The following is a 288,358-nucleotide window of genomic DNA, read 5'->3' as shown; positions in this document are numbered from 1 at the left end:
AGGGAATAAGTAATTTGAGCAGATTTGCTTGCATTTATATTCAGATTGAGATCTTTCAGGTACTTGATGATTTCACAAATCTGTGAGTTCGCATCATTGATAACTTTGCGAATATCATCACTGGCTTTGGAGGTTATAAATAACTTTAAATCATCAGCATATGCCAGTAGATTTGGATTTTCTTGTAGATAATTACCCTAGCATATATATATATATATATATATATATATATATATATATATATATATATATATTGTTCACAATACAGTTGAGGAAACACAGTACAAAACACGTGTGTGTGTCCTGGTATCAAGGGTGGCCCCTAGGCATAGCCCATCTCCACCTAGTGGATCTGTATTGAATGTAGGACCTCTGCAAAGGAGCAGCCAATACCTGTGTTTACAGTGAGATTTACCACTCTCTCTGTTTGACAGTTTTAGCAACAGAATTTGAGAATTATTTACGGTCGTTTTTACAGCAACATTAGTTGTTACTTACCAATAGTTACATGTATTTCTGTTTTATACAATTGTAAAGACTGTCCAGTAGTCTAACTGTTCAGGAAATATATAGTCTCATTTAATTTCTTCCCCGGTAGAATCTGAGCTTGTAGAGTAGGGCTATAGAAGTTCCTCAAGGCGATTTCCATGTAGATAGTTCACATAGTACTCCTGAGCTTGAGGCAGGAGAGGAAGTTCCCAGCCTGCATTAAAGCACTCGCAGTAACACTAGCGTTCTTGCAGAAGGTTTTTCTATACGTGTAGCTATAAATTTTCTATACGTTTAGCATTACATCAGTCAGAGAGCAGAAATTGGAGTTTTTTGTGTTCAATTGGCTTGATGGCATTTCAGATTATTGCAGGATTCATCCTATGGGGAGAAGATCTTATTTTATTTATTTTTTTTTTCTTTTTAAATAAGATTTCATGAGAGAGAAGCGTGTTGGGGTGCGCAGAAGTATGGGTATTCTTAACTGTACGTTGAGCAATTATTTACAATTCTTCGAGGTTAGCCTCCTAATTATTTAGGCCCGTTTATACACAAAGCTTCTTGGAATCCCATCCAGCATCACTTAGAGGAGAAAGGGGTCTACCTGTCATTTCCTGTTTCGTTGATGGCTATCTTCCGATATGTTCTTCCCAAAAGTGAGTTAATCTGGATCATTATGACACCACAGTAGAGTTTCTAGCCGCAAGTCTTTTCTTGAAAACTACCGCAGAGAACTGTTGAAATGTAGTGAAGACATCAGAATTTTCGATGAGCAAATGTACATTATTTTCTGAGAGATTATTTATTTTACTCAGCAGTACCTGTCTTTCATTCGAATAATCATTACATTCAAAGAGAACGTGCTGCCATGTCTCAGATGCTCCGCAGTGACAGAAAGGATCAGGCTCAAGGCTCCTTTCGAAAAGTTTAGCTCAGAGCGATCCGTGGCCAGTCATTAAATATGATGTAGTCATGCTAGGCACAAACCATTTTGAGACTGTGGGTAGTGATGCGAATTCAACATTTGAAATGTATCTTCGTGTAACCTCACCGTGTTCACTTTCAGCCCATCTTTGCTGCCAAACAGCGGTGAGTTCCTTCCAGAGTCTTCGTTTTTCCTCTTTTATTCTGTTCGTAGGGTTTGTTACAATGTTAAAAATATTTACAGAAATTCCTTTTTTGAGATTGTAGATCATACCCCTGTAGGAGATATAAAGGTCCAGAGGCAAGGTTCCTGCTAGAACTTGTAGGGCATTATTCGACACCGTCCGAGGAGCTTGTAAAAGTGTAAGCAACACCGAACGCTGTAATGAAAGACGTTTAGTCCTGGTCTTAGTTTTTGAGACCCTCCAGAACCAAACACCTGCTGCGTACGCAGCAATTGGTAGGAAGATAGTCTTATAGTATAAAGACAACGTCTTTTTGCTGAGGCCCCATTCTTTTCTGGAAATCCTTGCAATTCCAGCCGTGAAGTTTTTAATTTTCTCAGAAATTTTGGATACGTGAGTATGAAAGTTTAGTTTGTCATCGATTGTAAGTCCCAAGTACTTGGTGCTGGATACGTAGGGGATTTGTGAGCCATTTAGGATAACTCTGGGAGGTCTGCCATAATTGAATTGCTTTCGAAAAACCATGAAATTAGTTTTTGTAGGGGAAATTTTGAGCTTATTTAGATTGGCCCAGTTGGATAAATCATCCAATATTGTTTGGATCTTTTGTTCTAAGATTGTTCTCGACATTCCAGTAACGCCAACCGCCAAGTCGTCTGCATATGCAATTTTTTTGCAATCTCCATTTTTCTTTGTCAGCCATTGGTCTAAGACTGTATTCCAGAGGAGAGGCCCCAGGACTGAACCCTGCGGGCACCCTCTGGAAGCAGTCGTGCTGTAAGTCAGGTGTTTGGCACAAACCTTGATCTGTCTGTCTTGAAAGTATTATCTCATAATTTGGTAGATATGATTATCACACATGGCTGAACGTAGCGACCCGAGGGCGCTCTCCCACCAGAGGGAGTCGAACGCGCCCTCGAAGTCCACGAACACCACCAAGACATACTTGCTGTGAGAATCCTGGATGTATTTCAGAAGAGAAATTATAGCATCTTCGGTCGGTGACCCTTTTTGAATCCGTGTTGATGATCTGAGCACAATTGCTGGTCCGATAACATGCTTGCAATTCTAGGAGAAATTAATCTCTCAAAAAAGTTTCCCTAAGTTAGCCAGGAGGTATATTGGTCTGTACGCCCTTGGGTTTGTTTTGACTTTTCCAGGTTTATATAAAATTTTCAGTAGAGCTAGTGTCCAGGGTTTGGGAAAAAGTCCTTCGAAGAAGCATTTATTGTACATATTCAGTAGTATATTGGGAAACAGTTTAAAAAATTTCACAATTACCAAATTCTCTAGCAAGTCAATGCCAGGGCATTTTTTCTTATTGAGTTTAGCAGTAGCAGCTTCTAGTTCCACGAGAGTGAAAAGGCAAACATTGGTAGATCCAACATAATTCTGGTTTTTCCTCCTGATCTCTGCCTGTTCTGGAGTATCACAGTGAGGTAGATCCTTTGGAAACAAATTATCAACGATCGTTCCGACAGTAGAGTGCCAGTCTGTTGTTTCTAGGTTATTACTAATTACAGTCTGATAGATATCTCCACTTATCAGTTTATTCCTCATTATTTTATATATGATCCCCCAGGGGTTGGTATTCCCAACATCTTTGACCAAGTTTTGCCAGCAGGTCCTCTTACTTTCAGATATGGCTCGATGGAATAATTTTCTTTTCTCTCTATAACTGTTTTTCAGCCTTTCAACGTCCTCGTTAGAAAGATGTCTACTACGCTGATATAAGCGTCTGGCTTGTTGAGTTTGAAGCCTCAAATCAGAAAGCTGAGCGTTCCACCATGGCACTGAAAGCTTTCTTATATGTTTCCTTTTACTTGAGTTTGACGTAGCTATACATAGATGTTGCTGAACAGTGTCTACATATTCTGAAGCCGATAGTTGGTTTAATGCATCAGCATCCTCCCCATTAAATACTGTACGCAGATAATCCTCGAATTTTTTCCAGTTGACTTTATCCGTACGGTATCTTCTTAAGTCATGGACAGTCAAGTCATTGTGTTGGGAGTTCTTTGATATGTTGAACGTGATAGCCCTGTGATCGCTGTTCACCAAGGAGGGTTTCACGTCCCAGTTTCGTCATCCATTCTTATGGAAGTAAGTGTGACGTCAATGTTTGATTCTCCGTTGGTAGTGGAGAAAGTAAATGGTTTATTTTGTACATTTTTAATACAAAGGCTGTGAGCCATAATTAAATTTTCAAATTGGGCTCCCCGAGGATCAGTGAAGCCACTGTTCCAGAACGTCGATTTGGCGTTCAGGTCCGCCGCCACCACCAAGTTATTATTTGCAAATTTATCACAGATCTTGTCCAGTAGGTGCAATGCTATATGCACATCTTCTGAGGGGGGACAGTATAGTGAAGTTAGGTAGAAAGAGATGGAACTAGAGGATACGAGGATACGCTGAGCATTCTCCTGTAATCGCAGTAATAACTAGTTCGTTATTAAACACAACAATTGCAGTTTTGGGTGGAGGATCACAAGTTGCTATGATTCTAGTGGAATTGGGGTAACCCATGATTTTATGCGCTGTTCCACCTACTTGGGATGAATAATATGGTTCCTGTAGACAGACAATGTCATAATTATGTTCTATGGCTACGTTTCTGATCTCATCAGCTGCGGCTCGAGAGCGCTGTGCGTTTATCTATAAAATTCTAATTGTGTCTGTATTTTGAGAGTAGCCAAAGTTATTTCTGCTTGTAGTTGTATTATCCATCAACGATACGCTTATTTGCTAGTTCCATCGCTTTTAAAAACTCGGGGCACTTTCCATCCCTGACTGAGTGATTGGAGTCCTTGTTCTTGCGGTTACAGTTTATGCATTTTGGTGATTCTTCTCTGTTGGGGCACACTGCGAAGATGTGACCCCCATTGGCACAGTGACTACATGACACGGTTTTATGAAAGCAATTTTGTGCAGAGTGCCCGTAGGCCAGGCACCTGAAACATTTGTTAACTACGGTGAATTTTCTGAACTTATGCGATGTAAAGCCTAAATATATTCGATTGTTTTGAAGTAAACAGTGGAGAAGTTGAGGATTGAATCCAATCACCCAGTTAGTAATACTGTTTCCAGAACCTGAGCTGAACCTAAATGTTGTACCCTCGTTTACCTCCTGTTGTGAGAAGGAATAATCTTTTAAATTTTTATGATACAGGTCGTCCAAGATATCTGCCTTACTATAATCTTTTGGAACTCCATAGACTAGAATTGTTGGGTTTGACATTTTTGGCTTTTCTATTGAAAGTCCTGCATTCTTGAGTGCAGGCAAGGTACAGATTTTGGTGGCATCAGATGAGTTTGTAGTCTCTACTAACAAACCCTTGTTCCGGAGGAGTCTGATGTTCTTAACTTTCATTTCTTTATACTCGGTTTTGAGTGTGTTTGTCACCGCATTCCTAATGTCTTGACTGGACTGTATCACTGAGTTAGCAGTGGGTCTTAGGATTAGTATATTGCGTGGATCACCAGGTCGAGAAATCCAGGGGGTTTTGGCAGGCTCTGAATGGGCCACCATCTGTGGTTCATTTGACATTTCTGTTGATAGTTGTCTAGGCTTTACGCCCCGTCTTCCGGAATTAACTTTCTCCAATGGATGGGATCGCTCAGGATCAAGTCGGCCCCAATTTGATTTTGCAGCCTCTGCAAAAGTCTTTTTCATCAACGATTGATTTCCTCCATGAGAACCTCCTGGGGAGAGTATATGTTGATCAAAAATATCTGCCCGACATTCTGTGCTGGTCGTCTTGGCCTTCAGCCTCTCATTATCTATTATTAGAGACATTGTTAGTGCCTCCATGTCAGCCCAAAGGCTGTGAATGAAGTTTGATGCAATTTTCGTAACCATACTGGTATCTGCTGACATAAAATCTCCGAGCGCCTTCTTTATTTTTATAACTGTGGCGTGTACAATAGTTGGATCCAAAGAAGCTCCAAGATCCAAGGTATCGGTGAAAGACGTGCTTTGGACCCCTGTTGTCTGGGAGGGGCTAATATTTTCAGTATTTTCTGGATTTGTTGGTTCAGTTTTGTCACCAACTGTGCCAGTATCTTTCTGTACTGTATTTTTAGACTTTGAATCTTCCGGATTAGTGTGTACGTTTTGGTGTGAACTTCCATTTTCGTGGTCTGTTCGCTCTCCTTGAACAGAAACAGCTCCAGCGCGGCCGTGTTGATCAAGTTGGGTGAAATACACCTGGCTGTCACTGGCGTGCCGCCTTCTTACTATGCTGCAGTGGGCAGGGCGACGCCAGGTGGGAGTCGAGCAGCAATTTCGGGGGGGAATCCGCTACTGATTGGAAAGGGCTTACTTGTCCATTCGTCGGCTTTTTCCGACAGCAGTAAGCAGTGAATTTCGCGCGGGCTGCGCTTGATAATTTTTTCAGGCTTATCTGGGACGGACCTGAGCAGCTTGGGACAGACCTGAGCAACACATGAAGAACATTAAGGAGCCTATTAAACCACCAAGACTAATAACTTTAGACAGATTCTGGGCACCCCTCTCCAGCAGCATCAACCGCCAACTTCATCGAAGCTCAATTAAACTGAAATTCACTTCTTTCAAGTTCCATCGGGCTGAAATCTACAACTGAATCTGCAGACAAGATCAACCAGGACTTGATCCCACTTAAGACTCCAAACCCAGACATTGGAGACACCAGCAGCTTTTCTGCCACAAGCCAAGCACTCTAGCCTGGTTTTCTTTTACTCTTCTCCCCGGCCGGTGGGATTTTTTTTTTTTTTTTTATTATTATTTACAAAAGCAACAAGCGGCCCCTAGCCAGAAACTAGCAAATCCGCTATGTACATCCATACATATTATATACAATGATATGCATAGAATCGTGTTAATTACAATGTCATATGTGTAATGAACATGTAACACTGCAAATCACATCACGCAGCTAATCAGAAGTATCACAGGAACCACAAGTCTTTTTCTGTCCTATGAAGAACGAAAACCGCACCCACTGGAGGTACTGCTATATCAGTAGGTGCTAGCTAATCCCGTACCCACAGCTGCCAAATTGCGGTACCAGTTAAAAAAAAAAAAAAGTAGATGGCAGGCGATATCAGTTTTAAGAGATATCGATAGATATGGCAGGTGTTGGGTTGGTTCCTTGTTGTTGATATGTTGATAGACTTGAGAAGAGTTGCTTTCTTTTGGTGAAAAGCAGAGCAGAATTGTGGTAGAGCTGAGAACGATTGAGAATTTTGAAGTTTCTGACAGCAGCTTATAGTGTGCATCACGATTCTGAGCTGCTTGGGTGAAGAAGGTCTCCTTGCCTCGCTTGGAAGTAACTTTACTGCTGATAGGTGCTCATTTCATCCCCCATGCTCTTGGTTCAACTGTCTTCTTGGAGCTACTTTCAAACTGCATGTTGTGACCATCAGTTGTATTTGTTGCATTACTGTTCGTTGTTGGTTGGAAGTAATGCTGTTGTGTGTTCACTGCAGCTGTGTTTTGCTGCAGAATGCTTGATTTGGGCTGTTTGGATTTTTTGTACTTCGGTTCTGAACCTCTGACGGCCACTTTAGTTGGTCTTCTGGGGTTCTGATGCATTATTTCTCCTTGTGCAGCTGGTAACTGTTGTGTAGTCTGGTTCGGTCTATTTAGCTGAGAGGATCTGTCACCTCTTAATAAGGAATCTGTTTTTCTTTGTGTGATTTTTTTGATAAATTCTAAATAGTTAGAATTCCTTAGCATTTCTTCTAGAGGACTAGAGACCTCAAGAGCAAGTTTATTATTATTATTAGGCGCGGAAGAGACAGGATCTGACGTTTGAGTACCAACTTCCCTTTTGAGTATGGCTTCCTTTTCTTTCGTTGAGCTATTCGGGGTTCTTAGGTATGTTTCAAGAGCATCGGCTATTCTGTTAATACCTTTAAGAATCATCTCAAAGCCATTTGTTTCCTGTCCTTCTCTGTGCAATATTAAATCCTCAAGTTTTTTCCCATTGGCCGAGATATATATATTTTTTAATTATTTATCTCGCTAATACAAGTGGCATGCAATGCTAAATTTTTTTCTTTTTATATCTCTGTTTTTGGTACCGGGTTCAAAGATCGCAACAGATTGTGGTTTATGGTCTTCTGTGTGGGTTACTGCTCTGGGCCCCCAGGTTCAGGTATGCCGTCCGAATCAGGCGGCCCAATAATTGTAATGTTATTTCGCGTATTCTTTGCTTTTCTAAGTGTTTTCTTCATTGTGGTTTTCCTGTATGGAAATCTGAAAGCGCCGGTGGTGCCGATCGGGGAATTATTCCTAGAAACGCTAAAGCTGCATTTAGTTGGCTGAACAAGTTTAACTGTGCACATTCCTTTCGTGGGCAGATAGAGGATTTAGATTTCTTCATACTGTTAGGCCAAATGGAAATTTCCAAACAATTTTTTACAAGCCCTAAGGATACTTGTATGGGGGGGGAACATGCGGACATGTGTTTATGTAAGGGGCGGCTCCTATGACGTCAGTTCAACTCCGCCTCGTATTTCTGTGAAGAACAGTATCACTACAATGGGCCAGATATGTGTGTGACGTAGGTTTTGGGTATTATGTGTGTGTTCTGTTCTGGCCACCCAGAAACATCAGTCACCTGAACAGATCATTCTGGGTACTCGTCCACACCACGGGAAGGTGGCCCAGTTCCAGTATATGGGACACCTATGGTCTCAGAGTATAAGACAACAAAAAGAAAATAATAATAATAATAATAAATAAAAAAGAAATTTTTTCTTTCTCTGGGACCCACTCCAGAGGGGGAAAAAACCGAAGGGAAGAGAAAGAAAAGAATAATAAAAATAATTAACTAAGATAACAAAAAAAAAAAAAATAAATAAAATAATTATATATACTTAGTATATATACGGGGTGTCTCAAAAATATTGGTACAAACGTTTAGGGGAGGTAGGTAACATCTAAAGGAATGTGAATCGCATAGGAACCCATAACCGGAAATGTCACCGTAAGTCGGTACACGGCGCTGTTCATCAGTTCGCGCGAAGGAAAATATCTGGTTTACTCATTCAAGCAGTAGTCGCCGCACGAAGAGCATGCATCGATATACGAACTGTGAGCTGGCAGACATGCACCTAGTGTATGGATTAGCAGAGGGCCCACACTGTGTGCGTCCCCATGCGGCACAACATCGCTTCGCAATAAATGTGTGGGCAGGTATGGTCGGTGACTGCTTAGTCGGCCCATACCTGTTATCATCCCACATGAACTCCGCTAAATATCGGATCTTTCTTGAACAAGTTCTACCAGGGTTACTTGACGATGTTCCAGCAAATGTGAGACGCAACATTTGGTTTCAACATGACGGGGCGCCTGCCCATTATAGAAAGTGTGTTCGTGACCATCTGAACAGGCGTTTTGGGTCTCTATGGATTGGACGTGGTGGACCCGTTGCCTGGCCCCCACGCTCACCTGATTTATCGAGCCTTGATTTCTTTCTGTGGGGGGGGGGGGCTCAAATGTTTCGTGTATGAATCGCCTGTGGAGATGGATATCGTGGCGAGACTCGTCTGCGCTACTGCTATTGTCAATTAAACTCCAGGTGTGTTCGACCGTGTCCGCCAATCCATGCTGCGTCGGTGTGACGCATGCATCGCGTCTCATGGTGAAACCTTCGAGCATCTGTTGTAACATCATGAAATGCATCCATCTCGTACTCCATTATTAATATTAAGTCAAATAAATGTTTGCCGCTAATTACTGTCTTCTGTCATTTCTGCTTCTTGTGCGTCTGCTACTACTTTCCCGTGATGTTTCCGGTTATGGGTTCCTATGCGATTCACATTCCTTTAGATGTTACCTACCTCCCCTAAACGTTTGTACTAATATTTTTAAGACACCCTGTGTAGAGACGGGTCCCTGTCTCCTCCCCCTTCCGCCCTCTTCTCTCGCTGACAGGGGCCCAAGGCCTAAATGGTAAGAAGAACAACGGTACACAACACAACATTACACATTCTTCCACTCCCCACATACTTTTTAAATCTCTGGCCTTCACAGAGTTCTGTGCTACACAAACAGAGTACAAAACGTGGAGATGGGGAAAACCCTTGGTGCCGTCAGACAACTAACACACTTTGCACTTTGTCTTGGAAAAATAGCCTCAAGAAGACATTTGTTCATAAGATTTAACATAATTTTCGGAAACAGGTCAAAAAATTTAACAATAACACAATTCTCAATAAGCACAATCCCAGAATATTTTTTACTGTTTAGTTTACTAACGGCAGCACCAAGATCCAAGAGGGTAAACGGGACGATGTCCGTAGGGCCACTGTACATTTCATTACTCTGTCTTATCTCCTGTTGTTCCGGTGTATCAAATTCAGAATAGTCCAAAGGAAAAAGATTGGAGACAATAGACCTTATTCTGGAAATCCAGTCACTCGTTGCGATGTGAACTGTGGCACCTGCTGGTGAGCCCGCACCCTTCGCTCACCACGAACATCCCCTTGAGTAATCCTTTATAGTTCTGTCCGCGGATGATAGTTTGGCCTGTTTGGACACTCTTTGTACACCTAAACCACAGCGGGTCGTGAAAAACCGACAAGACATGCCGTTTCCAATAAGGAAGCGCCCGACACACGAGCTCTCACAATCATGCCCTTTTGAAATTCTGTGATATCTTCACTTTTTTTTAATTCAAAGTGATCACTTTGAATTGCACGACGAGATGCAAATTACCACTGCTCTAGCGTACGAAGCGGTTCGGCTTTTTACTGGCAGCTATGCGGCATAGTCATTTACGGATGAGCTGGTCATAATTCAGTGATCACTGAGTGTATACGTTTATACATAAACAACGTTGACTACTGCATCCCCATATAAAGCCAGGTACTTTATCTAGTAAGCAATAAACATCAAATGATTGCTCATTTATCATTCTTAAATATAATATAGTTAACTTTCTCAACTGCAACCTTATTCAAACATTAATTACAACACACATTTGAAATATTAATTGAATACAATGAAAACTCTCACATTTCAACACATGTTTTACACCCGTAATCAGCAGTCTGGAAGCAAATGGGTGGACTGATGAGACAAAGGTTTGAACGTCAGTATCTTTATAATTATAGAATTCCACCTCGAAGCCACATTTGCACAAATGTATCCTATTTCGACGTAATATATAATCAAGACTCGCAAGAACATCTCACTTGTGTTGTCTTTCACAGAACTACCACTATTACTTACAGTGAAATTGTACGCTTCTCTTCAGTTAATCATAGTACTTTGAGTTTTCCATGCGCTCTCATAGCAAATATTTATTTTCGCACCGCGTGACCTTTAACACTATGTAAAATTATGTGAATTTATTACTGAGGGAGAAGCTATATCAATCACACATATCGGGCTCCATTTACACCCCTCTTGAACTGTGTGATCCAAGAAATGCGTCCTTCACACCAGCTATTCCTCATTAAGAATGAATATGCTCTCGCATTTAATATAAGACTGCTCTGACCCTGGCAATCATCAGTCAACAGAATGTATCAATCTTAGTAACCGCCGACATTTTCTGGATATATACAAAATTTCTTTTTAAGAGTAATATTACACGTGTTATCACTAACTGTCATTATTTCCACCATATCATTGAGAGTCATCACGAACTGCAAAAATGTTATGTTGGTTTTCGAAATTCAATCGCAGTTATAAACAGGATGGCAATCACAAAAAATAAGTGAAATAAACATATATCGTATAAATTAAAGTGGGCCTTCGTGTTTTAAGACACATACACTTACCTACTAAAAAGTATTCGGATAACTCCTGACAACGTAAAAGCGCAAAATTGGTTTAAAAACATCCTGAAGTTCTAAATATATCGCAATGTTTCTGTAAGGGGGAAGGGGACTAAGTGTTACAGACCTCAACCCGCCTATAGGAATCAATACACACGATTAAAATTTAGGTTGATCTTCTCGAGTAATGTCTGATAATATACATTTCTGTTGGGGGGAGGGGGAGCAAATTGGACTTAAAGCTTTCCAGTGACCAAAGAAACATATGCTGAAAATTTGATGTCGGTCTGACTTTTCCTTCTCGATTAATGCTCGAACGTCAAACTAGTACTGAATCAGTTGCTTGAGTTATCAACCGAGCAGCACATGCGTTTCAGTTTACTGTGGTTCAGATTCATATGATCGCTAAACGACCCCTCTGTAGCTGCAAATATCCTCTTTTCCTACAAAAACATCAGGAGGAAAAAATAAACTACGTGGCTCACACGATTATTTTCTTGCACACAAGCACGACTTTGCAATCCTGACTCGAGCCTATCTCACTGACGAAATGGAGATTGGGAGACAAGATACTGGTGATATGTGTTGTGTTTTATGAAGGGCGGTTTCTGAACGTTAGTTCAACTCGGCTTCCTTTCTCTGTGATGATACATAATTCTGTCAAATGGCCAGATACGAATGTAGTCGGCATGTTTTTACAGTGGGTGCCTTTTGTTGTTTCTGGCCACTTTACTATCAGTAGCAGTGATCACCAGGAAGGGTGCTTCTTCCTTCCCAGGAAGGTCGCCTAGAGAATGTGACAGGCCACTCATTTGTCTGTATACGCTACTACATAAGTAAGAGCTCAACATGTCGACGTTTAGTCAACTTTCCCTTTTAATTTTATGTAATTTAACTTTTATTTATGAAAACCCCAAACACGAACGCATTATGAATGGGTTAAAAGTTGAGAAGAAGAAAGAAAATACTTGTTGATATTACATTTGCATTCTGTATACTTTCAGGAAATACGTGTGAAGGGAGGCTGTTTCAGAAAATTGAAATTGAAGGAATAAATGAGAGGGGGGGGGAGTTGGATTCTGTGAATGTGAAGCTGGACAGTAAAAGGGTTTGTTTGTTTGTTTGTTATTTGGTTTTTAGGAGCATTAGCAACTAAGGCCATATTGCTCCGAGAATATTGCTCCGGTGGTCAGGGAATGACCGGTCATTCCCTGACCTTTCCGCATCCTCCGTATTTGGTGGTGACGGGCTCGAACCCCCGTCTAATCAAGAAGCGTGTGCTACGCACTGCTGCTCCTTCCCACCTGGCTACGGAGACGCCTCAGTAAAAGGGTGCTGACTGCTTATGCCATCTGTTGGAAATAGTTTGGTCCAGAAACCAATTCAAAATAACGGTGCCCATGGAAGTATCAACAGAAAAGGCATTCAGCAGAAACAGAACGTTGACAAAGAGTGGAGAAACTTTGTGATGGGTCATTAAAATAACTGCCGTCTTCTGAATGGAGTCTAGAACCCTGAGAATGATTATGGGAACAATATTCCATGGTAGGGAAATTTTGGATTTTTACAGAGTAAGTAGCTGTTTAGAAAAAAGTAACCCCGAGAGTGAAAGAGAAAATCCAGTTTTTAGACGCAGAGGATGCAATATTTGTGATGTGCATATTCCATGAGAGATTAGAAGTCATGTAATCCCTAACAGAGATATGTGATCCTGTCTAGAAATATGGATTTCTCTGAAGATAAGCACAGGGAAAGAAGAATCCTTTTTGCGAGATTTAAGACAGATCTGAGTTTTAGAAGGAGAGAGAGAGAGAGAGAGAGAGAGAAAATCTTTATTGTACAGTAAAGATATAGATACAATAATGTGCCCGCCACAGCCAGGAGGCCAGGGGCTTGACAATGATATAGGGTAATATAAAAATATGTACAGTATAAAATTTGTGCAGTATAAAAGATTACATAACAATTAAAAACGTAGCATTAGCCATTCAATAGATATGAGTATGTACATAGTTGTGAGGCAGACAGTGCACCAAGGTATGTGCACGTTCATATGTACAAAGCACATATTTAAGCATATTCACACAAGTCAGAAAATTTCACAGTGCCAAATTATTGTTCGGTATTGCATTTTCTTGTGAGACAGTTCGTCGATTTGCCTGCGACGTGCCGTTATGCGCCTCATAGGAGATAGCAGATGGAGATATCAGTATGAGTCGACATCAGGGGCCAAACAAAAGGGGAACAAGTTCGGCCAACGAGCGCCTGTAATTGCGATCAGAAGCGAATTTCTGCAGGTCAACTCCGATCATTAGCAGGGCTTGTACTGTAGGAAGTACTTGTCCAGGTAGGAATCTGTCACTGATCTTCAGTCTGTTCCGTTGTAGCTGAAGAAGAGGGGTGGCTCGTAAGGAAGGAAGGAAGTGGAACATGCCACTGGCATATATCCCAGAAGTCAGGGGAGTTGATTTTGCCAACCAGCATTTTGACTGTGGTCGCAGTTCTCCTCATGCTGATTATTTGAGGCAGCCGCGGGATTTGGAGTTGGTCGGCCATGCTGGTGGTCCTCTGCTGAGGGGGGAGTCGATGTTTGTGGGTTGCCCACTTCAATATCCAGTATTCACTGGCGAAGATGGGCTTCATGAGAGAAGGTACTGCGGATGCCCATATTTCAGAGGCATACAGAAAGGTAGGATACACAATGGTTTCCAGATATCTGATTGTGGTTCTTGCGTCTGTGTTATGAAGAAGATGTTGACGGGCAATCCAGCGCATTCGGTTGATCTTGCGTAGAACACATTCGATGTGACAGTTGAACCTAAGGTTTGGGTCGAAGGTTACACCGAGATCTTTGTGTTTAGTAACACTTGGAATAACTGCACCCTGCAGTGAGGGTTGTATGGATGTGGGACACTTCTTCAGAGAAAAAACCATAATAATGGATTTTTGGGGGTTCAGTTTGAGACCGAAATGGTTGAGATGGCTAGAGAAAGCTGTGATCTTATTACAGATTTCCGATGTGATCACTCCCCTGTCGGCTGATGGTGGTATTTCCGTTAGGAACTTTATATCGTCGGCGTAGGTAATGACATCATCTCTGTTACACACAAACGGAATAAGGAGGGCGGTAAAAAGTAACCCCGATAAAACGCCACCTTGCGGCACACCAGCATTGATGGATCTGGTGTAGCAGAGGTTACGATGAGTGAGGTACACTGTTCTATTCCGGAGGAGCGAGTGCAGAAAAGCGAAAACGTCACCTTTGATCCGAAAGAAATTGGTTAGGAGATTCAGAAGGGCTGAGATGTTGAGGCTATCAAAAGCAGCTTCAATATCGACATAAACAACCGCCATTTCTGATTTGGCCTCAAATGCATTTAAAATTTCCGTTTGGACTGCCAGAAGGTTGGATACAGTTGATCTATTAGGGAGAACATAATGGAGTTGTTTTGATGATTGTGGAAGAAGATGGCGTGTTATATGCGGAAGGAGGACTTTTTCCAGTAGCTTTAGGAGCGTGGATGCAGTGGAAATCGGTCTATAGTGCTTCGGCTGGCTTGGTAGTTGAACTTTAGGTAGTGGGGCAAGACTGTATTTGCTCCAGGATGCAGGAAACACTCTATGAGAGAGGATGGAGTTGAACAAGTAGAGCAGAGGATCAAGGATATATGGACTGAGGCACTTTACGATGAAATGCGGGACTTTATCGATGCCAGCGGTGCATGACGGACGCAGCGAGTTGATTGCTTGACGAAGCTGCTGTCGATCGATTTGAATGGAAAACAGCTCATCATCTGGACTAGAAATGGGGTCTGGTTGGTAATCATATGGTTGTGTGATGTTGTCTTGGAATCTGGCTATATAGTTGATCCATTCAACTGGATTGAAATTGGAATCTGGTTCAGAGTTACGGGTATATGGCACTTTGCCTTTGGATAAGGTCTTGTCAGTATATTCTTTAATGGCTTGCGATTTCAGTCTGTTAAACAGTGCTCTAGCTTTGGAGTACTGAGTTCGGTCATATGCTGTACCAGACTGTTTCCATTGTTTATGGAGGGACTGTTTGCACTTGAAACTGTAATTTAGCTCCGAAGACCACCAAGCATTAGTTCTAGCGGAGATACTAACCTGTTTAGCTGCTGAGAACATAGTAACAGTGAGCAACCATCTAGTTAATATGTCTAGAGCCAGTTCCGGATCTCCTGATTCGAGAACTTCCCAGGGAATTAATCTTGTTGCATAAAGGCATCTGTTCGGTTGTAGGAAGGTGGGAGAGATGATGATCTTCCTTTTGACGTAGTGGGAGACATTAAAGTTGGGCGTTGGGAGCTGCAATAGGACTACGATGGGAAACAACAGGATTGGAAGCAACAAAGTTAGCTTTGGCCCATTGGAGAATTGCCTATACATAAGCATTTAAAGAACTAGTAGTGGATATTCAAGAAGTTGAAGATGTTTGTGTAGGACAGGATTTCTCAAATTGGAAGATGGAATGCAATGTGATATCATCAGCTAAACTATGGATAGGATTTCCAGTCAATGGAAGGATGTCATTAATATACAAAACAAAAACAGTGGGAGGAAGAACTGAACCCTGAGGAACGGCAACATTAGTGGTGAAGTTAGAAGACAGAGTGCCGTCTACTGTAACCTGCAATGAGTGGTAAGAGAGAAAACTGGATACCCAATTACAAAAATAAAACAGTTGGCAAACCACGAGATGGAAGCTTATTTAAAAGACATATATGCCAAAACCGATCAATGGCCTTTGAAATGTCAAGAGAAACTACTTAAGTTTCACCAAACATATCCATTGAATTTGTCCATAGATGGGTAACATACACCAGAATGCCACCAGTGGATCGACACTGACAGAATCCATACTGTCGTTAATTAATCAGATGGAATGTTTCTAGATAGTTTAGGAGTTGGCAGTTAATGGATTTCTCCATTTTTTTTTAGAAAGAGCAGAAATAAGTGCAATGTGACTATAACTGAATGGGAGGAATTTGTAACCCTTCTTAGGAACTGGTTAGATATGACAAATTTCCAAGCAGAAATAAAAACACCAGTGGAATAAGAAAGCGTAAAAAGGCGATGCAGCACAGGAGTAAGCTCAGGAGTACAGATTTTAAGAACAAAGTGGGGAATGCCATCAAGACCTGGAACTTTCCAGGCATAAAGATTGTTCAAAATTCTTCTGAAATCTATTTGTTAGAAGACCACAGAAAACATATAGTGGATCGTACTGGAATGGTAACAGATGGTTTAACATGATCATTAATACAAGAGTTAGAAGAAAATAGGTGGTAACCGAACCATCGGGTTTTAACAGAGGTGAAGAACAGATGGGCAAAAGTTGCAGCCAATAGCATTGTCAAGAGACCAGAATGCTCGATACCATTTGGACAAGCAGCAAGTTCTTTATTCTTAGCCTGCTCAAAATTTAGTTTGGACTGATTGATAACTGCTTTACAAGATTTGCTGTAAGCAGAAAATTAGCCTGTAGATTTCGAAGTAAGCCAATTGCGATATGCAACATTCTTATCTTGAATAGCCTTAGCGCATGTATTGGAAAGCCAAGGTTTAGATAAAGGACAAGATTTTAAGGTGGAGTGTGGAATAAAGGATTTCATCGCTACAAGAATAATTTCACTGACACGATCTGAGCAAATACTGACTTCAGAAGTTTTAAAACAGTAATTTGGCCATGGAAAGAAGAATAGAAATCTCACGCACGTCATCCCTCTTGAAGAATGCATCTTGTAATGCCAAAAACATGAGTTTGAGAATGGTCACGAGAGAAAGGCTTAATTGGAGAAGACACCATCATCACTTATGATCTGTGGTTCCTAGAAGACTACTCATTTCGACCCTGTACTTGAAAGGTTTGTTTGTGAGAAAAAGATCAAGTGTTGGCTAAGTGGTTAGGATTGTCTGGTATTCAGGTAAGTAAATGAACAATTTAGTGAAGTCATTAGTAATTGTATTTAATATAAAGATTATAATTAGACACTATTAGCATTTGATGTGTAATTTTAATTTTACGTTATATAAAGTTTGGATAACCTTATAAGATTCCTGTAGAAATCTGTGTAGAGATTTTTTGCGCAGCTAATAAATAACTTAACGTTATTATTAAAAGCATTTTATAATAAAAAAACTAAGTATTTCTAAAACGAAAGTGTAAAATAGAACTAAAACAGAAGGAACGTGCATTCAAAAAAACAGAACATTAATTTCTTCTTAAGTGATACTCCTTAAAAAAATAATCATTAAGCCAGCTTCATACTTGCGATTATGTCTTTCTAAAAGCCTTTTATTATGAAACTTTGATACACGTCCGATTGCTAAGCCAGAATCCGTGCTCCGAATCTTTTATTCCCCACAAATGTTATTCTCGCATGTGTTAATCGAGTTTCCACCACTCGGACCTTAGCCTGCCGATGGTCAATTGAATTAAACATCAGAGCATATCACTGAACAAACGAGTAATAATTACCCACACTCAGCTAAGAAGCGCAAGCAGCGAGCAACCAGACTCCGCCGGAAGCCTAATTACACCAAAGTAAAAAAGTCTTTACAATTTACTGTACAAGAACATGACCGAGAGGATTTTTCTGAACACTTAATTGCTCCATTATGCTTGATGTAAAAGCCCTAAGACCCTATCGTAGAAATCCCCACCCAAAAAGCCCGCTATTACTTCAAGAACAGCACGTGCACTGAGGCAAGCCACTGTCCAAAAAGCTAATACGTCAGTGATGGTTTATCATCCTCTAAGCATATTCGGTCTCATCAAGCACCCGTTGCTAAATTATCCGCAGTAGCTGGAGGCAACTACACCCATCACTGCACACGTGCTACAGGATTATTTGGAAGCACGTGAAACATTTTTTCCTTCTTTCTTTTCTCGTTAAAAGATCAGTTTGTCAGCACATTCTGATGATTGATTATCTCAGGGTGATATAAAAGATCTGTAGGACACTGAATGTATCGAGTGCAAAGTACATAAAGCAGTATTTTCAGGTATTAACAAACGTGCTGCAGTCTAATAAGGGACACAGCCTGTTATAATATATTCTTGTCATGAACCACATAACAGTAACATGTTATGATTTTTTTTGAACTGTAACATATTCAAAATATGCAACAGCTGAATAGTAAAGAAGAAAATAACCGAAGAAAACAGAAGAAAATAACCGAAATATGAGGACACATCTCTAGAAAACTGTTTAAATAGATGACAAGACTTCAGTAGCTGACAGCGCAATAACAAAACCATGCTTTTAAACAGCAAATTAACGATACATTGTATAATTCATAACCTCTTTTCGTTCTTAATATATTTTTTAAACTCGCGTTGTACTAGTATTGCAGTACTGTAGATAACAGTAGGGAAAGCGAAAAGAAAAGTAATAGCAAGTTGCGAATTCATTTAAATGAATACATGCAGGAAGATTGTTCAAAATAATAGGTATACATGGCATAAATCGAGAAAAAGTAGTTCGTTAAAGATTGCAGAACTGCCAACGGATGCTTGATGGCTGTGCGAAATGTTCGAACTGATTTAGAATGGAGAGGTGGATCATGAGGCGAGTTGAACAAGAAGATAAATCACTCATCTTTAAAGAGATAAATACAGAGACTAAATCAACCAGTGATGTATAAAAAACAACAACCTTATCATAATTCCTATACACTGTGGCCAACTAATTGGTGCCTCATCATACCAGGAATCGACCACTCAGAGACGGTGTCTCTCGGTTTCTGATTACCTGCTTTATATAAATTTTACCCCAGGGTCTCACATCTGGTGAGTATGGGCTTGGCACACCCAGGGTCCTGAGCTGGATATCATCATCATTCTCCTCTTGGTGATTCCCTTCCTACTTTTGACTCTCTCTTACTCAGGGTAGCTCGGGGATTTTTTTTTTTTTTTGGCTGGTGCAGCATAAGCAACATGCTATATAAAGCAGATAATCAGACACCGAGGGACAATGTCTGTGCAAGTGCTTAATTCAGTAAAAGAATGGGCCAACAGCGAGACCTAAACGATTTTGACCTCGGTATGATAGTTGGTGTTAGGCATGCTAATGCAGGCAACACCAACGCTGGCGCGCTTCTAGGGTGTTCAAGTATAACAACATCTAGAGTGAACCAAGAATGGACTAACAACTGCCGTTAATACATCTGGTGAGTATGGGCTTGGCACACCCAAGGTCCTGAGCTGGATATCATCATTATTCTCAGAATTTTTTTTTTTTTGGCTGGTGCAGCGTAAGCCTTAGGCTTCCTTCCTTTACTGTCGTTAGGCACATGGTGCTTCCTCGCACCATATGGCCGATAATAATAATAATATAAATTAGATGACTTCTAGTCAACTTAGGTAAAATTTGAACTTAAAGGAAAATTACAAAATTTAAATTTACAATCTATTACAGAATTTGAATTAATAAAACATACCAAATTACTGAAATAAGATTTAAAAATTATAGATATTAAATTTAAATAAATTTTAAACAAAACATTTCTCTACCAGACCTCATTGTCATTCACCTTCCCCTTCAGGAGCGAGATTTTAACACATCGGTTCTATTCGACTACGGAGACATTCTGCATGAAGATTTGTGGAAAAGGAAAGTCTGCGCACAACTTGTGCCACACAGCCTCACGGATAAGCAGAGTGTCATCCCGCGAAGACTTCATCCGCACTTGTCAATCTTCTTTTCCTCCACTGTGCCGTCTCTTTGCAGAGGTTGCCTGTCATCTTCGCAATGTACAAACTTGAGGTAGAAGCCGTAAAACACTCGTTACTCTGATCATACCACTCTCTGAGATTTGCCAACTTTGGTGTCCTTCTTTTCCCTCAACTTCTTTTTTCCATTGATCTCGCCTTGGATTATCAATTGCAACATCTTATATTTGTCATTTCTCATAATATTTCCTAAATATTTTAGTTTCTTCTCCTTAATGGTGTTAGTTATTTCTGTATTTTTCTTCATCCGTCTCATGATCATATCATACCTTATCTTACCAGTCAATGGCACTCTTAACATTCGTCTGTAACACCACATTGCAAAAGCATTTAACTTATTCTGGGTCTTCTTTGTCAGTGTCCAGGCCTCATCTCTATAAAGGAGTACAGAAAGGCTAAAACATCTCAATATTCTTGTTCTTAAAGAAAGCGCAAGATCACTGCGGCATAGCAGGTTTTTCATTTTAAGGAAGGCTGCAAGTGCTTGTTCAATTCTTGAGTGTATCTCAATAGAATGGTCCCAGTTCTCGCTCAGCATTAGTAGAAGAATACGATGCAAAAAAAAAAAACAACCCTCCATTCGTTCCAAATGCATGTCCAGCTCAGCTTTAAATTTATTTAGGCTATCAACTTCCACGAAAGATGGAAGTCTGTTCCACCAATTAACCACCCACTGGCTAAAGGCAAATTTCCGCACAATCTATTCTACAACTGTCTTTCCTCGATTTGAATCTATGCCCCCTCAGGTTCTTAATCTGAGCAAGAGGAAAAATCCCATCAGCATTCAACTTGCTCAACCCATTCAACTCAAATACACCTCAAAATAAAATCACCTCGGAGGTGCCTACTCTCCAGCTGATGCAATTTGCAGACATTAAGCCTCTCTTGGTAAGAGCATTCCTTTGTTCCCCTCACCAATCTTGATGCCCTTCTTTGTACTCGTTCTAGCAACTCTACATTCCTTCCTAAAATGATGCCTCCAGACCTGTATACAGTACTCTAGGCGTGGCCTGACCATTACCTTGTACAACGGGATAATCACCTCTCTGTCTCTGCTAGCAAAATTTCTATATACCATTAACAAGACTCCATGACCTACCCTGGCAGCCCGTCTGCACCGCTCAGCAAACTGAATATTTGACTGCACAATTACCCACAAGTCTTTTTCCCTTTCCACACAAACGTACCACACAGTTGGTACGTTTCTCTTGGTTACAAAATAAAATAAAAAATAAATTTTCTGTTTATACTCCGGCACGACAACCAAGTCAGTAGAGGTTACAATAAATCGTCAATACAAATATTCATCGTATTTAGCAGTCACGGATTTGAACCACGGTCCACTCAAGGAACGCGTGCTATGCACTCTTGCTCCTGACCACTGGGCTACGTCAGGGCAAACTTACTGCTACCCATATGCAATACTTTGCATTTGTCAACGTTAAACTTCAGTTGCCACTTCTCAGCCCATTTACCCAACTTGTCTAGATCCAGTTGGAGTAGCATACCGTCTTTACTGTCGTTAGCAACCCTGCCAACTTTGTATCATCTGCACAATTGGACATTAATCCTGATATACCTTCATCAATATCACTGATGAATACACGAAACACAATGGGGCAAAGCACCGAACCCTGGGGAACGCCACTAATAACATTTGTCCATGAAAAGAAGTGTCCATTGATTACCACTCTCTGTCGTCTCGCACTCAACCATCCCTTTATCCATTGTAGCAACTTGCCCTTAATGCCATACCTCTCCAATTATTATAGTAATCTTCCATGCGCAACAGTATCAAAAGCTTTCCTGAAATCCAAGTATATGATATCAAATTATTTTTGACATTCAGTTATGTGTGACCACATCATAGTATCCAATCAAATTGGTCATACAAGACCTCCCTTTAACAAACCCATGCTGTATCTTAACCATTACTGCAGTCTTGTCTAGATGATCCTGAAATGCTTCTTTAACCAGTGACTCCATTATTTTCCCCGGAACACAAGTTAAACTAACAGGTCTATAGTTACTTGTGTCAACTTTTGAACCCCTTTGTGAATTGGTGATACATTTGCATACTTCCAGTCCACGGGGACCTCCTCTGAGCCCAAGGAAGCTCTCATAATTATGACCAAGGGTTTGCTTATTTCCTTTGCTGCCTCCTTTAATATAACTGGATAGATCCCGTCCATCTCAGGTGCCTTCTTTATGTTTAACTTCAATAATGTCTCTTCCACTTTGCTCTCAGTTATTACAAAATCACTTAGCTCCCTGTTAGAGTTTTATTAACTTCTAGCACTCCCCTCATTGAATAACTCTTCATGTGTGAATGTAGATGCAAAATACTCATTCAAGTTTATCAGCTACCTGAGCATGATCATTAATAGTCAACCCATCCATGTTAAGTGGTCCAATCTGATTCATCCCTTTCCTTGTAGAGTTTACATAAGTAAAGAACTCTTTGCTGTTTTTCTTTGCATCCTCTGCCAAAGTTTTCTCGTAATTTGCCTTGCGCCTGCCTAACCTCCTTTGTGACTTGATTACAGACAAGCTTATATCTGCCATAGGCTTCTGTGTCACCTGATACTTTATATGCATCCCATACATTTTTCTTCTCTGCCACGAGTCTCATTAATTCATCTGACATCCATTTAGGCCTGAACCTTGTACAATATTTCTTTGTTGGAATGAAAAGCCTAGTCGCTTCCAAGATTAAATCCCTGAAGGCTTCCCATTTAGCATTCAACGTTGGTAACATCATCAGTTGATCCCACTGTACGGAATTTAAAAACTATCTCAGACCAGTCACCTTCACGAAAGCAAAAGCCCTTCCCTTTAGCCTTGATGGTAGTTACATCTTTAGGTAATTATCAGTACATTGTGATCACTGTCATATCAGTACATTGTGATCACTGTCACCCAGTGGTTCCTTTATCTGCATATTCTTAATGCATGAATAATCACTGCCGCAAATCAGATCAAGAGCATTATTCACTCTGGTTGCCTCTCGAACATGCTGCTGTAGAAAACAGTCATCCAATAAATCCTAAAAAAGATACATCAAAGATAGCGATAACTTTTAACCCTTTCAATTTATTTCTTTATATTGATCGTAATTTTTGTTCGCACCTCTTTCTTACTGATCAACCACAAGTTTTATTTACTTCATATTTAACTTCAGACTAAAATTTTCACTTATTCTATTAACCCTAACCATTAATGCTTGTAAATCTTTCTCATAGCTGGCCAGCAATTTAGTACCTGCATATCTGATCTTAATTATTGTATTGCTGTTAATCGTTATCCCTTCTATACATCCCTCTGAAGCTTATTTTAAAATTTCTTCAGCATATACATTGAATAATATAGGTGACAGAATACAACCTTGACGAACTCCTCTTTTAATTTCTATCTCTTCCGATTTTTCTCCGTCTATGCATACCTTTGCTTATTGTCCCCAGTACAAATTCACCATTATTATGATGTCATTGCTATCAGTTCCAATGTTCTCTAAGATTTGGAAAAGTTTTTCATGTCTTACCAGATCGAAGGCTTTGTCATAATCCATAAGTATTATTATTCTCATAAGGATTCCAAGAAGCAGATGAGTACCTCTTGGTTCATATCACGACATCTTTCTGCTAGAGTCCGAACTGCAAACCGGGTCTCCCTGGTACCCAGTTCTTGTCGGAAAGCCAAATTGAGAATCACTATGTGTTTCCTCACATCTTTTATAAATTTTTATAAATTCGGCTGTGTATAATTTTTATTATATCTTCAATGCATGACTCATCAGACTAATTGTTCTAAATTGATAACTATTTGCATTTTCACATTTCGGCATGGGTATGAACGACAATCTCAACATTCTCTGAGAATATCTTCAGTGTTATGAACCTTTTTGAGCAGACCAACCAACACCTCCACCTTTATTTTCTTTAATAGTTCTGTCGGAATTTCGTCACGACCATTGGAATTTGAGTTTAGCATATTTAAAATCTAAGATCACTTCTTTATCCATCATATTCAGTCCTTCCACATTTTCTGACCTATCACTTGGTTTCACTTTTCATTTCTGTTCTCATCAAACAGTTCTCTGATATATTCTTGCCAGCACTCAAAGCTTTCTTCAATTGGAAGTGCACTCTTTTTTGTTCTTCTTTTTTTAGTATTCCCCTACCAGTTTTGTAGTGTAGTCCTAACACCTCTTTCAATGTTTTATTGCTTGTTGAATTGGTCATGTAAGGATTCCAGTTTCTCAATTTATTTAAATTGGACCTGATCCAATTTTATTTTGCTTCTTTTATTTTCTTCACCATTTTTGCTCTAATTTTTTTTTATTCTGCCTTCTCTTTTCCGTCAATTCCCGGGAACACCCGGAGATTCTTAGCAGTTTCTTCCCATTCAAGCGATGCCGGAGAGTGAAGGCCGAAACTGTGTTTTTGTTCATCATTGCTAGATGATGTCCTGAGGAAAATAGTGTGATAGCTTCCCGTTCCTTTTCACACCGCAGTAATACAGTACATAGTCAAGATGACCATACCTATATTCATCTTTGCCATCTTTGGTTACTGATGATGATGCTGCTGCTGCCCCTCATCAGGCGAGACTATGTCTGGCCTCTCAACTCAGACCTGTCCGGCGTGTGAGGCCCTGCTGCTAATTACATTACCACTGATAATGTAATCAGCTCTTTGTCTCATTTAAGCACGCAAGCCCCCTCGTCACGTCAAGGCGAGTCTTTCGTAAAGGGGTCGCGAGGCTCTTGTCAATATAATCATAATTTCCTCCACTGTATTGTCTCTGGAGAAAAGTGTTGGGTGCTTCATTACGACTCAGAGACAAAGCGTCTAAGCAAACAGTGAATTTTTGAAGTCCACTATGTGGACTTCAAAATTATCACCAAGGCTCAGAAAGTTTCGTGTACTGAAGTCCAGGATCAAGATGCTGATCGTGTTTATTGACCAACAGGGTGTGATTCACAGGGAAGTTGTGCCTGAAGGGGAGAGAGCGAGAGAGTCAATGCTGCATTCTATGTACAGGTGCTTCAATGACTATTGAAGCGCATTTCTTGGGTCAGGCCGACATTTCAAAACAAAGGTAGCTGGTCATTGTTGCATGACAATGCTCACCCATTGCACACTTCTTGTGAGGACACTTCTGACGAAACATGGCATTGTACAAAACAACCACCAGCGTACTTCTTTCAGTTTCGCAAGGTGGAATCTGCTCTCAAAAGAAGTAAATTTCAAGATGTTGAAGACATTAAAAAAACTTAAATGCCAAACTGAACATCATCTCTTTGATGCCTTGGCCAACTCTTTTCAGAAACTTTTAGGACGGCGTAAAAAATGTATTCAATCAGGTGGTATTACTTTGAATTAAAATAAACAATTTTTGAGTCCTTCACTTCATTTTCTTTTTATGGCACCAGTATAGGAACTTTATTGCCACACTTCGTATATACAACCGAACAAGCAGTCGAAAAACAAGTATGGGAAAAGAAGAACACAATATAATACTGTAATTGTCAATCCATCGGAAAAGAGGGTTAAACCAATTATTATTTTTATTATACAGAGTTAAAATTCATCGAATCAAGAACTTCAGTTTGTTGCTTCTGAGGTTCTTTTTAAATTTAAACTCATGTTTATAAAATTTTAGCAAAAAATATTAATAATATGAGATGGGCTTCTTTCGCCATATTTGCTCTGAATTTTCGGGTGGTCAAGACGGGGAAATTTAGGTGTTTTAAAGTAATAAATACTGCACGCACTCTATGATTCAATCAAGCTCTTAATACTATCGCATTATTCATGACTACGTTTAGTTTCATCTTTTGGTGAGATAATAATTTTGAATCTAATAAAGAAAAAAAAAATTTCACTTTTCTCAATCATTCCAAATTTCGTTTCCTGAGGTGTTAACTCTTGATCATACATTAACTACATAGATTTTCACAGTCTACTAAAGAAACAGACTGTGGTGGATAAAAATGATAAGTTTCTAATATAACAGAAAAATGTTAAATTTTAATTTTTCAATTAAAAGTAAAATATGTGTGTTGACCAACTGAAAACATAATCTATCCATATTCCTAGAAATTTCTGTTTGTCGATCAAATTTATATCAAAAGTACAAGGGTTAACAGTTGCTCTGTGCACATAACAATGACTTTAATTTTACCACTGGTAGATAATACCACTAGCCTAATCGGCATCACTTTTCTGTTTTATTTTTACCTATGGCTAGACAGTTTTCATATATCCATTTTTGCATTGCAGTAAGACAAGTTTCTAATTCATGTGTCACTTGTGCGTGGTTTTGCATATAAAATTATGTAACTTGCATATATCTTCATAGTTCTGTTCGGAGACTGGCGGGCGCCTCCGTAGCCAGGTGGGAAGGAGCAGCAGTGCGTAGCACACGCTTCTTGATTAGACCGGGGTTCGAGCCCGTCACCACCAAATACGGAGGATGCGGAAAGGTCAGGGAATGACTACCGCATATTCCCGGAGGAATATGGCTTTAGTTGCTAATGCTCCTAAAAACCAAATAACAAAAATAACATCGGAGACTGGCGTAAAAATGTCATTTAAAAATATATTAAAATGAACACCTCTCCGAACATTGAATTTTTTCCCAACCTATTACCAATACTGACTGCAAACTGTCTGGATGTAAAGAACTTTAGATGAATTTAAATAAATAGAAGAAAGATAAAAATCAGTGAATAGACCAGGCCCTGATTCTCCAGCCAAATGAAACCATACTACAATGTCAAAAAATTCTAACCCCCAAATCCTACCCCCTCTACAAAACGAAAAGAGCCATTTTCAATGAGGTTAGATGACAAGCCCATTTCAAGATCTACGAGAAATTTGCAAAATGAAAGAGAATACCTAATAACTCGAAAAAAACGTTTCCACATCACGTGGGAGGCTTTCAAATAATGGGCGGTTCACACCTTTGGAGATTGTGGTGATATACCAGCATGCTCAAGTCAATCTCTAAACCCAATAACCAATCGGACCCTCTGGAGAAGTTATACATCGCCAGCCAAGAAATAGCAGCGGTCATCAGAGGACTTCCAAACAAGTGCACCACAGGCCCAGATAAATCCCCCCCTTTTCACTGTTAATTAAGATATGTAGCCTTTACCTAGTAGATTCACTGTTGCATACTTTCAACAGAATCCTTGAAACGGCCACGCTCCCAGAAGCCCAAAAACTTACCACACAAAACCAATAGACCTAAAACCTGGAAAGACTACAGACCTATTCCCATAAGATGCAACGTATTAAAAATTTTGAGAAATCCATAATCACACAATTAAAAATCCATTGTTTTGGCCACCGCCCATCCTACCTTCACTCAATCATCGAAAACAAGTCAACTATAAGGAACCTATTAAATTTTCAGAATCAAAACCACCCTGAACAGTAATAGCCAGATGGTTGTCCTGTTCCTAGACATCAAAGCAGCTTATGACAGGATTGCAATTAATGGGGAGTGTTCCACTTCGTGGAGTCTCACCATTGCATTACAGGAAACTTACTCACACTCTTTCAAAAATAAGTAACAGAGAAGCATATAACTGTAAAGCATGTAGATTTTTTTAGCATCAATTACACACTAAATAGAGGAGTTCCCCAGGGAGGAGTACTCTCTGCGATACTTTTCGCTGCAACCCTTGATCCTTTCCTCTCAAACTGCAATAAGATTCCTACGCGGATGACCTGAAACGTTCTTTCCACCCAGCAACAGAGATAGTGAGCATAAAGTTGCTCTGCAAGCCACATCATCATCATCATCATCAGCCATTTTCAATCCACTGCAGGATGAAGGCCTCTCCAGCAACTTTCCAGTTCCTTCTGTTTTGAGCACTGGCCATCCATTTACTACTCAAAAACTCATGAATTTCATCTATCCATCTCCGCCTTTGTCTTCCAGGTTTTCTTCTAGCTCCTCTTGGGTACCATTCTGTTATTTTCTTAGTCCATCTGTCATCATGTCTTCGAGCTATGTGTCCTGCCCAAGACCATTTTAGTTCTTTAGTTTTGATAAGAATGTCCTTTACTTGAGTTTGCTGCCTAATCCATGTGTTTCTCTTCTTATCTAACAGTCTGATTCCCAATATAATTCGTTCCATTCTTCGCTGTGTAGTTCTTAGCTTCTCTTCCATTCTTTTGGTGAGTGCCCAAGTTTCACTTCCATAAGTCATGGTGGGGAGTATACATTGATTCATTATTTTACGTTTCAGACAAACTGGGATATTGCTCTTCAGTATGTGACTATATTTCCTGAATGCTATCCATCCAAAATTTATTCTTCTCTTGACTTCCAGCCATTTATCATTATTACAGCTAATAACTTGTCCCAGATAAGTATATGACTCCACCTTTTCAATTACTGCTCCTTCAATCATTATTTCCCTTTCCGTGGCATACTTGTTCATCATTACTTTTGTTTTAGCCATATTCATCTTTAGTCCAAAATCCTTACTAACTGTGCATAACTGATTAAGATTTTCCTCTAATTCTTTGGGATCATGGCTTATGACCACAATGTCATCTGCAAATCGTAAATGGTTTAGGTACTCTCCGTTCACATTGACTCCTTTCTGCGACCAGTCTAATCTTCTGAAAGCTTCCTCAAGGGCAGCAGTAAACAGCTTCGGAAATATTGTGTCTCCTTGTCGAACTCCTTTCTCGATTTTAAATTTGCTACTGTCTTTGTCTAGTCTAATAAAGGATGTAGCACTCTCATATATTTTCTTCAAAATCATAATATATGGAGTATCATGCCTTGTCTTTCCAGTGCCCGAAACATTGCCTTATGCTGTATGGAGTCAAATGCCTTTTCATTATCCACAAATGCCAGGCATAATGGTGTTTTATATTCATTTGCTTTCTCCATTAGCTGTGATATTACGTGAAGGTGATCCCTAGTTGAGAATCCTGTCCTAAAGCCAGCTTGCTCTTTCGGTTGATTCTCATCAAGTATTCTTTCTAATCTGTTAGTAATGACCCTTGTGAACAATTTGTAGATATGGGATAACAGGCTAATTGGTCTATAATTTCCAATTTCTGATTTATCTCCTTTCTTATGCAGCAAAACTATGATTGCATTATTCCACTGCTTAGGCAACTCACCTTTTCTAATGCACTTTGTGAAGAGCCTTGCCAGTTTTTGTGTTATGTCTCATCCTCCCAATTTTAACAACTCTACAGTAACTTCATCTTCCCCCGGGCTTTCCGATTCTTCATTTTCTTCAATGCATGTTCTACCTGATCAGGAAGAATATCGGGTATGTCGTATGTGTTGCTACTTTGCAATCCATCTTCCCCACTACTGGTATCATTCCCTCGCTCCTTGTATAATTCTCTATAGTAGTCTTCTGCTATTCGAATTATGCCTTCTCTGCTGTTTATAAGTACACCATCGCTATTCTTCAGTTTCAGTATCATTTGTCTTTCTGTATTACTGCTCATGGCTGCTGATTTAAATCCTTCGTTTTCCCTTAATGCTTGTTCTACTTTTCTTGTGTTAAATCTTCTTATGTCCTCTCTGAGTCTCTTTCTAATGGCTTTGCATAACTCAGTATACTCAATTTTCTCCCTATCAGTGTTTTTCTTGCTCTTCATTTGTCGTCTTTGGTTCATCATGACAAGTGTTTCTTGACTAATTTTTTCTTCTTTGGATTTCTGTTTCCCTATAGGTGTCTTGGGCTTTATCACTTTCAAAAAGTTGTAATATTCCTCGTCGATATCTTGGTCCTCAGCAGTCTTCAGAAGCTCATACTTGTTCTTAAGTTCTAGTACATACTGCTTTTTCTCCTCTCCTGTTATCTCAAAGACCTTTGTATTATTTACTCGAGTCAGTTTTTTCTTTTCCTTTCCTTTCCTACATCTATATCAAGTGTACATCTTACCATTCTGTGATCACTTCCAACATTTACCTTATTCAGGACGGTAACATCAGTCACAATATATCTTCTGTTAGTGAGGATGAAGTCGATTTCATTAGTTGTTAATCCATTTGGACTCTTCCATGTCCACTTTCTGTTCGCCCTTTTCTTGAAAAAAAGTGTTCATTACTGACATTCCTTGAGATTCTGCAAATTCCACAAGTCTTTCACCTCTTTTATTTCTTTCACCAATTCCAAAATTTCCTATAGTTCCTCTTTCTGCACTGTTTTGCCTTTTTCCAACCTTAGCATTGAAGTCCCCCATAATAATAGTGTAGTGGGTTTTCTGCTCATCTAGAAGACTCTCAATTTCAGTGTACATTTCTTCAACCTCTTCATCATCATGGCTCGATGTTGGTGCATAAATTATTATAATCTTTAGCTTGTACCTCTTAGAAATCTTGAGTATTAGTCTTGACACCCTTGGTGATGTACTTTTGAATTCCAAAATGTTGTTTTTAAAATCTTTATGGACCAGAAACCCAACTCCACCTTCACTCCTTTCACTGTTTCCTGCAAGCCACACAGCAGGTAACTAACCAGGCCAACTTCCTTGAGTCGATTGGACTTGAAATAAACCAGCAGATGACCCAACAGCCCAGATATAATTCTCCAGAAAGCATAAAAAACATATCATCATACTCTTAAATGATCATCCCATCAAGAAAATCGAACATCACAAGGATCTGGGAATTATCTGGGACAGCAAGTTACCCTTCACTGAAAATTTCACCACCACGAAGAAGAAAACTCTACCCGCCATCTGCCGCTCAAGACAGGAATCGATGGGGGTTCATAACGCCCTACTGTTAAAAGAATACATTATTATGTGTGTGATACCAGTGGCCTTATACGCTTCGGTCATTTGGTCATCAGCTCCAGAAATGTACGTTAAAGCCTTTCTTAGCATAGAATATTGGCTATCTAGGTGGTTAAATCAAATTTTCCAACTCCTCTTCCCTATCTCAAGAGGCATTCTGTACGCGAATATGAAGTAAACACCTTGGATGTTTATTGTGATCAGGACAAATATACCTTGTCCTGATGACATACCTTGGCCAAGTTACTGACAGGTAGATACGATGCTCTAGTACTATAACGCATCATATCGCACCCACGTAGTCAGAGACATTCATGCAGCCTACAGATTAGGCCACTTCGCCCAATCTAATCTCCTTGAAAAGTATCAACAGGATGTTCCTGCTAAATACTTTGGAAATCCTGAACCAATTTCAAGATAACTGTGAAAAATTATGCTCCAGTAAGGACTACAGAACGGTTATCTTCCAACAAACGACTGAGTCTCAACAGTACTAATTCAAACCCACTGCCTTGTGCATGAACTGCAAATACAAATTGAGCTGCGAAGCATGTCCGTTGTTGAAGGTGGTCCCAATGCTCAGTTCTCTCAAAATTAACAATTGTGGTCTAGGATGTCGTTATGGAGGTTGACAGTTCCGTGGCGCAATTACGTTATTTGGAGCTATGCTGCCACCAAGCAGTTCATGAGCGAAGTGGGTAATTAAACGAATGTGAATGCCCCTTTAAGAAACATCCAGCAAATGAAGAACTCTTTTTTTCTCAAAACTATAAATGCTATTGTAAATTAAGTTTCTGAGTTGTAAAGCTGTGCAAGAGGCGTTTGTAACCAACAATCAACTGACTAAATAAATAAAAATAAATTATCTGTGACTCTATAAACATACAGTTTTACCATGACCATAATCAATAATGGTAAAACTGTACGTTTATAGTTTACTGTGTTCAGATAATAAATAACATGGCAAATACACGTTATTTATTATCTGAACAGAATTTATAAGGAATATGCAGATGAATCATGCATTTCTTATAGCTAATATACTTTGTGTGCATGCGCTTAAAGACGCATTAAATGTTATTTCATTCTGTTTTTAAAGAAGAAATGATTACTAAAACTACAATAACACTTTTAAAAGATCCAAATTAGCAAATTTTCCATTTGAAAATTTTTGTGGCAAATCTCAGAAAAAGATACTAGTAATGTATTAAAGTATGATACTAAATCTTTCAAAGATACCAATATCTTATTAAGATACTAAGATATTACATCATAGAGGTGGATAACCTAGATCCCAATCGTCAAAACGATCTTGGGATTGTTCTTTCACAGGTGTCGCAAGCGTGTAAAGTTTGTGTGACGTCCATCTTTTTTAAATGTTAAACAGAAACGTTTCAATTTTTTGCGAACACTTTTTTTGCTTATCCATTTATTACATTTTTGTTTTAAGCTGCTAAGTACTCAGTTGAAGACAACGCTTTCTATTTACCCTGATATTGACCTCTACTTAAGTAAGCGATCTCGTTAATGTTCTATGGGCGACAGATGCCTTTGTAGTTATAGCAAGACAGGTCACCTTGGCGACTACACAAAAAGTGTATCACCAGAAGAGGGAAGGGTCATTTTCTCAGGTGCTTATTATGGTTCTGTGGGAGATTTTAACGGGCTGGCTCGGGGCAGTGGCTGTCGACCGGACGTCGCTCTCCCCTCCACGGCTACATTGTCTTGGCGTTGGAGACTTAAGAAGTGGGGAGATTAGATCGATATGATAATTGGGAGGGCCAACAAGTGGAAGCAGCCGAGCAGAACAGTGCTTTTCTCACCGAAAGACCGGACCGGAAGGGGTTAAACAAGGGAGGTAATTGACACGTGATACATTGGGGTCATTAGTTCAAAAACTATGTGTCAATAATCACGTGACGTTTTTCGGTTGGGCAAGGCGGCTGTTACAACAGGTTCAGAAGTCGACCGCTCTCTTGCACCACAATCAGTCAAATCCAGAAGGATTCCAAACATTAATTAGAAGCACGAATATTAATTAATTATTTTTTTATTAAGCGCGTTCGCATATATATACATATATGCGCGTATTGTCTTCACCATGACCGTCCATATGTAACAGGGACTCCTAATGGATGGAATTTCATGAAATTTTATATTTGCGCTTTGTAAAAATATTTGTCGCGTCGCTTCAAATTTCATTAAAATCGGACAAACAGAAATCCAGGAACTGTTATTTATTTTTTCTATTTCTGAATGGGATACAATTTGTAAGGAAAATAGAATTTCATAGATTTAATGTGGTTTTAATGCAGTATTGATAGCGTTAAACAGTCCGTGCACGCTTCACGTGTATTGTTATGTAAGACTAGTGAATATGGTGTCGCTTGTGAAGTGAAACATATAGAGAAAAGGAATTTAAAGTACTGTATATGGAAGAAGAATAATAAATAAGAGAAAAATTTTATGTTTATACTAGGGTACAACCACACGGTCAGAGAACTTCACAGTGGAGAGAGAGAGAGAGGTCAAGAAACAGCACCTTATTTAGCAGTCATAAGCTGAACACGTCACTCACTCAAAGCACGTGTACTTATGCAACCACCCGCGCACTAACTATTCGGCTACAACCTCACATACACTGATTATATACGACTGGTTGCAATTAAACTGAACAGCTAAGTTTACAGGTTTACACAGTTTTATTAAGTGTTATCTAATCCTAGTAATTAACTGATATGGATATAAAAAATATTTACTTTTTGCTTCTATTAATCACAGGAAAAGGGAAAAAATCGAATGCTCCTGATATGTAAAGCACTGCATACAATAACTAACTTGTGTATCTGTTAAATATAAGAACAATCAACGAGTTCTTGTTAACACAATATATGGCACTATACTAATTGCACCTGCTCTACCAATTGCCACAATATTTTGTATCTACATTCACATATGAGGAATTCTTTAGGGAACCCCGGAAGTTTATCAAACTCTAACAAAGAGCTAAATGATTTTGCAAAAAAATGAATGTAAAGTGGAATAGAAATTGTTGAAGTTAAACATAAGAAAGCAATTGAGGTGAATGGGATCTGTCCAATTATATTAAGGGAGGTAGCAAAAGAGGTAAGCACCCCATAGCCATAATTATGAGAGCATCCACTTTATATAGCCATAATTATGAGAGCACCACTTTGATTCTAGGAAGGTCCTAGCGGACTGGAGATGAGCGATTGTATTCCTAATTCACAAAGGGGGATCAAATGGTGACACGGGTAATTACAGACCTGTTAGTTTGACTTCTGTTCCAAGGAAAATAATGGAGTCACTGGTAAAAGAAGTACAGTAATGCACTATCATCTAGACAAGGCTCCAATTATACTTCGGACACAGCATGGTTTTGTTAAGGGGAAATCTTGTCTGAACAATTTGATTGCATACAACGATGTTGTCACAGAGGAACTTGATGCAAAAAATTATTTTGATATCATTTACTCGGATTAAAGCTTTTGACACTGTTGCACAAAATAAAGTCTGCTGTATAAAGTGGAATAATGGACAATAAGAGCAAGCTGCTGCTATGTTAGGTTCAGTGGGAGAGGATAGAGAGTGGTAACCAAAAGACGCTGCTCTTCGTAGATTAATGTTATTAGCGAAGTTCCCCAGGGTTCGGTATTGGGCCCATTGCTGTTTTCTATATTTATCAATGATACTGATGAATTAATGTCAGGCTTAAAGTCCAAGTCTGCAGATGGTACAAGAGTTGGCAGGGCGTTTAATGCCATGAATGACGGCATGCTACTACAATAGGATCTAGAAATGTTAGTTAGATGAGCTGAGAAATGGCAATTGAAGTTTAACATCGACAAATGCAAAGTACAGCATGTTGTTTATTGTTTTGTAGCACAAAAGCTGCTTCGACTATATTGCGCCTGTTCCAGTTGTTATTTCAGTTATGTTAACACTGATATTTGAATATTAGATGCAATTAGTAACGTTTATTAGACTGAGGTATGTAAAGAGTTCCTTTATATCTGAATTTTCTCCCATAATGAGTCCAAGAATTAATTGTTCATTTGCATGCGATTTGAAAGCCGATTGGTGGGCAATTTGGTAACGCAAAGTACAGTATATGGGCAGCAGTAATCCCAAAGTAACGAACCAACTGTATGGTATTAGACTCAGTAGTGGAAAATGAAAAAGACCTGGGTATAATTGTGCAGACGGATATGAAGTTCTCTGAACAATGCAGACAGGCTGCCAGGAGAACTCATGGGAGTTTGTCAGTAATATACAAGAATGTCGCTAGCTGGTGGTGATTATCCCGATGTATAAGGCAATGGTCAGGCCACATCGTGAGTACTGCGTATAGGTCTGCATGCCTCATTTTAGGAAGGATGTAGAGCTGCTAGAATGAGTGCAGAGAAGGGCAACGAGATTAGTAAGGGGGAACAAAGGGGTACTCTTACCAAGAAAGGCTTCAGTTCTGCAAATTGCAGTGCAGTGACTGGAGACTAGGCTTTTGCGAGGTGATCTGATTGAGGTGATTAAAGCTTTTAACGGACTGAGCAACCAGCTCATTGCTAAGTTTGCAACCGTCCAAAAGTTTGCATTTAGCCAACGGGCGGTTCATTATTGGAACAAGCTTCCTTCTGTTGTATGGAAGTTGATAGCTTAAATAAATTCAAGGAAGAACTAGATAAACTTTTGGAGTGAATGAATACGTTAAATTTGAAGTGTCGTGTTTTTTTTTTTTTTTTTTGCTCATACTCTATAAGCTTGCTTTTTTGCCTCATTTGCCATTATTTGTGCTAATGCTAAACCAAAAAGCCATCATGCGATTAATCAAAGGAATTTAAAGTCATTTTAAATACATTTTGTTCAATATAATTTGATATAAGATAATTTATTTTGCCTGGAATATCCTCGTACACCGTGGGCTTAACGTTAGACAACGTTACTACAAAATTGGATTTTTGTTTTGGGACAACTTTAATGTAACTTTATACAAATAACAATGCGTATCATGCCATAGAAATGCATTTTTCTAGTAGTTTACAAGTTAGCTTGGGCTACAAGCACATTTCCGGTAAGCCAAGAATATGTCACATGACTTTTTCTAGGTTAATTACAAAAACGTTTACTACAAAATGATTTTGTAGTTAACGTTGCCTAACCCTAAACCCTCGATATGTTCAGATATTGCATTTCACCAAGAGACCGCCAATGTCAATATCCTGAAAAGATCTGTGCAGACTATACAGCCATATTTCAATATGCACCACTAACACGGACATAATAATGCAAATGTTTCTTCCAGGAGGTCAGCATAAATCGTTTGAAGTATGCTCTCACTGCATGCAATGACAATTCGTTCTTTAGCAATCGACATTGCGTGTAGACATCACTTTTGTTTTGAGATGGCAACATAGGAAAAGTCAAGGCCACCGGATCGTGATGGCTGGTCCAGCTTCCAGTCCAATTATGATGGAACTGCTCCCTCAGCCATTCTCTCTAGCTGCACGACTGAAATGGATTGGCGCGCATCTTGCTGGGAACATTCCACAAATTTATCTTGCCCATTGGAAACGCTTGGAAAGCTTCATTCTGCAACACATCAAGATGCACGTTCCTGCCGTTGTGTTTTGGAACAACACCAGACTAATTATTCAGTCCCTCTAAAGACCACCTGATCGAACTCCTTTTGGACCATTAACCTCGCCCGACAAAAAAAATTAACATCATATTTTGGATACTAAGTTCATATTTAGGAATGTTATGATCTGAGATACTAAGATCATAACATCACTAAAAAAAAAAGGAAGAGATTGTTCCGAAACCAAGATTTTCTTGCGTCAAGCACAATGCCCATCCATAGAAAACTCCACGCGTTGATCAGGATCATTCTAGTTAGATGCCCGAAGAATTTTTAGTTTATAAGAATACTAATGATTTCTCTGCAAGATACAATGAACACTATTTTGACACCCCAGTTTCAGTAGACACGAGGTGCAGGGATTCGTTCGGCCTGAGCGAAATCTTTCAAGCATTCATTTCATTGTTCTTTCATCAAAAACTCTCTTTGAAGATCTGCTGCATTCTTTATCTAAACAGTTATTCCTCCCCGAGGGTTCCTTAATCACATGAAAACCGTTCATTAATTTGGAACTGTTGTAGTGATATGCGTAAACGTATCTGCAGTTTATCGCTGATTATGACCTCCTCACTCTCGTCTTTATTCTATACCATCGATCACAACTACAACAAAAAGGGAAAAAAAAAGTAAACAAACCGCATTACCTATGATTCCAGACTTATGGGGGCTCTCCGTACAAAATAATCCCATGACAATTTAATTTCACCATCGCATCATAGCACCAAACTACAAATGCGAGCTCTGAACAAAAGGAGTCATATGGAATATGACTGATTAAATCAGATGTTGTAGCTGTAAAGAAATGCTACAGTAAAATCACGTTAATGAACTTCTGTATGCTCTGATACGTATGCGAAACTTTATGCATTAGCGTGAAAAAGCTAAGGAAAAAATACAAAAACATAATACATTTTTGCACACACAGAAAAAAAACAGAATATTCATTCATAATATATGAAAAAAATCAATCTTTGTCTGCCTCCGTGGACTCAGTTGTTGTTGTTGTTGCTGCTGCTCTAATAGGGCTTTAAGATCATCAAGCGACTAAGGTCCTATTGTTTCGTATTTGTACTGTCTATAAATTTCGTGTTCTTTGGTTGGTTTTGTTTGCTGTACGAAAAAACCCAAGTTGCTGGGAGAAAAACTACGCTAACCTTGCCTGAGACCGATTAACTCAGACGCATTATGAAAATGACCGTAAAAATTCCTCACATCTACGATGCAACTCGAACTCAGGCCTTTTCCACCCCGTGCGAGGAAGACGGCGAATCTACCAACTGTGCTACCGACGAGGGCCCGTAAACTCGGCAGTTAGTCATTACTATGAAAATGTCACAAAGACAACTGCTTGATGATTCTTTCAGATGTAAAGCACTAAAGAGAATGGACGCAGCACAAAGTCAAGCCTAAATGCCCAGGTGGCTGAATGTGTCTCTCAACGTTGTAAACAGATTGTGCAATCAGTTCCAAAATATGCGAACTGTTTCTTGAAGAGCTGTTCAATGTCATTTTCGTCTCACCTCAACGCAAGAACCGCTATCTCGCCCAGACTGCGAACAACGTAGAGATTTCACAGGTAGACATTTACGCCAGAACTTATTCTATCTACAAGTCGCTTATCCAGCCATCTACAGGACACTCCATCAGAGGAGTCTTTCGAGCAGTTCTTTGTGTCGAATGGACGGGAGTGATGAGCTATGGTGCTCTTCGTTGATGACTTCAGCCACTGTAGCAGAGTGGTGAAACGTGGTTCACACCTCAGATGCTCGGTTGGTGTTCAGTCAGCCACCGAAACTGTTGTACTGCCGGGATCAGTTCCGCGGCCAATTAACAAACTTGTGGAATTTTGTTTATTGGAGGCGTCACTGTAACGTTTAGAATCGATAAGCCGCCATGCTGCTGAATACTTAGGGGCGATGGTGAATAAGTATACATCCTTTGAATGAGCGGGATTCAATACGGTGCTGTTTCTTATAATCTTTGTCTTGTGAACTCCTCTGACAGTGTGGTCGTCCCGGAGTACAAACAAAAAATTCGTTTATTTTTTTTATTTATTACTGAAAACGTCTAAAAAGAGTTTTGTGCATGTTTTCACCGTCATTTTATTCTATAATATAAACTACAGTAATTAAGTTTATTTAAGCTTGTGTATACACACACACACACATATATATATATAGGGTGTCAAAAATATTGGTACAAATGTTTAGGGGAGGTACGTAACATCTAAAGGAATGTTAATCGCATAGGAACCCATAACCGGAAACGTCACCGTAAGTCGGTAGACCGCGCTGTTCATCAGTTCACGAGAGGGAAAATTTCTGGTTTATTCATTCAAGCAGTAGTCGCCGCACGAAGAGCATGCATCAATATACGAACTGTGAGCTGGCAGACATGCACCTAGTATATGGATTAGCAGAGGGCCCATGCTTCGCAATAAATGTGTGGGCAGGTATGGTCGGTGATATGCGGGTTGGTAACCCATACCTGTTACCATCCCGCATGAACTTCGCTAAATATCGGATCTTTCTTGAACAAGTACTACCAGGGTTACTTTACGATGTTCCTGCAAATGTGAGACGCAACATTTGGTTTCAACATGACGGGACGCCTGTCCATTATGGAAGATGTGTTCGTGACCATTTGAACAGGCGTTTTGGGCGTCGATGGATTGGCCGTGGTGGACCAGTTGCTTGGCCCCCAAACTCACCTGATTTATCAAGCCTTGATTTCTTTCTGTGGGGGGGGGGGGTCTCAAATCTATCGTGTATGAATTGCCTGTGGAGACGGAAATGGATCTCGTGGCAAGACTCGTTTGCGCTGCTGCTACTGTCAAAGAAACTCCAGGTGTGTTCGACCGTGTCCGCCAATCCATGCTGCGTCCGTGTGACGCATGCATCGCGTCTCATGGTGGAACCTTCGAGCATCTGTTGTAACATCATGAAATTGTTATGTTATTTGATTTTTAGGAGCATTAGCAACTAAGGCCATATTGCTCAGGGATATGCGGTGGTCATTCCCTGACCTTTCCGCATCCTCCGTATTTGGTGGTGACGGGTTCGAACCCCGGTCTAATCAAGAAGCGTGTGCTACGCACTGCTGCTCCTTCCCAACTGGCTTCGGAAGCGCCAACATCATGAAATGCATCCATCTCGTACTCCATTGCTAATATTATGTCAAATTAGCATTAGCATTAGTAGAGGCATTTGATGCAAGAAAGCAAGCTTATGCAGCATCAGCCAAAACAAGTAATATAAAAAAAAATTTTTAAAGTCAATTCCTACTTAGGTCAACAACGAACTTTCGACTTTCGACTTCAAAAATTTATCAAAAAATTATTGATTTTCACAAGAATTGAACTCGCATTCTTCACCTTCACGTGAAAAATACTGAAATCCTTGCATTTTACCGATTGAGCTACTGCCTGTTGATTTCAATTTTATTCCTAAATTTATATCCTGTTAAATATCTTATATAAGAGAAATTTTTTTCTCCCATATAAAACTAAAATTAATTAATTAAATTTAATTAATGAATTAATATTTGAAAAAACTGTATTAACATCAAGTGTCATCCACTACAAGTTTAAAAAAATGTATTTGAACTTGAGTGGATGAATAAAAAGTATTTTATTAACGATTGAAAATTTGAACAAGATATATAAATATATATAGGGAGAGTGTGAACTAATAGTAGGAATTGAAAAAATAAAGTAAAATAAAAAATAACCACTTCCACTTCACCCCTCTTTTCGTTCGAAATACCTGTCCAGCTTATTTAGGCTATCAACTTCCACGACAAGGGATGGAAGTCTGTTCCACCTACCAACCACCCGCTGGCTAAAGGCAAATTTCCGCACATCTATCCTACATCTGTCTTTTCTCAATTTGAATTTATGCCCTCTCAGGTGATTATTCTGAGCGAGAGGAAGAATCCCATCAGCATTGAGCATGCTCAAACCATTCAAGGCTTTATACACCTCTATCAGATCACCTCGCTGGTGCCTAGTCTCCAGACACTGTAATTTGCAATACTTAAAGTTTCTTCGTAAGACCACCCCTTTGTTCCATTCACTAATCTTGTTGCCCTTCTCTGTACTCGTTCCAGCAGCTCTACATCCTTCTTGAAATGAGGCCTCCAGACCTGTATACAGTACTCTAGGTGTGGCCTGACCATTGCCTTATACAAGGGAATAATCACCTCCTTATCCCTGCTGGAAAAATTCCTGTATATCATTGACAACACACCATGAGCTACTCTTGCAGCCCGTCTGCACTGCTCAGAGAACTTCATATCTGCCTGCACAACCACCCCCAGGTCCCTTTCATTCTCTACCACTGTCAGTGTAAATGTTTGCCACTAATTACTGTCTTGTGCCTCTGCTACTGCTTTTCCGTGACGTTTCCGGTTATGGGTTCCTATGCGATTCACATTCCTTTAGGTGTTACCTACCTCCCCTAAACGTTTGTACCAATATTTTTGAGACACCCTGTATATCTCTGTGAATGAAATCCAATAAAAATACTCCACCTGATATACCTAATTGCCATAAATATCTTCCCAAAGAATAAAATGCGTAATTAATAGAAATATGAGAAATCATGCAAATGGCAATCACGACAACCAGACATACATTTCATTGTATTTACGTGTATAAACTGAAATGACAAGTTAACGTAATAGTATTATGTACTATAAATCGGCAAAATAAGTCCTCAATATTTTGTTGTTCTTCTTCGAGCTGCAATTACAGCCTTCCAACAATTTGGCATAGAATTAACAACTCCTGAACATACGGTTACCCAATTTCGTGGTACCACACCCTTACAATGCTCTCCTGCAGCTGAATCTTACTTGTTGGCTGCTTCTGAGCAATTTTAGACGACATTATGTACCAGACATTTTCAATAGGGTTCAAAAATGGACTGATGCAGGGCCAGTCCAACACTGTAATTCCAGCATTTCTGAGGTATGACTGCGCCTTAAGGGAGAAAAACGATGGAAAACATTGGTGTAAGTATTTTTAAGACAAAGATACTTACACTAAAAGAAGACAAACTCATCATTAAATCTAAATAGCATAAAACTTACCAATTTCTGTGCGGCAAGGTGCTGAGTCCTGTTGAAAAATGCAGCTTTGGACGTCTGTGTGATGATCCCTAATAACGGGTTTCAGGCACTCCTCCAAGATAGCAGTGTAAGTTCTGCAATCACCGTTAATGAAGTTAATTCGTCACACCCCTTTGCTTGTTATGCATCCCCAGACCATCTGACCGGCGGGGAACTTTACATTCGGTGTTATGCAGTCAGGATGGTATGCCTCCGATTTTCGTCTTCTGGCATATCGCCTCCTATCCAAGCCGCGCAAGTTGAATTTCGATTCGTCAGAAAAGATGACAGTGTCCCTTTTCTCTTTTGTTCATGAAACATGCATTTTAGCCAAGAAAATCGCTTCTTCCTCATTTTGGTCAACAAAGGCTTCTTCTTGGACCGATAGGCATGCGGACCACATTCCGAAAGCCGTCTCTGGATATTTATTTATTTATTAAAGTGGTCCCAGCCAACCCAGCTGTCAGTTACACATAATTTAGCAGTACTCTCTTATATACTTCCTCTCCTTTTTGCCCATGTACAGAGAAGGAAAAACTGCCATGACCAAAAAAAAAAAAAAAAAAAAATTGATATGAACAAAATAATTTGAGAATAATCAAATTATATAAAAAATAAATATACATATAATTAAATTTCAGACAAAGTCCAAACTTTATTGGAAAAAGCTGCATCTTTTCATAGTGTGTTGGAAAGCCAGCAGCACAAGGAGCTTCAGAGAATAGAAATGCCAGCACAATGCTCTGAGCTGCAGTCGATAAAGCAGACTCATGAATCCACCAAAGCAAAGCATTTAAGAACGATTTCACAGAACTTTAGGTAATTCGGCGCTACACCATACCGCATTACAAATCCAAGGCTTCCAGATGCAGAAGAGTCTTCTGCCTAAGAAATATTGTAGTTGCAAAGGCTTGGAAAGCCAAGAAGTTCTCCTGTTTATCAACTAGAATTGTCTCGCAGCCTTCTGCCATAAGATTGAGATTACTAACCCGAGATACCAATTCAATTCGTAGATCGCTGTACTCCTCACAGTTGTACATAATATGTTCTCATGATTCTCTTTCGCCACAATGGCAACTAGATCTTTCAGTGATTCCTAAATCATGCAACCAGTCAATAAGAACATAGATTGTAAGTTTGGTGCACACCATTTGAATTTTATCGAGTATTTCTTAAATCTGGGAAAAAATTTTGTATAATCTGCCCCTTATCACAAACACTGCAACGCTCTTGCCAGACTTTTACCAAAGAATCCCAGATTCTTTGCCCTTTCATTCCTGGGATCTGCCAAGATGCCCACCTCTATATTCAGAAAAGAGGGAATGCCATGGCGGACGAAGTAAGCCAACGCACAATACAACAAATGCAGATCAATAGGCAATTCTCCAGTCACAATCTGCAAAGCTGGGGTCGACACGGTTCTGCATGTGGAAACCCCAGTTATCTGTTTTGAGAAGACTGGTTATAAATGCAAAGGAGAATTTCCAGAGGCACAGATACTTAACAGAAACAGACGTTAGGCGACTAAAAGAAGCCTTTTGTCAATTACGTAAGAAATATTTCGAAGCTATTGAGGAAACCAAAAGATCCTCAATGGCAGAAACTAGTGTCCCATACAGGTAATTGTGATCCATAGGGATGAATATACACGACAAACTTGTAACTTCTCAGATATATAGTTCTATTTACTCTAACGGAAGTCTGACTACTGATTGGCTCTCCACGGTTGTAGCTATTATAGAGAGACTTTTGCCTGATGATCACCCAGAGCAAGACACAACCGAACAAACTCAGATGAGGTTCGTTAACCGATCTTACAAGGGATCAAATGACACAGAACTATTTAGTCTAGATGAACTTGCACTTGCAATTTCTAAAATCAATCTGTCAAAATGTCCTGGAATGGACTTAGTTGAAAATGTGGCAATCAAAAGATTTCACCAACATTTTCCACATATATTGTTGAATGTATTCAACAAATGTCTATTAGAGGGGAGTTTTCCAAATTTTTGGAAGATTGCATTAGTAAAGATGCTCAGAAAGCCTGGAAAATTGGCAACAGATCCCAAGGCATATTGCCCAATATCCCTGCTAGGAAATATTGGAAAGCTTTATGAGAGATTATTAGCGCCTAGGATGCAGAAGGTTTTGGCTGCAAGTAATATGAGTTCTAATTCACAATTCGGCTTTAATAAGACAAAAAATACATGGTTGTTTTTATCGACTTTGAGGGTCATTTCGATACACTCTGGTGGGAGAGCGCCCTCAGGTCACTTCGAGAGGCAGAATGCGATGATTTACTATATCAGATTATTAGCTCTTATTTTTCAAATAGGCAGATAAAAGTCATCTCACAACATTTGGTATTTTCAAAATTCATTTCCAGAGGATGCCCACAAGGCTCGGTCCTTGGGCCTCTCCTCTGGAATTCTGTTTTAGACCAATGGTTACTAAAAGAAAGTCAAATTTGCTATAAAATAGCATATGCCGACGATTTAGCGGTATGCATACCAGGCAGGTCAAGACTTTTGCTAGAAACACATGGGAAAGATATCCTAGATGATTTGCTGGAATGGGCTAGAATAAACAAATTAAAAATTTCTAAGACGAAAACTAAAATGATGATCTTCAACAATAAACTAGATTATAACAGACCTCTTAAACTTCTTATCAACAATGTCCAAATTCCTTATGTTTCTCAAAATAAATCTTGGTCTCTTAATTGATGATAAATTTTCTTTTATCCCCCATGTAAAGAACTTAGCTGAAAAGATTAACAAGTTTACCGCTAATGTGATTAGGCTCTCAAGAGCTGAATGGGGTATAAAGCACAAAACTTTGGCATTATATTATAAGGCTATATTTTTGCCAATTGTAGTATATGCGGCTGCCATATGGTTTCCTAGGGTTACTCACATCACAGTTAAGGCCAAACTCTTATCATTGCAGAGGAAGATAATATTGGCAACAGCACAGATGCTGCAGAACAACATCAACCATTGCTTTACAAGTGATCTCAGGTTGTATCCCGATTGACCTTTATGTGGCATACCGAGGCATGATTTCTAACTTAAAGAAAGGTTTGGCAACTGAAATCCTCGATATTGCAAGTAATCCGACCACGGATATTCGGCAGGAGAAAATTAATCTTTGGACAAAATTCACTGAGAAGTAGAAATACAGATGGCAATCCAATGAAACAGGACTACTAGGGACAACTTACGTTTGCTGTAAATAAGAATGTTATGGGATGGTTTTATCCTTCAATGAAAACGTCATATTTAATAACTGGACATGGTTCACTGCGGGATAAATTGTGTAAATTTGGACTTGAAACTGACCCTTTGTGTTTTTGTGGGGCAGTAGAAGATTGGAGGCATGTTCTGCTTCATTTCCCGGCTTATGATGACTTTAGACAAGAACTAACACCACTCAACACTATTTAACAGCACTCAACCTATTAGGACTGACAACGTCGATAGTTTGATTCAAGATGCCAAGAACTTTGCAGCATTCCAATCCTTTTCTGACAAGGTGTTTAAAAGAAGACGCACCTTGTTTACTAATTCTAGAAGTGGACAGTAGTATTGACGGATGTATTCATGAAATTATATTTATACCTTACAACTGTTAACTTAGAAACTAAATGTTGCGTTCTTAAATTAGTAATAATATAGAATGTATAAAAATGGTATTAACTATACATAATTTTTTTTCTTTTTTTTACATAAATAAATTCTATTTATTTATTTATTATTGCTTTTTATTATTATTGTTTTTTATTATTTATTTATTTTTTATTATTTTTTCCCTCGAGTTGGGCAGCCTGAGGGCTCCTGTCCTTTGGTATTGCACTCCTTCCACTGGACGACAAATTGGTGCAGCAGCACTAGATAATAGAACCAGGCACAACTACTCACGCTTAGAAATGGACAGTGATTGACAAGGTGTTGATCGCTCTAGAGTGTAGACAAAGTTACACACACACACACACTCTCTCTCTCTCTCTCTCTCTCTCTCAACACAGATTTTCCAAGGTGGAGTTCGACTAAACGTCTAGGTGCCACCCAAAACAAGTACATCTGCATACATACATACATACATACATAGTATATCTTTTATTGTGTTTTATTGCTTGCAAGTGAAGCTGTATAATTAAAATTGTTTCTTACGCAGAATGCGAAGGTTGTAAATAGAAAGTGTTTGTATCTATGTATATTTGTATATATGTAATAAAAAATATATATATCGGGGAAAAAAAAAATATCGGAAAAAAAAAGATCAGGAAAAAAAAAAGTTCTGCATGCGGGCGAAGGTGGGGCAACGTTGGGCCTCAGCAGGAGTCCAGCAGCTAAACGACCAGGTGAACAACGGTACACAGCACTACACATATATAGGGTGGCCACTGAAAGACCGAAAGGTTTGAAAAAGTCATAACTTGTTCATTTTTAATATTTTTTTATTTTATTTTTTTACAGGTTATAGAGCATCCCTTGGAGATTAAAATGTGGCCACTGAAAGACTGACCACCTTTTCAGAATCTTCTGAAGCGATGTTCTGGTGATGCCTAGTTGAGCAGAGCGACGCCGGGTAGAGGCAGATGGATCCTCAAGGACACTCCGCCGTACAGCTTCCACCGCTGCATCTGTGCGTACAGTGCGCTTAGAACCTCTTCCCGGAAGATCGCCGACTGATCCAGTTCTTTCAAACCTGGCGATTAGGTTCCGAATCATGTTAACGCTAGGAGGACTTTAAAATGTTGCCGGTATTTTCGCTGAGTTTCAATAATTGATCTTTCACTGGACTAGAAAAACCCAACGAGTTTTACTCGTTGCTGGACATCATACGTAGCCATTTTAATCGCCAAGGGATGCTCTATAACCTGTAAAAAAATAAAATAAAAAGATTAAAAATGAACAAGTTATGACTTTTTGAAACCCTTCACTCTTTCAGTGGCCACTCTGTACAATATCCATACACTTTTAAATCTCTGGCATTTCCAGTAAACTGATACACCCACAATGAAAACTACGTGGAGATGGGGGAAACCCCTGGTGCCGTCTAACACTAAATACACCTTACATCCATAGTTCTGCATGCCATGCACATCCTAAGGAGCATTACTCTTTTAATGGAACTGAGCTTTCTAGTAAATACTTTTCCACTTACACGCTCAAACCAAATTGGTGCACCATACGTTACCATGGGGATAAATACACATTCATATAGCAAGATCAGCGCCTTACCGTTTGTTTTCAAGCCAACCCTAGTGTTTGTTTGTTTGGTTGGTTTCTTTTAGGAGCATTAGCAACTATGGCCATATTGCTCCGGGATATGCGGTGGTCATTCCCTGACCTTTCCGCATCTTCCGTATTTGGTGGTGAAGGGCTCGAACCCCGGTCTAATCAAGAAGTGTGTGCTACGCACTGCTGCTCCCTCCCACCTGGCTACGGAGGCGCATACCAACCGTAGTGATTCGAGTAATCATCCCAATAAATTTCGTCACATTTTCTGATAGATATTTAACATGTGAGTTGAAAGTCAAAGATCCGTCAAACATAATGCCTAGATATTTTAATTGCCTTGCCGATTATCCCTGCAATGGGATAATCGGCCCATTCATTCTCACAACCGGGGGTCTTCTACCCGAAAAATGGCCCTTGAAGACCATTGTTCTTGATTTGGTTCCTGATACAGTCAGTTTATGTAACCTACACCAGTTATTAAGTTCAAGCAAAACCTGCTGTGACCTGGTTTCTAGTTGCATCCGTGAATTTCCTTCAATAAGCAGCACAAGACCATCAGCATATGCCACCATCTCTGTATGCTCGAAGTTGCTACGCAACCAGTCCTCCATAACTAGGTTCCACATTAGTGGTCCAAAAACCGATACTTATTGGCATCCCTTGGTCACTTCACGTAAAATAGAACCAACCGACGACTTAACAGTCACTTTATGGTGCGCGAATTAGTCCTTTACCACCCTAAAGATATTAGTTGAACAGCCTACAAGTCGCAACATCATAAGAACGCTGTTCCATTGAACGGAGTCAAAAGCGCCCTCAAGATCAATAAAGATTCCAAGGACATACTTACTGTTCGAGCCTAATATATAGTTTCGCAATGCCCGAAGCGCATCTTCTGGGCGTAAACCCATATTGTCTGCCAGACCAGTGTACATTTTGTTCAGTATTGTCAGTAATCCGTCTCGCCAGCATTCTTTCAAACAACTTTCCTAATCCAGGGAGGGAGGAGGGCAATAGGCCGATAAGATCGTGGATCAGTATTTGGATAGTTGGTTCACTTGTTTCAACACCAGAGGCCATCTCAAAGTCCAGTTTTAGATCAGGAGCACTAGCATGGCGATTACGAAGACACAGCTGTTTCAAATATCGATTTTGGGAAGGCGTAGTCACTATCTTACGGCCTGATCCGGGTCTTCTCTTCATATCACCGGTTTCACGCTTTAATTTCAGCACCCGGGATACTGTTCGCTGATGTCGACCTATTTTATCAGCGATAGCACGCGTGGCTGTTGCTCTGTCCCTTCCCGGACAGAGCAACAGCTACACTTTTTTTTCTTGGTGTCAACTGAACACATGGAGTGATGCTTACACCCCCGCAAAATAGAGTACTAATGAGCATGTATATCCTTCCAACGCCGTATTTATAGAAACGGCTGATGCAATTACTGTCTGATGCAATAGAAGCGTTATCTGACGCAATATTTTTGCTTTGCTACAAACAAAATGACTGTAATCAAACAACATCATATGTTTCACTACAAATGTTACTTTTTTTAAGTTGATGCAGTTTTTTTGTCCGCCACTGTAACTTAAACTTAACTTAAAGGTTGCTTTTCAAACTTTTTAGTCTGAAAAGCAACCTTTAAGTTATGACTAGCACAGTGGTTACGATCACCATCTTCTATACCTTGTGGAAAAATACCAGGTTCGAATCCTTCAAGACAGAGGAACTTTTATGAATATTTTTCACACTGTGGCCAGGTAGCTGGAAGACAGTTTCACTGTTTATGTCCTAAGAAACTCGGATTTTTTTTTTCAATCACAAAAACAAGCAAAGGGAACATAGAATACAATTTACAGGCACAATGCACTCCCATTTCGCAGCCTCAGTGACAATGATTCAAAAAAAAAAAAAGAAGGAAAAAATCTATTAAGGAGCTGTTCAAGCAGATTTACTAGAAGAAAAACACATACCAGAGATATATACGAAAAACTTTAGATAGAGGAACATGAGGATACACAGAATCAAATAAAACAAGAAACAGTGAACCTACCTGTTTAATATTATCAAGATTGGTACGTAATACCTGGATAAATACAGCTGTACTGCAGACAGTGGACTTTCAGTTAGAAAAACAGTATGGGTGACTATCGATAAAAAGATGAAAGTAGACAAAGGTATTAAAAGAAAATAAAAGTTTCAATTTTTTTTAGTTACAGTGCTGAATATAGTGATGGGACAGTAACTAATTATATTCTGTCCTTTTTTAACCATTTTGGTCAACGTTTAACCCTCGCTCCTGACCACTCGGCTACGACAGCCTCCATTTTGGTCAATTCTACTGACCAAAAATTTCGTTATCATTTCATAAATAGTTCCGTTATATAGACACAAACACAGAAAAATATTACACTTCACTCCAGTCTCTCCTACTCATGAAAGGTCATCTATTTACGAAGTCTGAGTCGAATAATTTCATGAGTTCTTGAGACGCTCTTTCTCTTTTGTGATTGTTGCATAAGCTTTAAAACCAGTCTGGTCCCCATATTCATGAAAGCACTTTCTAAAAATGCTTTGAGGCATATTTTAAGTGTTGCGTATCTTTTTACTTAAGAAAAAAAAAAAAAAAACAGTCCTAAAATGGAGTTAATGTCATTACCTTCGGCTTTCAACTCGCGAATTACAGAATCAGTGTCCTTCGTTAGCAATTCAGTTTGCCATTTTTCTACCAGGTAATCAATGCACTTTTATCGCCTGTTTTTTGCGCTAATATTTTCTATTCGATAAGCCGAACACAGACAAGAATTATAGTGTGGTTGGTAGGCCAAATCACTAATCAGATGCCATTGGATATTAACACTCACTATTATACATAATTAAGGAAGTTGAGAAACAGGTGTGGTGGCAAGCCCAACAAATCAATACAGAGAGCAGATTCCAAAACCTGGTCCGATCACTGTTTGGTTATTATAAGTGAACCTCACCCTTCTGAGCTTCCTGAGAAGAAACGCCTAAAGTTGCTTCGTAGCTTCATCAAGAGGCACTAAAGGGAGTGCAATGTGACCATTTGTCTTGCTGTATGAAAATGGTCCACTCAATCTGCCAGTATATAAACAAATATTTATACGTACTGAATTTTTCCCCCATCTACTGCTATTATTTGAATACAGAAAGAAAAACTTGCTCAAGACCATTAATGTTTAACTTCTCTACCTAAGGAAGGTTACTTCCATTTTGAAATTACTGAAGAAAAGTAGATAGCAAATATGAATAAATAATACTTCTGCAATCCTCTTCTGCAATTATCAAACCATAAAAATCACTTATACTGGATAAAATATACAAAACACAAATGCATAAGATTTAGTCTTGTTCATAAATGACTGCAGTTTATAGAAACTTAGTGTCCACCCTCGATAACTCGAAATTGAAAAGAGATGAAAAAACCCACTTTGATAATATCGATGATTCGACGTATCCAGTGTTAGTGTTTTTCTATTTAAAATAAATTACTAAAATTTAAAACTTTCTACTGCAAAAATCCAGTAGATCTTATTGATACATTGTTTTCCCAATTAAATTTTAACCAAAGTTCAAAAACAAACAGCAGAAAATCATACAACTTCCTAAGTCTAAAAATTACTGTAACTTTGATCCTTACGTAACACTCCTAAGCTGCGGAAAAAGTTCATTCTAAACAAGCAGAATTAATACAAAGTGATTCTGTAAGGGATGGGGTACGTGGCCATCTTGAGAACTGATGCAATGAACGTGTTGCTGAAATACTACTTGTCCGCTTCTGTTCGCATTTAGCCCGTTCGCAATATTTTTGTCGACCTTAGACCTAATTACAAAAATGTCCAGTTATGCGAACAGCATTAAATGCGATTCGAATTAACAATAATTTGAAAGCATAATTTCTATAGAGGTTTTGACAGCGAAATGACGGAATTCGAAATCGAGGGTTTGACTTAACTAGTTATCCAGAATCTGTTGTATCGTACAGGACCCTTGTTATCTGCAATTCAGTAGCTCTTCATCTCGGCAGGTAGTGTGCTGTCCATGCTCGTGTCATGGACTATTACGATGGTGTCTTACAATTATTGTTTGGGTTTAAGGCTGAGAAGATAGTTTGGTTGGTGGTTGTAGGATTTTAGGCGCTTCAGCAGATGAAAAAAAGCCATAAAATTCCTCGAGTCATTGCAGGGATAATCACTGTCCTTCTGGTGTGGGGAGGACGGCGATTATACCAACTGTGCCATCCACGAGAGAATGATATAAGATACTTAAATTATCATAGATTGTAATTTTCAGGAAAATTGCAACCTACAGAATGAATTAAAGAATGAAATTATCTCTTCATCTTCTCTTTTATGGATTGTTTCAGAAAAGAGAAGATGAAGAGATAAAAGAGAAAGAGGAAATTTTGATTTTGTGAGTTTGAAGTTGAACAGTAAATGAATGCTAACTGGTGTGGCACGTGTTAAGACTGATTTGAAAGTGAGTGGGGGAGGGAGATTACAGATGTCAATTCAGAGGAACAGTGCCCATGGAAATATCTATAGAAATGGCATGTAGCAGAAACCGAACGTCCATGAGAGAGAAAGTGGAGAGACTTTGTAAGAGATGCGTTATTAATTAAACTGACAATCCTATTTTGAATAGTCTAGAACTCCGAGGAGATTTTGGATGCACCATCCTAGCTATGAGAACGATATTCCATGGTAAGGAAGATTTCAGATTTGCAAAAAGTAAGTTGTTTAGAAGAAACGTAACGCAGAGAGCGAAAGAAAAAAACCTAGTTTTTTAATGCAGAGAAATCAATATTCGCGATGCGCTTATACCAAATAAGATATGCTAACAGAGATCTTGTCTAGAGATCTGAGTATAATCGAAGGTAAGCATAGGAGAAGTAGATTCCTTTTGCGAGACATAAGACAGGACCTCGTTTCAGAAGGATTAAAATTAACTAAGTAATCTTTACTCCATTGGAGAATTACTGGAGATCGGCATTTAAGAAATTGGTGGTAGACATTCCAGAAGATAAAACTATTTGTGCACGGCAAAGTTTCTCAAACGTGCTATCATCTACAAACTATGGATAGGGATTTCCAGGAAGTGTAAGAAGGTCATTCATATACAAAAGGAAAAGAGTAGGAGAGAGAATTGAACCTTGGGAAACAGCAACATTCATGCAAAAGTCAGAAGTCGGAGAGCCATTACCATCACTGCAGTGAGATGTCAGAGATAAAACTGGACACCAATTACAAAAAACAGTCGGCAATCCATAAAGTGGAAGCTTATTCAGAAAACCTTTATGCCAAACATGATCAAACGCCTTAAAGACATGAATTCATGTCTGGCAATCATTGATCATATGGAAGATTTCGAGATAATTTAAGAGCTATAACTTTCTCCATTACCTTGGAAACAGTAGCGATAACTGCAATGGTATGATAACTGGATGGAAAGGATTTATCACCCTTTTTAAGAACTTGCTGGATACGAGATAATTTCCAAGCAGAAGGAAAATGCCCAGTGGAATAAGAAAGTGTAAAAAGGTGACGCAGAACAGGAGCTCAGATTTTAAGAACAAGTGGAGAAATGCCATCAGGACCTTGAGTTTTCCAGATATCACGATTGTTCAAAACTCTTCTGACATCCTTTTGATGGAAGACCACAGGAAATATTGAATGGAGCGTACTAGGAACGGTAGCAGATGGTTTAATAAGATCGTCAATACAAGTGTTAGAAAAAAAAAGTAGGATGCAAACATGTCAGCTTTATCTTTAGTTGGGGTGACAACAGAACCATCACATTTTAACGGAGATGGAACAACTAATGAGCTAAAGTTGTGGCCAATAGCTTTGGCAAGAGATCAGAATGCTCGATCGCTGTTTGAACAAGAAATAAGTTTCTTCTCTTAGCCCATTCAAAATCTAGTTTGGACTGATTAATAACTGCTTTACAATTGTTGCGAACTTTAGTGTAGGTAAAAAATGAAGCTGGAGATTTGGGTGCAAGCCAATTGGACGTGCAACATGCTTGTATTGAACAACCTTAGCACATTTATTGTAAACCAAGATTTAAAGAGGTTTTAATGCTGATTGTGGAGTAAAGGATTTCGTCTCTACAAGAATAATTTCAAAAACAAATGACCCGATCACGCAAACCGTTGACATCAGAAAATTTTAAACCGTAATTCAACAAGGACAATAAGAATAGCAATCTCGCAGATCATCCCATCCCATTTCGCATTCTTGCAATTTTAACAGCTAAACAGCTAATTGAGAATGGTCAAGAGAGAAAGGCTCCATTGGAGGAGAGACAATCACTAAGTTGTAATCTCAGGTGCCTAGAGAAAGACACTCACCTCAACAGTGTATTTAAAAAAAACTAATCGCTTCGACCGTGTATTTTGAAGAGTTGTTCGTGAGGAAAAGATCAGGTGTTGAGTGTGTGGTGATGATTGTCTGATATTCTGGTAAGTAAATGAACAATCTGTGTGGGCTCTTTAGTAATTGCAAATGCCTTGGCATCTCGACCAGCTGGGCCCGTGTAACTAGAAAACTAAAACCAGCTGTAGTTGTGAATGTTAAAATCACCAAAGAAAATTATCTCACTGTAAGCTGGACTAAAGAAAATAGAGTTTCAGAGAAAGGAAATCAAAGAAGCCTAAGTAAGTTGGGAGAGCGACAGAGGCAGCAGATGAATTTGACAGAAGAATGTGGCAAAGAGAGAGAGAGAATCGAAAAGAGGAGATTCCAAATTACCGTCTTTGAAAGGGAATATGAGAGCGGGCATATGCACAAGTACCACCTTTTGAGGAAATCGCCATGTTGTTCATCCACACCTCAAACGACATCAATCATACTGCATGATGGAAGAGAAGGGAGTTGTCGGAGCTATGTTTTGGAGACTCAGCATTGATTTCACCTCTTCAAGCCTCTAATAAGTAAAGTAAAGGTATTGCGCTAGTTTATGAGAGTCATTTACCTTCTAGTATTGTCTGGTGACATAGAGGGGAGGTATTCCTCGGGGTAGGCACCAAACCTTGATCCTTGCTTGCATTTGTTCACACCTTGTTGGTTCTCTCCAGTATATTAGGTGCAGTATTTCAGAACTTGCACACTGGGGTATACCAAGGTCATCAATAGTTCCACCATTGTGAAGGTGCAAAGAGCGAATCTGATTGCCACAGACCAATTGGATTTCACTGAAATTTGGTCCACAAGTGTCACCTGAATATCAGTTCCATCAGCATTTTAGACACTCAGGCAGCAAGCTAAAACTTGTCATACCCGAGAGATTGTGTGTGACAAGCCTCAACAACGTAATCTGATCTATGCTATACTACTCTAAAATACTCTAAAATATAAACCACGAAAACGGCACTATATCCTTTCAATACAGAGGATACAAAATGTTAAAAGTAAAACCATTCCTTGATCTTGTTGTTTTAATCTCTTGAAAAAAGTAAATTTCAAATGAACTTTGGCTTGTGTTTAGTGAACTGTAACTACTGAGCGGTCACATTAAAAAAATAAACTACTGTAATAGAAGTTCATGTGACTTTGTGTCATTCACACGAAGCATCTCGGATACGAAAAAAATGACGGCTTGGATCTATTAACAATCCTTTTTTTTATTCACAAACTACCTGAAAGTAAAAAAAAAATTTTAAAAAGGCAAAAAATTATAAATAACTGTGTTCACGTTTTTATAAACTCAGTGACACTGAGTAGTCACTTTATTAAATATATCTGCCCTTTCATGAAATGGAGAGCTGCTTCAGTAAGAGCATCACTTTTTTTTTGGACACAATATAACTGGTGGGCAGATACGCAATAATTGCTGTATTCTAATTAATCTCATCTCTAATTAAGCGTGTCACTGATTATAAGCATCGATACGCTTAATCAGTGATTAAGCCTATAAGAATTTGGTAAACAATTATTAAGAATCTTGGAAGAATGATTCCAGATGATTCTAAAAATTTTGTAGAATTCATCTGGCGACTGTAAGAGCCATCTAGACATATACAAGGTCGTCATAAAGTCCTGCACCGGTTTTAAATTTTAATAACTAAAGTTATACAAATGATAGAATCATTTAGTAAAAATTATATGAAAGTTCAAGTCTTAAAGTTTTTTATATAATAACTTCATCCATGTAAATCTGATTTTCCTTTTGTTGTATTTATATTTTATAAATTTCTCTTTTATTTGCAGATAGTGAATGATCCCTAATGGCAACATTTGAAGAAAAAGTTAACTGCGTGCTTTGGCTTGCAGAGTTTAAATCAATGACAGCTGTGAGAAGAAAGTACACTAATCATTAAAAAAAGATGCACCCCAAAAAATGTCAATAAGCAGGTGGATGAAAAATTTTAAAGAAATTGGATCAGTTAATGTTAAACCACGATTTAGTGGTTTGTCATGATGGCGGCCATGTTGAAGTGTGATGAATAAAAACTGTATTAAGAAAAAAACTTCAAGACTTGAACTTTCATATAATTTTTACTAAACGGTTCTATCATTTGTATAACTTTAGTTATTAAAATTTAAAACCGGTGCAGGACTATGACCACCCTGTATAGTAACTTATACAGAGCGGATCCAGAACGTTATTCAGTTCTGTCGCTGTGCATTGATGATAACTGATACACACATTTCTGGCCATTTTTACAGAATGTCGCGTTCACAAGCAGTACGAGGGGCGTTGGTAAAGTTCGTGGCCTGAATATGAAGGTTTATTTGGAGGTCCCATGTTACTTTTTGACACAGTCCCCATTAAAATCAATACTTTTGCTAACGATGCTGCCATGCGTTGATTACAGCTGCGAAAAAAAAATTCTCTTAGGTCTCCAGGAATGCATCCACCAAAGCAATGACGTCACTGTCGGTGGAAAAATGGATCCAGCCAGGTATTTTTTCAATTTAGGACATAGAAGAAAATCTGATTTTATTAGATCCGCTGAATATAGGGGATGGTCCAAGATTTCAATGCAGTGCAGCCATGGCAATGACAGGCTTGTGAGCAGGTGCGTTGTTTGTCCTGGTGGCAGAAGGTTCCTTTGCTGAGTTTTCCAAGACCTTTGCCTTTGATGTTTTCGTGCAAACGCTTCGAAACGTCAACGTAATATGTCCCTGTGACTGTCTGGCCTTTCTGAGGATAATCAATGTTTCTTTTTTCTTTTTTTTCATTGCTCTAATGTATCGTTTTAGAGCAGAGGTCGGCAACCATTTTTGAGTGAAGAGCCATTTTTGATCTAATTAAAAAAAAAAAAAAATCCGAAGAGCAGCCCCTCAGCTCAAGCCAGGAGGAGGGGAGAGGAAGGAGTTTAAGATACGGAACAGAGCGGGAAGGTGTTTTATTAAAAATATATATTTTTTGAAATGTTATTTATTAATACTGAAAAAAACGCAACAAACATCCAATTAGGTACAAATTAATGTGACTTTTGCAGCCGAACTTCTTGGGCGAGTCTCTCAACAACCCAGGCCAGTATGCCGTAATTTTCATCTTTAAACATGCTGAGAGATTTGCATTGCTCAGACGATTTCTTGATTTATTTTTAATATAGTTCAGGTTTGAAAATATTTGCTCGCAGAAATACGTCGAATCAAAAACTGAGACAAGTCCAAACAAATATTTTAAAATTTATGTACGTGTCCGGTAAGCTACTCCACGCATCGAACACAATTTGGTCTCGCTTTTTCAACTCATTTATCGCTGTTCATTTGTGAAGTACACTTCAAGAGGTTTGATTAAAAATGAATAATGTTGCGTTTCCCTTCCTAAAATCCTCAAATTTACGGCTAAATTCGGTACACATTCTGACAATCGCTTGTTAAAAAAATAAACTAATAGGATTGGGATTATTTTTAGTACCTCCTTGATATTTTTTTAACATTGGAAAATAATATGTGTTCAAACGAAAACACTTCTTCCAAAAGCATAGCTACTGTATTACCTTTTCCTTGTCATTTCTTATCTAACGCATTTAAATGTGAAGTCACATCTGCCATAAAAAGAATTTTTGTAACCAATCAGTGCCTTTTAGCTCTTCATACTCAGCATTTATATTCTTCTGTCTTAAAAATAATTTCACTTCATCACGACAAGCAGCAAACCACGTCAACAACTGCAACTGTAGAAAGCCACTAACGCTGTTACACATTAGGTCAGTATATTGACAATCGACTTCATCAAGAAGTTCACTGAATTCTCGATGATAATAGTGGTCTTGGCATTATTTTATTGACTATTGGTATTATCTTGATGATCAAATCCATCACTGCTCTTATCTCTTTTGGAAACATTTGCGAGAAAGTTCCTCGTGATGAATTATACGGTGAAAGAAAAACACATCATGCGAAATGTTTTTTATAAATAAATTAATGAAACCTTTCTTCTCACCGCTCATGCTCGGGGGCTCCATTGGTCGCGATGAAAATTATTTTGTTCTTATTAATTCCCTTATTTTTAAAACATTCAAGTAATTGCAGTTTCTATGTCCACTCCTCTTGTTTCACCTGTAAGTGGCAATAAATCAAGCAATTTTCTAGGGGTCCTTGAGAATTTATATATTTACAAACGAGGACAACTTGCGCGATATCACCAACATCACATGATTCATCACAGGCTACAGAAAATCCTTTTTTCTTGGCTCACCGGCTGGATTTGTTTTGGCAAATGTATCACGTTTAGTTAAAAATTCTACGTTTATTTTTGTTTGAAAGTTTTTCGCTACATATTAACACAACGGAAGTCCTGCAGAATTTGCCACAAATGCATACGACTTAGTCCATCCTTCTTAAATTCACGGTTTTTTTGCTCAATCTTTCTCTTTTGAGTTGACATGTTAAAAATGATGGTAATTTTAATGTCCTCTTGTTTCACTTGTTTAATAATACCACGTCACTCATTTGAAAAGTCAAGTGATTTATAATATGAATTCACGTACCTATAACAAACACCACGTACACACGGATATTATTTTGTTCCTATTTTAACTATTTTATATTCGCCACCGCCGCAAAAATAAATAATAAATAATTATACAATACAATAAATAAATAAGATACTAGCAACGATTCATCAGCATCCCAATAAACCAATGCCTTCACCTTGCATCAGACGGAATCGACTTGGCTTTCTTTGGAGAGGGAGAAGAGCGAGCTATTTTTCCACTGTTTGGACTGCTCCTTTGTCTCTGGCTGAAAGTGGTGGACCCACCTCTCGTCTAGGGTCACAAACCTAGCAAGGAAATTTTCTGGATCTCCTTGAAAACGATGCAAACCTTCACTTGACTTGATAACTCTTGTGCGTTTTTGATCTGTTGCCAACAACTTTGGCACCTATTGTAAGTGTGTTTAGGGTCAAGCGGCACCAGGGGTTTCCCCCATCTCCGCGTAGCTTACATTGTGGTGTGTTACAGTACACTGTAAATGCCAGAGATTTAAAAGTGTGTGGGTCTTGGATCGTTTAGTGTCGTGTACCGTTGTGGGACCCATCGTACTGATACCTTTTTTTATATAGCGAGAACCTCTGTTATTAAGAAGTACACAAATTATAGGTGGTAGATGGCTTTCATCAACCGGTGAAATACCACCACTTTGCTTATTGGAGGCTTGAAGTGGTGAAACCCATGTTTAGTCTCTAGAGAAAAGTTTCCGGCATCCCCCTCCCCCCATACTTCTCCTTCAACCCTAACCCAAGCACGGTACTAAGTACTATAGGTTCTAATACCTCTCGTGTTTGGGGTTCACATAAAAAAAAAAAAAAAAAAGTTCAGGTGAGATGGCAAGACGCTGGTAATGCGCAAAATCGATCACTCATCACTAGTCATGTACGCTCTCAACAACTTCTGGAGTTATGGACGTTGCTCTTCCATTGGGCCATCTTCCAGCCTCTCCTTATCTCGTTTAAATTTTCCTGCACACTTCTTAACCATGGAATAGGAAGGGACATGTTTACAACATATCCCTTCCTATGTCCCTATATTCATATCAGTTAATGCTTGTTTCTTTTTAGGCGCTTTAGCATAATATGCCTATTGTCTTCACATTGTCCGTCAGTCTCTCTTTGCATGTAACAACTCGACTCCCAGTGGACGGATTTTCGTTAAATTTCGTATTAAGACCTTTTCTGAAAAAGATTTGCTAAGCTAATCCAGATTTTAAAACTAGGCAAACTGGCTACGCCTCATTTCCCCTTCAAATGCAGGGGAGTCGCTGAGTTGTGTGCACAACTCAGCGACTCCCCTGCATTTGAAGCCATTTCTGCAACTTTTAAAGTCAAAGAAGTGAGAACTCAAGTTGTAGCTGTATATTTACCTCCTGACCATAATCCCGACACAAGGGTGAGCTAACTACCTGGATTATAACCCACCTCAAGCCTCACATGCTCACCTTTGTTTTAGGAGATTTCAACATGCCCTCCCCAAGACACGAAGCTGCTATGAAGGACGTCGTACGCTCCTTCTCATTTCTAGGCCGTAGACTAACCCGTATGCAACCTACAAGACGACATCAAAACCTCGACCATCTCACTCTCACAACGCCGATTTTAAAGTTTGTATCAGATCACCTCCTAATTTCCTTTGATAGTGAAAGCCTATGCTCTCCCCGACAACTTTAACAACATGACCATAAAGAATCAACTCAAGATCTTCTCATTAAAATATATGCAACCTCAAATCATCCTACAAAGACTGAAAGCTACAGACTGGAAAAAAATTACTGCTAGCCATCCTATTCAAACGCTTACCAATTTAGCTAACTTGTTAAAAGACATCGCCCGTGAAGGGGCCTCCAAATCTGTACGCCTGTCTCCCAGGACCAAGAACGGGTTTACCAGCGACGCATAACTCGCCTTCATCATGAAACAGAAACTATACAGGAAATGGCAAAGAACACAGGATCTAGCCGACTACCAGCTCTATAAAAAACATCGGACACGCTTCCTACGCATTCAGAGGAAGGCGCAGAACGACTGGATTGCACACAGAATGAAACTTGGGAAAAGAATCTACACCAACAAGAACCAACAGTCCCCCATGATCACTGACATCTTCCTCGCATGGGCTAACTCGCTCGTAACCAAGTCCCTACCTGCCCCAAACCCCTTATTCGGGTTAATCCACCAGCTACCCAGACATCACTAGATAAAATAGCCATCACAAAGGAACGCCTTACTGAGGTCATCAACAGTCTTCCCAACAAGTCTACCACTGGCCCGAATGGATTCCCTGTTTTCAAGACTAAACTATGCAGTGTATATATCATTGACCTCTTGCTTGACGCATTCAATTCCGTCCTCGTAACAGGAGTTTACCCTGCTATCTGGAACACATATTATGTTTCTCCCGTTCCAAAAAAGTCTAACCCAAAATCGCCTAATGACTACAGACCAATTTCCGTAGGATGCACTCTCCTCAAAATCTTGGAAAAAGCCATACTTCCTGCTCTCACCCATCACATGTTCGGCCACAAACCTCCATAGTGTACTACCTGGACGATCCACGATCACCAATCTCTTGGACACACTGTTAAGAATTGAAAGTACCTTAAGCAACAAAGAGCAACTGGATATTGTGTTCCTCGACATTAAGGCGGCCTTTGACAATCTGTCCACCCATGCATTATGTACCATACTGTGCAACTACTTCAAAATCTCTGGCAACATACTAGTTCTCCTTAGGAAACTCCTTCAGTCCAGGACCCTATGGATCAGAAATCAAAACCATAATCACCACATTCTCTGCTCCAGAGGGCTCTCCCAAGGGAGCGTTTTCTCTCCGCCGCCCTCTTCGCTGCATCTTTAGAACCCTTCATATCAAACCGTAGTAATTTTACCACCTACGCAGATGATATTAAGTTCTTCATCATCACAAAATGCCCCCAGTCTCTCCAGTCTATTAATGTGAGCTCCAACCGACAGCTACATGAACTGGAAAACTACCTTCATGCGATTGGGCTCTCCATTAATAAAGAGAAAACTTCACAACTCTCTATCACCAAGAAGAAAAATACCAACGATGTGAACATCATTATAGCGAACTCTCCAGTAAAAAAGTCACCCAACATAAGGATTTGGGTGTCACCTGGGACAAAGACCTCACTTTCTTGCCTCACTTTAATTCCACTCGAACGAAAACATGTTCGGCTTTATGGGCAGTAAAACAAGAGATCTCCAACTTCCATAACCCGGACCTTATCATCAAATGCATTATTCGTTACATTTTCCCAATTCCTTTATATGCCTCGACTATATGGTCCTCAGCACCATTATCATACCAAGCCAGGTTCCTCTCCCTGGAATTCTGGATCTTGAAATGGCTAAATAGGGTTGCCTGGCTAACACCTACAATCTCAAAATCTGTTCTGGTCACCAATCTTAATACGCTTCCTTGAAGGAAGCGTATTAAGCGTATCACATCATCTCTAGGAACCTTCTTACCCTCTCTCTGCTTCTATCCGGAAAACTGAGCTCATCTGATATATGGGATATCATCGCCAGACCATCCGACAGGAGAAGATGCCAGTCCAACACCTCCCCATACAGATCGAAGCTGCGTAGCATGTTTCGACATAACTCGTTCCAAATATTTAATAGATTAGCCATAGACGTTGAGAAACTTTGCAAGGACAGAACATACAGAGCTTCCATTCTTGCAGACATGTATGCCTTAGTCATGCTCTAGGTGGACTCTCTGTGATGCCGCACTATCCACGCTCCGATGTATCCGTATGCACTTTTATTTGTTGTAACTTTATGTTTTTGTATCTTCACCAGTGGCTGTTTAAGGCCGTATATTGTATCTATCTCTGTATATAATGCATTTGTCTGTATTTTATGTTTTATCTCTGTATGTAACTCATGTCCTCTAGCTGCATAGCTATAAAGGGACATTTCTTCGGAAATAAATTGATATTAATAATAATAATAACAATATTTCATTAAAATTGCACCAGAAATCTGGCAATTATTATTTCTTTTTTTATACATATCACATATTATGTTTGCTGCCATGCACTAGTTGGTGGAATGAATAGATAATATAATAGATGTGTAGAAACTCTTTTTTTTTCTTTTTATTTCTATTTGCTAACACGCCTGCAATGTAAACACTACGTGCATTAAGAAAAGTGCGTTTCTTACTTTGTGGCTCACTGATTTTCCCTCGTATAAAGGTCATTCCAGTACGATATAAACGAAAGTATACGTTTCAATTGAACACAATAGATTGGCAATGTCTGTTATAGTTTTCCTTTTGAAAACTATAACAACAACAAGGACAATTAAATATTAATTGTAATAACTGTATTAGAAGAAATCCTTCAATAAAATCATTATCCTTGAATTGGTTTTCCTAACGTTTCCTTGAGCGTGGATAATGAACAACGTTGGTTTCTTAATTCATGATCAAGAAACCAATTAAGACGTCTTCATTTTTTAGTTTTTTGTTTATATATTATTTTAAATGGAGTGTAGTAGAGTTTGTCAATCAGAGGAAATTTTTTCACATGGACTTTGAAAAAATAAAACCAAGTTTGGCAGTATTTCTCATTTTGGGACAGTATTTCAGAGCTGCTAGGAAATGGGACCGTTTACTCCAGTATCTCATAAGACAAAGACGTCTCTAACCTAAATAACGTCTTGCATTTATTCCCAGCCGCTCTACTGTCAGAGGTTAATAAATCTACAGACTGAACTAATATATTAATTTCTGGTTCCGTGTGTTTGAGGATGCACTGGAGTTAACGTTTCCATTTCTTAATCATCAGTTTCACTTTGGTATCTAGAGTAAATCTATGAAAGCGCGCCGGTCTAGCAAATTTAGGGCTTCCCAAGGAAATGTTCCCAGGGACAGCGTCCACACGTCTCTTCCTTGAAGTTGAGGACCACGTAGTGCCGTTATTAATGGAGCTCTATAATTACCGGTAGTCAAAAAAATAAACAAATAAAATGAGATACAGCCGTAGGCTGGAGGAAGAGCAACGTTATGAGAGTAGTTCTTAGATAACATTATTAGTAATTAGGCTTTTTATATGATCACCGATTAATGTTTGTAAAACAGATTACGGAGATAAACTGGAATTTTTACTTTCCTATTTTGTTGCCGATAGCTACTAATAAACTGCTTCAGAAAATAATACTGAAAATAAGTGCAGCTACTAATAATAATACTAATGGAACTTATCTACTGAGTTCCGCAGACTTCATCATTTCAAAGTACCTGTAAAAATACAATTTTCTTACATCTGCTATGTCACTTTCCACATCTAATCAGTTATCCTCAAAAGCATGAAGCAAAAGCAAATAAAATATAAAGAACAGACCTCCTGTAACGCTAGCTGAACAAGAGGACATAGTCGAATTAGCTATTAGTTTGCAAGGATACGATGTATCCCCCACAGTGGATTTTTATGGCTAATAATATACTGGTATGATATAAACTTTATTAACTACTTTTTCAGCCGCCATGCACATTATTAAAATAGTGATTAAAATCACTTAAATTTCACCTAAAGTAATTTGGCACTACCTCACTAAACACAGCCCTCTGAAAACAGAAGTTTCTTCATGACAAGGTTTGGCCCTCCACTAAAATTAGTAATGCTTGTCTAATGATTATCTTTCGTCGTATTCTGCCAAACTATACTACTCGACAAAATTAACAGAGCAAATTAATTTTCATGAATCTTTTAATGTGAATAGTGTTTCACGAATATTTGATAAAATAGTCTTCGTGGCATGCAAATTCCAAGTATCCAATAGAAATCGAGTTACCATCTTACAGAGCCCCCCCCCCCTTGTTTGTTGCTGTGTTACGTACTAGCTTACTTTCTATTCGTCACTTACTTGGCTTGCCATAGAACTAGCATACATTTCGTTTCATTATACGTATTGCACATACACACTACTAAGTTTTATAAGTTAATGTACATTTGTTTTTTTGAATCCATCGGTTAATGAACTAGAGCCATGATTACGACAAAAGATGGTATGTTGGAGAAGGCTGAGGAATCCGTTATAAAATTTCTTAAGTTGCAAGGCAAAGAAGCAAAACTAATGCACGAGGAGATAAAAGCTGTATAATGGGGAGGATTACCCATTATATGAGACTGTACCAGATTGGAAAAAAACAGTTTCCCAGTGTATGAAGCAGTGTGCACGATGACCCAAGAAAAGAAAGACCCATCTCTTTCACTGACCGTGCCATTGTGAAACAGCTGATTATTGAAGACAGACGTGTGACTATAAATGTTATAACAAGTACAGTGAACATTAGCCATGGATCAGCTTACGCCATAATGCATGAGTTCTTTGTACATGTCTAAGGTGTCAGCCCCATGGGTCCTGAAGGTGTGAAGCTCCAGCAATTGTGAGGAAAGTGTTTGCACAATTGTTGGAGCATTATAAAGAGAACGCTAATGATATTTTGAGTCAACTGCAATGAGTGATAGATGCTGGGTGCACTATGACCTAGAAACAAAACAGATGAGCAAACAAAGGAAACATTCATCTTTACCGATCCCAAAAAAGCCAAGATTCAACAGTCTGCCAAAAATGTCATACTGTAGTCTTCTGGATCTCTAAAGACCTAGAAACCTCCTGGAAATAAAGAGATGGTGGTTTTCAAGTTCAAGAGACGCGGGAAGCTGTCTAAATGTGCCTATCTCCTAGTTGACAATGCTCCTGCTCACAAGGCTATTCTCACAGTGAACTTTGCACAGTGAAGTGTGCCTTTGAAAATCTGCAGCGCAAACCGTATTCTCCCGACATTCAGACTTCTTTCTCTTCCTTAAAATGAAAAAACTATTACGAGGCCGCAGATTTAAGACTGATGAGGAGGCAATTAATGAAGTGGAAGCCTGGTTTTTCTGCTGAAAGTAAAAAGTCGTATTCAAGAGGCCTGAAAGAGCTTATACACAAATATGGGAAATGTGTAGCTCTAGAAGGTAAGTACATAGAGAAGGATGAAAATTCCAGCGAAGTTTCAAATCCCAAACTGAAATGTTTTTAAATGAAGGCAAATATGAAAAAAACAATGGAAAAAAAATCTAGTTTTTTCACTCAATTTCCTTCCCAAGTGTTCGTTAAGTTCGCGCTCCACTGTAAAGAAACCAAAATTGGAGATGGTGCTTGATGCACTGACGGTGGTTTATGAAAGAAAGACGAGGAAATCCAGTCAGTGGATCCATACTCATAACATATTGCCAGAAAGTTTTACAGCACGTGACGGATAGCTTCGACGTTGGATGTCATTGCCTCCATGTATCGAGTAATTAGCAGGGAGAAATTATCCCCCGATTTTTGACCCTTATGCTCAAATATTTACAGATTTAAGATCGACAGAGAAAAGTTGATTGCAGAAAAACTCTACAATATGGATGGGTCTAAATGATAAGATGTTACCTTCAAAAAAACAGAGTCAGACACCACAGGACACAAAAAAATCCAAAGACAGTATCAAGGTAGCCACCTACAGCAGTGCAAACGAAACTCATAAATTGTCGATTTTTGTTGTTGGTCAATCAACTAATCCTAGAGCTTTTAAAAATACAAAGTATTCGTCTTTATTGGTTTACTACGTTCACAAAAATCAGAATGTATGGACTCTACATTATTCAAAGTGATTTTTTCATGGGTTTGCATCTTCTATAAAGAAACACTTCAGGAAAATAAACTTACCTGAAAAGTCTATTCTATTTCTAAATAATACTTCACATTAACTGCTTCAAAGAGATGAAACTACGACGAGAACTATAAGAAGATAATTATTTCAAGCAAATTGAAGGTTCCAAAGATATACAGCAAGAAGGCATATAACAATGGATTCATAAAGTTTTTTTGTTTTTTTTTGTGAAAATTAAATTATGGAAGATGCAGAAATCATAAAAGATATGACGGAAACAGACTGATCTAAATATGGAGAGATTGGATGAAGAGAGAAGTCGCGCTGGTCAACTGCTATCCATTTGTCCATAGCCATTAGCAAAAAAATTCCGTTATATTGAACAACAGCTAGATCCAAGTGTTTGTTTTCAATTTTCTCTGCTTTAACCGACTTTTCCGATTAACCTACCAACGATGGGTCCCAACTGCGTTCGGATAACAGGTTCCCACTGTAAACACAGACATATTCCTCGACATTATACTAAATTAAATTAAAGACGGCGTCATACAAAGTTGGTCGTAATATCTCCAATAGGGTTCGTGTAGCTCGCTAACAGACAGTAAGATAAACCAGCACACTAACTCATTCAGTTCAACTGTAAGCCCATATATAAATACTGTTTATTTTTTATGTATACTATTATGCTTATTTAAGGCTTGTTCTTCTTGAAATAACAAACCAGTGGTGTGTGTACAGTCGGATTTCTCTTTAAAGAACTTCCATATAGCGAATTTTTCTATGTTGCGAACTTTTTGATTTCCCCTTGGTCATTACATTGAAAACAGTTTCCGTATAACGAAGAAAATTTCAATATAACGGAACTGATTTCGAGAGACCTGGGTACGCATTATTCACACCTTTTATTTAGGCAATAAAAGCTGATTCTGCAGAAAACATGAATTAAGAGCTAAAGGGATTAATTCCACGAATTAAGAGCTAAACCATTCTACAATTTAGTGGTTCCCTTAAAACTGAAGGAGGAAACTGGCCAACCACGGCCCGGAATAGAAAAAGGTGGAAGGTTTTGGGAGAGGCCTTTGCCCAGCAGTGGGTCAGCAATAGCTAAAAAGAAGATGTAAAACCAAAACACCCTACTACTGTACCGAGAAGTCGCGCTGATCAACAGCTATCTATTTGTCCACAGCCATTAGCAAAAATTTAAGGCCAATGTCCCGACGCGGACATTGGCTCTGGTCAACCTGTTTTCTACTGTAAAAAAAGAAATTGTTTAAAATTTGGTGTTCCTGCCAGAAAAACTGTTTCGATTTTCAAACTGTTTGAGGAAACGAGACCCAGTCGGAAGCGTGAGAAATTATGCCTTTGTGAAGATGTAAAAATGAAGCAGTTTTTAAGTGGATGAAGTTGATTCGCGACCAAAACATGCCCATAACAGGGCCATTAATAAAATAAAAGGCTATGGAGTACGCATCTTTTATGGGGCATAAAACATTCCAAGCCAGTTCTGGTTGGCTGGACAAATTTAAAGAGCGCCATGACTTACTCGAAAAAGTTATTTCTGACGAAAGTAGAGTTGCAATCGAAGAAGACCAATTGGAACCAGTTTTGAAAAAAAATTATGGAGGACTACGAGTCCAAAGACATTCAAAGTTGAAGAAACATGTCTATTTTTTAAAATGTTTTTGCTGAACATGACACTGGCTTTTAAAGGTGACAAATGTTTAGGTGGTAAAAATAGTAAGGAGAGAATTACACTCTTGGTTGCAAATATGGCTGCTAATGAAAATTTGAAGCTTTTGGTAACAGACAAAAGTAAACAACCCCGATGTTTCAAAGGAGTAAAGTCGTTAGAATTGCACCACAACTACAACAAAAAACCTTGGACACAAGTGAAATTTTTGAGCAGTGGATTTTAGAATTCGACAGAAAGATGATGAAAAAAACAGAACAATTTCGTTGATTGTCGACAACTGTCCTGCTCACCTTCACTCGGTAATTTCGAAACTTACAAGTGTGAAGCTTGTTTTCTTCCCTCCGATACCTCGTCTAAACTGCAGCCAATGGACCAAGGATTTGAAAATGCAGTACAGAAGGCGCACCCGAAAAAAATTATACTGAGAATAGAAACCAACCAACCTATAGATTCTGTTATAGATTTGTGGATGTGGATATCAGAGTTGACAAAAGTGTGGAGTCAGATGAGACGGAAACAATGATTAAGAATTGTTTCGCAAAAAGCAGGTTTTGCTAATTAACAGCGATGAGAGGGATGAACTACTACAAGACATCGAGCAATCTTGGGAAGAGTTCCAAGCAAGGTGTGATCAATGGAGAAATTGTTCTTGACGAATTTTTAGGAGTTGATAATGATATCATGGTAGCTGAATATCCGAGTGACTCCAACATTTTGGAGCGTATTTAAAGAGAGTGACAATATCGACGATGAGCTGGATGAAAATGAGGGCAATATTAAATCTTCCAAACAAAAGATGTTGGCAGCATTTGGAACTTTGCATCGAGGCCTTCAGTGGGTAGAAAGTGTAACAGAAAATATATTTGAGTGTTTAAACAAATTCGAACACTTTTCTGAACGATATACAGTAAAATCCAGCTTACAACAAAAAATAACCAAATATTTTACGACATAATTCTTAAGTGTACTAATATATTGTGCGCATCGTATCAGCAGTCATTTTTTAATATGTATGTATTAATAAATTAATTGTTTTAAAATGTTAGAAAGTTTATTCATTCCCACTTATTTCTGATTTCCCGTATTTTACTATATTTGAATTTACAGCATTTTTCATTGTTGAAAAGGTCATATTTTTGTATAAAGAATTTTTCCAAGGGAACGATATATAGAGGTTTGCCAGGAGTTTTATATTACAAAATTCTACTGGCAAAAATACAGTTACAAATAACGTCTTACAAAAATAATTACCCCCCACTAAATAACAGTAAAAGCATTTCTAACTGAAGCGCAACCTTCTATTCATAACATATTGTCAATAACTCTCTGTTCAATTCTGATACATTGGGATGAGCGCATTTGTTATCTATCAAAAACAAATAAAAATAAATTTTCTCTTTGCACTCAATACAGAGTCAGATTTCCCATATTTTACTGTATTTCTGGCAGCAAGTCAGAGCCCAAAAGCTTCTCTGATGGTAACAAGTCAGAGCACAAAACAAATTTTAATGGATACAAAACAGAATTTTTTTTTTTTTTTTTAATTCGCATTCATTAAATTTTACGTCAGTTCTTTTCATGCTGACGTAATTTACAATATATATTTTTATAAATATGAATATTTATATAAATATTTTGTCGCCATTTATTAATTTTTCCTTTTATTTTGAGGGTTATTCAGATTTCTATTATCTAAACAAATTTACAATTTTCCTGGGTAATAGAAACCGTATTTGTATATCGCGTGATTCGAACATGCTGCACGAACAATTCTGTACTTTCCTTGACCACTCGGCTATGGTCGTATCAGTTCTAAACTTCTCTCCTGGTAGCAAGTATGAGAACTAGCTTCTGAAAAGCTGATACTGCTAGTTCAAAGACTGGTTCGGGAGGAAGTATAAAATAAAACAACGGGTCTTGTCACTTTTGATGAAGTCAGGATAAAAGGGAAATCACTGCAGGGTCAAGAACGCTAGCGTTCCAGACTGCCTCGCGCCTCAATCCCACCTTGTTTCCTCGGAGAAGGGTGTGGTGCCACTGTCGAGCTAACATGGTTATGGTTTTTTTTTTTTTTTCTTTCCGCTTCTCTAGACATCCGTTGAGGCGTGATTGGTTCTAAGACAAGACCCGCGGCAGAGCTTTCTCACCAGCGCTGGTATGATCAAACAGGAATCGCTGCCGGAGGCTTACGACTATTTAACCCTAATGGTTAGGTCTAAGTGTCGCAGTTTAACATTGACTCAAGGTCAGATTATTATCTTTTTTTTGTTTTGTTTTGTTTTTCAGTCACGATATGTGAATGAATATGAGAAGCTGTCGCAATTGCTACTCAGGGCGTGACAATTTATTACAGGACATGATTAGTGCGTCTCGTGTCAGTTTTTCATGATAATCATGTTGGCCACAATAGCTCACTGACGTAAGTCCAGAAAGACCGAACTTTCAATATAGAGAACTAATATATAACGTATTACTGAACCTTTACTGGGCCAAACTACCATACCATCAGATCCGCGTGGTTTCGCTACTTATTACTCGTTTGGAACAGTCTGGGTTTGAATCCCGTCAGACTCTAGAGGCGTTCTTAAAAGCCTCTTTCAAATGGGACTGTTATTAGCCGATCTCAGGTGCAGAGAGTAAAGTTTTTATCCTTACCCTCCCAACCAGAGTTATTGCAGTTGTTCAGCCAGTACAACATGCAAATCGGTCGTTAACACACAGACATATTACACTGTATATCTGTGTGCGTTCACAGACAAATATTCAGTGTAAAGATATAAAACGATAAGGGAGTATGGCCCGAGATTATTCTGATGAATCATAAAACCAACACCTACAGCAATCGCGGAGGAGACCAGCTATATAGAGTATATATTTATTCTAATTATCTCTTAGATAGTATGAATCAGAGCTGTAATACTCAATATGTTCTACGTTGATAATGATATTAGTAAATTAATAAGAGGAGTTTACCTCAATATAGTACGTGGAACACTTCCGTATGATACCCTCCAGAAAATAAAAACGGAAAAAACGAAAAAATCGACAACTTACCGGTACATTAAAGTAAAATATAAATAATTAAAGTAAATTATAAATAATCAATTTAACACAATTCAAAATCAATTCAATAAAACGAAAAATCGTTTTGAATATTTTCGTTAGATTCTTTTAATTGCGTTAATTTGAATTTTAATTGTTTTGAATTGATTTTGAATTGTGTTAAATTGATTATTTATAATTTACTTTAATTATTTATATTTTACTTTAATGTACCGGTAAGTTGTCGATTTTTTCGTTTTTTCCGTTTTTATTTTCTGGAGGGTATCATACGGAAGTGTTCCACGTACTATATTGAGGTAAACTCCTCTTATTAATTTACTAATCTAATTATCTCTGTAATATTTCAGTTCTTGGATTTTATGCTTAGGAGTGCGCTGGTGCTTTTCTTCGTTTGATAAGTCCTATGTACAATACTGTATATATACATTATGCCTTGAGAGCATTTATATTTTATTTATGTATATGTACATGTTGTGAGCGTGTAAGGCACGTACAATGCATCCATGGATTGACAAAAGTCGTCAAGAAAATGAGACACGAAATTATTCATATCCCCCCCCACACACACACCATTGTACCACTCCATACCAGGCACGACCCAATCAGTACCCTTACTGATTGCGTCATGCAATTTCTTTTGTCATTTTCCACCGTATTTAATAAAAAATTTCGACGGAAAAGAATTTATAATTGAACATGTCGAAGACTGATAGTGAGCGTTGCAACGCGTATAGAGCACGTATTTTTTTTTTTTTTTTATAAGAACCCCAAACATGAGAGGTATTAGAACCTATAGTACTTAGTACCGTGCTTGGGTTGGAGGTTGAGAAGATGAAAGAAGATATTTGTTGATATTGGACTTGAACTTCTGTAGATTGTAATTTTCAGGAAATACGTATGAACGAAGGTTGTTCCAGAAAGCGGCAGTTGAATGAATAAATGAGGAAGATGAAAAGTTGGTTCTGTGGGTTTGAAGTTGGACAGTAAATGGATGTTGGCTGGTGGCAGAACGTGTTTGGACTGTTTTGAAAGAGAGAGCAGGAATTATAGAAGCCAATTCAGAAGAACAGTGCCCATGGAAGTATCTGTAGAAGAGGCATGCAGCAGAAACAGTGCGTCTATGAGAAAGCGAGTGGAGAGACTCTGTTAGAGATGAATCGTTAATTAACCTAACTGCCCTCTTCTGAATGGAATCAAGAAGCCTGAGAGAGGTTTTGGGGACACCATCCCAGATGTGGGAACAATATTCCATGGCAGGGCGGTTTGCGATTTGTACAGAGTGAGCAGCTGTTTGGAAGAAAAGTAACGCTGAGAGCGAAAGAGAAAACCAAGTTTTTTAGATGCAGAGGAAGCAATATTTGTAATGTGCTTGTGCCAAGAGAGATTAGAAGTCAGGGTAATCCCCAAAAGAGATATATCATTTTGCCTAGAAATCGGAGTGTCACTAAAGATAAGCATAGGAGCAGAAGAATCCTTTTTGCGAGATATAAGACAAGATTGAGTTTTAGAAGGGTTGAAATCAACTAAGTTGTCTTTGCCCCACTGGAGAATTACCTGAAGATCGGCATTTAAGGAATTGGCAGCAGATTTTCGAGAACTTGAAGCTGATTCAGCTGGACAAGGTTTCTCAAAATGGAAAGTTGAATGCAATGTGCTATCATCGGCAAAACTATGGATAGGATTTCCAGTCAATGGAAGAAGGTCATTGATATACAAGAGGAAAAGAGTGGGGGAAAGAACTGAACCTTGGGGGACACCGGCATTAGTGGAGAAGTTAGAAGACAGAGAGCCATCTACCATCACCCTAAGTGAGCGATCAGAGAGAAAACTGGATAACCAATTACTAAAAACAGTTGGCAAACCATAAGATGGGAGCTTGTTTAGAAGACCTTTATGCCAAACACGATCAAAAGCCTTTGAGATGTCAAGAGCAACTACTTGTGTTTCACCGAACCTTTCCATTGAATTAGTCCATAAATGGGTAACACAAGCTAGAATATCACCAGTGGATCGACACTGACGGAATCCATACTGGCGATCGTTGATCAGATGGAAGGTTTCTAGGTAGTTTAAGAGTTGGCGGTTAATTGATTTCTCCATTACTTTAGAAAGAGTAGAAGTAATTGCAATGGGACGATAATTGGATGGGAGGGATTTGTCACCCTTTTTAGGAACTGGCTGGATATGAGCAAATTTCCAAGCAGAAGGAAAAACACCTTTGGAATAAGAAAGTGAAAAAAGGCGGCAAAGAATAGGAGTAAGTTCAGGAGCACAGGTTTTGAGAGCAAGTGGAGAAATACCATCAGGACCTGGAGCTTTCTTAGCATCAATATTCATCAAAATCCTTCTGATATCCTTTTGACGGAAGACCACAGGAGGCATTGAATGGAGCGTGTTAGGAATGGTGGGAGGTGTTTTACCAAGATCATTAATACATGAGCTGGAAGAAAAATGGGATGCTAGCAGGTCAGCTTTATCCTTGGCTAAAGTGACAACAGAACCATCTGGTTTGGACAGAGGTGGGAGCAGAGATGGGCAAAAGTTGCGGCCAATAGCTTTGGCAAGAGACCAGAATGCTCGGCTACCATTAGGGCAAGAAGCAAGTTTTCTACTCTTAGCCTGTTCAAACTCTAGTTTGGACTGATTAATAACTGCTTTACAATTGTTGCGAGCTTTGGTGTAGGCAGAAAATGAAACTGAAGAATTAGCAAGAAGCCAATTACGATATGCAACATTCTTCTCTTGGACAGCCTTAGCACATTTATTGGAAAACCAAGGTTTAGATAAAGGACGAGATTTTAAAGTTAAGTGTGGGATAAAGGATTCCATTCCTGCAAGAATAATTTCACTGACACGATCTGAGCAAACGTTGACATCAGAAGTTTTGAAACAGTAATCAGACCAAGGAAAATAAGAAAAGAAGTCTCGCAGGTCATCCCATTTTGCATTCTTGTAATGCCAAACAATACAAGGTTGGGAATAGCCATGAGATAAAGGTTCCATTGGAGAAGAGACAATCACCAAGTTGTGATCTGAAGTGCCTAAAGGACCTCTCACTTCAACCTTGTACTTAGAAGGGTTGTTTGTGAGAAAAAGATCAAGCTTATTGGCTGTATGATTAGGATTGTCCGGTATTCTTGTAGGTAAATGAACAATCTGTGCTAGGTCATTAGTAATTGCAAAAGCCTCAGCATCTCGACCTGCTGGGTCGGTGTGACTAGAAAACGGAAGCCAGCTGGAGTTGTGAACGTTAAAATCACCAAGGAAAATTACCTCACTGTTAGGAAAGTTGGACTGGAGAAAGTCAAGTTGCAAAGAGAGGACGTCAAAGAGCTCCAAGTGATTAGTGGAGTTGGGAGAATGGTAGAGACAACAGATGAATTTTACACAATGAGGTAGATCGATTTTAAGCCAGAGAAGATCAAAGAGAGGAGATTCCAAATTGCTAAGTCTCTGACAGGGAATATCAGAACGGACATATGCACAAGTACCACCTTTGAGGCGAAAGGAATCATACAGCAAATAATTTGGACATCTGAGATGAGCAGTAGTTGAATCAACTGATAACTGAGATTCAGTCAGAAAAAGTACATGGGGTTTGGAAGACTGCAAGTGGAAATGGACATCGTTGAGATTGGAATTGAGACCACTTATATTTGTGAAATGAATTAGGAAGTCCTTGGGAGGTTTAGATCTTTTCGCAGATAAGCTTGCTCTGTTATTTTGACAATTCATGGTGTATTCAATAGTAAGAAAAAGTGGGTGGGACATGCTGTATGAAGTAATGAAATGTTTGGATATGGCGTACACGTGGTAAGAATATACCCAGATCCTTGACATAACGTTGCCTCGACAATGCTCCCCGCATACACACTACTCGGACTCCCTCCAGTCACTATCTGGCAGAGTAGAGGTAGCAAGATTATATACTAGCTGATCCGGAAGCCTCCTAGAGAGTTACCAATAGGTTTGGTCCGGTGTACTATCTAGCGGCCGGCCTGCGAACACCGTTTTAGAGCTGTACCCTCGAAATGTAAGGAATATTGGATCTCGCCATGACATTCATCATAACCTCAAAAATCATCAATCATACTGCATGATGGAAGAGATAGGGAAGGGTTGGACGGAACTTAGCTCTAGAGACTAAACATGGGTTCCACCACTTAAATAAATAAATAAATTTTCTGTTTATACTCCGGGACGATCAAATGATCAGAGGAGTTCACAAGATAGACAGAATACAAGAAACAGCACCGTATTCAGCAGTCACGGGCTTGAACCCCGGTCACTCAAGGCACGTGTACTTATGCACCCGCGCGCCTGACCACTAGGCTACGGCGGCTTGCTTCAAGCCTCCAATAAGCAAAGTTGTGGTATTTCACCGGTTGATGAGAGTCATCTACCACCTAGTAAACATGCATTGCGACCACAGAAACCCTCCATTGAGTACAAAGGAGAGAACTAAGCTACTTCGACAGAGGAAGAAATTACAGAGTGCGATGGAGTTGAACAAAGAAGCCGGAGAAGATCCATCCACATCTTCAGAGCCTTACATCTACCCAGAAATGTTAGAAGTAAATTTGGAAGAAGGAGTGATAGAAGTTGATACTGCAAACGAAAACAATGAGTCCTCGAAGACCAGTCGTAATCGAAAAGCGAAAAAGTCAAAACCGACTGCCAAAAGTACTCCAGAAATCATTCGACATGTAGCGGACGTAATACACAGCCGGATCAGCAACAGGATTTTAAGAAACACCAAAGCATCCATGCGTAGTTTAAACATACATTCCTGGATAATGATTTCGGTTCCGCGTGTGATTGGCTTTTGTTCAAGAAAGATGTGAAGATTGCAGCAGCTCGAGATCACGCTCTTCTGAAGAAGAGCACGATCTCGAGCTGCTACAATCTTCACAAACAGCATTTCTAAATGAGGATGCAAATCAAATGTCGGCCTGTAACAGCTGTCGTGCTCTCTCAAGAACAAAGTGATTCCGGCTCTATCGAAGTCAAATGGTTTTAAATATCATCCGATACCACAGCAGTTGCCGAAAATAGATTTAGTAACGGAACGTCTCATATCTCCGAGGCTCCTATTCATGCAGATTCGTCGCCTGCGGCATTCATACCGTCAATAGGGGATCCTCCATCAAATGAAAAATGTTCGCATAAAGAAGCTTCACTATGCGTGCTCGGCGCGCGCACAATTTTTTTTTTTTTTTTTTTTTTTTTTGTTGTGTTAGGACACATTTGGAAGTCGAGAATAAAATAAATCTACGTTCCTTTGTATATGGGACTCGTGCAACGAAGAAAAGCACCAGCGCACTCCTAAGCCAAAAATCCAAGAACTGAAATATTACAGAGAATAATTATAATTTTTTTCGGGTGACGAATGTTATTTAAATTTTGTTTAGTCATTCCAATCGAATGCCACAACTTTCTGCTTGTTCTTGGCACTTAACAGGAATAATGATTGTACAATCAACATGAGGTTTTCCGTATAAAAAATTGCATATCCATTTGTCTCTCCGCCCCTAATAATATCAATACCTTTTGGAGATTATAGCTTTAGTTGCTAATGCGCCAATAAAAATCTAAACCAAACCAAACCTTTTGGAGATAATTAGCAAACATGTCCTGCACCTGTTTTAGAGATGACTAATTTGCAACGAACAGCCCATAAGGGAGTAGGTAAGAGGATGTCGTACGGATGGCCTTAACGTTCATCGGCAAGACATTTTCTACTACTCTCACTTTCATACAAAGAAAAAGAAAGGGGGGGGGGAAGGGTAGAAACTAAGAAGCCGAGAACGGCTTCTCTTATCGCTGTTAACGAACCAAATTATGAAATAAGGGTGGTTTTTACATTATCGGTTGTAATACTGTCTTGAAAGAAAAAGAGGGACGTTTTATGTCTGCTCATAACTCTTTATTTAACACATTTTTATGTAAGGCTGTAATTAAGACTGAACATGATCTTTAGATTAATTTATCGACTGGCTTATGATGCTTAATATTAGGCCAGATTATTGTGGTTAGAAAATTTTAAAACGACTTGAAGATTTAATAATATACGAAGGAAATCAGAATAATAAATTATGATATGAACACCATATAAGAAAATTAATTTGATGTCTTAAGAACGTGTGAAATTTGGGAGGCTGGCTAGAGTCGTCCACTAGCACAAAATCCCCTTAAAAGTCTCCACAGGGATCGCGCATACCTGTGCGACAACATAATGGGTAAGGCTTGTTTACCAATACCATCGTCAGACGAAACCATTTCCCCTTCCCCCAAGTGCTATATGATCGAGACAAATCCAGCCGTCCACCTTTCATAATTTTGCAACCTCGATAAGCAGCCGAACCTGTCAAACTACTGCTGCCCCTAATAGAAACTATATTTTCACCTCCCTCTCATAAAGCTCGAAACATCAGAAAGGGTGGTACACAATCTGTAATCATTCTAATAAATACATCAATGAGAAGTTACAAGATTTAATTCAGATTTTAAATTTACTATGCAACAATCACCCTGCAGCCCATACTAGATTTTCTGATAGCAAAACCAGACACAGATTTAATTTTACTCAGCTGACAGAATTAGCGTTTTTTTTCTCTTCTTTTGTTATATACAACAAAAATTATCGTGATAGTTTCAACCACATTTATGTTAATTAGATAATACAAAGTGTAGGGAGAGGGAAGAATATAGAATGTACCTAATATTTCAACATACCTGTTAGCTTTCTATGAATCTTGCATGGGAATTGTTCAATGGCTGCCTTTCGCAAACGTTTCTTTTTTCTTCATATTTAATAACATATTTGTTGTTACTATACCAGTAACAGTGATGGCTGATGTAAATTTTTACTCACTCTTCTTTAAAATCAAGTTATATCTTCCACTTAATCGAATTCTTCTCACAAATGATATCACAATCTTATAAGAATACCGGTATAATTCGGAACTTTATTTTCTCACCAAGTTTGCACATTCTACAAATTCAGCTAACAACTTTTAAAAAAAATTAATGTACCGTGGTTTGATATTTGCGGCTTCTAGTGGTCGTTTTTTGAACTTTTTTTTTTTTTTTTTTTTTGAAAATATGTCGATTTTTAATACGGATAGGTTAACGGTAAATGCGGACGGATTTCATTAATGACATTGAATATTCCTCCACAAATAATGGAGGACAACTTAATTAAGAATCAAGTCGTGAATGTGAACTGATCGGGTGAAAGGGAAATATTTTGCCTCCCCAGTGCATGACTCAGAGGTCCTCCGTTAGAGTATAGTGATTACGCTGCTTGTCACAGGTTTGGAGAATGTGGGTTCAAGTCCTGTCGATGACTGGAAGAATTTTCCGTGAGTAACTCTGGGTGTTTCAGCATGCAAATGATACAAACTGGTTCGTGGACGCATACTGGGTCAACTTTTATCTTCTACACACATAACGCACAATACACCAAGAATCGCTGATGTGCCTAAAAAACCAACGTGTTGGACCACCAATAAAAAGACTTAAGAGCGATGCTGTAAAGTGTTATTGGAGCTATCAGGAAGTTCGAATGGAAATGGTGCCCACTGATAGAAATACAGTATTATTATTTGTAGTAGTAGTGACATATGATGCAAGAAAAAAAGCTTATAAAGCATCAGCCAAAAAAAAAAAACTACCACATCACCATCCATTTGCTCAAATAATTTGGCTAGTTCTTCCTTCAATTTATACAAACTTCCACAACAACGGATGGAAGTTTGTTCCAACATCAACTGGCTGAATACAAACCTCCATACATTTACCCTGCAACAATCCTTCCTCAATTTGAATTTACGCCCTTTCACGGTATAGTCTGAGTAAGAGGGAAAATGTCAACAGCACTGAGCTTGCTGAATCCAATTCAAAGCCTTGAACACCAGATCAGATCACCTCGCAGGTGTCTAGTCTCGAGAGGCTACAATTTGTATAACGGAAACCTGACTTAGGAAGACCGCCCTTTTGTTCACTTCACCAATCTCATTACCCTTCCCCGCACCCGTTCCAGAAGATGAACATCCTTTCTAAAATGAGGCCCCGATACCTGTATGCGCTACCCAAAATGTAGCCTAACCATTGTCTTATACAATGGATAACCACTTCCTTATCCTTGCTAACATGGTTCCTGTATACTATAGACAAAACACATAGTATGCATAGTGTTAGGGTCAGGCGCCACTTGTGGTTTCCCACATCTGCGCCATACATACACTGTGAAGAAATACGGAACACTGTAAATGCCAGAAAAGTGTTGTGGTTGAATGTGCAGTATTGTGTTGGGTTCTGTTGTGTATCCTGGCATTTGGCAGCGGGGCCCCGTGGGACCCCACGTTGTCCGCACACACCACTAGGAGGTAGCCAGGCTGCCCATAAATCTCTGGCTAGTCTCCGTTAGGGTCGCCTCAGCTTCCTGAGCGGAGACTAAGTTAAAAAAAAAAAAAAAGGCGATTAGATAGAGTGAGGTAGTACAGGGTGTGCGGAAGAAGTGGGTGGGGTGAAGGTAAGCGTAAGGGGATATAGGCAAAGACATCCCCAAGCAGTCAATGGACACTAAGTTCCATCAGGCGAAGGCGAGCAAAGGGGAAGGAATGGGGTCGAAAGTGACTGTGCAAGGAAGCTTAGATAGGATCGCAATTTGGCGCCTCTGTTAAGTCCGGGTGATGTGTCTGCGTGGTAGCACAGTGGTATCGTCACCATCCTCCCCACACTGGGTGGAAAAGGCCCGGGTTCGAATCCCGTCGATGACGCGAGGAACTTTAATGGGCTTTTTTTTCATTCCGTGGCTGAGTTAGTCGGTCTCAGGTACAAGTGGGACCATCGATGATTCCCAGGGCCGTCAGTTTGTGTTTTAATGATCCATGGCCAGTTAACAGGTATGTAGCATATAGGCCTGGGAGAAGCCTGGGGAACATCCTATCAATGTGAGGGAAGAACATTCTAGTGATTTCACCTTTGTTGGAAGTAGTCCACTCGAGCGCCACGCCTGCTGCAGATGCGGAAGGAGACGCTTCTTTTCTGCTGTTCTGTTGTTTGCGAGGTCTGTTATGAAGTCGAAGATGGTCTTGGAATTTGCTCTGGAGGGGTGGGAGAGTAGTCCACAGTGGACGACCTCCAGGTCCAGTGGCATGGCGCCTGCCAGGATTTGCAGAGCATGGATACTGACAGTGCAGCAGACGCGGGTAGTGGAGAGCAGAATGTTCCTTTGTAGATAGTCGAGGATTCTTCTACCAGTAACAGTGATGGCTTTCGGGTACCAGATGCCTGCTGGGTAAGTTATAATCGGGATAAATATCGCTTTATAGAATAAGGACAGAGTGTGCCTATTGAGTCTCCGGTCCCGTCTGAAGACCCTGGCGACAAGGGCGGTATAATTTCGTATCTTTCTTCTTAGGTATTTAAGATGTGGCTAGAAATTTAGTTTGCTGTCAAGGATAACTCCTAGATACTTAAGTTGCGTGGAGAATTTTATTTTATAGTCTTGTTGTCAATTTTTATCTGTGGCGGTCTGGCTTCATTGAGAAACACAATGACTGTCCTGGGTAGCCTGCTACATTACTCAGAGAACTTCATATTTGACGGCACAATTACTCGCAGGTTTTTTATTTTCCGCTACCTTGAATCACGCAGTTGGTACTTTCTGGGATTACTGCTATCCATATGCAGTACCTCGCATTTGTCAATATTAAACTTGAACTGCCATTTCTCAGCCCATTTGCCCAATTTTTCTAAATCTTGTTGCAGTAACTTACCCTAATTATTGTCATTAACTACTTGTATCGTCTGAAAACTTAGACATTATATCTAATGTATACCTTTATCAATATCATGAATAAATATAAAAAACAACGATGAGCCCAGAAACAAACCCTGGGAGAATTCACTAATAACATTAGTCATTAAAGAGCAGTGTCTATTAATAACGATCCTCTGTTTTCTCCCCTTTACCAATTCCTTTATATGTATAGCATTAATTACCCTTACTGTCACACTGCTCCAATTTGTACAGAAGTCTTTTATGTGCAACAGTATTAAATGCTTTCCTGAAATCTAAATATATGATATCAAAATTATTTTTTGCGTCCAGTTCCTTTGCTACCGCATCATAGTGTCCAATCAGATTGGTGAACGATCGCCCCTTACCAAATCCATGCTGTGACTGTAGTAAAATTGCATTCCTTTCTAGACGGCCCTGTAAAACTTCTTTAACCAGAGACTATTATTTTACTTGGAGCAGAAGAAATGAGTGAAATGAGTAATAACATGTCTGTAACCTTTCGATCCTCCTTTGTGAGGTTCACAGAGACTTCTCCTGAATCCAAAGGTGTACTCGTAATTATGGCTAAGGATTTGCTTACCTGCTTTGCTGTCTCCCTTAATATAATTGGATAGATCCCATCCACCCAAACTACCTTTTTTTGTTTAGCTTCAACAGTTTCTCTTCTTTCATTGATCACAAAATCATTCAGCTCCCTGTTAGATTTTGATGAACTTCTGACATCATTTCCCTCCATAAAGAACTTCCATGTTTCCCAAATGCACTCCAATCATGATCTGTAGTACCGAAGGCTGCATGGCATAGCTGGATCGATCTAGAGTGATGTAGGTAGGCATTACGTTCGGTAAGATATCGGCTATTTCATCTACATCAAATCTTGTTAGGGTACAGGATACGTTCTTTGTATCCGGGTGCAGTCATTATGCCCCGCGAAAGAACATACGTATTGGTAAATCCGTCCAAAGAAATGGCTACACAAACCAACACACTGTTCCTATTTCCCTGTCTATACAACATGCTGTCTACAAAATTTCAAGTGCTCACTACTGTGACATTGGGGTAAGGGGTACGCTAAGCATCTGTCAACTTACGTCAAAGTTACTTGGGCAACCTCTTCGTATGGTAGAGACAGACACAAACATTCCTGTGGCGGAAATAAAGTTCAAAAGGACAGAAGCTGGTGTTATCGACTTGTCAGTTCTTGCCAATAGTCGAAGGCATCTCATTCAAGACATATAATCTTGACTCTGATCTTTTGGTACTAGTAGACTTTTTTTTAGAAGTTCAAGTCTAATATCAACAAATATCTTCTTTCGTCTTCTCAACCTCCAACCCAAGTACGATACTAAGTATTATAGGTTCTAATACCTCTCGCGTTTGGGGTTTTCATAAAAAAAAACTTTTGCTAATGAGATTAAATTCAAATAAGGCAAAATATGAATAAATAGAATATATTATATAACAAGTTCATAGAAGCTCTAGATCGTGGATCTTATCGATTCCTTATTCAGATTTAACTCATTTGCGCACTGAGCCCACCAATTTGGGGTTGTAGGTGTTGTTTTCTACCATCCACTTCGAGGACCATCTGCGACATCCTCTCTGACCTCCTTAAAACCTTAAAATACCGAAATTTTTATGCTCGGAACAGAGCCTCATCCTCATAAGCAGTTAGCAACATTTCTTGTGAGCCAGTTGGACCTTTCTCTAGTTTTATACAAAGCTTGATGCTGATCCGCTTAGTCCATTCTATGGTTTCTGACGGAGACTTTAAACACGAAGGGCCGTATAAAAAGAGTAACTTAAAGCCAACTGGTTTAGGTTGGCAGTACTACCAGGGTCACTCTTCCATACTTCTCTAGTGTCCCCTCTGGAGCGAAACTAGACTCTCTTTTTTTTTTTTTTTTTTGATGTGAAAACATCTATGGCGGCACTAGAGTAAAATCAATTGGTAACGAAATGTTCTTGTAACGGAAATGACGCAATTGATTGGCAATGAAGAAAGCTGTCCGTTTAGGGTTTAAATGACGCAAATTACGTCACTTCCTATTAGGTGGCTGTTAGATTTTAAATAACACAAATGCCGTCACTTCCTAAATGGCGCTAACGTTGATAACTCAGTCACTAACATTCATTCGGTAGGGTAAGGAGCGGGCAGTAATATTATGCAAAGAATAAAAGCTTCGAAGCCACCGAAGAAGCCTCTAGTGTCGAAAAGGAACGAGTTCAAAAACATGGACAACGAAAAAAATGCAGACTTCAATAAAATCTGCAGATTTTATTAAAGATTATTCTTCCAAGAATATTTTATTGCTCAAAATTTAAACGGCTTTGATTCAAAAACACAACAAAAAACAATCACTTCAACAAACAATAACTTCTTGCAGTAATTTTTGGTTATGACGTCATACGAGCCTACAAATGGATTTCGCTAACTATTGAATTGTAAAAATACCTATAAAAGTATTTCGAAGATGACCAGAACTCCAGCTGAGGGAAATCGAGAGAAGTATGCAAGACTAAAAGCTTCAAAGCCACCGAAGAAGCTACCCATGTCGACAAAAGAACGAGTTCAAAAACATAGAAAACGGAAAAAATACAGAGTTTAATCAAATCTGCTTTTCAAGAATTTGATCAACATCAACCTTCTTACTTCGACTTCTCATCAAGAAGCTGGACCGTCCACATTACGAAATTATATTCAAGAACTTCCTAAATATTTCGAACCAGAAGATTTGAGTTCAAATGAATTACCTGAGGATTTTCAATTCATTCCTGAACCGGATAGACAGAGTATACTGCAACAACAATCGCAAGAAGTACGAGCGTTTCGTTGAATAACAACAGAACGATCTCGGCTAAACGAAATCATTTTCCACTAATACGGGCTTGTGCTATTACCATCCATAAATCTCAGGGAGGTACTTTCCATTCCGTAATTCATGAATACGAGAAATGTCACGAACAACTACTTGGCGAACTTGGCCAGCTCTTCTTGCAATGGTTTCTGTCTCCTGAAACTGCTTCTATAGTGCCGACACCACACTGCGTGACACATAAAATCAACGTGCCACCTCCACCTGCGACTGCCTGGACTAACATCTGATTCTTAGCAAGTTTACAATACAAAACAAAACAAAAATAAAAAATAAACAAAACGCATCCTTCATCTTTGAATATTACAATAGTCACAAGTTATTAGCCGCATTATCAAATACAAGAAAGCCTATTGTCTTCACTATGTCCATCGGTCCACATGTAACAGAAGGACTCTAAGTGGACGGATTTTCATGATATTTTATATTTGATTTAGATAGAATGATTTGTTGAGGCATCCCAAATTTCTTTAAAGTAGGGCAAATATAACTCCAGAAATTATTATTATTTCTTTTCCGTACAATTTGTATGTCAAAAAGAAATCCGTAGATGAAATGTGGTTTTAATGCAGTATTAGTACGCACTGTTATTACTGCTTCTACAGGGATGCGATACATTTAAATAGAAAGGGTGCAAGAATATTTGCTGATGCTATCGACGCAGTGTTAGGTGGGTCGGAAAACTGTTAGCTTGGGGGGATTCACACAATAAAAGGTTAAAAGTAGCCGCAAGCAGAGGGGAAGGTGGTTCTTGCACAACTTCTATTAGAATAAGTAGCGACCTGGAGCGAGGGGTGCTGGGGTTTCAGTGACTGATGGCAGTCACCGTGAAACAGGTGGGTATATGGGAAGTGTCAGGGTAAGTAGGAATAGGAATAGGTGCATGTATACCAATGCTAGAAGTATAGTAAATAAATTTGATGAATTTGATGTGTTGGTCAAGACATCAAAGGCGGATATTATTGGGATATCAGAGACATGGTGGCACACACTGATATTAGGAATGCAGAATTGTATTTGGGGAGTACAATGTGTATAGAAAGGATAGACAGATCCGGAAGGGAGGAGGTGTTATGCTGTTAATTAAGAAAAACATAAAATCAAAAGAAGTGCATCCAGTTGATATAGATGAACAGTGCACTGTTGAGTCAGTTTGGTGTGACATAAGCACTGCGACAGCAAAAATAAGAGGAGAAGTGTGTTATAGGCCTAATGACTCGAATGAGTACAATGAACAATTGTACAGAGAAATAGAGTGGGCTAGTAAATCAGAATGTCTTATAATGGGGGAGTTTAACTTCCCAGATATTGACTGGAACTTGTGGGTTGGTCACTCACACGCTAGTCAGACTTTTGTGGATTTATTGGATGATTGTTTTCTGCAGCAGCATGTTCGAGGGGCAACCAGAGAAAGTAATACTCTTGATCTGGTTATCAGCACTGATCATTTGTGTATTAAGAATTTGCAGATAAAGGAACTACTAGGTGGCAGTGATCACAGTGTACTGATGTGGGATTTACTTAAAGATATAATTACCATCAGGGGTAAAGGGAAGGGTTTTTGCTTCCGTAAAGGTGAGTACAGTGGTCTCAGACAGTTTTTAAATTCTATATAGTGGGATCAACTGCTGATGTTACCAACGGTGAATTCTAAATGGAAAGAATTCAAGGAATTAATCGTGGAAGCTACTAAAAGTTTCATAGCTATTAAGAAATATTGCTCAAGGTTTAGGCCTAAATCGTTATGAAATGAACTAATGAGACTCGTGACAGAGAAGAAAAATGCATGGGATGCATATTTTCTTCTCTGTTGCATTAAGGAAATGAAATATAAGGCGACACAGAAGCCTATGGTAAATATAAGTTGGTCTGTAATCAAGTCACAAAGGAGGTTAGGCAGGCGAAGGCAGATTATCTTTGACAAATCTTTGATAAAGGATGCTAAGAAAAACAGCAAAGATATCTTTACTTATATAAACTCTAAAAGGAAGAGGATGAATCTGATTGGTCCACTTGACATCGATGGTTCGACTGTTGATGATCCTGCTCAGATAGCAAACAAACTGAATCAGTATTTTGCATCTACATTCACACATGAGGAGTTATTAAGGTTTGAAAATGGCAGAAGGTTATCAAATTTTAGCGGGGTGCTTAATGATTTTGTAATAACTGAGAGACAAGGCCGCCGTAGCCTAGTGGTCAGGCGCGTGGGTGCATAAGTACACGTGCCTTGAGTGACCGGGGTTCAAGCCCGTGACTACTGAATACAGTGCTGTTTCTTGTATTCTGTCTATCTTGTGAACTCCTCTGACCGTTTGGTCGTCCCGGAGTATAAACAGAAAATTTATTTTTATTTATTTAAAAGTGGAGGAGAAATTGTTGAAGTTAAACATAAGAGAGGCACCTGGGGTAGATAGGATCTATCCAGTTATATAAGGAGGCGGCAAAGCAACTAAGCAAACCCTTAGCCATAATTATGAGAGCATTATTGGACTCAGGGGAGGTTCCCACGGACTGGAGATGTGCAAATGTATCCCCAATTCACAAAGGGGAATCGAAGGGTGACACGAGTAATTACAGAATAGTTAATTTAACTTCTGTTCCGGTGAAAATAATGGAGTCACTGGTTAAAGGTGCATTGCAGGATCATCTAGACAAGACTGCAGCAATAATTCGGACACAGCATGGGTTTGTTAAGGGAAAGTCTTGTCTGACAAATTTGATAGGATATTATGATGTGGTTACAAAGGAACTGGATGCAAAAAATAATTTTAATATCATGTATTCCGATTTCAGGAAAGCTTTTGACACTGTTGTGCATGGAAGACTATTGTGCAAATTGGAGCAGAATGGTATTAAGGGTAAGTTGCTACAATGGATGAAAGAATGGTTGAGTGGGAGAAGACAGAGGATGGTAATCAATGGGCGCTGCTCTTCGCGGACTAATGTTATTAAAGGGCTCCGACATGGTTTGGTGTTGGGTTTTCTGTTGTTTTGTATATTTATGAATGATATTGATGAAGGTATATCAGGCTTAGTGTCGAAGTTTGCAGATGATACAAAGGTTGGCAGGGTTGTTAATGAGAGTAATGGCAGTGTGCTACTGCAACAGGATCTAGATAATTTGGCAGATGGCAACTGAAGTTTAACCTTGACAAATGCAAAGTACTGCATATGGGTAGAAGTAACCCGAGAGAAAAATACCAACTGTGTGGTACTACACTTAAGGTGGTAGAAAATGAAAAAGACCTGGGAGTAATTGTGCAGTCAGATATGAAGTATTCTGAGCAATACAGACAGGCTGCCAGGGCAGATCATGGGGTTTTGTCAATGATATATAGGAATTTTGCTAGCAGGGAAAAGGAGGTGATTGTCCCTCTTTCCCAATGGTCAGGCCACGCCTTGAGTACTGCGTACAGGTCTGGAGGCTTCATTTTAGGAAGGGTGTAGATTTGCTTGAGCGTGTACAGAGAAGGGCAACAAGATTGGTGAGGGGAATGAAGGGATCCTGTTACCAAGAGAGGCTTAAGTTCTGCAAATTGCAGTGGCTGGAGACTAGGCACCTGCGCGGTGATCTGATTGAGGTATATAAGGCCTTGAATGGGTTGAGCACGCTGAATTCTGTTGGGATCCTTCCACTTGTTCAGATTACGAACTTAAGGGGAGATAAATTCAAATTAAGAAAAGACAGATGTAGAATAGATGTGCGGAAATTTGACTTTAGCCAGCGGGTGGTTAATTGCTGGAACAAACTTCCATCTGTCTTTGTGGAAGTTGATAGTTTAAATAAATTTAAGGAGGAACTGGGCAGGCATTTGGAGGGAATGGTGTGATTTTTTTTTTTTTTTTTTTTTTTTTGGCTGATGCTGCATAAGCTCATACACTGGCTTTCTTGCATCACATGCCACTACTACTACTACTACTATTAAAATGAGTATACGGGAGGAGAGTAATAAACATTATACATTTGTATAATATTCATTACTCTCCTCCTAAGTTTTGAGAACATAAAACAGCTGTTCAGTTAAGAAGATATATGTATTTTTCACTTTAGGTAATCACAGAAATTGAAAGAAAAAAAAAAAAAAAACAGAATGCGCCTGAAATGTAACGCACTGCGTACAATACCTAACTTCTAATAGAAGTATGTTGTTGGGTGTTTTGACATTAATTAAAAAGAAAAAGTTCAATTGATATCACATTTCCAGCTTGCTTCGTTTTTCCCTGGAAAGCTTTTAAGGTCATTTATAGCCTACCCTGCCCACCGCACCTTCCACAACAGAAATGTATTCCCATAAATGAAAGTACATTTCAGGACAAATTTTTAACCTGTCTTCTGTTAGTTCTTCGGAAAATTTCTGGTCAAGTAACGATTTCACAGTCCTCGTTTCCTCCCCCTTAAAAAATTGGCATGGGTATGTTTTCGCATTGTCGACAAGAAAAATGTGGATATTTTCACTGAAAATTGCGTTGCAAGCGTACAATTTACACTGTACGCAAAAGGTGCCTTTGCCAATCAACGTAACTTACAAAGTTAGTTCTTTAGGTTGGTCGGAAATTGGCATTGTCGTGTTTCCATTTAGTTTTCGAAAGAATTGTTTTTTGTTTTAAAAATAGGGACTGAAGAGTATAATCAGAAACACTCTTTTACTCGTAGAATTTGCGTGATATTTAAAAACTATACGGGAAAAACTTGAAAAAGCCACTTATCCTTGCCCGGAATAGAGAAAAATCTTAAAACTAATTAAATGCAAAATTTAGTATAAGCAGTATGATTGCAGGAAATACCAATAACTTCATTTATTTATCTCGCATTAATTTTCAAGAAACAGGCGTTTTCCCTATATATTTACAAAACCAACCTATAGATTTACATAAGTTGGTTCTTTAGATTGCTCAGAAATTGGTATTTTCTTGTTTCACACAAGTTTTTGAAAGAAATTTCGGTGTTAGTCGATGAGGACTTTGTAGAAAAGTCAGAAATACTCGTTTGTTGGCGCGATATTTAGAAACTGTATCGGAAAAACGCGAAAAGCCATATTTTTTTTGCCCGAAACATTCAAAACTCTTACGAATATGTAAATACAAATATCAATTGAAACGATAGCATTTCAAGCGATAATTGATACTGTTTGTTTCATTTATTTATCCAGTAATGATTACGAAAACGGAATTTTCCCATCAACCTTTAGAATTACAGAAGTTAGTTCTTTTGGTTGCTCGGAAATAGGAGTTTTACTACTTCTCTTCTATTTCTGGTTCGCAAAGCAATTGCAGCCTTTAGACGAGTAGTCTACAAAAAACAGCTGAGCCAGTGCTTCACATGTGCGGCGTTCGGAAACTTCCACGATCGCGCAGCGTGCATTTTTACGTAAATTATCTTCAACGGCGTCTTGATACGCATGACTGCCACAAATTCAGTCAGCAACGCGGCTATCACGCCGGGCACAATTCGCAGGGCTCTCTCTGTCATAGCAGAGATAAGAAAAACAAATATGAGGCTAACACCAGCGCACTGCTGTTTTTAAAGTGAAACTTCTATAGGTGCGCTTCAGGCTGTTTTAAGATGGGAGTAACTTGCGTTCGTGGATTGACAAAAAACGCAACGAAAATGCGACCGTTGCCATATATAAACGTATTACAGGCACTCTGACCAGCCAACTATCGTACTAGGCTGAATGGACCGATTCTTGTGTTATCACCAAAGGAAGCAGCGCTAGGCCAGGTTAGTAATTAGAAGACCCACCACCTGGATATACATGATGTAGCTGAATTTTATGCCTTCCTTTCTTTTTTTCCCCCTTTTATTAAAAATATCCTTCCGATTTTCACGTATCATTTAATTTTGTTAATCGATAAGGTAATAAAGTGTAAATATATAAGTGATGATAGCCTGTGGGTAATATTCCTCCTATTTTCGCTTATTTGAATCGCCGTTAATAGAATTAAAAATTCAATTCGTAAACGTGATCACAATCACCAGAGCTTACTACATATTGTATAGTGAACGGTATTTTGTTATGGCGTGTGCATCTTAAAGTGATTTGATCGTACAGTGAATCAATCGCAAGGCAGGAGGTCCACTGTAGTGAGCGGAGAGTTGTAAAGCATATAGCGCACGTACACGTGAAATGCGTCCGTGGATTGACAAAAATCGCCAAGAAAATACGACATGAAATGATTAATCCCCTCACTATTGTACCACATCTCCCGAAAAAGACTTAATTGAGCCAGAAATTGCCAAAAAAAGTCATTGAGTATGAACCCAATCTCATTCTAAACCTCTATAACCACTACCTTAAACGTGGGGCATTTCCAACAGATTGGAAAAACTGCATTAGAGTCAGCCTAATAGTCAAGAATCCGTCCAAACCACCAGAACGGCCAGAATCCTATAGGCCTATTGCTCTGTTGTCCGTCCTGAGCAAAGTATTTGAGCAGCTTTCGCTAGAGATTAGTAACCCACTACGAAACCGCAGGGCTGGCTGCTCCAAACCATTTTAGTTTCAAACCAGGAAAATCAACCGTTGATGCACTGGGAAATATTATAGCCATAGCCACAAACTGCAACGATAAATAATTCTTGGCAATATCCGTGGACTTCGCCTGAGGTATTGGACGCCGGTGGCCGAGTGTTCTGGGTCGACTCAGATGAGCCAAGATCCCGGAAAACATATATAACTGCATCAGTAGCTATCTTTCGGATGGAAACATCATGGTTAAGACTTCCTACAGTCACGTTTCAAGATATATATACCGAGGCTGCTGGCAGGGTTCCCTTCTAGGGCCTCTGCTCTGGAACTACGTCCTGGATGACTTCTTGAACATCGACCTTGCAAAAGTCTAATCACAAGAGACCTATGCAAATCGTAGGCTGAAAGTGCTACAAGAATGGGCTACTCATAACCAACTGAACATCTTAGCTACTATGACCTGCTCTGTCTTACTGAGGGGCACGCTTGCACCAACCAGACCGCCACAGATAAAGAACCATGGCACTACCATAAAACTGCAAGCCCAAATGCAATACCTTGGAGTAGTCATCGACAAAAATCTATCTTTCCTACCGCATCTTGTCAACCTAAGTAAGAAGATCACAAATTACACTGCCCTAGTGGCCATGGTAACCCGACGGGACTGAGCACTCAAAAAGCGCATCCTGGCGCTCTTCTATAAGGCAGTGTTCATCCTTGCCATCACTTACTCCTCCGGGGTGTGGTTCACAAAGACGCAGACCGTCATCAATCGCCGAAAGCTAGAAACCATCCAGCGCTCTATAACACGAGCTTGTCGCACAGTCTCAACCCATGCCCTGTCTAAAGGTAGCAGGTGTACTACCTTTAGACCTAGAAATTGTCAGCACAGGTCTACTCTATCAACTCTCCAAAGGAAAATCAGACACAATATTAGACTTCCCCTCCGATCCACTCAACAACAGGACTACAGAAGAAAGAGACTTATGACCCATTTAACACAGGTCTGACAGACTAGGTGGACGGAGTCTACAAAGGGGGCCATAACCCGAAAATTTCTTCCAGGAGTTCAAACAGTTTATCCTAAATGCCCGACATGGTCTCCCCAGGCCAACACACCGCCTTCCTTCTCACAAGGCACGGTTCCATTCGTGCAAAACTGACTTCCTTCCATATAACAGACAACTTCTGTGTAACTGTGGATCTCAGGAAACCTGGGACCACCTTATATACTACTGCCCGCTTTACGAAGATCTCCGACGCATTCTCATTACACAGATTCATTACCTTCCGCAGGATCAAAAAAACCATCTTCTGGAACACGAGCCTTTTCCAAGTTTGCCCAAGATCTTTTTGTCAGGCATCGAACTTTACCTCAACCGTAAACCTCAGCGGGAATAGTCATTATTATCATTATTTGTTCGTTCTTTGTTTGTAGCAGGAGTGACACAACCACCAGCACAGCTCAGATGCTGCCATTAGGCCTTCCCAGCCATGTTCCCTTGCGTGGTCCTTTGCCTCCTAATACCTACCAGGACCTCCAGACAGGACCTGGTAGGTATTAGGCACCCCGACCTTTTTAAGCAATATATTTTAAGATGCGTCATTCCATGCTTCTCTACGCACTCAAATTTGGTCTTCTGCCCCGGACCTTACCATGGCTTTGCTGGGTTTAGAGTGCATAGTGTTAGGATCAGACGCCACCTGTGGTTTCCCATATCTGCGGCATATATACACTGTGAAGAAATACAGAATACTGTAAATGGCAGAAACGTGTTGTGTGTTGAATGTGCATTGTGTATTGTGTCGGGTTCTGTTGTGTGTCCTGGCATTTGGCCGCGGGGCCTCTGGTGGGACTCCACGTTGCCCAGGTTTTAGAGTACTAGATGCTGAGATGGTTAAACAGGATCACTACGCAGCCATTAACCATCTCAAGGGCTATTTTATATGCCAACTTGGATGTCACGCATGATCTCACATAATTGTCACCAAGAACATTCTCACGCTTGCAAAACTGCTGACCGGGACACTCGACTCGCCGAAAGCTGAGTACTTGCTGACTCGGCCCCGTATGACGCAAAGGTATGCGAATAGGACACCATCACCTCCACTCAGTAGCGAGCTCAAGCAGCTGGGAAGCCTTTAGCGATTTTTTTTCTTGCTAACACCATTAAGATGTACAACGAACTTCAAACTGACCCAGAAAGGCGTTGCACAGAGAAGTACAGGACTGAAATGTTTCCGAATGTATTACTCCACCTACAAATGCTGCGGACAAGTGAAGCCCACAGAAGAAAACAGAATGCAGGAAATGAATAATGAACTGAAGTCGGGACTGTTTTTGTTCCCCACTATCGATCCTTTTCTGTTTATGTTGCATGTCTTATCTTTTTGTTATCTCGCTGTAAAAATATGAACACTCTTTAAAATTCTCTAATTTCTTGTAAAATTACAAATTGTGCTTTTGCTCTCTATCTGCCTGTCATGTGAAAATAAGCCAATGATATGCATAATATAATTAATTAGACAATGTATAAAATGTATACATTGTCAAGTGATAAAAGTTCGCTTAAAGAAGGAGAACTTTTATCACTTGACCGACTTCTTATCCAAAGAAGGCGAACATGGGAGTAACTTGCGTTCGTGGATTGGCAAAAAATGCAACGAAAATGCGACCGTTGCCATAAGTAAATGCATTATAGGCTTTCTGGACCTCGTACTATGCTAAATGCCTCGTTTTCGTGCGGTCACCGAAGTTGAGCAGGTTTAACTTCTTTCATTGACATTAATGGCAATGAAAGAAGTGAATTTTTTAAAAAATAATCTCGGACACGGCAGTGATGAATACAGTGAAAGTTTTCATTAAGATATTGCCACCATGGAGAAACGTTACCAAGGAATATTACATAATTACAAAATAAAGAAAAAGCAAACGAAAAAAAAAAATAATAATTCGCAATATTTTTCTTCGTTTATTGTTATATATACTGTACTTGTTAAAAATCATTAAAAATAACTTTCTAAATCTGGGGGTGATGGGAAATATCTGATTTCAAATTTGGATTCAGTTCATCAAAATCCCTGAGACGTACCATATTTCAGGAGTCAAAAATTGAAAGGTAAAAATGTTTTTGTATGGTATCACCTCTAGCGAAGGAATACAGGCCCTTTTTTCGTTCCATTTTGTTCTATTTAAGCTGCCATTGAATGTAACAACCTTTTATATACACTTTTAAATTGTACTGTCATCTACCTGTCATGTTAATATTATTTAATTACCTTCCGCAGGATCTATTAAATCATTAATATATAAATATTAATGATTTAATTAATAATTCCAGTATATAATTAATATGGTTATATTGATAATATAATTAATATTGTCAGGTGCCAATATTAATTAATAGTTCATTGCATCATTTTACGTCTTTATTTATTTTATATGTGCGCTCAAGTGAGCAGACACTTACAACAACAAAAAAAAAACCAGCACTTCTAATATCTCAGGGTTCTGCTGAACACAGGTTAAGAAACCACTGACCGTATCTAACACTTCATAAATGAGTAGTGTATAATAAAGTTCTTATGCGCGCACTGCGCCATCTATGAAAAACTTACAGAAGTTGCATAACCAAATTTGCAAATCAATAAGTGCTATCACAGACTTCATTAAATACATACACGCGCGTTTCTTTACATCTGTATGGCCTAGAGACAACAGTGTAATCACGTGGTTCAATGTTGTCTCCCTTCTGTAGATATTTCCATTACTGTTAATACTCTATTGTTTTATTTCGATAGTAACTACTGGAAAGCCATTATTTTGTAACATAGTAAAGTCCATTACAAAAACTTCTGAGGAGTGCACGAATGCGTTGTACCGAAAGTTCGTTATAACTAATATCGTTGAAATTTACTGTTGAAGAACTACTAGTTTTTCAAGTTCTACTGAACTTGAAAAATATCGACTTTACAAACAATATTAAAAGAATGACGAAATAAATACTACAAAAGTACCAGTAAATATATATAATCCTAGAGATGATAATTTTTTAAACATATTTTATCTAAAAGAAACATAGAATAGTATAAAATTTTAATAAAATCATACATTGTTTTTAAAAATACAGTACAACACATGTAACATCGTTAATTTTTACGTATTTCGTTAATTTAGTATTAAATGTTTAAATTGTTCTGAGGATTAATACAAAAAATTTGCTTGGCAATCGAAATTGTGAGTTCATATCGCACTCAAGTTGAGTAATTCTCTCTCTCTCTCTCTCTCTCTTTCAAATCAATGAATGAATTGTTTGTTTTTCTTCGCCTACTTCCCATTATGGAAAAACGAGGCTTCTTTCGTTCAGGTAACATACTGCTTTTCGTAATTTATTTGTATTTCAAAGTTTTTTTTAAATTTTCTTCTAAAAAATCACTCAATTTCATCATCATTTAAGAATTTAAAATATGCCCTAGCCATAATAAGCGACAGATTGGTAAACACTGCCAGATATAGATGGGATCGGGAAAGCTCATTCCATAGGCAGGAGTCTACGAATCTGTCGCTTATTATGGCTAGGGCATAGGGGAGTATTGTCGTCTGAGGTCAGGTGCTCTGGTAAAGATCTTTAGCCTGAAGAATTTGAAATTCGAGAAGTAAAAAAATAATAGTCTACAGATAGAATGATATTCTTATGATAAGATGATATCTAGATGCTGCAAAAAGACGACACTATAGAGAAATGCTAGTTCAACAGAAATGCCATTAAAAGAATTAACAGTTGTGACAGAACTTATAAGTACTGTATGGAAGAGAAGAGAATAATCTAATGTAAGATTAATGATTTTGAGAGATCTTTATCATTTTTCGTTAGCTCAGTCCTCTAGATTTCAATTAACTTATCAAATATATACTGCTCTACCATTAATATCTGGACACCCCTCCGTTAATCACGTCCTACCCAAGCACCACGTGTCAGCCACAACTATAAATATGCTTGTATGCCTTTGAGGAGACAGTAGTACGATTGTGAATGCAAGATGATGCGATCGAGGGAGTTAACAGATTTCCAGCGCGGAATAATAATAGGTGCTACATAAGCAATCGGTTTGTGTGCATTTCAACAGCACTGAAGATCCCTAGGTGGACGATTGGTGCTGTAATCTGAAAATGAAAGTGGACTGGTGCTGAAACCATTATAAAACGACCTGTAAAATCATTGAAGCTAACAGAACGTGACGGAAGAGCCCTGCAAAATATCGTCCGTTCGGAACATACGTGGACTTTTTCGCAGCGTGACAAGTGGGACAACTGGGACACACGTCAGCAAAGTACAGTGCGCAGGACGTTGCATGATAAGAGTTACCGCAGTCGTAAGCCATCCACAAGCTACAAATCTGACAAATGCCAGGCGTCGTCAGGCCTTGGTGTAAGGCCCATCGTTTTTGGACCGTACATCAATGGAAAGCTGTGCTTTTGAGTGATAAGTCAAAATATGTGGTTGCCTGAGGGTTGTGCCTGGGTGGGACGAATTCCCGGAGGAACCTACCCGCCTGACTCTATCGTCCTGACAGTGGTTTGGCAAAGACAGCTGGAACATATGAGAAACAGTAATCCCAGATTAACGTACCAACTGACTGGTACCCCATTCAGGGAAGTGTAGAATGAAAGAGACCTGTAAGTAATTGTGTAGTCAGATATGAAATTTTCTGAGCAGCACAGATAGGCTGCCAGGACAGCTCATGAGATTTTGTCAATGATATACAGGAATTTTGCCAGCAGGGATAAGGAGGTGATTATCCCATTGTATAAGGCAATGGTCAGGTCACATCTTGAGTACTGCGTACAGGTCTGGAGGCCTAATTTTAGAATGTTGAACTGCTGGAACGAGTACAGAGAAGGGCAGTTTATGTATGCTCTTGTTTAAGGCTTTGAATGGATTGAACTAGCACCAATGCTGATCGAATCCTTCTGTTGCTGACACAACATGCAAGGGGGGGCAAAAATTCAAATTGAGGAAGGATGGTTGCAGGATAGATGTGCGGAAGTTTGCCTTCAGTCAGCGGCGTTGGATCAAACTTCCATCTACCGTTGTAGAGTTGGATAGTTTGATAAAATTCAAGGAAGATCTAGAAAAACTGTTATAAGGGAGAGGGAGATTAAACGAGAAGTGTTTTTGGTGTGGGTGAGGTTATTCTCGGATGACATGACAGCTTTTTCTTTTCTTTTTTTGTTTTTGTTATCTTCCATACTAAAATTCTAGTTACGCACGTGCAGCAGAATTTAAATCCTATGTATGTCGATCAGTATTTTCTAGAGAACTTTGTTGATTTTTTGCCGATTTCCTAAGAAATCAGCAGAGATCGCCAACCCAAATAAAAAAAAAAAAAATTTAATTACATATCAAAAAGTCCACACCGACGCCAAAGGCAACACAGCCAGCACCCCTGCTCTGTGGCTTTTCTCTTTCGCCTAGTGAAGCTTATGTTTCACCTTTAATTTTTTTTTTAACTTGGTCTCCATTCAGGAAGCGCAGACCAGCGGAGATGATTCTGGAGGAGACAAACCAGAGAATAATGAGCAGCCGGGTTTACCTCCTATAGTCAACGTAGGGTTCCACGAGGAGTCCCTGCGGCCAAAAGTCATAACACAACAACAGAACCCAACACAACACTTTACATATACAATACATAACACTTTTCTGACTTTTACAGTGTCACTGTATTTCTTCACAAGGGTACTTATGGCGCAGATGCGTAGCGCTTGGCCCTCTAAACACGATCTACACTATGTACATATCAGAAGAGGTGTATGTGGAGAAGTAGTCCAACACAATGATTTAGGCTTAATCTGGGATGAAAACCCAAACTTTAAGGCAGTAAATGCCAAAACGTATGCTGTGATGTGCACCTTTTTAGCAAGATTAGTCCAGTTCTTACAATCCGATACATTCAGAAATTCCTACTGACACACAAAACATTAGCGTTCATTAAGGGTTCCATTTTGGAGCGGTCTACAGTTACCAATCTCCTTTCAATAGAGCATGATGTGAAACGAGCTCTATAAAATGTATGAAACGAGCTCTATACAGAGCTCGTTTCATACATTTTACAGCGCACATTTTATGATCTAAAAAAATCCTGTTTTTTTTTTTTTTTTGTGTTCCAAATTTAATTTAGCTTAAATTTATCGCTCGGTGTCAATTACCACGTTTCATGAAATAACAAAACCAGGACGTAATATATAAAAAGAAATGTTTTTAATAAATTTTTGTGCGGATAATTTGTTTCTTGTATATATTTTATGTTTGAAATTACTTGATTTAGAAATGCCGCGTCATTCTTGATTTTTTATAAAAATTTGGACATTAGGCCATGTTAATTTTGTGAATAGATAGCAAACCTCGAAACGTGCTTTCTTTCCTGAAACCTGGCCACGGTTATTATACGGTCTAAATAGTTGAAACACTTCTTCAACAATGACAATACGCCATATATACGCCACAAGTGTTGTCAAATTAGATTTTCTTATTTCTAGATTTCGTTTAAACTATAATTTATATCTGGGAGATGGGAAAGCAAAGCATACAAGTTCGGGTTCCTTATTCGTGTTCTATGTCCCTTATATATGTCTGAAGTTTCTCGCTGTCTCCTCATTTCATCGTTATTCTATAGTACACTACCATACCAAATTTTTTTCGGCTCGAGTTGCACCACGTTTTCTACGTGTTCTGTTAATTTTGTCGAGCAGTGTAGTAATTAACTTTCACAGAGAAGGAACGTGTTCAGGGCTCACTGTCCGCCAAGTATGAAGCACCTGAAGAAATTTCGTAAATGTTTTATGTATCAATAATTGTATTTTGGAAGTGAAAGGAAATCAGAACGAAAAAACATTATGATGACAAAATTTGACTAACTTTGGGAAATGATGCGACATCCCATGATGTTTCAACACCCGCTTCGAAATCTCTTATGCTAGGATGGCTAGAATGGATAGCTAGTAAATTTCAAAAAAAGGCATGAATGTGTCGGATTAGCTAGATTTCGATGAGTTCTGTTGTGTGTGTGTGTGTGTGTGTGTGTGTGTGTGTGTGTGTGTGTGTGTGTGTGTGTGTGTGTGTGTGTTAAGCGCCAAACAACTAAAGCTATGGTCAAAGGACGTCCGCTGATACCTTGCTTCCGGAATTGGCAGGAAATGTTCTGACTCCCACTGGAAGTCAAATTTCTAGGAGTAATCTTTGATGCGAAACTCACTTACAAACAGCAAATCCAAGATCAGTATTCTAAAGCCTCGCGAGCCTTCTGGAGAATGAATACATGAGTAGGGTTGTGTAGAACTCACAATAAACAAATAATCAGGAAATACTTCGAAACATACTTCAGTAGAGCGCTCTCTTATGCCGTGGAAATTTGGTCTGCTGCATACCCCACCAGCTTCAAGAAACTATGTGATCCAGAATTCTGGGTGCTGAATTGGCCAACTTGTGGTCTCACCAGATCTACACGACATCCAAATCTGCATTCTGCTCCAACCTGCAATACACGCCCACAGTCCACAGAGCCATGTGTGCAAAATAAAGGCATTCCTTCATTTGTGTTCATCTAAACATGATTATATGAACATCTGAAATACGGTGAGTTGGCGTTTGCCAGGAAGACACCTTCGTAGTTGTTGTTGATTTAGGGATTTACTAGGCGCATCGGCAATAAGGCCATAGGGCACCCACCTTTGTAGTACTTCCTTTTTGTGCTCGAGGTTACAGAGTTTCAAGAGACACTTCCCAAATGTGACTTTTTACCCTCTCAACTCGCTCAAATATCGAGATGATACTTGGCCTATCTTAATGTATATAAAGGACAGGTGTGCAACTGCCGGTCCCAGTATGCTGGTGTCATTTTATATTATGCTTAATTTGTAGTCTTGCGTGTTTTAATCACAATTAATTTTTTCTATTCTGATATTTTGTTTCTAATGGTTATTTTGTAGCTGAGAACTTTGTATTTCTGTGTTTGGTCACTTCTATAGTAAATGTTTTGTAAGATTCCACTGGTTATCAGTACATGGAATCACAAATGTGTACGATTTAACTTATTAAAGAATATTATTATCATGAGGTGTCAGTATGTTCTTTGTTCTTTGGTTGTTTTGCTGGACGAAAAATCCGAGTTTCCGGAATGGGAAGAGAATACAATGAAAAACTCTCTCCTGATACCGATCGACCAAATCAGCCAAGCTGTGAAAAAAGCCGATTATAACTCAGGCCTTTTTCTTTCTTTCTTTTTTAAATCGTCGTTTCTGCTTTAGGCGTAACTGTAGAGTAATTTTATTCGACGATTTACTTGTACAGGGCGATTCAAAAAGAATTAAATACTTTCAAAAATCGGGTCTGGGGAAAATTAGACTACAGGATTGATATGTGTCACGAGGGGCGCATACTGAGCATTTATAAGATTATAGAAATAACTGCGATAGTTCCTTTACAAATTGATTTTTACTTCATTTTCATATATAACCTAGTTACTGAGTAATAAATTTCTGTAAGTATTAAATTCTTTTTGAATCACCCTGTATATTGAAATTCGTGGACTGTGTTTAGCTGATGCAGAACTAATTACCCAAATACAATAAAAACAAGACGCTGAAACGGAAGAAGATGATAGCGATGTACAAAAATGAATTAATGCACCTACCTCAAGAAAGCTGGAAAAACAGTAGCCGTTGTCTGGAAATTTAAGTCCTTCCAACTCGTGTCTGCTGCATGCCTTTCTTATAACTCCCGACCCCTTTCTCTTCCAAAACAGTCCGAAGGCGGCCGCAACAAGTCTGCATCCATGTACTGTGCAACTTCAAACTCAGAGAACCACATTTTCTTCCTCCTCATTTATCCCTTCAACTTATTTTGTCTGGAACAACCCTTCATTCACATGTATGCAAGGTACTATATATGTTGCAATACCTTTCGTATTGAGGTTTCCATAAAAAAAAAAAAACATAAATTGGTAAGTTCATTTTTTAATACGGTATAATGCAGTTCTGTAGTCAATAAGTCGTATTTTCGATAATTCAAAGTGTTTATCGTCTCCCTTCAACTTTGCATTATCGACAGTTGACTGTAACAAAATTCTTCTATTCTAAAACAAATTTTTGTTTGCTAAGGTTTACCTTTCTGGGAAAAGACAGTTCTATCCATCTTTTAGTAAAAATAAACAAATAAATAAAAATTAAGAGCATATGTACTCGTAGCTAATGTTACTTAACGCTTTTTTTGTTGCAAATCTTCACTAAGACGCTGGGACAGCCTAAAAAAAACTGGACTGCCCTGGAAAAACTGCGTATATAGTAACCTTATCCAACGCAAGAAATGAAATTTTCACATTTGCCATCAAGTTTCTGGGCAATTTCTGTGAAATTAAAACAATTACAGGCAGTCACGCAAAACGTGGTTCGTGCACAGAAGCCTCAGGTAACTGTACATTTTTTATTTTATAATTGGTATTTCCTGGTAACTGCAGAAACATTATTTCGTTATTGGTGAATTAACTATTATCCCAACTATTATTTCTAAATCCATTAACATCTCTTTGTAATGTAATCATTCGAACTGTAATCAGGTAAATGAGTTTGACACCAGAGATTACTCCCCAAAGGTTAGAATTATTTACTGGGAGGAGAGCTGACCCTCTGGTACATTTGCTTCCCTCCATTGTAAGCCTGCGTAATAAAGCATTACCCGCACACGTGCTAAAATTACAAAGCGAAGCGAAAGTGACGTCAGTATAACACAGCGAATGTGGGTTATGCAAATGCGATGACGCTGAAGATCTAGAATGCTGACCTTTGGCATTGATTGCTATCTGAGAGCTGCGAGACTCTGTACGTTACCTGACTTCCTGGTGGGAAGTCCTGAGCCCGTGACTGTTTGCGGAAACTGATCGTGCAGTGGTGGGTGTAAGACCGTCCCGACTGCCGTGTCAGGGTTGTCGGCCACTTATTGTGGGCAATATGTATAACTGATGCCAACAAATGGTTTCTCTGTTCAAGGTCGACGAGCATAGACGTTATCTCGGTCCGGGTTGAACAAAAGATCATTTGATATGATTCAAAGGATCACAGGTTACCCACCTCCAGGATCCACGTGACTAGAGAGAAGTGTGTTCTTGCAGAGCATCTCACTGTCTCCACCCACACTGAAGTTCGTAGTGTTACTTTTGCAAGATGTGAATGACTAAGACGTAGAAGTGGGGGAGGGGGAAAGAAACACTTCGGTAACTTATCCAGTTCCCTTTTGTCACGAGCATGGTAATGAACGGTGAAGCCATCCATACCTTGAACTCCACAGCCACGACTGTGGAGAAGGTGACATGGGGTCGGGCGGCGGTACCGCGGCAACAAAAGTCCGCCTGGAGTGAATTACTTTATTAATTGTAGGTTCTTCAAGCTTGTATGAAGGGCAACGAGGGTAGGAAAACGGAACCGTTCCCGGCGTTGATGAAGTAAGGCCAGGGCATGGCTAACCACGAATGACTAGTCAGAGTTTGCCCATGCCGACCGCTCGTTCCGGCTCAAGAACACGACGCTGATGACACTACTCTGTTCAGGTCACAAGATCGTGCCCCCTAATGTTACATGCTAGTTGGGAGTTCTTGTGAGGATGAAGCAAAGACACTCGACAAGAAGAAGTTTAAAATCTGAGGGTAGTGTATTTCTCAGGAGAATTTTGCTGTTTTTTTGACAGTAATTGAAACCAGTTAATTGATAATAATAATAAGTAACTTATGGCGATTTTCTGCTCAGGGACGTGCCTACATATCACTTGAGTCTTCGTCACGTGTCTTCATCATCCAAAATAACAACCATGAAAATTCCATCCCAGAAATTTTCTATTCTTCTTGGTATTCTACTCTTACCTTACTGCTCAAGTACATCGAAATCGCCACGACAAGCCTTCCGTTAGAGTAGAGTAATTGCACCCCCTTTTTTCCACTCTGAAGAAGACTGGGCGAGAGTCCCGTCACACAATTAGAATTATACATCTGCCCTCCTCGAGGGATACTTCGTAATTCTATATGCATGACAAACCAAATGAATTAAATAATCTCCAACAGTTACATTTCACGGAGAAAGACTTGGGTAAATAATTACAAGGGATGTATTAGGCTAGTAAAAAATAAAATAAATACGAAACATAACCTGACTAAGTATATAGTAATATTCGGTGTTCTTAATAAAATGAGTGAAATTAGCAGAATGAGTCATGACTCTTGAGGTTATGTTCGTCATCATCACGAGATAAAACATTTCTCACATCTCGAGGATACATCTCTAAAGCAGTGTTCCCAGGCTTACCGCTAGATAGTCCACCGGACCGAACATATCGGTAACAACTGAAGGCACCAGCACCAGCCCGTGTACAATCTCGTTGTCTCTACTCTGCCAGCGTAGGAGGGAAGTATTGTCGAGACCAGGTTATGTCAAGGAGCTCAAATATACACTGTGTTCAAAGAATGTGCATCACTCCTTAAAATTCTAATTGTCGTCCGAATAACGTAAGTATATGGCAATATTTCTTACAGATTGCAATCAGATAAGATTGACACACGTAGGTGATGACGTAATATTTCATCAGCCGTTACTTTCAGCTATATAAGCACGCTCTGCACGAGTTGCAGTCATTCCTTGCTTGTGTCAGGATGGCGAGTTACGTGCAGTTGACGACAGGAAGAAAGAGTGCTATTGTTGCTTTATGTCAGTAAGGATGTTCTTCCCGTCATATTGCTTATAGAGTGTCTTTTAATCAGTCTACAGTGAGTAGATTTCTTTCCAAACTCAAGAATACTGGTTCTGTTGATAGAAAAAAAGGAACCGGACGCAAACGAGTCTCTACGCCAAAACAGGACCGCGTTTAAAGCGCTTATGCCTTAAAAACCGTAAAGCTTTTTCGTCTGAGCTGAAAAGAGAATCGGAAGAACATTCAGGAGTGGTAGCAAGTGTAATAACAATCAGAAGACGCCTCTTCAAAAATGGACTTGTAGCCCTTCGTCCTAAGAAGAAGCCCCTCCTCACACTAAAAATGAAAAAGGCCCGATTAATTTGGTGCAAGGAGCATGTCAAATGAACCCACGAGCAGTGGAAGTCAGTTAATTTCTCGGATGAGAAGGAATTCAACTTGCATGGCTCTGATGAGAGACAAACGATTCGCCGTGGAGGTGAAGAATACCATCCACTGTATGGTGTCTACAGTGAAATTCCCTACAAGCCAAATGATATGGGGGTGCATTTCGTATCACCTGCAGTTTATAAAAGGTTCATTAAATACCGATGGATACCTGGCTATATTGGAAGGCAAATTGCTGCCAATCATTAGAGAACATTTCAACCTGCCTGCAAGTAACTGCATCATATGTAATGACAACTCTGCTCCTTGTCATTGGGCGAAAAGTGTAAGTAGGCACTTCTGTAGTTTAGCTTCATTTCTGCATTACAGGTTCGACAGTAATGTATTTACATTTTTTACAGGTGAAAAAATGGTTGGAAGAACGGTCCATTACAATTCTTAGTTGGCCAGGAAAGAGCACGGACCTGACTCCTATAGAGAACTGTTGGCATCGTGTGGAATCTGCAGTTGCCAGAAAGAAACCAAAGACCCTTCGAGAACTTCATAATTCGTGTTTGGAACCACGAACTATCAGTTGATTATCTTCAGAAGTGCTGCTGTCATCAGGGCCAGAGGCGGTTCAACTAAATATTAATTTGCACCGGGTGAACTTTTCATTTTGTTTTTTATTTAAAATGATAAACTGAAGCAAATTGAGGGCTTCTGATAATTGTTGTGTTTACCAAAACTCTTGTATAAAGGTTGCAAATGCTCATTTTGGAATATTTCGAGAGCACCTGTCAAATATTACTTATCTTTGCCTTAACAATCAATAAATATCTTTTGTTTATATTTCTATTTGTGATGCTAGTCATTAATGTAACATACCATCGCGAAAAAGCGTTAGAAATGTGAAATTTCTAGGTGATGCACTTTCTTTGAACACCAGTGTATATATATTCTTGTTTATACTCCGGCACGACCACCAGGTCAGTGGAATTAATTTAAGAAAACAATATTTAGTTTCTAAGTTAACAGCTGTTTGACCTAATAAGGTAAAAATATAACTTCATGACTATATCAGTCTACTGTCCACTTCTAGAATTAGTAAACAAGGTGCGTCTTCTTTTAAACACCTTGTCAGAAAAAAATTGGAATGCTGCAAAGTTCTTGGCATCTTAAATTAAAATATTGAGGTTGTCAGTCCTAATGGGTTGACTGCTGTTAAATAGTTCGTGTCTGAAGTCGTCATAAGCCGGGCAATAAAGCAGAACATGCCTCCAATCTTCGACTGCCCCACAAAAACACAAAGGGTCAGGTTCAAGTCCAAATTTACACAATTTATCCCGCAATGAACCATATCCAGTAATTAAATACGACGTCGTCATTGAAGGATAAAACCATCCCATAACTTTCTTATTTACAGCAAACGTTGCATCTTCAATGAACTCCCTGATAGTGAGTCATGTTTCATTGGATTGCCATCTGTATTTCCACTTCTCAGTGAATTTTGTCCAAAGATTAATTTTCTACTGCCGAATGTCCATGGCCGGATTATTTGCAATGTCGAGGATTTCAGTTGCCAAACCTTTCTTTAAGTTAGAAATCATGCCTCGGTATGCCACATAAAGGTCAATCGGGATACAACCTGAGATCACTTGTAAAGCATTAGTTGATGTTGTTCTGCAGCATCTATGTGTTGCCAATATCATTTTTCTCTGCAGTGATAAAAGTTTGGCCTTCACTCTGACGTGAGTAACCCTAGAAAACCATATGGCAGCCACATATACTGCAATTTGCAAAAATACAGCCTTATATTATATTATATTATATTATATTATATTATATTATATTATAATGCCAAAGTTTCGTGCTTTATACCCCATTCAGCTCTTGAGAGGGTAATCACATTGGCAGTAAACTTCTTAATATTTTCAGCTAAGTTCTTTACGTGGGGTATAAAAGAAAATTTAGCATCAATTAAGAGACCAAGATATTTATTTTAAGAAACATAAGGAATTTGGAAATTGTTGATATGAAGTTTAGGAGTTCTGTTATAATCCAGTTTATTATTAAAGATCATCATTTTAGTTTTCGTCTCAGAAATTTTTAATTTGTTTATTCTAGACCATTCCAGCGAATCACCCAGGATTCCTTTCCCACGTGTTTCTAGCAAAAGTCTTGACCTGCCTGGTATGCATAGCACTAAATCGTCGGCCTATGCTATTTTTTGCAAATTTGACTCTCTTTTAGTAACCATTGGTGTAAAGCAGAATTCCAGAGGAGAGGCCCAAGGACCGAGCCTTGTGGGCACCCTCTGGAAATGAATTTTGAAAATACCAAATGTTGTGAGATGACTTTTATCTGCCTATTTGAAAAATAAGAGCTAATAATCTGGTTAGTAAATCATCGCATTCTGCCTCTCGAAGTGACCTGAGGGAGCTGTCTGACCAGAGTGTATCGAAAGCGCCCTCAAAGTCGATAAAACCAACCATCATGTATTTGTTGTCTGTTGTTTTAAATAGATTCACCAAATTTCTAATGACATGTTCAGTGGAGGAGCCTTTATTAAAGCCGAATTGTGAATTAGAAATCATATTACTAGTAACCAAAATCTTCTGCATCCTAGGCGCTAATAATCTCTCATAAAGCTTTCCAAGATTTCCTAAAAGGGATACTGGGCAATATGCCTAGGGATCCGTTGCCAATTTTCCAGGCTTTCTGAGCATCTTTACTAACGCAATCTTCCAAAAATTTGGAAAAGTCCCCTCTAATAGACATTTGTTGAACATTCAACAATATATGTGGAAAATGTTGGTGAAATCTATTGATTGCTGCATTTTCGACTAAGTCCATTCCAGGACATTTTGACAGATTTATTTTAGAAATTGCAAGTGCAAGTTCATCTAGATTAAATAGTTCCGTATCATTTGATCCCTTGTAAGGTCAGTTAACCAACCTTATCTGAGCTTGTTCGGTTGTATCCTCTCTGTGTGGGGAAAAGTCTCTCTATAATAGCTTCAACCGTGGAGAGCCAATCAGCAGTTAGACTTCCGTCAGAGTAAACAGAACTATATATCTCAGCAGTTACAAGTTTGTCACGACAAATTTTGTATATTAATCCCCATGGATCAGAATTACCTGTATGGGACACTAGTTTCTGCCCTGAGGATATTTTGGCTTCCGCAATAGCCTTGAAATATTCCTTACGTAATTGAAATAGACTTCTTTTAGTCGTCTAACGTCTGTTTCTGTTAAGTATCTGTGCCTCTGGAAATTCTTCGTTGCATCTATAACTCGTCTTCTCGAAACAGATAACTGAGGATTCCACCATGGGTGGAGCCGGGTGTCCTAGCTTTCCTTTTAGTGGATTCAGTCAAAGCTCTGTGAAGAGTGTTTTGCACAAAGTACGCATATTCTATTGCAGATAAACTCTTCAATTGTACAATTTTATCATCTGAAAATTCTTGTTGCAAAACTTGCTTAAATTTGGTCCAGTTCGTGGCTCTGATAGAGAAGCGGTTTAAATCCTGAAGATGACCTGACGATTCTCCATCCCTAACATTTAATACTAAATCAAAAGTGATAGCACGGTGATCGCTATTGCATACATCCGGACAGACTATCCAGTTATTAAATGCTGCGACAAGCATGGAGAGGAAAGGGTAAGGTCTATATTAAACCGTCCGTGAAGGTTCCAAAAGGTTGTTGTCATGTTGGAAAGATTATGCACATTCAGAGATCTGGCTATTACTTCTTTAACCTCCGAACCCGAGGTCAGCTTGGAGTCGTCCACCAGTCTAAAGATCGCCACATGCTGAGGGACACTGATTTGTGTTGTAACAGTTTTAGCTTCCATAAGTATCCTATCTCCAGAGTCAGTTATATTATAATGCTGCCCTCGTTCCACTCTTTCCCCTACAGAATACATCTGCTTCGTTTGTGTCGAGCTGATCCTGACTTTATCGACGTTTGATGCCACCTTTACCGATGGCTGTAAAGGTGGCAGCAAACGAGCCTTACCACTCGTGATGTTGTCAAACATATTAGCTCTTACTTGCAATTCCCCTGTCTTGACTTTTAAGTTCTCATTTTGAATTATCAAAGACGCGCTAATTGTTTCCATCTGTGTCCAAAAGTTATGGATTATGTTTGAGATTGCCTTAATTACTTTATTGGTTTCAGAAGCCATGAAATCACCCAAGGTTTTCTTTATTTTCGCCAGAGCCACCTGCATACTAGCACTATTTGCAAGTCATGCTGCTTCGATAGTAAAAACTGGGTTTGTCTTAGACTTATCAGTATTCACTTTATCCGGACATTCTTTTTCTTCTTTTGTGCCCTTATCCTCAAGAACACCCAGATTAACCTGAGAAGTAGACGCATTAATTTCAGAATCGTTTTGTACAATATTTACACAAGAGGTCATACTTTCAGCTTCGATATCTTTGTCTCCTGACCCCAAACTTATAGTTTTATGAGAAGTGGATGTAGGTTTAATCCGATGCTGAGTCAAAGGAAGTAAATACTGCTTTGTCAGTTGAGTAACGTGGTTAGCGAGGGCGTCCTTAAGCGTATTTATCAACACTCCATAGATCACTTGGCCACTCTTATCGCCATTGCCTTTATCAGGATTCAATACAGAGTTATCTGATGTGGTTGGATTTTCCTTTTGAGAGATGTCTAAGGGTGTAATTCCTACACTTTCTTGATTTTCCTGGGTAACTGGACTTTCTGTCTCTTCTCCAGATGTTAATTCTTTAGTTGTCATATCTGGTTTTTTGTTACTTCTCGCGCTGTCACGACAAAAATCACAAGTCCATTTTAGTCGTCTTTCTTTATTTAACTTTTTAAATGATGGACCTAGGCAGGCTGTACCAAAATTACGGCTACATGTACAGCATTTAAAGATGGCCTCAGGGTTCTGGTGACAGATAACACATTCCTGCGTCATTTTAGAGCTGATATCCCTTTCAGATTGCATACTTTAAATTTAACTCACTTCTACACCTGCCTCTATGTTACGGTTAAATTGCACTTCAAGTACAATTTCGCTGTTTGTGAAGTTTACAAAGATACTACTCGGGGGTCTACACTTAACCTTCTTGTCTTTGTTCTTGGATATTTGCCTCAGGAGAGTTTATCTCTCTCGGGTATTAACCCCTCAGTGCCTTGAGTACTTGCTAGTTTAGTACTTTGCTATTTGCCAGTATACATCAGACCATTCTTATGATCTTTAGTCTTGTAAGTAACTGGATAACTATTGTATGTGGTAGTTAACCTAAAACGTAAAAATAATAATTACCTGTTCATTGCTTACATGTTTAAAGTCGATCATATATTCAGGCATCCTCTTAGCTATCCATCAGTATATGACACTATGGGGAAACGTTTAATAATCCATACTTTAGCGAACTTTCTTAGAAGAGCACAAATCAAGAACACTATACCGTGCCCGCGCTTGCGCACTCTCTCCGTTTCGTTACAAGGGATATTCATGTGTTGTTGAGGCGGATCCCAGGGTTTCCCTATCAGCCGCCGTTGTACATCTTGTGTAGAAGCTTACGCCCAAACCGGCCATTTTTATATAGTGTGTTGGATGTGTGTTGGAAGTGTAAGTTGGATGTGTGTTGGATGTGTAAGTTGGATGTGATATGGTGTGTTGTTATGTTTTCGGCCGGTACCTGGCTCTTAGCAGATGGGAAGTAGCAACACCTTGTCACCACGTTCCACCTCCCATCCCCACCTCGTGGAGGCGGCCAGGATCTACTATCACCTGCTGGACTAACCCAGGACAAAAGACCCGAGAGAGCCCAAATAAGGATGAAATGAAAAGGCTATAGAAGGAGAAGTTTGGGAGCTGGAGAGGTAGGAAAGAATAGAAGAGAGGAGGATCAAACAGAGGAACCCTCCAATAGTTAGAAGGTAGAAGAAATAAAGCAAAACTAAAGGAGATAGAGGTGGAGAAGTGAACTGACTTCTCATGCTATGGGAAATAATCCCATGGAGGATCCCACCCTAGAAGCCAGGATCAGCAAGATTTCTTGTATTAAAATTATGTCTAATCTCTTGTAGACATTGTCTACAAGAGATTAGACATAATTTCTTCTAATCTAATTTAATCTAATCTCTTCAAGCACTTGTACTTTTTTTTTTTTACCACAGTCACGCTATAAACAGGTTCCACATCTTCCGAAAAATGTCAACATTTCACACACACACACTAGATACAGGAACATGTTTAATGTCCAGCAGGGTATATCTGATTACAATGAGTATCCAATCATCATCAACTTCTGATAAAATTATCCCAAATTAGCAAGTCTAAGCTACTCTCTTCTTTTAAACGCGCGTGATGCAAAGGTGTTCAGTGCTATAAATGCTGCTTGAGATTCGAGAAGTGCAGATTTATTTCCACTTCCATCATCAACTTCTGATAAAATTATCCCAAATTAGCAAGTCTAAGCTACTCTCTTCTTTTAAACGCGCGTGATGCAAAGGTGTTCAGTGCTATAAATGCTGCTTGAGATTCGAGAAGTGCAGATTTATTTCCCATTGTGAAGGTATCTGAAACAAGTTGCCGTTCACGCCTGTAGTCTTGATAATATTGACAATCCAAAATAATGTGGTCAACATTCTCTTCCTGTCCAGAGAGACAAAGCGGGGTAGGAGACAGTCCTAATTTGAATAATTTGCTATTAATACTCCCGTAGCCAGTGAGTAAAAATGTACCATGCAAGCCAGGTGCAAACCACAAAGATTCTCTCTTCCTGAACTTCTTCACCGGTGGTAAAAATTCTCTGGTCATGGCGCCAAGTTCCGAAGCTGACCAGTCTCTTTGCCATTTATCTACATAAATGGAACGAAGCTTCTTTTCTCAGATGTTAAAGAAGCATCTAGGTCAAGTTGCATATCATCCAAAGTGACAGGTATTGATTTCTTCAAGTGATACATCATATATCTGTATTGTATTTCATAGTGTAGGGGTAATTTTCCTAATAACATCTGCAAAGCCATAGTAGAAGTGGTTCTACACCTCCGTGATGTCATCAGGAGGGCAGCATGTTGGGCCTGCAGAAGCTGTTTCATAATTGCGGACTTGTTGGCCCTATGTCCCCATGCTACAGATGCATAAGCAATGATAGCTAAAAAACACAATTATAGTATAAACTGAGTGAATCACCTCTCAGGCCCCATTCCTGCCTGGTTACCTGTCTCAATCCGGATAAGAAAGACTTGCACTTCTCTTTCACATATCTTGCATGGGGTAGAAAACTTAAGGCATCATCAAGTGGAATACCCAAATATTTTGTTATGACGGTATATTTAATTGTCTGTCCTCTATACTTTACAAGTGGCGGACGTTCTCTATCTAATTTTCCTTTTAAAAGCATCTGCGATGTTTTAGTTGTTAAAACTTGCAGTTTGTGAATTGGAGACCAAGTTGAAAGTTCTTGTAAGACGGAGTTAGCTGTCTTTTAGGTTCTTCCTTGAATTTCTGCGTACAAGAATGGTAAGATCGTCTGCATAGGGAATCATCTTTGTTCCTTCAAATTTCTTGGTGAGCCATGAATCAAACACAACATTCCAACACAAGGGGCCAAGAATTGATCTCTGTGGGCAATCCTTGTAACATGTCTAGAGCCCTGTTTAGTAACACAACTATGATAGAGCGCTGGTAAAAATAGCTAGTAAGTAATTTGAAGATTGTTCTGGAAACCCTAGTCTCCTGGAACCTCTCCAGAGCACACTGCCACCATAGGGTGTCAAAGGCCCCTTTGAAGTCCGCAAAGAGGCAAAGAAGGTATTTTGTATCAGTTTCATTTTGAAAAGTAAGGAGTCTGGAAATTGCATCCTCAGTCCCCTTGCCACGAATAAAACCAAATTGTTCCGGAGATAATGCTTTATTGGTGTGAATAATAAATAGCCAATTAGCGATCACTTTTTCCAGTGCCTTGCCTATTGGTAGCTATTGGTAGCAAGGCATTCGGCCTGCATGAAGACGGGTCGTCCTCAGGTTTCTTAGGATATTTAAGGAGTATTTTAAAATTTGCAATTTTCAATGTTTTAGGAAAAATTCCATGTTGTAGACAAGAATTAAACAGCTTGAGAATAAAAGGAGAAACAACTTTCCAGGCTCTTTTGAGGATGTCACTTCAAGACCATCAAAACCTGGACATTTCCCAGAGCGCATTGAATTTATTGCATTATCTACCTCTTCAAATGTGAAAGGAGGCTCTTGAGACTGTCCAATATACGTCGAATTTTTAAATTTAATTTCCACCTGCTCCCTGAGCTCACACGTTTCATTGTCCTGGTGTATGATTACATCAAGAATTCTATTAATAGTAGACGTCCATGAAAGGGTGTCCTGATTCTCCGTAGTTTTAACTGAAGCAAACACCTCTCCAGGTGGGATCTTGTTACTCAGTAACTTGTACACCAGTCCCCAGGGATCAGCATTTCCCTGGGCACTCACCATACTTTCCCATGAAGCCTTTTTCTGTCTATATGTATATCTCTTGGTGATATTGCTGTCGAGCTTGCTTATATCTATTTTGTAACACCAGTATTTCCAGGGATTAACGGGTTCTATCCCTTTTCGCTCTCGGAAATTCACCTCGTGTTCGCCTAGTTAGCGATTTTAGGTTCGATAAAACTGATGACCACCAAGGCACATGATAAAATTTTCTCTTCCTAAAACTCATTGATTTCTTACATGCCTGTAGTATATTGTCCTGAATGAAATTTACCTGGTTGTCAACAGAGTTTCCATGATGTTCAGCTGGTCCGATGAAAGAGATTACATGAGGGAACTATCAAAAATTTGCCATTTGACCGATTGTGTATGATACCTAGGTTTATCAGTCGTATCCGATATGATTCTAGAGATGTCAGCACCCAAACAGAAGGTGATTACATTATGGGCGCTGCAGCTCTGGGGACAACCAGGGAATAGCGCTGGGGAGCGGATTTTTTCTTTTAAAGGTTGTGGGATAGGCGTTTGTAATGACCCTGGTAACAGTACTCTGGTGCACGTCTGGATCCAGCAAGTTAGAGTTCCCTGCCGGGAGTTGCATGACAGAGATGTCCAGAGCTGCTATGAAGTTGTCCCAGTTAGCATTTTCTATTTTAAATCTGTTCAGTGTGAGTTTACGATTCAATGGTTGCTGTTGGATTCTAGACATTTGGAAGGTTATGGCCCGATGGTCCGAGGTGGTCCAGACCTCCTGGACACACCAGCCAGAGATGTATATAGTCATCTGTGTGCTAGCCAGGGTGATATCAATATTTGATTCCCAGAGAAGTAGTTGAAAATGTTGGAAAATTGTGTGGCCTATTTAATATGGTAAGCTGGGAATTGGAGGTAAACTCTTCCAATCGCTGTTCATTGCGGGTGCCACTATGGTCATCATACCCTGCAAACCAAGCAGGAGAGCGGCAGTTTACATCCGCCCCCACGATAATTTTCTCATTGGGAAAAAGGGCCGCTATGTTTTCCAGATAGTTTATTGTTGGTAGAATATCCTCTCCAGGTCTGTTATATATAGAAACCACATAAAAGGTTCCAATGGGACCAATGACATGCAGGCACACTGCCCAGGATGTGCAGAGACTTGATATTTGGTGGGGTGGTGAGTTCTGGGTTCCTACTACAATTGCCATCCAGGGAGTTTCATTATCTGCTTTGATTATTTTGTATGCAAGTGAGTAACCGCATACCTGCTTGTCATGGGTATAAGTTTCTTGAAGTATCATGATCTCGATATTTTCCTCATTTGCAATTACTTTTAGCTGGTCTAAAATTACCTTGCCCCACTGCGCATTAATTTGGATGAATTTGATCTGTTGGTGTTGAACTGTTTAAGGCGTAGGCCCCTAATCGGTTCTACTTTGTTGTGCTCGCTTTGCGATTAGATAAACTGGACAACTGTTGTCTCTTATTGAGCGATTTATAAGGAAGTTTTGAGCTTTTGCAGTTTGCGCAGACCGGCTCGTTGGTTTTGTTGGGGCAGTCCTTATACTGATGTCCCTTCTGGGCACAGTGCCCACAGATTAACTCAGCCTGTGTGTGGTGTGGCCCTAACTTGCAGCAGTTGAAACACTTTGGGACTCCCACATGTTCTTTAAAATGATGGCTGCCCCAATGTATATACAGTATAATCTCTCTTGATTTTTTATTGTATTCCAAGCTTGGGGGTTAAGTCCACCATTATTATCTGACTTAGACTTTTTATGAAATTTTGGCTTAATAAGCTCTTCGGGGGCCGAGTCACGATCAGACGCTTGCACGTTACGGTAGTATAGTTCCTCGGTGATTTGCATAGGTGTGGGTGTGGAGTCCTTGCTGACATCAAATGTGACTACTGAGGGGCCTTTTTCCTTCGGTTGTTCTGCAGTAAGGCCAAGTGTCAAGATGGCAGGATTTTTTATGTCTTCTATTTCTTTTGATGTTTCAGTTTCGATCAGTACTCCAACGTTTCAGGTCTTCTTGATCGATTTAATTCTTGTAGTTTTAGAGTGCTCCTTCAGTTTATTGACGACGGTATTCTTCACTTCCTCGCTAGTCTTAATTTCTTGGTTGCCAATAGGTTTTAGAATAACTAAATTTGGGGTTTTTAGTAGTGTTTTTCTTTTGGTTGTCGGTCCAGAGGCCTCATTACTCGGCTTAGTAGCGGTCCTCAGCGCATCTGCGTACGAACGAGGGCGCTGTTGCATTTGGTTTCCTCGTACCTCCCTATAAGCCTCTAATCTGGCCGCAGCCTTCTGGCATTCGACGTGCGTATTCAACAATAAGTATTCCATATTTGACCAGATGGTAATTATCTTTCCTCTTAGGGCTATAGTTATGTGATTACTGGAGTCAGTCATAAGGTCTTCCAGTTCCCTTCGGAAAGTTATGACCCGGTCCATGATAGGGTCATCGGGGGTGTTGGATCCGGCGCCGTAGCATTGTCATGAGGTATATTTGGTTGCTCTTGAAGCTCTACAGGGTCGCTGTTTCTTGTAGTCTCAATGTCTTGCTTCCTGCCACTATCTAGGTTATTGGTTTCGCCTAATCGTGACTCCTCGACAGACGAGTCTGCAGGAGTGAGAAAGATTGGGTTACTTGTTATGCTATCTCTCTCTCTCTCTGTTGTTTTTCTCAGCAGTTGGGACGCTGCTTTTGCGCTGGCTACAAACATATCTAGATCGAGCCGTGGCAAAAATCTTTGGGATCGATCGTCCAGAACAGCACTCCCCCAAGTTTCTTTTGCAGGGGCCACTACAAATCAGAAAAGTTTTAATATTTTTACCGCAGAAATCGCAAGTTTATTCGGTTGCACGACCAGGCATAATTATTAAAAGAGGGGGAACTTGGCAATGAACAGATGTTTAAATAGAACTTCCGTCGTGACAGAAAGCTTCCGCAATTTTTTTTTAAATTTTATATATATATATATAACTATTAAAATTCTACATAGCTTCTAAAGTTCCTTATTTCTAGTGTTCGACTGCCAGGCAATAAAATCACTTCTTAGTTTGTCATTTTTAGTATAGCAGACTTTCCCTTCTTTCAAATACCTCAGTGGGTAGTCGTTCCCCGCTGCAGAAAAGACAACGTAAACAGACCACCTGCAGGTTGACTTGATTAAGGGGAAGTGGTGATCTCTAAGACGCTGGTCAGCATGACCTTGTACCGGATAACATTTTGCTGACTGTTATGAGATGAAGGGCTTGGCTGAACAAGACAAGATATGCATTTAAGTTTTTAAATGGAAAATAAAGTTGTTTACCTGATCATTCAGAAGGAGCAACTTGCCTCAGGAACAAGTAGTCCAGAAACTGAGTCGCTGGATACCAAAAACTTGACAAGATGACGAGATGAAGCCTTTAAACTATTCATTGAACAGGAGCACAAAACTATTCATTGAACAGGAGCATAAAACTATGCTACCGCACAGAGAAAGTAATGTTTGGCCGGATTCAAACGTTGTTACAAGGTCAAGGTGTCAAGGTGTGTTTATTTCAATTGCGGTCTCCAGGGTTTCCCCTATATGCCGCTGTAGCATCTGAAAAGGTGAAGGCCGGCAAGTGTATGTGTGTAGTTGCGTAAGTATATGTCTTGTTATGTTGAGTGTTGAGTGCCGGCACTGGTGACTTTGCAGCCAGGGGACACCTGGTCCCCTTCCCCCCGACTCCCAACCTTGGCCACGAGGAGGCACGCCAGGTCCACTTTCTAGCTGAGACTCTTACTGGGGCTATTAGGCAAGCCTGAGAGCCCCAAGGGAAAGGAAGTGGGGATAAGAATTGAAGTATGGGGATTGTAAGGGATGGGGAGGTTGGATAGAATATAAGGGAAGAGATAGACCTTCCATGAAATAGAAGAGAAAAGTTTACAATAGTGTATAGAGTGAAAAAAAAATAAAAAAAATAAAAATACAAAATAAAATACAACAAAAAAATATATATATATTTATATATATATAACAAAAATAAATAAATAAAAATAAAATAAATAAAATAAGGAAAAAAAATGCAACAAGGAAAAAAAATACAACAAGCAAAAAAAATAATAATAATAAAAAAATAATAATAAATAAATAAATAAAAAGTACCTATATACAATGTTTACTATTAGCTAAGTGAGTACGATCACCACTCCTGGGGGGACTTAATCAGAAAAACAAAACTATAAATAATACTTCATTACATTAATTAACACCATTTCAAAAGTATTACTATTAGGCCACAGCAACCAGACACACTTGTCCAGTCATTGTACAGGACTCAAGCACTTTGCCTCAATTTTTTGTATGTTCTTGTATTTTTTTTTTCTCCTTCTCTCTTTTTTTTTTCTCCTTCTCTCTTTTTTTTTTTTTTTTTTTTTGCTGATGCTATGATTATCTGATCCAACACTACCAGATTTCAGCATTAAACTCAGAGGGCAAATGGCAAGGGCTATCCATGTACAAACATAGGTAGCACCCTGTCAGTGTTTTACAATTCAATATCATATTTACAACATGCATAGCCAACTTTTCCTCTGTACACAAAATCGCTATTAATATCGTGATAGTCTTTACAAGTCACATTTTGACAGAAACTACACTCTGCTCAAGAACCACTAACACAACCAACAGACAACCTCTCTGTTAATTCTACTAAATCCAATTTTATATTTAAAGCAAATAATCTACAAAACAAAACATCATTACCATCGTGGAACCAACATATTTACTTAAGAAAAGAAAACTAAGGACTTAGTTACAGTAAATATATTTAATGGACAAAAAAGCATAATAGTTCTTGTCCTTGAACACAAACTCTGGATTACTTGGCATAACTCTTAACAGATCAATTCCAATTAGTCTCTTCCTACATGCAAACAATTTATCTGCAAAATTACAAAAAGCTAGAAATTTTTTTTTATCATTCACAAAACATGGTAGGTCATCTTCATTGTACACTTCTGTAAGAAGCTGTAGATTATTTCTTAAATCTGTATAGAAATAACAGTTAAATATTAAATGCTCCATGATCTCAGGAAGCACAACACTTACACAATGGAGAGGCAGCCAACCCCAGAGTGAACAATTTGGAGTTCAAGCTGCCATGCCCTGTTAGAAGCAAAGATACATTCAGACCTGGGCAAAACCAGGCAACTGTTGCTTGGTAAATTCTAATATGTTAGGAAGGTAACTAAAAGTAACTCTACCAACTTCTGCATTGGACCAAGTTGATTGCCAATTATTAACAAACTCTCTTCTAATTCTACAATTATCATCCTCAGTTGGTATGTCTAAATTAATTGAATAGTTGCTCACCCTTGCAGGCAGAGCTTTCCGACGATAATATTGTAAGTAGTGGTACCTAACTTCATATTGAATAGGAAGTTTTCACTAATACATGGAGTGCCATCGTCGACACTGTTCTGCAATTTCTTGTCATTGCAAGAAGAAAGAAACGTTGTGCTTGACTCAAATACTTCAATACTAAAGAGTTATTAACAATACCCCCATGCACCTGCAGCATAACAAATTATTGGTATAAAAATACACTCGTAGTATAACTTTAAAATTGCGGGTTTAATTCCCCAGACATGTTTAGTTATTTTAATGATTTTACCAGTTAAGACTTTTATTTTGTTCAGCACATTTTTTGCGTGGGCTACAAAACTAAATCTATCGTCCATCGTTATTCCAAGATATTTATACGTTCTTACATTTTAATGGATTGATTATTAATATTTACATTGGTGGTCTATTCAGGTTCAAATAACCTTTCAAAAGCATTTGTTTAGTTTTGTCAATAAAAAATCTGTAGTTTGTGCACACTACACCAACGATCAAGGTCTCCCAAGATTTCGTTCGCACGTTCTTCAAGTTCCCTACAAGACTCTCCAAAAAACAATACTGCCAAGTTGTCTGCATATGCCGTCTTCGAAATTTTGTCGCGCTGTACCCCGAGCCACTCATCAAGAACCACATTCCAGCAGACCGGTCCTAGAACTGATCCCCGAGGGCAACCCCAAGTAACAGCACGAGTAAGCAAACAGACACCAGAATATACCACTAGGCTACGACCATGGAAATAATCAGAAACTAGACGATAAAGGGGAGCAGACACCTCGGTCTCCTGGAAGCTCGCCAGGACACTTTGCCACCATAAGATGTCAAAGGCCCCTTTGAAGTCCACAAAGAGGCCGAGGACATACTTGGAATCCGCATTTGAGACCGAATCCATTACAAACTATAGATATATAGCATCAACAGTTGAACAGCCTTTTGTAAAGCCAAATTTAGTGTTTACTTGTAAATTTTTAGCCTTATAATATTTCATAAATCTAGTTACAATAACCTTTTCTAAAACCTTGCCTAGCACTAGTAGTAATGCAATAGGACGATAGGTGGAAGGAACATTGAGGGCTTTGTTAGGATTTTTAACCAGAATTTTAAGATTGGCTTGCTTCCAGGGAGTTGGAAAACGCCCATCAGCCAAACAGGAATTAAGAAGATTAACAATTAGTTGCGGTTTGATTGTCCAGATTCTTTTTAATATTGCAACTTCTAGTAAATCTAAGCCTGGACATTTGTTATCCTTCAAAGAATCAACAGCTGTGCCAATTTCAAGATTAGTAAACGGGTCCTCATCAGTTAATCCAGAATACATCAAGTGCTCCATCCTTAAATTTGTTTACTCCGTACTCTTGGAAAATAATGCCATCCAATATTGCATTCATCGACTCTGTCCAAGAAAGAGTCTCTTGCCCATCAGCCAAGATAGACGAAACGATCTCACCAGGGTGCAATTTCTCCGCTACAAGTTTGTAAGCAAGTCCCCATGGTTCATTCTTTAGTGTCGCTTTAACCAATTGTTCTCAAACATTCTTCTTTGCTCTATAAATTTGATAAAGTAGGTTCGCCTGGCTAGCTTGTAAAGGTCACCCAAACGGTCCACCTCAACCCTTGTCCTATTATTTCTCTTGACATGTTAGTAGTTACCCTGAGCAGATTTCAATTCATTTCTCAGATTTGTGAGATCCTGAGACCACCAGGGCACATGATTCGGTTTTCTCTTTTTCTTTGTGAGAGAGGCATTTACGGCTTCCACCTGTTCCATTGCCGGCAGTTGCCCAATTCTCTCGATGTTATCAGCAGTGGCTTCTACGCACAGCCTGATCTCAAAAGTTTCCTAGTTTGCACCCTGAGTCCTGTACCTTAGAAAATCGTATGAGTTCCTTCTTGCCCTACAGCCTGAATCCATAACAACTTCAAACGTTATAGGGTTATGGTCACTTGCTGACCATGCAGTTCTAACTTGCCAGTTTCTTATGTTTTGTCCAAATGTAGAGTTGGACACCATGATATCTATGAAGGATTGACCAGATGCTGAAACAAAAGTAGGGGGGCCCCTACAGTGTTCCAAAGATGTAAATTCTTAGGATTAACATCTCTAATAACTCGCCTTTTTGATCTGTAAAGTGACTGTTCCATAACGTAGATGCAGCATTTGCATCCCTACTAACTCTTCTACCCGCCAATCTGTGGAGAATATCCTCTACGTAATTTAGGTGAGGCTCGATCTGTTGATGTTGTTGAGAGAAGTGAAAATACAATGAAACAAAATACACCTGCCCAAATGTACCCTCCAGACAGGCACAGGCAGAATGTATGGAGCACCAGCTTGTTATCTTTGTGACAATTAGGCCTAATTCAACTATAACAAGGGCTGCCCAAACCCTGGCCATAGCATTCCTGCCACTTCGAGTAGTTTAAGTATTAGATTGTACAATTTTTGATGATAATGGTAATCCCTTTACAACTCCTTTATATGAATACATTTCCTGAAGAGCTAAGATTTGGATATCGTTGTCAGAGGTTATTCTAGTTAAGTCATTAGAGACCGCGATCGACCTTTGAGAGTTCAATTGCAAAATTTTAATTGGTTCGCTAGTGTTAATCTGGTAGGAGTCATCATGAAACAAGTAAATACATGAGCTTTTAGGGTACGTAAGAATAAGAATAGGTGCATGTATACTTGCATATACACCAATGCTAGAAGTGTAGTGAATAATGTTGATGAATTTCAAGTGCTGGTCAAGACATTAAAGGCATACATGTTGTGACACCTGAGAGATTGTGTCATACAGATATAAGGACAGCAGAATTGGAATTTGGAAAGTACAAATGTGTACAGGAAGGATAGGAAGGGAGGAGTGGTTATGCTGTTAATTAAGAAAAACATAAAATCTAAGGTAGTGTATACAGTTGACATAGATGGACAATGCAATGTTCAGTCAGTTTGGTGTGACTTAAGCAATGGGAAAGCAGAAATGAGAGTAGGAGTTTGTTATAGGCCTAATAATTCTAATGAGTACAAAGAACAATTATGCAGAGAAATATAATGGGACAGGAAATTAGATTGTGTTATAATGGGGGATTCTTGCCAGATGTTGGCTGAAACTTGTGGATTGGTCACTCACACCCTAGCAAAACTTTTGTGCATTTATTAGATGATTGTTTTCTACGGCAGCATGTCCAAGAGGCAACCAGAGAAGGTAATACTCTTGATCTGGTTATCAGCAGTGATTATTCGTGTATAAAGAATTTGCATATAAAGGAACCACTAGGTAGCAGTGATCGCAGTGAATTGATGCGGGATGTATACTTAAAGGTATAATTACCATAAGAGGTATAGAGAAGGGTTTTTGCTTCCGTAAAGGTGACTACACTTGTCTCAGACAGTTTTTAAATTCTGTGCAATGGGACCAACTGATGATGTTACCAACAGCAAATTCTAAGCCAGAAGAATTCAAAGAATTAATCATGGAAGCTACTAGGCTTTTTGTCCCGACTAAGAAATACTGTTCAAGGTTTCTATTGGAAGGAGCAGAAGCCTGGAAAACAAGTTGCAGGATATTTCAGAGACTGCTGGGAGTTAGTGCGGTACAAGTAAACACATAGGTTGTGTTAAGGTAGCTAAGAATAGGAACAGGTGCATATATACTTTCATGTACACCAATGCTAGGAGTTTGGTAAATAAATTTGATGAATTTGAGGTATTGCTCAAAGCATCAAAGGTGGATATTGTTGGGATATCAGAGACGTTGTGTCACACAGACATAAGGAATGCAGAACTGGAATTTAGCGAGTACAACGTCTACAGAAAGGACAGACAGGATAGGAAGGGAGGAGGGGTTATGCTATTAGTTAGGAAACACATAAAATCCAAGGAAACGAAGCCAGTCGACATCGCTGGACAGTGCAGTGTTGAGTCAGTTTGGTGTGACATAAGCATTGGGAGATCAAAATTGAGAGTAGGAGTGTGCTATAGGCCAAATGACTCTGATCAGTATAATAAGAAACTGTACAGGGAAATAGAGTGGGCCAGTACATCAGAGAGTCTTATAATGGGGGATTTTAATTTCCCAGATATTGACTGGAATATGCGGATTGGTCACTAACACACTAGCAAGGCTTTTGTGGATTTATTGGATGATTGTTTTCTAAATCAGCATGTTCGGGAGGCAACTAGAGGAAGTAATACTCTTGATTTCATTATCAATAGTGATTCTTCATGCATTAAGAATCTGCAGATAAATGAACCATTAGGTGGCAGTGATCACAGTGTGCTGAAGTGGGATTTACTCAAAGAGGTTTCTACCATCAGGGGCAAAGGGAAGGGTTATTGCTTTCGTAAAGGCAACTACGATGGTCTCAGATAGTATTTAAATTCTATACAGTGGGGCAAACTGATGATGTTACCAACAGAAAATTCAAAATGGGAAGCATTCAAAGAACTTATCTTGGAAGCTACTAGTCTTTACATACCAACTAAGAAATATTGTTCAAGGTTTAGACCTAAACGGATGTCAGATGAACTAATGAGACATATGGCAGAGAAGAAAAATACATGGGATACATATAAATGAACACGTGACACAGAAGCCTATGATAGATATAAGTTGATCTGTTACCAAGTTACAAAGGAGGTTAGGCAGGCGAATGCAGATTACAAGAAATCTTTGGCAAGGGATGCAAAGAAAAACAGCAAAGAGTTCTTTACTTATGTAAACTCTAGAAGGAAGGGGATGAATCAAATTGGTCCACTTGATTTCGATGGTTCAACTGTTGATGATCCTGCTCAGGTAGCTAAACAAACTAAATAAATAAATTCAAAAAAGGGCATAAATTCAAATTGAGGAAAGACGGATGTAGGATAGACGTGCGGAAATTTGACTTTAGCCAGCGGGTGGTTGGTTGGTGGAACAGACTTCCATCCCTTATTATCCCTTGTAGTGGAGGTTGATAGCCTAAATAAGTTTAAGGCATAGCTGGACAGGTATTTTGAACGAACAGAGGGGTGAAGTGGAAGTGGGTTTTTTTTTTTTTTTTTTTGGCTGATGCTGCATAAGCTTGCTTTCTTGCATCAAATGCCTCTACTAATGCTAATGCTAATGCTAAATATTTTGCATCTACATTCATACGTGAGGAGTTATTCAGCGAGGGGCATGCCAGAGGTGTGTATTCAACTCTGGCAGTAAGCTAGACAATCTTGTAATAACTGAGAGTAAAGTGGAGGAGAAAATGTTGAAGATAAACACAAGAAAGGCACCTGGGTTGGATAGGATCTATCCATTTATATTAAAGGAGGCAGCAAAGGAAGTAAGCGAACCCTGTGCCATAATTATGAGAGTTTCCTTGGACTTAGGGAAGGCACCCATAGACTGGAGATGTGCAAATGTGACCCCAATTCATAAAGAAGGATCAAAACCTGACACAAATAATTATAGACCTGTGATTTTAACTTCTTTTCCAGGAAAATTAATGGAGGCACTGGTTAAAGAGGCACTGCAGGATCATCTAGACAAGACTTCAGTTATAGCTCGGACACAGCATGTTAAGGGGAAGTCTTGCCTGACCAATTTGATTGGATACTATGATGCAGTCACAAAAGAACTGGATGTAGGAAATAACTTTGGTATTATATATTTGGATCTTAGAAAGGCTTTTGATACTGTTGCACATGGAAAACTGCTGCACTAATTAGAGCAGTGTGGTATTGGAGGCAAATTGCTGCTATGGATAAAGGGATTGTTGAGTGGGAGAAGACAGAGAATGGTAATCAATGCACACTTCTCATCGTGGACTAATGTTATTAGTGGAGTCTCCCAAGGTTCGGTATTGTGCCCACTGTTGTTTATCAATGATATTGATGAAGTTATAGCTGCCTAAATGTTGGATTTTGCATATGATACAAAGGTTGACAGGGTTATTAATGGTAGTGTGCTACTGCAACACAATCTTGAAAATTTAGGCAGATGGACTGAGAAAGGACAATTGAAGTTTAAAATTGACAAATGTAAAGTACAGCATATGGGTAGAAGTAACCCCAGAGAAACGTACCAACTGTGTGGTACTGAACTTAGGTGGTAGAAAATGAAAAAGACCTGCGAGTAATTGTGCAGTCACATATAATGTTTTCTGAGCAATGCAGACAGCTGCCCCAGCAGGTCTTGAGGTATTGTCAATGATATACAGGAATTTTGCTAACAGGGAAAAGGAGGTAATTATCCCCTTGTATAAGGCAAAGGAAGTAAGCAAACCTTTACCCTAATTATGAGAACATCCTTGGATTCAGTGGAAGTCCAGTCATCACGTCTTAAGTACTGCGTACAGGTCTGGAGGCCTCATTTTAGCAAGAATGTAGAGCTTCTAGAACGAGTACATAGAAGGGCAACGAGACTGGTGAGGGGAACAAAGGGGTGCTCTTTCGAAGAAAGGCTTAACGTTTGCAAATTGCTGCTGCTGGAGACTAGACACCTGCGAGGTGATCTGATTGAGGTGTATTAGGCTTTTAATGGGTTGAACACGCTGAATTCTGGTGGGATTCTTCTCCCTGCCCAGATTACGAAAATTGAGGAAAGATAATTGTAGAATAGATGTGAGGAAATTTACATTTAGCGAGCGGGTTAATTGCTGGAATTTATTCGCACTTGTCCATTTTGGCATGTTTGCTTTCCAGACGCAAATAGGGACACCCTGGAGACCGCCACGAAAAACAGGAATACCTTAAATCCCATTAACCCCAAACCATCGCAGAGCTTGTCGAATCTGGTACCATAAACATGTCACATAGTATCCTAACCAATGGTGTACATTTCTGTTCTCTGATGAGTCCTGTTTTAGCCTACAAACTAGTTTTTATTTCTTTGGGGACAACGAGGGATGTAGTAATATCCCTCTAACATCATAGAAAGGAAACTTACGTAGAGGCGGTGTTCTCATGTGAGGTGGAATAATGATCAACAAAAAAAATTATGATAGTAGGGTCACCCATAAATGATTACCCATATACCCATATATTTATTTTGTCTCTAAATTGCCTGAGTTCTCTGGTCGATTTACCTGTTTTTCTGTACGGTTCTAAGGGGGAAAACATTGCTATCTTCGCCTGAGACCGACTCCGTCACGGATTGAAAAAGCCCATTAAAGTTCCTCGCGTCATCGACGGGATTCGAACCCGGGCCTTTTGACAAATCGACCATAGAACACACGCAATTAACAGACATGAGACACACAGCACAGTAGATGAATTTAATTGTTGAGGTGGCCTAAAAATAATAATAAAATAAAGTGCAGTTAGTCTAGATTTGGTTTTTATGCACAACAACGCCACTGCACATAGAGCTCAAGTGGTGGAGGAATATCTTGAAATAGAAGATATTCAACGGTTGCTATGGCCAGCATGATTAGCAGAGTTAAATCCAACCGCACATGCGTGAGACGTCAGTGGGCATCGCATTGCACGTTGACAAACCAATCCTAGGTCGCTTTGTGAGCTAAAGTTTTCGCTGCTATAAGAACAGAATTTGTTCTTATAGCAGCCAAAGAATCTTATAGACCACCTCATATCGAACATGGTTCACCGCTGTTTAACCCTTCGAGGGATTATAAGCCGTACTGATGTCATGTGACCATATTTTCGAAAATCTTATATCTACTTCTGTAATGTGACCTTTTTGGTAATTATTATACAACCCCTATAAATGTCCCTTATAGTTCCTTGCTGTTTTCTCTTTTCATCGTTATTCTGTAGTACACCACCATAGCAAATTCCTGCCATTTCATTGTAACTGCACGTGTTGCACCATGTTTTCCACGTGTTACGTTAATTTTGTCGAGCAGTTCAGAAAGGAAACCACTGAAGATATTCAGTGGTTTCCTTTTTCCAAACAAATTCGCATTTGTTGTTGTTATACGGTTTTAGGTCATCGGCAACTAAGACCATATTTTTCCGTGTATACTCGCTGTAAATTGGCTGTGTTCTGGTGTCAATTTGCTGTTTCATGGGGGCTCACATCTGGTGAGTATGGGCTTGGCACACCCAGGGTCCTGAGCTGGATATCACCATTCTTCTCTTTCTTGGTGATTCCCTCTCTCTCTCTCTCTCTCTCTCTCTCTCTCTCTCTCTCAGGGTAATTCGAATTTTTTTTTAGCTGGTGCACCATAAGCCTCAGCCTTCCTTGCACTATATGGCTAATAATAATAATAATAAAATCTGTATATCCAGGAGAAATACAGATTTCATACTACTCTCGCCAGAGACCGACTAACTCAGCCACATATGAAAAAGGCCCATAGAAATTCTCCCCTCATCGATGGGACTCGAACTCGGGTCTTTTAGACCCGGTGTGGAGAGGACGGCGATTCTACCAACAGTGCTACGCACGAGGGCTTCGCATTTGTAACTTGAGATTATGTAGTTCAGGGGCTCACATCTGGTGAGTATGGGCTTGGCACACCCAGGGTCCTGAGCTGGATATCATCATTCTTCTCTTTCTTGCTGATTCCCTTCTCTCTCTCTCTCTCTCTCTCTCTCTCTCTCTCTCTCTCTCTCTCTCTCTCTCTCTCTCTCAGGGTAATTCGAATTTTTTTTTAGCTGGTGCAGCATAAGCCTCAGGCTTCCTATGGCTAATAATAATAATAATAACAACCTTTAGGTGCGTCACCTATAGGCTGTTATTTTTGCGTCCATAGCGAGTGGTTGTTGTCACAGCTACTTTGTGGTTGATGTCGGTTGTTCGTGTTTAGTTTTAAAGCTTGTCAATAAGGCATTTTATTCTTACATCCATTGCGTGTGGTTTTTGTTACGCAATTAATTTAGTTTACCGACAGAATATTTTGTAATAGCGGAATCATGATGCAGTAATAATGGCATTCCGCACTGCTCACAAAATAGAAGAAAAGTGGAGATCTGATGATATTAGATCGCAGGAAGAAGTAGATTTTGCATGTTTGCTTCTTTCAGAAAGGGTACTGGAAGGATTATCTCGAGCTGGTTTTGTTAAGCCCTCTCCAATTCAACTTCATGCTATACCTCTTGGAAGATGTGGATTGGGTACGTATTAGTGACTTCAGTGGAGAAACTGGGAGTCAAAATCTTTCCCCATTGGGTTTTGGAACCTTCTTAAACGCAGGGGGGATGGGGAACGGTCGTCATTGCAAAATAATAATAATAAAAATAATATATATATATGTACATACACACACTTGCACGCACATACAGTGGCTGCAATATAAATTGAAATATTACTAAATTTAAGTATTACAATTGAAATAATTGCCCCTATAGTCTCAAATTTGTTATACACTGATGTGAAATGATTATGCATTTTATTGATAAAACAAATTAAAAGATGCACTATTTAGGCATATTTATATAGGAATAATCACCGAAATACACTGCAGACCATATGAATGCCTTTTTTGTTGTTACTGTTTTAATGTTTGAAATGAACATTATGTAATAAGATGAAAAAATATATACCAGCAACAAACAAATATGTGATACCATTAACTCTATAACAGATATTAGCATTTTGTTGTCCTGCCATTAGTTTTAATTACTGTCTGGCATGGAGTGTATCAGATTATTGATATAATTGATGAATAGTTCATCATTGGCAGACATGAATAATGGCTTCTTGGAATGTTATCTTGTTTGATGGCTTTTTAGCAGTATTCTCTGTCCCATAACACTCCAGTAGGTTACAGTGATTCAAATTAGGATTATTTCCTGGCCATGGAACAGATATTCTGGTCTTGCATTAATTTCTTAAGCAAAATATTAAAAAAAAAAAAAAATTACAACACAATCAGTGTTCTAAACAAGTTAAAGTTAGCATACCAGGAATTGCATTAAATGATTGTTGTTGTTGTATTTGGTTTTTAGGAGCATTAGCAACTAAGGCCATATTGCTCCGGGGATATGCGGTGGTCATTCCCTGACCTTTCCGCATCCTCCGTATTTGGTAGTCACAGGCTCGAACCCCGGTCTAATCAAGAAGCATGTGCTACGCACTGCTGCTCCTGCCCACCTGGCTACGGAGGCGCCCTATTAAATGGTTATGTAGTATTGTACCAACCTTATGTGGAGTGTGGCAAGGCACAAAATCATGTTGGAAAACAATTTTATGTTCTCTGAATGAGGATTCTGATGGGCAGAAGACCCTCCTTTAAAATTTTTGTGCAGTAGTTGCCATTAATAGTACCATTAAAAACGTGTTCAGCCATTCTTTTCCTCTTTATGCATCTCCATATCATTTGGCCCAATGGAAACTTTACTGTTGGTTGAATATAGTGAGGGTGATATGATTCTTTAGATCTATGTTGAATGTAGCATTTACCATCCAATCTGTGGAGATTAAATTTGGATTAATCAGGGAATTGGTCTTGGCGCATTATAGCCTTAGTTGCTAATGCGCCAATAAAATCCAAACCAATCAGGGAATATTACAGATTCTCTTTGCTCAGTTGTCTAATTAGTGTATGCCCTTTAGCCCAGTTTAGTCATATTTTTCTCATGGATTTTTTTTTTTTTTCTCATGATCACAAAAGCATAGACACTTCAAAACTCAGTCATGTGCCTTTTCTGTTACAGTCTGGTTCCAGATTTTCTTTTGTCATCATTGGTCTCACATTTCTTTTTAAGTAACCTTGGCACAGTAGATTGGTTACATCCATCTTTTACAGCTACATATTGACAAGAAAACCTCTCCCTATCAATAGTAGTAAATATGTTTTCTTCCTTGGAGTTAGGCGCCTCCGTAGCCAGGTGGGAAGGAGCAGCAGTGCGTAGCACACGCTTCTTGATTAGACCGGGGTTCGAGCCCGTCACCACCAAATACGGAGGATGCGGAAAGGTCAAGGAATGACCACTGCATATCCTGGAGCAATATGGCCTTAGCTGCTAATGCTCCTTAAAAAAAAAAAACCAAACCAAACCAAACTTCCTTGGAGTTAACTGCAGAGTAAAAAGTGAATACAGATGGCAGCAGGTGGATGCTGTTATAAAGAAGATGACACAGTTTACTCAATTTAATCAAAGGCAGATATTGTTGGGTTATCAGAGACATGGTTTCACACTGCTATAAGGAATGCAGAATTAAATTTTGGGTAGTACAGTGTGTACAGAAAAGATAAACAGGATTTGAAAGGAGGAAGGGCTATGCTGTTGGTTAAGAAACACACAAAATCTAAGGAAGTGTATCCATTTGATGTGGGTGGACAGTGTAATGTTGAATCAGTTTGGCACAACATAAGCACTGGGCTAGCAAAATTCAGAGTAGGACTGTGTTATAGGCCTAATAACTGATGAATACAATGAACAACTGTATAGAGAAATAGAGTCGGCCAGTAAATCAGAATGTCTTGTAATAGGGTTTTACTTTCCAGATATTGATTGGAACTTGTGGGTTGGCCACTCAAACACTAGCAAGACTTTTGTGGATTTATTGGATGACTTTTCTACAGCAGCATGTTCGAGAGGCAACTAGAGGGAGTAATACTCTTGATCTGATTATCAGTAGTGATTATTCATGCACTAAGAATCTGCAGATAAAGGAACCATTAGGTGGCAGTGGTCACAGTGTACTGATGTGGGATTTACTTAAAGATGTTAACTACTATCAGAAGTAAAGGATTTTTGTTTTTTTAAAAGTGACTGTGGTGGTCGCTGAGAGTTTTTAAATTGTACACAGTGGGACCAACTGATGATGTTACCAACAGCAAAATCTAAATGGGTTGGCAGGGTTGTTAATGACAGTACACTACTGCAACAGGATCTAGAAAAATTGGGCAGATGAGATGTGAGTTGGCAACTGAAGTTTTAACATTGACAAATGTAACCCCAGAGTAACATACCAAATGTGCTGTACTATACTCAGGGTAGAGGAGAATGAAAAAGAACTGGGGGGTTAATAGTGCAGTGAGATATGAAGTTCTCTGAGCAGTGCAGACAGGCTGCCAGAGCTGTTCATGGGAGCTTGTAAATGATATACAGGAATTTTGCTAGCAGGGATAAGGAGATGATTATTCCTTTGTACAGTCAGTCCTCATATAGCACGATAGTTGTGTTCCTAGAAACCCTCGTGCAATGCAAAATCGTGCAATATAAACAACAGGCCCTATGCGAAAAATAGGGTTAGGTGCCGACCACCCAAGATTGAACACACATTTGTAACCAAAACATTACCAAACACAATAAATAATCGTAAGAAAATACGTAAGTATTTTATGACGATTATTACGTAATAAAATATTGCTAATGATTTTGCTTCTATCGTAAGCAAACTTGATTTTTGTTTGATTTTCTATCCAAACAGATGACAGCTGTTCCATCTCTTCCAATTCTTTGTATCTTAATCTAATGGATTTTAATTACACTTTTAGTTGTTCCTGCTATGAATGTTGTTTTTATTTTCTCTGCATTCTTTGTAATCTCGGCATTGCCTCATTTAGGGCTGTAGCACGTGCAATATCACATGGTCTTTCATTTCGCTCAAAGCGTTTCACAATTTCATATTATTTCCTCTATGGACATAGGCAGACTGGCCATAAGCCTTACCGGGGAAACCCCGGTGGGCAGGAGGCCGGTGTGATTTTGGCCATAAACCATAGTATGAGGCCACTATAAATTTTCCCGGGTAAGAATTTTTGACCCAGTCTGCCTCTGTTTATCGATATTGCTTTTCTTTTTCTCTCTGAATCTGCAGTGTCTTCACCAGGATGCTTCCTTTTCACACCTTTTAAGTAGTTTACTCATTTTTAGGGAAAAAAGCACAATTACAAAACGAGGAGGCACGCTTGATATACATAAACAAAGCTGCGCACGTGTAGCAACTGAATAAACAACACCGTAAAGGCAGTGATACACTATTAACACCTCACATTTTACTAAAGCACATTTCTAGGGGTTACTACCATAAAACAATAAAAACAATTTCCAGTTGCGTTCCTGCTAGTGGAATCTGTTATAAACTGGTAGTAAACTCGATCTAATTCCATTTGCAATTATACCAATAGCTGGAATTGTGTTGGTTTTTACGTTATTATGGTGAAATGCGTTTCCCCTTCACTGATATAAAAAACAAATACATTTTCAGAATCTTCTCTTCATTCCTATCGTGTTGCGTTCGGTTGGGGTGATTCTGCGTTCGACTGCCATTTCTTGTAAACACAAAGGTGAGTCGTGCATAAGCGAATTCGGTTCGTGTTATATAAGATATCGTTCCCCTATTTATAAATTGTGTATGATCGAATTCGTGTAGTGTAAACACGTGTTATACGAGGACTGACTGTATAAGGCAATTGGCTGGCCACACCTTGAGTACTGCATACAGGTCTGGAGGCCTCATTTTAGGAAGGATGGATGTAGAGCTACTGGAACAAGTAAAGGAAGGGCAACAAGATTGGTGAGGGGAACAAAAGGGTTGCTCTTATCAAGAAAAGCTTAAGTTCTGCAAATTTCAGCATGTGGAGACTAGGCACCTGCAAGGTGATATGATTGAGGTGTATAAGGCCTTGAATGGTTTGAACAAGCTCTGCTGATGGGATTCTTCCTATTGCTCAGATTACAAACCTGAGGGGACATAAATTCAAATTGAGGAAAGACAGTTATAGAATAGATATACAGAAATTTTCCTTTAGCCAGTGGGTGGTTGTTGGAACAAACTTCCAACTGTTGTGGAAGCTGATAGCTTAAATAAATATAAAGTAGAACTGGACATACATTTGGAGAGAATGGCTGGGTGAAATAGGAATTTTTTTTTTGGCTAATAGTATATAAGCTTGCCTTCTTGCATCGTATGCCTCTATATATGCTAATCTTGAAAGGAGATAAATCAGATTGGTCCTCTTTATATCGATGGTTCGACTCTTGATGTTCCTGATCATCAGCAGTAAAATGGGTAGCTGACAAACAATGAATATTTTGCCTCTATATTAACATGTGGAAGTGGATGGCAGAAGTCTATCAGACTTGAACAGGGAGTTAAATGATTTTGTAATAACTGAGAGCAAAGTGGAGGAGAAATTAAGTTAAACGTAAGAAAGGCATCTAGGATGGATGGGATCTATTCAGGTATATTAAAGGAGGCAGCAAAGAAGTAAGTACCACTCCTTCAGAGGAGGTCCTCACGGACTGGAGATGTGCAAATGTATCCCTTTTGGAGTGAATGGATATGTGAAATTGGGAAGCTTTTTTTTTGCTGATACTGTATAAGCTTGCTTTCTTGCATCATATGGCATACTAATGCATTATAGAATATTACAGAATGATGATGCCATATCATACTAGTTTTATAGGACAATGTAATAGCATTTTCAGATCACATAATTTTACCTATAGAGGGATTTATTAGTATTAGTAGTATTAGCGGCTAGCCGAGTGGGTAAAGTACCTGCCCGGCAACCCAAAGGTCGCGGGTTCGATTCCCGCCTCGGGCTTGGATCAAAGTACTGCAAAAACCTTGGGAGGTGCAATATGGCCACAGAAGCCGATGCGCCAATAACTACCAAATCAAAAAAAAAAAAAATTAGTAGTATTAGCAAATGAACCAAGAACGCAAGTTTATACAGAATCATAAAAAAAAAAAAAACCACACATCCCATACCACTTGTCTGTCCACCTCTAACAGTTTATATAGTTTTTTTGAATTTTTTCAAATTACTGACCTCTACAACACCAGATGCCAGTTTGTTCCAACAATATCAGCCATCCTCTGACCGAAGGAAAATTTCTGCCCATCCGACCTGCAGTCATAGCTGGCCCCAAAATTTGCATGGCCCTGTTCAAGAATTACTTGTGGGGTCCTATGCAAAACTTATATGGGGTGTTTTTGTAATATTGATTTTTTTTAAATTTTCAAATTTTAACTAAGAAATAATTAAATAATTTTATATTATACTGTACAAAAATTTTAAATACAAATAATATTTAATACATTAATCAACAATATTGTTTTGATCATTTGAGCCCAGGGCCCTGTACGACAGAACCTGTTAAACATGCTTGTGTGCCGGCACTGCTTGCATTCATCCTTCCTCAATTTGAATTTATGCCCCTCGTGTAGTCTGAGCAAAAGGAAAGATATTATCAGTATTGAGCATACTCAATCCATTCATGGGATTAAACGCCTCAATCAGATCTCCTCACGGGTGCTTAGTTTCCATACACTGCAGTTTGCAAAATTATCCTTCTTTTCACTCATTACAGCATCATTCTTAAAATGAGGCTTCCAGATCTATGTGTAGTACTCAAGATGTGTCCTGACCATTGCTTTATACAATGGGATAATCACTTCCTTATCCATGTTGGCAAAATTTATACATATTATTAACAAGGGGCTTAGAGGGGAACAGGTATCCTGTGTGTTATCAGACACTCAGCCTAAAACACTGATGGATCCAATATCTCTCTATTACAGAAGATTTAGGAGAAGTCCAGTTGGCCTGCCTCCCTAAAATCCACTCATGAACACCTTCTCGATGGTAAGCCCTGTTACGTCACTTAGGTGGCAACGAACGTGTAGAGTGGTTCTCTTCAAGACGCCTGGTCAGCGTGAAGAGGAAAAGACCAAACCCTCCAGCATATGACAGCACAAAAAATAATACAGAAAGACAAATGATACTGAAACTGAAGAATAGCGATGGTGTACTTATAAACAGCAGAGAAAGCATAATTCAAATAGCAGAAGACTACTATAGAGAATTATACAAGGAGCGAGAGAATGATGCCAGCAGTGGGAAAGATGGATCACACATTAGCAACACATACGACATACATGATATTCTTCCTGATGAAGTAGAACACGCATTGAAGAAAATGAAGAATCAGAAAGCCCTGGGGGAAGATGAAGTTACTGTAGAGTTGTTAAAATTGAGAGGAAGAGACATAACACAAAAAACTGGCAAGGCTCTTCACAAAGTGCATTAGAAAAAGTGTGACGCCTGAGCAGTGGAATAATGCAATCATAGTTTTGCTGCATAAGAAAGGAGATAAATCAGAAATTGGAAATTATAGACCAATTAGCTTGTTATCCCATATCTACAAGTTGTTCACAAGGGTCATTACTAACAGATTAGAAAGAATACTTGATGAGAATCAACCGAAAGAGCAAGCTGGCTTTAGGACAGGATTCTCAACTATGGATCACCTTCACGTAAAATCATAGCTAATGGAGAAAGCAAATGAATGTAAAACATCATTATGCTTGGCATTTGTGGATTATGAAAAGGCATTTGACTCCATACAGCATAAGGCAATGTTTCGGGCACTGGAAAGACAAGGCATAGATACCCCATATATTATGATTTTGAAGAAAATATATGAGTGCTACCTCCTTTATTAGACTAGACAAAGACAGTAGGAAATTTAAAATTGAGAAAGGAATTCGACAAGGAGACACAATATCTCCGAAGCTGTTTACTGCTGCCCTTGAGGAAGCTTTCAGAAGATTAGACTGGTCGCAGAAAGGAGTGAGTGTGAACGGAGAGTACCCAAGCCATTTACGATTTGCAGATGACATTGTGGTCATAAGCCATGATCCCAAAGAATTAGAAGAAAATCTTAATCAGTTATGCACAGTTAGTAAGGATTTTGGACTAAAGATGAATATGGCTAAAACAAAAGTAATGATGAACAAGTATGCCACACAAAGGGAAATAATGATTGAAGGAGCAGTAATTGAAAAGGTGGAGTCATATACTTATCTGGGACAAGTTATTAGCTGTAATAATGATAAATGGCTGGAAGTCAAGAGAAGAATAAATTTTGGATGGATAGCATTCAGGAAATATAGTCACATACTGAAGAGCAATATCCCAGTTTGTCTGAAATGTAAAATAATGAACCAATCTATACTCCCCACCATGACTTATGGAAGTGAAACTTGGGCACTCACCAAAAGAATGGAAGAGAAGCTGAGAACTACACAGCGAAGAATGGAACGAATTATATTGGGAATCAGACTGTTAGATAAGAAGAGAAACACATGGATTAGGCAGCAAACTCAAGTAAAGGACATTCTTATCAAAACTAAAGAACTAAAATGGTCTTGGGCAGGACACATAGCTCGAAGACATGATGACAGATGGACTAAGAAAATAACAGAATGGTACCCAAGAGGAGTTAGAAGAAAACCTGGAAGACAAAGGCGGAGATGGATAGATGAAATTCATGAGTTTTTGGGTAGTAAATGGATGGCCAGTGCTCAAAACAGAAGGAACTGGAAAGTTGCTGGAGAGGCCTTCATCCTGCAGTGGATTGAAAATGGCTGATGATGATGATATTATCAGTGTATTGGGTAGGGGTGCTTTAAAAATAAAAGCAGGTAATCTGCGTTTACCTTGCCGGCTTTCTCAATTTTTTCCATGGTAATCACACTTGACAGGTCAGCACCCCCTACCCAATACACTGAAAATATATAGATTTGTCTATATTTCATTATGGTTGCTGGGTATTTCTGCTATAACTAGTAGTGCCCCGGTTCCATAACCCAGTTTAATAATTTAATACTTTTTCTTGCTTGCCTTGCTTAGTCGTTCAGTAATATAATTATATCCTATTATTTTTATATTAATAATGCTTGAACACACACATATATATAAATAGATGAAATCAGAATGAATTAATAGAAAGAAATATTTATCTGATATTTATTTGCTTTGATATAAGGATAAATGGGCCTGTTGTACTGGAATCCATAGTGATACAAGTAATGATGATGTTTATATCCAGTAAAAATATCTTTAATTATAAATAAATACTTTGGAGCTTTCAAGGCTTGCATGTGCCTCTTTATACAAATAGAATGGAAACTTTAGAGATAAAAATTATTTTAACGGACACCAAGTTGTGCGTGCAGTGAGGTGTGCGAGGGCACGAGGTAGGCCATTCAACCCAATTGTGACAGCTGCTACATAGGAGAGGCCTTGAGATGTCTTCAAGACCGCCTCGGGGTACACGACAGATCGATTCATCTTGCTGAGACTGTCGAATCTGCAGTCGCATAACACTTCTGGTCAACTCATCATGACCTCAACCCCAAATGGGACTACGAAATAATTGACCAGTCCTGACACTCTCGCCACCGCCTCTGGTTAGAATCACTTAATATATTGTGTAATTCGAGAGCCATGAACCGCTGCAAAGGCATGAGGCTACACCCTATCTTAGAGGCAACTGTTTTAAATCTAGATAAGTGCTGGAGGAAAAACTATGCACATCCAATCAGCAACAATGTACATCAGTTTAATGGCCTACCTCGTGTCCTGGCACACCTCACTACATGCACAACTCTATGACCTTGAAAATAATTTTTCTTTAAAGTTTCCATTCTATTTGTTGATAAAGAGGCACATTCAGCCTTGAAACCTCCAAAGTATTTATTTATAATTAAAGATATTTTTACTGGATATATACATTATCATTATTTCATGTGCTCTGATACATACGCGCGCGCGCGCGCGCGCACACACACACACACACACACACACACACACACACACACACACACACACACACAGTTAATGGAAAGATAATAAAAAAAAAAACACGGTGATTCAGGAGGAATGGTAAATATTTTAGGAGGTTATAGTATTGATTATGCTGAGTAAAAAAGTTCTTATAAACATGTACAATTCTCAATGGATACGGAGATACAGCTGTTTGAAACTGGTGAGCACAAAGTCATTAGCATTAGCATTAGTAGAGGCATTTGATGCAAGAAAGCAAGCTTATGCAGCATCAACCAAAAAAAAAAAAAAAAACCCACTTCCACTTCACCCCTCTGTTTGTTCAAAATACCTGTCCAGCTGAGCCTTAAACTTATTTAGGCTATCAACTTCCACGACAAGGGATGGAAGTCTGTTCCACCAACCAACCAATCGCTGGCTAAAGGCAAATTTCCGCACGTCTATCCTACATCTGTCTTTCCTCAATTTGAATTTATGCCCTCTCAGGTGATTATTCTGAGCGAGAGGAAGAATCCCATCAGCATTGAGCATGCTCAAACCATTCAATGCTTTATACACCTCTATCAGATCACCTTGCTGGTGCCTAGTCTCCAGACACTGTAATTTGCAAAACTTAAGCCTTTCTTCGTAAGATCACCCCTTTGTTCCATTCACTAATCTTGTTGCCCTTCTCTGTACTCATTCCAGCAGCTCTACATCCTTCTTGAATTGAAGCCTCCAGACCTGTATACAGTACTCTAGGTGTGGCCTGACCATTGCCTTATACAAGGGAATAATCACCTCCTTATCCCTGCTAGAAAAATTCCTATATATCATTGACAATACACCATGAGCTACTCTTGCAGCCCGTCTGCACTGCTCAGAGAACTTCATATCTGCCTGCACAACCACCCCCAGGTCCCTTTCATTCTCTACCACTGTCAGTGTAGTACCACAGAGTTGATACGTTGCTCTGGGGTTGCTGTTTCCCATGTGTAATACTTTACATTTGTCAATGTTAAACTTTATTTGCCACCTCTCAGCCCATCTGCTCAACCTTTCCAGATCCTGTTGCAGCAGCATAGTGTCAGTAGTGTCCTTGACAACCCTGCCTACCTTTGTATCGTCTGCAAACTTCAACATTAAGCTTGATATACCATCATCAATATCATTTATGAATACAGAAAACAATAATGGACCCAACACTGAGCCCTGAGGGACTCCACTAATAACATTAGTCCACGATGAGCAGTGTCCATTGATTACCACTCTCTGTCTTCTCCCCCTCAGCCACCCCTTTATCCACAGCAGCAGTTTGCCTCCAATGTCATGCTGCTCCAATTTGTGCAGCAGTCTTCCATGTGCAACAGTATCAAAAGCCTTTCTAAGATCCAAGTATATAATATCAAAGTTATTCCCTGCATCCAGTTCCTTTGTGACTGCATCATAGTATCCAATCAAATTGGTCAGGCAAGACTTCCCCTTAACAAAACCATGCTGTGTCCGAGCTATAACTGAAGTCTTGTCTAAATGATCCTGGAGTGTTTCTTTAACTAGTGCCTCCATTAATTTTCCTGGAACAGAAGTTAAACTCACAGGTCTATAATTGCTTGTGTCAGCCTTTGATCCTCCTTTGTGAATTGGGGTCACATTTGCACATCTCCAGTCTGCGGGTACCTCCCCTGAGTCCAAGGAAGCTCTCATAATTATGGCTAAGGGTTTGCTTACTTCCTCTGCTGCCTCCTTTAATATAACTGGATAGATCCCATCCACCCCGGGTGCCATTCTTGTGTTTATCTTCAACAGTTTCTCCTCCACTTTACTCTCAGTTATTACAAGATTCTCTAGCTTACTGCTAGAGTTGAATACACCTCTGGCTTTCCCCTCACTAAATAACTCCTCATGTGTGAATGTCGATGCAAAATATTCATTTAGTTTGTTAGCTACCTGAGCAGGATCATCAACAGTTGACCCATCGATATCAAGTGGACCAATCTGATTCATCCCCTTCTTTCTAGAGTTTACATAAGTAAAGAACTCTTTGCTGTTTTTCTTTGCATCCCTTGCCAAAGATTTCTCGTACTCTGCCTTCGCCTGCCTAACCTCCCTTGTAGCTTGGTTACAGATCAACTTGTATCTATCATAGGCTTCTGTGTCATGTGTTAATTTGTATGTATCCCATGCATGTTTCTTCTCTGCCATATGCCTCATCAGTTCATCTGACATCCATTTAGGCCTAAACCTTTACAATATTTCTTAGTTGTTATGTAAAGCCTAGTAGCTTCCAAGATAAGGTCTTTGAATGCTTCCCATTTTGCATTTGCTGTTGGTAACATCATCAGTTGGTCCCACTGTATAGAATTTAAATACTGTCTCAGTCCATCGTAGTCGCCTTTACGAAAGCAATAACCCTTCCCTTTACCCCTAATGGTAGTTACCTCTTTGAGTAAATCCCACTTCAGCACACTGTGATCACTGCCACCTAATGGTTCATTTATCTGCAGATTCTTAATGCATGAAGAATCCCTGCTGATAATCAAATCAAGAGTATTCCTCCCTCTAGTTGCCTCCCGAACATGCTGATGTAGAAAACAATCATCCAATAAATCCACAAAAGCCTTGCTAGTGTGTGAGTGACCAGCCCCCAAACTCCAGTCAATATCTGGGAAATTAAAATCTCCCATTATAAGACTCTCTGATTTACTGGCCCACTCTATTTCCCTGTACAGTTTCTTATTATACTCATCAGAGTCATTAGGCCTATAGCACACTCCTACTCTCAATTTTGATCTCCCAATGCTTATGTCACACCAAACTGACTCGACACTGCACTGTCCAGCGATGTCCACTGGCTTCACTTCCTTGGATTTTATGTATTTCTTAACTAATAGCATAACCCCTCCTCCCGTCCTATCCAGTCTATCCTTTCTGTAGATGTTGTACTCCCCAAATTCCAGTTCTGCATTCCTTATATCTGTGTGACACCAAGTCTCTGATATCCCAACAATATCTGCCTTTGATGTTTTGAGCAATACCTCAAATTCATCAAATTTATTTACTAAACTCATTATTTTTATTTATTTATTATTATTAGTTATATGGTGCAAGAAAGCCTGAGACTTATGCCTGCCAGCCAAAAAAAATTTCTGAATTACCCTGCGAGAGAGAGAGAGAGAGAGAGAGAGAGAGAGAGAGAGAGAGAGTGTGTGTGTGTGTGTGTGTGTGTGTGTGTGTGTGTGTGTGTGTGTGTCAGAAGTAGGAGAGAATCACGAAGAAAGAGAAGAATGATGATACCAGCTCGGGACCTGGGGTGTGCCAGGCCCATACTTACCAGGTGTGAGCCCCTGGGGTTATGAAAGGTATTAAAGAGCGATAAATGCCTTATTGTTTGTATTTATTGACTTTTTGAATGATACAAAACACAAAAAATTGACAAATTTTTTACGGTTCATAATAAATGTTTGAAAATCACACTGCCAACCTCAATGCACTTTGCAACTCTTGTGGTAATATGACGTGTTGTTCTTCTGAAGTCTTGGCATTCCTTTATGAGGGCAACAGTATCCAAAATGCGAGTGAGCAATTTGTCTCTTGTAGTCACCTTTTCTTTGTATACTGCGCTTTTCATCCATCCCCACAAACAAAAATTTAATGGACTGAGGTCTGGAGACCTTGGTGGCCAATGAGCAGGACCACCGCGGCCGATCCATCGTTCAGGGAAAGTTTGATTTAGATATTGTATCATCAGACAGGTATAATGTGCAGGAGCTCCATCATGGTGAAAGTACAAGGGAACATCCTCCAATAGCAGTGGAAGTTCGTTTTTCAGAAATTCTAGGTAAATCGGGCCCTGTAAGACGATTTTGTAACACAACAGGCCCAATCAACTGATTGTCAACGATACCGCACCACACGTTTACAGAGAAACGTTGTTGAAAATTTGTTTCTACGGTGGTATGTGGGTTTTTGTCTGACCACCTATGAGAGTTACGGGTGTTGTTGATACAGTCACGGGTGAAAGTAGCTTCATCGCTGAACAGTATTAATGGAATTAATCGGCAATTAGCATTTACCCACCGACAAAATTCTAATCTCTGAGCATCATCTCCTGGTTGAAGGTGTTGCACCTGCTGTATGTGACATGGATACAAGCCATGCTCACATAATGTTTGTCATACTCTTGTCTGTGGAACACCAATACGCATAGAAAATCTGTGTGCTAACAGGACTATGTTGTATCGACTGAAGAATGTGTTCTATTTCATCTACATTTTGTTCATTTACATGTTCAGAAGAAATATGAGTGCTGGGAACTGTACCAGTCTCATGCAGTTAGGTGCAAAAACTAGTAAATGCTCTTGAATCTGGTATTCTGCAGTTAACGGTATTCTCTACCAGCAGTAGTACTTCCACAACAAAAACTGTAAACAAACACCATATCAGCATATCCAGCATATGTGAAGATATGTGGCATTCTTAACACTTCTAACACCAAAGAGCATCAAGTTATAACTGCTTCTTGGTCACATCTGATTCAGGGAGTTTGCGCTACAGTTTCAAACAGCTGTATCTCCCTATCCATTGAGAATTGAACACATGTTTATCTGAACTTTTTTACTCAGAATAATGGATACTATAACTTCCCAAAATATTTACTATTCCTCCCAAATCATCCTATATATATATATATATACAGGAAACCCTTGATTAGTGTGGTTAATGAATCCTTGAAATATACTGCACATATTAAAACCGCACTAATCAAACTTAAGAAACAATGGGAATAATTATAATGAATCCTTGAAAATTATAAAAACATATTTTTTTACTCAATACGTACCTATAATGCACTGCATAGTTCTTAAATTATTAAGGAATAAATTTAAACAAAGATAGTATGATTTAAATTTTATTTTTCGCAAAAAAACGTATCTAACTTCGATTGAACAGTGGTAGCTTTCTTCCTTTCCTCCATGATTTTGCGATAACAATCAATTTGCTTATCTAATCCTCGACGAACGTTCATGCTTCTCTCTGCATCTGGATCAATCTCTAGTATGAGTTCTTTTGCTTTTTCAAGTGTATTAAATAGTTCTTCAAGTTTTTTGAATGAAATTTCTTTGGGAGCAAATTGCTTTTCTTCTGCTTCATTTTCGTCTTCTTCCTCGTATGCACGTTGATGCTCAATTTCAAGAAGATCGTCGTTACTTAAATCTTTTGAATGCGATTCCAATAATTCTCTAACGTTTTCTGAATCTACTTCCTCGAAGCCGAGGTCTTTTCCAATTGTAGTAATTTCATCAATAACTTTGTTGACAGGATTAATGAAACCGCAAAGATCACTTGCGCATTCAGGCAAAAGATTCTGCCAGACTGCTCTCATGGAGCTGTTCGTCATTTCTTCCCACGATTTGTGTATGTTCTCAACTGCTTTTTTAATATCGTGTTTTTTCCAAAATTCATCGAGAGTGATTGCGTCATCTCCAGTTGTAGCTTGAATTGCCTGAGCAAAAGTTCGTCTCAAATAATATGCTTTGAATGTAGAAATAACTCCTTGGTCCATTGGCTGGAGTAAAGAAGTCGTATTTGGTGGTAGAAATATAACCTTCACATTGTTATTTAAATCAGTGAGTGAGGTAGGATGCCCAGGGGCATTATCTAAAATTAAAAGAACTTTGAAATCTAAATTATTTGCCTTGCAGTATTTTTCGACTGCAGGACAAAAATGCATAGTGAACCATTCTTCAAACAACTGCTTTGTCACCCAAGCCCTTTTATTTGATTTCCAAATTACTGGAAGGGATTGCTTGTTACAGCCTTTTAACGCTCTTGGGTTCATTGTACGATAAATTAGCATCGGTTTCAATTTGCAATCTCCTTCAGCGTTACCTCCAAGTAGAAGTGTTAATCTATCTTTGGATGCTTTATGACCTGGTGCAGTTGCTTCTTTTCTTGCCAAAAATGTTCTTGTTGGCATTTTTTTCCATAAAAGGCCAGTTTCGTCGACATTGAAAATCTGACGATAATCATACCCATTTTCTTCAATTATTTTCTTCAGTTCAATGGGATATTTGGCTGCTGCATCTTTATCGGCACTGGCTGCTTCACCTGTTAATTTAATATTTTTTATGCCAGATCGAGCTTTGAAATTTTCTAGCCAGCCTTTACTAGCCGAGAATGTTGAAGTATTCCCTTGATATTTGTTTTCTTTTAATGAAGAAAAAAGGCTCAAAGCTTTAATCTTGATGTTATTTCCATCAATAGGAATGCTTTTCTGATTACAATCTTCTAACCAAATAAAAAGCAAATCTTACATTTCAGTCATTAATGGACTTCTATTCCTAGTGCATTGCATATTTAAAGATGCAGATGCCATTTTGCCTTTTTCCCGATACTCATCTGCTTTGTTCAAAACGGCGCGTATGGTTGCTCACCAAAGCCTAGTGCCCTACCTATGTTTGCTTTGCTTTCGCCATTATCAAATCTCTTAATGATGTCAAGTTTAGTATCCAAAGTGATGAATTTTCGTTTATTACCCTTAGCTATGAAAGGTAATTTAAAAAAAAATTTGTTTTGGTAGGATGAGCGATAAGCCTGCCGCACTTCTACACTCGTCGAGGATTGCTGAGGAACTGCCCAGCGACTAGTGAGAACTTTACGGAGCACTTTCCCACAGCTTTCATACAAGATGAAATTAGCGCCAGATCCTCGCTAAACGCTACACAGGAATCACTAAAATTGAACAAATTGTGAAAAATCAGAGCGAAAATAAGAATCAAACATACATCATGTACTACTTAAACTACATTAATTGTACATTTAGCATGATGTAATATCTGTGTTAACGTTAAAATTATACAAGAATATGAGTTACCAGAGCAAATTTCAATTTCAGAGTGGTATGGGGTGCTGCTATCGAGCGTTTCGGAGTCGATTCCCATGCATTTAAGTTGGAAGACCCTGGTGAGTGTGTGTCACGTATTTGCCGCTTCAGGCGCCGTTGTGAGTTGCCAAGCACCGCAAGAAAAAAACAGCGCACTAATCAAATTTGATAACGCATATATTAAGGGGATAGTATCAAAAAAATTTTGCGCACTAATTAAAACCGCATTGTTCAAAACCGCATTAATCAAGGGTTTCCTGTATAATATACTTGTATATATTGTGTATAACCTCTTGAATTCAATTAATTAGCATTGGTACAGGCATATGATGCAAGAAAGCAAGCTTATACAGTATCAGCTAAAAAAAAAACCTTCCCATTTCACCTAGCTCCATTCACTCCAAAAGTTTGTCTACTTCTGCCTTGAATTTATTTAAACTGTCAACTTCCACAATGACAGATGGAAGTTTGTTCCAGCAATCACCCACCCGCTGGCTAAAGGCAAATTTCTGCACACCTGTTCGACAACTGCCTTTCCTCAATTTGAATTTATATGGTAACTTAAAAAACTGCTCATATGGCTTTTCTCACCACTTATAACTTCTTAAGTGGATTAATCAGAGGTTGCCACTGTTCTACCATGCAGATTAAACATTTACCCAAAGACAGCAAATATGTACGGACATACTTTAAAATGTGTTTTACTTCAGTAGTATTGAAACTGTTTCAGTCTGTCTTTTCTTTTAGCACTTCTTTCCAGAGAGTATAGTACATAACCACCAAATATTCATCCACTGTCATGTGTAGTCCTCTTTCGCACATAGATTTACCCCAGGGGCTCACATCTGGTGAGTATGGGCTTGGCAATCCCAGGGTCCTGAGCTGGACATCATCATTCTTCTCTTTCTTGCTTTCTTTTTGATTTCCTTCTACTTCTGACACACACACAGACACACACACACACACTCTCTCTCTCTCTCTCTCTCTCTCTCTCTCTCTCTCTCTCTCTCTCTCTCTCTCTCTCTCTCTCTCTCAGGGTAACACGGGATTTTTTTTTTTTTTTTTTTTGGCTGGCGCAGCATAAGCCTCAGGCTTCCTTGCGCCTTATGGCTAATAGTAATCATAATCATAATTGGATGACAAGGACAACTTGTTACCACCATGTGCTCACTCTCCCCTTCCATACACTTGCTACTCCAATTTTTAGGCCTACTCTAACAGTAGCATTATCAATACTTGCTGCCAGAAATCGCACATGCTTTCAGGCTGTCCTTGAGATGATGCCTAGTTTTGTACCCTGTAAAGTGACACTGAGAACAAGCTGCTTTTGATTGTTTTTTTTTTTTTTTTTTTTTATTAGGAAAGTTCTTCATAATGGGATAAAACTTGGAATCATTTTGATTACTGCCATGTCTAGGAGTTTAAAATGGCACATTTTTCAAAGCCATTACTGCTTCTTCTTTCCATCCCTGCTTGATTTCACTAATAGTGCGTGCTGTTTTTATAATTTTTTTGGCACATTTTTCAAAGTTTAAAATTGCACATTTAATGTTTAAAATTTAAAAAGTTTAAAATTGCACATTTAAAATGTTTAAAATTTAAAAAGTTTAAAATGGCACATTTTTCAAAGCCATTACTGCTTCTTCTTTCCATCTCCTTGATTTCACTAATAGTGCTTGCTGTTTTTATAATTTTTTTCTTGCTAGTTTATTATTGGGAAACATTTCTGAATAATTTGCCTGCATAATTAATACAGCTCAAGAAAATTATATTCTTTGATAAATGGTGTGTGTTGGTATTCAGTAACGTTTGATTTTTATCATTTTCAGTTTGAGATTCTGTATCTTTATCCTTATTTTTCTTGCACTTGTTTGCTTGGAAGTGACTTTAAAACTGAAAATCACTTCTCACACATCATATATGCTTTCTGAAATGTTAGGTCATATTTCTTTGGCATTTTTTACTAAAGGATATTGTTAATTAGTTTTACACACAAAAAAACAGTAAATGCCACACGTAACAGTGTATTTTGTGCAATTTAGGTAGCACACCTGATACATTCATTAACTAGCCAATGTTAGCTAATTCTTTAATGAAAATAAATAGCAATGTGCAGAATTTTTAAACGTTTTGAATTTAGAGGCTCCATTCTGGATCTCATTGGTATGTATTTGGTTACTGAATGCACCTGAGAGATAACAAAGTGCATGAACTCCCTAACCTATGTTTAGGCCTGACATAGCTGACTGGTCAGGAGTGAGAGTGCAGTAGCACATGCTCTTTGAATGGACCATGGTTCTAGGTCTTGACTGCTAAATATGATTACTGATTTATTGTAAACTTCTCTGACCTGGTGGTCGTGCTGGAGTATAAACAAGGACATTATGAGAATTCTCCCCCCCCCCGTTCTTTGCAGCATGTATACTTTCCTTACATGGGAGTGTGCCCAGAAGGGTATATGCTGGTCGGCATCAGAGAACTTCAGTGTATAGATGAAGACTTAGTAGTCTCATTTATAATACATGTAAGCATCAGTTATATTCCAAGCCATTTGTATGCAATAAGTAGGAAAGCTTTTCTTAGAATGTTGTTGCTTCCTAATTAAAGATTTATTTGCTCACAAATTAGTGTCAGAGCAAGAAAATTTTCTTTTTGAATGAAACCAGTTTCATTTCAGTTAGATGAAAATATGCAATTTACAAATAGAACTCAATTTCTGCATTTTTGTTATTATTCTAGATTCACATGACATCAGCATTTGTTTTGATGATGTTAAATGAAAAGGTAACATAATTTTTAAAGCACTGTATGGCTGTTTTCATCGAATATAAAAGCTTGTGGCTGTGATGTGTTGTTGTGTTGTTTTGGTTCTAATGATATAGTTGCTGTGAAGGCAGGTTGTTAGCACTAGTTGCCAAATAAAGCTAAATAAACCATAACCGAATTTCTTGAATTTATGTATAAACTATCAGGAATATGTATAAAATAAATGACAGGTTTAATGTTAAATAGTAAAATAGAATATGTTAAATACATACAGTACAAAAAACTTTCGGTTATTATGTTAACTTTCATCAGTTGAACTGAAAGTTTAGGAATGTAGAACTTAAGAGCATGTAGTAGTGCCAGTCATGCACAGTAAACTGTGATGTAACAACTAACTGTTTGAAGTTGAAGCCTGTGGTTGTGACGTATGCGAACATTGCCAACGTTTGTCAGTCATGAGAATGGTTTCCTCAATAATAGGGTGGAGACGACATCCACTGCTTCTGTTGACTGAAGTATTAGAGCTCGTGATGTGCAACGACTCCAACCAGGTGTGGCATCGGTAACGGTGAGACCGATTGACAACCATGTCATCGCGGCATGGGTCAATGTCGTATCAGGTTGACCAAAAGTGCTCAGCAATGGCCAAGCGTTCTACGTCCACTAAGCAGATGGCTCTTTCGTGTTCTGAGATACATTTGCCGAGCCTTTTTCCAGTTTCTCCGACGTAGCAACCAGTGCAGTCATGGCAAGAAATGCAGTAGACTAGTCCATTTTGTAGTAAGGTGGGAACCGGTGTTTTCACTCTAGAGATCGCAATTTTCTGCCCAGGAGCTGTACACACTTTATCTCGTGAGATTTCAGGACCCTAGAAACCTGCTGTGATAGGTTCGGGTAGTATGGGATAAAGGCGCTTGTGGCAGAGTCATTACCTTGAATTTTCCTGTTGGTTGCTATGTGGTAACATGGCTGTAGGTCACACCTGTCTAGGGTACTGGTGGGATAGCCACACCTCGCAAAATCCATATTGACCCTAGCAATCTTGGTGCGCCTCTCCTTTGTAGAACTAGAGTGGGTCGAGGCACGAGTTAACAAGGTTCGTACAGTGCTATTTAACATTAAACCTGTCATTTGTTTTATTTTACTTTCCGTTTCACTCTGTGCTACATAATATATTATACAGAATGAATCCAGAGCACACAGGCCTCTTTACCTATGTTCTTGAATTTATATGGCAATTATCAGTGAATTACAGTACATTGTGCATTTACTGACATAAATTATTGTAGTCATTGAAAACTTTCTTATTTAATTGATCTTTTTTGTTTCAGATTTAATAGTACAGGCCAAATCGGGAACTGGAAAAACATGTGTCTTTGCAGTATTTGCTTTAGAAAGTATTTTTCTGGAGTCTAATGCAACTCAGGTAAATTCTTGCCTTCACTTTATTGTTTAAAATTCATTTGAGCCATGTACTTTATACTGCTTGTAATATTATCTGACACTTGTAAATAACCATATTTCTCAGATGGAGATTGACATCCATTAACCTTATGTGACTCGAACAGTGTCTGATAGATGTAATAATTTTTCCTTTTTCTCTTACTAGTGGTGGCTAGTGAGTGGCTCCTGAGATAATCGAATCATCTAACCAAATTACTTAAGTCATCAATGTTCTCATTCACAAGATTTGTACCTAACCTAAAGCATGGGAAATTACAGGTGGCTTTATTTAAATGAGTGATTCTATGTAGTGAACTGATCCAAATGAAATTATTAAAAAAAAAAAAAAAAAGTTTAAAAAATTATTTGCCTATCAACTGCAAACTCTTAAACTCTCTTAATCTTTCATCTGATCAGTTATTGCCAATATTGATTCTGTCATTTCCACTGATGATTGTAATGCTAATGTTACTCATCTTGGGACAAATTCGAAAAATTTCAAAAAAAGCTCTTGATCTTTCTGAGATTGTTTGGCATAAAGGTCTTACAAATATGCTCCCATATTATGACCTGCTAACTGTCTTTTTGCAACTGGATATCCAGTTTTTCTTGGAACACTCATTGCAGGTGATGGTAGATGGCTCTCTGTCTTCTAACTTCTGCATTAATGCTTGTGTGCCTCAGTGTTCAGTTCTTTCTCCTACTCATTTCCTCTTGTATATTAATGACTTTTTTTTCTGATGATAGCACACTGTATTCCACCTTCCAGTTTTGGGAATCTTGTCATGCATAAACAGCCTCAACTTCTCAAATATCCACCAATTCCTTAAATGCTGACTCCAGGTAATTCTCCTGTGGGGCAAAGAAAACTTCAGTCCTAAAACACAGTCCTGAGTTATTTCTCACAAAATAGTCCACTCATCTTTGATGACATTCAGATTTCTAGAGTGGATCACATATCTCTATTGGGGATTACTCCGACTTATAATCTCTCTCTTGGCATGAACACATATATTGCTTCCACTGCATCAAAAAAATGGTTTCCATTTTGACTCTGTGTTACTTTTCTTCTAAACATTCACTAAACAAATCTTGAATCTTTTCTACCAAGGTACAGGGTTATTAAAATTAAAGTATCCCCATATAGAGGGCTCTGGTGGCCCCAAGTGCCAAGCAATAGTGACAAGCGATTTTTCTCAGCGATTCATAAAGTGATTTTTGAAAGTGATATAGTTCTATTTTTGTTGTGTGATTTTCTTCTGTTTTGTTCACTTAAAGTGGTTCTTTGCTTAAAAAGTCTTACGTAAGAACCCAGAAAGGGAATCTACCTTTCATTTTTTAGTATTTATATTAAATACTAACTTACTCTACTAACCTTAATAACCGCTTGGTCACTGGTGGCACTGCTCCTGCCTCCCCTTGGCGGGGCCAGTAATCTGGGAGAAGAAAGTCCTTCTCCCAGGGCTAAAAGGAGTAAACGTGGACACTAATGACTTCCCACGATTAGAGCCAAAGAGCTCTCAACATGACAAACATGAAACTGATCATGACTTCTCATTGTCGAAAAGACTAAAAAAGGATGCAAACAAGCAGGAACCTCCAGCTTTCCTGATAATCCATTCTCTGTATTCACAACCTGTCAGCAAGCTCTCCCCTTTCATCATACAACGATGCCTTGAAAATGCAGTAGCATCTCCAAAGATGGTGAAATGTCTTCAATCGGGTGACTTGCTAATAGAGACCTCTCACCCAAGACACTCTGACCTCCTGTTAAAACTTACATCTTTAAGTGGAATTCCAATTCAAGTCACTCCACATAACACCCTGAATTCTTCCAAGGGAGTGATCAGTGAATGGGACCTATTGAACATTTCCAAGGAAGAAATAATCCAGGAACTAAAGGATCAAAATGTAACTCAGGCCAAGAGAATCATGATACGATAAGACGACACCTTAGTCCCAACACGTAACATCATTTTAACCTTTAGTTCACCAAATCTACCATCCTCAGTCAAAGCAGGCTATTTAAACTGTCGTGTTCGGCCCTTTATCCCGAACCCTCTGAGATGCTACAAATGTCAGAAATTGGGCCACTCCCAGACAGCATGTCGTGGAGAGGCAACATGTCCAAACTGCGGTTGCAAAACTCATACTCAATCTGAGTGCAAGGCACAAACTCCGCAGTGTCCTAATTGCAAGGGCAATCATCCAGCTTACTCCAAAGATTGTGATCTCTGGAAGTTAGGAAAAAAAATACAGAAATACAAGACAGAAAATAAAGTATCTTTTCAAGAAGCTAGAAGACAAGTAAAATCAAGCATTCCAAAAACCACTTACGCTTCGGCTACCCATAGTCACAAATCAGTAGCATGTCAGACAGAAGTGTCAATCTCTCCCGACAAATTGATCGTCGACTGGGCTCGATCAGTACTATTGACTCAGCCTACATCTTAATCACAATTAGTGGACCAAAGTAATAATACGCCACTCACAATTCCAACTCAAAACCTAACCCATAGTAAAGTGGCAGAAAAATTGCATAAATCAGATCCTGTGGAGATGAAACAGCCACAACCAACAAGCATGGACACTAATGATATGCCCAACCAAGATTTTCTTGAATTACATGCAGATGGAGATATGGAGGATAAAAATGATTCAGGACTCCCTAATTTTCCCAGAAAAGAAAAATCTAAACCTGACTGTTATAAACAACCCATGCATAAAAAGCAGACAGATTCATCTTCCTCTTACAAAACCAAATAATGGAACATATTATCCAATGGAACTGTAGAGGTCTTTGCAGTAACATAGATGATATACATGAATTAATTCATCACTATAAACGTCTTGCAATGTACTTGCAAGAAAGTAATTTGACATCTCTGGTCTCAATTTCAATCAAAAATTACACTGTATTCAGGCAAGACAGGGCTGACTGCAATAACTGTAATGGAGGAGTAGCGATACTCGTGGATTCAAGCATCCCCGCCAGACATATTCCATTACAAACATCCTTAGAAGCCGTTGGCACATGTGTTGTTAATGGTATTACTCTGACATTGGTTTCCATTTATCTTCTGCCTAATCATCAATATACTATTCAGGAACTTGAAGATCTTGTTATGCAGTTACCACCTCCGTTGTGTTTACTAGGAGACTTTAATGCACATCACCCATTATGGGGTTCCCCCACCTCTGACAGACGAGGTAAGCTTATTGAAATGCTGATCGATAGACAGAATTTAACATTACCGAATATTGGGTCTCCTGCATATGTGCATCTCCCTATGGGCTCAACATCTGCAATAGACCTTTCCATTTGTTCCCCAATCCTCTTTCCAAGTATAGATTGGATATCTCTGAGTAATCCTTATAGTAGCGACCATTATCCGTTAATCTGCAAAATTCAAACATCCTGTTCCTTTCCAACAGAAAGTCCAATTAAATGGAAATTTTCAAAGGCTGACTGGGCAAAATACAGATCGCACATCTCATTTGACAACGATATCAATCAGTCCGGTTCCATCAATAGTGTTACTGAGCACATCACGAATCAAATGCTGGCACTGCATCCGTCACCATTCCTCAATATCAAGCAAGAAATAGACGAAAAATAAATTACTGGTGGAATGAAGATTGCAACAATGCAAAAAAAGAGAAAAACAAAGCATGGAACCTTTTCCGCAAATATCCTACCACCTCCAATCTTATTAACTATAAACGGCTCAGAGCTAAAGCTCGCTATATCAGACTCAAAGCAAAAAAAGAAACGGATTAAATTTGCCTCATCAGTTAATAAAAATACCGATATCAGATTAATCTGGAGAAAAATAAAATGTTTGAACAGTAAATTTTTACCTTTATCCACCCTGCTACTAAACTGGAATGGACAAGAGCTCTCTAATCCCACAGATATATCAAATGCACTGGGAATTGTATTTTCTCTGTTGTCTTCTTATAAAACTTATGATTAATCATTTCAAAAACGTAAAACAGTTGCAGAGAAATCCAGACTGAATTACACTGACAATTCTGCTTTATCTTATAATCAACTATTTACCATGTTTGAGCTACAGCAATCTCTTACCAACTCAAGAAACAGTGCTGCTGGCCCTGATGGGATATATTATGTAATGCTCCGAAATCTGGATCAAAGATCACTCTCTTCTCTGCTCATATTTTATAATCAAATTTTTTCTGAACATACCTTCCCAAGCTGCGGCGTCATTCTTATGTACTACTGATTGCAAAATCCGGTAAAGATCATTCTGTTCCTCAAAGTTACAGACTGATATCTCTTACCAGCTGTCTCAGCAAAACTCTCTAGAAAATGATACATCGCTGTCTCACTTAGTTCCTCAAGTCTCAAAACTTGATAAATAACAACCAATTTGGATTCCGGAAAAACCGATCTTCATTGGATCTCATGATCAAAGCTGAGACAAATATCAGAAATGCTTTCATCAAAAAGGAACATCTCGTCATGGTCTGTCTTGACGTTGAGAAAGCCTTTGACACTACATGGCATTTTAGCATCTTAAAGGATCTACATTCTCTTGGCCTGAGAGATAATTTACCATATTTTATCCAAAATTTCCTTAAACGAAGATCCTTTCAAGTTCGTTATCGGGGAACCCGCTCTAAAATCTTTATCCAAGAAGAAAGAATTCCACAAGGGTCCGTTCTCAGCGCTACCTTGTTTGCAATGAGAATGAATCATATAATTGAACTCATTCCGAAAACCGTAGATTCATACCTTTTCGCAGATGATCTTCAATTTCTTGTCATTCTCAAAACATGCATCACATCGAATGCCAACTTCAAATATCAGTGAATCGCATCCTGACATGGATGACACAAAATGGTTATAGACTATCCAGCCAGAAATCTACTGCCATTCACTTCTGCACCAGATGCAATATGCATCCTGAACCCGAGCTCCACTTGAATAACCATCCTCTTCCCATAGCTAATTGTATTTGTCTGCTAGGATTGTTCTTTGACAATAAGTTAAATTTCCGAAAGCACATTGAACATCTCTGGACTACTTGTCAAAAAAAATTTAACATATTCAGAGTCTTATCAGCCACAACATGGGAAGCAGATCGTTACAGCCTGCTTCATTTATATAGAACCATAATCAGGTCACGACTGGACTACGATGTGCCTGTCTTTGACTCTGCTAGGGAGAGTGCTTTATCTTGCCTCAGCCCTATTCAACATTCAGCTCTCAGAACAGCAACAGGTGCGTTCAGAACATCTCCAGTGCAAAGTTTGTATGTTGAAGTTCATGAACCTCCCCTAAATATCAGGAGAAAGATATTTTTGTTGAACTATGCAACCAAGATCCAAAGCCAGCTGACCCATCCTAATTGGTCAATATTTTATAATCCACAGTTTATTTTTTTATTATTTATTTTTTTTTATGAAAAACCCCAAACACGAAAGGTATCAAAACCTATAGTACTTAGTACCATGCATGGGTTGAAGGAGAAGTATGGGGGGAGGGGGATGCCGGAAACTTTGCTCTAGAGACTAAACATGGATTTCACCTCACCACTTCAAGCCTCCAATAAGCAAAGTGGTGGTATTTCACCGGTTGATGAAAGTCATCTACCACTTACAGCTCGGCATGCTGGTATCTCCAGTGCAAAGTTTGTATGTTGAAGTTCATGAACCTCCCCTAAATATCAGGAGAAAGATATTGCTGCTGAACTATGCAACCAAGATCCAAAGCCAGATGACCCATCCTAATTGGTCAATACTTTATAATCCACAGTTTATGACCTTCTATAGAAATAAACCACAGACAGTTCAGTATGCTGGTATTAGGCTAAAGCAGCTAGCAGAAGATTGGGATATACACTTCAATAAAATCTTACAAGATCCTATAGATCCTGACCCTCCATGGTATATCATCTTGTGACAATTATTTCCATCAGTGGGATAAACACTCTCTATCAGACATTAACATCCAACAGCTACACATAGCGCATACCCAACGTTATCCTGACTTCGCTAAAATTTATACAGATGGATCGAAGTCTGAGAGTGGATCAGGTGCAGTAGTACTCCCTGATACTATAATTTCTCTATCTCTCCCAACAGAGTGCAGTAGTTACACGACTGAATTATATGCCACAAAGCTTGCTATAGAAAATATTTTTCATATGTCAATTCAAGAGCTTAATATACACAGACTCGCAGAGTTCCTTATTAGCCTTGCAAAACAACTCCCCATCTACTCACCCTCTATTAAAGCTCATTAGAACAGAGTTGATACGTCTGAGAGAGTATCAACAAAAGGTTATTTTCTGCTGGATACCTGGCCATACTGGAATACCAGGAAATGAAATTGCGGATGATGCTGCCAAGCATCCATCGAGAGCAGCCCCAACGAATTCCCTAGTACCATTCACAGATTATAAAATGAAGATCCGAAGTATATGTAAAGGTCGATGGACTCTTCAGTGGCAAGCGCAAATTCATAATAAACTTTTTCAAATTAAACCTGTACCAAAATTATTAATTCTAGCCAGAGCCAGAATCGGCCATACTCATTTAACTCATCTGTTCCTCCTGTCAGGGAATGACCCTCCTCAGTGTAACCATTGTCATACACCACCCATAGTCAAACACATACTTCTGGAATGTACTCTGTATAAAATGCTCGACTAGTGTCATTCAGTTCTCTGGCAAGCTTAAAGGAACCTTTGTCAGTAAGCCATATCATAAGCGAAAAATCAAATCTCGCAGAATTCTTCTTGTTCCTAAAATGAATAGGACTGTATAACCATTTCTAACTGCTTTTACATGAACCAACACAGCCAGTATGAACCACTTTGCTAAGTGCAATATGGCCTAAGTAGCCATTGCACTTAAAACCTCATCAACAACAACAGGGCTCTGGAGTGAGTTCTAAGGCTCGTACTGAAGAAAAATTTGGACAACAGGTACAATAAAGAATGCGCTCACCATTTATTGTAAAAAAAAAATTAGTTACAAAATTTGTCACTATATGGTGCTGTGGCAATACAGATCACTTGAACAGCACGACAATTGCACATTGTGTCCTCCATTTTGGTCAAAAACAGTTTCCATTCAAAGAACAGCATATTCTACCACAGAACGTAACATGTCAACTGGAATAGCCAGCACATGACGTCTAATGCTTTTGCCAGAGTTTGACATCCTTCCCATTACACCTGGTTCTTCAAAAAACCCCACAACCAGAAGTCGCATGGGGTGATGTCCAGTGGATCGGGGTAGCCAAGATGTCTTGAAACAATGGCTGATGACCCGTTCGTCTGTAAAGTGTTGCCTTAGCAATCTTCGGACACAATGCTGGATGTGGGGTGGCACACCATCTTGCATGAATATGGTATCCTGAAGGCACCCACGTTTTGCAGCTCTGGTATTGCGAAATTTGCCAACATTTCATAATATCGCTGTCCAGTGACGGAACAGGTGCGGGGTCCAGTCAGTGTTACCTATTCAAAAAAATATGGCCCAATCATGAATGTGGCTGTAAATCCACACCACACTGTCACTTTCGGAGAATGCAACAGGACCTCTTCAATAACTCGAGGGTTTTCTGTTGCTCAAATGCGACAGTTGTATGTATTCACTTGTCCATTTAAGCAGAAGTGAGCTTCATCACTCCAAAGGATGTTCCATGGCCAGGTGATATCCACTGTCATTTGCGTCAGAAACTGAAGTGCGTATGTGAAACGAATATCTGCATCACCATGCTTTAGCATGTGCATCTTGTAAGGATAGTACCGCAACACCTGATGCATTACTAGCCTTATTGGTATATGTATACTTGCATATATACCAATGCCAGAAGTATAGAAAATAAATTTGATGAATTTGAAATGTTGGTCAAGACATCAAAGGTGGATATTGTTGGGGTAGCCGAGACGTGGTGTCACACAGATATAAGGAATGCAGAACTGGAATTTGGGGAGTACAGTGTGTGCAGAAAGGATAGACAGGACAGGAAGGGAGGAAGGGTTATGCTGTTAATTAAGAAAAACATAAAATCAAAAGAAATGCATCCAGTTGATATAGATGAACAGTGCACTATTCAGTCAGTTTCGTGTGACTTAAGCACTGCGAAAGCAAAAATAAGAGTAGGAGTGTGTTATAGGCCTAACGACTCGAATGAGTACGATGAACAATTGTACAGAGAAATAGAGTGGGCTAGTAAATCAGAATGTCTTATAATGGGTGATTTTAACTTCCAAGATATTGACTGGAACATGTAGGTTGGTCACTCACACACTTGTAAGACTTTTGCGGATTTATTGGATGATTGTTTTCTGCAGCAGTATGTTCGAGGGGCAACCAGAGAAAGTAATACTCTTGATCTGGTTATCAGCAGTGATCATTCTTGTATTAAGAATTTGCAGATAAAGGAACCACTAGGTGGCAGTGATCACAGTGTACTGATGTGGGATTGACTTAAATATATAATTACCATCAGGGATAAAGGAAAGGGTTTTTGCTTCCGAAAAGGTGAGTACAGTGGTCTCAGACAGTTTTTAAATTCTGTACAGTGGGATCAACTGACGATGTTACCAACAGTAAATTCTAAGTGGGAAGCATTCAAGGAATTAATCGTGGATGCTACTAAAAGTTTCATACCTATTAAGAAATATTGTTCAAGGTTTAGGCCTAAATGGTTATCAAATGAACTAATGAGACTCGTGACAGAGAAGAAAAATGCATGGGATGCATATAAATTATCAAGCGACTCAGAAGCCTATGGCAGATTATAAGCTGGTCTGTAATCAGGTCACAAAGGAGGTTAGGCAGGCGAAGGCAGATTACGAGAAATGTTTGGCAAAATATGCTAAGAAAAATAGCAAGGATTTCTTTACTTATATAAACTCTAAAAGGAAGGGGATGAATCTGATTGGTCCGCTTGATATCGACGGTTTGACTGTTGATGATCCTGCTCAAATAGCAAACAAACTGAATGAATATTTTGCATCTACATTCACACATGAGGAATTATTAAGGTTTGAAAATGGCAGAAGGTTATCAAATTGTGGTAGGGTGCTTAATGATTTTGTAATAACTGAGAGAAAAGTGGAGGAGAAATTGTTGAAGTTAAACTTAAGCAAGGCAACTGGGGATGGGATCTATCCATTTATATTAAAGGAGGCGGCAAAGCAACTAAGCAAACCCTTAGCCATAATTATGAGAGCATCCTTGGACTCAGTGGAGGTCCCCACTGACTGGAGATGTGCAAATGTATCCCCAATTCACAAAGGGGAATCGAAGGGTGACACAAGTAATTACAGACCAGTTAGTTTAACTTCTGTTCCGGGTAAAATAATGGAGTCACTGGTTAAAGATGTATTGCAGGATCATCTAGACAAGACTGCAGAAATAATTCAGATGCCGCATGGGTTTATTAAGGGAAAGTCTTGTCTGACAAATTTGATAGGATATAATGATGTGGTTACAAAGGAACTGGATGTAAAAAATAATTTTGATATCATATATTTGGATTTCAGGAAGCTTTTGACACTGTTGCACATGGAAGACTATTGTACAAATTGGAGCAGAATGGTATTAAGGGTAAGTTGCTACAATGGATAAAAGGATGGTTGAATGGGAGAAGACAGAGGGTGGTAATTAATGGGTGCTGCTCTTCGTGGACTAATGTTATTAGTGGAGTCCCACAGGGTTCGGTGTTGGGTCCTCTGTTGTTTTGTATATTTGTCAAAGATATTGATGAAGGTATATCAGGCTTAGTGTCGAAGTTTGCAGATGATACAAAGGTTGGCAGGGTTGTTAATGACAGTAATGGCAGTGTGCTACTGCAACAGGATCTAGATAATTTGGGCAGATGGGCTAAGAAGGGGCAACTGAAGTTTAACCTTGACAAATGCAAAGTACTGCATATGGGTAGAAGTAACCCCAGAGAAACGTACCAACTGTGTGGCACTACACTTAAGGGTGGTAGAAAATGAAAAAGACCTGGGAGTAATTGTGCAGTCAGATATGAAGTTTTCTGAGCAATGCAGACAGACTGCCAGGGCAGGTCATGGGGTTTTGTCAATGATATATAGGAATTTTGCTAGCAGGGAGAAGGAGGTGATTGTCCATCTGTATAAGGCAATGGTCAGGCTGTGCCTTGAGTACTGCGTACAGGTCTGCAGGCCTCATTTTAGAAAGGATGTAGATTTGCTTGAGCGTTTACAGTGAAGGGCAACAAGATTGGTGAGGGGAATGAAGAGATCCTCTTACCAAGAGAGGCTTAAGTTCTGCAAATCGCAGTGGCTGGAGACTAGGCACCTGGGCGGTGATCTGATTGAGGTGTATAAGGCCTTGAATGGGTTGAGCACGCTGAATTCTGGTGGGATCCTTTCACTTGTTCAGATTACGAACCTAAGGGGGCATAAATTCAAATTAAGGAAAGACAGATGTCGAATAGATATTTGGAAATTTGCCTTTAGCCAGCGGGTAGTTAATTCCTGGAACAAACTTCCATCTGTCGTGGAAGTTGATAGGTTAAATAAATTTAAGGAGGAACTGGACAGGCATTTGGAGGGAATGGTGTGATTTTTTTTTTTTTTTTTTTTTTTTTTCTTGGCTGATGCTGCATAAGTTCATACACTTGCTTTCTTGCATCAGATGCCACTACTACTACTACTTTCTTGGTAACAGCAACCTTTTGTTCCAGTGACCAATCTCATTGCCCTTCTCTGTACTCATTCCAACAGCTCTACATCCTTCCAAAAATGAGTTCTCCAGATCTGTATTCAGTACTCAAGGTGTAGCCTGACCAGTGTCTTATACAAGGGGACGATCACCTCCTTATCCCTGCTAGTCTAGTAGGGATGTCAAATAACCAGTTATCCGAATGTTTTTGCGCTTGATAACTGGTTAACCGACGCATTGGTTTGGCTTATAGGGAGTAGTACTACAAAATGCCACTGACAGTTGCAATTTTTTTCATTAATAACATGAATTACATAAACAAATTGATTATATAAAAAAAGTAAGTAAAAATATTTCTTTTTTTGAACATATTTATTGCTTATTAAATAATTATTACAATTAAAACATTGATGTTTGTGGAGCAATCAGGAACGGGACATGATATTGCCAAGGGGAATGTCTTTGTGTGTGCACACGATGTAAGGAGTGCGAGGAAATCAAGCGCCAACTCGGCATTGTTATGGGCTTATATGAGAGCTTGAAGGACAGGGTGGATGCCCTCGAAGGATTCAAATTGAGGGGCCCATCAAGCTCTCAGCTGCCCACATCAATGCCAGAGCTTGCACTTGAACATCATGCAACACGACAACAGAGGCAACCCCCAAGGCAGAATGCACTGGTCCTGAAGGAACTAGTTCTTGTAGGTAACTCTATTGTCAGGGAAACGGGGAACATATTGTGCAAAAAGGATAGATCGAACAGGACCAGGGTATGTCTGCCTGGGGCAAAGGTTGATGACATTGTAGGGCAGATATCATCCTTTAAGGGCACAAAGGATGATATTGTAGTCACAAAGGAAGTGGATGCAAAGAATAACTTTGATATCTTATATTTGGATCTTAGAAAAACCTTTTATACTGTTACACATGGAAGACTGCTGCACAAATTAGAGCAGTGTGGTATTGGAGGAAAATTGCTGCTATGGATGAAGGGATGGTTGAGTGGGAGAAGACAGAGAGTGGTAATCAATGGACACTGCTCTTCGTGGACTAATGTTATTAGTGGAATCCCTCAGGGTTCAGTGTTGGGTCCATTGTTGTTTTCTGTATTTATAAATGATATTGATGATGGTATATCAGGTTTAATGTCCAAGTTTGCAGACAATAGATTGGCAGGGTTGTTAATGACACTAATATCAGTACACTGCTGCAACAGGATCTAGAAAAGTTGAGCAGATGGGCTGAGAGGTGGCAAATTAAGTTTAACATTGACAAATGTAAAGTACTACATATGGGAAGTAGTAATCCCAGAGTAACGTATCAACTCTGTGGTACCACACTGACAGTGGTAGAGAGTTAAAAGGACCTGGGATAATTGTGCAGGCGGATATGAAGTTTTCTGAGCAGCAGATGGTCTGCAAGAGTAGCTCATGGTGTCTTGTCAATGATATACATTAATTTTTCTAGCAGGGATAAGGAAGTGATTATCCCCTTGTATAAGACAATGGTCAGACCACACTTTAGTACTGTATACAGGTCTGGAGGCCTCATTTTAAGAAGGAAGTAGAGCTGTTGGAACGAGGACAGAGAAGGGCAAGAAGATTAGTGAATGGAACAAAGGGTTGCTCTTACGAAGAAAGGCTTAAGTTTTGCAAATTACGGTGTCTGGAGACTAGGCACCTGCGAGGTGATCTGATTGAGGTTTATAAAGCCTTGAATGGTTTGAGCATGCTCAATGCTGATGGGATTCTTCCTCTTGCTCAGAATAATTGCCTGAGAGGGCATAAATTCAAATTGAGGAAAGACGGTTGTAGGATAGATGTGCGAAAGTTTGCCATTAGCCAGCGGATGGTTGATTGATTGCTGGAACAAACTTCCATCTGTCGTAGAAGTTGATAGCTTAAATAGATTTAAGGCAGAACTTGACAAACATTTGGAGCGAGTGGATGGGTAAAATTAGGGTTTTTTTTTTTTTTTTTGGCTGATGCTATATAAGCTCGCTTTTTTGCATCATGTGCCTTTGCTAATGCTAATGAAACAGCTCTATAATTAGTTATTGCACTAATTGAAAAATTATCTTTCTCAACACATTCAGACAATACTTTGTCTTAACTTTTGCATTTTATATATGTCAATATTGAACCGCTTTCAATTTTTTAATTCTTTGCAGTCAGGAGTAGCACTGTCATCTTCGAATGTAATGTTGTGTTAGCGTAGATGATTTCACAGTCCTCTTGTGGGACCTCTTTTGCACTGTATAGTGACGGAACATTAAGAACATCAAGCAGAATGCTGATTGGTTTTTTAAAATAATTCCATACTTCTGATTTCTTTGAATTCATCTTGAAAACCCCCTAAAATAATTTTAAATAAATTAATATAATAAAATATAAGACTGATATAAATTGAAATGCTGTTCCAAAAAAATTTAATGGAAAATAATCAAGGACTAATAAATTATCTTTTTGCGATATGCACAAATTCACTGCATTAAAATATCTAATGAATTTATTACGTAATTGATAATAAAGCAACACCACTGTCATACAATAAAAACGAATCATATCATATATCATTATAAATATAAAACAAAGAAACGATTTTAGATCTATTTTTGTGTATAAATATTCGCTGTCATTCGATTACTTAATTTTTATTTGTTATCTCTTAAAAGATATTGAAACACGATAGCGACTCTTGTAGCATTTAACGACAGTATAACATAAAATATGCGCTCTTTCAGAAAATTATGTTATCAAAAACTACGATCTTGTCCATTATGCAGTAGAATACCATTCAAATTTTATAATGCACCAAAAAATGGAAATAACTGGTTACCGGATATTAATAACCGGTAATCGAATAGTTATAAATCTGCTCAAAAAGCCAGTTAAGAGGTTTTGGTTATAACCAGTTTTACATCCTTACCTGGTAGCAAAATTCCTGTATATCATTGACAAGACACCATGAGGTACCTTTGCAACTTGTCTGCACTGCTCAGAAAACTTCATATCTGACTGCACAATTACTCCCAGATCTTTTTCATTTTCTACCACCCTAAGCGTAGTACCACACAGTTGGTATGTTTCTCTGGGGTTACTGCTACCCATATGCTGTACTTGACATTTGTCAGTGTTAAACTTCAGTTGCCACCTCAGCCCATCTGCTCAACTTTTCTAGATCCTTTTGCAATAGTGTACTGTCATTAACAACCCTGCTAACCTTCGTATCATTTACGAAATTGGACATTAACCCTGATATACCTTCATCAGTTTCATTGATAAATACAGAAAACAACAAGGGGCCAAACACCGAACCGTGGGGGACTCCACTAATACCATCAGTTCATGAAGAGCAGTGTCCATTGATTACCACTCTCTGTCTTCTCCCACTGAACCATCCTTTTATCCATTGGAGCAATTTGCCCTTAACGCCATAATGCTCCAACTTGCACCGTAATCTTCCATGTAAAACAGTATCAGAAGCTTTCCTGAAATTCAAGTATATGATATCAAAATTATTTTTTGTATCCAGTTCCTTTGTGACAACATCATAGTATCCAATCAAATTGGTCAGACAAGACTTCCCCTTAACAAACTGTAATTGAAGCCTTGTATAGATGATACTGCATTGCTTCTTTTCCCTGGAACATTGATACTGCATTGCTTCTTTTCCCTGGAACATTGATACTGCATTGCTTCTTTTCTCTGGAACATTGATACTGCATTGCTTAATTTCCGTGGAACTTGATACTGCATTGCTTAATTTCCCTGGAACAGAAGTTAAACTAACAGGTCTGTAATTATTCGTGTCACCTTTTGATCCCCCTTTGTGAATTGGAGATACATTTGCACATCTCTAGTGCGTGGGGACTTCAACCGAGTCCAAGGATGCTCTCATAATTGTGGCTAAGGGTTTGCTTACTTCCTTTGCTGCTTCCTTAATATAACTGGATAGATCCCATCCACCCCGGGTGCCTTTTTTATGTTTATCCTCAGCAATTTCTCCTCCACTTTCCCCTCAGTTATTACAAAATCCTCTAGCTCACTAACACGATCTTTTATGATCAGGGCAGGAGCAACAAGCCTGTTTTTCAACTGGAGTTGTTACCATTCCTTTAACTATTTCTAACAAAGTTTGCAAAGCAACTGAGGGGCATTGCATATATTGATTTTGTCAGTATATGAGTATGTTTACTCTGTCAACCTGACTTTCTTTGATAAATGTGAAATGATTACTCTTTCAAATAACTTCATTTCCTTTCTTTTTTGCTTGTTATTTCCATGAAGCTTTGTAGCTCTCATACTCATTACAAACATGAAATTTTGTTACTAAAATATGTTGTTTCTGAAAAATTCTTCTCTAATTGTTTGCTATAGCTGCGACTTTGTTATATCCATGCTTTTAACTTTATATCCATATACTCAGTGAAAAAATAGTTATTCATTCAAATCTTTTTTAAATTTTAATGAAAATATTTTTAATATTGTTTTGGCACAGCTTATGAGGAACAGGTCCACAGTTCAGACAGTTGAGATAGAATTTCAGTTGCAGCATAATTTAACTAACTTATACTTAGGTGAATCATAGTCCTTTATGGAAAATGCTGTGTTGTGCTCAGTTTATTAAGTAATGAGCTGAAGGATATAGCATTTTTTCATTGAGATCATCAGTTACAACATAAGTTAAATTAGTTTTAATTAAAAGAATTTGTCATTAAAATATATATAAATAATTTTAATTAATATTTTTTCATTATCACTTTTGTTCCTTTTACACGCTCTGTGGATCACGTTCCTCTAGTTTAGAAGCATTGCACCAGACTAATTATGTACTGGAGACATTAATTCCAGTTACATTTTTAACATGATATTTTTATTTTAAATATATTAATTAATTTTCTGTCCAATTATCTTTTTTATTTCTTTACAAAGGTATTGGTTTTAGCACCTACCAGAGAAATTGCTGCACAAATATGTGAAGTTGTGCGTTCTATCAGTACCACATTTGTTGGCCTTGAATGCCATATGTTTATAGGAGGTTTACCAATCACAGAAGACATTATCAAGCTAAAGAAATGCCACATAGTTGTGGGAACTCCAGGTAATTTTAATTTTTATTTATTTATTTTAATCTAATAATGTACTGGATCTATTCATGCTTTTAACTTGTGATTTCAATGCTATGAATTGAGTGACTGTTGCTTAGGCCCTTAGCTCTTTAGCCGATGTGCAAAGAAAAAAAAAAAAAAAACAGCAGGCATGTGATGTCTTTACTTTGCCAATCAATTATTTTTTTGGAAAAAAAAAGGTGAAAAATAGTTTAAAATGGGGAACTTAAAAAATTTATTCTTAACTCTGATACTGTGTTGTATAAAAAGATCATTAGAAACAGCAGTCTTGTTATCTGGGAAAAAAAAAAAAAATTTCCTGACCGGTTGCACAGCCAAAAATCAGGACTGTAAGTGGGCAGAAAAAATAAACAAACAAAACTCCACTCCACGTTAAGTTGTTTATATAGCAACTTTTTTTTTTTTTTTAAATATGGGATGATAAACAGCTGTTACCAATATTTATTTATTATCTAGCATATCATATATGGTACTTTACGTACTGTACTACAATATAAACACATCAACTAATTTTGGTGTCAAAATTAAAATACACACAAATTTTAAAAAGAATGAAAAAAAAAACACATTATAAACTTACTGCCTTATTGTTTGTAAGTCTATCCGCCGTTTGTTATTTTAAATCTTTAGCACTTAAATTTTCAACAATTTTTGTTTCTTTCATGAAAGTATATTTTTTTCTATATTGTTTTGCATGCACAGAGTTGAGAAATCAACATTAAAAAAAATTAATTTGCTCAAGTTTTTAAAATACATGCTATAATTATTTCTATCAAATGCTCTACATAGGCCTAAAATGGGATAAATAAAGAACATCCACTCTACACTTCTAATCTATTTTATATTAAAAAATGTTATATTATAAAAAAAACTTTTAAAAGCAGTTTAAAATAATAAGAATTAATATATTTTTAATTATCGGAAAAACCCCCTATAAAATCACTTCATTCACATTTTATACTTCTTCATCCATTGTTTGTACCCCACATATGAGGAATCCCTTATCGCAGCTCAGCTGTAGTCAGCTAGCATTGCAGAGATCTGTTTGCCTTGGTATTGCTTCTCAATCGCCAAGATGTCCTGTGATGGAATCACTTGCTATGCTCATCACTTAATGTGCCACAGTTTTCCAGGAAAACATCCAAGTGAGAGTGAAGAAAATGTATTTTTAATGACATGAATTTAATAGAAAGAATTAGAAAAATAGATGCATCATGTCAAAATGAGAACAACAGTGCCATATATGCTGAATATTTATCAGTACAGTAAGACCCCCATATCCGTGGGGGATTGTTCCAAGACCTACCGTGGATGGCTGAAACTGCGGATATAAGCGAACATCTGCTGACCCCATATATAACGTGATTTTCTTGTAAATACATATGCATAATACAGTTTAATATAAATTAACCAGCAGTAAGACATTTCCAACGTTAAATATAGTAATAATAAAGTACAGCAAACTCTTGCTTTACCAGGATTGGATTAATCGGGACACTTCAAGACTCCAAATTAAAAAAAAAAAAAAAAACAACCAGAAATCATAAAATTCAAGTAATAACTAGAGGCTCACATCTGGTGAGTATGAGCTTAGCACACCCAGGGTCCTGAGCTGGATATCATCATTCTTCTTTTCCTGGTGATTCCCTTCTACTTCGGTGCCTCCGTGGCACATGCTTTTTGATTAGACCGGGGTTCGAGCCCTTGACCACCAAATACGGAGTATGCGGAAAGGTCAGGGAATGACCACCATATATCCCCGGAGCAATATGGCCTTAGTTGCTAATGCTCCTAAAAACCAAATAACAAACAGTCTAGTACTACAATCAGGATGGTGGAAAATGACAAACACCTGTGGGTAATTGTGCAGTCAGATGTGAAGTTCTCTGAGCAATGCGGACAGGCTGCCCAGACAGCTCATGAAGTTTTGTCAATGATATAACAAATTTTGCTAGCAGGGATAAGGAGGTGATTATCCCATTATATTAGGCAGCGGTCAGGCCACAATCTTCAATACTACATACAAGTTTATAAGCCTCATTTTAGGAAGGATGTGGAGCTGCTGGAATGAGTACAGAGAAGAGCAATGAAACTAGTGAGGGTAATAAACATGTGCTCTTAACAAGAAAGGCTTCAGTTCTGCAAATGTGCAGCGGCTGGAGGGAGACTAGGCACCTGTGAGGTGATCTGATTGAGGTGTTTAAGGCTTTGAATGGATTGAACAAGCTCAATGCTGATGGGATTCTAATTCTTGCTCAATCACAGACGAGGGGACTCAAATTCAACCTGAGAAGGCCTGTTGCAGAATAAATGTGTGGAAGTTTGCCTTTAGCCAATGGGTAGTTGATTATTGGAATAAACTTCCATCTGTTGTTGTGAAGTGTAAATAAATTCAAGGAAGAACTAGACAAACTATTGGAGGGAATGAATATGTGAAATTGGAGGTGTTGTTTTTTTTTTGGTTGATAAGCTTGTTTTCTTACATCGTTTTCCACCGCTAATACTAAAATATTTATAACAATAATAATTTTAATTTAAACTTGAATGATTATAATTTTAATTTTGTTTTATATATATATAAATAATAAAACATTTTAACAAAAAAAGAACTTAATTGACTACTTTTTTCGTGCTGAATTTATGTTATAATAATTATTTAATTTACAAAAATTATTTTATTAATTTTGGGTGCAATCTTTTTGTGGGCTTTAAAAGTACTATTTTTTAGGCTTAAAAACTTGGTTTTTTTTATGCCTGTTATCTTGTTTTAATAAAAAAGATTTATGAAAAGATCTCTCTTTTCATATTTGATTTGAACTGTATCTATCTCATAACATAAAATTGTTTTTGTTTTTATTTTTATTTATGGACTTTAAGCATAAAATTTTTAATTATTTTTTCAATCTTTTTTGCGATATCCATTAAAATTTACTTTTAATTTATAATTTATTTATGGTCTAGGTCAGGGGTTGGCAATCTGCGGTTCTTTGAACATGTAACTGCAACTCTAACTTTTAGCCCACTAGCCCACATGAAGCACAATTTAAAATGAAGTTCAGAGGATTTAAAAATCAAGGACATGTGGAGTGCAAGACTAAAATGCCTTAAAACTGAAATTGAGGATTTGGAAAAGCAAAAGGCTGCCCTTGCGATTCTACACAAATGTACGGCAATAGATGAGTTGAAAAAGCAAGACCACATTGTGTTCCATGCATGGAGTGGCTTAACAGACAAGTATATATGAATTTGAAAATTTTTGCGTTTGGACTTCTCTCAGTTTTTTGTTCGATGTATTTCTGCAGGCAAATATTTTCGAACATGAACAATATTAAAAATAAATCAAGAAACCATCTGAACAATACGAGTCTCTCAGCATGCTTAAAGATGAAAATCATGGCATACTCGCATGATGTTGAGACTCGCTCAAGTTCAGCAACAAAAGTCACATTAATTCATACCTAATTGTATGTATGTTACTTTTTTTCAGTATTAATAAATAATATTTCAAAATATATATATTTTTAATAAAACACCTTCCTACTCTATTCCATTTCTTAAACTCCCCCCCCTCCCCAGCTCGAGCTGAGGTGCAGCTCTTCGGATTCTTTTTTTTTTTTTTTAATTAGATCAAAAATAGCTCATCACTCAGAAAAGGTTGCCGACCCTGGCCTAGGTGAAGTAATTCTTACAATACATGAAGCCATTTCATATTTCCCGTTGGCTTTTTGATAATTTGTAGCAGATTTATAGATGCAAATATTTTATGGCCTGGAGCCATTAGGCCTCAGTGTGATATCGAGTGGCATTGTAAAAAAACAGTCCAAAATTTCTGACTTTTAGCATTAGCATTAGTAGAGGCATACGATGCAAAAAAGCAAGCTTATGCAGCGTCAGCCAAAAAAAAAATAAAACTTCCATTTCACCCCTCCATTCATTCCAAATGCCTGTCCAGCTCAGCCTTAAATTTATTTAGGCTATCAACTTCCACAACAAAAGATGGAAGTCTGTTCCACCAAACAACTACCCGTTTAGAGTGTTGTTTCCTTTAACAAAATTTTTAATAACTCATTGTTCCATTTGTAGTTTGCTATTAGAAAACAAATAAATAAAAACTGCCATTAAAAAATAAAAAGAATCTATAAAGACATTTCCTTTAAAATTTTTGTGTATCAGTGTATCAAATAGACAGACATTAAAAAAAGCCAAAAGAAGTGTTGCTGGAAGAAGCTGTATTTAAGTGGTACACCCAGCAATGGTCAAGTGACATTGGTGTGCTACACCAGTGCCACCTGATAAATCTATAAAGAGACAAAAGACATTACATTTATCCATCTATCGATGGATTAATGTATTGTCTTTTTATATACCTTATATTAAGTCACTGGCTCTGTCATCAAATCTGGTGATTGCTTTTTCAGTCACTTCTAATAGAGATAGAAGGAATATGTACCAAACTGAAATTTGGTACATATTCCTAATTCCCGTGACAATGCATTCTATCAAAATTTGAGCTAAATCTATCAAGCGGTGCACCATGCAGCCATTTCATGTCATATATTGGCTACCTGAATTTATACCTGACCTTTTCCCCATTCTTATATGATTAGAAGGCTGTAATTTTGTAAACAATCTCTTTTGATGTAATCATACTTTATTTATAAAAAATGTATTTGTAAAATAATAAGAGAAGTTTACCTCAATATAATACGTAGAACACTTCCATATGATACTCTCCAGCAATTAAAACAAAAAAATCGCAAATCTTACATTACAGTAAAAAATAAAAAATAATTAAAACTCAATTGAACACAATTAAAAATTAAATTAATTTTTACATGAAAATTGCAAAAAAAATTTTCTTCCTGAAGCTGACAACGCTTTTCAGCCGTATGTCGTGATCACAGGAACGAAAATTACCGAATAGGGGTGAGCATGAAACCTAAATAGGGATTATTTGTCTTTGCACATGCACGTAAAAGCCCATGAATTGGAGATTAGAAATGGCTGGCGAACATTAACAGAATTCTTATGTAATTTAATTTCAACAATTTCTACAATTAATAGTCTGGTATAATATGTTGAACACTAAGTATTTTGGGCCGACCGGGCTAGCTGGGTGGGTAAAGTGCCTGCCTAGCAACCTAAAGGTCGCGGGTTCGAATCCCGCCTCGGGCTTGGATCAAAGTACTGCAAAAACCTTGGGAGGTGCATTATGGCCACAGAAGCTGATGCGCCAACAACTACCAAAAAAAATTAAAAATAAAAAAAACTAAGTATTTTGGCCTCGTTAAAAAAGTATGTTTTTCATTAATGGCATGAAAGGCTAATTCTGGCGCTGCTGAACGAGAAGCATGAACTTAGGCTGTGTGTTGATTTACATGAAAATTTAGAGGAACCTTGGTACGACGAGTTGCAATCCCTGCAAGAAATATTGTATACCAGGTCATTTATTTGTGTTGCGAACGAGAAAAGGACAGAGCTATTTTTCAGTATAGTGTGTAGTTTCCATATTGGCCTGGCCACAATTTTAAATTCAGTATCTTTAAAGAATCTGTTAAGCTGTTTGTGCCACTGTTCAACATATGGGACAGAAATAAAGTATTTTTTAATATTACGATTGTTGGTTGATGTAGTATTTTTTATCCTATCCCTAGTTTGTACCCTAATTCGGTTTATTGTAGCAAGAGGATAACCCCTGTTTAAGAATCTGCTGGTTAATATTTGTATTTCTGAGCCCAAAGCAGATTCCGTCATTGAATATTTATAGGCATTTAGAAATTGATTAAAGATAATCGATCTCTTGTAGGAGAATGGGTGATAGCTGTTATAATGCAGAAGCATACCATTGTTTGTAGGTTTTCGATAGATGTTAAATTAGATTTTATTCGAGTCCTGAGTAAGCATGAAATTTGTCTGCATATCCTCCCTTTCCAGTGGAAATTTGAGTCTAGAGTGAATAGTATTAAATGAATGTATAAGGTCTTGGATAGTACTACTATCAGTAATAACTAGAATATCATCTAAATACCTCCCATAGTATGTGATATGGGGTAGAAAAGGTGTCAAATGTATACGCTCAAACGTTGAGGGATAATCTCTGATATTAAGCCTCTCAAGCTCAATCCCATCGGCAAACCAAAAATTTGTTTATATACTTTGTCTCGAAAGGTGATGTAGTTGGCCTCAACTAAGAGTTTAATTAAGTGAAAAATTTCTTTAATAGGAAGCTTCGTATAATTAATCGGTATCTATATAGCAATAGTGAGAATAAATTATCATTATTGCCAAGTCTACAGTCCTTAAGGTTATTAAATAGTGAATCGTAGTTCTTAATTCCGAATTGTATCACCTATCTAAAGGGTTTTATAATGCTATATACATGTGTGGCCAAGGATGAAAATGCCAAGTTTCTGTAGGAAACAATAGGTCAAATGGGAAATCCGGTCTTGTGTAATTTTACCTGGCCGAAAAGTGCAGGAATATTGTGTTCTGGCCTTCAATTCCTTTAACTGAGCCATAGTAATGTAGTCGTTTTTTTGATACGTGGTTAACATTGTATTGTATTGATTGACCAAATTGGTAAATAGTGCCGAGTCTACTTCAAGATAAATGGAGGAATCTGAAACAACTGAATCTAACTTATTAATATAAGTTAGATTCAGTTGATAATAAGTTAGATAATACTCATGTTTATTGAGTATCTCCTTTATCTGCCCTCTGTATAATGATGTCTTTATTTTCCCGAAGTTCACATAAAGCTGAACTGTCATGTGTATTTAATTTAGAAAGTCGCATTTCTTTTATGTTATTCACCACTTAGTTAACTTGTTGAATAAATAAATCATTTTGTGGAACCTTATGAAGTCCAACTTCAATATCAATTACGCACTGTTTTTTAGGTAGTTTTCGAGGTGGTAAATTATAATTTAATCCTTTGGATGAAAGTGAAATCCGGCCCTGCGATAGTGTATACGAGGAAAGATTTGTAACCTATTGATATGTCGGTTCATTCACTGTAGGGTGAGGGGATGATCGCAAACTAGCTGACTTATTCTGTGGTAGCACATTGTGTGTATGCGGACGAGGGGGTCATCACGCAACTGGTATGTACTTGGTCGTAAGCCTGCGACAGTGTGTTAGAATTCGCATGAACATGTTTTGACCCTCCCGATAACATATTCAATTTGTTAACATGTCTGTTTACAGACCAATCATTAGGATGCAGATAATTTTTTTTTGTTGTGAAGTTTCCTAACCTGGGAAAGGTATTTTCATTTATTATAATACCGAGATCTTAAGGCAAGTTTAACTATATTGCACGATGTGGCAAGTGCTAGTTTCTTTATGCCCGAAATTTTATGATTTAAATTGACCCTGGAAAACTTCGGAACAACGTTGTTTTGAAGGCAATATTTTAGAAAAGTAATATGGTAACTTTGGGCTCTTATATGGTATCTTAGTGTTAATCTAATGTAATTTTGCACCAAGCTGTTCAAAAAATCCCCCATAATTGTGTGTATTGATGTTATAACTGGAGAGAAAGGAAGTGAAAGAAAAAGTCAATAAGAGTTTTAAAAATGAATTTGATAGTATGAACCAGAGCTGTAATGCTCAATATGTTCTACGTTGATATCAATATTTTTAAAATAATAAGAGAAGTTTACCTACATATAATGCGTAGAACACTTCTGTATGATACTCTCCAGCAATTAAAAAGAAAAAATCGCAAATCTTACATTACAGTAAAAAATAAAAAATAAAACTCAATTGAACACAATTAAAAATAATTTAAAAATTTATTCACAAATGAACACAATTAAAAATCAATCTAATTTGCAATTTTTTCGTTTTAATTGCTGGAAAGTTTTGTCTATGTGTCTATGTAGATAAAAAATACCTATTCTGCCTGTCACCAACCTGAGCTGGACCATCAACATCAAGTGGCCCAATGTGATTCTACCCCTTCCTTCTACTGTTAATATAAGTAAAGAAGACTTTGGTGCTTTTCTTGGCATTCTTTGCCTGAGACTTCTCATTATCTGCCACAGGCTTCTGTATCACCTGATAATGTTTGTATGTATTAAAAGATACTGAATGTTTGGATACAAACTCTCTCTCTTTTCCATTGCTCACTTGTGCAATAATTTGAACATGCTCATTGACTGATTCATTATTTAAAATGAACCTGAATTAGTCAATGAGTATTTTAGCAGTCTGATTTGTATCTAAGAAAGGCACTTTTTTGTGTGCATATAGACACAAAAATGATATTAATGGTTTCATCTATATTTTAATGCAGTTTTTAAATATTCTAGGGAGAATCAAGCAACTCATTGAAGAATGCATTTTAAAAACAACTGCTATTCGTCTTTTTGTCCTGGATGAAGCGGATAAGTTACTAAGTGATAAATTTCAAGAGAATATTAAGTAAGTATTTTTAACTTGTATATAAAGTTATTCTAAATCTAACATTTTATATATTCAGCTTAAAGTGTACTTGACACATTTTAAACTTATTGTTAAGCTTATTTAAGGATGTGTAAAGTAAAGTTATTTTATATATCCTTGTTGTTTATAAGCTGTCCATTATTTGTTAGTTGTCTAAATTATATCATTTATGTTTCTAAAGACAGCATGAAGTGAATTTTTCTTAGATTGCATATCAACTTATCTTATTGTTTTGGTGGAGTTGGGGTTGATGTCCCCTGGTGCTGCTTGACAAGCATTACTATTCACTATCTCATTGTTTTAATTGAATTTCTAAAAGGAAAAACTGTAGTATACACTGAACAATAATAAAAAAAATTTTTCTATAGAAATGTGGTTAAGTTCGTGAATTTTTTTATACTAATTTCTGATGTGCATCCCATATTTTCCTAGTATTCTCAGTTCACAAACTATTTCATTTAGTTTTCACATATTTAAATTTTGTTCATATTAGTTGTGTTGCTAATTGGGAATTTCTAAAGTCAGGAGTTTTCTAGTTCTTTCTGCTGTAATCAGTTTCTGGCAGTTTACAGACTACAGGTAGTTCTTGACTTTACGAGTTAATTTGTTCCTAGTGCGCGCTCGTAAAACGAAAACTCGTAAAGCAGGAATTTATTTCACATAGACATAAGGTTAAAAATAGGTGTTACATTCTCAACAATGAAATTAGTTAGCTAATTAGTTTATGTTTAAACAATGATTGATTTTTTGAAAGAATGAAAATGTAGCCTGTAAAATCAAGCAAATTATAATAATAGAGAAATCATTTATGACTTACAAGGTCGCGGGTTCGAATCCCGCCTCGGGCTTGGATCAAAGTACTGCAAAAACCTTGGGAGGTGCACTATGGCCACAGAAGCCGATGCGCCAACAACTACCAAAAAAAAAAAAAAAAAAAAAAAAATGACTTACAAAAGTTAAAGAATGTTTATTCTTCGTCATCATCGACTAAATGCACACTTGTTGATTACTCATTATTGGCTCGGCACTCGTTGGTTTGTTGCTCAAGGAGTAGCCTTCTTCAGAAATGTTTCAAGAGGCATTTGTTTCCAAGATAATCTTCTCTTTTAATTATAAATTTCACGATTGCATGCATAAGCATTTTTTAACGGCACACACAAATTGCAACAAATAGGATTTGCATGGAGTAACAAGTTTACGAAGCTTAAAAAAAAGGAATGAAGAGAAGATCCTGAAAATTTGTTTTTTATATGATTGAAGATTTCAGTAAAGGGGAAACATATTTCGCCATAATAACATAAAAACCCACACAATTCCAGCTATTGTGTGGGTATTTTCACAAATTCAATAACATCGAGTTTACTACCTGTTTATAATTGCTTGCAGTAACAGAAGCCCAATAAACCAGAAAGTGCAAATTGTTTTTATTGTGTTATGGTCGTGACCTCCAGAAATGTGCTTTAGAAAAATATCACAACGCCGTTTAAAATTGATTCTATAATGGAACATATGATAACGATGAAAGTGTAGTGCATTTTAATGATTTGAATTGGTAACTAATACAATTTACAAACCATGCTCACGACCTTTTATATGGCTTTAAGGTCACGTTCATGACCTTAAAAATTACATCTTAGAGAGATAAATAGCTTAGTTATACAGTGAAAATTTAAAAAACTTCCGAGATCTTCAAACGAATTACCAAAAAACAATGTGTTATTGGGTTCACATTACGATATTTTAACATTACGATGGTGTCTCTGGAACTGATTAATATTGTAAAGCGGGGTGCACTGTATTATATAGCTACGGGCGTGGTTTGAAATTCGGTATTTATGAATGTTTAACATTCATTTTTTGCAGTTAATGTTCATATTTTCGATTTTGTTGATACTTGATACTTGGGGAAAAACAATTAGTAAACCCGAGAACTTATAAAGCGAAAACTCGTATAGCGAGAACTGCCTGTATTCTACCCTCCCTGCATGTCAAACAGATATATATAAAGTAAAACTCCCAGACAGTTCAGTTGGAATTATAAGTGTGCAAGTTAACATTAAAGAAACTATTAAAGAAGGCACATGTAATTTATTTCAGTGGCATATTTGGTGATAAGGAAAAAAAAGTGGGCTCCTGATGTATGCTGTGATTGTGCTTTACAGCTCAGAGACTAGCTAAAAATATAAAGTATCACTGTCATTTGTTTTTTCCACCATTTTGAGAGAACTAGCCAATCGTGTTGGCAGTTGAGTATTCTAGTAGACTATTGTGGAACATTGAACAAAGAGGCTCCTGATCATTACAAAAAAGACATTTTTATGCCATTTATTGTAATACTTGTTTAGAATTTCAGTAAGCATAACCTGAATTCCTCTCTAAGTCAGTAGGTGCTAGGCAGTACTTGACTTCGTATTTGGTTTCTGCTCATCAAAATCACTGGACTTTGTTGTCCAGTGTTGTCTCTGAACCACCTTGTTTTTTTCATAAAAATTATAGTTACTGTGGAAATATAGTGAAAATTAAAAACTAAAATATAAAGGTAATAAAATTGCAAAAATCAGACTGCAGTGGAAAACAATAAAATATAAAAGCATCTGTACCATAAGATTGCCTATACTATCTTTTTCAACAAAAAAATTTGGACACTTGCACTTGTGCATTATATATGCCCTTTTGGTGTTCAAGACACTACAGTAGAATAAATCACCCCCAGACTACAGCATTCTATGTACTGTTTTACTTTATGTTATTCCATTTACTTTTAGATCTTTACTTCTAACAGACCTAGAGGCATATCAAGATGTAGGTAGATTAATATTGTTAAGCACACATTAGAAGAAAGAGGACTATGGAGAGAGAGAGAGAGAGAGAGAGAGATTAGCTAAACAAATCTGCATATCTATTTAGCTAATCTCTCTTCTCTTATTACAAATATTTCCATCTCAAGTTTGTATTGCTTATATTTCAGTGCTAAATGATGCTATCTTATATTTTCATGATAAAAAGGATGGCAGAAAATGTTGGTGAAGAACAAGGGATGCTATAGTCACAAAGAGAATGCTGTCAGAATGACATCTGCAAGTGTATAAAGATTTTTGGAGTGGGCATTTGATTGGGTAGGTGGGTTAAATTATGAACATAGTGAAAAGGACAGGAGTGGACAGGGTCAGAAAAATGATTAGTAGATTTTATTGGGGCATTAAGTTACTATTCATTTTTGCTTTGCGTATATGTTTATCATATCTCCCTTCTCCTGTTATTACTAATATTTCCATTTTTAGTTTGTTTTGTTTAGGTAAGGGGATAAGACAAGATAATAATGTGTGACATATAACACAGGTGCTGTCTGTCCTCGACATTATTAAACATATAGAGGTAGCCCTCGTTTTGTGCTGGTCCGATTTGTGCTGATTCGCAATAGTGCTGATCATTAACAACGCAATTTTTATTTTTGCAATTTTTTTATAAATTGAAAGTTTCAAATTGTGAGACAAAATTTATCGGCATCATACTGTGCTGTGTATCATGCACTGTTCACGCGATTTAGGACAATCTAAGCCAATCAGAATTAGCGCATTCATATCAGAGATGAGAAAGATTCCCACCCTCAAAGTAACCACTCGTGAATGCGGGTGGTAAAGGTCCATGCGGTGACGCATTCAGTTGGTTGTTGTTTACACTATTTACACGTGTTGGAAATTTATTATGCTAACATTTTTTATTAATTGTCCTATTAATAAATCGTGTTATAAAGTTTTTAATTTAATAGAATAAAGACACACCTTGTCTGGTAAAAGTAGTTAATTGAATCCTAGTGCAATATTCGGAGGAGAGAATCTGATGAAAGCCGCCCTAACATGTATAGAGCTATGAATATGCCTCCATCGACTATTACTACAACTATGAAGAATGCTAATAAAATAAAACAATCGATGCAAGATGGTAGGTAAAATTTTTGGTGCCCAGAACCTAACCCTGTGATTTCCGATTGACTTCATTATATAAAGGGTTCCATTTGCGCCTGTTCCCCCAGGAACATAACCCCAACGTAAATCGAGGGCTACCTGTATATATAAAAGAAGTGGTTAAAGAGACTTTTCATAAAGGATATGTGGAGGAGGAAGAATTATGTGATGTGAAGATGGTAGGAAGAAAAGGTTATTAAGATTGTTAGGTTTGCAGATATGGACAAGTGGAAGATTCTGAGGAAGGATTGCAGAAATTGGTTAATAGGCTCTAGGAAAATCATGATAGATTTGAGAAGACAAAGATTATGAGAGGGGAAGAGAAAGGTACAAGTTGAAATAGGAGTAGAGTGAATAGAACAGGTGAATGAGTGAGTATAGATATCTGGTAAGCCCAGTGTTGGATGAAGCAAAGAGCAGCAGAGAAATAGCATTAATAGTGGCATATAATGAAGAAAGCAAGCTTATACAGCATCAGCTAGAAAAACAAAAAAAAAAACCCTTCCCATTTCACCTATCCATTAGCTCCAAAAGTTTGTTCAGTTCTTCCTTGAATCTATTTAAGCTATCAATTTCCACAGCAAAAATGGAAGTTCGTTCCAGCAATTAACCACTTGGTAACTAAAGGAAAATTCTGCACATCTAATCTGGAACAGTATTTCCTCAATTTAATTTATGCTCCCTTAAGTGCATAATCTGAACAAGAGGAATCCCATGAGCATTGAGCTTGCTCAAAACATTATATAACTCAATCAGATCACCTCGCAGGTGCTAGTCTCCAGATGATGCAATTTGCATAACTTAAAACCTTTCTTAGTTAGAGCACCCCCTTTGTTCCCCTCACCAATCTCGTTGCCCTTCTCTGTGCTTGTTCCAGCAGATCTACATCCTTCCTAAAGTGAGGCTTCTGGTCGTGTATGCAGTAGTCAAGGTGCGGCCTGGCCATCACCTTGAACAAAGGAACAGTCACCTCTTTATCCCTACTAGCAAAGTTCCTCTATATCATTGATTGCACTGCTTTGAAAACTTAATTTCTGACTGCACAATTAGCCCCCGGGTCTTTTTCATTTTCATTACCCTGAGTGTAGTACTACACAGTTGGTACATTACTTTGGGGTTACTGCTACCCACATGCAGTACTTTACATTTGTCAGTGTTAAACTTTACTTGCCACCTCTTAGTCTATGTAACCAATTTTTCTAGATCCTCTTGCAGCAGCATACTGTCATTAACAACCCTATGAACCTTCGTATCATCTGTAAACTTTGACATTAAGCCTGATATACCTTAGTCAGTATCATTGATAAATATACAAAACAAAAATGGGTGAACACCAAACCCTTGGGGACTCCACTAATAACATTAGTCCATGAAGAGCAGTGTCCATTGTAGCAAATTGCCCTTAATGTCATACTGCTCTATTTTGTATAGTAGTCTTCCTTGTGAAATAGTATTAAAAGCTTTCCTGAAATCCAAGTATATGATGTCAAAATATTTTTTTTTAATGCAGTTCCTTTGTGACCATATCATGGTATCCAATCAAATTGGTTAGTCAAGATTTCCCCTTAAAAAACCCATGCTGTGTCTGAACTATAATTGCAGTCTTGTGTAGATGATCCTCCATTGCTTCTTTAATCAATGACTGACTCCATTTTTTTCCCAGGTACAGAAGTTAAACTAACAGGTCTTTAATTATGTATTTCAACCTTCAATCCCTCTTTGTGAATTGGTAATACCTTTGGACATCTCCAGTCCATGGGGACCTCCCCTGAATCCAAGGATACTCTCATAATTATGGCAGAGGCATTACTTGCTTCCTTTGCTACCTCCCTTAATAATAACTGGATAGATCCCATCCACCGCAGGTAGTGTTCTTATGTGTAACTTCAATAAATTTCTCCTCCACTCCCCCTCACTTCTTACAAAATAATTAACTCCCTGTTACAGTTTCATAAACTTCTGGCATTCACTTCCCTTCCCTACTGAATTCCTTGTGTGTGTGTGTGTGTGTGTGTGTGTGTGTGTGTGTGTGTGTGTGTGTGTGTGTGTGTGTGTGTGTGTGTGTGTGTGTGTGTGTGTGTGTGTGTGTGTGTGTATGTAGACGCACAATACTCATTCAGTTTGTCAGCTACGTGAGCAGGATCATGAACAGCCAAACCATCGATATAAAATGGACCAATCTTATTCTAGAGTTCACATAAGTGAAGAATTATTTGCTGTTTTTCTTTGCATCCTTTGCCAAAGATTTCTCATAATCTGTCTTTGCTTGCCTAACCTCCTTTGTAACTTGATTACAGACTAGCTTATATCTACCATAGGCTTCTGCGTCGCCTGACAATTTATATGCATTCCATTCATTTTTCTTCTCTGCCACAAGTCTCAGGCGCCTCCATAGCCAGGTGGGAAGGAGCAGCAGTGCGTAGCACATGCTTCTTGATTAGACCAGGGTTCGAGCCCATCACCACCAAATACGGAGGATGCGGAAAGGTCAGGGAATGACCACCGTATATTCCCGGAGCAATGTGGCCTTAGTTGCTAATGCTCCAAAAAACCAAATAACAACAACAGCAGCCCCAAGTCTCATTGGTTCACTTAGCATCCATTTAGGCCTAAATCTTGAACAGTATTTCTTAGAATGAAAACTCTAGTAGCTTTCAAGTTTAATTCCTTGAATGCTTCTAATTTGGAATTTGCTGTTGGTAACATCATCAGTTGGTCCCACTGTATAGAATTTAAAAACTGTTCTAGATCACCATAGTCATCTTTACGAAAGTAAAAATCCCTTACCCCTGATGGTAGTTACATTTTTAAGTAAATACCATATCAGTACACTGTGATCGCTGCCACCTAGTGTGTTCCTTTATCTGCAGATTCTTAATACTTGAATTACTCTCTGTTACTCCCATGAATTACTCCTTTTTACTCTGTTTGATTTTGATAAACGTCTGACATTCACTTCCCTACTGCTGGTATTCAGATCAATTCCTATTGCTGATAATAGGATCAAGAGAATTATTTCCTCTGGTTTCCCCTCCAACATGCTGCTATAGAAAGCAGTTATCCAGTCCACAGGTTTAGTCAATATCTGGAAAGTTAAAATCTAGCCTACTCTATTCCTCTGTATGGTTGTTCATTGTATTCACCACAGTCCTATAACACACTCCTACTCTCATTTTTGGTTTCCCTGTGCTTATGTCTCACCAAACTGAATAAACATTGCACTGGCCACCCATGTCAACTGGATGCACTGCCTAAGATTTTATGTGTTTCCTGACTAACAGCATAACCCCTCCTCTATTCCTATCCTGTCTCTGCTTTCTGTATTGTAACTATGCTTGTAACCTCTGCTTGTAACTATTGTTAATCTATTTAGTCTATGTATCCCCCAAGGCTAGCAGTTTTCCAACCCACCTTATACTGCCTCAATCGATAGCATCAGCAAATATTCTTGCACTCTTTCTGTTTAAGTATTTCCCATCCCTGTAGAAGCAGTCTCGCCTGTTAACAAGCACAGACTACGGTATAAAAAATTCTACCACATGAGCCTTGACAATCTCTCCAGGACTAAATTGATTGACAAGGCTCTTATCATATATTCCCTCTTATCGTATCTGAGCAGAACTGCAAACACTTTCAAATTTAACCCTAACTCGTGACTTTTTTCAACATTTACCTGTACTTGAGTATTAGAGGCATGTGATGCAAGAAAGCAAGCTTACACAGCATCAGCCAAAAAAAAAAAAAAAAAACCTCTTCTCATTTCACTCATCCATTTGCTCCAAAAGTTTGTCAAGTTCCTCATTAAATTTATTTAAGCTTTCAACTTCCACAATGACAGATGGAAGTGCATTCCAGCAATCAACTACACACTGGCTAAAGGTAAATTTACAACTATTGTACAACTGTCTCTCCTCAATTTGAGTTTGTGCTCTCTCAGGGGCATAATCTAAGCAGGAGGAAGAATCCCATCAGCATTGAGCTTGCTTAAACCATTCAAGGCCTTATACACCTCAGTCAGATAACCTTGCAGTTGTCTTCTCTCCAGATGCTGCAATCTGCCACATGTGGAGTAATTTGAAGCATCTTGGCTATTCTAGAAAATTAGTTTAGAAATGATTTGTGAAAGGTATAGTTGCAGTAATATTGGATTGTAGAATGATGAAATTTAACTTAACTGCATTGATGAAGCAGAAATTTTAATGCTGGTATATCAAAATTATTCTGTTTCATTATAAGAACATGAAATTTTGATATTTCTTCTTTAGTAGAAGATTCTTTTTTGTTGCTATTCTGATATTTATCCTATCGTTTTGAACTACATTATTATTTACTAGCCATGTGCCCATCATGTTGGTAATCGGGTGAACAGTGGACGTAAGGACACTATAACATTCCATTTTATATAACATCTCATTTATATCATTTTAATATATTCCAACCATAGTTTGTGACCAGTACTTCCAGTACTGTCTAGCTCTTTTGTCATCTTTTCTTACATCCATTTCTCATTTCTAAATGAGTTTTACCAATACAGTAAACCTTTGAATTTGCAGACTAATAGCTGAAGAAGAGGATATCTGTTATTGTTGAATGCCTGTTAAAAGTTTTTATTTGAGACCATTTTTACTCCACATAATTGACAATTTAAACCCTCTGTATATATTAAAAACACTGATATAAAGTTAAACAGAAAAATACAAGTTATTTACCTTCGCTCTATCGGTTAATACATAGTACATATTTTGAAGAAGATAATTTACTATATAGTAGTGATTGGGCAATTTACTATATAGTAGTGATTGGGCATTTATATATGTGAAGAATTCTTTATCTCCCCCCCCCTTTGCTCTGTTTGCTAGTGATTTCTCATAAACTGCTTTTGGGAAAACTTTATTCAGTATGGAGTGAAGAAGTCAAAGTTTGGTGGTGGATTTTCAGAGTCTGATTCCTTAAGCTTAGACTTGCTTTTTACATCTCATACAATTTGTTTATTCATATCATATTCCTCACAGACATGGGAAGTTAGCATTAGTAGAGGCATACTACGATGCAAGAAAGAGAGCTTATGCAGCATCAGCCAAAAAAAAACCCTCCCATTTAATCCCTCCATTCATTCCAAATGCATGTCCAGCTCAGCCTTAAATTTATTTAGGCTATCAACTTCCACAACAAAAGATGGAAGTCTGTTCCACCAATCAACTACCCACTGGCTAAAGTCAAATTTCTGCACATACTATTCTACAACTGTCTTTCCTCTATTTGAATCTATGCCCCCTCAAGTTCTTAATCTGAGCAAAGTGAAGAATCCTATAAGTATTCAGCTTGCTCATCCCATTCAAGGACTTATACACCTCAGTCAAATCACTTCGCAGGTGCCTACTCTCCAGATGCTGCAATTTGCAGAACTTAAGCCTTTCTTGGTAAGAGCACCCCTTTCTTCCCCTCACCAATCTTGTTGCCCTTCTTTGTACTTGTTCTAGCAACTCTGCTTCCTTCCTAAAATGAGGCCTCCAGACCTGTACACAGTACTCAAGGTGTGGCCCGACCATTGCCTTGTGTAGAGTGTGTTTAGTGTCTAACGGCACCAGGGGTTTCCCCCATCTCTGTGTACTATACATTGTGAGTGTGAAACAGAACACTGTCAATGCCAGAGGTTTAAAAGTGTATGGATTTTGTATATGTGTAGTGTCGTGTACCGTTGTTCCTTTGGTCATTTAGTCGCTGGGCCCCTAATGGGACCCAACGTTGACCACACTCTGCTTGTGGAGGCAGACCAAGTACACCAGTATTATAGTTATTTACTCTGGCAGGTCCTGCCACCTAATTTTCTGAGATTTCAGTGGCTAGGACCTAAAAAAAAAAAAAAAATCCATTATAGATAGGGTTCAGCCAAAAGAAGTACTATTTATTTAGTATTAGTATTAGTAACGGCCGCATGGTGAAAGAAAGCCTATGGCTTATGCTGCACCAGCCAAAAAAAAAAAAAATCCGAACAAAACAATGATAAAAACAAAAAAAAAATAAAAAAAAATAACTAAATAATAATAATTAATAAAAAAAAAAAAAAAAAAGGAAATTAAACCTATCATCCTATGCGCTTCCCTTACCCGAAAGTACTATCCAGATGACCTTTGAATTTCCCCAAACTGTCGGCCTCTACCACCCACGAAGGCAACTTATTCCAGTAATTTATAACTCACTGGCTAAAATAAAACTTCCTGCAGTCCAATCTAAACATTTCCCCCCCGTAACTTGAATTTATGTCCCCTAGTTCTAGCATAATTTATAATCTTGAAATTTTCGTCCTCATTCATTTTACTGATGCCTCTCAGAGCCTTAAACACCTCAATCAAATCTCCTCTAAGGTGTCTAGTTTCCAAACTCTGCAACCCACATATTCGAAGTCTTTCTTCATAAGGACGCCCTTTTGCCGATCTCACCAAGCGAGTTACCCGTCTTTGCACCCTTTCAAGAAGCTCGATGTCTTCCTTTAGGTGCGGTCTCCATACTTGAACACAGTATTCCAAGTGTGGTCTAACATGAGCCTTATATAATGGGATTATCACGTCCCTATCTCTACTTGCAAAAGTTCGATAGATCATCGATAGGACACCATGGGCCTTCCTTGCAACCTGTTTACAATGCTCAGAGAATTTCATGTCTGACTGTATCGTAACACCCTTTCCTCCAGTACTGGGTTTAGTTGAACTCCACCAAGTGAATAAGTTTTTTTGGGATTACTGTTTCCCAGGTGTAATACCTTACACTTTGTTGGATTAAAGCATAGCTGCCATTTTTCTGACCATTCCTGAAGTCTATCTAGGTCTCTCTGAAGAAGCTCAGCTTGACAGTGATCATTAACTACTCTACCAATTTTAACATCATCTGCAAATTTAGACATCACGCCCTCTATCCCTTCATCAATGTCGTTTATGAAAATTAAAAACAACAGTGGTCCTAATACTGATCCTTGGGGAACCCCACTTCTTACATCAACCCAATCTGAGGAATAACCATTTATCACAACCCTCTGCCTCCTGCCCTGAAGCCATCCTTCTATCCATCTAAGGATTTTCCCAGTGATTCCAACCTGTTCCAGCTTATAAAGCAACTGCTCATGTGGGACTGAGTCAAAAGCTTTGCTGAAATCTAAATAAACAATGTTGAAATTATTCCCTAAATCCAGCTGGTGAGTGACCCTTTCGAAATAGCGAACCAGATTTGTTAAACATGATTTTCCCTTTACAAAACCATGCTGAGTATCCTTGAGAATTTCATTTCGATCCAAATGATCCTGAATTCCACCCTTGATCATTGCCTCCATGATTTTCCCTACTACTGAAGTCAGACTGACAGGTCGATAATTTCCAACTTCACTTTTAGAGCCACCCTTATGTATGGGAGAAACATTTGCACTTTTCCAATCCAAGGGAATCTCCCCAGAGTCTAGTGATGCTCGCATAATTAGCCTCAATGGTTCAATGCACCCGCTTGCCGCCTCCCTTAAGATTATAGGGTATATTCCATCAACTCCAGGAGCCTTACTGGTCTGAAGGCTCGAAAGTTTTTTCATTAAATAATCTTGCGAAATTTCAATATCATTAATTACATATTTATTAACTTCGCTCCCACAATTTCCCATTGCCACAAAAGGCTTTTCATTTGTAAATATCGATGCAAAATAACTGTTGAGTTCATCTGCAATGGCAGCTGGTGTATTTATTACTATCCCCTTTCCCTTACGTAAAGGTCCGATCTGGTTTGTCCTGCTCTTCTTGGCATTTATATATGTGAAGAATTCTTTATCTTCCCCCCCCTTTGCTCTGTTTGCTAGTGATTTCTCATAAACTGCTTTTGCCTGTCGAACCTTTTCTGTGGCTCTATTACAGATCATCTTGTAGCTGTTATAGGCTTCAGTACTTTTTATTGCTCTGTAACCTTTCCATGCCACCTTTTTCTGCTCAAGTAATGTGGCAACTTCACTATTCATCCAACTTGGAACCCTTCTCTTGGAGAATTTTTTTAATGGTATATACGCATTCAAGGCATCTGTGATTAATGTTTTAAAAGTGTACCACAGTTCAATTGTATTCATTCTCAGCGCGATATCTACCCAGTTGATAGAGGCCATGTAGTACCTTAAGGCATCGTAATTTCCTTTTCTGAAATTAAAACCCATTCCTTTTGCCTTTTACTTCTACTACCTCTCTCATTATTATCCACCGTAGAACTCCGTGATCACTTCCTGCTACTGGTTCCTCTACTGTCAACCCTGTTATGTCATCTGATTCATGGGTGATAATGAGGTCTAGGATATTCTTTTCTCTAGTACTTTCTCTGACATGTTGATACAAATAACAGTCATCTAGTTGATTTAAAAATTTTGTTCCCCATGTCGAGTTTCCTTCCCATTTACTCTAATCAATTAGAGGCAAATTGAAATCACCCATAATAAGGAATTGAAGCTTACTTGCCCATTCCATTTGCATGTAGAGGCTTTCGTCATAATCTTCACAATCACCTAGTCTGTAGATTACTCCTACTCGCATTATACCTTTGTTTCCAACTATCTCACACCATACAGACTCTATACTAGCATGTGAAATGTCTGAATCCGGGAAAGCTATCGTCGCACTCAGGCTGCTTCTGATAAGAAGCATTACCCCACCACCCCTTCTATCTAACCTATCCTTCCTAAATACATTATACAAACCGTACTGAAACTCATCATCCCCGATTTCCGGGTGGCACCACGTCTCTGTAAGCCCTATTATGTCCGCGTTACTTGTTTTAACCAGCAGTTCGAATTCGCTCATTTTATTGACGACACTTCTAACGTTACTGTATAAACAATTAAGATTTACTGTTCTTGTATATTTAACAACCCTAACACAACCCTTGAAGTTTTTTATGCTCTCTTCCCTGATATTAGCTACCCGCTACAGCCAAAAACTTAACATCAATTCGTATAAATATTGACTGTTGGCATTCGAGGTGAGCGGACGCGCTTAGACTGGGCTCCTCAGTTAAGTGGTTTACTTTTGGATAGTGCTTTTAAATATTTGATTTATTTAGATATTGTTGGATTATTTTGTTATAGGTTTTCCTGTAACTGTTTGATTTTAATAATATTATAGATATAATTTTTTAAAGTTACTTTCATTGATATTTATTTAATTTTATAATGGTAGTTACGAGATCTGCCTTAAACACGTCACAGGGTATCGTGACTCACACGGAAATAGCCGATGGCGATTTACTGGTGAGTAATGATTTAATCCGTTGTGGAACCTGTGGAATGTTTTCCAAGGTCGACCTGGTGACTAATCCTACCTCACCTGGAGATTCTTTTCTTTATGATCGATGTAAGGAGTGCACCGATCTTAAATTACAATTTGGTGCACTGATGGAACAATTTGAGCCCCTGAAAAAATGGGTGCTTGCCCTCGAGAATAATGCATCTGGGAGCTCGCCAGGGACTCAAAACTCCAGCAATCTACCAAGTGATGCACACCTGATTCGAGCCTCAAAACAGAAAAACCAAGTGCAAACTACTCTGGTTAAAAAGGACATTGTTTTATTAGGAGACTCCTTTGTCAGGGAAACGGGGAATATTTTTTGTAATAAGGATAGGTGGAGCAGAACCAGGGTATGTCTGCCGGGAGCAACTATTGATGATGTCACCAACAGATTGTCAGATTTTAAAGGGGGTAAAGAAAATATTATTATTCATATGGGGACAAATGATATTAAAATTATACGATCTGACGATTTGTTGGAAAAATACAGGACCATGCTGAGGAAATGTCGCAAGCTAGGACATAATGTCTATGTGTCTGCAATTCTGCCCAGACACGATAGGAGGGATTATATGTTAAGAGCCTTGTGGATTAACTCAAGACTTGAAGGAATCTGCAAGGCTTTAGGGGGTAAATTTCTATCAGCATGGCCCACACTTGTAGGTAGAAGGAATTTGTTTTGTAGAGACGGGATACACTTAAACAAAGGTGGTACAAAAGTTTTTGCCAGTATTATTGAGGATACCTTAAAGGTTCAGGGAAACTGCTATGTGGGTAATACTTACACGCATTATATATAAATATAATGCGTGTAAGTATTACCCACTTAAATATAATATTGGTCAAAGTAACTCTTGCACATACCTTAAGAGTTCTTATCTGTTACCCCAAGTGGACGTATTATCTAGATGTTCTGGGGGCAGAACATCTAGATAATACGTCCACTTGGGGTAACAGATAAGAACTCTTAAGGTATGTGCAAGAGTTACTTTGACCAATATTATATTTAAGTGGGTAATACTTACACGCATTATATTTATATATAATGCGTGTAAGTATTACCCACATAGCAGTTTCCCTGAACCTTTAAGGTATCCTCAATAATACTGGCAAAAACTTTTGTACCACCTTTGTTTAAGTGTATCCCGTCTCTACAAAACAAATTCCTTCTACCTACAAGTGTGGGCCATGCTGATAGAAATTTACCCCCTAAAGCCTTGCAGATTCCTTCAAGTCTTGAGTTAATCCACAAGGCTCTTAACATATAATCCCTCCTATCGTGTCTGGGCAGAATTGCAGACACATAGACATTATGTCCTAGCTTGCGACATTTCCTCAGCATGGTCCTGTATTTTTCCAACAAATCGTCAGATCGTATAATTTTAATATCATTTGTCCCCATATGAATAATAATATTTTCTTTACCCCCTTTAAAATCTGACAATCTGTTGGTGACATCATCAATAGTTGCTCCCGGCAGACATACCCTGGTTCTGCTCCACCTATCCTTATTACAAAAAATATTCCCCGTTTCCCTGACAAAGGAGTCTCCTAATAAAACAATGTCCTTTTTAACCAGAGTAGTTTGCACTTGGTTTTTCTGTTTTGAGGCTCGAATCAGGTGTGCATCACTTGGTAGATTGCTGGAGTTTTGAGTCCCTGACGAGCTCCCAGATGCATTATTCTCGAGGGCAAGCACCCATTTTTTCAGGGGCTCAAATTGTTCCATCAGTGCACCAAATTGTAATTTAAGATCGGTGCACTCCTTACATCGATCATAAAGAAAAGAATCTCCAGGTGAGGTAGGATTAGTCACCAGGTCGACCTTGGAAAACATTCCACAGGTTCCACAACGGATTAAATCATTACTCACCAGTAAATCGCCATCGGCTATTTCCGTGTGAGTCACGATACCCTGTGACGTGTTTAAGGCAGATCTCGTAACTACCATTATAAAATTAAATAAATATCAATGAAAGTAACTTTAAAAAATTATATCTATAATATTATTAAAATCAAACAGTTACAGGAAAACCTATAACAAAATAATCCAACAATATCTAAATAAATCAAATATTTAAAAGCACTATCCAAAAGTAAACCACTTAACTGAGGAGCCCAGTCTAAGCGCGTCCGCTCACCTCGAATGCCAACAGTCAATATTTATACGAATTGATGTTAAGTTTTTGGCTGTAGGGCTCAAGCAATTTAAAGATAATTCGGACACTGGTAATTATAAGTTAGAGAGAGGGTGGGGAAACTGAAGGCTGGGGGGGAAAGACAGAAGAGGGGTCCATAGAGAAGATGACCCCCAAATCAGTGGAGCAGGCCCATGCCCGAAAAGAGGGGGGAGACCCGGAGTCACCCCCTCCTCCTCCCGCCCGGGGAGTGGAGGCAAAAGGACCATGCAAGGGAATGTGGCTAGGAGGGCCTAATGGCAGCATATGAGCTGTGCTGCTGGTTGTTCACTCCTGGGACAACGTTCAAGGTCGATGTTCAAGAAGTCATCCAGAGCAGAGCCCCTAGAACAGAACCCTGCAGGCAGCCTATAATGGGATAATCACCTCCCTGTCCCTTCTAGCAAAATTCCTATATATCATCGAAAAGACTCCATGACCTGCCCTGGCAGCCCAGCTGCACTGCTCAGCAAACTTCATATTTGATAGTAGTACAATTACCCACAGGTCTTTTTCACTTTCCACTTCTCTGAGTGTAGTACCACACAGTTGGTACGTTTCTCTTCAGTTATTGCTACCCATATGCAGTACTTTACATTTGTCAATGTTAAACTTCAGTGCCATTTCTCAGCCCATTTGCCCAACTTATCCAGATCCAGTTGGAGTAGCATACTGTCGTTAACAACCCTGCCAACCTTTGTATCATCTGCAAACTTGGACATTAAACCTGATATACCTTCATCAATATCAGTGATAAATATACAAAATAACAATGAGCCCAACACCGAACCCTGGGGAACTCCACTAATACCATGAAGAGCAGTGTCCATTGATTACCACTCTCTGTCGTCTCCTACCCAACCATCCCTTTTTCCTTTGTAGCAACTTGTCCTTAATGCCATACCTCTCCAATTTGTAGAGCAGTCTTCCATGTGCAACAATATCAAAAGCTTTCCTGAAATCCAAGTATATGATATCAAAATTATTTTTGATATCATATACTTGGCTTTAATTTTGTACAGCAGTCAGATGCACATGCTTTCTCTTTATACCAGTTTTCTTAGGGGCCATTATGATACACTGAGGTTATAATAAAGAAAGAGGATATAGATATAATATCTAATGATATAATACTGAGCATATCTTGATTGAGATGAGATTCTTGAGGTGCTTGCTGGTAGCTAACACGACTCAAAGTTCCATGTTTTTCCTGTTTCGTGAGCATACTCAGAATATACTGGTGCCAGTCAACTTTTTTCATCTGTTAAAGGGAGGATTTACTGAATTTCACAATTTATAATCATAATTTATTAAAAGGTGTAAGTAACCAAATTGTCACCTTTGAAATTTTATTTTAAAAAAAATTATATTTTCCAGCTGGATATATTCCACTCTTCCGAGTAATAAACAGATGATTGCATTAAGTGCAACCTATCCAGAAGAATTAGCAGAGCTATTGACTCGATACATGAGAAATCCAGTATTTTGTCGTCTTAATGCTGATAGACCTGCATTATTAGGTAAGTTGATAAAATGGGTTTTTACTTTAGCTGGATTATTTTCATATATATGTATTCACATACAGGATTTCCCAGAAACAGTAATAATAAAGTAATACTTAATATTTTTTGGAAAGAAAGTACCCAAGAAAAAGGCCAGGCAATTTTGATTGAGTGATTTATAGTATGACTTTTTGTAAAGACTTACTTGCAGACTCATATTATCTTTCTTGCTTGCGACGTACTGCACAACCTCTGCTGATTTGATAATAGGTGGCATAGCTCCTGTCTATACATTGCAGGACTGGATTCTGAGTGGAACAAGTTTTCCCTCATAGCTAAGAGCAAAATAGATACAGACTCATATGCCTAAATCATTGCTTGCCCTCAACATGGATGGGTTTACGTAATAAACTGAAAATGGCAATCGAAAATGACTGAAGACTGACTGAATGGAGCAATTATGCCATTTTTTCCTAATTATTCACTCTCTGACTAGGCAACCTATGAGTAAAATTTCCTCCTTCCTTATTTAGAAACATCAGAAATGTACTGCAGGATATTCTAAATGGTTCAGAGACTGCAATTAGGGACCTACTGGTGGAAATTTGAACCATAGGCACTCTATACAATACAGTGTACCCCGCTTTATGATATTAATCCGTTCCAGAGACACCATCATATCGTCAAAATATCATAATGTGAACCCAATAACACATTGTTTTTTGGTAATTCGTTCCATGACCTCGGGTGCCTCAGTAGCCAGGTGGGCAGGAGCAGCAGTGCGTAGCACACGCTTCTTGATTAGACTGGGGTTCGAGCCCATGACCACCAAATATGGAGGATGCAGAAAGGTCAGGGAATGACCACCGCATATCCCCGGAGCAATATGGCCTTAGTTGCTAATGCTCCTAAAAACCAAATAACAACAACAACCATGACCTCGGAAGTTGAAATTTTCGCTATATAACTCTAAAAGGTCATTTTTATAGTGTAAATTATATTAGTTACCAATTAAAATGCACTACACGTTCATCATTATCATATGTTCTGTTATAAGAATCAATTTTGAATAGCTTTGTGATATTTTTCTAAAGCACATTTCTGGAGGTCACGACTATAAAACAATAAAAACAATTTGCACTTTCCAGTTTATTAGGCTTTTCTGTTACTGCAAGCAATCATAAATGAGCAGTAAACTCCATGTTATTGCATTTGCAAAAATACTGATAGCTGGAATTGAAATGTGTTTCCCCTTTACTGAAATCTTCAATCATATAAAAAACATAAATAAATTTTCAGAATCTTCTCTTCATTCCTTTTTTTTTAAGCTTTGTAAACTTGTTACTCTGCACAAATTGTGGTAGTTGCAATTTGTGCGTTCCTTTAAAAAATGCTTATGCATGCTATTGAAATTTATAAAGAAAAGAGAAGATTATCTCGGTAACAAACACCTCTTGAAACATTTCTGAAGAAGATGACTCCTTGCGCAATAAACCAACAAGTGCCAAGCCAATAATGAGTGATCAATAAGAGTGCATTTAGTGCACAAGTGCCAAGCCAATAATGAGTGATCAATAAGAGTGCATTTAGTCAATGATGATGATGAAGAATAAACATTCTTTAACATTTGTAAGGCATAAATAATTTCTTTATTATTATAATTTGCTTGATTTTACAGGCTACGTTTTCATTTCTTTGGATAAATCAATCATTGTTGAGAACATAACCCCTATTTTTAACATTATGTCAATGGGAAATAAATTCCTGTTTTATGAGCACGCGCTAGGAACGAATTAACTCAGAATCTTCAGATAAAGTCGGGAACTACCTGCACTCTCAACTTACCCTCATGTCTAAAAGCAGTATCTACTTTGCCCTAATCCCAATCCTTGGAGATATTATAAATGCCAAAAGTATAGCCACTCTCAAATGGCAATTGTGGGTCCTCAGATCATATTCAGTATTCATATCATAATCATATTGGCTGTTTATTGAGAGAAATGACCTGCTCCAACTGCAAATGTGATCACCCTGAATACTTTGAGACATGTGAAAGATGGAAAAGCATGAAAAAAGTAGTAAAATATAAGGTTGAAAACAAAGTTAGTTATCAAGAAGCAAGGAAACTAATTACGCCTAGTTCCAACATACTACCTCTGCCAATCTTATATGGAAACATCAAACAGTCACTGCTCAAACTGATGTCATGATTTCTACTAATATATCAATCTCTGATTGTGCTCAGGCTGTTCTCTGTCAGCAGCTACCTATTGTATCTTAGCAACAACTTTGTCATGCAACTAATTCTCCTCTTACAATAGCAGTGGTATCTCCTCATCCAGTGATTGCTACATAGTTTGAATTCAAACGTGACAAGGAATATTTGAGACACACCAGTGGACAGAGTTGACATTCAAACAGTCTGAATGCCACAAGCCAACCAGACTTATAAAGTAGTCAGATACAGCTTCATCAACCAAATATCCTATTATCTGATAGAATTGCAGAGGCTTTTTCTGCAACGTTGACGATATCCACGACTTTTAATCACTATTCTACATCTGGCCTTTGTCTGCTATTTTCTCCATCTATTAAGGCATAATGCAACAGATGCTACCTATAGTGGTGGTGTGGCCATCCTGGTAAATTCACAGATCTTGGCTAAACAACCTCTTCAGACCCAGATAGAAACTGTTGTGGTACATCTAATTACTTGTATTGGGATAACAGTTGTCTGAATCTAGTTACCACTAAACCATATTTACTCATTAAAGGATTTTGATGATCTCATCATACAATTACTTCCACCTCTCTGTATATTATTTTAATGAGCACCACCATTTATGGGGGTTCCTGAAACTATATGTCGCTGACTAATTGATAAACTTCTGCAGCTGCAAAACCTTGCCACCACTCAGTACTGGTACATACTCTCACGAACAGTTCCCAACTGGACATACCTCTGTGGTAGATCTTTTGGTTTGTCCTCCAGTACTGTTCCCGATCATAGAATGGTTCATTATAAAGTGATCCCATGGTCAGTGATCACCTTCCATTTGTGTAACCTATTAATAGCACAGACTGCTTCAGCTCAACCTGAAAAATAACTCACCTGCAGAATATTGATAATGTCCCAAATTACATCACATCAGTCCTAAGTGTGGCCAAAGGCTCAATACCGTTATTGAGTCCCCTGGCTCAGAAGCAGTTTAGTCATTTGTGAAGCAGAGAATGTGCAAAAGCAAGGACAAAGAATAAAGTCTAGAATTTGTTTAGCTGTGTTTCATCCACAGTTAATCTCATTGACTATGAGAAGTTATGGACGAAAACATGTCTATTCTGAAAGCAAGCCAGGGAGGAATCCTGAATCCATTTTACTTCCAGCATTAACAGGAACATTGTGCAAAAAGGATAGATGGAACAGGACCAGGGTATGTCTGCCAGGGGCAAAGGTTGATGACGTTGTAGAGCAGATATCATCTTTTAAGGGCACAAAGGTTGATATTGTTGTACATGTTAGCACTAATGATATTAAGAGAAGGAGACCGGCGGAATTATTTAACAAGTACAAGTTAATGCTGAAAAAAACTGAGTTAGGGTTGAATTTGAAAGTGTCTGCAATTCTCCCCAGACATGATAGGAGGGAGTATATGATGAGAGCCTTGTTGATCAATTCGGTCCTGGAGAGATTGTGCAAGGCTCAAGGGGTAGAATTTTTCTCAGCCTGGTCTGTGCTTATTAACAGGAGAGCCTGCTTTTACAGGGATGGGATACACTTAAATAGAAAGGCTGCAAGAATATTTGCTGATGCTGTCTAGGCAGAGTTAGGTGGGTTGGAAAACTGCTAGCTTGGGGTGATACACGGACTAATAGATTAACAGTAGCCACTGGCAGAGGTAAAAGTGATTCTTGCACTACTTCTAGTGAAATGCAATTGAGCAGCAGTCTGGAAATCAAGGCAATGGGGATTTCCAGGATTGCTGGGAGTCATAATGGAACAAGTAATACATGGGCTATTTTAGGGTAACTAAGAGTAGAAACAGGTGCATGTATACTTACATGTACACCAATGCTAGGAGTATAGTTAATAAATTTGATGAGCTTGAAATACTAGCCCTGATTATACAAGGCCTGATGTAGCCCAGTGGTCAGGAGCGATAGTGCATAGCCCGCGTTCCTTGAGTGGACCGGGGTTCAAACCCGTGATTACTAAATATGATAAATATTTGTATTGACAATTTATTGTAAACTCTACTGACTTGGTTGTCGTGCCGGAGTATAAACAGAAAATTTATTTATTTAGTTAGTTAAGACATCGAAGGTAGATATTGTTGGGATATCAGAGACTTGGTGTCACACAGACATAAGCAGTGCAGAATTGGAATTTGGGGAGTACAATGTGTAAAGAAAGTATAGGCAGTACAGGAAGGGAGGAGGGGTTATGCTGTTAGTTAAGAAACACATAAAATTAGCATTAGCAAAAGCACATAATGCAAGAAAGCAAGCTTATATAGCATCAACCAAAAAAAAAAAAAAAACCTTATTTCATTTCACCCATCCACTCACTGAAATGTTTGTCAAGTTCTGCCTTGAATACATTTAAGCTATGAACTTCTACAACAACAGATGGAAGTTTGTTCCAGCAATCAACCACCCGCTGGCTAAATGCAAACTTCCGCACATCTTTCCTCAATTTGAATTTATGCCCACTCAGGCGATTATTCTGAGCAAGAGGAAAAATCCCATCCGCATTGAGCATGCTCAAACCATTCAAAGCTTTATACACTTCAATCTGATCACCTCACAGGTGACTAGTCTCCAGACACTATAATTTACAAAACTTAAGCCTTTCTTTGTAATAGCAACTCTTTGTTCCATTCACTAATCTTGTTGCCCTTCTCTGTACTCATTCCAACAGCTCTACATCATTCTTAAAATGAGGCCTCCAGACCTGTATACAGTACTCAAGGTGTGGCCTAACTATGTGTGGCCTAATCGCCTCCTTATCAACTGTGTGGCCTAATCACCTCCTTATCCCTGCTAGAAAAATTCCTGTATATCATTGACAAGACACCATGAGCTACTCTTGCAGACTGTCTGCACTGCTCAGAAAACTTCATATCTGCCTGCACAATTACCCCCAGGTCCTTTTCATTCTCTACCACTGTCAGTGTGGTACCACTGAGTTCATACGTTACTCTGGAATTACTGCTTCCCATATGTAGTACTTTACATTTGCCAATGTTAAACTTCATTTGCAACCTCTCAGCCCATCTGCTCACTTTTCTAGATCCTGTTGTAACAGCTCTCTCATTTGTCGTACTCTCATTTGTGTCATTAACAACCCTGCCAACTTTCGTATCGTCTGCAAACTTGGACATTAAGCCTGATATACCATCATTAGTATCATTTATAAATACAGAAAACAACAATGGACCCAACACTGAACCCTGTAGTCCGTCAGGACTCTGTGGGACTCCACTAATAACGTTAGTCCACGAAGAGCAGTGTCCATTGATTACCATTCTCTGTCTTCTCCCACTCAACCATCCCTATATCCATAGCAGCAATTTGCCTCCAGTGCCACACTGCTCCAATTTGTGCAGCAGTCTTCCATGTGCAGCAGTATCAAAGGCTCTTCTAAGATCCAAATATATGATTTCAAAGTTATTCTTTTGTATCCAGTTCCTTTGTGACTACATCATAGTATCCAACAGCAGCGCATAGCACACGCTTCTTGATTAGACCGGGGTTCGAGCCCGTCACCACCAAATACGGAGGATGCGGAAAGATCAGGGAATGACCACCGCATATCCCGGAGCAATATGGCCTTAGTTGCTAATGCTCCTAAAAAAAAGACAAGAATTCCCCTTAACAAACCCATGCTGTGTCCGAGCTATAACTGAAGTCTTGTCTAGATGATCCTGCAGTCCTTCTTTAATCAGTGCCGCCATTAATTTCCCTGGAAAAGAAGTTAAACTAACAGGCCTATAATACCTGTGTCTCCCTTTGATCCTCATTTGTGGATTGGGGTCACATTTTCATATCTCCAGTCCATGTGTACCTCCCCCGAGTCCAGGGAAGCTCTCATAATTATGGCTAAGGGTTTGCTTACTTCCTTTGCCACCTCCTTTAATATAACTGGATAGATTCCATCCACCCCAGGTGTCTTTCTCGTGTTTATCTCCAACAATTTCTCCTCCACTTTACTCTCAGTTATTACAAGGTTATCTAGCTTACTGCCAGATTTAAATACACCTCTGGCATTCCCCTCCCTGATTAACTCCTCATGTGTGAATGTAGATGCAAAATATTTATTTAGTTCGTTAGCTACCTGGGCAGGATCATCAACGGTTGAACCATCGATATCAAGTGGCCCAATCTGTTCATCCCCTTCCTTCTAGAGTTTACATAAGTAAAGAACTCTTTGCTGTTTTTCTTTGCATCCTTTGCCAAAGATTTCTCGTAATCTGCCTTTGCCTGCCTAACCTCCTTTGTAACTTGGTTACAGACCAGCTTATATCTATCATAGGCTTCTGTGTCACATGTTAATTTATATGTATCCCATGCATTTTTCTTCTCTGTCACATGTCTAATTAGTTCATCTGACATCCATTTAGACCTAAATCTTGAACAATATTTCTTTGTTGGTATGAAAAGCCTAGTAGCTTCCAAGATTAATTCTTTGAATGCTTCCCATTTTGAATTTGCTGTTGGTAACATCATCAGTTGTTTCCACCTTACAGAATTTAAATACTGTTTCAGAACACCATAGTCACCTTTACGAAAGCAAAAACCCTTCCCTTTACCCTTGATAGTAGTTACCTCTTTGAGTAAATCTGACTTCAGCACACTGTGATCACTGCCACCTAGTGGTTCCTTTATCTACAGATTTTTTATGCATGAAGAATCACTACTGATAATCAGATCAAGAGTCTTACTCCCTCTAGTTGCCTCCTGAACATGCTGTTGTAGAAAACACTCATCCAATAAATCCACAAAAGCCTGTAGAAAACAATCATCCAATGAATCCACAACCCACAAATTCCAGTCAGTATCCAGGAAATTAAAATCCCCCATTATAAGACACTCTAATGTATTGGCCCACTCAATTTCTCTGCACAATTGCTCATTGTACTCATCAGATTCATTAGGCCTATAACACACGCCTACTGTCATTTTTCCTTTCCCAGTGCTTATGTCACACCAAACAGACTCTACATTGCATTGTCCACCCATATCAATTGGATGCACTTCCTTAGATTTTATGTGTTTCTTAACTAACAGCATAAACCCTCCTCCCTTCCTTTTCTGTCTATCTTTTCTGTACACATTGTACTCCCCAAATTCCAGTTCTGCGCTGCTTATGTCTGTGTGACACTATGTCTCTGATATCCCAACAATATCTGCCTCTGATGTCTTGACTAGCACTTCAAGCTCATCTGGCGCCTCCGTAGCCAGGTGGGAAGGAGCAGCAGTGCATAGCACACGCTTCTTGATTAGACTGGGGTTCGAGCCCATCACCACCAAATACGGAGGATGCGGAAAAAGGTCAGGGAATGACCACCGCATATCCCGGAGCAATATGGCCTTAGTTGCTAATGCTCCTAAAAACCAAATAACTCAAGCTCATCAAATTTATTAACTATACTCCTAGGATTGTTGTACATGCAAGTATACATGCACCTGTTTCTACTCTTAGAAATTCCCACTGCCTTGCTTTCCAGGTTGCTGCTCAATTGCATTTCAATAGAAGTAGTGCAAGAATCACTTTTACCTCTGCCAGCAGCTACTGTTAATTTATTAGTTTGTGTATCCCCCCAACCTAGCAGTTTTCTGACCCACCTAACTTTGCCTCAATAGCATCAGCAAATATTCTTGCACCCTTTCTATTTAAGTGTATCCCATCCCTGTAGAAATCTAAGAAAGTGCATCCAGTTGGTGTGTGTTATAGGCCTAATGAATCTGATAAGTATAATGAGTAATTGCGCAGAGAAATAGAATGGGCCAGTAAATCAGAATGTCTTATAATGAGGGATTTTAACTTTCCAGATATTGACTGGAACTTGTGGGTTGGACACTCGCACACTGGCAAGACTTTTGTGGATTTATTGGATGACTGTTTTCTACAGCAACATGTTCAAACAGCAACCAGAGGGAGTAATACCCTTGATCTGATTATAAGCAGTGGTTATTCATGCATTAAGAATTTGCAGATAAAAGAACTACTGGGTGACAGTAATCACAATGTATTGATGTGGGAATTACTTAATGATGTAACTACCATCAAGGCTAAAGGGAAGGGCTTTTGCTTACGTAAAGGTGACTACAGGGGTCTCAGACAGTTTTTAAATTCTGTACAGTGGTGGGATGAACTGATGATGTTACCAACATTGAATTCTAAATGGGAAGCCTTCAGGGATTTAATTTTGGAGGCCATTAGGGTTTTCATTCTAACTAAGAAACACTGTATGTCAGATAAACTAATGAGGCTTGTGGCATTGAAGAAAAATGTATGGGATACATGTAAAGTATCGAGTGACACAGAAGCCTATGGCAGATATGAACTAGTCCCAGGGGCCCTCATCTGGTGAGTATGGGCTTGGCACACCGAGGGTCTTGAGCTGGATATCATCATACTTCTCTTTCTTGGTGATTCCCTTCTACTTCTGACTCTCTCTCTCGGGGTACTTCAGAAATTTTTTTTTTTTTTTTTGGCTGGTGTAGCAAAGCCTCAGGTTTGCTTGCACCATATGGCTAGTAATAATAATAATAGTCTGTAATCGAGTCACAAAGGAGGTTAGCAGGCGAAGGCAGATTACAAGAAATCCTTGGCAAAGGATGCCAAGAAAAACAGCAAAGAGTTCTTTACTTGTGTAAACTCTAGAATTAAAGGGTTGAATCAGATTGGATCACTTAACATAGATGGATTGACTTTGACTATTGATGATCATGCTAAGGTAGCTGATAAAATGAATGAGTATTTTGCACCTACATTCACACATGAGGAGTTATTCAATGAGAGGAGTGGCAGAAGTTTATCAAACTCTAACAGGGAGCTAAGTGGTTTTGTAATAACTGAGAGCAACGTGGAGGAGAAATTGTTGAAGTTAAACATAAAAAAGGCACCTGGGGTGGATAGGATCTATTCAGTTATATTAAAGAAGGCACCAAAGGAAGTAAGCAAACCCTTAGCATAATGATGAGAGCTTCCTTTGACTCAGGGGAGGTCCCCATGGACTGGGGGGTGTGTAAATGTATCAACAATTCACAAAGGGGGTTCAAAAGATGACACAAGTAACTATAGGCCTGTTAGTTTAACTTGTTCCGAGGAAAATAATGGAATCACTGGTTAAAGAAGCATTACAGGATCATCTAGACAAGATTGCAGTAATAGTTAAGACACTGCATGGATTTGTTAAAGGGAGGTCTTGTCTGACCAATCAAATTGGTCAGACAAGACCTCCCTTTGTGACCATCCTATGATGTGGTCACAAAGGAGCTGAATGCCAAATTGACAATAGGACTTGTTTTACAACAAGGTTAGGTTCCAGCAAAACAGGATCGTAAAATGAAAAGTTGTAAAACAAGACCAATTTATAATGTAATTGAATGAGATAGGTTCCAAAATTCTCAAAATTTTCCCAAGTATGTACTAATATTTCTGTTCATTATAAATAATTAAATATTTTAAACATTTAATACATGTTTTATTTATACTTATACATAAAACAATAAAATGAAATTTTAATTTACTTTTGTCCTGTGGAGTAATCGCTTGAGTACGTATTTACTTCACTGGTATTTTATGTGACAGTGACGTAATCGGACGACATTAATGGGAGTTTCTTGGTTAAGGGTCATCAGGTTCTGAGGGTTCCTTTCCCTTCTTTGTCGAGAACTGTTGTATTGATGTTTTTGTGGTGTGACTTTCTACTTCTTTCTTCCAAGATGTTATAATAGGGCTTCAACATCATGTTGACACCTCTTTGGATGCCAATGGCTACGTTCCCAGTCAGGATCATTATCACAAAGTTCATCAAATGCACTATGAATTTTGACAAGAGCACTCTGAATATGTTTTGTTTTTAATGTTCTGATTGGCTCCAACTCTTCCACTCCACCTGGTGTGTCAGCCTCATTTTGTTGAAGTTGCACAGTCAGTCTCTCCAATTCCTCCCTCGAAAGTGGCTCACCATGACTCTCCAGCAACTGGTCAACATCATCTGGATCAACGTTGTCAATGGCAACATCCTTAGTCATGCGAGAAACATCTTTAGCCACTTCCAAAACTGGCTCAATCCTTACAAAATCAGTCACTGCTTTGGGCTACAATTTATGCAGACACCATTCGTGCAGGACTGTAACACTTCCTCCCAGGCAGAATCGATGTTTGTGATGGCATTCAGGATGTTATATGACTTCCAGTAGTCCCTCACAGTTATATCAGACTGCACAGCTTCAACAATCCCTTTGAAAGTTGTGCGCAAATAACACGCCTTAATGGTCGCAATTACACCCTGGTCCATCGGTTGCAAAAGTTGTGTTGGGAGGCAGATACACAACCTCAACTTCCAAATGGTCATTGTGGATTTCTTGGAGGTTGGCTGGCTATCCTGGGGCATTGTCCAGCACCAACATGACTTTGGGAGGCAAGCCATTTGCTGCACAAAACTGAGCAACCTCTGAACAAAATGGTACAAGGTGTACCATTCGCTAAAAATTGTCTGAGTCACCCATGGCTTTTTGTTAGAGCGCCAAAACACAGGAAGTTGTCTTCACCATGCCCTTCATTGCACGAGGCGTCTCTGAATGGTACACCAACATCGGTTTGATTTTAAATATTCCCGATGCATTGTCAACCGATCTTTTGCAACCTTGAAACCAGGGAAAGATGTCTCCTCACAGGCGATGTATGTCCTACTTGGAAATTTTTTCCAATAAAGCCCTGTTTCGTCCACATTAAAAACTAAATCAGAGTGGTAGTTGCCTTCTTCTATTAAGCGTTTAAATTCGGAAAGATACTCTTCCGCCACTGTAACGTCAGCACTACCAGCCTCGCCAAACACTTTTGCATTGTGAATTTTAGAACAGTTTTTAAACCGATGAAACCACCCTTTGCTGGCCATAAATGTTTCAGTGCTACCATACTCCTCACATATTTCGTCAAATAAAGACTTTGCCTTGTCCAGAATTACCACCTGTTTACGTAACAGGAACGTTATTTTGGTTCATATCGTCAACCCATAACACTAACAATTTCTCCTTTTTTTCCATTGTCTCACTGTGTGAATAAGTTGTTCTGGTTGGGAATGACACACTTGTTATCCCTGTGTGCGTGTGCTTTATTTTATCAGCATTGTTCATAATCGTTGATACAGTAGAAGTCACTAAACTCAACGCCTTACACACATCCAACCAACGCTCCCCAGACTCCATGCGATGAATCACATCCATTTTCTCCTTAATTGTTAGTGTTTTACGCTCTTTTTGCCCCACCCTGGCAGAGACACTGCCCTACGCTTAGCACTCATGGTTACACAAAAATTATTATTAATGAGAAATAACGCTGTGTAAACCGTTATCAATTGAGGGAAAATTTACAATGAAACCAATATGGCGCACCGAACGTAAACAACTCTTGGCGTCGCTGTCATTCCACACAAAATGCACCACGAAAAACAAAAGAAACACAGGCATTGCTGCGATGTGTTACTGAGTTGCAATTTTTTTTGTTATTTTCAATTTTTTCGGGTAATATTTTGAAACAGTGATTAATGTGAAAAGTCATAAAATGGACCGTCGTAAAACAGGACCTGTCTGTACTTGGATTTCACGAAAGCTTTTGATACTGTTGCACGTGGAAGACTGCTATACAAATTGGAGAGGTGTGGTATTAAGGGTAAGTTGCTACAATGGATAAAGGGATGGTTGAGTGGGAGACGACAGAGAGTGGTAATCAATGGACACCGCACTTCGTGGACAAATGTTATTAGTGGAGTTCCCCAGGGTCCAGTGTTGGGCCCATTGTTGTTTTATATATTTATCAATGATATCGATGAAGATATATTGGGTTTAATGTCCAAGTTTGCAGGTGATATAAAGGTTGGCATGGCTGTTAACAACAGTAAAGACAGTATGCTACTCCAACTGGATCTATCTAAGTTGGGCAAATGGGCTGAGAAGTGGCCTCTGAAGTTTAACTAATGTAAAGTACTGTATATGGGTAGCAATAACTGAAGAGAGACCTACGAACTGTGTGGTATTACACTCAGGGAAGTGGAAAGTGAAAAATACCTGTGAGTAATTGTACTACTATCAAATATGAAGTTTGCTGAGTAGTGCAGCTGGGCTGCCAGGGCAGGTCATGGAGTCTTGTCGATGATATATAGGAATTTTGCTAGCAGGGACAGGGAGGTGATTATCCCGTTATACAAAGCAATGGTCAGGCCACATCCAGAGTACATGTCTGGAAACCTCATTTTAGAAAGGATGTAAAGTTGCTAGGACTAGTAGAAAGAAGGGCAACAAAATCAGTGAGGGGAACAAAGGGAGTGCTCTTACCAAGGAAGGTTTAAGTTCTGCAAATTGCACTGCCCAGAGAGTAGGCACCTGTGAGGTGATCTGATTGAGGTGTAAAAGGCTTTGAATGGGTTGAGCAAGCTGAATGCTGATGGGATTCTTCCTCTTGCTCAGATTAAGAACCCGAGGGGATACAGATTCAAATTGAGGAAAGACAGTTGTAGAATAGATGTGTGGAAATTTGCCTTTAGCCAACAGGTAGTTGATTGCTCATATACAGCCAGACTTCCATCTTTTGTTGTGGAAGTTGATAGCCTAAATAAATTTAAGGCTGAGCTGGACAGGCATTTGGAACAATGGAGGGGTGAAATGGGAGGGTTTTTTTTTTTTTTTTTTGGTTGATGCTGCACAAGCTTGCTTTCTTGCATCATCTTCCTCTACTAAAGCTAATATTTCTTAGTTGGTATGAAAAGCCTAGTAGCTTCCAAGATTAATTCTTTGAATACTTCCCATTTTGAATTTGCTGTTGGTAACATCATCAGTTGGTCCCCTCGTATAGAATTCAAATACTGTCTCAGACCACCGCAGTGACGAAATCAAAAACCCTTTAGCCCTGATGGTAGTTACCTCTCTGAGTAAATCCCACTTCAGCACACTGTTGTCACTGCCACCTAGTGGTTACTTTATCTGCAGATTTTTAATGCATAAAGAATCACTACTGATAATCAGATCAAGAGTATTACTCCCTGTAGTTGCCTCCTGAACATGCCGCTGTAAAAAACAATCATCCAATAAATCCACAAAAGTCTTGCTAGTGTGTGAATGATTAACCCTAGATAGACTTTGGAGACTGTGGAGTTGAACTAAACCCAGTACTGGAGGAAATGGACTTGGGTGTTACGATACGGTAAGACATGAAATTCTCCAAGCATTGTAAACAGGTTGAAAGGAAGGCCCATGGTGTCCTATCGATGATCTATTGAACTTTTGCAAGTAGATAGGGACGTGATAATCCCATTATATAAGGCTTTTGTTACACCACGCTTGGAATACTGTGTTCAGGTATGGAGGCCGCACCGAAAGAAAGACATTGAGCTTCTTGAAAGGGTGCGAAGACAGGTAACTCGCCTGGTGAGATCGGCAAAAGGGCGTCCTTACGAAGAAAGACTTCGAATATGTGGGTTGCGGAGTTTGGAAACTAGATACCTTAGAGGAGATTTGATTGAGGTGTTTAAGGCTCTGAGAGGCATCGGTAAAATGAATGAGGACGAAATTTTCAAGATTATAAATGATGCTAGACCTAGGGGACATATATTCAAGATACGGGGGGAGTTGTTTAGACTGAACTGCAGGAAGTTTTATTTTAGCCAGCGAATTATAAATTACTCGAATAAGTTGCCTACATGGGTGGTAGAGGCTGACAGTTTGGAGAAATTCAAAGGTCATCTGGATAGTACCTTTGGGTGAGGGAAACGGATAGGATGATAGGTTTAATTTCCTTTTATTTTATTAATTATTAGTTTTTTTTTTATCATTGTTTTATTCGGTTTTTTTGGCTGGTGCAGCATAAGCCATAGGCTTTCTTGCACCGTGCGCCCATTACTAATACTAATACTAACCCACAAATTCCAGTCAATAACTGGAAAATTAAAACCCCTATTATAAGATACTCTGATTTACTAGCCCACTCTATTTCTCTGTACAGTTGTTTATTATACTCATCAGAGTCATTAAATCTATATAGTTTAGGAGTCAGTCAGTATTTAATGGATTTCTCCATTACTTTAGATCAGGGGTTCTTAACCTTCTTAGTTCCACGACCCCTTTGCCAGTCAGGTGAATGCCATGGACCCCTTCTCAGAATAATGCTTTTAAATGCATAAAATAAAATTACAAAAAAACCAATTTAATGAAATAGTTACCAAAATTAAAAAAAAACATTATACAGTAATATATGTGTTTCTTTCTTAACACATTAAATAATAATACAATACATTTAAAATATAGGAAAGTTGAAGTTAAATTTTATTTTTTAAGGACATATCAGTGTGAAGACTTTTGTTGTTTATCTTGAATAAGAAAATTAAACTGTGGTGTGGTGTTTGACAAGGCAGCACGCATGTCATGTTGGACATCTAATCGATTTCGATTTTTTGTTTTCATTGTTAGAAGTGCTGAAAATACCGATTCGCACAGATATATCGTTGCAAATGGTATCAAAGCTTCCATAGCTCGCTTTACAAGACGAGAATAGGCAGGGAACACCAGAATTCTCCAAGGTTTTTTGTGGTAAACTCCAATCGTAGTAAGTTTTTTGACCTAAGATCAGTGAGTTCATCTTTGGTTAAGTCAACATCTTCGATACAGTTTATATCAGAAAGAAAAGGATTTCGGATCCATGGTTCAATTTTCATGCCATCAAGATAGAAATAACTTTTAAAAGAGTTCTGTAACGTTTCCAAGTGTTTGCAGATATCTCTTTCAAAAAAAATTGAGAGAGAAGTTTGCATTTCAACTACATCTTGGTAAAGCACTTCCTGCAACGGTGGAAAGTTTGCAAGAATGTCGGTCTCTACTCTCTTCTTCCATATTGGTAACTTAGCCAAGAAAGCTTTTAATATTTCAGTTGCATCCATAATGGTGACTTCATGACCTTGAATGGAAAAATTTATCTCATTCATATGGTGAAAAATATCTTGCCAGGTAAGCCAACCCATGGATAAAATCCTTCCTTTCAAAATGTTCCAAGAGTGGGTGTTCTCTTCCAGAAAAAGTGAAACTTCTGCCCTTAGTTCGAACAAGCACTTCAAGACTTGTCCTCTTGAAAGCCAGTGCACTTCTGTGTGGTAGGAAGCACTTCATATTCTGCTCCCATTTCTTATCAAAATCTTTTAAAAATACGATGATTCAGAGAACTTCTTTTGATAAAATTGATAACTTTTATGGCTGTTGACAATACTTCTTTCGAGGTTGTTGGAAGAGTCTTTGTTGCCAGTGCATGTATGTGTAAAAAGCAGTGAGTGACGATGACTTGAGGAGCTTCTTTTTTCACTAAAGTCGCAAAACCAGATGTATTACCAAGCATCACAGGAGCTCCATCAGTGCAAAGAGAATGAAGTTTTCCTTTCATTCACAGTTTCGTTTGTAAAAAAAAACTTTTTACCATTTCGAAAACGTCGACGGCCTTTGTAGTTTCTGAAAGAGACTCACAAAATAAGAATTCTTTGATGGCATCAGCATGCACATAGCGAACAAAAACAAGGAGCTGGCTACATTGAGAAATGTCTGTAGTTTCATCCAATTGCATACTGAAGGGGAATGGCGAGGCTGCCATTTCCTCAATGACCTGCTTCAAAATATTAAAAGACATATCAACTATTCTAGAATGTATTAACATCATTTGACAAGGGAACAGCTTCCAGTTTTTTTCTCTGTTCCAGTCCACAGACCAGTTTGATCATTTCCAGTGCACATGGCTTTACTGAAGTCTCTCCAATAGTGTGGGACTTCTTTTGCTTGGCAATCCGGTAAACAACTTTATAGGATGCTTCAAGAAAAGGTTTTCGTGAAATGGCAAATCCAAGTTTTGGAAGTGTCCCTGCTTTTTCGAATTGAGATTTTTTCGCACAAAATAAAACCAGCATCTTTAGATGCATTTTCAGCATGGACAGACTTGATATGGTCTTTTAGTTTTGCTGGCTTCATACTTCCGTTCGCAAGAATTTTTCCACACAAAAAACACTGCGGTATTTGAGTCCCGTCAAGTTCATTAATGCAAGTGAAACCAAATAATACATAGTTTTCATCATACTTCCTTTTCTTCGACATTTTCTTAAATTTGGTCTGTAACAAATGTTAAATAATTAATGCAATATTAGCAACTAAGAAAGACATATACGAATGTATGCATCGACAGACACACGGTGGGCCTCCACTTCATGGGCCTCCACCGTTGGACTGGTATACATGCACATAGCAGCAAAAAGGTTAAATTACACACTTCAACTGTTATCTAAACCGTAGGGCGTGTTTGAACATACCTGGTTTACACTCGTAGCCAGCATATCTATTCGTGTTAAAAGTGGCCTACTAGGCGCTGATTTGCCGGATAGTTTGCCAACTATGTTGCACGATAGTCTGTCCACAGCAGGACTGCAATCAAGTGCGATCTAGCGGCAGGTCTAATAACTGCCGTAATTTCAAAGTAACGATGAGCATAAGCAATTTTTTGAGATATGCAATAACTATAATATCTGTTATTTCTATTGGGGACTACAGATACAGCTAATACAATTGTAATTTATTACATACATTCATAAGTGAAGGAAATTAATGAGTTGATTTTTTTCCCATCCAAGCTCACGGACCTCCTGAAATCCTTCCACTGACCCCTGGTTAAGAAACCCTGCTTTAGATAGTGTTGCAGTAATGAAACAGGACAATAATTGGCAGGAAGTGATTCGTGACAGTTTGGGGAACTGGCTGTATATGAACAGATTTCCAAGCAGAAGGAAAAACACCTTTGGAATAAGAAAGTGCAAATAGGCAACACAGAACAGGAGTAATTTCAGGAGTTTTGAGAACAAATGGAGAAATATCATCAGGACCTGCTGCCTTCTTGGCATCAAGATTGCTCAAAAACTCTTCTGACATCCTTTTGATGGAAGACCACAGGAGACATTGAATGGAGTGTACTGGGAATGGTTGAAGGTGCTTTACCAAGATCATTGGTACAAGAGTCAGAAGAAAAGTAGGATTCTAACAGAGCACCTTTATTTTTAGATGAGGTGGCAGTGGAACTATCAAATTTTAAGAGTTCAGCATGAAGGTGGCAAAAGTTGCATCCAATATTGCTAAAGTTGCAAAATAGGTTTTAATAGAGTTGAGAGTAAAGATAGCAAAAGTTGAAGCCAGTGGTCTCAGACAGTTTTTCAATTCTATACAGTGGAATCAACTGATGATGTTTAAAACAGCAAATTCTAAATGGGAAGCCTTCAAGAAATTAATCTTGGAAGCTACTAGGCTTTTCATACCAACTAAGAAATACTGCTCAAAATTTAGACCGAATTGGATGTCAGATAAACTAATGTGGCCCGTGGCAGAGAAGAAAAATGTGTGGGATGCATGCAAATTATGAGGTGACACAGAAGCCTATGGCAGATACAAGATGGTCTGTAATCAAGTCACAAAGGAGGTTAGGCAAGCGAAGGCTGATTACAAGAAATCCTTGGCAAAGAATGCAAAGAAAAACAACAAAAGCCTTCTTTACTTATGTAAACATTAGAAGGAAGGAAGGGGATGAATCAGATTGGTCCACTTGGTGTTGGTAGTTCATCTGTTGATGATCCTCCTCAGGTAGCTAACAAACTAAATGTGTATTTTGCATCTACATTCACACATGAGGAATTCTGTAAGGAAGGAAGAACAGAAATTTACTAAGCCATAACAGGGAGCTAAATGATTTTGTAACAATGGAGAGCAAATTGGAGGAGAAATTGTTGAAGTTAAACATTAAAAAAGCACCTGGGGCAGATGGAATCTATCCAGTTATATTGAAGGAGGCAGTGAAGAAAGTTAGCAAACCTTAGCCATAATTATGAGAGCGTCCATAGATTCAGTTGAGGACCCTTTGGACTGGAGATGTGCAAATGTATCCCCAATTCACTATAGGGTTTCAAAGGGTGACACAAATAATTATAGACCTGTTAGTTTCACTTCTGTTCTGCAGGAAATAATGGAGTCACTGGTTAAAGAAGTGATGCAGGATCACCTAGACAAGACTGCAGTCATAGTTCAGACACAGCATGGGTTTGTTCAGGGAAAGTCTTCTCTGACCAATTTGATTGGATACTACGATGTGGTCACAAAGGAACTGGATGCAAAAAAATAATTTTGTTATCATATACTTGGGTTTCAGGAAAGCTTTTGATACTGTGTTGAACATGGAAGACTGCTTTTCAAATTGGAGCAGTATAGCATTAAGGGCAAGTTGCTGCAATGGATAAAGGGATGATTGAGTGGGAGATAGTAGTGAGTGGTAATAAATGGACACTGCTTTACGTGGACTAATGTTATTAGTGGAGTCCCCTACGGTTTGGTGCTGGGTCCATTGTTGTTTTGTGTATTTATCATTGATGTTGATGAAGGTATATCAGGCCTAATGTGCAAGTTTGCAGATGATACACAGGTTGGCAGGGTTGTTAATGACAGTAAAGACAGTATGCTACTGCAACAGGATCTAGAAAAGTTAGGCAGATGGGTTGAGAAGAGGCAACTAAAGTTTAACATTGACAAATGCAAAGTACTGCATATGGGTAGCAGTAACCCAAGAGAAACATACCAACTCTCTGGTACTACACTCAGGGAGGTGGAGAATGAAAAACACCTAGGGGTAATTGTGCAGTCAGATATGAAGTTCTCTGAGCAGTGCAGAAGAGCTGCCAGAGCAGGTCATGGAGATTTGCTAATAATGTATAGGAAATTTGCTAGCAGAGACAAAGAGTTGTTTATCCCCTTGTATAAGGCAATGGTCAGGCCACACTTTCAGTACTGCATACAGGTCGGGAGGCCTCATTTTAGGAAGGATGTAGAGTTTCTTGAACGAGTACAGAAAAGGCCACAAGATTGGTAAGAGGAACAAAGGGGTGCTCTTTCCAAGAGAGACCTAAGTTCAGGAGACTAGGCACCTGAATAGGAGGCATAACTATTGCCTTGTACATAAGGAGATGATTATCCCTTTGCACAAGACAATAGTTATGCCACACCTCGAGTACTGCATACCGGTCTGGTAGCGTCATTTTAGGAAGGCTGTAGAGCTGCTGTAATGAGTACAGAGAAGAGCAACAAGGTTGGTAGGGGAAAAAAGCAGTTCTCTTACCAAGAAAGGTTTCGGTTCTGCAAATTCCAGCATCTGGAGACCAAGCACCTGCGAGGTGATCTGACTGAGGTGTTTAAGACTTTGAATGGTTTCCGCTTGCTCAAAGTCTGATGCTGATGGTTGTCCCTCTTGTTCAGATTACATTTGAGATTTTAAGGGTCATAAATTCAAATTGTGGATGGTTGCAGAATAGATATGCGGAAATTTGCCAACAGTGTTGATTGCTGGAACAAACATCATCCTGTTGTTGTAGAAGTTGATAGCTTAAATAAATTCAAACGTTTGAAAGGAATATATAGGTGAAATGGGAAGTGTTTTTTTTTTTTTTTTTCCTTTTTATCATTTTCTTTTTCTTTTTTGGCCAATGCTATGTAAGCTTGCTTTCTTGCAACATATGCCACTGCTAATGCTAACCTGCAGAAATACAAATGGAAGTCTACGAGAAACGAAACCAACGGATACAGGCATCATCCTGAATTATAAATTGTGTGATCCCCACTTTACAAAAATTGGAGTGATGAAATCATTTATTTTAAGGGCCTACCGAATTTTCAAAAGGGAAAACGTCTAATGAGAATTAGAAATAATCACCAAAACTGCCTTAAATAATGAATTTCCTTTGCATATAATGAAGAAAAGAATAGGGAATAGCATCAAGGTCTTCAACCAACCTGAACCAAGATCTAAAAGTTCAACCATCTGCATACCATATCAGCAAAACATTGCTAAAGAAGCAAGGTAATATGGAATCAGTACATTTTTAAAAGTATCATCTTCTTAAAATAGATAGTAAAACATCTGACCAAAAACCATAACAATCCTAGAGGACTGATGTATAAAATATATTGCAGCTGTGGCGATGGCTACATAGGGTAATCTTATTGACTCCTTAGTTCCAGACTAAAAGAACACAAAAAGACATCCAATATAGCAGAATAGGGGCTCACATCTGGTGAGTATGGGCTTGGCACACTCAGGGTCCTGAGCTGGATATCATCATTCTTCTCTTTCTTGGCGATTCCTTTCTACTTCTGACCCTTGCTCTCTCTCTCTCTCTCTCTCTCTCTCTCTCTCTCTCTCTCTCTCTCTCTCTCTCTCTCTCTCTCTCTCTCTCTCTCTCTCTCTCTCTCTCTCTCTCTCTCTCTCTCTCTCAGGGTAATTCAGAATTTTTTTTTTGGCTGGTGCAGCATAAGCCTCAGGCTTCCTTGCAACACATGACTAATAATAATAAAAAATAATAATAAACATATCCTAGACTGTCTTGCATGCATTTCAGAGCAGTGATATTTGGGAATTTAGGAACACTGCATTCTTTCAACTGTTCAGCAGTACAATAGAAGCAAATTTAAAGACTCATTCTATATAAAAATTTATATAGAATTGTTTATAGAATTTTGCTGGGGCGAATTCTATAAACAGAAGACAAGGTATAGAATTCGATGAACAATATTTTAGCATCTTTAAATAGACAATAGAACAAAAAAGAAAGCTCTGAATAAGAATAGTCGACTGTTCCTCTCCTCTCGACCACAACCCCTCCCCACCGATTCAAGACCAGCCTAGCCACAACCTACAAAGTCTTTTGGGAGTGAGGCTTAGCAAACCATTCAGAAAAATCACCAAGGCACATTTGAACAACAACAGGAAAGCACTGGGCTCCAGGATAATGACCTGCCAACCTGTTATTGGCCAATTAGATGTTCATTCAGTCAAGAGATGCTATTAACAGCCGGTTTACTGAATAAAGGAGACTTAGGCATTCGGCAAACAGGTAAGCCAATACCTTTATTTTCTTTACCTTTCATTTGTGTATATCAAAAACTTACAAGCAGTAGATGATTTATATGAAACTTACTAGTAATGGACAGTTGGATGCTTGTATTAACACATTAATAATTAATTGTTACAGTTTGTTTTTCTGTCCTTTATTACAGCCAAGTATGGTCTGATGACTGCTTCCGGCAAGGTTCCCAAAACACTGCCTAATTGTATAGTACATTTAGTCTGTAGACTAAATAAACTAATTAAAAACCCACATGGTATAAGAGTGATTAATTAGAGAGAAAATTTCATGGAAAATCACCACGTAATGTCCTTTCCTAATTATGTTCAGTTAATTTTTTTTTTTATGATTATAATTTTCTTAACATTTTATTGATGAATCAAGAGAAATATTTTGTGAAGCATGTAATAATGCTTTTATGTCACTTAACTGTATGCATTTCTAGAAAAGTTCTCTTGATTCGTTTGCTGATGAAAATAAAAGCAATTTCTAACATGTAGATGAGCGTGTCATAATATCCTTCATACTTGCTTGTGATTCTGATTTTATGTTATTTAGAATTGAATGATATATATATTTTTTTTTTAATTAAACAATTCTCTCATGTAATTGTAACCACTGTATATATTTTTCATTTGTCTGTTTTTGTAAAGTGAATGAGCCTTTTAAATGCTAATGGTGTCATTTGTAACCTAAAAATATTTATATGTTAGGTATTACACAGTACTGTAAAATAACATCCTATCATCCTGTCCAGCATGTGTCATACACGTACAAAGTAGAAGAACTCTGGAAGCTAATTGCCACAATCACATTTTCCCAGTGTTTGATATTTTCAAATTACCAAACCAGGTAAGGTGTTTCAATTAATTTCTTCTGTTTGTTAAAAAATTCATATTTTCCATTATTAAATACTTTTTTCTTCTCCCTGGCTCACAATGCTGGGAAGAAGAAAAAAGAAATTTTTTAATCTGCAGTACATTTTGTAGATTTTTATGGCTTTTGTTTTTTAATTGGAAGTATGTCCCGGTTTTTTAGTGTTACAGTCAAAAAACATTACGTTTCTGTACTACTTACTTACCACATTCTTTTCCATCTCGTTCTGTAAAGGAAACCTCCATACAAAAGTAGTGGCAAAAAATTACTCACTATTTTTTTAATTTTTAGTGCATAAAAACTCTGTGTCTAGTCCTGTGATCTTTATTTGCAGTTACAAAGTTTGGATTTAATGATTGCAAACTTCATTTTTGCTTGCTTAAACTAAATTTCATTTGGTTTTTTGCAAAAATGAAGTTGAAATTTTATTGGAAGTCAATTGTGATATGGTTTACTCTTATCCAAAACAGTTTTAGCACATTTTTTGGAAAACATAGTTGAAATAAGAGGCAAAAGTTCAATGTGAAATAATGCATAAAGGATTTCATCCTTACAAGAATAATATTATTTACACATTCTGAGCAAGTATTAGGATCAGAAGATTTATAACAATAATTCAGTAAAGGGAAAGAGGAATAGAAATAATGTACATCATCCTATTTTGCATTCTTCCAATGCCAAATGTCACAAGGCTGAGATTGGCCATCGGATTAAGGTTCCACTGGAAAAGAGATCATTGGAAATTATGACTTGAGGTAACCTAGAGAACATTAACTGTGTACTTAGAAGAATTATTAGTAGAGAAGTTATAAAGATGTTGATAACTTCAAGTGTGGTTGCCTTAGTTGTCATCACAGAAAATATGTTCATGAATTTAGTATCCACAATGAAATTTTCTTTTATTAGGATGAACCAACTGTTAGTATCCAGGACAAAACATTCCTAGCAGATTAAACATTTTGTGATGAATTAGTAATTAGCATTAGCATTAGTAGAGGCATATGATGCAAGAAAGCAAGCTTATGCAGCATCAGCCAAAAAAAAAAAAAAAACTTCCATTTCACCTCTTCGTTCGTTCCAAGTACCTGTCCAGCTCAGCCTTAAATTTATTTAGGCTATAAACTTCCACAACAAAGGATGGAAGTCTGTTCCATTAACCAACCATCCGCTGGCGAAAGGAAAACTTCCACACATCTATCCTACATCTGTCTTTCTTCAATTTGAATTTGTGCCCTCTCAGGTGATTATTCTGAGCAAGAGGAGGAATCCCATCAGCATTGTGCATGCTCAAACCATTCAAGGCTTTATACACCTTTATGAGATCACCTTGCCGGTGCCTAGTCTCCAGACACTGTAATTTGCAAAATTTAAGCCTTTCTTTGTAAGAGCAACCCTTTGTTAAAAATTCATATTTTCCATTATTAAATACTTTCTTCTTCTCCCTGGCTCACAATGCTGGGAAGAAGAAAAAAGAATCTTGTTGCCCTTCTCTGTATGTTCCAACAGCTCTACATCCTTCTTAAAATGAGGCCTCCAGACCTGTATATAGTACTCAAGGTGTGGCCTGACCATTGCCTTATATAAGCGGATAATCACCTCCTTATCCCTGCCTAAAAAATTCCTGTGTCATTCACAAGACACTATAAGCTACTCTTGCAGACTGTCTGCACTGCTCAGAAAACTTCATATCTACCTGCACAATTACCCCCAGGTCCTTTTCGTTCTCTACCACTGTCAGTGTAGTACCACAGAGTTGATACGTCACTCTGGGGTTGCTGCATCCCATATGTAGTACTTTACATTTGTCAATGCTAAACTTCATTTGCCACCTCTCAGCCCATCTGCTCAACTTTTCTAGTTCCTGTTGCAGCAGCGCACTGTCATTAGTCTGCTTAACAACCCTGCCAATCTTCGTATCATCTGCAAACTTGGACATTAAGCTTGATATACCTCATCAATATCATTTATAAATACAGACAACAACAATAGACCCAATACTGAACCCTGAGGGACTTCACTAATAACATTAGTCCATGATGAGCAGTGTCCATTGATTACCACTCTCTGTCTTCCCCCACTCAACCATCCCTTTATCCATAGCAGCAACTTGGTTCCAGTGCCACACTGCTCCAATTTGTGCTGCAGTCTTCCATGTGCAACAGTATCAAAAGCCTTTCTAAGATCCAAATATATGATATCAAAGTTATTCCCTGCATCCAGTTCCTTTTGACCACATCATAGTATCCAATCAAATTGTTCAGGCAAGACTTTCCCTTAACAAAACCATGCTGTGTCCGAGCTATAACTGAAGTCTTTTCTAGATGATCCTGCAGTGCTTCTTTAACCAGTGCCTCCATTAATTTTCCTGGAACAGAAGTTAAACTAACAGGTCTATAATTACCTGTGTTGCCCTTTGATCCTCCTTTGTAAATTGGAGTCACATTTGCACATCTCCAGTCCATGGGTACCTCCCCTGAGTCCAAAGAAGCTCTCATAATTATGGCTAAGGGTTTGCTTACTTCCTTTCCTGCCTCCTTTAATATAACTGGATAGATCCCGTCCATTCCGGGTGCCTTTTTTATGTTTATCTTCAACAATTTCTCCTCCACTTTCCTCTCAGTTATTACAAAATCATCCAGCTCACTGCCAGAGTTTAACTCACCTCTGGCATTCAGGGTTGTTAATGACAGTAATGGCATTGTGCTACTGCAACAGGATCTAGATAATTTGGGCAGATGGGCTAAGAAGTGGCAACTGAAGTTTAACATTGACAAATATAAAGTACTGCATATGGGTAGAAGTAACCCCAGAGAAACATACCAACTGTGTTGTACTACACTTAAGGTGGTAGAAAATGAAAAAGACCTGATAGTAATTGTGCAGTCAGATATGAAGTTTTCTGAGCAATGCAGACAGGTTTCCAGGGCAGGTCATGGGGTTTTGTCAATGATATATAGGAATTTTGCTAGCAGGGAAAAGGAGGTGATTGTCCCTCTGTATAAGGCAATGGTCAGGCCATGCCTTGAGTACTGTGTACAGGTCTGTAGGCCTCATTTTAGGAAGGATGTAGATTTGCTTGAGCGTATACAGAGAAGGGCAACAAGATTGGTGAGGGGAATGAAGGGATCCTCTTACCAAGAGAGGCTTAAGTTCTGCAAATTACAGTGGTTGGAGACTAGGCACCTGCACGGTGATCTGATTGGCCAGCTGGAGTTGTGAACATTAAAATCACCAAGTAAAATTACCCCACTGTTAGGAAAGTTGGACTGGAGAAAGTCGAGTTGCAAAGAGAGGAAGTCAAAGAGCTCCAAGTGATTAGTGGAGTTGGGAGAACGTTAGAGACAGATAAATTTGACACAATGAGGTAGAGAGATTTTAAGCCAGAGAAGATCAAAGAGAGGAGATTCTAAATTTCCAAGTCTCTGACAGGGAATATCAGAACGGATATATGCACAAGTACAACCTTTGAGGCGAAAGGAATCATACAGCGAATAATTTGGGCATCTGAGATGAGCAGTAGTTGAATCAACCGATAACTGAGATTCTGTCAGAAAAAGTACATGGGGTTTGGCAGACTGCAAGTGGAAATGAACATCGTTGAGATTAGAATTGAGACCACGTATATTTGTGAAATGAATTAGGAAGTGCTTGGGAGGTTTAGATCTTTTCGCAGATAAGCTTGCTCTATTATTTTGACAATTCATGGTGTATTCAATAGTAAGAAAAAGTGGGTGGGACATGCTGTATGAAGTAATGAAATTTTTGGATAGGGCGTACACATGGTAAGAATACACCCAGATCCTTGACATAACGTGGCCTCAACAATGCTCCCTGCATACACACTACTCGGACTCCCTCCAGTCACTATCTGGCAGAGTAGATGTAGCAAGATTTTACACTAGCTGATCCAGAAGCCTCCTAGAGAGTTAACCAATAGGTTCGGTCCGGTGTACTAACTAGCGGCCGGCCTGCGGACACCGTTTTAGAGCTGTACCCTCGAAATGTAAGGAATATTGGATCTCTCCACGATGTTCGTCATAACCTCAAAAGTCATCAACCATACTGCATGATGGAAGAGACAGGGAAGGGTTGACCGGAACTTAGCTCTAGAGACTAAACATGGGTTCCACCACTTCAAGCCTCCAATAAGGAAAGTGATGGTATTTCACCGGTTGATGAGAGTCATCTACCACGTAGTACTGCCTGGTAACATAGAGGGGCAGCGTTCCTCCATGTGGTGTGGGCGCCACACCTCGACCCCTGCTTATGTTGGTTCACACCTGGGTGGTCACCCACCATGTACTTGTGCATGGAGGTTATACCCAGGATTACTAACAGTCCCGGGCGTCTCCGTAGCCAGGTGGGAAGGAGCAGCAGTGCGTAGCACACGCTTCTTAATTTAGACCGGGGTTTGAGCCCGTCACCACCAAATACAGAGGATGCGGAAAGGTCGGGGAATGACTACCGTATATCCCGGAGCAATATGGCCTTAGTTGCTAATGCTCCTAAAAACCAAATAACAAACAAACAAACTAACAGTCCCACCATCGTGAAGGTGCAAGCAGAGGATTTGGCTGTCACAGACCGTCCGGACTTTGCCGAAATTGGGTCCACTGGACTTGAGTGTCACCCGAATATCAGTTCCATCAGCATTTTAGACTCCCAGGTAGCAAGTACAGCTTGTCTGGCATATCTGAGAGAATCAACCAAGACTTGAATTTCTCTAAAAATTTCCATAAAGTTTATTGAGAAGCAGAAATTTAGATCATGCACATTATACTAGGGTAGAATGTAGAAGGTTTTTGGAAGATTATCACACCTTGGATAACTTTGCTTTAACCATTGTCAGGGCTGATTTGAATTATTTAGTCTCTTGGTTCTTTCTGAACTTGTTTTGAATTTTTCTCTATTTGATTCCTTGTGTTTACTTTCATTGAATGTTAACGTTAATGGAACCCCCTTTTACTTGCATCACTTCTAGTAATGTTTTCTGCTTTATCTGATCTGTGATTTAAAATATCATTTAATATTTTATAAATCATTCTTAATTTAATTTTATTTTGATAAATGATTTTATACATATACATAAGCAATTATTAGTATTTATCATGTGGTGCAAAGAAGTCAGACTTCTGTTGCTCCAAATGAGGAAGGCAAGGAACCACAACACTCCCTACTGATTGTGTCTTCTTCCTATAGATTTGATATTGCTGTTTTTTTTTTTTTTTTTTTTTTAATTTCCCCAAACCACTTGACTCACAAGCTCATGGAGGCAAATTATTTGAAACTTATTGAGCTAAAAAACTTCTTACAGTTCAGTAATGCTTCTTCCTTAGTTTGGCCTCTGAGGCAGCTTAGTTGGCACAATACAATCACCTGTCTCTCATTTTGAAATGTTTGGGTTTGATTCACGTCAGTGACTGATTTCTAAACTCTTCTTCGGTCAAGACTGTAGTTAGCCAGTCTCAGGCAGAGGGAATAGGTTTTACCCCATGAGTTATTCCAGATATTTCAGCTCACACAACATTCAGATTGGCCCATGAGCACATACACTTCTACAGATAAAGATAAAGCATATATGAATATAAGCATATGTTGAGAGCCACTAAAATGATAATTCCTCCCTTAGTTTCAGTTTATGCCCTCAATTTCACTAGATATGCCAGTTTATGCTCTCAATTTCACTTGGATGCTCACCATCCAAGATGAGTTAATTAATACCAGAAACTATAGAAAATACATCGCCAAGGAGCCCAGTGTGTCATATGACACACGTTGATGATGCTATCTGGTCTCAGAAATGATCCAACACATCACTGCAGGATGTAGGTGATCACCCAGACAGAGTACACTCATAGACATGACCTTTTTTTTTTTTTTTATTATTTATTTGCATAAATACAAAAATACATGACACACTCTATTTACAATCATTTGAAGCTGTGTAAGAAACTCCAGCAGAAAGTGGAGCTTCTCTTACAAAATTGTAAATCACAACAAAACTCTTAAGACTCAAGTAAAATAAATGCATGTATGCACACTCAATGACATTTATGTATTCGTGTATGTATGTAGCCTGTTTGTAGCAGCTCCAGGACCTGGGTCCATCTCCGCAAATTGTCTCTATCTTGACTACAGAATCTGTGTAATCAGGACTTGAAATGTGAGCAGCCAACACCTGAGCACCTGAACTACCGGTGCTCGTCCCAAGGCACGTGGAGCCGGACATAATCAACTGTCTGCGCTTCGGTAGTGCACTAAAATCCCACATCCACTGGAGGTAGTGCAATACCGGTGGATGCCAGCAATCCCGTACTCAGGATGCCCAGTCCTGAGTACCAGCAGGGGAAAAAAAATAATAATAATAAATAAAAAAAAATTAATAATGATAAAAATAAAATAATAAATAAAATATATCAATTAATAATAATAAATAAATATTAAAAAAAAAAAAGCACCAGTGGTTGACATCTCTGAACACAGAGATGTCAACAGAGATCACAGAGATTAAAACAATTCAAGTCCAGGATGACTGGTAGGTGACACAGGGAACAGCTCAGCAAGAATTTGTTGAATTATCCAGTGTGGTGAAGCATCTGCATTCTTCTGCTGAAGATGTCGTTGGTGAAGATTTGGAGGTGCTTGAAAGTTAGTCTCATTTTCAATTATGGCTTTAAGATTGACTTCTGAGATGTTCTGAACCTTATTTTTAAGTGTTGTCCGTTGTTCTTCGTAGTTGGGACAGGACAATAGGATGTGGTTCCAGGATTCCTCTTCCCCACAGGAGTAATGAGGATTTGTTGCCAGTCCGAATTGGAACAGTTTCACTTTAAGAGCGCCATGTCCTGTTAGGATGTGCTCATCGATGGGTAGAACCAATTACAATGTGGCTTATTCATGGCAAAGGTGACATCCGGGATAAAAAGTCTGGTGACCGCTCCAGTGGGACTTTCATCCCATCTAACCTGCCAAAGGGAGAGGAGTTTATTCCATAGGTTTATTTTTTTCCAGGATTGCAGTCTATTCCAAGGAGTGAGGTTGGTAGGCCTTTTTTGTGTTTGTAGATGAAACCTCTATAAGCTATATACAGGTCCATAGGAAGGGCTCCAGATAGAACCTGCAGTGCATTAGTTGATGTTGTTCTTGTTACTCGGTGTCTCGTAAACAGCATAGTTCTTTGCATGGAAAGGAGTTTGGCCCGGATTTTACTGTTAGTGACCCTATGGAACCAGACCCCAGCAGCATAGGAGGCAATTGGCAAGAACACAGCTTTATAGTAGAGAGACAGGGTTCTTTTGGTGAGTCCCCAGTCCGAACGGGAGATCTGATGATGGCTGCAGTGAAGGCTTTGGTTTTGTTTGCTAGTGTGGTTGGAAACTGAGCCTTCGTCCAGTATTATGCCAAGATGTTTAGTTTGTGCAACATATGGAATTTGCTTCCCGTGAATAAGCACTTTAGGGGGTCTGTGGTAATCCAACCTGTTTTTGAAGATCATTAGCTTTGTTTTTGTGGTCAAGTAAGGAGTTCCAAAGGAGTGGTCCTAGCACTGACCCCTGTGGGCAACCTCTGTTTATAAATTTTGAATATGACAGGTGTTGGGCAGTGACCTGAACTGATCTGTTACTGAAGTAGGATCTTATGACTTTGTAAAGATATTGATTGCAGTTTGCCAGTCTAAGGGACCTGAGGGAACTTTCTCACCAAAGGGTATCAAAGGCACCCTCAAAATCCACATGCCAGGTAGCCAGGATAATACATCAGAAGCTATGTCTTAATACATTTTTACTTGTTTTTATATCTTGACTTAGTGACCTAAACCATTTGGCCACTGAAAGTTTCACTTTTTTATGACCAGGTTTTGGTGCATTATAGCCTTAGTTGCTAATGTGCCAATAAAACCAAACAACCAACCAACATCAGAAGCTAGTGAAGAAATGCCAGTTTATCTAAGAAAGTGGTATTACAAGTATGAACCCCAGGTTTACTAGAGACCCCAACCAACAAGCTGTACTGGGACTGGACATAACTCTTGTCAACAAGAAGGAAAATGCTACCTATCTGATTGACATGTTAATGCCCAATGCTGACAACCTCTCAAAAACACACAAGGAAAAGATCAGAAAGTACACAGGCCTAGATAAAAGATCAAAGAGATATGGCATATACAACAAGTAATTATTATGTTATGGTCCTTGGCACTATAGCATAATAAAATTATGTTATGGTGCCAAGGACCCTACATAGCAGCCTAGCAACAATAGGTCTCCTAGAGAACGCCTACAAGGAACTTCAGAAAGTTGCAATCCTGAACACCTGTAGGATAGTCAGAGAGTTCCTCAGCCAACAGTAACAACTACCAGGCATAGCACTTTGCACTTGGTAGCAGTACCCATCATGGAGTAGAAACCCCCATCGTGGAAAAATAATATAATATTAATAATATTAATAATAAATATTATAATAATAAATTAAATATTATTAGCTAATAACTAGATAGTAGACGACTCATATCAAATCATGCAATACCACCACTTTGCTTATTGGAGGCTTGAAGTGGTGAAAACCATGAGTCTCCAGAGAAAGGTTTCCTGTATTATCCTCCCCCCCCCCATCTCCTTCAACTAAGTTCTATAGTAGAGGTACAAAGTACTATAGGTTTTGCCGTAAAATTCAGGAAAGTGACAAACAACAAAATAACATTTAAAAACTTTTTTTTTTTTTTTTGGTAACAGTTTCTTTCATAGTGGTCAGAAAGTTTAAATGATTATAAAAGGCACATGGAGAATATAAACTATACACATAGCTGCCAACTCTCCAGATTTATAACATAGATTCCACATTTTTTTACCCAATTTTATTTGTTTTCATCTCACAAAATGATATAGCTGGTGACAAAGAGTATGTCATCTTTTTGCAAAATATAATTTTTTCTCCATATTTTTCTTTTCACAATAAAATAAAATTATGTTAAAATTGGATTTTGTTTTTTTAATTTTTGCATATTTCTGCGTATTTTCGTTAACATATTAGGTATCAGGTGTGCAGTGCTAGTTTCCAATTCAAAATAGAAATTCCATAACAGCATTGTTCACAGCAGTGTGTGATATTTTAAATGTACTTTGTGGTGTAAATTAAGAATGTCATTTTAGTATGTTGTCAAGAAATATGATATAAGATTTTAAAAGACATATATGAAAATTTTTCAGGTATTGTAAAATATGAAAAAGGTAACACGGTTGTCTTGTTTATCATGTGAGATGTGATATTTCATTTTTAAACGGGAAGTGTAATGTTGAGCATGTAATGCATCGAAAGAAATGAAAAATAGATTTTGCATTTCATGGTAACAACGATGTATGTGTCAAATATTTATTTGCATTTTTTGTTAAAGAACATAATCTTCTTAGTTGTGGTGATCATGAAATATGTTCAGAAATATATTTTCAACAGCAATAGCAAAAATTATTGCTGTTGGAGAACCAAAATGGGCATGGATAGTAAGTAGTGCTGGATCAGAAAATTGAGGCATTTTTGATCCACAGAATGGCTGTAAACAAAGTAATTCTGAGCATTGTGGTGACCTATTGTAATAAAAAAAAAAATTTAATTGCTCTCAGTGCCTGCATTAGAAGGTGACTCTGCAGGGTACACTGTTGCTCGTTTTTTTTTTTTTTTTTTTTTTTTGAACAACCTGAAAGCATGTAGGATTCCTTTAAAAAATTGTCTTGCACTTTGTGTTGATAATGCACCTGTTATGGTAGGTCTAAAAACTGGAGTAGCAAGGGCATTAAAAGATTGAGCACTTGTTGGTAATGGTCTGTTCTTATCATCTTATTAATATATGTTCTGAAAAGGGAGCTGCATTCCCTCCTGAGAAAGTACATGAACACTATCTAGAAAGAAGTGCTAAAAGAAACAATTTCAACTGGTGCATGCCACTGAAATAAAAAAAGATTTTGAAGCATGTGTGTACATGTTGGCTGCCTTTGTTAAATGTCTAGTTAAACTGGTAACCTTAGTCAAAGTGGCAACATTTGATTTGTTTAAAGAAGAGGTTAGAAGTGGTAAGAAGAGGAGTACATGCACTTCTCAGAGTTATGAAATCAAAAAGTACAACAAGATCGCTAATCATTTGCACTGACTCATGCTCCAATCCAATTCGTGATCCAAAGTTTTGAAAGAGGACAAATTGATGAAATCAAGAAAAAGACCTTCTGAATTCCCTGCCTGATTTCCTTAAGTATTTAAATTCCCTTATATATTACCAGTTGACATAAATTTTTGGTAAATTTGATCATTTGTAAGAATTGAATAGATAATGAAATTATTTAGAGTACTTTTAATTTAAGCTCTGTCATTAAGCTTATTGATTTTACATATATTCATACATAATTTGCTGTAGAGCTCAAAGCTTATGTGACGCACTGATCAGCAAAGGTTGGCCTGCTGCATATATTACTGGAAGCCAAGATCAAAAAGAGCGTTTAAAGACAATAGAACAGTTGAAAAACTTTCAGTGTCGAATTTTAGTTACTACAGATTTGGTACGTATTTAATATAAATATTTTATGTACCTTTTTCAATGTCTTTTAAAACATCCTTTTTACATACTTTTCTCTGAGTAGTATTTTTAAGAGAAAAATGTGTAAAAAGACAATGAAATTAGCCATCATAAACAAGAGTTTTTATACATTCTTGCAGTTTAATTTATATACAAATTGTTTTTGTTGTTCTCTTTTGCTTGGGTTTATTTTCTTTGTATGAAGACCAGAGGCTTATATAACATAGGTTCACAAAATTTTAGTGTCCCTTTGCACGTTGCTTCCCTTCCACACATACAGAAATTTTGCTTGCTAGGAGCTGAACATTATGCTCCTGACTTAATTTTCACAGGAAACTGACAACAAATTCGATCCTAAAATAATTATGAATTCAGAGTGCACACTATTTCTTAAGTGCAAATTACAAAATTGTTTATTGATATTAGTATTAATATTAATAGTGGCAAAATGATGCAAGAAAGCAAGCTTATACAGCATCAGCAAAAAAAAAAAAAAAAAAAATCCCATTTCACTTATTTTTCCCCTACAATAGTTTGTCTAGTTTTTCCTTGAATTAATTAAAACTTTCCACTCCCAACAACAACGGATGGTAGCTTGTTCCAGCAATTAACCACCTGTTGGCTGAAGGCAAACTTTTGCACATCTGTTCTGCAACCATCCTTTCTCAGTTTGAATATATGCACCCTCTCACATGTATAGTCTGATCAAGAGGAAGAATCCCATCAGCATTGAGTTTGTTCAAGCTATTCGAAGTCTTAAACACCTCAGTCAGATCACTTCTCAAGTGGTCAGGCAATTTTATTATTGATTTCATAGTGCACTTTAAAGTTATATTTATTTCATTACATTTATTGTGCTTATCCTTTATTTCCATACTTAAGTCTTTCTTTGCTTCAAGAGTCAGAAAAATTCGTGGAAAGGAAAGTCTCCTTTCTTTTAATAGATGACACTCAAGTAGCACTAGCCTACTTACATTCTATAGGAGATCTGGTTTTGGGAAAAATGTCTCCGTTCTTGATCCGAAAATGCCTGAAATGACTAATAGGGACACCAGAAGCAGTACATCATCTGCAATTCGGGGACACCTTAGTAGAAACTGAAAGTTCCAACACTAGGAAAAGCTATTGCAAACAACAAAATATGGAGAAATGCCAGTAGTGGCAAGACCCTACAATATGATAAACGGATCAAGAGGAGTCATCTCTGAATGAGATCCTCTGATAAGAGGAAGAAATAAGCGAAGCACTTAAAGATCAAGGAATAACAAATGTCAAGAGAAAGAACAGATGGTAAAATAGAACTTATTTCTCACCTTGTACACCAAGACCTCTAAATATGGTTAAAGCAAGATAAGCATGCATACTTAATCAATTTAGGCTTCAGTTTAGGCCATTTCACATTAACACCCTTTTAAAATAATAATGGAAAAATAAATATATATATAAAGAAAATTTGAGAGTTCAAGTGTAAACGCAGCACAGGAAGTGGGTACCTAGACGGCGCTAGTATCAATGTTAATTGCTTTCTCCTCTGAGCGGCATTCGGAGGTTTGCAAGACCTTAAATTTAGCACCTTCTACTGTTGCAACTGTTATGAATAATGCCAAGAAGATAAAGCAGTCACATACAGGATTTGTTAATGTAAGTGTTACTAGAACAGCTTATTAAGGGAGTGAGACAATGGAGAAGTTATTAGTGCTGTGGATAGACGATATGAACCAAAATAACATTCCTGTAACATGGGACAGTGGTTATGGACTTGTTCAATGAAATGAATGAGGAACTAGGAGGGACTGAATTATTTTTGACTAGTAGGGTCTGGTTTTCCTGGTTCAAAAACCAGACCAGAATTCACAATGTAAAAATTACTGGTGAGGCGGCTATCGCCAACGCTACAGGTGCTGAGGAATATTCTCCCATATTCCAAAAGTTAATGGATGAAGGCTGCTACACCCCAGACTTGGTCTTTAATGTTGATGAAACAGGGTTGTACTGGAAGAAGATGCCTGGTAGGACATACATAGTCTGTGAAGAGAGGGCTGCCCCTGGTTATAAGGCTGGAAAAGGGCAGCTTACATTACTTCTGGGTGGTAATGCATCAGGCACTTTTAAGTTAAAGCTGATGTTGGTGCACCATTCAGAGAATGCACGTTATGAAGGGTATTGTGAAGGCTCGACTTCCTGTTTTCTCGTGCTCTAATAAAAAGGTGTTGGTGACCCAGACCCTTTTTTAGTGAATGGTACACATCATAATTTTTGTCCAGAGGTGGCCCAATTTTGTGCAGCAAACAACTGAATGTGAAGGTCGTTTATTTGCCACCCATCACCACCTCACTTGCAGCCAATGGATCAGGGTGTTATTGCGACCTTCAAGGCATACTATAGATGTACGACCTTCAAAGGGATTGTGAGGCAATGCAGGCATCTAACTCAGTGACTGTGAGGGACTACTGGAGGTCCTACAACATCCTTAAGGCCATAAGTAATATTGCTGCAGGCTGAAAATAAGTGTTGCAATCATGCATGAATGGCATTTGGAGGAAATTGTGGCCCGATGCAGTGTCTTACTTTCTTGAGTTTGAGACAGTTTCATCAGTGGCTGAAGATGTGACTCATATGGCTGAGGATGTTGGCCTTTACAAGGTTGACATTGATGATGTCAGTGAGTTGCTGCAAAGCCATGGTGAGCCTTTTTCAAAGAAGGACATAGAGGAGCTGGCTGCACAACTGGCTAAACAGGATTCTGAGGAGGAAGACAAGAGAATGTGCCAATTAGGACCCTCACCACAAAGACACTTCAATCAGCTTTGGCACAAATACAAACAGGCTGTAAAACTCTATGTGATAATGACCCAGACTGGGAACACAGCTGTTCCATCCAAAGAGCTGTTACTAAAATATTGAAGCTCTACTACAATACACAACAGATGTCATTGCTGCAAGTCTTTTCTAAGGCAAAAGAACCTGCAGAATCAGTCAACCCACCATCAGGCCCATCCCATTAATGCCACACCATTACACCACTGTCAAAAAGACATGAATGGGGAGTGCAGACAGCAGTGTTACTACATACTCCAAATATGGCTTTACAGGAACGAAGTAGTAAATTAATTTTTTTTATTACTCATTTTTTATCAATAAATATTGTTTATATCTCATAATTATAAAATAATCAAAAATATTTAATATAAAAAACACTTATATTAACTCTTATAGTTCAATTTTCATATTGAAGGAACCTATCTCATTTAAATACATTATAATTTTTCCTCAATTTATGCCGCTTCAGCTAATGACCCTGAGGAGGTTGAATGCAACCCTGGCATAAATCGGGGCCTGCTTGTACTTCTTTGTTTTCCAACATCTTATATGGGTGAGAGTGGTGTTAGTTCAGTAAATAAAATATTAGCAAAGGAAAGAAACAGAATCGATATATGTTTAATAGGAGATATTAGAATTAAACTTACTAATGTCATACCACACATTGAACTTTTATCTAATAACCATCAGGCTCAGGGATCCCATTGAATAAAAGGAGTAAGTATAAAGTATTTTCTTGTTTAAAATTTCAGGGGGGGTGAGTAGGAAAAAAAATTGTCTAACAAAGCCCTTTAGGGGATGATAATTAAAAAAAGATTGAGAAACACTGATTTCAACTTATTTAAAACTGCATATGACAGGCCTTCTTCATGTGCCAACTGCATGGAGGCGTCCAATCTCCAAGTTGGATGGTTGCCATCCAATTAGATTGGATGGCATAAAATACCAGTAGTCTCTTTTTCTACTCCTGTGAATGATTTCTTCTATCGAAAGTCCCATTTAGTGTTTTATATCATTCATCCGGTTTCTTCTTTTCCTTCCTTTGGGTATTTTGCTAGGAATTTTCCCTTTATAAGGTCAATTTAATTATTTCATATTTTTAACCTCTATGATGTGGCCACGGTAGCTTATTTTGAGTCTATAGATTTTGTTTAGTAGTTCTCTTTTGTTGCCACTTATTTGAAGGACTTTTATTGGATATTTTTTTCTGTCCATGTGATTTTCATCATTCTTCTCAATGCCCACATTTCAAATGCTGCATTCTTTTTACTACATCTTTCTTGAGGGTCCATGTTTCACATTGATACATTAAAATTGTCCATATATAACACTTTAAAACCCTTAGTCTTGTTTTAAGGTATAGTTTTCTTTTGAACAATATGTTCTTCAATTTGCTGAAAGATGACAGGTACAGTGGCAAAATTCATTGATCTGCTTGGAACAATTATATTGATCTATGTATTTCCAATATATATATTTTGGAAACCACTTGGCCACAGCTGCCGTAGCCGAGTGGTCAGGCTTACGGGTGCATAAGTACATGTGCCTTGAATGACCGGGGTTCAAGCCCGTGACTGATAAATACAGTGCTGTTTCTTGCCTATATTCTGTCTATCTTGTGAACTCCTCAGACCGTTTGGTCATCCCGGAGTATAAACAGAAAATGTATTTATTTATTTTTGAGGGTCTCTATGTGTACAAACAAGTAAGTATTCTTCCAGTGGAGTGCAAAATTTCAATTTTTGCTAACCTTTTTAATATTACTATGAAGCTTTTTACAAGCATTTTACTTGCATATAATACAAAGCACAATGGACAGCATCTACCATCTTGCAACACTTGAATGAATAAGCCTTATGTTTGATGGCAGTCAAGTGTCAAGTTATGTGAAACCACAATGAGCAAGACCCATATCAGTTAGTGTTGAAATTCAAATTTTCCCTCACATTTCCACAAACTTAGTTGAATAAAGGCTGAATCAAAAACAATGCTTTGATGAGTATTAAAAAAAAAACTGTACAGGGAAAAATAGAGTGGGCCAGTAAATCAGAGTCTTATAATGGGGAATTTTAATTTCCTGGATATTGACTGGAATTTCTGGGTCAATCACTCACACACTAGCAAGGCTTTTGTGGATTTATTGGATGATTATTTTCATTCAATAAATCCACATGTTTGGGAGGCAACTAGAGGGAATAATACTCTTGATCTGATTATCAGTAGTGATTTCTTCAGGCATCAAGAATCTGCAGATAAAGGAACCATTAGGTGATAGTGATCACGGTGTGCTGAAGTGGGATTTACTCAAAGATGTAATTACCATTGGAGGGTAAAGGGAAGGGTTTTTGCTTTCGTAAAGGCGATTACTATTGTCTGAGACAGTATTTAAATTCTATACGGTGGGACCAACTGACGATGTTACCAACAGCAAATTCAAAATGGGAGGCATTCAAAGAATTAATCTTGGAAGCTACTAGGCTTTACATACCAACGTGATTAGAGCCCGTCACCACCAAATACGGAGGATGCGGAAAGGTCAGGGAACGACCACCGCATATTCCCGGAGCAATATGGCCTTAGTTGCTAATGCTCCTAAAAACCAAATAACAACAACAACATACCAACTAAAAAATATTGTTCAAGGTTTAGGTCTAAATGGATATCAGATGAACTAATGAGACATGTGGCAGAAAAGAAAAATGCATGGGATACATATAAAAAATGGGTGACATGGAAGCCTATGATAGATATAAGCTGGTCTGTAACCAAGTCACAAAGGAGATTAGGTAGGCAAAGTTAGTTTATGAGAAATCTTTGGCAAAGGATGCAAAGAAAAACAACAAACAGTTCTTTACCTATGTGAACTGTAGAAGGAAAGGGATGAATCAGATTGGTCCACTGGATATTGATGGTTCAACTGTTGATGATCCTGCTCCTGTGGCTAACAAACTAAATGAGTATTTTGCATCTACATTCACACATGAGGAGTTATTCAAAGAGGGGAATGCCAGAGGTGAATTAAACTCTGGCAGTGAGCTAGATGATTTTGTAATAACAGAGAGGAAAGTGGAGGAGAAATTGTTGAAGATAAACATAAAAAAGGCACCTGGGGTAGTAGTAGTAGTAGTGGCATGTGATGCAAGAAAGCAAATGTATGAGCTTATGCAGCATCAGCCAAAAAAAAAAAAAAAATCACACCATTCCCTCCAAATGCCTGTCCAGTTCCTCCTTAAATTTATTCAACCTATCAACTTCCACAACGACAGATGGAAGTTTGTTCCAGCAATTAACCACCCGCTGGCTAAAGGCGAATTTCCGCACATCTATTCTACATCTGTCTTTTCTTAATTTGAATTTATGCCCCCTTAGGTTCGTAATCTGAAAAGTGGAAGGATCCCATCAGAATTCAGCGTGCTCAACCCATTCAAGGCCTTATATACCTCAATCAGATCACCGTGCAGATGCCTAGTCTCCAGCCCCTGCAATTTGCAGAACTTTAGCCTCTCTTGGTAAGAGGATCCCTTCATTCCCCTCACCAATCTTGTTGCCCTTCTCTGTACACGCTCAAGTAAATCTACATCCTTCCTGAAATGAGGCCTCCAGACCTGTACGCAGTACTCAAGGCGTGGTCTGACCATTGCCTTATACAGAGGGATAATTACCTCCTTTTCCCTGCTAGCAAAATTCCTATATATCATTGACAAAACCCCATGACCTGCCCTGGCAGCCTGTCTGCATTGCTCAGAGAACTTCATATCTGACTGCACAATTACTCCCAGGTCTTTTTCATTTTCTACCACCTTAAGTGTAGTACCACACAGTTGGTACGTTTCTCTGGGGTTACTTCAACCCATATGCAGTACTTTGCATTTGTCAAGGTTAAACTTCTGTTGCCACTTCTTAGCCCATCTGCCCAAATTATCTAGATCCTGTTGCAGTAGCACACTGCCATTACTGTCATTAACAACCCTGCCAACCTTTGTATCATCTGCAAACTTCGACATTAAGCCTGATATACCTTCATCAATATCATTGATAAATATACAAAACAACAGTGGACCTAACACCGAACCCTGTGGGACTCCACTAATAACATTAGTCCAAGAAGAGCAGCACCCATTGATTACCACCCTCTGTCTTCTCACACTTAACCATCCTTTTATCCATTGTAGCAGCTTACCCTTAATACCATTCTGCTCCAATTTGTACAATAGTCTTCCATGCGCAACAGTGTCAAAAGCTTTCCTGAAATCCAAATATATGATATCAAAATTATTTTTTGCATCCAGTTCCTTTGTAACCACATCATAATATCCTATCAAATTTGTCAGACAAGACTTTCCCTTAACACACCCATGCTGCGTCTGAATTATTGCTGCAGTCTCGTCTAGAGGATCCTGCAATGCATCTTTAACCAGCGACTCCATTATTTTACCCGGAACAGAAGTTAAACTAACTGGTCTGTAATTATTCGTGTCACCCTTCGATCTCCCTTTGTGAATTGGGGATACATTTGCACATCTCCAGTCCGTGGGAACCTCCCCTGAGTCCAAGAATGCTCTCATAATTATGGCTAAGGGTTTGCTTAGTTGCTTTGCCACCTCCTTTAATATAACTGGATAGATCCCATCGACCCCAGGTGCTTTTCTTGCATTTAACTTCAACAATTTCTCTTCCACTTTGCTCTCAGTTATTACAAGATCATTAAGCACCCTGCTACAATTTGATAACCTTCTGCCATTTTCAAACCTTAATAATTCCTCACGTGTGAATGTAGATGCAAAATACTCATTAAATTTGTTTGCTATCTGAGCAGGATCATCAACAGTCGAACCATCGATGTCAAGTGGACCAATCAGATTCATCCCTTCCTTTTAGAGTTTATATAAGTAAAGAAATCCTTGCTGTTTTTCTTAGCATCTTTTGTCAAGGATTTCTCGTAATCTGCCTTCGCCTGCCGAACCTCCTTTGTGACCTGATTACAGATTAACTTATATCTGCCATAGGTTGGATGGGATCTATTCAGTTATATTAAAGGAGACAGCAAAGGAAGTAAGCAAACCCTTAGCCATAATTATGAGAGCTTCCTTGGACTCAGGGGAGGTACCCATGGACTGGAGATGTGCAAATGTGACCCCAATTCACATAGGAGGATCAAAGGGCAACACAAGTAATTATAGACCTGTTAGTTTAACTTCTGTTCCAGGGAAATTAATGGAGGCACTGGTTAAAGAAGCACTGCAGGATCATCTAGACAAGACTTCAGTTATAGCTCGGACACAGCATGGTTTTGTTAAGGGGAAGTCTTGTCTGACCAGTTTGATTGGATACTATGATGTGGTCACAAAGGAACTGGATGCAGGGAATAACTTTGATATCATATATTTGGATCTTAGAAAGGCTTTTTATACATACTGTTGCACATGGAAGACTGTTGCACAAATTGGAGCAGTGTGGCATTGGAAACAAATTGCTGCTATGCATAAAGGGATGGTTGAGTCGGAGAAGACAGAGTGGTGATCAATGGACACTGCTCTTCGTGGACTAATGTTATTAGTGGAGTCCCTCAGGGTAAAGTGTTGGGTCCATTGTTGTTTTCTGTATTTATAAATGATACTAATGATGGTATATCAACCTTAATGTCCAAGTTTGCAGACAATACGAAGGTTGGCAGGGTTGTTAAGAACACTAATGACCATACGCTGCTGCAACAGGATCTAGAAAAGTTGAGCAGATGGGCTGAGAGGTGGCAAATGAAGTTTAACATTGACAAATGTAAAGTACTACATATGGGAAGCAGTAACCCCAGAGTAACTTTTTAACTCTGTGGTACTACACTGACAGTGGTAGAGAATGAAAAGGACCTGGGGGTAATTGTGCAGGCAGATATGAAGTTTTCTGAGCAGTGCAGATGGTCTGCAAGGGTAGCTCATGGTGTCTTGTCAATGATATACAGGAATTTTTCTAGCAGGAATAAGGAGGTGATTATCCCCTTGTATAAGGCAATGGTCAGGCCACTCCTTGAGTACTGTATACAGGTCTGGAGCCCTCATTTTAAGAAGGATGTAGGGCTGTTGGAATGAGTACAGAGAAGGGAAGCAAGATTAGTGAATGGAATGAAGGGTTGCTCTTACAAAGAAAGACTTAAGCTTTGCAGATTACAGTGTCTAGAGACCAGGCACTTGTGTGGTGATCTGATTTAGATGTATAAAGCCTTAAATGGTTTGAGCACGCTCAATGCTGATGGGATTTTTCCTCTTGCTCAGAATAATCACATGAGAGGGTATAAATTCAAATTGAGGGAAGTCAGTTGTAGGATAGATGTGCTGAAGTTTGCCTTTGGCCACCAGGTAGTTGATTTGTGAAACAGACTTCCATCTTTTGTTGTGGAAGTTGATAGCCTAAATAAATTTAAGGCTGAGCTGGACGGGTATTTGGAACGAACGGAAGGGTGAAATGGGAGCAGTTTTTTTTTTTTTTTTTTTTTTTTTTGACTGATGCTTCATAAGCTTGCTTTCTTGCATTGTATGCCTCTACTAATGCTAATGCTAATTTCTGTAATTATATTCTGGCAGAATAAATTTTACATTAATTTAGATGTGTATATGAAAAATTATTTCTGGTTGATGAATCTGGTATTATAAAATCTTTCTCTCTAAAAGTCCATTTTAAATTATAGGAGTTTTCACAGGTATTTGTATTATGCAAAAGTATTTCAAACTTATTTTTCTAGACTGCTCGTGGCATTGATGCTGAAAATGTGAACCTTGTTATAAATTTAGATGTTCCTTGGGATGCAGAAACCTATTTGCATCGTATTGGACGTGCTGGTCGATATGGTAAGTATGTCTCATTCCATTTTTTTTTAATATGTTATTGCTTTTAAAGTAAGTTGACCCTTTTTAACTTAAGGAGACATACCTCCCAACAATTATGTTGAAATTAATATATGGTTTACATGGATTTAAAATCATTTCTGAAAATTAAATGAACTCTTTCAACTGTCTGAATATTTCGTTAATAAAAGAAATCTTACTGTTTCTTCTAATGCCAAATCAGGTGAATTCACGTATGCATCTGAGGTAAATTCACATATACATCAAGTACATGTAGGATCTGTATTGATTGGCCATTGGAAAAAAAGAGTTGCACTGTTTTTATTATTATTATTTTTTTTTAATGATATTTTCATTGCACTTACTTGCACATACAAAGGGCATTTCAAAAGTTTATTTGAGGAGTCTAGTAATGTAACCTGTTACTTTTCAACCTCAAATGTCCCCTTTGGAGTCAATCACTTGCCACTACAATGCTGTGATTCTGGCTGCAAAGAAAGGGTTTTGTTTTGGGCCTCCATGAACACATCTACTGCAGCAGTGATGTCACTGTCGGTGGGAAAATGAATGCCAGCCAGGTATTTTTTTCAGGTGAAAGTCCAGTGGTGCTAGATCTGATGAATTCAGCTGATGGTCCAAGATTTAAAAGTTGCACTCATGCAGTGCAGACATTGCAGTGACAGACCTGTGTTTGTTTGTTTGTTTGTTATTTGGTTTTTAGGAGCATTAGCAACTAAGGCCATATTGCTCCGGGGATATGCGGTTGTCATTCCCTGACCTTTCCACATCCTCTGTATTTGGTGGTCACAGGCTCGAGCCACAGTCTAATCAAGAAGCATGTGCTATGCACTGCTGCTCCTGCCCACGGAGGCGGCAGTGACAGACCTGTGTGCAGGCATGTTGTCCTGGTGGAGCAAAACTCCTTTGTGAGTTTTCCTCAGGAAACTTCCCTAGAAACTCCTATGCCCAACTGAAAAGAAATGCAGAGTTTATAATGTAGCAGTTGATAAGCAGGACTGAAGATAATAAATTAAAAATCTCAATAGTGAAGTCCAGAATGATAGTATTCAAAAGTTCTCTCTTTGAAAAGGTCCCTTCCACTCCGAACAGAATTATTAATATGACTGGCCTAATGGTGGTCACTACAGCGTTTCATGGTTTGACATTAGACATTCGTCTAACATTTTATCCTTCGAGTGTTTGTTTCCTCATTTTCAGGTACTTTTTTCTTATTTTCCACACATAACATACCAAACTGAAAAGATTTTCTTTTCATCAAGACTCATGAGAATATTTTGTACAAGATTTATCCTTCCTCCTACCATTGCTCGGCACATAATGGCCTTTAACTGCTGTTGTGCTGCAAAACCTCCAACAACAACTTATCCTTCCAGTTGCATTGTACGTGACATCTGGCTGGTTTTTGAGAGCTAAGCTACTAACTTTTCAAAGGAAATTAGGATCCTTACAAAGATGTTTTTTTACTAGTTTTAAACCATGCCTGTAGAATAACATCCACTGCTACTCTTAAGGTAATTCTGACTCCCCTCTGACTCCCCTATCAGAAATAATATCAATTGAATTTGATATAACCATGAATACTTCAGTCGACTCAAAGATGGCATGTACTTACAGCTTTTGGTCTGCAGACTGCACGGTAGATGGACAGATTGCATAAAGGGGGCTAGTAACAAAATAGTTCATACCAGATGTTATTTTTCTAAATAAGTCTACAAAAAAGATGACTCACCTCAGGTATTTTCACAAATTATATCATCTTTGGATATGGGTCAGTCAATTCTAAACTTAAATTTTTTTCATCTTCTCTCTCTTGACTCAGACCACTGCTTCAGTGGGCTCTAGAGGATTGGAAGCAGCTTCTGTATTACCACCCGATTTACGGAGATCTGAGGTAACAGTTAAATTCTGTCTCACATATATATACAGGTCAGGAGCAGAAATTTACTGAAGAGTCTACCATATTCCAGGACTTTCAAGATTATGCCAAAGTAAATGCCATTTATTTACTCAAGAGAAGTCACTCCTGAGTCAGCCCTCTAACAACTGAGGCAAACTCAGTGGTAATAACTGATTAGGAAAAGCTACTGAGCAGTTCTCCAGGGTTTATAGTTGCATAACTTTGGTATAAATAATTTTCCTTTAAAATCTGTGATATGTTAAATAATAATTAGAGTAAATATGCAATGTACAATATCAATGCTTGGACACTGCATGTCTACTGAAAAACTTTGTCTTCACTTTGTTTGATTGTTTTTGGTATTTGTCAGCTGTAAATGAGGAGCTATCTTTGTAATGTAATTATAGTTCCACTGCTTTTGTCACTCTCCTTTCTTTTCCTTCTTTTGTTTTCCTTTACACTATCTGCTTCTCTATCCTTATCCTTCCCATTATTTTTTAATTTTATTTCCTTATTGATTTTGTTTTTTTTATATATCTCTCCTGTTTCCATTAATATATTTTTTTAGCTATTATTTTTCTTTTTCTGTATTTTATTATTCTTATTTTACTTTTTTCTTATTTTCCACTTATTTACTTTTTCTTTTCTTCTGGTACTGCAATTTCTGGTGACTGGATTCTGCCTTCCTGCAGATGTGGGATCTTTAGATTAGTCCTTATGGACTGATCAGTACGTGTACAGTTGCAGCCCACTTTCTCGTGGTATGGATAGGAACTAGGTAGCAGCCTTTCTTGTGATTGCTTCTTCCTGGTAGCAAAGTAAAACTGCAGCCATTATCAACCCACTGTAGGATGGAAGCCTCCTCAACAATTCATGTTGAAGGAAATGGACCGTAATCTGCCATGCTAGTCCAGTGCAGATTGGCAGATTGACTGTATTTAGCAGTCAGGGGCTTGAACCCTGGTCTACTCAAAGAGCGAGTGCTATCACACTCCCACTCCTGACCACTCGTTCAGCTACGGTAGCTGAACAACAGAACAACACACACACTACACTCATTTCTGACCATTTTACAGAGTTCTGTAAATGGCCAGAAATGAGTGTAGAGTATTATGGTAGAGATGAGCTAGTGTTCAGGAGCCAATCTACCTAAGACAACATGTCCATGTACCCGTGAAATGTGAGCAATATTGGATCTTGCCATAATGGCCATCATTAACCTCAAATCATTTTGAACTTTGGTATAAATAATTTGGTATAAAAAACATGTTTCATGATAGAAGGAGACTAAACATTGATTTAACCACTTAAAATTCCAATAAGCAAAGTGGTGGTACTGCAACAGGTGATCGGAAATCTACTGTCTAATACAATCTGGTGAATTGGATATTCCCCTATGATGTGGAAACACCTTGACTTGTGCATACTTTGTTTCACACCTGAGTGCCATCTCCAGTATACTCCTTGATGTGGGCACTTGTGCATGGTGAGGGGACCTCCCAGTGATGCTGGTAGTCTTCCAGATTAGCATCACTGCCTTTCAATGCTGAGCTAGGTTCCTGTTTAACTATAGGAATCCAGTATGTTTGCCATGGCTTTGACTTGGGGCAACTTGAGATGAGAGATCCTGATGGTTGAGAAGCTAAGCTTCAACAAGAAGTTCCTGGAAGAGCTTGTTCATTGGCTAGTGGGTTCACCTCAAAAGGTCAGCAGTGTCGATGCCACACTCATGATGCAAAGGCCAGGATTCAGGCTGGTGGAGATGTGAGCATGGTTTTCCACTGCTAAGCACATTTATTGCTTTGTGGGCATCACTTTGAGCTCCATTGTCAGGGTAGGGAAAGGAGCCCAGACACTGGGGGAGGACACCACTCACGAATCCTGATAAATTGAACTCTTCTTCATAACCCCAACACAGTCACTACTAGAAATTAGTGACCTTGATATTAACACAACCATCACAGCAAAAAGGCCCAGAATGGAAGAAATATCAAGACCTGTGCCACATTCCTGATGATTTGTTCCACTATCAAAAAGCCCACACAGAAGATGTCCACCTTTATTCATAAAATTTGAAAAGATTGACAGGCATACATCAATTAAATGGCTGCATTCTGCCAACATTTTAATAGAAACCAGTAGTGAAAGCTAAGTCATTCCTTGAGTAGCATGATGCGTAGGTAGACTGTGTTGTTTGAAAATAATAAAGCACTCAAAACTTACATTGGTATTATGTTTATTTCTGAATTGGAAATATGAACACAATACAATAAGGCCAAATGTTTTGTGGTATTTTTTTGCCACTTCTTTAATTAACGCTGTCTTTGCATTATCACCATCATAAAAGATCACTTTGGTCATAAGAACAAGTTCTTGTGAATCTATGCTTTACAACAGAATCTGTTTCTAAAACAGTTTCCTGTTTACTGGCATAAGGCAGTTGTACCTACATTCATTTCCCAGACAATTACTATCCAATTGTTCTCTCTCTAGCTATGCAAGGTCCTGGAAAGAATGGGCAATTCTCACTTTGTGGTATTTAGAAACTAATGGCTTCCTTACCAAGACATTGTGACTTTTGAAGAAAGAGATTAATACTTGACCATTTAATAAGATTGAAAACATCTACCCAAGATGTTTTTCTGAAACATGAGCATCTGGAGTCGGTTTTCTTTGACATGGCATGAAAATTTGAAATCTTAAAGACATTCATAACTTTGGTTTTAGGGCTTGTAGTTTTTATTAAAAATTTTATGTCAAATTATTAATTCAAAGTTTGTGTGGAGTCTTCTCTCTCTTTCTCTCTCTATCTCTCCCCCCTTCCTTTTTTCCAATAGGAAGGAGTTCTCCAGCTTATATCTTTGTTGATAGCTTCAGCATTTTTTACTCAGTCAAGCAATATGAGAGTCATCAAAAGACAATTGCAGAAGGCCATTGACTACCTGGGCAATTCCTAATGAGTTCAGTTTTTCATCTCAGAAGAGTGTTAAGGTTCTTTGTTGTAAATGGAACCTTCACCCTGAGCTTGGACAAAATGCCATTCCAGCAGCACCTGAGACAAAATTGCTGGTCTTTTATTCAACAAGAAAGTTGACATTCCTTCAGCACATTTGTCAATTATGGACGGAGCGTGGAATGGGGCCTGAACCTCCTATGTGCAAATTCATCTGTCAACTGGGGAGCAGAATCTGTCACACATTTGTTCAGTCTAAACTAGATTATGGAACCTGAATATAGACCGATGAGCCAAAACATTATGACCAGTGAGTCGTTATGCAAATTTAAGCAACTACAGGTGAACTACGGCACGGGTCGGGACACAGTATAAAAAAAACCTGATACTGAGCTCCTTTAATCAGTGTTAGTTAGGCATAAACAGTTGTCCTTGCAGTATACATTTAAAGGCAGCAGACTTAAGCAAGTTTGACAAAGGCCAAATTGTAATGGCCAGACGACTGGGTTAGAGCATATCCGAAACGGCACGGCTGGTGGGATGCTCATGGTCAGTTGTGGTTAGTACCTACCAAAAGTGGTCCAAGAAGGGGGGAACCACGACCCGCTGGCAAGGTGTTGGACGACCACAGCTCATCGATGCTCAAGGTGAGCAAAGGCTCTCCCAGATGGTATGTGGCGCTGGTGACAGTACATCGAACCCTGCTGAAAATGGGGCTGCGTAGCTGCAGGCCACTACAAGTGCCCACACTAACCACTGTTCACTGGCAACAGCCCCTACAATGGGCAAGCGAGTATTGAAACTAGACCTTGAATGATTGGAAGAAGGTCATGTGGTCCGATGAATCACATTTGCTGTTGCACCATATGGACAGCTGGGTACGTGTGCGTCATTTAACTGGGGAAGTGATGGCACCTGGATGCACTGTGCAACGAAAACAAGCCGGTGGCCTCGGTGTCATGCTTTGGGCAGTGTTCTGCTGGGATACCCTGGGTCCAGTCATCCATGTGCCAGGCACTGATGTATACCAACTACCTAAACATCATTGCTGACCAGGTACACCCTTTCATGGCAACGGTCTTCCCCTCTGGTGGTACTGTCTTTCAGCAGGATAATGTGTCATGCCACACCACCCAGATTGTTCGAGACTGGCTTGCAGAACATGAGGAAGACTTCCAGGTATTGCCATGGTCTCCAAATTCCTCAGACATCAATCCCATCGAGCATTTGTGGTTTGTGTTGGAACAGCAACTCCGATCTGCGGCGTCTCAACCACGGACCTTACAGGATTTAAAGGATCTGCTGGTTACATGTTGGTATCAGATACCACAAGACACATTTAGAAATCTTGTCGCGTCCATGCCTCACTGAGTAAGAGCTGTTTTGGCTGCACGTGGAGGACCAACATCATATTAGGTAGGTGGTCAGAATGTTTTGGCTCATCGGTGTATATCTTAGCTAGAAACAGCATATTGAGATGGCTAGATCCAGCTCTTCATCAATGCATCTGCATTGCTACTGGAGTATTCAGAACAAATGCACGTGGAGGACCAACATCATATTAGGTAGGTGGTCATAATGTTTTGGCTCATCGGTGTATGTCTTAGCTAGAAACAGCATATTGAGATGGCTAGATCCAGCCCTTCATCAATGCATCTGCATTGCTACTGGAGTATTCAGAACATCTGTCCAGAGTCTATACATTTAGGCAACTGAACCACTTTTGTTGTTTAGGCATAAACAGTTGTCTTTGCAGTATACATTTAAACTGAAATCCCTACCAGACCACCTCATGTGTACACCTGTCTTTGAACCAGAATCGGAAAATCAATATAACAGCCATCATGCTGCCCAACCATCCTTTGTTATTCATGTCCAAGAGCTACACTATAGACAATTTTTCTCGGTCACTAAGCAGTCTCACCACTTTGTCTACCTGCAACTCTACACTGCCCATCGAACAGAATTATCTGACTTCCTGCCTTTGGATCTGGTTCATTCAGAATCATCTGTCAGGTCTTCTGCCATCTTAGATAACACTACATGTGAGAAGATTCCTGAAAAATGCAGTATATACACAGCAGAGTTGTGTGCTATAGAGCTTGTCTTGAACAACATGGGGTGTCTATAAATTATTCACCTGATTGTAAAGCTCAGTTAAAATTTTATTATAATAGGTATCTTAAAATGGTTTGCTGCAATTATCAAAGCAACTCAATGAGTTTTTCTCATTCAGTTGGCAGTCTTGATCCCATCAAGCATTACAAATAGCATTAAAATGGTGACAATGCAGGAGAAAGCAGTGTGTGTATGATATCAAATTTTCAGTGACTGTAAAGAGGTGTTTTCAATGGGAATTCCAGAAAGATCCACGTATGAAACAATCAACGAGGTGATGGTTGAGACAGTTGCAAGAAACTGGCAGTGTGCTGCACCAGAATGGAACAGATAGGCATAGTGTGTCTGCAGATAAAGTTTTGGAAATTCAATAAGTGTGTATCCAAAGTCCTACAAAATTATTTTCCAGGTAAGCTGCAGCTGAAAATACTGGGAGCAATGTTGCATAGGGTGGTTTGCAAAAGATTGGAACTTTGTGCTTACAGAGTGAAAATTGTACAGGAAATTTAGCCTCATGACAAATCCGAGAAGAATTTGCTGTTCACATTCTCAACTGCATAGACAAAGATGAGCACTTCTGGGAATTGTTGTTTGATTTCAGTGATGAAGTGACATTCCACCTGTTGGTAAAGTTAATAGACACAATTTTCATATCCCCATTTGCAACAATTCATGAACATGATTGTGAGAATCCCAAGGTAAACGTGTTGCACATTGTCCTTCAGCTTGGTAAATGGGCCATTTTTCTTCCACGAAAACACTGTGAACTGTACAAATTACTTAGATATGCTCAAATTGTATGCTGCACCACACTGGAGCTTGCATGTGGGAAAGCTCCAGTGTGGTGCCCCCCAAAAAAAAAAAAAAAAATCCTAACTGATGGATTGGCTGGAATGGTTCCAATCCACCTATGGATTTCTTTGTATGGGACTACATAAAGGACAAGATGTATGCAAAAAAAATTAACAATGTCACAGAGTCAAAAGACTGGATTGAACAGGCAGAGACTTCCATTCTCAAAAGATGCTTTAAAACACTTGACTCGGAATCAGCTACCATCTTGACATTCAACATATGTGTACCAAAGGTGCCCATGTGCAGATTAGCTGAAGTGCAATTGTGTATTAAGAAATTTTTGAGTTGGTTTATTACATTTTACAATATCTGTTACAATTTAATCAAGCATCATAATTAGGTGAATAATTTATAAACACCCTGCATACTCCTCATTTTTTCTTGACCCAGTTTCAGGAGATGTTACATACTCTTTCTGATTGTTCATTTGACATCTGTTTTTGCTAGATCTCGAGCCACATTGGGATTGGGGATAATAAACTGCAGCCAGGTCAGTACAATGCCAGAACAATCCTAGTCTGTTACTCCCATATACACACACTACTGGCAGGTAATATGCAATAGTTTACTCTTCCAATGGCACTGGTGTTGTGGCATGGGCATGACACAAATAAGTTATATCAGAATAATAAGCCTGTATTCTAAGCATAGTCTGCACAAGAACTGTGGAAAAGAAGTTGTTTGTGCTCCCCTCTGCATAGGAGATAATCATCTTATGCATTCATTTTGGCTGATGATCTCTTCCCCGCCCCCATGTGTGAGAATTGTAACCATTTTATCTATTTGTTGTATTTTGTGTGTCCACCTTTTACAAGCAAATGGCTTTTATATATACACTGGTGTTCAAAGAAAGTGCATCACCCTTTAAAATTGTAATTGTCGCCTGAATAACGTAAGTATATGGCAATATTTCTTACAGATTGCATCAGATAAGATTGACACATGTAGGTGATGACATAATATTGCATCAGCTGTTACTTTCAGCTATATAAGCACACTCTACAAGAGTTGCAGTCATTCCTTGCTTGTGTCAAAATGGCGAATTACGTGCAATTGATGCCATGAAGAAAGAGTGCTATTGTTACTTTACTTGACGAAGGATGTTCTTCCCATCATATTGCTTATAGAATGTCTTGTAATCAGTCGAGAGTGAGTAGATTTCTTTTAAAACTCAAGAATACTGGTTCTGCTGATAGGACAAAAGGAACCGGATTCAAAAGGGTCTCTACGCCAAAACAGAACCACATTTTGAAATGCTAATGCCTTAAAAACCGTAAAGCTTTTTAGTCTGAGCTGAAAAGAGAATGGGAAGAACATACAGGAGTGGTAGCAAGTGCAGTAACAGAGGAAGCCTCTTCAAAAATGGACTTGTAGCCCGTCGTCCTAAGAAGAAGCCCCTCCTCACACAAAAAATGAAAAAGGCCCGATTCATTTGGTGTAAGGAGCGAGTCAAACGGACCCCCAAGCAGTAGAAGTCAGTTATTTTCTCGGATGAGAAGAAATTCAATCTGAATCGCTCTGATGAGAGACAAACAATTCGCTGTAGACATGGTGAAGAATACCATCCAGACTGTATGGTGTCTACAGTGAAATTCCCTACCAGCCAAATGATGTGGGGGGTGCATTTCGTATTATGAAGTAGGTCTGTAAATGCCAATGGATACCTGGTTATATTGGAAGGCAAATTGCTGCCAACCATTAGAGACCATTTCAACTGCCAAGTAACTTCATCTTTCAGGATGCCTCTGCTCCTTGTCAATCTGTAAGCAGGCACTTCTGTAGTTATTTAAGCTTCATTTCTGCATTACAAATTCTACAATAATGTGTTTACATATGTTACAGGTGAAAAAATGGTTGGAAGAATGGTCCATTACAACTCTTAGCTGGCCAAGAAACAGCCCGGACCTGAATCCTATAGAGAACTGTTAGCATCATGTGGAATCTGCAGTTGCCAGAAAGAAACAAAAGACCCTTCATGAACTTCAGGAAGCCATAATTCGAGTTTGGAACCACAAACTATCAGTTGATTATCTTCAGAAATTGATCTTGTCAAATGCCTCAATAGTGTGCTGCTGCTGTCATCAGGGCCAGAGGCAGTTCAACTAAATATTAGTTTGCACCTGGTGAACTTTTCATTTTGTTTTCCATTTAAAATGATAAACTGAAGTAAATTGAAGCTTCTGATAAAATTTCAGCCATAATTGTTGTGTTTACCAAAACTGTTGTATAAATGTTGCAAATGCTCATTTTGGAATAATTTGAGAGCACCTGTCAGATATTACTTAGCTTTGCCGTAACTATCAATAAATATCTTTTGTTTATACAGTATTTCTATTTGTGATGCTAGTCATTAACGTAGCATACCATTGCAAAAAAGGGGTTAGAAACATGAAATTCCTAGGGATGCGCTTTCTTTGAACACCAGTGTATATACAGTCGATTCCGGTTATTTGGAACACATTGGGACTAGTGCACTTTGGCCCGATTAAGCGGCTGCCCCAATTATCCGAAGTTTCACAAAAAGTTAAAAATACATTTAATTCTATTAAACAGCAATTCTAATTAGCGAAAATAGGAGGAATATTATCCACAGGCTATAAAAGTCAAGATATATTAAGCACAAATTTACCTTACCAATTCAAATATTAAATGATACGTGAAAATCAGAATAATTAATACATACTGTAATATGTACATACTAACTAGTTGACATTTCTGTTCACTGGCATTTGTGGGTGGGGGTTAAAATTTAAAACTGTAAAAAGATAAGCAAATCAATAACAAAGAACACGGCAAGCAAATTTCAGGTAACACGATTCGTGCAAGGGAGAACGGAGTAACAAGTTACGAAGCTTTAAAAATAAAGTGAATGAAGAGAAGATTCTGAAAATTAATTTTTTTATAAGATTGAAGATTTCATGGAAGTGTAAACACATTTCACCATAATAATCTACAGAATTCCAGCTGTCGGTATTATTGCAAATTCAATAAGATCGAGTTGACTATCCATTTATGATAGATTGCACTAACAGAAAAGCCCAATAAACAGGTGACTGCTAATTGTTTTTATTGTTTTATGGTTGTGACCTCCAGAAATCTGACTGAATCATGTGGTGCGGTCAAAGACAATCGTAGGGTAATCTCCAGTGCTGCGGTCTCCTGCCCTGATTAAACGGCATGTTGTCCCAATTAAGCAAAGTGAACCCTGTCTAATTTCTCGATTGGGTTCTGTTTTTTAAGATTTGCCCCAAATAAACAGCTGCCCTGATTAACCAGTGGCCCCAAATAACTGGAATACATTGTATATACACTGGTGTTCAAATATATATATATATATATATATATATACAGTAAACCCCCGCGAATAGCGGGGGTTGCGTTCCTGAGAAATTCCGCGAATACCGAAAACGCGAATACTGAGTTATGGCTCCCATAGTAATAAAGGGGTTCCGTTCCAAAGTATGAAATATATAAGAAAAAATAGTCTAAAATTTTGTCTATGTATGTATTATATGTACCTTCATAATATGACTATGTACATAGTGAAATGCAAGCATATGGCATCGAAATGAAAATAAGAAACAATTTAATATTAAATGTAATATTTATTAGAAATTTCAAACAAATCTTTCAAACCAGCACCTTTGCTAGCTAAAAAACATATCCCACCAGTGCTTTCACGAGTTCGTTAAAGTGTTGATAAAGAAGTTTTGCCTTTTCACGAATGATAAGTGAAACTTAACGGAATTTTATTTTGAGTTCGGTCTTCTATCCACAGATTTAAAGCTTTTTCCATTTTTTTCTAATTTAACATCACGAGTTACAGAGCAAATTTTTGAAGCAATTAGCGCGTTTTCACGGACACTACGTCGGATTTTTTCTTCCGATTTCTTGATTGATTGTATCGTTGACTCATTGATTTTATAATGTTTTGCCACTGAGGAGACAATTTCACCATTAGAAATTTTATCTAATAACTCAATTTTATTCACTAATGTCATCACCTTCTTTGATCTTTTCACATTTCCCTTGTTATTCATAGCCGTATTTTTGTACGGGTTACAAAGAACTTGTCCACAATAAAGTCACTTTCTTCCATTAACACACTCGAAAAAAGTCTGTTTTACACCGCAAAACGGTAGATTTATCACTTTTGTAGCATATAAATTGATAAATTTATTCAATTTATAAGCATATAAATTAAAAGCAAATGACGAAACCTTCCAATACAAGAGCATAACACATTGAACAAGGATTAGCGAGAAACATCCACGCTCGTGATTTTGTGACCCCTCTCCCTTCCACCCACCGAGCGGTTTTGACCGGTGAAGATAATTTTAGCCACGCCCATGTTTTTTATTGCGAAAAATGTTCATGGTGCTTCAAAATTCACATTTTTTTTAGGTTTCATTTTATATTAAATCAGTGACCGCGAATAGTGGGGGTTTACTGTATATACAGGGTGTTTCAGTTAAACGTTTCAGAACTTCTAAGAGGGGTAGGGTACATCCTGACAACTCGAAATCATATAGCAATGTGGGGTCGGAAATGCTTTCCTGAAGCGGTGTTGTACACAGAAGCACCATAAAGAAAAGAGACCGTAAGTGAGATATCGTTTTAATAATACATGAAAAGAAGCAAAAGGTACATGGATTAAAGTAAGTGTTCGAAGTTTCTTCCACGGGCTACAATGCACGCCTCACATCTCCGACGCATGGACATCCGAACATTCTGGAATACTCCAGGCAGCGTGTCCAGACACAGCAACCGGAGGATTATGCACCTCGTATTGCTTTCGCACAGTGGTACCTTGGAAAATGTGCTACAAATCCCCTTTTTCCTGCTGAAGTGTTGTTTTCCGATGAGGCATCCTTCACAAGGGAAGGAATTTTCAACACGCATAACGACCATATCTGGGCGGTCGAGAACCCGCATGCAATACGACATCGTGCAGCACAGATTCGACTTTCGGTCAATGTATGGGCCGGTATTATGGGAGATCACCTCATCGGACCTTACCTGTTACCGTGTCGTCTAACCGGACCTATCTACTTGATCTTTCTGCAGCAAGTATTGCCACAACTTTTGAGAGATGAACAGATTTCTGCATCGACGCAACAGACAATGTGGTTCCAACACGATGGAGCCCCTGCCCATTATAGCGGAGATGTTCGTAACTACCTGGATGTCACATTTGGTCAACAGTGGATCGGACGTGGTGGTCCCGTGCGTTGGCCTGCTCGGTCACCCAACCTATCATGTCTTGATTTTTATTTCTGGGGTCATATGAAATCGCTAGTTTATGACACCCCTGTTGACAATGCTGAGGAGCTGGTTGCAAGAATCGCAGTAGCTGCCGAAGAAATTCGAAATTCGCCTGGAGTATTCCAGAATGTTCGGATGTCCATGCGTCGGAGATGTGAGGCGTGCATTGTAGCCCGTGGAAGAAACTTCGAACACTTACTTTAATCCATGTACCTTTTGCTTCTTTTCATGTATTATTAAAACGATTTCTCACTTACGGTCTCTTTTCTTTATGGTGCTTCTGTGTACAACACTGCTTCAGGAAAGCATTTCCGACCCCACGTTGCTATACGATTTCGAGTTGTCAGGATGTACCCTACCCCTCTTAGAAGTTCTGAAATGTTTAACTGAAACACCCTGTATATATATATATATATATATATATATATATATATATTTTTTTTTTTTTTTTTTTACTGCTTTTAGCCAACTTGAGCTCTGTACGATCATATTTTTTATGATATCAGCCATTTTAAGTTATTTAAAATCACTAAACCTGTTTACTCTTATTTAAAATATACCTTTTATACTATTTTTATTGTTGTTTTTATTAAACCTGTTGATATAGTGATCTACTTCCCGAGTGTCACTGATTTTTTTTTTTTTTTTCCATTATATTTTATATGACCTGGTTTTGGTGCATTATATCTTTAGTTGCTAATGTGCCAATCAAATTCAAGCCTCCAGTATACCAGGGCAGTGTTTCTGACTTTGCAGGTGGGGTATACCCGGGAATACTAATAGGCTCACCATTGTGAAGGTACAGGTGGAGGATTTGGTTGTCACAGAATGACTGGACTTCCCAAAATTTGGTCCACTTGATTCACAAGTGGGATGTGAAATATCAGCTCTATCAGTGTTTTACACCTCGAAGTAACATCCCTACCTGTCATACCTGGAAGAATGTCTGTGGAAAACCTTAGGGACCAACATATAAAATTTTTATTCAGTTTGGATAATTTAATTGTGAGGTCTGTCATCATTAGTATTGCTTATTTACTGAATAGAAAGTAGACAGTAGAATAGAAAAAATATATATTGGATCCTGCATGTCTAAACTATTCTGTCACCATAATGAGCATAATTTTCTGCCAGTATATTTTTAATTATTTTTCCACTTTTTTTTTTTACTATTTATCTCTTTTACCAACTATGATTATTGAAGGAAGAAAAATGAATTTCATTGATTATGTTGTGTATTGCATTAATATTTGGTACTTGTTTGTATGGTTTTTAATATTTGCAATAAATGTTGTTCAAAATGCTCTTAGCTATCTCTTGAATCTTTATAATAAATGCTCCCATTTCTATTTATTTCAAGGTTCTCAAGGATTGGCAATAACTTTGATTAGTGCTGGTCAGGAAAAAGCCAGAATGTTGAAGATGCAGAAACAGTCTCATTTAGAACTATTCTATCTTCCTGGTGAATATATATATATATATGTGTATATATTTTTTTTTTCTTCAGATATGTCTACTTAAGTAATAGGAGCTCGTTAAAAATATTCTAATGACATAATGCTCTTATACTGGTTGTTTACCTTTTTGTTTCTTAATAAATTCAAGTTATGGGGGAAGATGTTTAGCCTAAATTGCAGGAAGTTTTATTTTAGGCAGCAAGTTATAAATTACTGTAAAAGTTACCTACATGGGTGGTAGAGGCTGACAGTTTGGGGAAATTCAAAGGTTAGCTGGATAGTTACCTATGGGAGGAGGAAAATGCATAAAAAATAAAACCAAGAAGAAGGAAAAAAGTTAAGATAAATGCAGATGATGATGATTATTCTCACCTGCAGAAATTCATCTTTGAAGGGGGGGCTAGGGTAATGCTTAGATGCAATGTGAAAGCTGCAAAGGGATTAGTAAACAATAGCATTGGCACAATAAAAGAGATAAAATAGAATATTAGACAAAATATGAAACTTGATTTCTCTTTAATTCCCAATTGGAATTGGAATTATATGTGCCAATGGAATTGGCACATATAATTGAACCTATAACTGTTTGATTTGATGCCATTAGAAATTCTGACACTGCAACGTGGTACAGTCAGTTCTGCTATAACACGGTACATGTGTTCCTAAAAATCTCCACGTTATGGTATTTCAGGCATTAAAAACAACAGAACTTGCTGGAAAAATTGGGATGTGGCAGAGCACTGAAAAAAAATGTTCAGTCTGGTAAGTAAAAGTAGTTAGAAATGGAATAATATTGCTAACACAGGTTTAAACGTCTTATATTTCTAATAAATAAATAAATATTACAATAAATATAGCACTTTACCTTGACAAGAAATGAAGTTTGTTTGATTGGTATTTCTATTCACTAATATTTTCTTCTTTTTTTTTTTTTTTTTTTGGATTGTAAAATTTAGAACAGTAAAAAAGATAAGCAATCAATAATGACGAACACGGCACGCACAAAAGAGAAGATTCTGAAAATGAATTTATGTTTTTTATATGATTGAAGAGGAAGGAGAAACACATCTCACCATAATGTAAAAACCCACAGAATTCCAGCTATCGGTATTATTGCAAATGCAATAAGATCAAGTTTACTACATTTTTTATAATTAGACTGCGCTAACAGAAAAGCCCAATAAACCAGGAACTGCAAATTGTTTTTGTTTTATGGTGCCCTCCAGAAATGTGCTTCTCTGCTCACGCTATCCAGCCTCACAAAATTTCTGTTCAAACAGAAAATCTTGTGAATACAGTGAAGGGATTAATAAACAATAGCATTTGTGATAAGTTTGATAACAGTGTCTCCAATCAATACAATTACAGTAAATGGGAAATATATCTCTCACACATTTGGCCTTAGACATTTTTTTTTAAGCTTCGTAAACTTGTATGTATTGCTGCACAGATCACTATGTTCTGCTTGGTACTGGGTTTTATGTTCACCTGGTGTTACTCGCAGACGAAATCACGCATGAGCCAACACGAAAATTGCATTACAGTCACATTATTCCCTAATATATCAATCGGGTTGGAGAAAATTTGTGTTGTGAAAATGCATGTTATAGCAGAACTGACTGTATATGATTCCAATTATACATTGTTGAGCCACAACAACAGTTCATAAGATACAAATTAGCACCGCTGATAAAGCTGTTATTAATTTAGGTTGATCACAATATGAAGGTCAAGCATATTTTAGCACTAAATAGAGAAGGAATATATGTACCAGTACCAGATGTTGAAGTCAGTAGATTGAGAGGTAGTTTGCGATGAAGAGGCTATTAAAGAGCAATTATGTTGTCACAAAAAAGGATAAAACAAGATAACAGGCATCAAAAAACAAGTTTTTGGGGCTAAAAAATTCTACTTTTATGTATATAAAAATTGCACTCAAAATTAATGAAAATTTTTATAAATTAAAAAATTATTGTAATAAATTCAGGATGAGAAGTAAGGAATAAGTTTTTTTGTTAATACATTTTATTATTATTATATTATAACATCAAAATTATAATTATAAATATTATATAAAATATAAAAGTAGTATGACCATCCATGCTTTGAGAAATATCACCAGTATTAACAAATAATATCTACGACAAAAGTTTGCATGATAATATAATAAAATTAGTATTGTATCACAAAAAATATATATACAGGGTGTCTCAAAAATATTGGTACAAATGTTTAGGGGAGGTAGGTAACATCTGAAGGAATGTGATTCGCATAGGAACCCATAACCGGAAACGTCACGGGAAAGTAGTAGCAGAGGCACAAGACAGTAATTAGTGGCAAACATTTATTTGACATAATATTAACAATGGAGTACGAGATGGTTGCATTTCATGATGTTACAACAGATGCTTGAAGGTTGCACCATGAGACACTGCTTGCATGACACCAACGTAGCATGGATTGGCGGACATGGTTGAACACACCTGGAATTTCTTTGACAGTAGCAGCAGCGCAGACGAGTCTCGCCACGAAATCCATTTCCGTCTCCACAGGCGATTCATACACGATAGATTTGAGGCCCCCCCCCACAGAAAGAAATCAAGGCTCGATAAATCAGGTGAATGTGGCGGTCAGGCAACGAGTCCACCATGGCCAATCCATCGACGCCCAAACCACCTGTTCAAATGGTCACGAATACACCTTCCATAATGGGCAGGTGCCCCGTCATGTTGAAACCAAGTGTTGCATCTCACATTTGCTGGAACATCATCAAATAACCCTAGTAGAACTTGTTCAAGAAAGATCCGATATTTAGTGGAGTTCATGCAGGATGGTAACAGGTATGGGCCGACTAAGCAGTCACCGACCATACCTGCCCACACATTTATTGCGAAGCGATGTTGTGCCATATGGGGGCGCACACTGTGTGGGTTGTAGTGAGCCCACACATGAGCATTCTGCGATTGAATAAGCCTTCCCGAGTGAAATAAGCCTCATCCGTGAACAAAACAGGCTGGAAAATTCAAGTCTTGAACACCTTCTTGGAGAAACCACTGCGCAAAAGCCACACGTGCAGGATGATCTTGGGGGAGCAGTAACTGAACCCTTTGGAGATGAAAGGGGTGTAAGGAATCGTCGTGCCAGACATGCTGTACACTGCAACAAGACACTCCTAAGGCAGAGGCAACAGCATGTGTTCTGGTAGTAGGATTATTCTGGACGGCATTCAACACACTTTTCTTCCATGGCGGGAGTTTGCGTCGAACGTGGTCTGCCCACACTACTCCTGTTACCTCTAAATGACCCATAATCACACAAATTTTGATGCATACATGCAAACAAACGGTGGTCCGGTACATGTCTGTCTGGGAAGCGTTCTCCATAAATTCGTTGTGTGGAACGATGAACAACAACTTCGGACGATGTTGTTTTGAAGGCGATACACACAACTATGGGATATTTTTTGAATGGCTTGGTACAAAATTACATTAAATCTACACTAAGGTACTCGGCCCAAAGTTACCATATTTCTTTTCTAAAATATTGCCTTCAAAACAACATTGTTCCGAAGTTTGCCAGGGTGAATTTAAATCAAAAAATTTCAGGCATAAAACAACTAACACTGGCGACATAGCGTAATATTGTTAAGCTTGCCTTAAAATCTCGATATTCGAATAAACAAAAAGACCTTTCTCAGGTTAGGAAGCTTCGCGATAAATTAAAAAATTATCTACATCCGAACGATTGGTCTGTATTGAAGACCTCCATAGATTTGCGACGGGAAGCACAGGCCTCAGAAATAAAAAACAGACTCGTTAATAAGTTGCAAACATTATCGGATAGGTCAGGACACGTTCATGCGAATTCTAACACATTGTCGTGGGCTTGCGACCAAGTTCATACGAGTTGGGTGACATCCCCCCCCACAGACACACAACGTGTTACCACAGAATATGTCAGCTAGTTCACGAACACCCCCTCATCAATTATCCAACGAACCGACATATCAACAGGTTACAAATCTTTCCTCGTGTACACTATCACAGGACCAGATTTCGCTTTTATCCAAAGGACTAAATTATAATTTACCACCTCGAAAACTGCCTAAAAAACAATGCGTAATTGATATTGAATTTGGACTTCGAAATGTTCCACAAAAAGATGTATTTATTCAACAAGTTAACCAAGTAGTGAATAACATAAAAGAAACGCGACTTCCTAAATTGAATACACATGACAGTTCAGCTTTACGAGAACTTCGAGGAAATAAGGATATTATTATACAGAGGGCAGATAAAGGAGATACAGTGGTAATACTAGATAAACATGATTATATTAATAAGTTAGATTCAGTTGCGTCAGATACCTCCACTTATCGTGAAGTAGACCCGGCACTGTTTACCAATTTGGTCAATCAATACAATAAAACGTTAACCACGTATCGAAAAAACGACTACATTACTATGGTTCAGTTAAAGGAATTGAAGTCCAGAACATACAATATTCCTGCACTTTTCGGTCAGGTAAAATTACACAAGACTGGGTTTCCTATTCGACCTATTGTTTCCTACAGGAACTCGGCATTTTCATCCTTAGCTACACATGTATATAACATTATAAAACCCTTTAGACAGGTAATACAATTTGGGATTAAGAACTACGATACATTATTTAATAAGCTTAAAGACTGTATACTCGGCGACAATGACAATTTATTCTCACTTTTACCTCATTATATACGAATGTAAACGTTGAATACACATTAGATATTATTTGGGATATGTTGAATAAAAACTCGACACCGATTAATTATACGAAGCTACCTATTAAGGAAATTTTTCACTTAATTAAACTGTTAGTTCAGGCTAACTACATCACCTTTCGAGACAAGGTATACAAACAAATTTTTGGATTACCAATGGGTTTGAGCCTGAGTGGCTTAATGTCAGAGATCTATCTCTCAACAATTGAGCAGATACATTTGACACCTTTTCGAACCCGTATCACATACTATGGGAGGTATTTAGATGATGTTCTAGTTATTACCGATAGTAATACTATCCAAGACATTTTACATTCGTTTAATAATATTCATTCTAGACTCAAATTTACATTGGAAAGGGAGGATACGGATACAAAGTCATTAAACTTTCTAAATTTCACGCTTACCTGGGACTCGAATAAAATACAATTTAGCATCTGTCGAAAACCTACAAACACCGGTATGCTTCTACATTATAATAGCTATCACCCGTTCACCTACAAAAGATCGATTATCTTTAATCAATTTCTTAATGCCTATAAATATTCAACGACGGAATCTGCTTTGGACTCAGAAATACAAATATTAACTAGCAGATTCTTAAACAGGGGTTATTCCATTACCACAATAAACCGAATTAGGGTACAAGCTAAGGATAGGATACAAAATACTACACCAATCAACAATAGTAATATCAAAAAATACTTTATTTCTGTCCCATATGTTGAACAGTGGCACAAACAACTTAACAGATTCTTTAAAGATACCGAATTTAAAATTGTAGCTAGGCCAATACAGAAGTTACACACTACTGAAAAATCGCTCGGTTCTTTCAGTGTTCGCAACACAAATTAATGATCTGGTATACAACATTTCTTGCGGTGATTGCGACTTGTCTTATCAGGGTTCGACCCGATTTTCTCTTAATATTCGTGTAAATCAACATGAAGCCTCAGTTCGTGCTTCTCGTTCAGCAGCGTCAGAATTAGCCTTTCATGCCATTAACGAAAAACACTTTTATTTAACGAAGCCAAAATACTTAACGTTCAACATAATTATACGGGACTATTAATTGCAGAAACCATTGAAATTAAATTACACCAGAATTCTGTTAATGTTCGGCGGCCATATTTGATCTCCGATGCGTGGACCTTTACGCGCATGCGCGAAGACAAATAATCCCTATTTAAGTGCCAGGTTTAACCTGATTCGGTAATTTTCATTCCTGTGATCACGACATACGGTCGAAAAGCATTGTCAGCTTAAGGAAGGAAAATCGATTTGAATATTTTCGTTAGATTCTTTTAATTGCGTTAATTTGATTTTTAATTGTTTTATATTGATTTGAATTGTGTTAAATTGATTATTTAATTATTTATATTTTACTCTAATGTACCGGTAAGTTGTCGATTTTTTTCGTTTTTTCCGTTTTAATTTCTGGAGGGTATCATACGGAAGTGTTCTACGCACTATATTGAGGTAAACTCCTCTTATTATTTTACTAATATTATTATCAACGTAGAACATATTGAGTAGTACAGCTCTGATTCATACTATCTAACACATCTATTCTACAACTGTCTTTCCTCAGTTTGAATCTATGCCCCCTCAGGTTTGTAATCTGGGCAAGAGGAAGAATCCCATCAGCATTGAGCCTGCTCAATCCATTCAAGGCCTTATACACCTCAATCAGATCGCCTCGCAGGTGCCTAGTCTCCATAAGCTGCAATTTGCAGAACTTTAGCCTTTCTTCATAAGAGTGCCCCCTTTGTTGCCCTTCTCTGTACTCGTTCTAGCAACTCTACATCCTTCCTAAAATGAGGCTTCCAGACCTGTATGCAGTACTCAAAGTGTGGCCTGACCATTGCCTTATACAAGGGGATAATCACTCCTTATTTCTGCTTGCAAAATTCCTGTATATCATTGACAAGACCCCATGACCTACTCTGGCAGCTTGTCGGCACTGCTCAGAAAACTTCATATCTGACTGCATAGATTACAAAGTTTGTAATTGTTACAAAGTTACCGAGTTTGCAAAAAAATTCTTAGATAGAGTAGCCAGCTTGATATCTTGAGCTGAATCTAGCTGAGCATGTCTGGGATGCATTATGAAGACCCCATGACCTATTCTCGCTGCCTGTCTGCACTGCTCAGAAAACTTCATAATCTGACTGCACAGATTACAATGTAATTGTTACAAAGTTTTCAAAATGCGAATATATATTTCCCAAAGCATACTAATTTTATGTGTATATAATATTTATAATAACAATAATTTTTATTTAAACTTTAATAATTATAATTTTGAAATAAAACATTAACAAAAAAAATGTATTTTATTAATTTTGGGTGCACTCTTTGTATGGGCTATAAAGGGTTTTTTTTAGGGCTTTCTTAGGCTCAAAAACTCGTTTTTTGTTGCCTGTTATTGTGTTTTTATTAAACAAAATTGAACTGCATGCATTTTTATGAAATTTCGCAACCTGATGTGAGCATAAGATTTTAAGCTTTGTTATATACGAATGTTATATACAAATGAATTAGGTTTTTTCCTACTGTAGAATGTTTAGAAGATTAATACTGGATGAATATTAACAGAAAAATATGTGAACAGAGCTATAAATATATTAATATGGTAATTTCAACGTTTCGGTAACACCATTAGAGATATTTTTAAGACAACTTTGAGGTAGTCCGAGGGTTATAATTGTAACATCCCAGGATGATTGTTTTCTGGTTGCCAGATTGATATGCTACAGTGAGATAACAGCCATTCACCTTTTACTTAACGCTTGGCAGCCATGGTAAATGCATATATTTACTGTCTAGGCAGCTCTCTGCAATCTGCCAATGTTATCTGTGTTGAAGTATCTCTGCATAGCTGGTTTTGTGTGAGTTTAGTGTTGTGTTCTTATATTGGACGACTGGTCTCTTAGCAGCCAGCCAGCACAAATTAGCCTGAAAATTTGCTAGCTAGTTCCTATTCCATGTGAAGATGCACTAAACTGAATAGAAAGTTCGGTTAAAAAAAGACATCTTCCATTTCCTCCCACAGGGGAGCCTGTTTGACTTGTTTCAAACATCATCTGGAACTAAGGCCAATATTCTTATTACAGATCAATCAGTTTTGCCTTGAAAAGATTTTAACACATTCTCATTTGTAGAAAGTGTGGAACCCTTTCCTTATTCTTCTAACGCTAGAGGAAAGTGACCACTTTCCTCTAGTGTTAGAATAATTTGTGCCAGTGGTCTGGTGGCGCCTCCGTAGCCGGGTGGGCAGGAGCAGCAGTGCATAGCACACACTTCTTGATTAGACCCGGGTTCGAGCCCGTGACTACCAAATACGGAGGATGCGGAAAGGTCAGGGAATGACCACCACATATCCCGGAGCAATATGGCCTTAGTTGCTAATGCTCCTAAAAACCAAATAACAAACAAACAACAAGCCAGTGGTCTGATGGTATAAGAGGCATCATGATGTAACGAAACAACATACCAGTCTCCACATCATTTAGGCATGCACTTTACCTGCTTTTGGGAATAGAAATGAAATCCTGTAGGCTTTATGTGAAACTTTACAGGGCTACCATAGACTGAATTCCTTCAAAGTGAGAAAATTCTTAGATGGAGTAAGCCAGCTTGATCTCTCAAGCTGAATCTAGCTGAGCATGTCTGGAATGCCTTATGAAGACAAACTGATCTCCTTCCAGAACACATTGATCTTATTCCAGAACCTTCCATCAGTAATCGGTGTAAGATATACACCGATTACTGATGATGTTTTATGATCAGCCTTGTAAATAGGTGAGAGTTTTTTGGCTACTAGAGGCAACCTTACTTCTCATTAAAATGCTTTAATTATGTAGGATTGGCCCCTCCATTTTGGGGAGATCACAATCTCATGATATGATAATCAAAAATAGAGATATTTCTTATATAGAGATAAACTGAATATAATTCAGTATTATAATAATATTCTTTCATAAAATATTTGATTGAATTTGATAAAGTACATTTTTGTTTTTGATATCTCAGATTTTATGGTTGTAATTTAATATTCAGACACTGTGTTTATCTTAACTTTTATAAAAGTTGCTACTATCTTCAGATTAGAGAAAAGAAACAGAACTAAATTATAAATCAATAAAAAATATTCACATAAATAAATTTAAGATAATTATTTTCTTTATTTGCAGACCCATTACCACCTGATATATGGTCATATAGCCCACCAGTCAGTTCAGTGATTCCTATACAAGATTTGCTTCTGCTTAATGATGCCAGCCAGTTGAATACAGAAGATATCTGTGCTAAAATAACTTCTTCTACAGACCTAAATATTGAAGGAAACAAGAAATTGCACCATGGTTTAGTACTGCAAACTAGTGACATTTCAAATGGCATATTGTCATTAAACTCCAGCTGCTTAGGAAATGTTAATTCTTCTTGTGAGGATTATCACTCACTTTACTTAAATGGCATGGGAAAGTCAAGTTCAGCAGATGAAAAAATGATAGAAAAATGTTACAATCAGGTCAGGAAATTAGAATATGCAGAGATTTCTGAGGAATTAAGCAACCAAAAGCAGAATCACAAAACAGAAGAAAATTCTGACAGTTTTAGAGTGGATATAACTTCACAGAATTTTTTAAACATTATATCTGATAAAAATGAAAGTAGCGAGGCTCTACATGATCCAGATTGTCACAGTTTTACCACAGTAGAATTTAAAAAAGCTCATTTAAAAGATGGCATTAACAATAATTTTGATTTAAAATCAAATCAGGTGACAGAAAATAGTGAAAATTTGAAATCAGAAATTTTGATTGCAGATGTCTTTCAAAATGTTTCATTTGATTGGATCACTGGTGATATATGGTTGCAAGTGGACAATGGAATGAATTATGATTTAGCTGTAAAAGATAGGGAAAGATTTTTAGTTGAAATGGAAACTGCTTGTTTAATTGAAGACTTTAGTGAATATGAAGATATCGCATACACTGAAAACCAGTTGGAGGGACTATCAAAATATTTATTGAACAGTAGTAAGAACTTTGTAAAAGTGGTACAGCATAACCTCTCAGCCAGCCCTAAATTTGATTCAAATACTGCTTTATTAGAATATGATAAATCTGAAAGAGAATCAGAACTGATCTGTAAATCAGAACCGATCTGTAACGTCCATGTTACGGATACAGATCTTTCACCTAAAGGTGTAAATTGTTTGAAAACTTACCCATTTAATAAGAGTATTCAAAAATTAGAAGGTAAACATGAAGGAATTACTTCAAAATATATGCATGAAAAAGAAGACAATACATTAGATCTGTCAATGACTACAGCTACTGGAACTGAAGAATATAAAAATGAATTTTCCAAAAAAAGCATGAGTCAGAGTATCAAAATGAAGTGTAGTCTAGGAAATCTAGGAGAAGCAAAAAATGAAGAGTTTGTATTTGATGAAAAACGTAAAACTACAAATAAAACAACATGTGATCATCAATATGAAGAAGAAACAAAAAATTTAGGCATAAATAATTACCCAGAGCATTATCTCAGAAGTAAAGCATTTCTAACTGGCAATAGAACATTTAATCATGCAACCAGAACAAGAAATATTACTTCTTACAATAAAGATTTCCAGAAACATGCAAGAAAAGGTGACAGTGATTTTCACTTTACAGGTTTACAGCAAAACTTGGAAGCTGAATATAAAGCTTCCTGCATTGAATCTGAAACTTCTAGTAACTCTGAATCATCCCAGAATAGTAGTTACCCCTCAGAAAGTGTACACCAAGCTGATCGGTGCAAGTCACTTAATTCTTCAGCAAGATATGATTGGTGGAATTTCTATTGGACTTGTTCCAATTTAGTGCCTTGGTATCATCATTATGATAACAGTTCATATTATACTGATCTTTATAAAAACCTGGCTACTGGATTGGAAAAGACACTTTTGCAAGGTGAGCATAATGGTGCATATTTTTACAATCCGATAAGCTGCCATCACCAATGTTTCCATTGTTGTCAGAGCTGCGAATGGCAGAAAAAATGGTTAAATTGTTATCAGAAAATGCAGATATTTTTTTTGCAGTATAATTCCTATATATATGAAATGTCAAAATGGAGAAAGAGGTATTCAGAAAATTTATGTAAACATCATTGGGGGGGAAGAAGTACGTTGAATAAAAAAGATTTCTAAAATGTAATTTTTTAGAATGAAATATTTGGTATATATATTTGAATAAAAAATTATATAATGTAAAGCCACTTCATTGTATTGTGTGAGGTTGCAATAAACAAAAACTTCCAAAATACATTTAAAATGAATTTTAACTCCTCTTGTATTCTACCGTATTCGAATGATAAATATATTTTTATTGCTGCTATTTCAAATTAAATATTTGAATTTATATTCAAATATTTGGTTTTAACTTGCAAGGTACTTTTATATATAATATATTTCAATGCTGCAGCGATATATTTTACATGATTACTGGTTATTGATTTTTCCAGTGGTGCAGCAAATCTGGTGGTTTATTAATTTAAATAACTTAATGCACCTTGAAACTTTGTCAGAAATGAAAATTAGACGCTGCACATGTTTAGCACTGAATCAATCACATACCTTGTTCCAAATTTTTGCCTATGGTGATATTACAAGCACACACATATGAGTCAAAATTTCATAACTATGAATATGCATTTTCTATTTGTGGGAATAGTTGAACAAGTGTCTGTAGATTTTTATTATAAGCACGAATTAAACAAAAAAAGAACTCCTGTAGCAAATAACATTTAGTTTGTTTTAGAAATTTGCACATTTACCACCTGTGACATTCATTAATACAATACTTTCAACCCTGCATTATCAAATCCAACATCAGATATTGCAAACAAGATTACAGTTACATTATTAGATTAGCTCTTTTTGGATTTTGTCACTGCACTCCAGTGTAGCCAAAGCCACGAATCATAAGTAAATTGTGTATTCTATGGTTGGCTTAATTGTTTTGCGGGATGAAATACTCAAATTTCCATAATGAGGGAACCATGCAACCCTCACCTAAGACCTGCTAACTCAGTCATGTGGTGAGTTATAAAAGTGCCTCCCATCTAGACAGGTCTCAACCCAGGCACTTTCTCCATGTGTTTTTACACAATTATGACAGTGATCATAATTGTGGCTTTACCATGTGGGTGCGTGGGGGAGATGAATATGATAAAATGCAAGTTACTTAATATTTTTATTCTTGCTTCTGTTCAGATCATATAATACTTTTTTGTATAACATCCTCACTGATCCATTCAGTTATAATATAGGTATTAATCAGTTTGTTCGAAGTGACGTTTTACAATTTATAATTATTTGTAATGATAGTCTGGAAAAAAAAAATCAGTGTTTTCACATAAATATCTTCGCTGTTTTTCCTTTTTTTTGTCTGGTGAAGAGTAGTCTTTAATTATAAATCTTTTGTTGAAACACTTAATAATTGCTTCTCGGTTAACTATTTCATGCATCTGCCATCCACAGTGCAGCATCCAGTAATTTCCTGTTGCTGAAAATTCAGTTATAGACTGGATATTGTCCAACTTTACAACAACTGAAGTTAACAAAAAATGCTTGTAGAGTGCTTTAAATTTTTCTGATACATTTCTCAAGTAGCTTCAAAGATGCAGTTGCATTTGGTAATTTTCACAAGCTATCAAAGTTTGTGTGCTGGACAAAGTGGTCATTAAATTTTTTTCGTCTCATTTCTTTTAAAATGAAATAACATATTTACTGTGCACACTAATTTGTTTATTCTCCATATCACTGGCAAATTGTCAAATGTTTTTTTAAGTCACCTTGGCCTATTCAGACCTTCCAGTTGCAAATAGTGGTAACTTCTTACCAGTTACAGTAAAAATTCACAAAATAGCATCTCTCACCTCCTCATTGTTCTGGGAGTATGAACCAGTATTATTGTCTCTTCACCTTTCATTTTTGTGACTCATGATGGTTAATATTTAAATAAAAGTAAAACAAAGAGGGCGCTGACTCTCTTTAAAAAATTACAGCTGTGAATTACAGGCTCCGGAAAAGAGATGCGTTTGCCATTTTATTTACCTGTTATTTTATATTGAACTTTATAAGTAGCCGTATAGTTCTAGATACGCTGGTTATTTTTATTTTTAATTTAGATTAGAGTTTTTGTAGATTATTACTTAATATATGTAAAACCGTTGTTTCATTCAAATCTTGCAGCCATTGTTTTTGAATAGAGTGGTAGAGAATTCAAATTTTTAATTGTGGTAACTAGGTAGCTCTAACGTAAAATTATATAGCATAATTCGCATCCCTCCATTTAGTATTCTATTAGATAGTGTAGTATTGACAATTATTTAATTAAATTTATTGATCTTATTAATTTAAAATATCATGCCCCAGACTAGAGCAGAAAAGCAACGGGCACAAAGTGGCAGGAGTGCTGTGACTCGGGGGTGAACTGAGGAGGGGGAGGGGCGATTCTCCAACGCATCACAGCCTAAAAAAATGTGCAACTTGTGAAATGTTTGCCGAACTCTCTGGAACGGAACATGATCTAGCCAAGGAGGATGTCTTTGTGTGTGCCAGGAGCAGAGAGTGTCTAGAAATTGGGCGTCTATGAGAGCTTGAGGTGTAGGGAAGATGCCCTTGAAGAAATTAATATGAGGGGCCTGTCAAGCTCTCAGCTGCTCAAATCAATGCCAGAGCTCACTCCTGGGCATCAGGCAACACAGCAGCAACCTTCAAGGCTTAATGCACTGGTTCCACAGGAGTTAGTTATCGTCGGTGACTCCGTTGTCAGGAAGATGGGAAATATATTGTGTAAAAAGGATAGATGGAATAGGACCAGGGTATGTCTGCCAGAGGCAAAAGTTGATGACGTAAAGCATTTCATCTTTTAAGGGTACAAAGGATGATACTGTTGTACACGTTGGCACCAGTGACATTAAGAGTAAGAGATTTGCTTAACAAGTACAGGTCAATGTTGCAAAAAAGTCGTGAATTAGGGTTAAATTTGAAAGTGTCTGCAATTCTGATCAGACACGATAGGAGGGAGTACACAATGACAGCCTTGTCGATCAATTCGGCCCTGGAGGAAATGTGCAAGGCTTAAGGGATAAAATTTTTTTTCAGCCTGGTCTGTGCTTGTTAAGAGGAGAGACTGCTTCTACAGGGATGGGATACACTTAAATAGAAAGGGTGCGAGAATATTTGCCGATGCTATCAAGGCAGTGTTAGGTGGGTTGGAAAACTGCTAGCTTGGGGGGGGGGGATTCACAGACTAAAAGTAGCTACAGGCAGAGGTGAAGGTGATTCTTGCACTACTTCTATTAGAATAAACAGCAGTGTTGGGGGTTTCAGGGACTGATGGCAGTCATCATGAAACAGATGGGTATATGGGATTGAGGGTAACTAATAATAAGACTGGGTACATGTATACCAATGCTAGAAGTATAGTAAATAAATTTGATGAATTTGAAGTGTTGGTCAAGACATCAAAGGCGGATATTGTTGGGATAGCAGAGATGTGGTGTCACACAGATATAGGGAATGCAGAACTGGAATTTGGGGAGTACAATGTGTACAGAAAGGATATACAGGATAGGAAGGGAGGAGGTATGCTGTTAATTAAGAAAAATATAAAATCAAAAGAAGTGCATACAGTTAATATAGATGAACAGTGCACTGTTGAGTCAGTTTGGTGTGACATAAGCACTGCGAAAGCAAAAATAACAGTAGGAATGTTATAGGCCTAATTACTCGAATGAGTACAATGAACAATTGTACAGAGAAATGGAGTGGGCTAGTAAATCAGAATGTCTTATAATGGGGGATTTTAACTTCCCAGCTATAGACTGGAACTTATGAGTTTGTCACTCGCACATTAGTAAGACTTTAATGGATTTATTGGATGATTGTTTTCTGCAGCAGCATGTTCAAGAGGCAACCAGAGAGGGTAATACTCTTGATCTGTTTATCAGCAGTGATCATTTGTGTATTAAGAATTTGCAGATAAAGGAACCATTAGGTGGCAGTGTTCAGTGTACTGATATGGGATTTCCTTAAAGATATAATTACCATCAGGGGTAAAGGAGCCGACCTGGCTAGCCAGGTGGGTAAAGTGCCTGCCTGGCAACACAAAGGTAGTGGGTTCGAATCCCGCCTCGGGCTTGGATCAAAGTACTGCAAAAACCTTGGGAAGTGCATTATGGCCACAGAAGCCGATGCGCCAACGACTACCAAAAAAAAGGGGGGGGGGGTAAAGGAAGGGGTTTTTGCTTCCGTAAAGGTGACTATAGTGGTCTCAGACAGTTTTTAAATTCTGTACAGTGGGACCAACTGATGATGTTGCCAACAGCAAATTCTAAGTGGGAAGCATTCAAGGAATTAATAGTGGAAACTACTAAACGTTTCATGCATATTAAGAAACATTGTTCAAGGTTTAGGCCTAAATGGTTGTCAAATGAACTAATGAGACTCGTTTATTGTTTATTTGGTGTTTTTTTTTTTTTTTTTTAGGAGCATTAGCAAATAAGGCCATACTGCTCGAGGGATATGCAGTCGTCATTCCCTGACCTTTCCGCATCTTCTGTAATTGGTGGTCATGGGCTCGAACCCCCGATCTAATCAAGAAGCGTGTGCTACGCACTGCTGCTCCTGGCTACGGAGGCAGCCAATCAGACTCATGGCAGAGAAGAAAAATGCATGGGATGCATATAAATTATGCCTATGATATATTAGTAAATTGATAAGAGGAGTTTACCTCAATATAGTACGTGGAACACTTCCGTATGATACCCTCCAGAAATTAAAACGAAAAAATCGACAACTTACCGGTACATTAAAGTAAAATATAAATAATTAAAGTGAAATATAAATAATTAAATAATCAATTTAACACAATTCAAAATCAATTCAAAACAATTAAAATTCAAATTAACGCAATTAAAAGAATCTAACGAAAATCTTCAAAACGATTTTCCTTCCTGAAGCTGACAATGCTTTTCGACCGACTGTCGTGTTCACAGGAATGAAAATTATCGAATCAGGCTAAACCTGCAACTTAAATAGTGATTATGTGTCTTCGCGCATGCGCGTAAAGGTCCACGCATCGGAGATCAAATATGGCCGCCGAACATTAACAGAATTCTCGTGTAATTTAATTTCAACGGTTTCTGCAATTAATAGTCGCGTATAATTACGTTGAACGTTAAGTATTTTGGCCTCGTTAAATAAAAAAGTATGTTTTTCGTTAATGGCATGAAAGGCTAATTCTGACGCTGCTGAACGAGAAGCACGAACAGAGGCTTCGTGTTGATTTACACGGATATTAAGAGAAAACCGCGTGGAACCCTGATAAGACGAGTCGCAATCACCGCAAGAAATGTTGTATACTAGATCATTAATTTGTGTTGCGAACGCCGAAAGAACCGAGCGATTGTTCAGTATAGTGTGTAACTTCCGTATAGGCCTAGCTATAATTTTAAATTCGGTATCTTTAAAGAATCTGTTAAGCTGTTTGTGCCACTGTTCAACATATGGGACAGAAATAAAGTATTTTTTGATATTACTATTGTTGATTGGTGCAGTATTTTGTATCCTATCCTTAGCTTGTACCCTAATTCGATTTATTGTGTTAATGGGATAACCCCTGTTCAAGAATCTGCTAGTTAATATTTGTATTTCTGAGTCTAAAGCAGAATCCGTCGTTGAATATTTATAGGCATTTAGAAATTGATTAAAGATAATCGATCTTTTGTAGGTGAACGGGTGGTAGCTATTATAATGTAGAAGCATACCGGTGTTTGTGGGTTTTCGATAGATGCTAAATTGTATTTTGTTCGAGTCCCGGGTAAGCGTGAAATTTAGAAAGTTTAATGACTTTGTATCCGTATCTTCCCTTTCCAATGTAAATTTGAGTCTAGAATGAATATTGTTAAACGAATGTAAAATATCTTGGATAGTACTACTATCGGTAATAACTAGAACATCGTCTAAATACCTCCCATAGTATGTGATACGGGGACGAAAAGGTGTCAAATGTATCTGCTCAATCGTTGAGAGATAGATCTCTGCCATTAAGCCACTCAGGCTCAAACCCATTGGTAATCCAAAAATTTGTTTGTACACCTTGTCTCGAAAGGTGATGTAGTTAGCCTCAACTAATAGTTTAATTAAGTGAAAAATCTCCTTTATAGGCAGCTTCGTATAATTAATCGGTGTCGAGTTTTTATTTAACATATCCCAAATAATATCTAATGTGTATTCAACGTTTACATTCGTATATAATGATGTAACATCTAATGAGAATAAATTGTCATTGTCGCCGAGTTTACAGTCCTTAAGATTATTAAATAATGTATCGTAATTCTTAATCCCAAATTGTATAACCTGTCTAAAAGGTTTTATAATGTTATATACATGTGTGGCTAAGGCTGAAAATGCCGAGTTCCTGTAGGAAACAATAGGTCGAATCGGAAATCCAGGCTTGTGTAATTTTACCTGACCAAAAAGTGCAGGAATATTGTATGTTCTGGACTTCAATTCCTTCAACTGAACCATAGTAATGTAGTCGTTTTTACGATATGTGGTTAACGTTTTATTGTATTGATTTACCAAATTGGTAAACAGTGTCGGGTCCACTTCACAATAAGTGGAGCTATCAGATACAACTGAATCTAACTTATTAATATAATCATGTTTATCTAGTATTACCACAGTATCTCCTTTATCTGCCCTCTGTATAATAATGTCCTTATTTTCTCGAAGTTCTCGTAAAGCTGAACTGTCATGTGTATTCAATTTAGGAAGTCGTGTTTCTTTTATGTTATTCACTACTTGGTTAACTTGTTGAATAAATACATCTTTTTGTGGAACACTACGAAGTCCAAATTCAAAATCAATTACGCATTGTTTTTTTGGCAGCTTTCGAGGTGGTAAATTATAATTTAATCCTTTGGATAAAAGTGAAATCTGGTCCTGCGATAGTGTACACGAGGAAAGATTTGTAACCTGTTGATATGTCGGTTCGTTGGATACTGGGTGAGGGGGTGTTCGTGAACTAGCCGACATATTCTGTGGTAGTGCGTTATGTGTCTGTGGGGGGGATGTCACCCAACTCGTGTGAACTTGGTCGCAAGCTCGCGACAATGTGTTAGAATTCGTATGAACGTGTCTTGAACTATTCGATAATGTTTGCAACTTATTAACGTGTCTGTTTTTTATTTCTGAGGCTTGTGCTTCCCGTCGCAAATCCATGGATCAGGGTTCCACGCGGTTTTCTCTTAATATCCGTGTAAATCAACACGAAGCCTCTGTTCGTGCTTCTCGTTCAGCAGCGTCAGAATTAGCCTTTCATGCCATTAACGAAAAACATACTTTTTTATTTAACGAGGCCAAAATACTTAACGTTCAACGTAATTATACGCGACTATTAATTGCAGAAACCGTTGAAATTAAATTACACGAGAATTCTGTTAATGTTCGGCGGCCATATTTGATCTCCGATGCGTGGACCTTTACGCGCATGCGCGAAGACACATAATCACTATTTAAGTTGCAGGTTTAGCCTGATTCGATAATTTTCATTCCTGTGAACACGACAGTCGGTCGAAAAGCATTGTCAGCTTCAGGAAGGAAAATCGTTTTGAAGATTTTCGTTAGATTCTTTTAATTGCGTTAATTTGAATTTTAATTGTTTTGAATTGATTTTGAATTGTGTTAAATTGATTATTTAATTATTTATATTTCACTTTAATTATTTATATTTTACTTTAATGTACCGGTAAGTTGTCGATTTTTTCGTTTTAATTTCTGGAGGGTATCATACGGAAGTGTTCCACGTACTATATTGAGGTAAACTCCTCTTATCAATTTACTAATATTATTACCAACGTAGAACATATTGAGTAATACAGCTCTGATTCATACTATCTAATCAATTTTCATACTCTTATTGACTATTTCATTCACTTCCTGTCTCTCCAGTTGTATACAATCGATACACACAATTATGGGAGATTTTTTGAATGGCTTGGTACAAAATTACATTAAATCTACACTAAGGTACTCGGCCCAAAGTTACCATATTTCTTTCCTAAAATATTGCCTTCAAAACAACATCGTTCCGAAGTTTGCCAGGGTGAATTTAAATCAAAAAATTTCAGGCATAAAACAACTATCACTGGCGACATCACGTAATATTGTTAAGCTTGCCTTAAAATCTCGATATTCGGATAAACAAAAATACCTTTCCCAGGTTAGGAAGCTTCGCGATAAATTAAAAAATTATCTACATCCGAACGATTGGTCTGTATTGAAGACCTCCATAGATTTGCGACGGGAAGCACAAGCCTCAGAAATAAAAAACAGACACGTTAATAAGTTGCAAACATTATCGAATAGTTCAAGACACGTTCATACGAATTCTAACACATTGTCGCGAGCTTGCGACCAAGTTCACACGAGTTGGGTGACATCCCCCCCACAGACACATAACGCACTACCACAGAATATGTCGGCTAGTTCACGAACACCCCCTCACCCAGTATCCAACGAACCGACATATCAACAGGTTACAAATCTTTCCTCGTGTACACTATCGCAGGACCAGATTTCACTTTTATCCAAAGGATTAAATTATAATTTACCACCTCGAAAGCTGCCAAAAAAACAATGCGTAATTGATTTTGAATTTGGACTTCGTAGTGTTCCACAAAAAGATGTATTTATTCAACAAGTTAACCAAGTAGTGAATAACATAAAAGAAACACGACTTCCTAAATTGAATACACAGGACAGTTCAGCTTTACGAGAACTTCGAGAAAATAAGGACATTATTATACAGAGGGCAGATAAAGGAGATACTGTGGTAATACTAGATAAACATGATTATATTAATAAGTTAGATTCAGTTGTATCTGATAGCTCCACTTATTGTGAAGTGGACCCGACACTGTTTACCAATTTGGTAAATCAATACAATAAAACGTTAACCACATATCGTAAAAACGACTACATTACTATGGTTCAGTTGAAGGAATTGAAGTCCAGAACATACAATATTCCTGCACTTTTTGGTCAGGTAAAATTACACAAGCCTGGATTTCCGATTCGACCTATTGTTTCCTACAGGAACTCGGCATTTTCAGCCTTAGCCACACATGTATATAACATTATAAAACCTTTTAGACAGGTTATACAATTTGGGATTAAGAATTACGATACATTATTTAATAATCTTAAGGACTGTAAACTCGGCGACAATGACAATTTATTCTCATTAGATGTTACATCATTATATACGAATGTAAACGTTGAATACACATTAGATATTATTTGGGATATGTTAAATAAAAACTCGACACCGATTAATTATACGAAGCTGCCTATAAAGGAGATTTTTCACTTAATTAAACTATTAGTTGAGGCTAACTACATCACCTTTCGAGACAAGGTGTACAAACAAATTTTTGGATTACCAATGGGTTTGAGCCTGAGTGGCTTAATGGCAGAGATCTATCTCTCAACGATTGAGCAGATACATTTGACACCTTTTCGTCCCCGTATCACATACTATGGGAGGTATTTAGACGATGTTCTAGTTATTACCGATAGTAGTACTATCCAAGATATTTTACATTCGTTTAACAATATTCATTCTAGACTCAAATTTACATTGGAAAGGGAAGATACGGATACAAAGTCATTAAACTTTCTAAATTTCACGCTTACCCGGGACTCGAACAAAATACAATTTAGCATCTATCGAAAACCCACAAACACCGGTATGCTTCTACATTATAATAGCTACCACCCGTTCACCTACAAAAGATCGATTATCTTTAATCAATTTCTAAATGCCTATAAATATTCAACGACGTATTCTGCTTTAGACTCAGAAATACAAATATTAACTAGCAGATTCTTGAACAGGGGTTATCCCATTAACACAATAAATCGAATTAGGGTACAAGCTAAGGATAGGATACAAAATACTGCACCAATCAACAATAGTAATATCAAAAAATACTTTATTTCTGTCCCATATGTTGAACAGTGGCACAAACAGCTTAACAGATTCTTTAAAGATACCGAATTTAAAATTATAGCTAGGCCTATACGGAAGTTACACACTATACTGAACAATCGCTCGGTTCTTTCGGCGTTCGCAACACAAATTAATGATCTAGTATACAACATTTCTTGCGGTGATTGCGACTCGTCTTATCAGGGTTCCACGCGGTTTTCTCTTAATATCCGTGTAAATCAACACGAAGCCTCTGTTCGTGCTTCTCGTTCAGCAGCGTCAGAATTAGCCTTTCATGCCATTAACGAAAAACATACTTTTTTATTTAACGAGGCCAAAATACTTAACGTTCAACGTAATTATACGCGACTATTAATTGCAGAAACCGTTGAAATTAAATTACACGAGAATTCTGTTAATGTTCGGCGGCCATATTTGATCTCCGATGCGTGGACCTTTACGCGCATGCGCGAAGACACATAATCACTATTTAAGTTGCAGGTTTAGCCTGATTCGATAATTTTCATTCCTGTGAACACGACAGTCGGTCGAAAAGCATTGTCAGCTTCAGGAAGGAAAATCGTTTTGAAGATTTTCGTTAGATTCTTTTAATTGCGTTAATTTGAATTTTAATTGTTTTGAATTGATTTTGAATTGTGTTAAATTGATTATTTAATTATTTATATTTCACTTTAATTATTTATATTTTACTTTAATGTACCGGTAAGTTGTCGATTTTTTCGTTTTAATTTCTGGAGGGTATCATACGGAAGTGTTCCACGTACTATATTGAGGTAAACTCCTCTTATCAATTTACTAATATTATTACCAACGTAGAACATATTGAGTAATACAGCTCTGATTCATACTGCCTATGATATATATAAGCTAGTCTGTAATCAAGTCACAAAGGAGGTTAGGCAGCCAAAGGCAGATTACAAGAAATCTTTGGCAAAGGATGCTAAGAAAAACAGCAAGGATTTCTTTACTTATATAAACTCTAAACGGAAAGGGATGAATCTGATTGGTCCACTTGATAGCGATGGTTCAACTGTTGATGATCCTGCTCAGATTGCAAACAAACTGAATGAGTATTTTGCACCTTCATTCACACGAGTTATTAAGGTTTGAAAATGGCAGGTTATCAAATTGTAGCAGGGTGCTTAATGATTTTGTAGTAACTGAGAGAAAAGTGGAGGAGAAATTGTTGAAGTTAAACTTAAGAAAGGCACCTGGGGTGGATAGGATCTATCCAGTTATATTAAAGGAGGCAGCAAAAGAAGGAAGCAAACCCGTAGCCATAATTATAAGAGCATCCTTGGACTCAGGGGAGGTCCTCACGGAGTGGAGATGTGCAAATGTGTCCACAATTCACAAAGGGGGATCGAAGGGTGACACGAGTAATTACAGCCATTAGTTTAACTTCTGTTCCGGCTAAAATAATGGAGTCACTGGTTAAAGATGCATTGCAGGATCATCTAGACAAGACTGCAGCAATGATTCAGACACAGCATGGGTTTGTTAAGGGAAAGTCTTGTCTGACAAATTTGATTGGTTATTATGATGTGGTTACAAAGGTACTTGGATGCAAAAAATAATTTTGATATATACTTGGACTTCGGGAAAGCTTTTGACACTGTTGCGCATGGAAGACTACTGTACAAATAGGAGCAGAATGGTATTAAGGGTAAGTTGCTACGATGGATAAAAGGATGGCTGAGTGGGAGAAGACAGAGGATGGTAATCAATGGGTGCTGCTCTTCATGGAATGTTATTAGTGGTGTCCCACAGGGTTCGGTCCACTGTTGTTTTGTATATCTATCAATGATATTGATGAAGATATATCAGGCTTAGTATCGAAGTTTGCAGTGATACAAAGGTTAGCAGGGTCGTTAATGACAATAATGGCAGTGTGTTACTGCAACAGGATCTAAAAAATTTGGGCAGATGGGCTGAGAAGTGGAAACTGAAGGTTAACATTGAAAAATGCAAAGTACTGCATATGGGTAAAAGTAACCCCAGAGAAACGTACCACCTGTGTGGTACTACACTTAAGGAGGTAGAAAATGAAAAAGACCTGGAAGTAATTGTGCAGTCAGATATGAAGTTTTCTGAGCAATGCAGACAGGCTGCCAGGACAGGTCATGGGGTGTTGTCAATGATATACAGGAATTTTGCTAGCAGAGATAAGGATGTGATTAGCCCTTGTATAAAGCAATAGTCAGGCCACACCTTGATTACTGTATACATGTGTGGAGGCGTCATTTTAGGAAGGATGTAGATTTGCTTGAGTGTGTACAGAGAAGGGCAACAAGATTGGTGAGGGGAATGAAGGGATCCTCTTACCAGGAGAGATTTAAGTTCTGCAAGTTGCAGCAGCTGGAGATTAGGCACCTGCGAGGTGATCTGATTGAGGTGAAAAAGCCTTGAATGGGTTGAGCACGCTGAATTCTGATGGGATTCTTCCACTTGTTCAGATTAGGAACCTAAGGGGGGCATAAATTGAAATCGAGGAAGGACAGATGTGCAGAAATTTGCCTTTAGCCAGCAGGTGGTTAATTGCTGGAACAAACTTTCATCCGCCGTATGTAAGTTGATAGGTTAAATAAATTTAAGGAGGTACTGAACAAATATTGAGAGGAGATTGTTTTGTAATTTTTTTTTTTTTTTTGGCTGATGCTGCATAAGCTCGCGCTCAACCGGTGAAATACCACCACTTTCCTTATTGGAGGCTTGAAGTGGTGGAACCCATGTTTAGTCTCTAGAGCTAAGTTCCGGTCAACCCTTCCATATCTCTTCCATCATGCAGTATGATTGATGACTTTTCAGGTTGTGATGAACGTCGTGGCGAGATCCAATATTCCTTACATTTCGAAGGTACAGCTCTAAAACGGTGTTCGCAGGCTGGCCGCTAGTTAGTACACCGGACCGAACCTATTGGTAACTCTAGGAGGCTTCCGGATCAGCTAGTGTATAATCTTGCTACCTCTACTCTGCCAGATAGTGACTGGAGGGAGTCCGAGTAGTGTGCATGCGGGGAGCATTGTCGAGGCCACGTTATGTCAAGGATCTGGGTATATTCTTACCATATGTATGCCATATCCAAAAATTTCATTACTTCATACAGCATGTCCCACCCACTTTTTCTTACTATTGAATACACAATGAATTGTCAAACTAATAGAGCAAGCTTATCTGCGAAAAGATCTAAACCTCCCAAGGCCTTCCTAATTCATTTCACAAATATACGTGGTCTCAATTCTAATCTCAACGATGTCCATTTCCACTTGCAGTCTGCCAAACCCCATGTACTTTTTCTGACAGAATCTGTTATCGGTTGATTCAACTACTGCTCATCTCAGATGCCCAAATTATTCGCTGTATGAGTCCTTTCGCCTCAAAGGTGGTACTTGTGCATATGTCCGTTCTGATATTCCCTGTCAGAGACTTGGCAATCTGGAATCTCCTCTCTTTGATCTTCTCTGGCTTAAAATCTCTCTACCTCATTGTGTCAAATTCACCTGTTGTCTCTACTGTTCTCCCAACTCCACTAATCACTTGAAGCTCTTTGACTTCCTCTCTTTGCAATTTGACTTTCTCCAGTCCAACTTTCCTAACAGTGAGGTAATTTTCCTTGGTGATATTAATGTTCACAATTCCAGATGGCTTCCGTTTTCTAGTCACACCGACCCAGCTGATCGAGATGCTGAGGCTTTTGCAATTACTAATGACCTAGCACAGATTGTTCATTTACCTACAAGAATACCGGACAATCCTAATCATACAGCCAATACGCTTGATCTTTTTCTCACAAACAACCCTTCTAAGTACACGGTCGAAGTGAGAGGTCCTTTAGGCACTTCAGATCACAACTTGGTGATTGTCTCTTCTCCAATGGAACCTTTATCTCTTGGCTATTTCCAACCTCGTGTTGTTTGGCATTACAAGAATGCAAAATGGGATGACCTGCGAGACTTCTTTTCCTTAGTCGGATTACTCTTTCAAAACTTCTGATGTCAACGTTTGCTCAGATCGTGTCAGTGAAATTATTCTTGCAGGAATGGAATCCTTTATCCCACACTCCACTTTAAAATCTCGTCCTTTATCTAAACCTTGGTTTTCCAATAAATGTGCTAAGGCTGTCCAAGAGAAGAATGTTGCATATCATAATTGGCTTGTTTCTAATTCTTCAGTTTCATTTTCTGCCTACACCAAAGATCACAACAATTGTAAAGCAGTTATTAATCAGTCCAAACTAGAGTTTGAACAGGCTAAGAGTAGAAAACTTGCTTCTTGCCCTAATGGTAGCCGAGCATTCTGGTCTCTTGCCAAAGCTATTGGCCGCAACTTTTGCCCATCTCTGCCCAAACCAGATGGTTCTGTTGTCACTTCAGCCAAAGATAAAGCTGACCTGCTAGCATCCCATTTTTCTTCCAGCTCGTGCATTAATGATCTTGGTAAAACACCTCCCACCATGCTCCATTCAATGCCTCCTGTGGTCTTCCGTTAAAAGGATATCAGGATCTTGATGCTAAGAAAGTTCCAGGTCCTGATGGTATTTCTCCACTTGTTCTGAAAACCTGTGCTCCTGAACTTACTCCTATTCTTTGCCGCCTTTTTTCACTTTCTTATTTCAAAGGTGTTTTTCCTTCTGCTTGGAAATTTGCTCATATCCAGCCAGTTCCTAAAAAGGGTGACAAATCCCTCCCCGGGAATCCAATTATCGTCCCATTGCAATTACTTCTACTCTTTCTAAAGTAATGGAGAAATCAATTAACCGCCAACTCTTAAACTACCTAGAAACCTTCCGTCTGATCAATGATCACCAGTATGGATTCCGTCAATGTCGATCCACTGGTGATATTCTGGCTTATGTTACCCATTTATGGACTAATTCAATGGAAAGGTTTGGTGAAACACAAGTAGGCTTTTGATTGTGTTTGGCATAAAGGTCTTCTAAACAAGCTTCCATCTTATGGTTTGCCAACTGTTTTTAGTAATTGGTTATCCAGTTTTCTCTCTAATCGCTCACTTAGGGTGATGGTAGATGGCTCTCCGTCTTCTAACTTCTCCACTAATGCCGGTGTCCCCCAAGGTTCAGTTCTTTCCCTCACTCTTTTCCTCTTGTATATCAATGACCTTCTTCCATTGACTGGAAATCCTATCCATAGTTTTGCCGATAATAGCACATTGTATTCAACTTTCCATTTTGAGAAACCTTGTCCTGTTCAATCAGCTTCAACTTCTCGAAAATCTGCTACCAATTCCTTAAATGCCGATCTTCAAGTAATTCTCCAGTGGGGCAAAGACAACTTAGTTGATTTCAACCCTTCTAAAACTCAGTCTTGTCTTATATCTCGCAAATAGGATTCTTCTTCTGCTCCTATGCTTATGTTTAGTGACACTCCGATTTCTAGGCAAAATGATATATCTCTTTTGGGGATTACCCTGACTTCTAATCTCTCTTGGCACAAGCACATTACAAATATTGCTTCCTCTGCATCTAAAAAACTTGATTTTCTCTTTCACTCTCGGCGTTACTTTTGTTCGAAACAGCTGCTCACTCTGTATAAATCTCAAATCCGCCCTGCCATGGAATATTGTTCCCACATCTGGGGTGGTGCCTCCAAAACCTCTCTCAGGCTTCTTGATTCCATTCAGAAGAGGGCAGTTAGGTTAATTAATGATTGATGATTCATCTCTAACAGTCTCTCCACTCGCTTTCTCATAGATGCACTGTTTCTGCTGCATTCCTCTTCTACAGATACTTCCATGGGCACTGTTCTTCTCAATTGGCTTTTATAATTCCCGCTCTCTCTTTCAAAACAGTCCGAACACATGCCGCCACCAGGCAACATCCATTTACTGTCCAACGTCAAACCCATAGAACCAACTTTTCATCTTCCCCATTTATTCATTCAACTGCCGTTTTGTGGAACAACCTTCCTTCATGCGTATTTCCTGAAAATTACAATCTACAGAAGTTCAAGTCCAATGTCAACAGATATCTTCTTTCGGCTTCTCAACCTCCAACCCAAGCACGGTACTAAGTACGATAGGTTCTAATACCTCTCATGTTTGGAGTTCACACGAAAAAAAAAATATATATATATGCCAGTACTACTAATTACACACTTTTATTGAACTTTCCTTAGTGAGAGATCTAATTGTGTAACTTTTTTTTTTTTATCTAACCCACTTGATTAAAATTATATATTAAAAAAATTACAATATTAAAATAATGAAGAACAAATTACTATCTTTTATTTAAAACTGCTTTATTTTTGGATTTTTTTTAAAGGTATACAATATATAAAATACATGCAATATTTTTTAATCCAAAAAAGAGCCCATGTGATTGTCAATTTTGTGTTTCACTGCTGCAATTAAAAAATTGTGCACAATTTTTTGTAACACTATCCTAAATACAAGGTAGAATCAAAGTTTCAGGACTGAATATTTATTTAAACAGATATATTTCTGAATAATTCATATGAATTTTTCAAAATGACCCTGGCTATTGTACAGATTTTTTTTTTCATCAGTTACATAATTGCAGAAAAGCTGCAAACTTTTTAAAAGTTTCTTGATTGTATATCACAGCTTTCATGACTTCTGCTTTGCTAGAGAAATGCTATCCCTTTAATGAATTCTATAATTTGGAGGTAAAAAAAAATTGCATGGAATGAGGTCAGGTGAAGTGAATAAGCAGGACATTCTATGATTGTTAGTGTCATTATTACACAATGAGCAGGACCATTTTCAAGGAATAATTTCCAATTTTTTATCCCACAAATCATATCTCTTCCTTCTCAGCTCAAGCTTAATTTTCTGAGGTGCAAGATTTACCCATTTTGTGTCTCAAAAAGTAGTACCGTAAGCACTTCTCCTCCCACAAACCCCAAGGGGAGATAAATCTATGCTGAGGTTTTACGGATGCTCTGGGAAATTGCCTAGTTAGCCTATAGGGACGGCCTGCCCCTGCCTTTCATTCTCCCTTTGCCATTCAAATACAGATAACTGTCGTATAACACAGTAGTTAGGTTCCCATAAATCTCATATAGTGCAAACAGCTGTTATACAGGACTAAGAACCAGTACAAAAAATGAGGTTACGTCCAAAAGCTAACAAAAAATACACAATTTTTTTATAACTATCGGAAACTTAATTTTTATTAAAAATAATAACTGAACAAATGCCTTACAAACTGTGATACATATATGTCAGATAACATACATTTAATTTCCTTTCTCTTCATTGCTGCTAAGCACGATCAAACGAGAACGTTTTCTCTGTTACAGAATATCTCCACCTTCTGAACTTTCTTTCGCAGCATCTATATTTCATGTATCTTCTGCTCTCTCTAAGAAATCAGTAATCTGGTTTATTTGCTTTTGCTTGATAGATCTTTGTAAATTTCATGGTATGGAGCTAAGCATTTTTGAAGCTCCCTTTTGAACTTTGTGCTCCTTTCAGTCGAAGGATCTGCATCCAAAAAATAAAATTCTAATTACTCAGCTAAGTTTATGCCTTTTCATATGCTTTTTAGTGTAAAATTTGGAACTTCAGAATTTTCACCTGCACAATCATCCTCTGAATTGATTTGGTTTACCTCCGATGCCATTTCCAGCAAATCTTCTTTGCCAGCCTCTTTTTCTATCAGTAATTCTTGAACGTCTTCAGTAGCCATATTATCAAAACCTTACCTCCTACCGACTAATCACACTGATTCCGTTTTCTGCCGGGTCGACCATATTTTCTGAATGAACTGACTAGCCATACGTTCTTTAACACTCAGTTAATGTTGACAGTTAGTTTTACTTTGAGCGATAAAGTTATGATTCTGATACAGTCCACAATTGAGAAATGTTTCCGTGCCTCAATTACTTCAATAGATTTGGAATCAATTTTTTCCAAAAATCCATTGTAACAATTTAAGAAGTTGTATTAGGTGATAGGAATATTACTTCAACGTCACTGACTTGGCACATTATGGCCTCAGTTGCCAATGCACCTTTAAACACTAAACCAACTAACCAACTTCAACGTCTGGATGACTTAAATCTTTTGGATGGCCTGGCGCATTATAGTAATAAAACTTTAAAATCTAGATTTTTTCCCACAAGTTCAATAACACAGAACCTAACACGAGGATTTCCTAATATTTATTTATTTATTTTTTTGCATAAAAACTAGCCAGTCAAAAGCGGGGATTCACAAAAGAGAATGGAAGCATTGAGAAATTATATCCAACATAATAGCAGGGTTTACCCTGCATTTTTATGCAGGGGAAACCCTGCTATTATGTTGGATATAATTTTGAACCTGTTTTAGTACAAAAAACCTTGCTTTCCTGCTGCTTATACGCCTGACCTCCAACTTTCTGAAAGTCTAAAGTCGGCAGCTATGATCCTCACTGATAATCACCGACAGCAGCAAATTTTCACATCATGATCTTCATCAACATGCTGTTAACCCTCAAGGTGGGGATTAGCATCATTACTGGTGATGAATTATGAGTGCACTGACCCAGTTCTCTCAATGGAAACCCTGTTTTCTCCAAGGCCCTAAAAAGCAAAACAACTTTTGTTCATTATGAATTTGTTTCATGTGGTCAAAACAGTGAACCAAGAATAACCACAAAACAGTTCTATGATGATTGTGTGATGTTGTTTGGAGAAAATAGTTGTAAGGATGGACCTCAGGGAATTGGGACTTGCATCATGACAATGACTACATTTGATGCTTTCCATTCAAATCTTTCTTGGGAAGCACTCCATTACTGTGGTCCCCCATCCACAATACTCACTAGATTTAGCTCCTTTTGATTCCCCTGCACCCTCAAAAGGTCAATTTCACAATAGCTGAGGAAATTATTCAGAATGCAACACAGGAACTATTAGCAATTCCAAAAGCAGCATATCAAGAATGCTTTAAAAGTTGCAGTAGTTTTAGATTAGGCAGATAGGTCGAAGAAGAGACTACAATGAAGGCAATTCATCCAAATCGCTGGTAAGCTTCTTCATTTCCCAAATAACAGTTTTTTCCCCCCAAACTTTCTGATTATACCTAATTTATGGTTTAAAAAAAAAAAAGTGTGTTAGCTATTAGACACTTCTATTTTCAAATTTGGCACAAGTGCGCAAAATCAAGTCCTTCAAAAACACCTCGTGTAAGAAAATCTATTTATAGAACTAGTGGGAGAGTAAAAAGAAGTAATGAACACAATTGAAAACTTAGTAGAATTGCAAGCCATCTTTGCTTCAATTAAAATTCTGTGAAAGCTGTAAAAAATCGCTTCAATGAAATAAAAGTGTTATATTTAGAAAGGTTGAAAAATTTTCAAGTTTGGCTTTTCAATCATTAAATAACAGTAAATGCAGTATCATTATTTTGGAGAAGACCCTTACTGCTGTGTTTTAATAGATCTTTCAAAAGTAACAATCTAAGAAATTACTCCAAAATTATATCTTTGTGCACATCAGAAACCTCATGTATTCTAAAAAATTCTACACATTCTAGGTTACAAAATAAAATAGTGGCATTCTAAGAAATTGTTACTTCAAAAAATATTTGAAGTGAAAAAATAATTATTTGTCATCAGAAAGGCATGTTATGCTCATTCTGATGGTGAACCTTTTGTGCATCTGCAGCCAAAATTCCATTTACTATAAAAAAAAAAAAATTTTTTTTTGACATTCAATCAAGCTTACAAAGTAAAAACAGACCTTTTTAATCTTATCTTGTATTGTTAAAGTAATGGATGGCATTTTAAACTATACTATCTTGAACTGTTTTTGGCTTAAAAAAAAAAAAAAAAAAAAACTAAATGAACATCAGTATGATTGTTGGCTTTTTTAAATATGCCTGATGGACATTTCAAAGGTTCTAAGGATTCCTGTATGTAATAAACAGTCCAAGCATGGATAACTTTTTTCTACCCTTTTATAGTAGGGAGATCAGATGCTGATTGCCACAACCAAACAATGGATTTTAAAGCATAAAATCTGGAACAAAAAAAGGATAATGAGAACACTGCCATTTTAATTATGTTCTCTGAAAACAGAAATATAAACAACAAAACATGGTTAGTTATCACCATACCTGAAGAATAATTAAAATAGTATTGTAATAAAATAAATCAAGAGCCAAAGGCTTTATTCAATCATATTTTATTGAACTTTTCTGCTCTAATCATATTTTGATCAATAAAAATCTTTATACATTAAATTTATGTTAAATTTACATTACATAATGGTTTTATAGACAGTTTTATCTGACTGATGAACATTTCAGGACAAGGCAGCAAAATATATTCAAGGAGAATAAATTTTTCCATGAAAATGTAAATAATTTTAGTGATTGATAGTAGATTACAAAATCTTAAACAAATTACAAGTTTTTCTCAAATATAATTTGAGAACTCGATACGTGGTCAATTATAATGATTCATGAATTTCCAAAAAATATTTTTTTAGCATTGCAGCTATGCACTGGAATGGCAAACAATAAGCCAAGTAATTTTTTAGTTTTCAGGGTATTCTCTTGAGACAATGACTGCCAGCTTAACAAGATCCTTAAGCCATCATTATTCCTCTTTCCACTCTTCTAAGATAAGTTTTTGTCAATTTGAAATTCCACATCATTAAATTTTTTACACATAATTAGTACTTTCTCCTATACTGCAGAATGTACTAACATTTGAATTTATTATCCATTTTTCTAAGTATTCACAGATCATTTTTCTACATATAAAATATTTCATCATGGAATGATATAATTTCTTCACCTAAATTTGTGATCAGTTAAATTTTTACAAACATTTAAGGGAACAGATTTTTTGTTAGGGTGTAATATAGGAATTTAGATTAAATGATGCATGATGTACTGAAAGTTGCATACATGCATCTTTCAGAACATTCAATTTTTATAGATTGCTTATTGAATATACGAAACACACTATGCACAACATGGAAGTATACTTCATCTAACTGTGTATTCAAAAAAAAAAAAAAAATTGGCTTTTTTTTCCTCAAGAAAAAAATTCTTTCATTACTTCAAAAAATTTTAATACTCAATTGCTTGATATAAATTTGATTAGAGTATTTGAATTACCAATAACTACATATAACATTTTCTACAAAACAATTCTCAAAATTACAAAGTTCCACAACTAGCAATGAAAATAACATCACATCCTTTAGCAACATCACTGGAGATAGCAAGGCAGACTGATCCACTACACAGTGCTGATTGTCTATTCATGTATCCACTGTTTAGTCCTCAGGATAATAATCTTCAGGATGGCACAGTGGATACCTTCAAAATCTGCATCACTACACCTGCTTATAGATAGTAGAGAAGAAAGGGAAATATATACCCAGCTGCCATCTTATTTTCTTAAAATCAGTTCTTGATGAATTTATATGCATATATAGTTTTTTGAGAATTAGAAAAACAAATATGTTCATAAAGTTGATGATAGATCTAGTTTGAAATTGGAGCTAATCAAAATGAGTAAACCATTGCCATTTAAAATTTACTAAAAGCCAAGACACCTGGTCACTAATTTAGGGGAATCTAATATATTGTGGTTACATCTTCCATGATAGTTGTAAGTGTTGTCATTGTCAGTTTAACTTCTGTTCTGGGGAAAATAATGGGGTCACTGGTTCAAGAAGCACTGCAGTATCATCTAGACAAGACTGCAGTTATAGTACAGACACAGCATGGGTTTGTTAAGGTGAAGTCCTCTGACCATTTTGATTGGATACTATGACGTGGCCACAAAGAAACTGGATGCAAAAAATTATTTTGATATCATATACTTGGATTTTAGAAAAGCTTTTGATACTGTTGCACATGGAAGACTACTGTACAAGTTTGAGCAGTATGACATTAAGGCAAGTTGCTACAATGGATAAAAGGATGGTTGAGTGAGAGAAAACAAGAGTGGTAATCAACAGACACTGCTCTTCATGGACTAGTGTTATTAGTGGAGTTCCCCAGAAGTCCACATTGGGTCCATTGAAGAGCTTAATGTCCAAGTTTGCTGATGATACAAAGATTGGCAAGGCAAGTAATGACAGTATGCTACTGCAACAGGATCTAGAAAAGTTGGGCTGAGAGGTAGCAACTGAAGTTTAACATTGACAAATGCAAACTACTACATATGGGAAGCAGTAACCCCAGAGTAACATATCAAACTGTGGTACTACACTGACACTGGTAGAGAATGAAAAGGACCTGGGGGTAATTGTGCAGTCAGATATGAAGTTTTCTGAGTAGTGCAGACAGGCTGCAAGAGTAGCTCTTGGAGTCTTGTCAATGATATATAGGAATTTTGCAATCAGGGATAAGGAAGTGATTATCCCCTCGTATAAGGCAATGGTCAGGCCACACCTAGAGTACTGCATACAGGTCTGGAGGCCTCATTTCAGGAAAGATGTTGAGCTACTAGAACGAGTACAGAGAAGGCCAACAAGATTAGTGAGGGGAACAAAGGGTTGCTGTTACAAAGGTAGACTTAACTTCTGCAAATTGTATTCTGGAAACCAGGCACCTGCGAGGTGATCTAATTGAGGTGTATAAGGCCTTGAATGGTTTGAGCAAGCTCAATGCTGAAGAAATTCTTCCTCTTGCTCAGATTCTGTACCTGAGGGAGCATAAATTCAAAATGAGGAAAGACGGTTGTAGAATAGATGTGGGGAAATTTACCTTTGGCCAGCAAGTGGTTGATTGCTCAAACAAACTTCTGCTTGTCGTTGTGGAAGTTGATAGCTTAAATAAAATCAAGGCAAATTCTAGACAAACTTTTGTTTGTCTAGAATTTGCCTTGCTATCTATATATAAAATAATATTTTGCTTTTTCACATGCACACTTTTTGCTTTCTGCAAGGCAGGGCTAATTGCTATTGTCATACTAAAACAAAATGATTGACAGGTATGTCTCAAAGATGCTTTTATGAACTCTTAATTTTTTAGCCTTAAAATTTTTCTACATATAAAAGAATATTTATAGTGCTTTTAATTTTTAGAATTCTAAATGTTTCAAGGCAACGATTCAATTTTTTCAAAAGTTTCTTCAGCTATTAGCAATGTTGTTAATAATGGCAGTAATAGAAAAGAGAAAGATCATATCAGAAAGGCTGAGAAGAAAGGAAAAGACTGAGTAGAAGCAGCGCTTAAAAATCCTGATATCGAAGAAAACAAAGCAATTATTTAAAAATATGAAAATAATAAGTTAAAAACTTCACAAATTAAGAAATGAAAGATAAAAACAAAAGACTCTTGTTACAAGACTACATGTAGTGGAAATAATGAAGAAATGTTTGGTTTGTGAACACATCACAGCTGGATTGAAAGACAGAGCTGGATTGAAAGCACGTATTCAAACGAAGGGGAATATAACTTCATTTTTAAACAAACACAGTTTCCTGTGAAATTGGCTTTTAGTATGACAATAAACAAAAGTCAAGGTCAAACATTATCTAAGGTTGGTATTGACTTAACATCACCATGTTTTTTGCATGGACAATTGAAGGCAGCTAAAAATCTCTTTGTATTAACAGAAAATGAATTAAAAATGCTGAAGAATAGAGTGGGGGGTTCACCCCACTAAAAAAAAATTAAAATAATAAAAACGTATAATTCAGGTTCATGTGGCAGAAGGGAGCAAAGCGACCTTCTGACTTGTTTTATAAAAGTTCAAATGGCAATCTGTTGTTGTTCCTTAGTGGTTCTCTGAATTGACTGTCTTAAGGCAATAAGTAAGAAGCAGTGATTAAGTAACCTAATAGATAATTGGTTTTTAGATATATACACTTGTATAATCAGTACACAAAAGATGTTGCTTATTGTGATCACTTCAGGACAGCTTTAATTGATAACAATAATTAAAGAAATGAGAATGCGTTTGTTCAGTATTGTTTATTGATGCAGAGCATAAATGTGTATTAGATAAAAAAAAGTGGAAGGACAGAAAGAAAACCTTAAAATTAAGCAATATAAAATAATTTGACTGCCCACTGTTTCTGGAAATCCATACATGCCATTAAAAACAAATAAAGAATATATTCAAATCAATTAGAAAAGGGTTAATGTAAAACAGTCACATTGGTAGTACAGATACAGCATTTTCTATCATGGGGTAATGACACTGACAGCCATATGAACTGTATAGCTAGAAACAACACATCAGAGTTCAAGAACAAATTGGGATGTTGCATAATCACTTTCACTGCACACACAAACTGTGATAAGGAAAAAAAAAAAGTAATAACATAAACCTAATTGCTGATTAATATATGTTTTTTTTTTTTTTTTTTTCTATGTATATTTCTGATCGGGACTTCATAAAAGTTACCCGTGATTATAATAAGCAGCATACACCGTATGATACGAAAAGGAGAGAATCGTAGAAATCACTAGTAAAAGTTGGTCGTCATAATTTGTAAAAAAAATTATCCAGGTGAGATATTTAATTATATAAATCAAGATGTCACACTTAAATATCTTTATTTGTCAAAGTTACAGAGGTAAACGCCCTTTGACATTAACCTATATGGCACTTTGCCAAACTGGTTTACAAACAAATGAAAACACAAGTAGGATGGATACAATTTAAAACATTAATACATAAATTTTACATAATTAGCAAGCTGAATAATTACATAATTAACAAGCTGTGGTGGATACAAAGCAACACTGAATATGGACTTTGGAAGTTCTGACACAACTTACAGTCAAGGATGTGTTGAAGAAGACTAGGAGCTCATGAAAGCCTCTTGTTAAAAAAATAAAAATTAGTCTGATAAGTATAAGATAATATTAACTGGGGATAACACTGATGAAATTCTTCTCAAGCCCCTTGTAAACAAATTGGCAACACACCCCTGCTTAACTGCATTTCAGTATATATTTACAGAAGCGTCTAAACTCCGAACAAGCCAGCATTCTTTTTTTTTTTTTCATGCTTCTGCCATGAAATAATTACAGTAAGTGCCAGTTATTGTGATCGTATTTGTGAGTTAAATTGTGATTTTATTAAACAGCAATTCTAATAAGTGAAAATTGGAAGAATATTATCCACAGGTTAACGAAATAAAAATTTACGCTTACGTACACAGCTTAATTAATATACATACAGTACTAAGTAAACATAACACTTTTTAACCTGTTATTCAACACAATGTAATCTGATATTTTTGTTCACTGACTTTTTTTTTTTTTTTTGAGATTTGTAAAATCTAAAACAGTAAAAAAAAAAAGATAAGCATCAACAATACACGCAATTGAGATACGGAATAAAAAGATTCTGAACAGAGATTTTACAGAATTTTATTTTACCGTAAAATAAAATGGTTTTCTTTGTCTTTTAAAAGGAAGCAGAAACTTTTACCAATTGAATCGAAGATTGAGATTTTAAGCAGACTTTTAAAGGTAGAAAGCGGGTCATTAGCAAAATCTTAGTAGGTTGGAAAGTCAACCAGAACAGACATTAAAAACAAGGAACAAATTTTTAAAGTTCACATCGAAACTTGATTCAGATGGTGCAAAAAAGAAAAACTGTGAGAACAGTTAATGACCCATCCGTCAAAAATATTTATTTGTGGTTCACACAGAGACGAAGTTAAGGAGATCCCATATCTGATCTTTATTGTGTGAAAGGGGGCTGAATTTTAACCAAAAATTGGGTGGTCCCTCAGATTTTAAAGCCAGTGTTTTTATTTCTAAACTTACTAAACTTTTGTTTTTTTTAGTCTCCAGAACAGTATTTTTGATAAGTTTGAAAATCTGAACAAATCAGAAGTCCGAACTACCTCCGGTTCCAATTACTTCGGATTATCGATGCTCTAATATATATATATATATATATATTTAGACTTTGCTGTAATAAATAATAATAAAAGGTAAAATCTTTGAATGGAATAGATAGCCTAAGGAGGTTTAATTAACTCAGGCTATCTAAGTCTTTTGGCACCATGGCTCACTGGGTATACTTTTATACTGCATACCTTTATTCTAAATCCCTATACTAAAATCTTATCTTACATCTTTATTAGCCTAACGGCTAACTTTGAATGCTTTTATTATGCTTAATACACTATTATTCAATTCATTTGGCCTTAGGGGTCTCTTGGGGAAGCTTTTATTGCACTTTAAACACTGTTCAAATTCCTTATCTTACATACTGTTGTAATTACACACACAAATATATATATATAATTTATTATTATTTTTTTTTTAATTGAAAAATCTCACATTTTAAATAGATATTAGTTGCAACTATAATTCTATCATGTTGACTTGTCAACAATTATAGCAGTAATATACTCTGGAAAAATCAAAAAGGCTATAAAAAAGGTCAGTCTGGTAAATAAAAGTTACAACAGAATTTGAAATGATGTAATTAAATTGTTCTATAACTGAAAGATATCAATATAATAATCCTTATACAAAAAATAGTTTACAAACTTTGATATTCTGAATGTCATTAAATAAACCTGATAATCATCATTTTATTTGTCTGCATTATTTAATGTTATCTCTATTATGTCCATGTTAATGCCCTTTTTTTATGTCATAGCATAGGCTTTTATAGATGATATGTAAATAAAATAATTGAATGTGTAAATACAATAATAGGCCCCAGCACTATTTGGTCATTCTGATTAGCATTCCTGGGCAGGTTTTATAGTTTTGCAGCCAGGTGCTTTTGTGCAGTAGAAAGGACAGCTTGTTATCTGTCATTGAAGATTTATCTCCTTAACCAATGACACTGATGTATTGTAAAATTTTATGACTGGAGACTGTTTCAGTTTGCCACATAAGAGAATCATTTCTGTTTCTGAAGATATAATTTTTAACTTTTTACACTTGTTTTGGTTAGCCCAGGTGAATGGTTTTCCAAGAATTGGTTAGCATTGTTTTTTAATTTCATTCCATGAGTTACTCTGAAATAAAAATTAAGTCCTTTGTATAGGCAATTTTATGGGTTTTTTCAAACTTCTTTATAGCCAGCTGTGAACCCAGTCATGACCAGATTCCACATAAGTGGGTCTAAGACGGAGCCCTGACAACGAATTGCAGGAAATGTTTCTGGTCACTGATCAGTTTTTGGCTTTAACAATTAAAATTCTGTCACGGAAATAACTTCTACTTATTTGATAGAGCTGAGCACCCTGTGTAATGTGCAGTATCTTCTACATACTTTAGTACCTTTATGTGTAGCATCTTCTACATACTAGTTATCTTCACAAGGATGTCCTTGCAGGACCTACCAGATCAAATTCTGTATTATTAGGTGGCATTAGTTTCACAAAATCAAGAAGTGCAACAATTCTTCCAGCCTTTCCAGAAACTTGCCTACTATTCAAGTGTATCCCATCACTGTAAAAAAGTCTCTCCTGTTAACAAGCACAGACCACGCTGAGAAAAATTCTATCCCATGAGCCTTGCATATTCTCTCCAAGGCCAAACTGATTGACAAGGCTCTCAACATATACTATATATCCTATCATGTCTGGGCAGAATTGAGACACTTTCAAATTCAATCCTAACTCTCAACTTTTTTTTGCCAACGTTGCCCTGTACTTGTTAAGTGCATCCTCAGATCTCTTGCTCTTAATATCATTAGTGTAGGTGATATTGTACAACAGTACCACCTTTTGTGTCCTTAACAGATGATATCTGCTCTACAACATCATCTACTTTTGCCCCTGGCAGAAATACCCTGGTCCTATTCCACATATCCTTCTTGCAAAACATATTTCTCTGTGTTAGGAAACATAATTTTCGACATTTGTGTATTGAGTAGTTCATTTAAACTAAAATTCACACCACAAAATATATAATAATTTTCACTTCTGCCCGATCCAAACAGAGATATGTTTTAGAAATTTTTAAAAATATATTAGTTGCAAAAATGGACTCTGCAAAAATTTAGAACAAGTGATAATGCAAATTAATTTCTCTGATGCTGTTGAATACATCAGATGTGTGACACCTATTTGGCCCTGCTGGAAAATTCCTGTGTTAGCATTAACAGAACCTCATGAGCTGTCCTAGCAATTGTCTACACTGCACTGATCAGAGAACTTCGTGTATGATCACACTTTTTCAATTTGAACTACTTTGAGTTCAATACAGCCCAAACAATATGTTATTCCAGGATTATTGCTACCCAAATGTAGTGTCTTGCATTTATCAACATTAAACTTCATCTGCTATTTTTCAGCCCATCTGACTAATTTATCTAGGTCTTGCTGGAGCAGAATGCACTGAATATTGTCATTAACCACCCTGCACACCTCTGTATCAACAGTAAACAAATATTACATTCAAAGTTCTGTTCAGGCAGAAGAGCCTTCTATCCTGTACATTTAGTAACAGCCAATCACATCAATCATAATTTATAATTGATGTGAAATCTTGTTTCTCATTTTCCCCAGTGATGTTAGTATTGATAAAATGATGCAAAGAAGCTAGCTTATGCAGCAAAAACCAAAATATAAATAAATCAAATTTAAATTATATTAAAAAACAAAGTAACAAATCTCACCTTCCTTCCATCCTTTCATTTACTTATTCAAACCTTCCTTAAATTCAGATAAACTTTCAACCTCCACAAAGGTAGGTAAGTGTGTTTATTCTCAATCACCCTTTGACTAAAAGAAAATTTTTGTATGTAATTTATGCTGCCTTGCGTATGTCACCTGCCTAAGCATAAAAATTACCTCAGAATTTAGTTTACACAAACATTTCAAGGCCTTAAACAGCTCTATCAGGTTACCCCACAGATACCTGGGTTCCAAACGTTGCAGTTTACAAAAACTCATGTCTCTCTTGAAATGAATATCCCTTTGTGCCTTAAACAATATTGTCATTCTTTTCTGTACTACCCTTTCCAATACATCCATATCTTTCCTAAAATGGGGTCTTAAAGACTGTATGCAATATTCAAGATGTGGCCTAGCTCCTAGTTTTTCTACCAAAATAATCACTGCCTCTTCACCTCTACTCGCAAGGCTCCTATACATCACTGAAAAACCCCTGGGCTGTGCTAGCAACCTGTCTCTACACCTTGATACGAAGAATCTTTGTATCAGTTCATACATATCAGTGAAAAACCCCATGGGCTGTCCTAGCACACTGTCTCTACACCGATATGAAGAATTTTCATATCAGATTATATAGTTACTTCAAGCCTTTTTCATTATCAGCAATCTTAAGTTTGGTGCTATGTTACTCTAGGATTATAGCTACCCAGATATAAAACCTTGCATTTTCAAGCAATAAACTTCAGGTACCATTTCTCAGCATACCCAAATAATTTATTAAGCCTTGTTGAAATAGTATATTCTAATTACTGTCATTAAATACACTACTCCCTTTGTATTATCAACAAACTTAGACAGTAAACTTGAAATGCCTACATCATTAATGAATATTAGAACGACAAAGAACTTAACTCTATGGGAACCTGTATTGATGATGGTACACAGGGAAAGCTGTCAAAATTTTCTGGTGACTTAAAGGTAGGTAATTAGGTAGGATGGTTAACAATTGGGACCAGGATGACTTGATTCCATTACACATAATCAGAAGGATGCTTCTAAATGTAAGGTTTTGCATTTGGGGAAAAGAAATTCAGGTATGACATACAGACTGAGTTCATGAAATTAAGTGGTTCAGGATGAGAAAGACTTAGGGGTTATAAAACAAGCATATATGAAGTTCTCCTTGTAGTGTAAGCAAGTGGCCAGGAAGGTTTAGGGTGTACTATCAGTGAATGATCAATAGGACTTTTTGCCAGCAGGGGGAAGAATACTTATTACTGCTCTTTATAAAATAATGGTGTGACTTTGTGTGGAATATTGTATTCAGGTCTGAAAGCTTCACCGAAAAAAGGACATTGAACTTCTGGAGAGTGACCAAAGAAGGACAACTAGATTGGTTGGGAAGGCAAGGGGTTGTCCCTATGAGATGTCTTCAAAGATGTGGACTGCAGAACCTGGAAAGTAGACATCTCAGGCATGATGAGAAGGGGGGGGATTTGCCCCTAAAAGGAATTAGCAGAATGAATGAAGGAAGTATATTTGTGTTGGCAGGTGAAACAAGTATAAAGGAACACAAATAGAAAATTTGTGTTCCCTTATATTTATGTTGATCGTTAGAATAATTTGCCTACAAAAAAAAAAAAATGGACGCATACTGCCTGACAAGGTTCAAGATATAACTGTTTCTTACTCTTTAGAAATAGGCAAATTGTGATCAACTAGGTATTTTTTATTTTTGGCTGATGATGAAGTTTGCTACATTTGTCCTTGATTAATACTAATAGTAAATCTGTCCTAAGTGTCTGTTCATAGAAAAACCCATTTTATTGTATTCTAAAACTGAAATAGGCCTAATGCTGTATATAATGTGAATAGTCTGAATTCCATTCCTGAAAATAATACTTCTTGCTTCTGTCACCTCTAATTTTATTTTTATTTTATTTTAATTTTTTTTTTTTTTGTATTTGAAATAACTCAACATAACTTACATATTTCACGACCACAGAAAACAAGTAAATTAGGTAATCACATGATGGTTCCAAGATTTTTATACAAAGTGATTTCAACCAAGATTCAAGGTTTAGGCTTAAATGGATGTCATATGAACTGAATTTAGTGGCAGAGAAAAAAAAATGCTTGATATAAATTGTTAAGGGGAATCCCACAGCACATATAATCAAGTTACTTGAGGGGGGGGGGTATGTTTTCCAAGGCATGTTATAAGAATTCTTCAGTTAAGGGTGGGGGGAAAAATAACTTTACAGAATTCGTTACTTATGTTAACACTAAAGAGAAAGAACTGAACCGCATTGGCCCACTTGATATAAATGGCATAACTATTAATAATCAGGTTGCTAATAAACTGAATAAATATTCATCTACATTTGCACACAAGGAAATTTTCGGATTCAGGCATACCAGAAGTCTATCACAATGACTGGAAGTTTAATGACTTTCTGATAAGTGGAAGGAAACTGGAAGAGAAAATGATATAACTAAAAGTGAATAAGGTACCCGGGGCTGTTGGAATCTACCTATTAAAAGAAGCAACAAAGAGGTAATCAAATATTTAGCTATGATACTGAGAACATCCCTGGATTCAGTGGGTGCTCTATTCTCTAATACTGAGGGCGTCTTTGGATATTTGCACAGAATGGAGATGTGCAAATGTATCTCTCACTCATATGGTTAATTCAAAGGATGAATGGGTTGCACACTGCAAATTTGACTTCTGTGCCTGGAAAAATTATGGAATCAGTAGCTACAGAAGTAATGCAAAATCATCTCAGTAGGAATGGTCTAAGGCAATCACAACAGAGATCTGTTATAGAGAGAACAAGCCTCACCAATATTATTAGCTACTGTGAGGTCACAAAAAACAAGGATGAAAAGAATAATTTTAACTTTATATACTGAGATTTCAATTAAGCTTTTGATAATGTTCCAAATGAAAAACTGCTGTATAAATTGGAGCAATATGGCATTAACGATAAGTCATAACTATTAATAAATAGTTAAGTTGTAAGAGACAGAGTAGTTATAAATGACCATTGCTCTTCATTTTTTTTTTTTTTATGTGAACCCCAAACACGAGAGGTAATAAATGACCATTGCTCTTCATGGACTAATTCCATGAATGGGAGTATCATGGTTTGGTGTTTAGCCCCTTACTGTTTTTAATATTTATTAATGATACTGATATAGATATTTTTAAAGTGCTGATGATACAAAGGTGGGCAAGGTAGTTAATGACATCAATCAGGGTATTCCAATTCAAGATCTAATAAACTAGGCATCTGAGGTTTAAGAGATAAATCCAATGTACTTGATTTGGGTGCCATTAATCCAAGAATAACTTTCCATTTGGTTGGCATAAACCTCAAGGCATATAAAAAAAAAAGACCTCAAGGTAACTGTAAGGTGCAAAATAAATTCTGAGCAGTGCAGACGGATTAACAGAATAGCTCATAGGGTTCCGTCAATGATAAACAGGTACTTGGCCGGTATGGTCAAGAAAGTTATCATTCTATTATGAAAAGCAACGGTTTATCAATTACATATATTAGCATGGCTTTAGGAGACTTCTGGCTGCTAGGTTAAAGCACAAAAAGTAAGAAATTAAAATGAAATTACATGGAAGAAATTAAAAACAACATAAGAAACTCTAAATTTCCTGCAAAGTAGTGCACTTTCCTCTGATGGTTCATTGTTGAAATTTAGGCCAAAATGGACGTCATAATAATAAACCCATAATAAAATTGTCAAGAAAAAGGGAAGAACCAACAACACAAGCATATAAATAAAAGTTAACAAGTGGAATCAAGGGCTCCCATTTTCCAGGGGTCCTGTGTGATAAAATTGACAACTCGTTACCCCAGGATGTCAGAAATTCTGGGATAATCCAGTTTTTTTTTTTTTAATTTTGCAGAAGGTTAAGGTACAACTTAATTTTTGTTTAAATTATTAATAATTTAATAATCAAATTGATAATAAATGAATTAGCTTAATTAATTAAATTGAGAATCAACAAATTTATTTAATAATTACAGGATAAAGAATATTAGAGGATAAGCGGGTAGTAGTATTTGATCAAACAAACACAGTTACTTAACTAAAATATAAAATTAAATAAGAATAGATCTTTAAAAGAAAACGTGCATTTTAGCCGCTACATGCTCAGTCCAAACTCTATACTCCTTTTTAAGCAACTGATTAATGTTCTCACATACAAAACAAAAGACAAACTGTGTGAATGCAGCTAGACAAGTTTAAAAGTTTTACAGTCACCAATTAGCTTTTTAAGTGAGAACACAGCAACTATACATTGTAGTGTATCTTTATGATTATAAAATATCAAGTTTGGCCCATCATGTCAAGTTCAATAAATCGGAGTGAATCCAAAGCATGGAAATATCATGTATGCTCAAAAGGGACAGAAACTGCAACATGTAAAAAGTGTAATGCTATAATACAGTGTAAAGGATTTTCTACAAGTGGACTTCATCATTTAAGAAGCACTCAAAAGGAACTGACAGTGAATTAATAAATACAAACAAACAACATGAAGATTTTGCATTGGAAACAAGATATGCAACCAAAACTAACATGTTTATTTAAAAAATAATGTATAAAAGAAACTTGCAAAATTAGCCTCTGTCAATGGATTTAATGTGATTATGAACAGTGAGTTCATAAGAAAATTGTGTCTGATAACAAGCAATACACATTTGCAAAACACTGTAATCGAAGAAATAACTAAGAAATTTTCAGATGATGAAAGATTTACTATTTCATTAGATGAATTATTTAAATAACAATGAGCATTTGAATGCCAAATTCTGGAATATGGGTATGGTACAAATATTTAGGTCACGTCCAGCAGAGAAAACTCTAGATATTTTAGAAAATAAATTGGCAGAGTTTAATCTATTTAAGAAGTACATTATTGCTGTTGTAACAGCAATAATGTACTTC

The 288,358-nt window shown here is 38.0% G+C and overlaps 1 protein-coding gene across 1 annotated transcript; it reads left to right on the top strand.

Moving 5' to 3' along the window:
• The first annotated feature begins 125,138 nt into the window (after nt 1–125,138).
• Nucleotides 125,139–254,968, top strand: LOC150087129 (uncharacterized). Its single transcript, XM_090372383.1, has 10 exons — nt 125,139–125,475; nt 145,851–145,945; nt 161,576–161,744; nt 170,088–170,199; nt 187,039–187,181; nt 209,059–209,197; nt 219,624–219,765; nt 229,336–229,441; nt 243,908–244,009; nt 252,963–254,968. The coding sequence occupies exons 1-10, from the start codon at nt 125,289–125,291 to the stop codon at nt 254,966–254,968; spliced, it is 3,201 nt and encodes a 1,066-aa protein (XP_090228509.1). The 5' UTR covers nt 125,139–125,288.
• Nucleotides 254,969–288,358: the final 33,390 nt, after the last annotated feature.

The sequence above is a fragment of the Mastigoproctus giganteus genome, chromosome 4 (assembly GCF_048544385.1).
Source record: "Mastigoproctus giganteus isolate SK-2022 chromosome 4, ASM4854438v1, whole genome shotgun sequence".
In the NCBI taxonomy this organism is placed as follows: domain Eukaryota; kingdom Metazoa; phylum Arthropoda; class Arachnida; order Uropygi; family Thelyphonidae; genus Mastigoproctus; species Mastigoproctus giganteus.
The sequence above is the reverse complement of the archived record's forward strand: the minus strand, read 5'-3'. Positions and strand labels throughout refer to the sequence as shown.

What these genes read in the sequence shown, in the direction of transcription:
- LOC150087129 (XM_090372383.1), top strand. Translation starts at nt 125,289, where the DNA reads ATGGCATTCCGCACTGCTCACAAAATAGAAGAAAAGTGGAGATCTGAT. An exon ending in CATAGTTGTGGGAACTCCAG is followed by an intron (nt 161,745 to 170,087) that starts GTAATTTTAATT and finishes TAAATATTCTAG; the next exon opens with GGAGAATCAAGCAACTCATT. An exon ending in TGATAGACCTGCATTATTAG is followed by an intron (nt 187,182 to 209,058) that starts GTAAGTTGATAA and finishes TTTATATGTTAG; the next exon opens with GTATTACACAGTACTGTAAA.